General features: G+C 43.0%; 1 protein-coding gene across 2 annotated transcripts; it reads right to left on the minus strand.

Annotated features, from left to right (window-relative positions):
* Positions 1-77,138: 77,138 nt before the first annotated feature.
* Positions 77,139-224,877, minus strand: KCNK2 (potassium two pore domain channel subfamily K member 2). Of its 2 annotated transcripts, none has more exons than XM_077282275.1 (7): positions 224,596-224,877; positions 202,033-202,343; positions 182,770-182,887; positions 123,189-123,349; positions 119,371-119,557; positions 119,105-119,244; positions 77,139-77,847 (listed from the first exon to the last, which is right to left on the minus strand). In XM_077282275.1, exons 1-7 carry the CDS (start codon positions 224,600-224,602, stop codon positions 77,530-77,532), a joined length of 1,242 nt encoding a protein of 413 aa, XP_077138390.1. In that variant the 5' UTR covers positions 224,603-224,877; the 3' UTR covers positions 77,139-77,529. The 2 variants fall into 2 exon arrangements, with proteins under 2 accessions (XP_077138390.1, XP_077138391.1); XM_077282276.1 differs by lacking the exon at positions 224,596-224,877 and adding an exon at positions 223,929-224,061.
* Positions 224,878-243,793: the final 18,916 nt, after the last annotated feature.

The following is a 243,793-nucleotide window of genomic DNA, read 5'->3' on the forward strand; positions in this document are numbered from 1 at the left end:
ATCCTCTCCTCTCACTCCCCTCCCTACGGCTTTTTCAGACTGTGCGGTGTCACGGCCGTGGCATGCTATTAGGGACCAGCTGACATCGCACAGTCTGAAGAAGCCATAGGGAGGGGAGTGAGAGGAGAGGATATGCACTGCGCACGGGCACGGATCACAGGCCCGCGGTGGGATTACATTAGACGACACTGCGAGGCGGGATCTCGGCCAGCGCACCCGCACAGGCGCAGCCAGCCTGACACCAAATGAGGTCAGAAGACGGGCAGCGCAACATGTGTGCATGGCCAAGGGCTAACCTAACAGCGCAGGCTCCGGGACAGATTCAAACAACGCTGAGGAGGGGGCGCACGGCGCCAAGGGGGTAAAAATGATGGCTGTGCTGCGTCACACGACAAAGGAAAGTTCCACCTACCGGACGGTGTAACGCTGTGTGGGGACACATTTCATAAGTGTTTGGTTCAGCATGTGCAAGGAGCATCACGAAAAGAGGCACTTTTTCCCTTTGCATCATTACTGCTGCACAAGGTGGCTCCTTCAGTAACAAACGCCTGGGGGGGGGGGGGGTCAGGTTCCCTTACATTTAACTTGTTGTGCCTGCGTGGCGGTCGCAGTACACGTTGCCGTATACACAGCAGGGGAACAGCTGACGTTACTGAACCCCAATAACAGAGGAGGGACTGTTGACTGTGCGTACAGCACTTCTGGACGGCAACTGGCGGTGTTGGAGCCCAGGGACAGGTGGAGGAGGAGGAGGTTGGAGGAGGTAGGAGGGATTGCCACACACACAGCAGGGGAACAGCTGACGTTACTGAACCCCAATAACAGAGGAGGGACTGTTGACTGTGCGTACAGCACTTCTGGACGGCAACTGGCGGTGTTGGAGCCCAGGGACAGGTGGAGGAGGAGGAGGTTGGAGGAGGTAGGAGGGATTGCCACACACACAGCAGGGGAACAGCTGACGTTACTGAACCCCAATAACAGAGGAGCGACTGTTGACTGTGCGTACAGCACTTCTGGACGGCAACTGGCGGTGTTGGAGCCCAGGGACAGGTGGAGGAGGAGGAGGTTGGAGGAGGTAGGAGGAGGTAGGAGGGATTGCCACACACACAGCAGGGGAACAGCTGACGTTACTGAACCCCAATAACAGAGGAGGGACTGTTGACTGTGCGTACAGCACTTCTGGACGGCAACTGGCGGTGTTGGAGCCCAGGGACAGGTGGAGGAGGAGGAGGTTGGAGGAGGTAGGAGGGATTGCCACACACACAGCAGGGGAACAGCTGACGTTACTGAACCCCAATAACAGAGGAGCGACTGTTGACTGTGCGTACAGCACTTCTGGACGGCAACTGGCGGTGTTGGAGCCCAGGGACAGGTGGAGGAGGAGGTGGAGGAGATAGGAGGGATTGCCACACACACAGCAGGGGAACAGCTGACGTTACTGAACCCCAATAACAGAGGAGGGACTGTTGACTGTGCGTACAGCACTTCTGGACGGCAACTGGCGGTGTTGGAGCCCAGGGACAGGTGGAGGAGGAGGAGGTTGGAGGAGGTAGGAGGGATTGCCACACACACAGCAGGGGAACAGCTGACGTTACTGAACCCCAATAACAGAGGAGCGACTGTTGACTGTGCGTACAGCACTTCTGGACGGCAACTGGCGGTGTTGGAGCCCAGGGACAGGTGGAGGAGGAGGAGGTTGGAGGAGGTAGGAGGGATTGCCACACACACAGCAGGGGAACAGCTGACGTTACTGAACCCCAATAACAGAGGAGCGACTGTTGACTGTGCGTACAGCACTTCTGGACGGCAACTGGCGGTGTTGGAGCCCAGGGACAGGTGGAGGAGGAGGAGGTTGGAGGAGGTAGGAGGAGGTAGGAGGGATTGCCACACACACAGCAGGGGAACAGCTGACGTTACTGAACCCCAATAACAGAGGAGGGACTGTTGACTGTGCGTACAGCACTTCTGGACGGCAACTGGCGGTGTTGGAGCCCAGGGGCAGGTGGAGGAGGAGGAGGTAGGAGGAGGTAGGAGGGATTGCCACACACACAGCAGGGGAACAGCTGACGTTACTGAACCCCAATAACAGAGGAGGGACTGTTGACTGTGCGTACAGCACTTCTGGACGGCAACTGGCGGTGTTGGAGCCCAGGGACAGGTGGAGGAGGAGGAGGTTGGAGGAGGTAGGAGGGATTGCCACACACACAGCAGGGGAACAGCTGACGTTACTGAACCCCAATAACAGAGGAGCGACTGTTGACTGTGCGTACAGCACTTCTGGACGGCAACTGGCGGTGTTGGAGCCCAGGGACAGGTGGAGGAGGAGGAGGTTGGAGGAGGTAGGAGGGATTGCCACACACACAGCAGGGGAACAGCTGACGTTACTGAACCCCAATAACAGAGGAGCGACTGTTGGGACTGTGCGTACAGCACTACCAGGCAACAACTAGCGGTGTTGGAGCCCAGGGACAGGTGGAAAAGCAGAGGAACACAATGTAGGCCGAAGCCTGAGAAAGTCGAAAGGGAACCTTTACCCCCCCCCCAAGGCGTTTGTAGCTGAAAGAGCCAGCTTGTGCAGCACAAAAGATGCAAAAGGAAAAGGTGGCTCTTTTCATCATGCTCCTTGCAAACACAGAACTAAACACTTATAAAATGTGTCCCCTGCAACCGTAAAACCGTCCCGGAGGTGGGACTTTCCTTCGTAATGTGACGCAGCCCAGCCGTCATTCCTACCCCCCCGGCGCCGCGCACCGGCTCCTCAGCGTTGTTTTATTCCGTCCAGGAGCCTGCGCTGTTATGTTATCCCGTGGCCAGGCACACTTAGCGCTGCCCGTCTTCTGGCATCATTTGGTGTCTGGATGGCTGCGCCTGTGCGGCCGCGCTGGCAGAGAGCCCGCCTCGCAGTGTCTTCTGATTTAATCCCACTGGGGGCCTGGGATCCATGGACATGCGCAGTGCATATCTGAACCTCCACCTCTCACTCATCTCCCTATGGCTTCTTCAGACTGTGCGGTGTCACGGCCGTGGCATGCTGTTAGGGACCAGCTGACACCGAACAGTCTGAAGAAGCCATAGGGAAATGAGTGAGAGGTGGAGGTTCAGATATGCACTGCGCATGTCCATGGATCCCAGGCCCCCAGTGGGATTAAATCAGAAGACACTGCGAGGCGGGCTCTCTGCCAGCGCGGCCGCACAGGCGCAGCCATCCAGACACCAAATGATGCCAGAAGACGGGCAGCGCTAAGTGTGCCTGGCCACGGGATAACATAACAGCGCAGGCTCCTGGACGGAATAAAACAACGCTGAGGAGCCGGTGCGCGGCGCCGGGGGGGTAGGAATGACGGCTGGGCTGCGTCACATTACGAAGGAAAGTCCCACCTCCGGGACGGTTTTACGGTTGCAGGGGACACATTTTATAAGTGTTAAGTTCTGCGTGTGCAAGGAGCTAAACAAAAATAGCTACCTTTTCCTTGGGCAGCATTACTGCTGCACAAGGTGGCTCTTTCAGTAACAAACGCCTTGGGGGGGGGGGGACAGATTCCCTTACATTTCAGTTGTTGTGTCAGCGTGGCGGTCGCATGACACATTGCCGGCTACACAGCTGGGGATCAGCTGACGTTACTGAAACCCAATAACACTGGGTCGTATGTTTTGACTGTGCAGACGGCACGTCTGAGCCTCAACTGGCGGTGTTGGAGCCCAGGAATTTAAGTTCAGGTGGTAGAAAGATGAACACAACAGGAGACCTGGATAACGTATACAGTGACCTAATTACTCAATCAGGAGGAGGAGTGGCAAATTCCGGCGAGATCCAGGCCTTGTTCATTTTCAGGAAAGTAAGCCGGTCAACGTTATCGGAGGATAGTCGCATGCGACGGTCAGTTAGTACACCACCTGCAGCACTAAAGACACGTTCCGATAATACACTGGCCGCAGGGCAAGACAGCACCTCCAATGCATACTGGCTTAGCTCTGGCCATGTATCCAGCTTTGAGACCCAAAACTTGAAAGGGGAAGAGCCGTCTGGGAGTACAGCAAGAGGGCAAGACATGTAGTCTGTCACCATCTGACGGAACCGTTGCCTCCTGCTGACTGGAGCCGTCTGTGATGGTGTAGACTTTTGTGGCGGGCACAGAAAACTGTGCCACAGTTCGGCCATACTGGTCTTGCCTTGGGCAGAGGCACTGCTTCTGCTCCCTCTTTGTGCAGAGCCTCCACCACGGCCTGGACGCACTGAGCTGCTTTGGAATGCACTAGCAGCACTTCTCTCAGTTGGAATGGAGAAGATGATGGAATTGACCAGTGTGTCTTGGTACTCCCGCATTTTTCGCTCCCGGTTCAACGGTGTGATGAGGCTTTCTACGTTGTCCCGGTAGCGAGGATCGAGGAGGGTGAACACCCAATAATCAGACATGTTGAGAATGTGGGCGATGCGGCGGTCGTTTCTCAGGCACTGCAGCATGTAATCCACCATGTGCTGCAGACTGCCAACTGCCCAAGAAACGCTGTCCCCTGCTGGAGGCGTGATCTCTGCCCGCTCGTCATCACCCCACCCTCGCTGTACACACTGAGTACTGGACAATTGTGTAACTCCCTCCTCTGGACGGATGTCTTCCTCCTCCATTGACTCCTCCTCATCCTCCTCACAAACGGTCCCCTGCCTACGCGTTTGTGAGGAACCACGTGGCGCTGACTGTCCAGAAGATGATGGAAATGGTGAATCCTCATCCTCCACCTCTTCCACAACATCATCCCTTAGCGCTTGCAGTGATTTTTCAAGCAGGCAGATAAGGGGGACAGTCATGCTGACTAGTGCATCATCTGCACTCGCCATCCGCGTGGAATAATCAAAGGGACGCAAAACCTGGCAGACGTCATTCATAGTGGCCCACTCTGTGGTTGTGAAGTCTGTACGGCGCTGACTGCGACTTTTTTGCGCCTGAAGCAGCTGGTACTCCATTACAGCTTGCTGCTGCTCACACAACCGCTCCAACATATGTAACGTGGAATTCCACCTGGTAGGTAGGTCACATATGATGCGATGTTCCGGCAGGCGGTGTCGGCGCTGCAGAGCCGCAATGCGCGCTTTTGCCGTGCTGGAACGCCGCAAGTGAGCACACTCTAGGCGGACCTTGTGCAGCAGTGCATCAAGATCCGGATAGTCCCTCAAAAAGCTCTGCACGACCAAATTGAGCACATGTGCCAGACATGGGATGTGAGTGAGGTTGCCGAGGCCCAGAGCTGCCACCAGATTTCGGCCATTATCACACACTACCATGCCTGGCTGGAGATTCGCTGGCACAAACCACACATCGCTCTCCTGCTTGATGGCATTCCAGAGCTCCTGCGCTGTGTGGCTACGATTCCCCAAGAAAATTAATTTCAAGACGGCCTGTTGACGTTTGGCCACGGCTGTGCTCATGTCGGTCGTAACAGGTACACGTTCATCACGGGTCCATGTGGAGGTGGACTGTGACGGCTCCTGCAGCGATGATTCTGAGGAACTGGTGTAAGAGGAGGAGTCAATGCGTACAGAATGGATTCCTGCAATCCTTGGAGTGGGCAGGACACGTCCTGCGCCACTCGCACGGTCTGTACCCGGCTCAACGACATTAACCCAATGGGCAGTGAGGGAAAGGTATCGCCCCTGTCCATGTTGACTGGTCCACGCATCGGTGGTGAGGTGGACCTTGCTACTGACGGCGTTCAGTAGCGCGTGTTTTATGTGTCCCTCCACATGCTTCTGCAGGGCAGGGACGGCTTGCCTGCTGAAGTAAAAGCGGCTGGGCACATTGTACTGTGGGACTGCCAATGACATCAAGTCACGGAAGCTGTCAGTCTCCACCAGCCTGAATGACAGCATTTCCAGTGACAGAAGTTTGGCAATGCCTGCAGTCAGAGCCTGTGCTCGTGGGTGGTTTGACGAGAAAGGCCGCCTTTTCTCCCATGCCTGTACTACCGATGGCTGTAGACTGGGCTGGGAGTGTGTGGATGACTGGGAAAGTGGCGCTGCGGGTGGAATTACAGCGGGTCTCTGGACAACAGGGGCAGAGGTTCTTCCACGGCGATCCTGGGAGGACGCCGAACCAGCTGCGTGTGAGGTAGAGGAAGAGGCAACACGAGCTGAAGAGGTGGTAGCTGCCGCTGTTGGTTGGCCTACCTCTTCAGTGTGTTTTTCTAACTCCGCCGGGTGCCTGTTGCGCACATGTTTCCACATGTTGGAGGTATTGAGGTTGCTGACATTTTTCCCTCTTTTGACTTTTTGATGACACACGTTGCATCTGACATAGCAAATGTCATCTGCAACTGTGTCAAAAAAGGACCAGGCACTGCAAGTCTTGGGAGCGCCCTTTTTGGCTTTTGGAAGAGACATGCTCCTAACGGGTGCCAAAGCGGAGGCTGCAGGATCCGCAGTCTTCCCCCTCCCTCTCCCTCTTTGGGCCGTACGGGGAATCTCTTCCTCAGAGCTGCTCCCACCACCTTCCTGTCCCTCACGCCAAGATGGGTCGAGGACCTCATCATCTACACTACCCTCTGCCCCCAACTGCTCCTCCTGGGTAGTCTCAGCAGCAGAGCACGCACCAGTAAGTGGCACCTGAGTGTCATCATCAGCTGATGCGGCCTGCGATGTGGTGACCGGAGCCACTGGCCCACCCGCCTCTTCAGAGGAAGACAGAAAAAGCTGTTGGGCATCACTGCACCCTGCCTCTTCTTCCATTTCTCCAATGCTGCTTGGCTGGCCCCCTGTTTCCAAGCCAAGAGATTCAGAGAACAGAAGTAGAGACGGCTCCTGTCCTGGGCTCTCTGTCTGCCTGGGCAATTTGGCAGGTGGTGAAGAGACAGATGGCTGCTCTCCAGTGCTCTGTGTCTGAGAGGATGTGGCACTAATGGAAGTTGATGCATTAGCTGCCATCCATCCGACAACAGCTTCAATTTGTTCTTCACGCAGCAGCGGTGTACGGCGCTCGGACACAAAGCTTCGCATGAACGACTGTTGCCTGGTGAAAGTGGGTGCTGATGAGTCACCGGTGCCCGCAGCAGGCACAGAATCCCCACGTCCCCTCCCTGCTCCGCGACGGCTCCCACGCCCCCGTGCCTTACTCACTGCCTTCTTCATCTTGGTTGACTGATAAAGATAAGCAGAAAAGTACTAACGGATTTGTGTGCTTATTCCTGAGCAACTCCTCCTAACAGGTATAAGAAGCACTAATTATCTAAAGTGTGGACTAGACTTTAATATGAGCTAATGTGGCCTACAGAAATGTAAAGTGGTGTAACTGGTGTGTTTGGTGAACTTTATTATTTATTTATTTTTTGGGGGCTGAACTGACAACAGATAGAGCTGCAGTCACACGGAGACCGTGCAGACAGACGTAAACGGCGCTACAAGGCCCAAAAACCCTCCTCTACTTTATCCTATGTAGTGTTTTTCCACAAATTAGCTGGAGACGGGTGGAAAGACACTAATAGGATTTTTTTGAATAAATTAGCAGCAGACTACACTATTTGGAAAAAAAAGAAAATTGATTTGGCGGTATGACGCAGTGAAAAACCCTGAGCTGGAGACAACCAGGCTATAGCTGCTCACAGATTACAGGGCGAGCTGCAGTCACACGGAGACCGTGCAGACAGCCGTAAACGGCGCTGCAAGGCCCAAAAACCCTCCTCTACTTTATCCTATGTAGTGTTTTTCCACAAATTAGCTGGAGACGGGTGGAAAGACACTAATAGGATTTTTTTGAATAAATTAGCAGCAGACTACACTATTTGGAAAAAAAAGAAAATTGATTTGGCGGTATGACGCAGTGAAAAACCCTGAGCTGGAGACAACCAGGCTATAGCTGCTCACAGATTACAGGGCGAGCTGCAGTCACACGGAGACCGTGCAGACAGCCGTAAACGGCGCTGCAAGGCCCAAAAACCCTCCTCTACTTTATCCTATGTAGTGTTTTTCCACAAATTAGCTGGAGACGGGTGGAAAGACACTAATAGGATTTTTTTAAATTAATTAGCAGCAGACTACACTACTTTGAAAAAAAAGAAAATTGATTTGGCAGTATGACGCAGTGAAAAACCCTGAGCTGGAGACAACCAGGCTATAGCTGCTCACAGATTACAGGGCGAGCTGCAGTCACACGGAGACCGTGCAGACAGCCGTAAACGGCGCTGCAAGGCCCAAAAACCCTCCTCTACTTTATCCTATGTAGTGTTTTTCCACAAATTAGCTGGAGACGGGTGGAAAGACACTAATAGGATTTTTTTAAATTAATTAGCAGCAGACTACACTACTTTGAAAAAAAAGAAAATTGATTTGGCGGTATGACGCAGTGAAAAACCCTGAGCTGGAGACAACCAGGCTACAGCTGCTCACAGATTACAGGGCGAGCTGCAGTCACACGGAGACCGTGCAGACAGCCGTAAACGGCGCTGCAAGGCCCAAAAACCCTCCTCTACTTTATCCTATGTAGTGTTTTTCCACAAATTAGCTGGAGACGGGTGGAAAGACACTAATAGGATTTTTTAAAATTAATTAGCAGCAGACTACACTACTTTGAAAAAAAAGAAAATTGATTTGGCGGTATGACGCAGTGAAAAACCCTGAGCTGGAGACAACCAGGCTACAGCTGCTCACAGATTACAGGGCGAGCTGCAGTCACACGGAGACCGTGCAGACAGCCGTAAACGGCGCTGCAAGGCCCAAAAACCCTCCTCTACTTTATCCTATGTAGTGTTTTTCCACAAATTAGCTGGAGACGGGTGGAAAGACACTAATAGGATTTTTTTAAATTAATTAGCAGCAGACTACACTACTTTGAAAAAAAAGAAAATTGATTTGGCGGTATGACGCAGTGAAAAACCCTGAGCTGGAGACAACCAGGCTATAGCTGCTCACAGATTACAGGGCGAGCTGCAGTCACACGGAGACCGTGCAGACAGCCGTAAACGGCGCTGCAAGGCCCAAAAACCCTCCTCTACTTTATCCTATGTAGTGTTTTTCCACAAATTAGCTGGAGACGGGTGGAAAGACACTAATAGGATTTTTTTAAATTAATTAGCAGCAGACTACACTACTTTGAAAAAAAAGAAAATTGATTTGGCGGTATGACGCAGTGAAAAACCCTGAGCTGGAGACAACCAGGCTACAGCTGCTCACAGATTACAGGGCGAGCTGCAGTCACACGGAGACCGTGCAGACAGCCGTAAACGGTGCTGCAAGGCCCAAAAACCCTCCTCTACTTTATCCTATGTAGTGTTTTTCCACAAATTAGCTGGAGACGGGTGGAAAGACACTAATAGGATTTTTTTAAATTAATTAGCAGCAGACTACACTACTTTGAAAAAAAAGAAAATTGATTTGGCGGTATGACGCAGTGAAAAACCCTGAGCTGGAGACAACCAGGCTACAGCTGCTCACAGATTACAGGGCGAGCTGCAGTCACACGGAGACCGTGCAGACAGCCGTAAACGGCGCTGCAAGGCCCAAAAACCCTCCTCTACTTTATCCTATGTAGTGTTTTTCCACAAATTAGCTGGAGACGGGTGGAAAGACACTAATAGGATTTTTTTGAATAAATTAGCAGCAGACTACACTACTTGGGAAAAAAAAAAAAAAAAGGAACAGTATGAGGCAATGAACCACCCTCCCTGAACTGAATACAACCAGCTATGGATGGCCTATGTGGCTGCACTCAGACTAGAGAGTGGGCTGCACTCACACACACACACACACAGACCCTGCAGATCGCTGTGAAAACAGCGCTACAAGGCAAAAGCAAGGTGAATAGTAGGTGAACACAGCGGTTGCTAAATTAGCCTTTGGAAAGCACAAAGAAGCAAATCGCTATCTCTAAACTGTCCCTCAGTCAGCAAACAGCGTCCTGTCACTAACTGAATTCACAGCAGAGTGATCGCAAAATGGCGCCAGCGACTTTTAAACTGCATCATGACATCATTACACCAGCCAATCACAGCCTTGCCAGTAGTTTCATGCCCTCCATGCTAAACAGGATGTGCCCACACTTGGAATCAATCTCATTGGCTGAATTTCTGCTTTTTGAATCTTAGAACTTCCGATTCCGGTGTAACAGGCCAGATTATACCCCCAGGCCAGACTATACCCGGGGTTAAAGTGGCCTAGGCTAGATTATACCCCGGGTATACTTTGGCCTAGGCCAAACTATACCCCGGGGTATAAAATAGCCTAGGCCAAAGTATACCCCTCCAGGCCAGATTATACCCCCCAGGGTAAGCTGAGGGAAAGCTGCTCATTCTTCTAGGTCACAGCTCCCCCTCCCATCGGGCACTGCTCCTTTTCAAGCTCCTCCACCTCTGGTGACGCCAGGGATCTCCCTTTCTAAGCCCCACCCCCTCCCTATAGTCACATGTGACATGAAATCTTCAGCCCTGCTCGTGCCAGCTCGTTGTCTTGGCGCCTTGGATATGCTTGGAAAAGGGCTTTGTATACCTAGGGGGCACTGACGAGCACTGAGGGGTGGGTGGGGAACCCCTTTACTGGTTGCTATGGGATATAGCATGATCACTCTATCCTAGCAACACCTTGGATACGCTTGGAAAAGGGGTTTATCTATCTTGGGGGCACCATTGCAGCACTGCGGGTGGGTGGGGAAACCTTTTACTGGTTGCTATGGGATTTTACATGATCACTCTATCCTAGCAACGCCTTGAATACGCTTGAAAAAGGGGTTTATCTACCTTGGGGGCACTCTCGCAGCACTTAAGGATAGGTGGTTAACCCCTTAGGTGGTTGCTATGGGATTTTACATGACCACTTTATCCTAGCAACGGCTTGTATACGCTTGGAAAAGGGGTTTATCTACCTTGGGGGCACCCTTGCAGCACTGTGGGGAAGCCGGGGAACCCTTTTACTGGTTGCTATGGGATTTTACATGACCAATTTATCCTAGCAACGCCTTGTATACGCTTGGAAAAGGGGTTAATCTACCTTGGGGGCACCCTCACAGCACTGCGGGGTGGGTGGGGAACCCTTTTACTGGTTGCTATGGGATTTTACATGGCCATTCTATCCTAGCAACGCCTTGGATACGCTTAAAAAATGGGTTTATCTACCATGGGGGCACCCTCGCAGCACTGCGGGGAAGCCGGGGAACCCTTTTACTGAGGAAGGAAACAGCACAAAAATTCAAAAGCTGACTTAGGCCATAGTATACCCCCGGGGGATAAACTTTATACCAGGGGGTATAAAATAGTTTTTATAGTATTTCTCTAGGCCATAATGTTATCACTTCACTGTTTTTCTCACCCTATTGCTTATTTGTTGAAAAGTGTGCAGATCTGAACTGACAGTAGATGGCGCTGTCCTGTCAGTGCATAGTTAATGATAACTTGTTTTGTATGTTCTCTATGACACCTCTCTGCTCTCTATGACACCAAATCTTTTCCAATTTTGACAACCATGGAAGATCAATTGTATGACCAGCTTTTGAGATTCTACACTGCAACAGAACAAAGGTACCCTCAGTATACCTACGATCTACCTCCTGAGAAACGTGCAAATGCCAAGTCCCAGTTTAGACAAACAGCAAAGCCATATCGAGCCCAAGGAGGAATTGTTTATCATAGGGAAAAGGAGGTTCTTACTAAAAGTCGACTGCCAAATATCCTGAAGGCCTGTCATGACAACCCAATATCTGGGGGCCATTTTGGCAGAGATAAAACTTTAGCCAAAATCTCTGACCGGTTTTACTGGAAGGGAATGAAAAATGACGTTCACCAGTATGTGAAAGCCTGTCAAAAATGTTTTGTTATAAATCCCAAAATCACAAAGGAAGCTCCACCACTCAACAGTATATCAGTGCCTGGAAAAGTATGGAGCTTAGTTGGGATTGATATGATCGGCCCTCTTCAGGAAACATCAAATGGCAACAAATATATAGTTGCTGCCACTGATCATTTCTCCAAATGGACTGAAGCAACAGCTGTCCCAGATAAGAGTGCCAAGTCAGTGGCAAATTTTTTGTACTCCGTTATCTGTCGCCTTGGCTGTATGGAGACTCTGATTAGCGACCAGGGACGAGAGTTTGTAAACTCGATCATTGACAACCTGATGGAACATTTTCAAACAGATCACCGTATTTCATCTGCATACCACCCACAAACAAATGGCCAGCGGGAACGTGATAATCGGACACTTAAAGAAGCTCTTAGTAAGCTTGTCAATGACCAAGGAAACAACTGGGATCAATTCATCCCTGGTGTTCTGTTTGCCTATCACACATCTGTGCATGCTTCAACCAAGGTTACTCCATTTGAGGTCATGTATGGACGGAAGGCCAAGCTTCCCATGGACCTTAATCCCTCAAAAGATGATACGGTGGATCCCATGCCCATTTCAGATCATGCCACCCCTGATGTGCTAAATACACTGTCAAGCATTCTTAAAAAGCTGCACTCAGACGTCAGTACCAACATCCACTCTGCTCAAGAACACCAGAAGTGTGCCTTTGATCGCCGACACAAAAGCAACAAAGAAATCACTGCTGGTACCATAGTTTATATCAAGAATCAGCGCCGTATTCAACGCATAGGTTCAAAGATGGAACCACGCTGGATTGGACCTTATTTAGTTGTGGAATCCTTGACCAAGGGACGAGTAAAACTTAAGAACAACAAAACTGGCAAGATATTAAGCAACACATACCACACCAGCAACCTAAAGATTTACCAGGATAAAGAGGCTTCTCCACCATCCGATGATGATTATTCCAGTGACTCTGCCACACAGAAAAATAAGCAAACTAAGGCTTTCAACCTACTACCAAGTTCAAGAAGGAAGTATCTTAGCACCACTCTTGGCCTTACGTTTAGTAAGGTTGTATACTGTGGATGCAGACGAGACCTTGAACAACCACGGCGTACATATAAAACCAAAGGTGATGGAAACTGCTTCTTCCGGGCCATCAGCTACATCTTGACAGGAACAGAGGACAACCATTCCCTTCTCAGAGATAAAGTCATCCACCATATGAAAACTGACTTGACAAAAAAACTACAGGACTACTTGAACCAAAATGTGAATGAATATGTGAACATCTCTGGAATCTCTCGTGATGGAGTCTGGGCAACTGATGCAGAGATCATGACCACGGCGAATCTGTTGAGTTGCGACATAATCTACACAAACGTCGGTGACTCCATGGATTGGTTGACATATCCTGCAAGCTTCAATCTGCAGTCAACAACTGAACATGCACTGTATCTTGAAAATAAGCACGATCATTTCAATGTTGTTATCAGTGTTTAGCTTTAAACGTTAATTTGGTAGCAAGGACATGCTAGACTAAATGTCATAATACACAGAATGACTGTTGGGCGATTTGTTGCCCCAGATAATTGCATTGCATGATAAGTGACTTATAGCTAATGAGAAATTATTGCCCCCCCTCCCACCGCTAGGTGGTGCTGGCTCTGCTTCTACAAGCTCCAACGGCACTAGCCAGGTGCCGCTCTCCTCTATGGCGCCTGGCTGTGACGTCGGCGCATGGAGAGGCAGCGCCACCTAGCGGCAGGAGGGGGACCCCGTCTACCAGGAGACGGGCAGCGGCGGTTAGCGAGGGGGGGTAATCGGGCAGCCCCCCTAAGGTAACTATAAAATGGGGGGGTATTTGTAATGCATATGCATTACAAATACCCCCCTTTACAACTACTTTTGCCATGGGCAAAAGTTTTGTATAGTGGGAGGTACTCTTTAAGAATTGTCAGTTTGGTTTCTCAATAAAATGTTGAAGCATTAAGTAATTCTTGTGTATATCACTCAATGCAAATGATTTCATTGGGGTATAATATGAGCTGAGAGGTATAAATTGGGCTAGGCAACTTTAACCCCAGATTAGTTACATAATCTGGCCTGGAGGGGTATAGTTTGGCCTAGGCTATTTTACACCCCGGGGTATAGTTTGGCCTAGGCCAGTTTATGCCCGGGTATACTCTGGCATAGACCAAATTATACCCGGGGTTAATCTGGGACAGGGTTACTTTGGCCTGTTACACCGAGGAACCCTTTTACTGGTTGCTATGGGATTTTACATGACCACTTTATCCTAGCAATGCCTTGTATATGCTTGGAAAAGGGGTTTATCTACCTTGGGGGCACCCTGCTTGCTATAGGGTTTTACATGGTGTAAGTACCTTAGATTGATCATTTGAAATCGCTTAGCAACCAGGAAAAGAGTTCCCCAACCTCCATGCAATGCTGCGACAGTGCCCCCAAGGTAGATAAGCCCCTTTTCCAAGCGTATCCAAGGCGTTGCTAGGATAAAGTGGCCATGTAAAATCCCATAGCAACCAGTAAAAGGGTTCCCCGGCTTCCCCGCAGTGCTGTGAGGGTGCCCCCAAGGTAGATAAACCCCTTTTCCAACCGTATCCAGGGCGTTGCTAGGATAAAGTGGCCATGTAAAATCCCATAGCAACCAGTAAAAGGGATCCCCACCCACCCCGCAGTGCTGTGAGGGTGTCCTCCAAGGTAGATTAACCCCTTTTCCAAGCGTATACAAGGCGTTGCTAGGATAAATTGGTCATGTAAAATCCCATAGCAACCAGTAAAAGGGTTCCCCGGCTTCCCCGCAGTGCTGTGAGGGTGCCCCCAAGGTAGATAAACCCCTTTTCCAACCGTATCCAGGGCGTTGCTAGGATAAAGTGGCCATGTAAAATCCCATAGCAACCAGTAAAAGGCTATAGTCTGGCCTGAGGGTATAGTGTGGCCTGTTATAGTTTGGCCTAGGCTGTTTTACATCCTTAGGTATAGTTTGGCCTAGGCCAAAATATACCCAGGGTTAAATGTAGCCTAGGCCACTTTAACCCTGGGGGGTATAATGTGGCCTGGAGGGGTATAGTTTGGCCTAGGCTATTTTACACCCCGGGGTATAGTTTGGCCTAGGCCATTTTATGCCTGGGTATAGTTTGGCCTAGGCCAGTTTATACCCCGGGGTATACTCTGGCCTAGGCCAAATTATACCCGGGGTTAATCTGGGACGGGGTTACTTTGGCCTGTTACACCGGTATCCGATACGCGGCAAGTATCGGAATCCCGGTATCGGAATTCCGATACCGCAAGTATCGGCCGATACCCGATACTTGCGGTATCGGAATGCTCAACACTACTCATGATGAATCCCTTCTGTCACACTTGTCCATAGACCATGACTAGTATTTTTGTTTGACCCCAGTGACTTCAATACCCTTAAAACAGTTGAATGTTTCTTTTTTTTTTTTACTCAAGCAATGGGCGAGTCGCATCTGAGACTCGGAAGAAAAAGGTGCATACTGCGAGTGTCCATGTGTGAAAGTTGTCTTCTGAACAGCCCTGTTGAATTACATCGGTCAGTATACTGATTTTTACTCTGGCAGCACTTGTCCATGTTATACACTCGTCTGATCGAGCCCTATAGATGTCAGAGGTGTCCAGCAGCTTATTCTCCTCTCCTATTAATAACATATGGAAACTCGTCAGAGCAAATCACTACCAAGGACTTATTCGTGTCAAGTATCCTCAAGAATAATTGTGCTTCATAGACTTTCTGCGTGATTGCATTTTCCTCTGAAGTTTCCTATAGACTGCTAAGCTGCGTTTAATATTTACACCAAGTGTTGTGGACTTGAGTTTCTCTCTGCACCTGTTTGAATCACCGTGTGATAATGTAGACTTTACCACTTATAAAACTGTGTCCTGTAGTTGTCTTGTTCCACGCAAAGAGTCTCCTGAGTTATCCCTTATAATCATTACAAGAAGGCAGTGAGGGTTTATTACTATCCCTGCCTTCTGTAACATCCAGGCAGGTACCTGTCTCCTCTGCTTTCACTTCGGTCACTAGGATTCATCACAGCTTAGTTGTGGACAAAGCAGGGCAAAAAAGCAGCAGGGTTTTTTAAAATTCTTGGATTTTTGTGTACTACTTAGGGAGCTGGGGTTAAATCTTGGCTTCTTTCTGTAAGCCCTGGGTGGGGGGTATCTTATGTTTAAACCCCTGGACCTCTGATGCTCACTGCCAGCCAAAGTTCTTTTCTGGCTCTGTTTGATACTAACTGATCCTGGGTGGCTTATTGAATTCGCAGCCACTTTCTTGACCATTATCTGATGATTTTGTTCTGTTGCTGCTGGTTCTGACCCGGCTACTTTGACTTCATTTGCCTCTGGTTCGCTCCTCCAGCCAGCAGTGGGAGCAATCCTGTGGACCCTGCTTGTAATACCAGATCCATGTACAGGGCTTAATGGGTGAAGGCCAGAATCTGCCTGACTAGAGTGGCTAGTGCCAAGTCTGTCTGAGGTAGCCTTCTTGAGCCTACAACCTCTGACAGAGGATACACCTACCTGATAGCTGTATATGCAGTGCTGACCGAGCACTGTATATGCAGCATAGGAAGCGCTCACAGCATTTCCTCCAATCTAAACGATCATGTGACCCAGGATCTGGAACTGCTGGATCCTAGGAGACCCAATTCACCTCTGCAGTGCAGATGGGAGGCTGAATTTGCTCTGTAACTGGGGCCAATATACCATCCCGAGTTACAGGGGAAATTATTTATATATATATATATATATATATATATATATATATATACATATATATATATATATATATATATATACACTCACCGGCCACTTTATTAGGTACACCATGCTAGTAACGGGTTGGACCCCTTTTGCCTTCAGAACTGCCTCAATTCTTTGTGGCATAGATTCAACAAGGTGCTGGAAGCATTCCTCAGAGATTTTGGTCCATATTGACATGATGGCATCACACAGTTGCCGCAGATTTGTCGGCTGCACATCCCAAAGATGCTCCATACAAGGCAGGATGGATCCATGCTTTCATGTTGTTTACGCCAAATTCTGACCCTACCATCCGAATGTCGCAGCAGAAATCGAGACTCATCAGACCAAGCAACGTTTTTCCAATCTTCTACTGTCCAATTTCGATGAGCTTGTACAAATTGTAGCCTCAGTTTCCTGTTCTTAGCTGAAAGGAGTGGTACCCGGTGTGGTCTTCTGCTGCTGTAGCCCATCTGCCTCAAAGTTCGACGCACTGTGCGTTCAGAGATGCTCTTAGGCCTACCTTGGTTGTAACGGGTGGCGATTTGAGTCACTGTTGCCTTTCTATCAGCTCGAACCAGTCTGCCCATTCTCCTCTGACCTCTGGCATCAACAAGGCATTTCCGCCCACAGAACAGCTGCTCACTGGATTTTTTTTCTTTTTCGGACCATTCTCTGTAAACCCTAGAGATGGTTGTGCGTGAAAATCCCAGTAGATCAGCAGTTTCTGAAATACTCAGACCAGCCCTTCTGGCACCAACAACCATGCCACGTTCAAAGGCACTCAAATCACCTTTCTTCCCCATACTGATGCTCGGTTTGAACTGCAGGAGATTGTCTTGACCATGTCTACATGCCTAAATGCACTGAGTTGCCGCCATGTGATTGGCTGATTAGAAATTAAGTGTTAACAAGAAGTTGGACAGGTGTACCTAATAAAGTGGCCAGTGAGTGTATATATCTTATTTAAATGTTGAAATGCCAAGAAAGGTCTTTCATGACAATGTCTAAAATAAAAAATAAATAAATAAATAAAAGCATGAAAGGAAAAAACCTACATCTTTTGCCCTCACTGGGCTTGGAACGTGATAACATTGCGACGTAACACATGTCATGACCTTGTGCTTTGCTTAGTGACTATGACACCATGTTATGACATCACAGGGGTTAGTAAGGGCAGGAGGTGCCCAATGTTGGACCATGGAAGTGAGAGACTGCCCTTGCCTAGGTGCAAGGGAGTACTGGACCAGACACCGGACCATGGTACAGCAAATCTTTTTACTCAACTGCATATTAAACACATAACATTGGTACTTGTATTGTGTTTGTACCTGGGATTTTCGAGTCTTGTATAGTTTTCTATGTAACTACTGGGAAGAATGTTTTTGTGGTTGATGCTCATTTTGTTCTTTGGTAATGAAATAAAAGTTAACTTCTCCCTTTATTAGACTTCATTTTCATCTGTAGCAGAGGCGATCATCGCTGTTGCTATACAGCCATTTCCACTGCTTGTTAATAAGCATGCGCCCCAGGCACCGTCGTAAGAATTTGTTGCGTGATTGTTCCAAAGCAGTGAAAAAATATTTCGGAAGTTCTGTAAACATAATGTTACTTCTCATTAAATCATTAGAAACGACAGAAATTGGCTGTGGGCAAGTACGATAAAGCTCTCTCCAGTGGTAATAATAATAATAATAATAATTTTATTTATATAGCGCCAACATATTCCGCAGCGCTTTACAACTTATAGAGGGGACTTATACAGACAATAGACATTACAGCATAACAGAAATCACAGTTCAAAACAGATACCAGTAGGAATGAGGGCCCTGCTCGCAAGCTTACAATCTATGAGGAAAAGGGGAGACACGAGAGGTGGATGGTAACAATTGCTTTAGTTATTTGGACCAGCCATAGTGTAAGGCTCGGGTGTTCATGTAAAGCTGCATGAACCAGTTAACTACCTAAGTATGTAACAGTACAGACACAGAGGCTATGAACTGCATAAAGTGTATGAGAACATGATGGAGGAACGTGATTATGTTGTTGTTTTTTTATTAATAGGCCACACAGGGATAATTAGGTTAATGCGTTGAGGCGGTAGGCCAATCTGAACAAATGAGTTTTTAGGGCACGCTTAAAACTGTGGGGATTGGGGATTAATTGTATTAACCTAGGTAGTGCATTCCAAAGAATCGGCGCCGCACGTGTAAAGTCTTGGAGACGGGAGTGGGAGGTTCTGATTATTGAGGATGCTAACCTGAGGTCATTAGCAGAGCGGAGGGCACGGGTAGGTTGGTAGACTGAGACCAGAGAGGAGATGTAGGGTGGTGCTGAGCCATGGAGTGCTTTTTGGATGAGGGTAGTATTCTGGTAGAGCGAAGCATCTGTTCATATGTATTTTCCAATTAAAATTACGTAAATGATTCATTGTGAAAAACAATGTGGAAATGTTTCATTTTTAGAGAATACAAAAATAAAGGCTCATTGTAATCATTAGTACAAATGATGTGATATTCAGTGAAAAATGTGTTGTATTGTATTGTAGCCCATATTTTTCTAGTAATATTTGATATGTTAATGCCACTGTTTAGTAGTGTTCATCGGTAGGGATCCAGATCTTGAGATCCCCACTCACCGCCCAAATCGTAGAGCAGAAGCACTCGGAGTTAGGGTTGAGCGACTTTTGCTTTTTTAGGATCGAGTTGGGTTTTGTGAAACCCGACCTTCTCAAAAGTCGGATCGTGTGAAATCGGCCGATTCTACTGTAAAGTCGGGTTCCGGTCCCGGAACACGAAACCCAATGCAAGTCAATGTGCATTCATATCTCTCTCTCTCTCTCTCTCTCTCTCTCTCTCTCTCCCCTCCGTGCATATATTGTATTTGACTCCGGAAATCACTGCAGCCCAAACGGTAATATGGCTCTATGACGCCGCAGAAACTGGGCCGGAACCTATGTCATCACGCTACCCACAATTAATTGGCTGAAAAAATGGCGGGGAAGGCGTCATTCAAAACGCGACTTTGGCGCCAAGATCGCGTACCGCATGGCCGACCACACGCTGGGATCGGGTCGGGTTTCATGAGACGCCGACTTTGCCAAAAGTCGGCGACTTATGAAAATGACCGATCCGTTTCGCTCAACCCTACTCGGAGTATTAGAGGGGTCTACAAGCCTAGTTTAAAGTCTTTGGGTCCATGCGTCACTTTGCTCATGCTGGTGAATAAACTGTGTGCTTCTGCCCTTTCCGTTGAGCAGTCAGTGGCTATCTCATGACCCAGAACCCATTTGTTCAACACCAGTTAATGGAAGCTATAACAAATTAAACTTTTCTTTTAAAAAAAAAGTTTAGATACCCTTTAAAGAGTATAAAACTATAGTCTCACTATTGTGCTCTATGCACACACAGCTCATGTAAGAGCATTTTAGGGCTGAGTTTTGACCGATCGGTGGAGGTCTCGGGACCTAGAACCACTTCATTCAGTAACACTACAGTATCCAACACTTACAATATACAAAAAGTTTTCCAAAATGATAATTAAACATTAAAGGAACAGGTAATTCAAAACTGATATACTGTATCACGCCTAGCACAGCGCCCATGGGTGGTGTATAACAAATGAGTGCTCTCTTTGGTGTTTTTTTTGGAATCCCAATGCACCACCTCCTTAGGCTCTGACCTAGAGTTTCTCTTTAAAAATTGTTAGTCCACTTCAATAACTTACCTTTGAGGCTGAAGTTTGCACCTTTTTAGAAAACAGTAGCAAAGCAAAAGTTGGAATTGTCCAAACTCCAGCTACTTGACTTTGTCCTTGAAACCAATGGTCAATAGATGTAGGCCAAAAAACAACATGATTGCTGCTTCAGCTGGACTACTGGTATGATGTCATTAAACTTGTGCGACACAAAGTTGTCATCAATCATAACATCTCCGCTTATTGTGACGTTGTTCTTTTCTGGGTGTAGGATTCTATGGCCTTTCTGGGTTTCACTATAGCCCACCAGGAAACCCTCTTTTACATGATATTTCCACTTGGAACATTTTTCTTTGGCAAAACGTACAAATACTTTACTTCCGAATATTCTTATGTGTTGTAGTTCAGGCTTCTTGCGGCTCCATTGCTTAATTGTTTTTTTAGTAGCTTTACCTGGTAGTCTGTCATGATTGTTTCATCACACAATGTTCTTGGCAAATCTTTGTCAAATAATATACTTCTTCTTTCACAAAGTGTCCAGTTCCTTCTTTCCGCTACATCATTTTGTTCAGGGTTGGGTTTACTAGTGATCTGAAACATGATTCCATTTTTTTTTAAATGTTTTATGTCTCTTTACTTGTATTTTCTGTTCCATTATCTGCACCCAGAATCTTTGGCATTCTCCCAAATTTGTCATATACTTCAGAGAGGTATATTTTAAGTTTCTCTGGAACTTCATCTTTGCTGTGAAACAAATAGACAATTGTATATCTTGAATAGTTGTTGACAAATGTGAGAAAATATCTCTTCTTTCCAGGCGTTTAAGTATTCATTGGACCACAAACATCTGTGTGTATTAAGTCCAGAAGCTGTTCTGATTTTGTTGTACTTTTCTTAGGATTTTCTTGACATTTTCCCTTTACGATAGCAAGTACATTACACAGATTGACTGTAATACCATCAGCAAGTTGTTTTTAAACTAACTTTCTTATTGCTTCTGGGTCTTTATGTGCAAACTGCCTGTGCCATACATAAATACAATTATTGTGCTGTTCATGTTTAGCAGTGTATACACTTTCCTTGCATTTTAGCTGGTACAACTCATCTTTGATTTTTCCTTCTGCTAGTGTGTGACCTTCTTTTGAGATGATATAGGTGTTATCTTTAAAATTAACTTCATTTCCTTGTCTTGTGAGTTTCTTCACAGGTAACAGATTGATTTCAAGACTAAGGATATGGAGCACGTCGTTTACTGGGATCTTTCTGCTTTCTGTTGGGAAGCTTTTACAATTAATGTAACCATGTCCAATTGCCTCTGAATTCATATACTGACCATTAGCCAAGTTCATTTTTTTACTTACTTTTGGTCAAGGTTAGGGAAGAAGCTTCTGTCATTTAGCCATATGACTAGTCACTCCAGAGTCGATACAGCATGCATGCTTTGTTGTACTTGCATTAACAGTAAATGCAGTTTCAGTACTTGAAGTGTCATATTCTTCATTAATGTTGCTTTTAACCCTTTGATATTATTTTGCTTTTTCAGTTGATTCATTCTAGCTTTCCAGACTCTGCAGTCAGCCTCTACCTACCTTGATTTCTTGCAGACAAAACACGTGTTTCTACCAAATGACTTTTATTTTTGAGTAGATCAGTGGATTCTGCTTTGGATACCCCACTACTGCTTACTTGCACTTTCGATCTTTCACTTATACTCATTCTCAAGCTTTCTTCTGATATACTACAATGTAAGCTCATAATCTGGGCTTGCATTTAGTGCAGTTACAAATGTGTCATAGCTTTCTGGTAGACCGCAGCAACATAGAAATCCTTTAGATCTTCCCAAATGCCTCGCAGGTGCTCCACAATTCCTATAGTATTTCTTATGTAATCCTACATAACTTGGCCCTTATTTAGCTCAGACTGATACAGCTTTCTCATTAAATAATGCTCATTGCTGAGGTTTATTCTTTCATGCACTTTCTGCAGCTGTTCCCACATTTCTTTTGCAGTTTCACATTTATATATATATGCACAATCTGATCATCATCTATACTGAGAACTTTGTGCTTTCTGGTCCTTCTTACCCAGTCTTCTGGTTGTGGGTCTGATCTAGACTCCTGTGTGTATTTCCACATGCCTTCTCTTATCAGGAGCATCTTTACCTTGAATCTCCAGGATTGGTAGTTCTTAGTAGTCAGATCTGACACTGTGAACTTCAAAGTGTTGCTGCTGGCCACCATCTTTGCTTCCTGGCCGCCATGTTTGCTTCTTCTTATTAGTACACTGTTGTTCTCTCTCATTTATGCTTTTCTCTGTGTCTTTGGGTTTCTGGGCCCATAACCTGTAGGCAGCGAATTAATCTCTGTACTGTCCAGCCATTCATCAGTAAATATATATTTAGTCAGGAACAAAGATAACTCGCTGGGGTCCAGGGTTCAAATCCCACCAAGATCAACATCTACAAAGAGATTGTATGTCCTCTCCATGTTTGAGTGGGTTTCCTCCAGGTCCTACAGTTTCCTCCCACACTCCAAAGACATACTGATAGGGAATCTAGATTGTGAGCCCCATCGGTGACAGTGATGATGGTGACTTGCTGTAAAATTAATGGGGCTATTGAAGCAAGTAAAATAAATAGTTCTTATCTGTATTTATTAACTCCAGGTTCACTACATAATGACCTCGAAAGTAAATGAGGATTTTCTTAGCTTCCCTTCAGGTCGGCTGCAACAATGTATCAGAGCTTATTAAAGCAAATATCATGTTACTTATCATATTGACAGTCCTTGTTTAATGATATTCCTCCTTTTATCAAACCAGGAGTTTTCCCACCAGTTCCTAATAGAACACTTTGCAGCAATTTAGCAGATATCAACATTCCATAGGATAAGAATTCATTAAAAAGCCTGCTAAACTGTTTTCCTCATCACATCCCTGGGAAATAAAGTCAAACTTCATCTGTATCAGTTCTTCTTAAGTAACCGGGGGCTGATTGATGCCCTCCAGATTGTTGCTTCCTCTTTCATGGCGTAAAAAGAGTAATATAATGGCTCCTGCAGCTGTTATTGTAATCACGACACTGTGAAATTAACAATTCCTAACAGTAAATAACACGATTTTCATTACCACTACGCCGCGTTCTAGAACGACAGAAAATATAGCTTCATTTTCTTCCCAGGCACTTTATAAATTAATTAGTATTTGCCTTAAGACAATTCTTTGAAATGATATTAATGGGATCGGATTTATCGTAACCCGATGTTGACAGCTTTGAAAATGCTACGGGTAATATGTCTGTATTGTAAAATGAGTAAGTCAAGGCTTAATTAAAAAAATGACATGATCTATCACACCCACGAGGAAATTAGAGACTGGCGCTGACTTGAAAAAAATATAGTATGGAATAATATAGTAGGTAAGGGTATGTTCACTTTTGCAAAGGAATCACAGTTTTATGCTCCACCTATCATGTCATCTAATTTTTTTCCATGATTTGGATTTTTCAAACATACTGTATGGTGGAAAAACATTCTACTGCGTATTAAAGAAAATCCACTAACAGATTCCCCAAAGCAGAACGCATACACTTTTAAATTGCTCTCGTAGACCTGATGAAACTTGTCTACTTATTTGGAATATAAAAGTCACAATAGTGTTTTTTTACAATTTCTTTTTATGCCTGATAATAATCCCTTATGTCATATGCCAGCTCCCTAACTTTGATGCAGGCTCACAGGCTGAGCCTGCATCTTTCCCGGCAGATGATGGCTGTGATAATCAACCATCATGTTCTTCTAATAGCCGAGGGTGGAACGGGGCTGTTAACCTGTTAAATGCTGCTGTCAATCTCTGACAGTGGCATTTAACGCACCCATGATGTGATAACGAGGCGTCGATGGGTTCCCATAAAGGCCTGGGGTCTGCTGAAGACCCCCATGCCTGTCATGAGGGCCCTCCTGTGAAAGCCAGCCTGTAGCTGGCATTCATAGGAAACCAGAATTTTCACTACACATAGCAGTGCTGTTGTTCTGCTAAGAAAAGTACAAGTGATCGAACAATTACTGGTTCAAGTCCCCTAAGGGGACTAACAAATACAGTAGAAAGAGAAAAAAAAGTTTAAAAAAAAAACCATTCAATTCACCCCCCTTTTCCCCATTTAAAAAAAATACACATATTTATTATCGCTACATTCATAAAAGTACAATCTATAAAATTGATTAACCCAATTGATAAACAGTATAATCAGAAAAAATCAAAACACCACAATTACCATGTTTCGGAATGAGAGGCGATCAAAGCATCGTATCTATCCCAAAATGGTATCAATAAAAACGGCAGCACAGGGCACAAAAAATAGCCCTCACACAGCCCCGATGACCAAAAATTAAAAACCTTGGAAAATGGCAACCCAAACAAAATGTTTTCCTTTTTTTGCCGGTTGTGTTATACAGCCAGCATCTGCCTATAACATCAGTGATTGGAGCTAGTTCTTGGGTATAATTTCCTCACTCTCACACACCAATCTCCCAACTATCTTTGGTGAGGTGGATTTTTTACAGTCCATCATCAATTTATAGACTCCCTTGGGTACGGCACTATCATCTCCCCGTGTGGGCGGCTAATCCTCACCAATCTGGTGAATGTACTTTTCACTTACATGAATCATGTCTTTGCTCCATGTCCGCTTGATATCTTCTCCGTGTCTCTGAGCAATGATGATACTAGCAGATGAATCATTGTATAGCAAGGATTTCTCACCCCTACTTCTAGCTAGCTATGATGCAGGCACTTTCTGCTTTGCTCCACTGCTCTCCCATCTTCTGCAACACTGTCTGCATGTGTCTGATTTTTACTGGTAGGAAGCATGAGCTTTTTTTTGCCTCTGACACATTTACAGCAGCACCACCATATTCTTCACTGTCAATCAAGAAGTGGTCACGGAACTGGCACCAGCCCTGAGAAGGCAGGGTTCTGTCACTCTCTACCTGCCCTCTATGTGTAGTGCAGGTTTGAAAACTATTTAGCCCTCAGACATGGATTACAACGTGGGACAGAACGACGGACAGGTAAGGGATATTGTTGTTTTTTTATTTTTGCTTTATTACAGGAGACGAGGGATTCAATGGAATGGGCATTAGGTGAGTATAACTGTGTTTGTTTTTTTTAAATAAAAATGAAAACGTGTGTTTTGTTTTATTTCAAATAAAGAACTTTATATTTGCTGTGTCTTTATTTACCATATAATATAGGATTAGTAATGGATAAGAGTCTTATAGACGCCTGTCCACTACTAAGCCTTGGGCTTGATGTCACCAGAAAATACAAAGGTGACATCAACCCCAAAAATATGAACCCCACTTGCTACAGCTACAGCTGGGCAAAGAGCCAGAGTTGGTGCATCTAATAGATGTGTCTTTTCTGGGCAGCTGAGGGCTACTATTTTTAGGCTGGGGGGTCAATATCCATGGCCCCTTACCAGTCTGAGAATACCAGCGCTCAGCTGTCAGCTTTAGCTTGGCTGGTTGTCAAAAATTATTTAAATAATTAAAAAAACAGCGTTGGGACCCCTCTATTCTTTATAACGAGCCTTGATGACAGCTGAGGATTGCAGCCCAAAGCTTTCAGTTTTGTCTGGCTGGTTATCAAAAATACAGGTGGACCCCTACTGTTTTTTTAAATTTATTTATAGCGCAGGTACCAGCTGATGAATACTCCCATCAGCCGATGAATACTCCCATCAGCCACCGCCTGCTCTCACTGTTATTAGCGGCAACAGGTGTAGGCTGATGGAAGTAGTAGTCCCATCAGCCGCCACCTGCTCTCACTGTTATTACTTGAATATAACTCTCATCATTCTCGCCTGCTCGCGCTGATTGCCGCCAGAACAGGGGAGAATGATGCGAGCCGTCTTCAGCACCCCGTGCCTGGGAACAGCACTACCACTGCTTCCCTGACGGTGCCAGTGTGTGTGGAACTGATGCGGCACACAGGCTGAACATGGTTGCCACATGTGTGCCATAAGTATTACACACACAGGCATACGGACATCAGTTTTTCCGCTACCGGAAATATCAGGATGTGTGAAATAGGCCTTAGAGAGCAAGCAAAATATTTTCATGTCATCAATGGAAACATCCAGGGCCGGCTTCAGGTTTTCATTTGCCATGGGCGAAAGAGTCTCAGTGGGCCACTTTAACACATACCACAATTCATGATGCACAGATCCGACAGAGAAATATAGAGATAGTACAATGCCAAAGATTTCACTTACTTCTTACATTACATGAATGATATCTATTTTAAATTCTACGATAGCTCAGAAACCGGACAGTATAGTCCTCCATAAAGTATTATGGGCACCACAAAGTGCTCCATACAGAATAATGAGCCCCATATATTGCCCCATACAGAATAATGGACCTCATGTATTGCTCCATACAGTATAATGAGCCCCATATATTTCTTCATACAGTATAATGAGCCCCATATATTCCTTCATACAGTATAATGAGCCCCATATATTCCTTCATACAGTATAATGAGCCACATATAATGCTCCATACAGTATAATGAGACCCTTATAATGCTACATACATAATGGGTCCCATATAATGTTCTATATGGTATATGATGGGCCTTATATATTGCTCCATACAATGTAATGAGCTCCATATATTGCTCCTTACATAATGGGTCCCATATAATGCTCCATACAGTATATGATGGGCCCCATATAATGCTCCATACAGAATGGGCTCCATATAATGCTCCAGTATATGATGGGTCCTATATAATGCTCCATACATTATAGGATAGGCTCCATACAGTATAATGAGTCCCACATAATGCTCCATACAGTATATGATGGGCCCCATATATTGCTCCATACAGAATAGACCTCATATCATATATGTTTAAGGGGGCACCACGGTACATACAGTGCGATCATAACCCTGACCAACAAATATATATGGCAAAAAACAAGAGCAGAAAAGGAAGGTCATAAATGGGGATCACCACACGATGAATTTAAACAAAATATGAACACAGCTTTATTAGTAAATATTCACAAACATGAAACATGCATTAAGAAAAAACACACAATTAAAAACAATTAAAAAAGGTAACATACTTGTTCCTTTAAAACACAGCCTATAATAAGACTGACACCTGCGCCAGAAAAAAATAAATAATTAATAGGCAGACCTGTATAGGAGGGTGCCTATATGGACACCACTCAATGTGCACTTGCAGCGCCCCCACCGCCGCAGGGCCGAGGGGTACCCGGTACCGGGCCTCTCAGTCTCTGTTCTGGGATTGTCACGGTGGCTAGGCCCGATCCGTGACCCTGCTGAGGGGCGCACAAATAAAGGAATGACAGCTCGGTGTGTGGTGCGGGACGCAATCAATCACAAGGACACAGGGGTGCAGTCTCTTTACCTCTTTACTGAAGGTCTCAAAGTCCTCAATCCGGAATACGGTTAACCAGGCTACACAAGTCCGGCCGGTCCGATGGCACCTCCAGAATTCCCTTTGCAGGTGGAAATCAGTGTCTACCTGCTAGCGCTTGTGTGTTGCGGTCCTCCCCTGCTGTGCTTACGGGATAGTCCCCACAACTGTTGTGTCTGTTTCTCGTGTTCCCTCACAACTCGATCGGATGATGTTCTTCTCCTCCGTCCCTCCCTGATGGTCTGGTTAGGACGCACCCGTATGACGGGTAGGCTCGGAGCTCTTCCGGGACCCTAGAGTCGCCCCTCTCCTAGTGTGCCCCCGAATTTCTTCGTAGGTGATTTAGGTGAGACAGCCCGCCTGTGACTGACTGTCCTGCCGTAGGTTTGAAGTATTGCCTGGAGCTCTATACTTCCTCGGCGTTCCGGCCGCCGGTTATTTGCGCCTCAGTAGGATGTTGCCTCGATCTTACAGCACGACTCCTACTGGTATTTCTCCTTATGCGTTGATCTCGTTTCTCACTCAGCACAATAAATCTCGCTTTTCCTTTCTTGGGCACCGCCGCTATGTCGTGCAGGCACGGTCCCGTAACGTTCTCTCTAGTTGCCAGGCCTCTGTCAGGGTCCCACTCCTGACAGGGACCCTACCGAATCTTCTCCTGCAACACCCTCTGCCACAAGGTGTTGCCTGGTTCCAACCCAGTCAGCTTTCTTTCTAACTTCCTGCCTAACCCCCAGTTTTACCAGATTGTGAGGAGTGGCCTAATACATAGCACCCTTAGCTCCCCCTGGAGGCCAGACTGTGAAATGTATTGGTGTATGTGATACCTGGTCAGATGAATTCCTTCAGTGCCATCAGACGTACCATAGCCCCCCTTAGTGGCAGAGCAACAGTACTGCAACGACCAGGACTCTGGGGCGCTGCACACTCAAGATGTAACAGGGCAAACCCATGGGTAATCCCTAGGGGTAAACAAAATGAGCAAATAATCCTACCACAACATAGCATAGTATGCACTAATACACTCCTGATAAACACAATAGATGGCACCACCCTTCATAGCAGAATGACCCTGATAAGTATACACAGGAGTGATTTGCCCAATTCAATTCCCCCACATGGGCTGAATGCAAGCCAAATGTAGGGAGCCCTGTATAAAGCCGTTCACATACTATACCAAGAGCCCATCCCTAGCCGTGCATAGCCTGATAGCGTAATAGCATGGGCGCAGGTGAAGCGGAGACCCAACGCGTGTCGCCACACGGAGGTGGCTTCGTCAGACCTCATATGTAATGGGCCCCATATGATGCTCCAGTATATGATGGGCTCCATATATGAGGCTCCATATATTGGGCCCCATATAATGCTCCATATATAATAGGCCAAATATGATGCTTCTGTGTATAATGGGCCTTTTATATAATGATCCAGTGTACAATGGGCCCCATATATATTGCTCCTGTGTATAATGGGCCCCATATATGATAATCCAGTGTATAATGGGCCCCATAAATATTGCTCTTGTGTATAATGGGCCCTATATATATATATATATATATATATATATATATATATATATATATATATATATATATATATAATGCTCTAGTGTATGATGGGCCCATATATTGCTCCAAACATTAAAAAAAATGAAATTCTCACCTTTCACCGATGGCTGCTGCTCTGCTCAGTGTCAGCATCTTCCAGCTCTCTGCACTGTGACTGCTCAGGCAGAGGGTGCATACTAGTCACATCATCGTGCCTTCTGACCTGAATGCCAGAGCTCAGATAGCCGTAAGATGCCGCAGCTATGGAGCGGGCAGAGGTAAGTATTGCAAGTGTCGGGGTTTAGCTCATACATTCCCACCAGTCCCAGGTCAGAAACTGGCGAATCCCCGCAGATCACAGTGCATGCACTGGGGGACTGCAGACTTATCCATTTGGAATTGGCAACCCCTTTAAGTAAATGCTTCTCCTTTAGGGATAAATTTAAAGAGTTTTTAGTTTCTTTAAACCATTTTGAATTTTTTTTCAAAGAGTTTTTGCTTAGTTTGTTTCCTGAAGAGTTTTATGTTTGTAGTCTTTTTTCATCAGGAGATGCCACACCTAGTAATCTTTGACATACACTGTCCCATCAAGTGTGTTCCACAACCTGATGTGGAATAAAAAGGTTTAAAAAGACTGAACATATGACGAGCAAAAGCAAAGGTAAAAATAAGTAAAGATGAAAAAAATGATTTAAACAAGTTTTGTTTGTCTTTTTTCCGGTGATACATTAACCGAGTATTTGGTGAGTTTTTGATGTTGCAGATCTTCTGTAAAACACTTCTGTACCTATTGCGGTATATACATTAGGTTACTTGCATTTTTTGATTGCGTTATTGAGGGCTTTATTTTTTATGTGTTTTTATCATCTTTTTGATGCTGCAGTTTTTGTATTTGGCTCTGACAAACTTTATTGATACAGTCGTATGTGGTTTAGTGCTCACAAGATATTCATATGTATTTTTTACCTATGGATTTTCCACATTTGATTGGATTTTCCAATTCTATCAGAAAAATCTGCACTTAAAACTCAGCATACTCGTCAGAGAAATTAGCATGTGGATTTCGAAAAAGGAACCGCTGGTCGGTTTACACAGCATAAAAAATTAATACTTTGGGCATGAGATTACTATACATCCCATTCACTTTGCTGGAACTGTGTGTTTTTTGTCCAGCATCAAAGCGTACCAAATATTCAATGTGGAAACTTTAAACTGTTTATATACGGCATATATACAGTATATATAATCATCCTCCCTTTCTCTAACTAAAATTAAATAAATTAAACAACATATTTGGCATCGCTCCATACTTAAAAGTCAAAATGGTGTGAAACTATACAGTAAACGTCATAAGAAAAAAAATAAAAGTTCAGAATTAGCATTTTTTATTTCTGCACCTTGCTGAAAAAAATGTAGTAAGAAATAATCAAAACAGTTCTGTCTATTGAGAAATAAAAAAGTTATGGGTTATAAAAACCTTCCACTGCGATGGATTTAATGTGTCCCCCACATGTCTGCTAGTTACTTGACAATCCAAAAAAGCAACAGAAAAGCAATGTAGCCATAAAATAACAAGATTTTATTGAAGTACATATAAATACAGAAAAATGTTAAAAATTTATGATAACAGTATGGGGGTAGAAACTATACAATGAGGTTACCACCAAGAGGTAAAGTATAATATGTATATAGAATAGTACATTACTCAAGTAACATGTTCATGCGCATAGCGTATACAAAAAGCCAAAACATATGTAGTATAATTATGGTATAGTTATATAGGGCAAAAGTACAAGGCATGTAATGCGCATAAAGAGAAACAATAACATGGGAAAATAATAGGCTTGCTAGTTGTAATGCCAAAACACCTGCTTATGAACAGACGTGTGGAAAAGAACCATGCTTATGTGGATGAATGTTAGTAGAAGATGCAGGCCTATATTAACGATGTATATGGTGGCAGCACCTATAGCATTTACGCCTATTTCTATATAAAGACCAAGTGGTTTTGGTGAAACAGAACATGTAACCAGTTGGAAGAAGTAGCGGTTATAGCCTACCGATAGCCAGATTCCACAAGCATTAGAAATTATAGCATGGCTAATATAAAGCAGATGCACTTTTCCCCGGACGAAGCATCACGCGAAACGCGCGTCGGGTTGCTGTCACCACCACGAGGTAATAATCTAGGCCGCTGCTTTATATTAGCCATGCTATAATTTCTAATGCTTGTGGAATCTGGCTATCGGTAGGCTATAACCGCTACTTCTTCCAACTGGTTACATGTTCTGTTTCACCAAAACCACTTGGTCTTTATATAGAAATAGGCGTAAATGCTATAGGTGCTGCCACCATATACATCGTTAATATAGGCCTGCATCTTCTACTAACATTCATCCACATAAGCATGGTTCTTTTCCACACGTCTGTTCATAAGCAGGTGTTTTGGCATTACAACTAGCAAGCCTATTATTTTCCCATGTTATTGTTTCTCTTTATGCGCATTACATGCCTTGTACTTTTGCCCTATATAACTATACCATAATTATACTACATATGTTTTGGCTTTTTGTATACGCTATGCGCATGAACATGTTACTTGAGTAATGTACTATTCTATATACATATTATACTTTACCTCTTGGTGGTAACCTCATTGTATAGTTTCTACCCCCATACTGTTATCATAAATTTTTAACATTTTTCTGTATTTATATGTACTTCAATAAAATCTTGTTATTTTATGGCTACATTGCTTTTCTGTTGCTTTTTTGGATGATCATATTATTTTGGAGCTTTGCCATTAAACTAGGCAGATACTTTTTCTCCTTTTGATGTATTATAGTTACTTGACAAGCAGGTTTGCAAATTGCAGCCACTTGGATAAGACTGAATATGATAGAGATAACAGTGGGCAAATGTCTGCTGAAGTTTCAGTGGCAAACATCAAGTTACTGGCTTGTTTTTCTCAGAATGCCTTTAATTCATGGCACTGTAAGGCTGGAGCTACCTGGTGACTTTTGCTGTGACACGTCGGGCGATCAAACATTGCTAAGTGTTACTGCAGCATCGCAGCATAATACAAGTGAACCAGGTCGCATTGCAACCCAAATGGTAATGCGACCATGACAAACAAGATGCAAAAATCATACCCAGTTGAATTTTTTACAACTAGTTTGTCTCCGCACTCTCGTCTTGTGGTTGCAATGCGATACTTGTGTTGTGATACATGATGGGTGTTGCTGCCAAAGTCACCGTGTTTACAGGCTGTAGCGGAGGACTGTTCCTCTGGGCCACTACTTCCAGCATAGACATACGGTACCGGATGTGGTGACGCTTCAGAAGAGAACGAGGGTGGATAGTGTGGCGAGCACATGCATGGTACTAAGTGACTCACTTATGAAGGACTTGCGGCTTAGTGGCAAATACTGGTGAGCCCCGTTACTGCCAGTGTAACAATCAAAAAACAATACGACAGTGACAGGTCTAGTGCTGAGAGCGGCGCCCATTGAGCTAAGACAGAAAGGCATAAATATTCGTTTGACTTTTGAACCATAAGGATAATGTATACACATAGAACGCTAAATAAGATATTGCATTTAGTTTAGTGTCGTAAAGTACAGTGCCGCTCTTATAGTTATTACTCCTAACATTGTTTACCTGCTTCTATCCACATATCTGTATATGTGTGTCCCTATAGTTAGATTTCCTTTCTGTGGTAGAAAGATAAATAGTTTTGGATGATTACCATTGTCCCTTCATTGTGCCGTTGCTTCCAAATAACCTGTTCACAAAGTATGTCATTGGGTGGGAAGGGGTTAAATAGGCAGTTTTGGATGACATCACAAAGCACATAAACATCATAGACATCATATGACATCACAATTGGCATAGAATGTGCAAAGTGCAGCACCAGAGCCATCTTGTTTCATTAGAGCCTGACAGCTGGAAGGAAACAAGTCCAGGTAGGGAACTCTTCACTGACGACCTCACTCACAAATTGTATAGATGGGGGTTAGTAGTGGGATTCAGAAAAGCATCATTCACCTGAAAATCATAGCAAAAAGTGCTGTATAATGTGTCCTGTGATTGTCATAATGATGCTATGATTTAAAAAAAAAGTTGTTATTGACCAGATTCCAAGGAAAATATGAACATGTTGGTTCTTTATTAAGCCAGTGTGAGCCCGGCCTAACCGGGGTTACCAATTAGGACAACTCCTTCCCTAAATGAGGACTTGGTGGCGATCAACTCATCATGTGTCACTGGTCTTGAAGACCCTCAGAAATCGTCTGGTTTTGTCCTCTATGACACCCGTGTGCTCTAATAAAAGCATATAGGAAGGGGTGGGCCGGGTGAGACAACTCCATTTGCTTCCATTTTTGGGTAACTTTGCCGTTAATGTTGTGAAAACGTTATCATAACATAAATTTAATTGCAGACTGCTACAGTTCTCCATTATCGGCTCCCTTGGTCCTGTTGGATCAGGGATGACCGGGAACTGACGGTTTATCGTGATCAGGAATTCCAGTATGGCATCCTGTGATTTCTTTAGTTCATAGAACAGTAGGTGATATGGATTAGAATAACAGGGTGGAAGGAAATGTTTAGGTATTAACGTGCGTCATGACTAGAGTTGAGCGAATTTTTCAAAATTCGGTCCCAATTATGATCGGTGGTGAATATTGTTTTAGCAATATTCTCCGTACGTCATTGGAGTAGAAATGAACTAATATGTTCAGAACCTATCAGCAAACATAAATTCAGCACGAATAATGCACCAATATGGCACGAATATGGTATATTGGTATATTCAGATTCGGCAACCAATTCCGAACATATTCGCTCAACTCTAGTCCTGACTCAATTAAAAATGAGGCTGGTGGTTATTTGCAGCCTGTGATTTTGTTTTATTAATTCTACTCTTGATGTTGGAAACTTCATGCATAACTCACCAGCGGCAGTCGTTACGACAAGAGACATGACATCATAGGGCACATGACATCATAGCTATCACATGACATCACAGTGCACATGACATCATAGGTATAACATGACATCACAGGGCACATGACATCATAGCTATCACATGACATCATAGGTATAACATGACATCATAGGTATAACATGACATCACAGGGCACATGACATCATAGGGCACATGACATCATAGGGCACATGACATCAAAGGGCACATGACATCACAGGGGACATGACATCATAGATATCACATGACATCACAATTGGTACAGAATGTAGAAAGTTATTATCCTGAACCACCTTGTGTCCCCAGAAGAAGCAGCTTGAGGAAGACAAGTCCCGGTAGGTAGCTGTTCACTTAATGCTAAGGCCCCGTTCACACATTGTGTAGCTGTAGGATATCCGTGGTGAAGTTTAGAGCTGCACCATTTACCCCTAAAAAATCTCAGCAAACATCTCTGAGTGACGTGTTCTCTCTTGTGTATCAGAATGATTCCTTAAATAGGACCTACCATTTAATCCTCTTTTTGTAATGATAGGTGTTATGTCTCATCTACTTCAGAAGAGCGGCTGTAATGAAGCACGGACAGATGACGGTGGCGCAGGAGGAAGGATGAGCAGAAACAACGGAGAACATAGTAGCTTGATGGCAGCAGGAGGACCAGAACTGGAACCACAGGATATCCTCAGCAGAATTGATGTAAACTGGTATAATAGAGTTACAGACCCTGATCAAACTCAGATCAGAGTGGCGTCAGTTTTTCTCGGACGTGGCGAGGGGAAAATTAGGTTTCTCCACCTTCTCCATTATGCCAGTCTGTGAAAATCGGATCACACTCAAATGTCATCCATCCAAGCAGGGTCCAATTTTTTCACGGGCCCGTAGACTTGCATTGTTAATTTTCATCTGGCACTGGGATCAAAATCGGACTTGTCTACGTTTTTTTTTATGTTCGAGGAAAAAATCTGACATTTGCACAGCCCCATAGAGTATCATAGGTACGAGTGCTATCCGTCAAAACCAAGGATAGCATTCAGATGACAAAATTGGTCGTGTGCACGATCCCTTATGTAGAGTGGATCAGTGGGTGACTGGGTACTGGCTTGGTAGAAAGTCTATTAGCCTGTATTCTACTCTGTGCGCAGGCTTATAGAATTGCACAAATACACACAAACACATATTTATTTATTTTACTCACTCACATAGAGCCATTAATTCCACAGCGCTATGTATACATACTATATATACATAAATTAAATATATATAAATAAATATATTTATACATATGCTCTCCGATTTTCACAGACTGACAAAATGGAGAAACTTTCTTTCCCCCTTCTATAGGTCCAAGAGAAAGTGATGCCACTCTGATCACATTCTGATCAGAGTCTGCAATTCTATTATATATATACAGTATGAGTGTATACTTTTTAATCATGTGTGTGTCTGTTTTTTAACCCTTTCATACAATTGGATTAATATGGGATAGGTGACATAATTGACGCCTCTCCATTATTAATCTGGCTTAATGTCACCTTACAATAGCAAGTTGGCATTAACCCTTCATTACCCCATATCCCACCGCTACACGGGAGTGGGAAGAGAGTGGCCAAGTGCCAGAATAGGCGCATCTTCCAGATGTGCCTTTTCTGGGGTGGCTGGGGGCAGATGTTTTTAGCCAGGGGGGGCCAATAACCATGGACCCTCTCTAGGCTATTAATATCTGCCCTCAGTCACTGGCTTTACCACTCTGGCGGAGAAAATTGCGCGGGAGCCCACGCCAATTTTTTCCGCCATTTAACCCTTTATTTCAGCAGCTACAGCGCTGAAATTTTGCACATACACACTACTAACATTAGTAGTGTGGAATATGCAAAAAAAAAGGGGATATGAGATGGTTTACTGTATGTAAACCATGTCTCATATCATGTCGGGTTTGTGAAGGAGAAATGAAAAGCCGACAATTGAATTACCGACTTTTCTATAGAACACCGCTGCGTATTTCTCGCAATGCACATGCATGGTCTGTGTGTAATCCGATTTTTTCTCGCACCCATAGACTTGCATTGGCGAGTCTCGGCCGAGATACGCTGACAATCGCAGCCTGCTGCGAGTTCCCTCTGATCCGAAATACGGTGGAGAAAATATCGGATGATGGGAGCTGCACCATAGATTAACATTGGGCCGAGTGCTATGCGATTTTTTATCGCATAGCACTCGTCCGTATTACGGTCTAGTGTGACCCCGGCCGAACTCACACAGTACATCCACACTCAGCCGCACTCATACAGCACAGCCACACAGTACAGCCACACTCACGCAGTACAGCCACGCTCAGTATAGCCGCACTCAGACAGTACAGCCATACTCAGCCGCACTCAGGCAGTACGGCCGCGCTCAGTATAGCCGCACTCAGGCAGTACAGCCGCGCTCAGTATAGCCGCACTCAGGCAGTACAGCTGCGCTCTGTATAGCCGCACTCAGGCAGTACAGCTGCGCTCAGTATTGTCGAACTCATGCAGTACAGCCACGCTCAGTATAGCCGCACTCAGGCAGCACAGCCATACTCAGCCGCACTCAGGCAGTACGGCCGCGCTCAGTATAGCCGCACTCAGGCAGTACAGCCGCGCTCAGTATAGCCGCACTCAGGCAGTACAGCTGCGCTCTGTATAGCCGCACTCAGGCAGTACAGCCGCACTCAGTATAGCCGCACTCAGGCAGTACAGCCGCGCTCAGTATAGCCGCACTCAGGCAGTACAACCACTCTCAGTATAGCTGCACTCAGGCAGTACAGCCGCGCTCGGTATAGCCGCACTCATGCAGTACAGCCGCGCTCGGTATAGCCACACTCATGCAGTACAGCCACGCTCAGTATAGTTGCACTCAGGCAGTACAACCACTCTCAGTATAGCTGCACTCAGGCAGTACAGCCGCGCTCAGTATAGCCGCACTCATGCAGTACAGCCGCGCTCAGTATAGCCACACTCATGCAGTACACCCATGCTCAGTATAGCCGCACTCAGGCAGTACAGCCACACTCAGCCGCACTAAAGGCTGTACAGCCGCGCTCAGTATAGCCCCACTCAGGCAGTACAGCCGCACTCATTATAGCTGCACTCAGGCAGTACAGCCGCGCTCAGTATAGCCGCATTCAGGCAGTACAACCACTCTCAGTATAGCTGCACTCAGGCAGTACAGCCACACTCAGCTGCACTCAGGCAGTACAGCCGCGCTCAGTATAGCCGCACTCAGGCAGTACAGCCGCGCTCAGTATAGCCACACTCAGGCAGTACAGCCGCGCTCAGTATAGACACACTCAGGCAGTACAGCAGCGCTCAGTATAGCTGCACTCAGGCAGTACAGCCGCGCTCAGTATAGCCGCACTCATGCAGTACAGCCGCGCTCAGTATAGCCACACTCAGGCAGTACAGCCACTCTCAGTATAGCTGCACTCAGGCAGTACAGCCACACTCAGCCGCACTCAGGCAGTACAGCCGCGCTCAGTATAGCCGCACTCAGGCAGTACAGCCGCACTCAGTATAGCCGCACTCAGGCAGTACAGCCGCGCTCAGTATAGCCGCACTCAGGCAGTATAGCCGCGCTCTGTATAGCTGCATTCAGGCAGTACAACCACTCTCAGTATAGCCGCACTCAGGCAGTACAGCCTCGCTCAGCATAGCCGCAGTCAGGCACTACAGCTGCGCTCAGTATAGCCGCACTCAGGCAGTACAGCCACGCTCAGTATAGCCGCAGTCAGGCAGTACAGCCACACTCAGCCGCACTCAGACAGTACAGCCGCACTCAGGCAGTATAGACGTTCTCAGTATAGCCGCACTCATGCAGTACAGCCACGCTCAGTATAGCCACACTCATGCAGTACAGCCGCGCTCAGTACAGCCGCACTCAGGCAGTACAGCCACACTCAGCCGCACTCAGGCAGTACAGCCGCGCTCAGTATAGCTGCACTCAGCAGTACAGCCGCGCTCAGTATAGCCGCACTCAGGCAGTACAGCCACGCTCAATATAGCCGCACTCAGGCAGTACAGCCACACTCAGCCGCACTCAGGCAGTACAGCCGTGCTCAGTATAGCCGCACTCAGGCAGTACAGCCGCGCTCAGTATAGCCGCACTCATGCATTACAGCCACGCTCAGTATAGCCGCACTCAGGCAGTACAGCTACACTCAGCCGCACTCAGGCAGTACAGCCGCGCTCAGTATAGCTGCACTCAGGCAGTACAGCCGCGCTCAATATAGCCGCACTCAGGCAGTACAGCCGCGCTCAGTATAGCCGCATTCATGCAGTACAGCCGCGCTCTGTATAGCCGCACTCAGGCAGTACATCTGCGCTCAGTATAGCCGCACTCAGACAGTACAGCCGCACTCAGTATAGCCGCACTCAGGCAGTACAGCCGCGCTCTGTATAGCCGCACTCAGGCAGTACAGCCGCGCTCAGTATAGCCGCATTCAGGCAGTACAACCACTCTCAGTATAGCTGCACTCAGGCAGTACAGCCACACTCAGCCGCACTCAGGCAGTACAGCCGCGCTCAGTATAGCTGCACTCAGCAGTACAGCCGCGCTCAGTATAGCCGCACTCAGGCAGTACAGCCACGCTCAATATAGCCGCACTCAGGCAGTACAGCCACACTCAGCCGCACTCAGGCAGTACAGCCGTGCTCAGTATAGCCGCACTCAGGCAGTACAGCCGCGCTCAGTATAGCCGCACTCATGCAGTACAGCCACGCTCAGTATAGCCGCACTCAGGCAGTACAGCTACACTCAGCCGCACTCAGGCAGTACAGCCGCGCTCAGTATAGCTGCACTCAGGCAGTACAGCCGCGCTCAATATAGCCGCACTCAGGCAGTACAGCCGCGCTCAGTATAGCCGCATTCATGCAGTACAGCCGCGCTCTGTATAGCCGCACTCAGGCAGTACATCTGCGCTCAGTATAGCCGCACTCAGACAGTACAGCCGCACTCAGTATAGCCGCACTCAGGCAGTACAGCCGCGCTCTGTATAGCCGCACTCAGGCAGTACAGCCGCGCTCAGTATAGCCGCACTCAGGCAGTACAGCCGCGCTATGTATAGCCGCACTCAGGCAGTACAGCCACACTCAGTATAGCCGCACTCAGTCAGTACAGGTGCGCTCAGTATAGCTGCACTCAGGCAGTACAGCCACGCTCAGTATAGCCGCACTCAGGCAGTACAGCCGCGCTCAGTATAGCCGCACTCAGGCAGTATAGCCGCTCTCTGTATAGCCGCACTCAGGCAGTACAGCCGCACTCAGTATAGCCGCACTCAGGCAGTACAGGTGCGCTTAGTATAGCTGCACTCAGGCAGTACAGCCACGCTCAGTATAGCCGCACTCAGGCAGTACAGCCACACTCAGTATAGCCGCACTCATGCAGTACAGCCGCGCTCAGTATAGCCACACTCATGCAGTACAGCCACGCTCAGTATAGCCGCACTCAGGCAGTACAGCAACACTCAGCTGCACTCAGGCAGTACAGCCGCGCTCAGTATAGCCGCACTCTGGCAGTACAGCCGCACTCAGTATAACCGCACTCAGGCAGTACAGCCGCGCTCTGTATAGCCGCACTCAGGCAGTACAGCCGCACTCAGTATAGCCGCACTCAGGCAGTACAGGTGCGCTCAGTATAGCTGCACTCAGGCAGTACAGCCGCGCTCAGTATAGCCGCACTCATGCAGTACAGCCGCGCTCAGTATAGCCACACTCATGCAGTACAGCCACGCTCAGTATAGCCGCACTCAGGCTGCAGCAGTACAGCCACACTCAGCTGCACTCAGGCAGTACAGCCACGCTCAGTATAGCCGCACTCAGGCAGTACAGCCGCGCTCAGTATAGCTGCACTCAGGCAGTACAGCCGCGCTCAGTACAGCCGCATTCAGGCAGTACAACCACTCTCAGTATAGCCGCACTCAGGCAGTACAGCCGCAATCAGTATAGGCGCTCTCAGGCAGTACAGCCGCGCTCAGTATAGACGCACTCAGGCAGTACAGCTGCGCTCAGTATAGCAACACTCAGGCAGTACAGCCGCGCTCAGTATAGGCGCTCTCAGGCAGTACAGCCGCGCTCAGTATAGATGCACTCAGGCAGTACAGCTGCGCTCAGTATAGCCGCACTCAGGCAGTACAGCCACGCTCAGTATAGCCACACTCAGGCAGTACAGCCGCACTCAGGCAGTACAGCCGCGCTCAGTATAGCCGCACTCAGGCAGTACAGGTGCACTCAGTATAGCTGCACTCAGGCAGTACAGGTGCGCTCAGTATAGCTGCACTCAGGCAGTACAGCCACGCTCAGTATAGCCGCACTCAGGCAGTACAGCCGCGCTTAGTACAGCCGCATTCAGGCAGTACAACCACTCTCAGTATAGCCGCACTCAGGCAGTACAGCCGCGCTCAGTATAGGCGCTCTCAGGCAGTACAGCCGCGCTCAGTATAGATGCACTCAGGCAGTACAGCCACGCTCAGTATAGCCGCACTCAGGCAGTACAGCCGCGCTTAGTACAGCCGCATTCAGGCAGTACAACCACTCTCAGTATAGGCGCTCTCAGGCAGTACAGCCGCGCTCAGTATAGATGCACTCAGGCAGTACAGCTGCGCTCAGTATAGCCGCACTCAGGCAGTACAGCTGCGCTCAGTATAGCCGCACTCTGGCAGTACAGCCGCGCTCAGTATAGCCGCACTCAGGCAGTACAGCCGCGCTCAGCATAGCCGCACTCAGGCAGTACAGCCGCACTCAGTATAGCCACACTCAGGCAGTACAGCCGCACTCAGTATAGCCGCACTCAGGCAGTACAGCCGCGCTCAGCATAGCCGCACTCAGGCAGTACAGCCGCACTCAGTATAGCCGCACTCAGGCAGCACAGGTGCGCTCAGTATAGCTGCACTCAGTCAGTACAGCCACGCTCAGTATAGCCGCACTCAGACAGTACAGCCGCACTCAGGCAGTTCAACTGCACTCAGTATAGCCGCACTCAGGCAGTATAGCCGCGCTCAGGCAGTATAGCCGCACTCAGGCAGGATAGCCGCACTCAGGCTGGATAGCCGCACTCAGGCTGGATAGCTGCACTCAGGCAGTACAGCCGCACTTAGTATAGCCACAGTCAAGCACTAAAGATGCACTCAGTATAGCCGCACTCAGGCAGAATAGCCGCACTCAGGCAGAATAGCCGCACTCAGCACAGCCGCACTCAGCACAGCCGCACTCAGCACAGTCGCAATCAGCACAGCCGCACTCAGCACAGTCGCACTCAGCACAGTCGCACTCAACACAGCTGCACTCGGGCAGTAGAGCTGGAGAGAGAAAGATGGGAGCAACATATGGCAGAATGGAAACAGGAACAGGCAGAATGGGTGCAGCACATTACAACAGAATGGGGGCGCAGGATGGGAGCACCACATGACAAAATGGGGGCGCAGGATGGGAACAGCACATGACAGAATGGTTGCGCATGATGGGAGCAGCACATGACAGGATGGGGGCGCACAGTATAGCCACACTCATGCAGTACAGCCACGCTCAGTATAGCCACACTCATGCAGTACAGCCACGCTCAGTATAGCCGCACTCAGGCAGTACAGCCACACTCAGCTGCACTCAGGCAGTACAGCCACGCTCAGTATAGCCGCACTCAAGCAGTACAGCCGCGCTCAGTATAGCTGCACTCAGGCAGTACAGCCGCTCTCAGAATAGCCGCACTCAGGCAGTACAGCCGCGCTCAGTACAGCCGCATTCAGGCAGTACAACCACTCTCAGTATAGCCGCACTCAGGCAGTACAGCCGCAATCAGTATAGGCGCTCTCAGGCAGTACAGCCGCGCTCAGTATAGACGCACTCAGGCAGTACAGCTGCGCTCAGTATAGCAACACTCAGGCAGTACAGCCGCGCTCAGTATAGGCGCTCTCAGGCAGTACAGCCGCGCTCAGTATAGATGCACTCAGGCAGTACAGCTGCGCTCAGTATAGCCGCACTCAGGCAGTACAGCCACGCTCAGTATAGCCGCACTCAGGCAGTACAGCCGCACTCAGTATAGCCGCACTCAGGCAGTACAGCCGCGCTCAGTATAGCCGCACTCAGGCAGTACAGGTGCACTCAGTATAGCTGCACTCAGGCAGTACAGGTGCGCTCAGTATAGCTGCACTCAGGCAGTACAGCCACGCTCAGTATAGCCGCACTCAGGCAGTACAGCCGCGCTTAGTACAGCCGCATTCAGGCAGTACAACCACTCTCAGTATAGCCGCACTCAGGCAGTACAGCCGCGCTCAGTATAGGCGCTCTCAGGCAGTACAGCCGCGCTCAGTATAGATGCACTCAGGCAGTACAGCTGCGCTCAGTATAGCCGCACTCTGGCAGTACAGCCGCGCTCAGTATAGCCGCACTCAGGCAGTACAGCCGCGCTCAGTATAGCCGCACCCAGGCAGTACAGCCGCACTCAGCATAGCCGCACTCAGGCAGTACAGCCGCGCTCTGTATAGCCGCACTCAGGCAGTACAGCCGCACTCAGTATAGCCGCACTCAGGCAGCACAGGTGCGCTCAGTATAGCTGCACTCAGTCAGTACAGCCACGCTCAGTATAGCCGCACTCAGACAGTACAGCCGCACTCAGGCAGTTCAACTGCACTCAGTATAGCCGCTCTCAGGCAGTATAGCCGCGCTCAGGCAGTATAGCCGCACGCAGGCAGGATAGCCGCACTCAGGCAGGATAGCTGCACTCAGGCAGTACAGCCGCACTTAGTATAGCCACAGTCAAGCACTAAAGATGCACTCAGTATAGCCGCACTCAGGCAGAATAGCCGCACTCAGCACAGCCGCACTCAGCACAGCCGCACTCAGCACAGCCGCAATCAGCACAGCCGCAATCAGCACAGCCGCACTCAGCACAGCCGCACTCAGCACAGTCGCACTCAGCACAGCTGCACTCGGGCAGTAGAGCTGGAGAGAGAAAGATGGGAGCAACATATGGCAGAATGGAAACAGGAACAGGCAGAATGGGTGCAGCACATTACAACAGAATGGGGGCGCAGGATGGGAGCACCACATGACAAAATGGGGGCGCAGGATGGGAACAGCACATGACAGGATGGGGTTGCAGGATGGGAGCAGCACATGACAGAATGGGGGTGCAGGATGGGAGCAGCACATGACAGAATGGGGGCGCACACATGACAGGATGGGGGTGCAGGATGGGAGCAGCACATGACAGGATGGGGGTGCAGGATGGGAGCAGCGCATGACAAGACTGGGGCACAGGATGCTAGCAGCACATGACAGAATGGGGGCGCACACATCACAGGATGGGGGTGCAGGATGGGAGCAGCACATGACAGGATGGGGACGCAGGTTGGAGCAGCACATGACAGGATGGGGGCGCAGGGTGGAGCAGCACATGACAGGATGGGGGAGCAAGATGGGAGCAGCACATACCAGGATGGAGGCCATATACCAATATAAGTGCTCGTCACCTGGGCGTAGAACGGGTTCAATAGCTAGTATTATATATTAGGTTGTAAGCTCCTAGGAGCAGGGTGTCTATTGCAGATTAGATTGTAAGCTCCTAAGAGCAGGGTGTATATTACATATTAGATTGTAAGCTCCTAAGAGCAGGGTGTATATTATATATTAGATTGTAAGCTCCTAAGAGCAGGGTGTATATTATATATTAGATTGTAAGCTCCTAGGAGCAGGGAGGGTATATATTAGATTGTAAGCTCCTAGGAGCAGGGTGTATATTATATATTAGATTGTAAGCTCCTAAGAGCAGGGTGTATATTGTATATTAGATTGTAAGCTCCTAAGAGCAGGGTGTATATTGTATATTAGATTGTAAGCTCCTAGGAGCAGGGTGTATATTACATATTAGATTGTAAGCTCCTATGAGCAGGGTGTATATTATATATTAGATTGTAAGCTCCTAGGAGCAGGGTGTATATTGTATATTAGATTGTAAGCTCCTAGGAGCAGGGTGTATTTATCTTTTGCCTTCCAAATCGACTCTTCTGAGCTTATAATACATGCAGATATACAGCAATATGCAGCAGGACAGATGTGATCCAGGGAAATATCCGATCGCCACAATTGGGGTCAGGAAGGAATTTTTTTCCCCCCTGAGGCAGAACTCTCCGGGGGGTTTCTTCGCCTTCGTCTGGATCTTTTGGTCCAGTGGCTCTCAGCCAGTCCTCAATGCCCACAGCTAGTTCTGTGGTCTGTATAGGCCTGACCTGAGAGTCATTGTGATCATGGTTTAATTTCTTAAAGTGCCAGTAATATTTTTATTACAGTGTTGTTTATTGCTATTCCAATAAAAAAAAATTAAAAGAAAAAATAAAACTGTCATGGGAGTTTTTTTGTAATTACTTTCTTTTTATACTGTTACAATGATGGGAGTGATTATTACTACCCTCAATACTCTACAAGTTGAACCGGGAATTATGGGTTGGCGCCAATTACAGAAGGCAGACCACATAAAGCTCCACCCAAGTCCCAAGTTACATTAAAACTGTTATGGAGGCAGTGCCCTAAAATAGTATATGTCCTACACAACAAACTACCTGATAGAAGAAGGAAGACAGGGACACCGATATGCAGAATACAAGAGACACAAGCAGTGTAGGGTTGGGGTGCCAAGGGCCCCCCAGTAACCAACTCCAGGGCCCCACTGTTACATCTACATGCAAATGTGACATTATCCTCAATCACAGACTTATATAACAATGAACTGGGTAGATTATTCACTATGTACAAAGGCAGCATCTTATTCATGCAACTAAGTATATTATGCCAAGTACTGCTCATATAAGAGGGTGGAGGCCCACTCTTGCACAGTGACCCACCAGAGGACTTTCCTGTTCTCCTGTGGGTCAGTCAAAGCCTTGGTATAATATGTGTAATGTATATAAATATAACACCAAGGCTAGCTTCACACTAGCGTTCGGCAGGGCTGCGGACAGCAGCCTTCTTCCTCTGTTAAGCCCCACCTACTGCCATGGCTCTTCCTTCAGCTCCGCCTACATCTGCATGTGTCCTGTGTACCCTATCTTTAACATTTGGTACGCAGGCCATGCGGATGTATGCAGATGCCTCAGCATGCGTCTTTTTGAAGCTGTGCCGACCGCAACAAAATGCAACATGTTGCGTTCGACGCAGGTCAGCGCAGCATCAAAACGACGCATGCGGATCGATCCGCATACATCCGCATGGCCTGCGTACCCAATGTTAAAGATAGGGTACGCAGGACGCATGCAGACGTAGGCAGAGCTGAAGGAAGAGGTGCAGCAGTAGGTGGGGCTTAACGGAGGAAGAAGGCTTTCATCCGCAGCCCTGCCGAACGCTAGTGTGACGCCTGCCTTAGTGTTTGTGGTGGTGATCTGCCCAGCTATATACTGTAGGGACAGACATAGTTAAAGCTTGGGATGGTCCATAGTGGGAGGGGAAAGCCCGAGTAAAGAGGACTACTTCCTGATAGATAGGGAAGTGCAGTATAGTGTGCAGCCATCGTGCAAGGCAGTAGGAGGCCTTACTGGAATCTCTTGCAGACATTCCAACAACATCCGGAGCCTAGGGCTCTGTACAGAGAGTGCCTTGTCCTCTAGTGTACAGAGGAAGTGGATATGAAACCGCGTTAAGGGTAGGTAATGGATCCCCGTTGCACTGCGGGACTGGACAGGAAATCCCTGGAAAACCAGTTAACGTGAGGATAGTCCAGGAGGAAGAGAGAGCGATGCTAGGGACAGACTGTACTAAAGAAACAAGGAATAAGAAGTGTTGAGCCCGAAACTGCGTGTTACAGTCTGATGAACTTGAACTTTCCAATAAATATGTGCTTTTTACATTGAACTGCGTGTTCCCTGAGTTGTGTGCAACGTCTCCTGAGGAAGGAGTCCTGGAGAAAGCAGAGGCCTGCAGTCTACAGGTGAATGTGATGCACCCCACACTTGCCACTAAGTTGGGACTGGGACATGATTTTCCTGTAAAGTGGTAGGGGGCAATAGAGCAGCAGCTCGACCATGGCTACCGCCCACGGTCACGTTACATCAGCATGGCAGTATAATCCTTTGTGAAAATTTAATTAAACTTTTACCCACCTAGACAAATTGACAGCTCCTCAATGTCCCTCCTCCCTGCTAAAATCTTGCACTGCTCAGTACAAATTGCAGCTGTCATTCAGACTGGGTCAGAGGTTTTTTTCTCATCTGAACAGCTCTATTGAATAACATTGGCCAGTGTGATACATAATTTTACCATGGACAGCACACATACGCATATTACGCTGAAATGAACCAGCCCTTAAAAGCTAATATCCTGTAAAGCAAAAATTAGATTTTTATTTATATAAATAAAGCGTGTTCACCCCTCCCTGTCTGTTTGCACCTTCTTTACCAGGCCATATTTTATAATTATAACCAGCGTCAATTTATGTGGTAATGACTTTGGAACGCTTCAACAAATCTCAATAATTCTGAGACTGTTTATTTCGTGACACAGTGTATTTTACGTTAGTGGTTAATTTACGTTGATATTTCTTACACTTATTTGTGAAAATATTGGAATCACTGCAAAAATTTTACAATTTTCAAACTTTTAATTTTTAAGCCCTTCAACTATATAGTTATATTACACAAAATTAAAAAATAAAAAAACATTTATCACATGTCCACTTTACATCAGCATCATCTTTCAAACAATTTGTTTTCGTTAGGAAGTTAGAAAGGTTAAAAATTGATTAGCAGTTTCTAATTTTGCAACCAAAATTTACAAAACCAATTTTTTTTAGCAACCACATGCTATTTGAAGTGATTTTCAGGGGTCTTGGGTGTTTCCCAAAAGTAACACCATTCTAAAAACTGCATCCCACAAAGTGCTCAAAACCACATTCTAGAAGTTTATTAACCCTTGTATTTCACAGGGTTGCATTTTCCCAAGGGTAACAGTGGAAAATTTACCTTACAATTTGTTGTGCAATTTCTCTTGAGTTCGCCGATATGCCAAATATGGTGGAAAACCATTGTTTGGCAACATTTCACTTTTTGGAACAGTGCCCCTGATGTGCCTAAATAGTGGAATCCCCCCACAAGTGACCCCATCTTGGAAACTAGACCCCTTAAGAAACTTATCTAGCTGTGTGGTGAGCACCTTGAACCTGCAGGTGCTTTACAGAGTTTTATAACTTTGATCCGTGAAATAAAAAATTACATTTTCCCACAAACAAATGTTCCTTTTGCCCCAAATTTTCATTTTCACAAGGGTAACAGGAGAAAATGGACCATTTAATTTGTTGTGCAATTTCTCCTGAGTAAACAGACACCCCATACATAGTGAAAAACTATTTTTTGGGAGCTCTAAATTAATCTAAGGGTGCAGTGATCATATTGACACCATGGGTGTGTCACATAATTTTATACCATTAGGTAGCGAAGAAAAAATAATAACATTTTTCCCACAAAAATTAAATTTTAGCCCAAGATTTTACATTTGGTGAAATGGGTAAAAATGGCACCAAAATTTGTCACACTTGACTCCTGTTGAACAAAATTTCATAGAATAGTTTGCAGAACCCCTTAGTGCCATAAGAGCAGAATTCCCCCTCGAGTGACCCCATTCTGGAAATTCCACCCCTCTGGAAATTTATCTACAGGTGTAGTGAGGATTTGACTCCAGGGGTGTTTTCCAGAAACAAGCCACAATGGATGTTACTGATTGAAAATTGCAAACCTGCCGATGTAGTCACCAGTACATTGTAGTGCCCAGTATACGATGCCCAGTTTGTGTCTCTGGAGAAACCCCCCGTAAATTAAGTTGGCTCTCATTGCTACAGAAATGCTAACTGCGGTTTTAGCACACTGTGGGGCTCCGATGTGAGGGGGGAATTAGTATTTTGGAGAGCAGAATTTGCTGGATTTCTTTGGGAGGTGAAGAGCCATTTTGCTTTTCCAGAACCTTTGTACAACCAGTAATGTGTAAGCCCCTATATTTCCATTGATAAATGACGGACCTGAGTGGGGACTTGCTTTTTTGTGGATTGAGTTGAAGCTCTTATTGGGAACATTTTACATAACATTTCATATCGCATTTATCCTGTGCTCTGTGCTGAGCACTCACATCGGGGTTTCCATCTCAATCTCTGAAATAGGTGATTAAGATGAAACCCCTGAGGGATCCATTCACTATAATGAGGCAGCAGAGTCACTCTGGACTCCGTCTGGCTTCTGCTCACCACCAGTATTCTTCTTTTTAGAAGTGCATAAAACTGTGGCAGACAGCAATTTTGGGCACGCCTTAGAAGATGGACACCATCGGATCACAGTACAAACAGTCCACAGTGCCTCCATCTGCCACATTTTAGGGAATCTTCTGTTGAGGTTTCCGTCTGAAACACATATTTCATAGATTTACATGCAAATTGTCTCTTCAGAGAGGAAGAGGACTAGAAATCTAGTGCCACCTATTGGAAATAGCAATCCTAACAGTCAATATCGGTAGACTTACATTAAAACACAAGATAAATGTGCGCCGAGCCTTACTACTATCTTTGGGACACAAAATGAACAAATCGACAGCAGGTGAAGAATTGATTTTATTTATTTTTTACATCGTTCCTTGTGTGGTTAAAGTAATTAGATGACTTTATTCTCTGAGTCAATGCGATTACAGGGATAGCAGGTTTATACAGGTTTTTTCCCCTATTTGGCTGCTGTTATCCCAATCAGCACAGTACTCACCTCAATTTATTGCCTCCCATCAGCACAGCCCCTCCACTCCACTGCTGCCCATTTCCTCCACCAGTTTCCTTGCTTCCTTGGTGGTTTATATCATGTGACCACTGCAACAAATCCATGGCTGTTGATTGGCTGCATTAGTCATGTGTTGTCTTAGCTAGAAGAGGAGGTGAGAAGACTCACATAGGACATTGAAAGGAAACTTGAGGAACTGTGTGGTCTCAGAGGTCAGTCAATTTTTAAAGTAATAAAAAAGTGGAAAACTGCTTTAACTTTTAAAATTTAAAAGACTTTTGTCATTATTGGAGCATGGGTGATGAAGAAGACAAGAACCTGTCAATCCATATGATCCCTGATACTGTATATTCCTAGTTGGGTGAAGATGGGTGACTCCTTTATTCTTGCACTGGATGGATTTCAGTAACAGAACAAGTTTACCGTCCTAGTAACCTGCTGAATATTCAGATCTGGGGTTTTTTCTGCTCATCACTTGCAGTTTCAAGTTACAGAAGACAGGAGGCTGTTTCCAAGCAATGCTATTTACAGCACCTGATTAATATGGAGCAGTCATAATAACCAGGACTGTGTGGACACTAAAATCTGCAGTATATCCAGCATGATTAGTTCATTTCTAATTACAGATACATTAATTTGTTTCTTTTTTTTTTTTTCTGGAAGAACATTCAATTTATTTTAAACCACTTAAGAAGACCTAATTTGTTATAAACCACTTAGAAAGAGCAGAAAGTGAATCCCGCCATAAATCACTTGCACTCTTGTTAATTTTCTGAATAACACACAATTAATAGCCTTAAAATGAACCTGTCAGCAGGATATTGCTAAGTAAGCTACAGGCATTGTCATGTTGACGTTGTTACACTGATTAAAATGATATATGGGGTAAAGAAATCTGTCTTGTGGTTCTTGTGTAATTAGTGTAAGACGTTTTCAGTTTATGACATGCTCTTTCTCCGGGGCAGGACTGTAGGCAGAGTGTTATTTTCCTGCTCTAAGCCAGAGAAATCAAGGAAAGACCTGCCCACAAGCTACCCTGCAGCACAAACAGTCTCTCTCTCTCTCTTTCTGTCTGTCTCTATGATGAGGAACAACACTAATTAACACTGATTACACAAGAACTACAAGACAGATTTCTTCACCCCAAGTATCATTTTAATCAGTGTAACAGCACCAACCTGAAAGTGCCTGTAGAATACTTGGTAAAATCCTGCTGACAGGTTCACTTTAAAGGCAATACTCACTTATAAACATCTTCAGATGTGTCTCTGAGACATGTCATGCAATATCTGTGGTGATGGGTGATCGAGACTGATCTCTACCACAAATGTTCACAGCTTTCATCCTAGCACTGTGTTCTGCCATTTTCTGACTTGAAGACCCTTGCTAAAGTCTCCAATTAACTGCAATGGATCATGCACTTTATAGATGTGCTAGCAACATGGACAGGGCTCTGTACCTGGAAAACAACATGGGTCACTAGAATGAAGGAGCCACAGTGTTCTTCCCACTACCGTGGAGAAACAAAAACCAGCTCACCAGTAATGCCTGAACCCAGTCCTGGCCAGAGAACTGATAGTGTTACTGTCAAAAATACCCAAAACTGGAAGCATGAATGACAGATCCAGCTCCCCGACTTAAAAATCTTTGGCATCTGTTAAAATTGCAAATAACATCCATGCCGACATAGAATAATAAAAAACTACCCACAAATTTCTAGAGTGTCAAGAACCTTTGGCACAACAGAAACGCGTCTGTGCATAAAAGATTTTTATGTCCATAGAGCTGGATTTCTCTTCCTTGATCTTACAAGGGTGCTTCTTTGATTTTTCACTTAAAGGTCTTCTGATACCAAAGTCTAACTCTGGAATCTCTCATTCACCACAATAGGACCATTTTTAAAGTTCCTACAGCACCATGGACGCGACTCTATCCTTCTTTTGCGAATGGTACCAGTCTGTGGCAGTGACCCATAGAATAAATGTGCAACAGTGGTGGTATGTACCATATTAAGTCATCATTATATATGCACCAACACCAAAAAATAGGGTAAGAGAATTAAAAATAGCTAAGAAATGTTCCTATGTACCTTAAAGTGGGTTGCTCAGGACTTTGATTATGAAAGCCTATTCGTAGGATATCAGGTTGGTGGGTATGTGACATGTAGACCCCCAAAAGACCAGTTAGCAGTTCCTTGGAAATATATAGGACAGCTCTATAGACTGTATAATGGGCAATTTGGGTACTGCAGATTAGCTCCTATTGAAGTGAATTGGTGCTGACCTACTGTACCAAAGAACGGGTGCTACATAGTGTATGGAAATGTGATGTTCTGGCTCCATACACTGCGTACATTCCACTACCATGTGAGCAGGGAACAGCTGATTGGCGGTGCCGGATATCAAGCACCCTGTTGTGAACTCTATTTTTGGGCTCCCTCTAGTGGTCACAAGCGGTACTGTGTAGTGTTGTCTTTCTGCAGGTTGGCTTCATCACCTGGTTCGTTATCCTTGGTTGGTTTCCTATTTAGCTCACCTGGATACTCAGTTCCTTGCCTGCTATCAATGTATTCAGTGCTCTTCAGATTCCTGGTGACTACCTTGCTCCCAGTCTCTCCAAGACAAGCTAAGTTTTTGTTTGTTCAGTTTCTGATTATCAGCGTTCATCATGTTTTTTTGTCCAGCTTGTTAAAATGTGATTTCTTACTTGCTGGTTGCTCTAGGGGACTGAGTTTCTCCCCTCACACCGTTAGTTGGTGTGGGGGTTCTTGAAATCTCAGTGTGGATATTTTGTAAGGGATTTTACTGACCGCATAGACCCCTTTTCTATTTTCTGCTATCTAGAATTAGTGGGCCTCTTTTGCTGAATCTGCTTTCACCCCTGTGTATGTGCCTTCCTCTTACCTCACCGTTATTATCTGTTGGGGGCTTCTATATCTTTTGGGGATTATTTCTCTGGAGGCAAGAGAGGTCTTTCTTTCTCTCTAGGGGTAGTTAGTTCCTCAGGCTGGCTCGAGACGTCTAGGATTTTAGACACGTTCACCGGCTGCCTCTAGTGTGGTTGGATAGGTTCAGTTTTGCGGTCAGTCCAGTTTTCCACCTCCCTAGAGCTTGTCCTATGTTTAGTCACCTTGCTGGAGTAATTTGTGATCCTCAACCACTAAAGATCATAACAGTATAGCAGGCCAAAAAGTGTTTTATGCATCGCAGAAGTGGGATTAAAAGAAGACCTGAGTACATTTTTTTTTTCTTTTTTGTGCTGCAGTCTGTCTAGCTTCTTTCATCCCCTTGAACTCTGAGTGGTTTTGAGCTCAGCTGCAGACATGGATGTTCAGACTCTGACTTCTAGTGTGGATCATCTTGCTGCACGGGTGCAAAGTATTCAGGATTTTGTTATTCATAGCCCTATGTCAGAACCAAAGATACCCATTCCTGAGTTGTTTTCTGGAGATAGATCTAGGTTTCAGAATTTTAAGAATAATTGTAAGTTATTTCTATCTCTGAGACCTCGTTCCTCTGGTGATTCCGCTCAGCAAGTAAAAATTGTTATCTCCTTGTTGCGTGGCGACCCGCAGGATTGGGCTTTCTCTCTGGCGCCAGGAGATCCTGCATTGCTTAATGTGGATGCGTTTTTTCTGGCTCTTGGATTGCTTTATGAGGAGCCTAATCTTGAGAATCAGGCAGAAAAAGCGTTGCTGGCCCTCTCTCAAGGGCAGGATGAAGCAGAGGTGTATTGTCAAAAATTTCGGAAATGGTCAGTGCTTACTCAATGGAATGAGTGTGCCCTGGCTGCAAATTTCAGAGAAGGTCTTTCTGAAGCCATTAAGGATGTTATGGTGGGGTTCCCCACCCCTACAAGTCTGAGTGATTCTATGGCTTTAGCCATTCAGGTTGATCGGCGTTTGCGGGAGCGCAAATCTGCTCATCCTTTGGCAGTATTTTCTGAACAGGGACCTGAGTCTATGCAATGTGATCGAACTCTGACCAGAATTGAGCGACAAAGTCATAGACGTCAAAATGGGTTGTGCTTTTACTGTGGTGATTCTGCTCATGTTATCTCAGCATGCTCTAAACGCTTAAAAAAGGTTGCTAAACCTGTCACCATTGGTACTTTACAGCCTAAATTTATTTTGTCTGTTACTTTGATTTGTTCTTTGTCGTCCTACTCGGTTATGGCCTTTGTGGATTCGGGTGCTGCCCTGAATCTGATGGATTTGTCATTTGCCAGGCGCTGTGGTTTTCTCCTGGAGCCTTTGGAATTTCCTATTCCTCTGAGGGGAATTGATGCTACGCCATTGGCTGAGAATAAACCTCAGTATTGGACGCAAATGACCATGTGCATGACTCCCGTTCATCAGGAGGTGATTTGCTTTCTTGTTCTGCATAATTTACATGATGTTGTCGTTTTGGGTCTGCCATGGCTGCAGGCTCATAATCCAGTTTTAGATTGGAAAGCTATGTCTGTGTCTAGTTGGGGTTGTCAGGGAATTCATGGCGATACTCCATTGGTGTCTATTGCTTCTTCCACTCCTTCTGTGGTCCCTGAGTTTTTGTCTGACTACCAGGATGTATTTGATGAGCCCAGGTCCAGTGTCCTGCCCCCTCATAGGGATTGTGACTGTGCAATAAATTTAATTCCTGGTAGTAAATTCCCTAAGGGACGACTTTTTAATTTGTCTATACCAGAGCATGCCGCGATGCGGAGTTATATAAAGGAGTCTTTGGAGAAGGGACATATTCGCCCATCCTCTTCCCCTCTTGGTGCAGGATTCTTTTTTGTGGCCAAGAAGGACGGTTCTTTGAGACCGTGTATAGATTATCGCCTTCTGAATAAAATCACAGTCAAATTTCAGTATCCTTTGCCACTATTGTCTGATTTGTTTGCTCGGATTAAGGGTGCCAGTTGGTTCACCAAGATAGATCTCCGTGGTGCGTATAATCTTGGTCGCATTAAGCAGGGAGATGAATGGAAAACAGCATTTAATACGCCTGAAGGCCATTTTGAGTACTTGGTGATGCCTTTTGGACTCTCTAATGCTCCTTCTGTGTTTCAGTCCTTCATGCATGACATTTTCCGAGAATATCTGGATAAATTTATGATTGTTTGTCTGGATGACATTTTGGTTTTTTCTGATGATTGGGAGTCCCATGTGAAGCAGGTCAGGATGGTGTTTCAGGTCCTGCGTGCTAATGCTTTATTTGTGAAGGGCTCAAAATGCCTCTTCGGAGTACAGAAGGTCTCCTTTTTGAGTTTTATTTTTTCTCCTTCTACTGTGGAGATGGACCCAGTCAAGGTCCAGGCTATTCATGACTGGACTCAGCCCACTTCTGTTAAGAGTCTTCAGAAGTTCTTGGGTTTTGCTAATTTTTACCGTCGGTTCATCGCTAATTTTTCTAGTGTGGTTAAACCTTTAACGGATTTGACCAAGAAGGGCTCTGATGTGACTAATTGGTCTCCTGCGGCCGTGGAGGCCTTTCGGGAGCTTAAGCACCGGTTTTCTTCAGCTCCAGTCTTATGTCAGCCAGATGTCTCTCTCCCCTTCCAGGTCGAGGTTGATGCTTCCGAGATTGGAGCAGTGGCTGTTTTGTCGCAGAGAAGTTCTGAGGGCTCTGTGATGAAGCCGTGTGCTTTCTTTTCAAGAAAGTTTTCGCCTGCCGAGCGAAATTATGATGTTGGTAATCGGGAGTTGTTGGCTATGAAGTGGGCATTTGAGGAGTTGCGACATTGGCTCGAAGGAGCTAAACATCGTGTGGTGGTCCTGACTGATCACAAAAATCTGATTTACCTCGAGTCTGCCAAGCGCCTGAATCATAGACAGGCTCGTTGGTCGTTGTTTTTCTCCCGTTTCAACTTCGTGGTCTCGTACCTGCCTGGTTCGAAGAACGTGAAAGCTGATGCACTTTCTAGGAGTTTTGTGCCTGACTCTCCGGGAGTTTCTGAGCCGGCTGGTATTCTCAGAGAGGGAGTGATTTTGTCTGCCATTTCTCCAGATTTGCGACGAGTGCTGCAGAAATTTCAGGCGGATAGACCTGACCGTTGTCCACCAGAGAGACTGTTTGTCCCGGATAGATGGACCAGCAGAGTTATTTCCGAGGTTCATTCTTCGGTGTTGGCGGGTCATCCTGGGATTTTTGGTACCAGAGATTTGGTGGCTAAGTCCTTCTGGTGGCCTTCCTTGTCGCGGGATGTGCGTTCCTTTGTGCAGTCTTGTGGGATTTGTGCTCGGGCTAAGCCTTGCTGTTCTCATGCCAGCGGTTTGCTTTTGCCTTTGCCTGTCCCGAAAAGGCCTTGGACGCACATTTCCATGGATTTTATTTCGGATCTGCCAGTATCTCAGAAAATGTCTGTCATCTGGGTGGTGTGTGATCGTTTTTCCAAGATGGTCCATTTGGTGCCCTTGCCTAAGCTGCCTTCCTCCTCCAATTTGGTTCCTCTATTTTTTCAGAATGTGGTTCGCTTGCACGGCATTCCTGAAAATATTGTGTCTGATAGAGGATCCCAGTTTGTGTCCAGGTTTTGGCGAACTTTTTGTGCTAAGATGGGCATTGATTTGTCTTTTTCATCGGCCTTCCATCCTCAGACTAATGGCCAAACCGAGCGAACTAATCAGACGTTGGAGACTTATTTGAGATGTTTTGTTTCTGCTGATCAGGATGATTGGGTGACTTTTTTGCCATTGGCCGAGTTTGCCCTTAATAATCGGGCTAGTTCTGCTACCTTGGTTTCGCCTTTTTTTCTGCAATTCTGGTTTCCATCCTCGTTTTTCCTCGGGTCAGGTTGAGTCTTCTGACTGTCCTGGGGTGGATTCTGTGGTGGATAGGTTGCAGCAGATTTGGAGCCATGTGGTGGACAATCTGAAATTGTCACAGGAGAGGGCTCAGCGCTTTGCCAACCGCCGCCGCGGTGTGGGTCCCCGACTTCGTATTGGGGATTTGGTGTGGCTGTCTTCTCGGTATGTTCCTATGAAGGTTTCATCTCCTAAGTTTAAGCCTCGCTTCATCGGTCCTTATAAGATCTTGGAAATCCTTAACCCGGTGTCTTTTCGTTTGGATCTCCCGGCATCGTTTGCCATCCATAATGTGTTCCATAGGTCTTTGTTGCGGAGGTATGTGGTACCTGTGGTTCCTTCTGTTGAGCCTCCTGCTCCGGTGCTGGTCGAGGGCGAATTGGAGTACGTGGTGGAGAAGATTTTGGATTCTCGTATCTCTAGACGGAGACTTCAGTATCTGGTTAAGTGGAAGGGCTATGGTCAGGAGGATAATTCCTGGGTTGTCGCCTCTGATGTTCATGCGGCTGATTTGGTTCGTGCCTTCCACGCAGCTCGTCCTGATCGCCCTGGGGGTCTTGATGAGGGTTCGGTGACCCCTCCTCAAGGGGGGGTACTGTTGTGAACTCTATTTTTGGGCTCCCTCTAGTGGTCACAAGCGGTACTGTGTAGTGTTGTCTTTCTGCAGGTTGGCTTCATCACCTGGTTCGTTATCCTTGGTTGGTTTCCTATTTAGCTCACCTGGATACTCAGTTCCTTGCCTGCTATCAATGTATTCAGTGCTCTTCAGATTCCTGGTGACTACCTTGCTCCCAGTCTCTCCAAGACAAGCTAAGTTTTTGTTTGTTCAGTTTCTGATTATCAGCGTTCATCATGTTTTTTTGTCCAGCTTGTTAAAATGTGATTTCTTACTTGCTGGTTGCTCTAGGGGACTGAGTTTCTCCCCTCACACCGTTAGTTGGTGTGGGGGTTCTTGAAATCTCAGTGTGGATATTTTGTAAGGGTTTTTTACTGACCGCATAGACCCCTTTTCTATTTTCTGCTATCTAGAATTAGTGGGCCTCTTTTGCTGAATCTGCTTTCACCCCTGTGTATGTGCCTTCCTCTTACCTCACCGTTATTATCTGTTGGGGGCTTCTATATCTTTTTTTTGGGATTATTTCTCTGGAGGCAAGAGAGGTCTTTCTTTCTCTCTAGGGGTAGTTAGTTCCTCAGGCTGGCTCGAGACGTCTAGGATTTTAGACACGTTCACCGGCTGCCTCTAGTGTGGTTGGATAGGTTCAGTTTTGCGGTCAGTCCAGTTTTCCACCTCCCTAGAGCTTGTCCTATGTTTAGTCACCTTGCTGGAGTAATTTGTGATCCTCAACCACTAAGGATCATAACAGCACCCACTGATCTAATCTTGGTGACCAGGTCTAAATTTTCTGGCCCAGACGTCACCTGTCTGCTGTCCAGAATCCCTGAGTGTCTATCAGCCATATCCTCCTTCTCCTCTCGCTTCCTCCAACTCAATGTGGACAAATCTGAACTCATCATCTTTCCTCCATCTCATAGATCTTCCTTACTTGACCTATCTATCGCATTTAACAACATCGCACTTTCCCCAGTACCAGAAGTCTGCCTCGTAGTAACCCTTGACTCTGCCCTGTCCTTCAAACCACACATCCAAGCTCTTTCCACCTCCTGTCGCCTCCAGCTCAAACATATTTCCAGAATCTGTCCTTTCCTCAACCGTCAATCTACTAAAATGCTTGTGCATGCCCTCATCATCTCCCGCCTTGACTACTGCAACATCCTTTTCCGTGGCCTCCCTGCTAACACCCTTGCACCTCTCCAGTCCATCCTTAACTCTGCTGCTCGACTAATTCATCTCTCTCCTCGCTACTCCTCCACCTCCCCCTTCTGCAAATCTCTTCCCTGGCTCCCATTCCCTCAGCGTATCCAGTTCAAATTACTGATACTGACCTACAAAGCCATCCATAACCTGTCTCCTCCATATATCTCTGATCTAATCTCCTGATATCTTCCCTCACTTAATCTCCGGTCCTCCCAAGACCTCCTGGAATCAATGGTGCTATATAAATAATAATAATAATAATAATAATCATAAATCGCAAAGCCATATAGTGCTTAAATATTAGTGCTCTTCAGCAGACAAATAAAAAAAATTAATAACTAGAGATGACTGAATCGACTCAATGCAAATTGAATTCTTGTTGAAGTTTATGAGATTCGCAGGTTCTGACAAATAGGAAAAGATTGCAATTTGATATACAAAAATCACCAGAAAAACACCCATCAACATTTTTAAATTGTATCCACTATAGTGGACTCACATGATCTCAGGAGTGGTCTTGTGGGCTTCACCATCAATATCTTCCAGCTATTACAGCACAAGGTACAGTGCAATCAGGAAAGACTATCATAGCCTGTATAAAAGCTCAGGTAGGGAGTGCAGCAGCTAATTTAGTGTGATTCTGTATAGTGAGAGGACATCACAGCTCAGCAATAGAAATAAAGTAAAAAAAATTTGGACAGATACTCTAGACAGTAATTTACAACTGCAGTCATGAATAAGATGAAAGAAGTAGAGCGAAGAAAAGGAGAGAGAAAGATAGGAGAGGTGCCAGCAGCAGTGCCAGACACAGTGTGATTGACCTCTGATATGGTATGATATTGTGTGCTTGGCATTCGTCAAGTTGCATTTGAAATTCACTTTTTTCTTTTCATTATTCTTAATGCATTAGAAAGCAGCAGCAAAGCAGCACATTATTTTTTATAGAAAAAAAAAAATCTGAAATCAGTGTCCGTCAGAGAATGTGTACTTGTACTTGCTTGTCACAAGATATAATTTCTTTGACAAAGTTGTCATGTGTGCTGGGGTAGCTGTCGTCACAGAGGGAATAGACATTTTGTGGGTATCCATTTCTTTATATGTTATTTATCTTGTTCCTTGGCTGTTACCGGTACGAATGTGCCTTCCATGGTAGTATACTTCACTACATATAAATATATATTTTTTCTAGCTCGTAATATACTTATATTTTTTTCCATTATTGAGTATGGGCCATTTATCCTTAAAATTTTCACATTGTTTTCAATTTAGAATTTTCATTTTTTGGTCTCCTCCTAGCACCAAAGTCCCTGACACATTCCATGACATGGTAGGTCATGGGTCAGGGGTTAATAGTTGCCTGAAAAATGTTCTGCAACGCTTATTCCTTTTGTCAAATCATCAAAATCTGCTGCTGGCAGCTCCTGTGTAATTACCGACCAATGATGCCCCAGATATGGGAAACAAGTCCGGAGACGCTGCAGGCCATAATAGCACACTTAGGCCAATCAGGTGGCTCGCAGGAGCAACATGGTCTCTTTGTTACATTATCCACCAAATAAGATAAAAATGTCTGAAAGTACAGAGGCCATATAATTAGGAATTTTTCTATTTTTGCAAAATGACAAGGACTAGGATAACTGTGGTGAGAATGTCTTAGCGCCCTCTGCTTATTTTACTGACTTTACCAAATATCGGCATCATTTTATCAGATGCTATTATTATAACCACTTAGAGGTAAGAAGTTGGAGGATTTCTTCTAAATGTCTTTTTCTGGTAATAACTCCCTTACACCCCCATAGCTATTATCAGCCATGTCAAACACTTTTGTTCCAGAACATTTGTTCCTGTGATCCGTGAAAGTGACAGATTAATTCCCATTACAGGACATCAACACGTAAACCTTGCCACCTGTTCCGGCAAATGGCACATTGTCATTCTACATCCTATTTTAAAGGAAAATTGCCTATTATAATTGGTTAATATCATTCCAGCTTTGTTACTGGCAGGTCACCATCACAATACCTTCTTAGATGGGGGTATCTATTAATTTACCCTGATTTCTTCAGGTCTAATAGTTTTCCATCATATTGGCTTTTGTGCCAACATATTTCTGTAGGATCACGGTCATCACCAACCCAAATTACTGTATGTCCAGTTTCCTGTTTGGGTTCTGCATCTTTATAAAGTTTGATGAATGGCTGCAGCGTGACCAATCAGTGAGATTTAAGACTGTGGACACTTCCAGCTCCATCACTGCCATGCCAAGCAATGGCATGGTTGTGATTGGCCAGTGCAACAAGTGATCCAGCTTGAATGTGTAAAATAAATAAGCAATTTAAAAAAAAACAACAACGTACGGTCCCTGTCTTTTTTTAAAACAAGCTGAGGGAAAACAGACAGCTGTGAGCTGGTGCTATTATTCTGAGAAGGGGCCAATATCCATAAAAGTTCCCAGCCTATTTATATCAGCTCACAGCTGTCTGCGTAGCCTTTACTGGTTATTAGAAGGGGGATCCCAAAAATGGGGTCCGCCTTATATTTAATAACCAGCAAAGGCTAGGCAGACAGCTGTGTGCTGATAATAATAGGCTGGAAAGGGGCCATGGATAATGGACAGCTTCCATACTAAAAAAACACCTTCTTTCAGCTGTTCAAAAAATGGCGCATTCATTGGATGCACCATTTCTGGTGCTTAGCCTCGGCTCTGGTGCGTTGGCAAGGGTAATGGTTTTGGGGTTGATGTCAGCTGTTTTATGTCCACTGACATCAAACCTAGGGGTTAGTAATGGAGAGTCATCTATAAGACTCACCATTAGTAACCCCGTAGTTAAAAGTATGAAAGACACACACAGAGAAAAGTACTTTATTTGAACAAAACACTTCCTGAAAAATCCCCTATTTTACTAATTTATTAAGATTAAATTTAAAAATCAAAAGTAATCCTCACCTGTCCGCTGATAATCCATAATGATGTGGTCTCACGACGATCCTTGACCTCATCCATTCAGATGCAGTGCTGAGCGGTCACATTATTAATGTGACCACTCAGAACGAGCAGCTAGAACACACTGACAGCAGTGTGTGAATCCATCTGCTGCAACGAGCGATGACATTACTATGGTTATCTCGGTTTGTAGACGAGGAACTGTGGTAACCTTACTCAGGTCACCTAAGTTAGCAGGCTCCGATTCTCACGAGTTCAGTGCGAGTGATGAGCGACTATAACCAGCATAGCCTTTGCCAGTTATTAAATAAAAGGGACCCCACATCATTTTTTGGGGGGGTCTCCCTTTTAATAACCAGCAAAGGTTACATATACAGTTGTGAGCTGATATTAATAGGCTGGGAACCTTTATGAATATTGGTCGCTTCCCAAAATAATAACACCAGCCCCCAGCTGTCTGCTTTCCCTCAGCTGGTTATGAAAAATAGGGGGTACCCCATGTCATTTTTTTTTTATTCCCATTTTTAATAACTAGTAAAGGTTATGCAGACAGATGTGAGCTGATATTAACAGGCTGGCAAGATCCATGAATATTGGCCCCTTCCCAGAATAATAACACCAGCTCACAGCTGTCTGCTTTTCTTACTAATGTGGTTGAATTCTGGGTGGATTTCAATGGATGGTATTTACACATGACATTGTTAAGAATAGTCTTCATTGACTTACATTGTTTTTGGACTGTGCGTTGTCTAGCCTGATAGTATTCTGTTGATTCTATCCAGCCAGTTGGGTTATCTAATTAACTCAATAATAGCTAATTTAAGGGATTTAAGTAATTTACCCGTCCACATTTGTTTGCAGGGCAATTGTCCTGCTTTTAGCCCTGTTTGCTTCCTATTGCAGCCCCCTAGCCTTTACTATGACCATTTTCCAGCATCAAAGTTTGAGTACCTATTGACTTGCATTGGCTTTGGGTTCAGGGTCAACTTTTAACTGTATATTCGTCGAATCTGATCATCCACAGGTCCCCTCATCACTAACAGAAAGTATTCAGACAGTACATTCAGTACCCAAATAAAATCATTATACCATGCCTAAATGATACTCCCATACAATATCTAAATAACATTGGCTTTAAGCTTACCATGTAATTCCTACATAGTGCTGCCATATAATGCTTAAATAATACTGCTGTGCAATATTTAAATAATATTGTTACTCTTCACTGTACCATCTAATTCTCACATATTACTGCGATATATTACTTAAATAATACTGCCGTAAAATATCTAAATAATATTACTCTTCGCCTTACCATGTAATTCCTACATATTACTGCCATATAATGCTTAAATAATACTGCCATATAATACCTAAATAATATTGCTCTTCAGTCTTTACCTTACCATGTAATTCCTAAATATTACTGCCATGTAATGGCACACGAAAACAGGTAGCAGAAGCATTGGAAACCGGGAACAGGTAGAAAATGTCCTGGAGACCCCAGTACAATATATAAATAATATTGCCTTTAACCTTAACATGTAATGCTTTCATATTACTGCCATATACTGCCTAAATAATACCACCGTACAATATTTAAATAACCTTACCATGTAATTATTATTGATGCATACAGCATAAGATAATCCTCTGCCATATGCATTAATCGAGTGGCATTTGCAGTCTCACATCAATGGTGAGGGCAGCACGGTAGCTCAGTGCTTAGCAGAGTTGGGGTCCTGGGTTCAAATCCCACCAAGGAGTTTAAATGTTTTTCTCGTGTTTACATGAGTTTCCTCCAGGTACTGATAGGGAAATTAGATTGAGAGCCATAATGGGGAGTACCGATAATGTCTGTAAAACGATGTGGAATTAATGGCGCTTTACAGATATCCTGGAGCAGAGCTTTGTAAGCAGGAAGCTAGCTGAAAGAGACTGGACTGTGCATGATTAACCAGGAGCAGTGAAACTATAAAGAAGGATGGTTTCAATGGAAACTGAAGGACAAAGAGAGCCCGGGGGGGGGGTCATTCTTAGTGGGGTGATATGTGCAAAACAGGGATGAATTAAAAATGCCACAAATTTATTGCCACAAATGAATATAAACAAATATATTACATTATAAGACCAATTTTTTTTTTTTTTTTTAGAATACCCCTTTAAGAATCTTATAATATTGCAATTTAACTAGGATTTGGTAAATAACCAAACTCAATGGAGATGGTGGATGTCATATCCCATGCCATAAACTTTGCCACTCAAGAATTTTCTCTTTATGGTTGTAAAAACTTGGTTTCCTCCGTTGGGTGCAGATCACAGGTGTTCTGTCCAAATTAAGTAGTTCACGACCTTAAAAAAAAAAAACTTTCTCAACTTTTCCTAAGTGATTATTAAGCTTAAAATGATATAAACAGTAACATTGAATGAGCATTGCATTTATAGACATCTGTGTTCTCCGCGCTCTTATTATCCGGGCCATATGGCACGTCCTCTGCTGTTTGTTTCCTCTTTTGCTATTGCATGACACGGTATTATTGTTCCTAAGACAGATAATTTTGTTAAAAGTAAGCTTGTTTTGTACCAGAACTACTTGAAATATCCCAACGGAGTAAACAGCAACGTCATTGAGGGGACAACAACTGAAATGAAGAATATATACCGGTACTTTTTTGAGTTGACAGTTCATAGAAAACACAATAGCAAGAAAGTAGTAGGATTTATTCCAGATCTCAACCCCATAGAAAACCTTTGGAGGGAGTTGAAAGTCTGTGTTGCCAAGCGAAAAGCCAAAAACATCACTGCTCTAGAGGAGATCTGCATGGAGGAATGGGCCAACATACCAACAACAGTGTGTGCCAACCTTGTGAAGACTTACAGAAAACGTTTGACCTCTGTCATTGCCAACAAAGGATATAGAACAAAATATTGAGATGAACTTTGGTTAATGACCAAATACTTATTTTCCACCATAATTTGCTAAATAAATCTTGCCAAATAAGACAAGGAGATTTTCTGGATTTGTTTCCTCATTTTGACTCTTATAGTTGTGGTCTATCTATGATGTCAATTACAGGCCTCTCTCATCTTTTTAAGTGGTGAAACTTGCACAATTAGTGGCTGACTAAATACTTTCCCCCCCACTGTATATTTATTAGATAGATAGATAGATAGATAGATAGATAGATAGATAGATAGATAGATAGAAGAAAAGCCGGCAATTCATCTGCCGTGTACTGTAAAATCACAGCAGGAGCCAACAGGATAGAAGAGATGGATTACATACAATAAATACAAATACAATTAGTACAGTGTGTGCAGCTTACTGTACATGTATTAAATTAATAAAAGATTATTATTTGGAAAACAATGGTGTGAGCTCCCGTGCAATTTTCGTAACCAGCAGAGGGAAAGCCATCGGCTGGGGGCCGATGTTTATTGCCTGGGAAGGGGGTAATACCCATGGAGATTCCCATGCTATTAATATCATCTAACAGCTGTATAATTAGCCTTTACTGGCTATTAAAATGGGGTACTCCCCCCAAAAAATGACGTGTGGCCCCCCTATAATTAATAAATAGCAAAGGCTATACAGACAGCTGCAGGCTGATATTAATAGCCTAGGAAGGGCCATGGATACTGCCCCCCACGCTAAAAACATCAGCTTTCAGCCTCCCCAGATAAGGTGCATCTCTAAGATGCCTCAATTCTAGCACGTAGCCTCGCTCTTCCCACTTGCTCTGTGGTGGTGGCAAGTGGGGTGATAATTGGGGGGTTGATGTCACCTTTGTATTGTCAGCTGACATTAAGCCCCAAGGTTAGTAATGGAGAGGCGTTAATAAGACGCCCCCATTACTAACCCCATAGTCACATTTTATGAAAATAGACACCCAGAGAAAAAATCCTTTAATTGAAAGAATGACACAGACTCCTTTCTTAATGACACCATACTTACGACCTCGTCCATTCCCCCGATGCCCTCGTCATCTGCAAAAGAGTTTAAAAAAACAAACAACAATATTGCTCACCTTTCCACAGAGATGCTGCTAATCCATTTGTCCCATCTCTGCTACATCTAGATGGCAGGCTGCATGGTTGCATGATGCAGTGATGTGACCATACAGCCTGTCATCCAGCAGAGATACTGATCACTGTGTGCTCAGTGTCTCTTTGTGAACTCCTAAGGCTAGGTTCACATTGCGTTAGTGCAATCTGTTTAGCGCTAGCGCTAGCGGATTGCGCTAACGCAATGTTTATTTACGGGCCACGTTCAGGAGTCGCGTTAACGTCCCCGCTCTCGCAGATCCCCGATCTGCGAGAGCGGGGAACGGACCTCGGGCGCGCCGCGGACGCTGCAAGCAGCGTCCGAGGTGCGTCACAGAAGAACGGCACATCACTAGCGCGAGCCGAAAAAGGCACGCGCTAGTGATGCGCTGCTGGCGAAATTTACATTGCTGTCAATGGGTGCGCTAACGGACCCGTTGCACGGCGTTAATTGCGACATTTTCGCCGTGCAACGCTGTCCGTTAGCGATCACCCACTAACGCAATGTGAACCTAGCCTAATACCTATCTGAGGACACCACGAGCGTGGGAACGTTCTGCTGCTCGTGGTGCCGTCAGACGGGTTCAACGAGTTCACAGTCAATGAACTCACTTCACCTATGTGACGTCAGCGCGAGCGCCATGAGAAAAGTTTGTGTCGCATTACACTCGTGCGACTCTCGACAGGGATACTCGGACCGATTTTTCATACGTTTAGTGTGACTCTGGCCTAACTCAATATAATGTCTCTACAGTCCCTCCAACATAGTATGTTGCCACCACAGCCTCCCCCACAAAATGATGCCCCTAAGATGCCGCCAACATAGTATGATGCCACCACAGGCTCCCCCACAATATGATGCCCCTAAGATGCCGCCAACATAGTATGATGCCACCACAGGCTCCCACACAATATGATGCCCCTAAGATGCTGCCAACATAGTATGATGCCTCCACAGTCCTCCAACATAATGTGATGCCCCCACAGTTCCACCACACACACTGTAAGGCCCCACAATGCCTGCAACATGGTGTTATGCCCCTACTGTGCCCCCCAACCCAGTATGATGCCCCCACAGTGCACCCAACTCAATATGTCTCTACTGTGCCTTCAACAGCTCCCCACACAGCATGATCCCTCCACAGTGCCCCAACATAGTATGATGCTCCCACAGTGCCCCCAACATAATATGCTGTCCCCACCAAGCCCCCAACACAGCATGATGTTTCCTCAATTCGGACACACATTATAAGACCTGTCATTGTCCACATCACAGTACAATGTCCCTACAGTTCCTTCCAATTCAGTCTGATCCCCCAACATAATTTGATGCCACATCAGTGCCCCCTAACTCATTATGATGTCAATCAGCTCACCTACTTGGTGCATTGCAATTACCGCTGTAACAAACACAATGGTCCACGATTTGAGCCAGCACTCTTCTCAGATAAAAAGTCAAAATATTTATTACTTTCTTTAAAAGTAGTATGAAAACAATGGATACTGTCCCCATAATGCCCCCATTTGAGTATGATCCCACCACAGTATCCCCAACATAATAAGATGCGCCTACAGTGCCCCCATACACAGTATGATGCTCCAGTAGTTCCACACACATTGTAAGGCCCCACAAGTCCCTGAACACAGTATAATGCCCCTATAGTGTTCCCAACTCACTATGATGCCCCCAAAGTTCCACCACACACATTATAACACCCAAGAGTGCCCCATAAGACAGTAGTGACTCGCAAAATAAAATAAAAACGAGCAAAAAGAAAACCTACTCACTTAGCTCCGTTCTCTCGATGAGCTGCTCTGGTCTGTGCTGTCTGTGGCTTTCCCTGCTCCATGATTGTATTTACCTGTATCAGTATCCTGAGGATACATTTATCATTGAAATCGAGGCAGAGGAGGAGAGGGCACTGCAAACCAGCACTGGATCCCCAACTCATGCGCCCCATAGCGGCCTCATCCTCTGACAGTATTGGCAGTACCATTGTGTATTGTGGAGGCCACATTGTAAATTTGTTTACTGTAAATGTTATCTATAATCCTGTACGTAACCCCTTTTCTCATGTGCAGCACCATGGAATTAATGGTGCTATATAAATAAATAATAATAATTTCCATCTCGGTCACGGACCCCTCTGACTCTTCATCTAAACTTACTGCACCCTATTAGCCTCATATTCCCACTCCTTTACCATAAACTTGCTCAAATATTTTCACTCAGTTCCCTCTATGACTTGAACACTGGATACATAACCCGTCCAGTATATATTTATTTATGTGTCTTTCTGCTGTCATATCGGTTCATTCCCGCTTTTTCCTGTTTGTGATGAGTGGATCCCTGGATGTAAATCTCTTCTTCAGCTGTCTGTCTTTTAGCCTGAAGACTTAACACCTACCAATATAGAATTGTCTCAGCTTCAGCCATAAATTGACACTCAGGGGTGGCCGCAGCTCTAGCGAATGTTTCCTACGTATTATCATAACCAAAACCAACAATCTCCCCGATAACATAGCTGTAAACAGGCGATCTTGTGGAGTTTTTACACAAGTTCCTCCATTTCCAAATTGAATAGGTAAAACTAGCATAACATTAAAGGGATTGTTTCATGTTTGTTCATCAGGAGCACAAGACTCCCCTGCCTCTCGACTTCCTGCTTTTCCAGTGGGCGATGCGCTCCTAAAGGTTGACAGTTGGAACCGTCGGCACGGCAGAGCCAGTGATCTAAACTGAGCACTATCCAATGTCGCTAGCAGAGGTAACGTTGCCTCTGCAGCATGGGAAGAGCAAGGGGCTCTACATCTGGCTGCATCCAGCAATCTGGCCAGCCCCCTGACGAAGGCTGCTTGCCAAAACGCGCATTGGGACTTGACGCCATTCCAACAGGTGGAGATGAATGCAGGTAAACCCATAGATTCGAGCATATCTTCCTAACTCATTTACCACTGAAATAACTTTTTTTTATAGGTTATTTGCAGCCTCCTAAAACTTTACAGGGTCTTTTATCCTATTTTTATTCATTATATCTGCTGCTTAACATACTTTGTATCCTTATCTATCTCATCCCCTCCTGTTACGTGTTGTCCCTAGTGTTTTCTCACTGTACCTTTACTATTTAATCATATATAACCCAACATGTTTAAGGCTTCTTTCACACGTCCTGATATTTCCAGTACCAGATGTTCATGTGCCTGTGTGTGTAATACTTGCGGCACATGTGTGGCAACCGTGTGCCACCCATGTGCCGCATCAGTACCAAATGGACGGCCACCGGGGAAGAAGCGCTACAGTAAGCGCTGTTCCCCGGCGGCAGGTGCTGAAGACGGCTCTCATCATTCTCCCCTGCTCTGCCGGCGATCGGCGCGAGCAGAAGAGAATGATAAGAGTTATATTAAAGTCAGAACGATGACAGCAGGTGGGGCTTTTGGGACTATTACTCCCATCATCTGACACCTGCTGCCGCTAATAACAGCAACGACAGCAGCGGATGATGGGAGTATTCATCACCCGCCTCCAGCGATATAACTAAATAAATTAATGAAAAACTCGGTGTTTGATACCCCTAGTTTCTTTAACCAACCAAGCAAAACTCACAGCTGGGGGCTGCAACCCTCAGCTTCAGCAAGGTTGGTTATCAAGAATAGAGGGGTCCCCACGCTGTTTTTTAATTATTTAAATAATTTTTAAAAACAGGATGGGGTCCCCCCATTTTTGACAACCATCCTTGCTAAAGCTCACAGCTGGGGGCTGATATTCTCAGGCTGGTAAGGGGCCATTGATATAGCCCCCCAGCCTAAAAACAGCAGCCCGCAGCTGCCCAGAAAATGCACATCTATTAGATGCGCAAATTCTGACACTTTGCCCGACTCTTTCCTCTTGCCCTATAGCGGTGGAAAGTGGGGTTCATACTTGTGTGGTTGATGTCACCTTTGTATTGTCAGGTGACATCAAGCCCATGGCTTAGTAATGGAAAGGTATCTATAAGACACCTATCCATTACTAATCCTATAGTTATATGGTAAATAAAGACAAAGGAAGTATAAAGTCTTTTAATTGAAAAAATGACACAGACTCCTTTAATAATCTCAATTAAAACTTAGTTAAGACCTCGTCTAATTCCATCGAAGCCCTCGATCTCCTGTAATAAAAGTAAAATAAAAAGACAACAATATACTATACCTGTCCGTCGTTGTGTCACATGCCGTAATCCATGTCTGGGGCTTAATAGTTTTCAACCTGGACGGTGCCAAGATGCGACCATCCAGGCTGAGAACCATTGGTGAATGAGCTGCTGCGAGCGAAGCATCATTGATCAGCGGTGACATCATCACTGGCATTTTCCCACGGTCCTGAGGTTACCGCAGTTCAGCCAGACCTCGATGATGTCACCACTGGTAAAACCAATGGTATCGTTCAAAAGTACAACTCGTCCCGCAAAAAATAAGCCCTCACATGGCCATAGTGATGGAAAAATAAAGAAGTTATGGCTCTGGGAAGGAGGGGAGTGAAAACCGAAAACGTAAAAAAAGCTCCGGGGATGAAGGGGTTAAAGAGGCGGTCCAACGCTAATATTGATTTTCATCCAAAATGCTTCTCTATTTATTTTAATAATATAATAGTTTTTATAATATGGATGAATAAAAAATTCCGTACCCTTCCCTCTGTAATCTAATTGCTTTATTTCTTTTTGACCAGGATGTATAGCTCTATAAACTTCAGATTTCATCCCCTATCTGCAGTAATCATTGGCCATTATTGAATAATTGGAGGATGTCCCAACATGCAAACTCCACACCAATCCGCAGAACAATGATCCAGTGCTCTCCAGATGGACCGGACCGAGCTGCAGTACCGGACCGAGCTGCAGTACCGGACAGAGCCGCAGTACCGGACAGAGCCGCAGTACCAGACCGAGCCACAGTACTGACCGAGCTGCAGTACAGGACCGAGCCGCAGTACCAGACTGAGCCACAGTACCGGACCGAGCTGCAGTACAAGACCAAGCTGCAGTACCGGATACAGCCACACTCACATGGTTGCCTCAGTGTGTGTCCTTACCATTAGATCATTCATATAAAATCCTCAGACCTCGTTAAGCGAGAAATTGCTGTGATTTTTCTGTCTTTGCATTTATTTTTCATACGACTGGATGCTACATTAACCACATCAAACTTTTAGGAGCTGAGACCTTAAATAAATCCCCGTGTAGCTGCTATGACTGGGAGGACATGAATAAATCACACATTTTACCCTCTTAGATGTGCTCTGCATGTATTGTCATTCTGTACAAAATCCTGAAAAAATCTTCTCATTTTACAGGCAGTGAAATTTTGTTCACAGCCGGAACAATTTTGCAAAAAATATGAATAATAATGAAAAAAAAATATTGTTACATGCTACTACCAACTAGAATGTGCCCGATATGTAAATGAATGAAGATTCTAGTTTGTTGCCCTTAACTAGTGTGAACAGAGCTAAAGGTTATGTGCCCACATTGCAGAATGTTCGCAGAATTTTCCTGAACAAAACCAGACTCCTTTCGCAGGAAATCCGCTCGCGTTTTTCTTTCATTTTTTTCACTTTTTTTGTGCATTTTTCCGGAGCGTCCCAATACTATATTATATAGTGGCAAATCCGCAGATTTTCTGCAAAATTAATGAACATGCTGTGGGTTTTTTGCTGAAAAAACGCAGCATGGGCACAAAAATTGCAGAATGCATTCAAATAATGGGATGCTTAAAATAAGCATTTTTTAAGTATTTTTGCAGCGGAAAACCGCCGCAAAAATGCTAAAAATCTGGAACGTGGGCACACAGCCTAAGGCCGGCCTCACACTGGGCGTAAGACAATACGCCACGTATTATACGTCCGTACTACGGCCGTAATACGGAGAAATGTTCCCAAAATATTGTTCCGTAGGCAGGGTGTGTCAGCGTATTTTGCGCATGGCATCCTCCGTATGTAATCCGTATGGCATCTGTACTGCGAGATTTTCGCGCAGGCTTGCAAAACCGACATCTAATGGATTTATGTGCTCAAATGTTCGGGAAAACATATATACAGTATATATATATATATATATATATATATATATATATATATGTCATTGATATAGTCTGTATTTAGATTTCATTCAGCGCGATATATGTGAAAAGTCGGTAATTCAATTGCCGGCTTTTCATTTCTCCTTCACAAACCCGACAGGATATGAGACATGGTTTACATACAGTAAACCATCTCATATCCCTTTTTTTTTGCATATTCCACACTACTAATGTTAGTAGTGTGTATGCGCAAAATTTGGGCGCTGTAGCTGCTAAAATAAAGGGTTAAATGGCGGAAAAAATTGGCGTGGGCTCCCGCGCAATTTTCTCGGCCAGAATGGTAAAGCCAGTGACTGAGGGCAGATATTAATAGCCAGGAGAGGGTCCATGGTTATTGGCCCCCCCGGCTACAAACATCTGCCCCCAGCCACCCCAGAAAAGGCACATCTGGAAGATGCGCCTGTTCTGGCACTTGGCCACTCTCTTCCCACTCCCTGTAGCGGTGGGCTATGGGGTAATGAAGGGTTAATGCCACCTTGCTATTGTAAGGTGACATTAAGCCAGATTAATAATGGAGAGGCGTCAATTATGACACCTATCCATTATTAATCCAATTGCATGAAAGGGTTAAAAAAACACACACACACGATTTAAAAGTATTTTAATGAAATAAACACAGCGGTTGTTTTAATAATTTATTGCTCTCTCAATCCATTTGCAGGCCCTCGCTTGGCAAAATAATAAACGCACAAGATACATACCTTCTGATGTCCGATCACGTCCCACGAGGTAATCCATCTGAAGGGGTTAACTAATATTACAGGCACGAGCTGCGATAAACCACTCGCTCGTGCCTGTAATCCCCGGGTGCTGAAAGGAAAGCTGGATCTGTACTTACATTCAGTCGCGGTGATGCGCCCCTGCTGGATGTTCTCATGAACTGCAGCCTGGGAACTTTTTCCCACGCTCCAGGTCATATGAGGACATCCACCAGGGGGCGCCTCACCGCGACTGAAGGAAATGTAGGTCAATGACCTACATTTCATTCATTCGCCGGGGATTTACAAGCACGAGCACAGCTGCATTAGCAGGGCTCCTGCCTGTAAAATAATTAACCCCTTCAGATGGATTACCTCGTGGGACGTGACGGTTCAGCTGAGGGTATGTATCTTGTGCGTTTATTATTTTGCCAAGCGAGGGCCTGGAAATGGATTGAGAGAGCAATAAATTATTAAAACAACCGCTGTGTTTATTTCATTAAAATACTTTTAAATCATGTGTGTGTGTGTTTTTTAACCCTTTCAAACAATTGGATTAATAATGGATAGGTGTCATAATTGACGCCTCTCCATTATTAATCTGGCTTAATGTCACCTTACAATAGCAAGGTGGCATTAACCCTTCATTACCCCATATCCCACCGCTACAGGGAGTGGGAAGAGAGAGGCCAAGTGCCAGAATAGGCGTATCTTCCAGATGTGCCTTTTCTGGGGTGGCTGGGGGCAGATGTTTGTAGCCACGGGGGGGCCAATAACCATGGACCCTCTCTAGGCTATTAATATCTGCCCTCAGTCACTGGCTTTACCATTCTGGCGGAGAAAATTGCGCGGGAGCCCACGCCAATTTTTTCCGCCATTTAACCCTTTATTTTAGCAGCTACAGCGCTGAAATTTTGCACATAGACACTACTAACATTAGTAGTGTGGAATATGCAAAAAAATTGGGGATATGAGATGGTTTACTGTATGTAATCATGTCTCATATCCTGTCGGGTTTGTGCAGGAGAAATGAAAAGCCGGCAATTGAATTACCGACTTTTCACTAACACCGCTGCGTATTTCTCGCAAGTCACACTGCTAGTCCGTGTGGAATCCGTATTTTTCTCGCCCCCATAGACTTTCATTGGCGAATTTTTTGCGCAATACGCTGACAAACGCAGCATGCTGCGATTTTGTACGGCCGTAGAGTACCGTATAATACGGATCAGTAAAATACGGCTAATAGGAGCAGCCCCATTGAGAATAATTGTGCCGTATGTAATGCGAGTTTTACGGACGTAGTTTCTGCGCTCTTACGTCCGTAAAACTCGCATGTGTGACGCCGGCCTAAAAGAGTTGTTAATGGAAATGTTATCACCCATCCAAAAAATAAGTAAAAGATAAATGATTGCTGGGGGTCCCATTGCTAGCGAACCCTCCGATCACAAGGACAGGGGTCCCAAAATTCTTTATGTGAATGGAGAGTTAGGCTATGTTCACACGATTAGTTTTTGGTGAGTTTTTTTATGCTGCAAATTTTTGAAAAATTTTGATTTGATTTTTGAAAAATTGCAAGTAACCAATTTTACTTAATGGGAGCAGAAAATATGCAACATCAAAAATTCACCAGAACCTCATCGTTGAAACATAGCCCAGGTGGCTCCATTTCCGGTCGATAGGATTGGTGGTCGCACATGTTCAATGCAGCTTTTGGCCCCTCCACTATTGAGAGCGGTGGGTGTCTCAGCAGCCAGATCCCAGCATTCATGCATTTATTATCATCTGGATGGGTAGTACATGTTGTTTTTGGGACAATCCCTTTACATTTCCGCAGTCTGATGTCCAGCTAAGGTGGATGAAAACATTAAATATTTGCCTTCATCTTAGCGCAGCTCCAGCTAGGGGCCGCGTCTGGTATTGCAGCTCAGCCTTATTCATTTTCACTTGCAATTCCGGTTACTACCATGAGCAAAGGTGGCGCTATTTCACTTGAATTTGGGCTAAGCGGCCATACTAACTTATATACATTACCTTTTACTAAGATATCTGTTAAATGAATAAACCAGAACATAAATCGTCTGTTTTGTAAAATATAATTTAATAAAATTAAAAACTCTTCCATGAGTGTTCCATTGTCCATGAAATCATCAACGTCCATTCTGTATTTCCTAATGATACATTGTACAGGCATACTGATCATCTGCAATGTTACAATCTCGGCAGTTGCAATACTATTTGCACCCGTTCCTTGTGCTGTGCTCATTAGTTTAGCCTCATATGTGGAAGCCATGTTACCTGTGCGAGACAGGAGTTAGAAAATGAAAAATGGGAAAACACAAAAAAAAAAAGGTCAACTGGTAATAACAGTGTTCTGCCCTGTGGATATTGCTCATCCTGAAAGCTACAGCCCATACTGCACGAAGGATGTCATCAGCGGACATCTTATTGCCTCCGGATTGTTACTTGGAGACTCGTTGGTTCATACTTGGAGCCTTTGGATAGGTTCCTCTATTCTGGTTACTTTTCATGTTTTAGGTTCATTACTGTCTGTCCAGAAATTTATTAAATAAATTTGCATATTATAGGCAGAAAAAAGTCTTGGAATACTTTTCAGTATACTTATAAAGTCAATTAATATTCTTTGTAACCACACTGTAACATTACCTTTAAACTTGACCTATCGATTGCCTTAAATGTTTTCTTTTTCTTTTTATTTCTTTATGCCTGGTGATGTAGTAACACAGTAATCTCTCTCGAGTATCGAGCACAGGACTGGAAGTGGAACATAGGAGGCATAAACTCTTCTATAGGGTCCCCCAACCGTCACATATAATTTATATAATATTGGTTTTCTCATAAGGGGTAGGAAGCCCAAAGCATCAGTATATTTATGCCCCTACTTCCTCGAATAAGTTTTATACAGTTGATTTCCCGACTTGCTAGATGAAAAGAATCTAAAATAAGGGACCCCATTATTACCTCTATATGTGTTAGTATAGCATATAGAAAGGGGATATGCAAAGGTACTTTTGGTGCGTTATGAGTGGGTGTGGCTTGAGGGGGAGGAGCATGACACAGTGATTCCAAGGACACCAAAGGGAGAAGTCTTGTGTTATGGTTCCTCCCATAAGATCATGCATCATTGAATGCACAGTGGGTGAAATAAGTATTGAACACGTCACCAATTTTGTAAGTAAATATATTTCTAAAGGTGCTGTTGACCTGAAAATCTCACCAGGTGTAGGTAACAACCTATCTAACCACACAGGCAAAGAAATCAAACCACAGGTGTCCATACATTAAGTTATGTGTAACATTGGGAAATGACACAGGGAAAAAGTATTGAATACACTGACTGAAATGTAATTCTTCATACAAAAGCTTTTGCTGGTGATGACAGCTTCAAGACAAATCCTGTATGGAGAAACTAGTCGCAGGCCTTGCTCACGTGTGATTTTGGCCCATTCTTCCACACAAACATTCTTCACATACTGAAGGTCCTGTGGGCTCCTTCTATGAACTCTCAGCTTTAGTTCCTTTCACACATTTTCTATTGGATTCAGGTCAGGTGATTGGCTCGGCCATTCTAGCATCTTTATTTTCTCTCTCTCTATTGAGAGTTTCCTTAGCTGTGTGTTTGGGATCATTGTCTTACTGAAATGTCCACCTTCGCTTGAGCTTCATCATCCTGGAGATGGCAGCATATTTTTATGAAGAATGTCTCGGTGCATTTGTCCATTCATCCTTCCCTCAATAACATGAAATGTGCCAGTACAATATTCTGGAAAAACAGCCCTACACCATGATGTTCCCACCTCCTAACTTCACTGTTGGTATGGTGTTTTTAGGGTGATATACACTGCCTTTTGGCCACCAAACATGGTATACATTATGGCATCCAAAGAGTTCAATTTTGGTCTCATCTGACCTGACTATAGTCTCCCAGTATTTCAAAGGCTTGTCTAAATGTTGTTTAACAAATTTTAAATGCTCTTGAACTTGCTTTTTGTTCAGCAATGGAGTCTTGTGTGGTGAGAGTGCACACAGGCCATGGACGTCGAGTGCATTACTTTTTTTTTTTTTTTTAACAATTGTACCTGCTGATTCCAGGTCTTTCTGTGGCTCTCCACGGGTGGTCCTTGGCTCTTGGACAACTCTTCTGATAATTTCAGTTTATGGTGAAATAATGTTCTTTCACTTCTGGATTATGGCCCCAACAGTGGAACCTTCACTGGAACCGTCAGTAGTTTAAAAATTCTTCTATAACCAATGTCAATATGTTTTCCAACAATAAGGTTTTGAAGGTCTTGAGATAGCTCACTGATTTTACCCATCATAAGATGTTTCTTGTGTGGCACCTTTTTATAGAACATCAGTTGAACCAGCCGATATTATTCTTCATTAAGTAGTAGAATTGCTTTCTAATTACTGATAGATTCCAGCTGGTGTCATGACTTTACATGGCTTTTTGCACCTTTCTTTCTTCATATCCCTAATACTTTTACCCTGTGTCATTTCTCATTATTACACATAACTTAACTTATGGACATTATGGTTTTATTTTGCCTGTATGGATAGGATGGGTTGTTACCGACATCTCGTGAGAATTTCATGTCAATATTTTTTAGAACCTTTAACAATAATCTTTTAGAAATATATTTACTTAGAAAATTGGTGACATGTTCAATACTTATTTCACCAGTTACATGTTCCTAATTTAGAACTTAACTACATAATCCTTATAAACGGTCCAGTCATCATCAGTCTTGTTGACGACTTTTGATCTTAAAAATAATTTCAATTTTTAAATTACTGATACCAGTCAAGAAGACCCTTTAATCCAAGGTCAACACATAAATTGTTCTACAGAGTTTAAAACTATACTTCCTAGTGTAAAATTAAGAAAGAAGTTAAAAATGATGAATAAAAGTGCCTTTACATGGATTGATCATCATCCAAAATTAATGTAGCCAGCCATTTTTGTCTTTTGTGGGCCACACAATGAGATAACAACACAGGTTCACCAAAAATGTCAGTTTCCTTTGTCGCTGGCTATGGATCCCAATTGTAAGACCAGTGAACAAAGATGTACGGTATATTATTTTTTATATAAAACCTATTTGCTAAAACGTTTTTTCACTATTAGAGGTTTACATAAAATTGAAGTGACCTTGCATAAAAATTTGGTCTGTCGCAAAAAGCGGGACACATCACTCTCAATTGTCAACACTGTATGAAAGAAGGGCAATGTCATATCTGGGGCGGTTTCTCTTCCCCTGTGTCCTATGATTGTTATACCCGTGAAAAGGAGGGGAGACCAAATGTTCCCACCCATGAGGAAGGAATATAGGGACAATTTAAGTTGGGATCTCACTTTTACCCAGCCACCTCTATGACCATATGTACCCTTGACTACCATTGGGGAAATCTAGGCAATGGCATCAATGATGGCTAAGTTTATTAATTATTTTAGCAACAGGAGTTTTAATTTTGCCCCTTCCACCCACAAGAAAAAGAAAAAACTAAAATTTTTGTTTTCAGGTGTTTGACATTCCACTTATGACTACTGTGGCTTTAGAGTTTCTTACATCTTCCATCTTTTCCTGACACGTGCATTGAGGCACCATTGTACGCTCTCGTCAAGCAAAAGTAAATTTGCCAATAAAATACATTCCTCATGCCTAAATTAAAAAAATAACAGCTATGGAGGTTGTGTGATCTATGCGCGAATAAGGCACTGATAGAAAGTTTCTTAGGTTATAGGCTGTACAGTATTTCGTAACAACTTTTCCAGTTACAAAAACATAGTCCATGGACCGTCCATTCCATTTGACAGTCAGATCCCAATTTCTAGATTTTTGGGGGTTTTTTTTTCCCCCGAAGTTATTGAGATTATAATATATAACATTGCATGTATTATGGCACATTAGAAAAAAAACAAAACAGTCTGGGCACCAAAAGGCATCAGACGTTGTGAAATTCAAGAGTCTTTTTGAACTACATATTGGATAGTTGTAACAGTGTTGATTGTTAGCCTTTGTCATTTTCCGAGCTCATGCAGGCTTTAAAAATGCTGGTAGTCTTTATTATGGCAAATGTAGTTTTTAGGCGACAGTGGAGTCGGTAGGCGAGAGCTACTTCATGTTTTCAATGATGGCGATCTCTTCAGCAGCACAGTGAGGAGTTAATCCATTCAGGTACATGCTGTCGGATCTCATCATCGAGGACAGCACCTCTTTCTCGCTGGTCAGGTGGTTGACCGATAAGGTTCTCTTGCAAGGAGTCATTTCTTGACTTGGACTCATACTAAGTTCTGCGGACAGCTTTCGCTTGATAGAGGTAGCCCGTTGGAACTTGTCATAGATCTCCACACTCAGACGCCTCCGGGTCTCCTTGAACTCTGCTGTTACATTTGCTGTCCACTCGGCAGCATGTGCCCTGAACTCTCCAACCTGTAGAGAGGTAGAAATAGAGATAGTGTAAGAGATTTGGTTCACAAATAAGCATAACATGGTCAGTATTGGGTCAACTGGTTTAGAAAACCCACTTGTTCTGTGTTTGGTATGGTATTCTTTGGTGAGTCATCTGTGTTCTAAACTATCATCACTTTCTAATCATACAGGAGGTTAGACCGGGAGATAAGAGCTGTATCTTTTTTATCTCCCACATGGAGAAACAAAGTTATGGTGGGGTGTGTTCTTTTTTTTCTCCAGTATGTTGCTGCCTGTATGATTGGATAGTGAAAACTATCTGATAATGTTCATTTAGCCCTGGAGGACTTAGCACAAGCAAGCACTACGTGGATGTTGCAATGACTTTAATAGAGAATGTGTAATGCTTAAATTCCTCTATGGATAGGTTCTTCTGAAAGACAACTTTAATTGTTAGTGGTCCCAACAACAACATGAATTTAACTTGGGGAGCCAAACTAACCAAAAAGGATCAACTGGCATGTGACCTTTCAACCCCAAACTATTATCACTAGAAGAAAGCCAAATATATGGCTGTCTGTCCATGTAATGCATAGATGCTTTGGGTCCACAAAAATGGGGCAGAGCAGTTATCGACTTTGGAACAAAGAGGGAAAATACCTCTTTAGGCTGCCGTCACACTAGCAGTATGTGGTCAGTATTTTACATCAGTATTTGTAAGCCAAAAAATGTAAAATACTGACCAAATACTGCTAGTGTGACGGCAGCCTTAAACTGGGAGACCTTCCTTGAAGACATTTATTTGCCCACTAAATGCCAATAATAAATATGGATACGGATTGTTGTGGTGAGTCTTAAGGTTAATGAAGATGTCATTGCTTTCTCTTGATAAAACATGAAGGCACAAACCTTTGTTCTCTAAGGGTTTTCACATTGCAGATGCAAAACCATGCCCACATTCGGTGGCCAATGTTTGCACAATTTTGATGGTATCATCTCCATTTACCCAATGAATAATTTCACCATTGGCCACCATATGCAGGTGAGTTTGTGGCTGCACATGGCAGATGCAGCCCAAACTAAGGCGCCTTTCACATTGTGTTCTTGCCCGCATTTGTTAGTCCCATCGAGGCTTGCGTCTGAACTACCCCCGCAGAACGGGATTCCGGCTCATGCGCCGACAGGGCCATAGACTATAATGGTGCCAACAGAGCCAACATGTGCTCTGACATGCATAATTTTCACTAAGAACAAAATGATAATGTGTATTATATTTTAGTTAGAGCGTCTAAGGTCCTAACCATGCAATATTTCATGTTATGACTATCATAATAGTCCTTTGATATCGTTTTGCATCCAAAAAGTAGTTGTGATGCCCCAATAATGAACAACAAGATAATTGGAAGAAACTATATAACAGATCAGATCCAGGGTTAATTGGGAACTAATAGGAGTTAGAAGCTTCTAGGTATTCTATGTAAAACTTTTCAGATGATGAGATGGAGTTCAATGCTCTTAAAGTCTCCTACATAAGCATCGGTGACCAATTACCTTTGAAAATTAATCTGTGGGTATAATTTTGTTGCTACTGAAGCTAATGTTATGGTTGTATAGCTCCTAGTACAACAATAAAAATGATACCTTTCTTGTAGTAATCCGATGAGCCAGTGCTGAGATATTGAGTTTTATGCAAATTACCCTGGAAGTGCATTATGAGTGCACTGACACCCCCCCAATGCACTTCCAGGCGAATTTGCATGTGGCTTCAAAGCTTGATTTCTCAGTGCTGGCACATCGGATCTCCACAAGACAGGTATCATTTTTATTGTTACGCTACGACCTATACAGCCGTATCACTGGTTTCTGTAGTGAACTCATCCTGACATAGTGCCTTTAAATGGCAACATGAAGCAATTTACAGCAAAATGTAATTATGGTTTCTGCATTACGTTCCATGCTAGGTCACCCAAGTAGACGAGCGTTAATGAGTGAAGCGTCATGATAAGAGAGTTCAGTGGAGTTTCTAATCGGAGGCGCAGAGCCAACCTAATCTATAATTATTACTTTCTAATGTCTTTTATCCAGGAATATATTATATCAAGTCTTATTGAAGTTCTTTCCGTCCCTTCTAAGCACTCGCTACACTTCATAATTATGGGAGCACTTTGTATTCTGATTGATCAAGAGAATTTCTGTTGCATTAGTGAAAATTGGATTCAATTTGTCCTCTGCACACAGTGGTAAACAGACTGATATATATTCCTGGAAACATAAATGGCTGCAGAATTAGATCTCATTTATTTTCCATTAATTTAAAATATAATTCTTAAAGAACAGTGACCGCTATATACGAGACGGTGTTCTCATGTTTGTAACACTTTGATCCAGATCAGAATGATATTTTTCGTTTCAGGACTTTTTTTTTCTGTACAAATGTCATCAAAGTTTAAAAAAAATCCATAGATGTAATGATCATTGTGCACAAAGAGGAAGAAAATCTAGTGTACACAGCAATGCGAAGGTATGGTATCTCATAGGGTCCTTATGGGTCATGTTTTTCGCATAGATTAATATTCACTGCTTAAAAAAATCCTACATATAAAATAAAAAGCATTCAGAAGTGCAATATGGGCCTAGAGCAGATTATGGTCACAAACATGGAACTGTAATATATAGATAATATACAAATTTTTTTCTTCCAAAACAATGAAAAAGAAGTCTAGTACCATGCCCAAATAAATAGTGCCATTTACAATGCCCAGATAAACAGTGTTAAGTAGGGCAAAGAAAAGAGTCCCATACAGAATCTGTAAAAAAAAGGGCGACACAATACATGCCTCCTTATTAGCTGTTGTCATTTACTGGTAAACAGTGCCTTTCCTTTCCCACATAGCACCATTCAATTTCAAGATAAATAGTGCTAAATAGTAGCAAGAAAATACTATCCTATAACACATCTAAAAAAGAGAAATACGTGACCCTTTTATTTCTATGGAGCGCAGTTTCTAGATAGCGTCACACAATGCCCAGATAAATAGTGCTAAATAGTAACAAGAAAATACTACCCTATAACATATCTACAAAAGGGAAATACGAGACCCTTTTATTTCTATGGAGCGCAGTTCCCAGATAGAGTCACACAATGCCCAGATAAATAGTGCTAAATAGTAACAAGAAAATACTATCCTATAACACACCTAAAAAAAGAGAAATACGTGACCCTTTTATTTCTATGGATTGCAGTTCCCAGATAGCATCACACAATGCCCAGATAAATAGTGCTAAATGGTAACAAGAAAATACTATCCTATAACACATCTAAAAAAGAGAAATACGTGACCCTTTTATTTCTATGGATTGCAGTTCCCAGATAGCATCACACAATGCCCAGATAAATAGTGCTAAATGGTAACAAGAAAATACTATCCTATAACATATCTACAAAAGGGAAATACGAGACCCTTTTATTTCTATGGAGTGCAGTTCCCAGATAGCGTCACACAATGCCCAGATAAATAGTGCTAAATAGTAACAAGAAAATACTATCCTATAACACATCTAAAAAAGAGAAATACATGACCCTTTCGTTTCTGTGGAGCGCAGTTCCCAGATAGCGTCACACAATGCCCAGATAAATAGTGCTAAATAGTAACAAGAAAATACAATCCTATAACATATCTACAAAAGGGAAATACAAGACCCTTTTATTTCTATGGAGCGCAGTTCCCAGATAGCGTCACACAATGCCCAGATAAATAGTGCTAAATAGTAACAAGAAAATACTACCCTATAACATATCTACAAAAGGGAAATACGAGACCCTTTTATTTCTATGGAGTGCAGTTCCCAGATAGCGTCACACAATGCCCAGATAAAGAGTGCTAAATAGTAACAAGAAAATACTATCTTATAGCACATTTAGAAAAGGAAATATGAGACCCTCTTATTTCTGTAGAGTGCCCCTTTAATGATAAACATTGCTATACCCTTTCCAGATAATGTCATACAATGCCCAAGTAAATAGTCCTAAATAGTAACAAGAAATAGCTTCATATAGTATGTGTAAAAAAAGGACCCTGTTATTGCTATGCAGTGCTCCTTTACTGATAAACAGTTCCGTAAATTGCCTAGATAGTGCCTTACAATAAACTGTGCTAACTAATGCCAAGAAAATAGTATACGGTATCTGTAAAAATAAAACATATACGTTATAATTATTAGTGTCATGCAGTCCTCATTTACTGGTAACAGTTCCATACATTGCCCAGATAGCACCTTATATCAGCCAGATAAATGGTGCTAAAAACTGTAGTAAAAACTTAAATAGCATCATGCATTGCTTATAAAAAAAAGGCCATATACCACTTTATTAATGCTAAACAGTGTCCTATTACTGGCAGCCAGTGCCATAAATTGCACAGACAGTGCCTTTCAGTAAATGGTGCTAAATAGTGGCAAGAAAACAGTCTTTTATGGCACACATATACAGAGTGCCTTGAGAAAGTATTCATACCTTGTGAACTTTTCCACATTTTTTCCCATTACACCCAGAAACTCTAATGTAATTTATTGGAATTTTATGCAATAAACCCACACAAAGTAGCAAGTATTTGTGAATTGTAAAGGAAATGATGCATGGGCTTTTAATAATTTTAAAAATCAAAATTAGAAAATTGTGACGTGATTTGTATTGATCGCCATGTAGTGTGATACGCGAAATAAAAACCTGAATGACCAATTGCTCCCATAACTCGCATAGTTAGTACATTGCATGCACCCATGTGTAATTTATTCTCAGTATAACTACAGCTATTCTGTGAAGGCCTCAGAGGTTTTGTTTGAGAACATTAGGGATCAAACAGCATCATGAAAAACCAAGGAACACACCAGACAGGTCAGGGATAAAGTTTTGGAGAAGAGTAAAGTTGGGTTAGGTTATAAAATAATAGATCAAGCTCTGAACATCCCACAGAGCACTGTTTAATCTATCATCCAAAAATTGAAAGAGTATGGCACAACTCAAACCTACCGAGACATGGTCATCCACCTAAACTGACGTTCCAAGTAAGGAGAGTACTAATTAGAGAAGCAGATAAGAGGCCCATTGTCACTCTGGAAGAGCTTCAGAGAGCCACAGCTCAGGTGGGAGAATCTGTCCACAGGACAACTATTATTCGTATACTCCACAAATCAGGCCTTTATGGAAGAATGGCAAGAAGAAAGCTATTTTTGAAAAAAGGCCATAAGAAGTTCCATTTGCAGTTTGCAAAGCCATGTAGGGGGACAAAGCTAGCATGTGGAAGAAGGTGCTCTGGTCAGATGAGACCAAAGTAGAACTTTATGAGCTAAATGCAAAACGCTATGTGTGGCGTAAAACTAACACTGCACTTCATCCCAAAAACATCTCCACTGTCAAACATGGTGGTGATAGCTTTATGCTCTGGGGAGGGAGGCTATTTAAAAATAACAAACACAGTTATACTCACCTAACACCTAATTCCACTGAATCCTTTGCCTCCTGTAATAAAACAAAAATAATAAACAAAAATATCCTTCACCTATCCATCATTCTGTCCCACGCTGTAATCCATGTCTGGAGAATAAATAGTTTTCAACTTGGACATTGCCAAGATGCGACCGTCCAGGCTGAGAACCACTGGTGAATGAGCAGCCTCAGTGACCGGCGGTGACGTCATCGAGGTTACCTCCTGTAACTGAAGTTGCATCTACACTGAGCAGAACTGCGGTGACCTCGGTGAGATCCCTGCTAGCACTGTGAGCTAGCAGGGATCTCACTGCAGATTACTCAAGACATCTCTGAGGGTTTAGCGATGGTCAATAGAGCAGATCTATGTTCTTCCAGCCTGGGCCGTGGTCCCCTAAGCTGACATCCTGTAGAATGTTCCTGGCTGTGGTTTTGAAAAGTCTCTCTGATTCTCCTTGCAGAATGATAGAAATCCCTTTTAATGCCCAAATCTATGGCTCAGGTCATCATCCAAAGGTCATTGGGGAGGTAGGATGAATTTAATTCTCATTGTTTGAGTATTTAATCAACCTGCAAAGTTGGTCCCTCTCTGTTTTGCAAGTCAACAAACTAGCTAGCCTGGTATAATGTGTAGTCAACATATTAACAAACATCAATTGTTCCATGACCCTGCATCCTTGTCCTCCAGAGATAACAGACATTATGTTTTAACAAACATCAACTCAAGTGTCAACATTCAGACAATGTGACAATAGTTCATGTTTTATGACCAACCAAAAAAAGAAACACATAAATTCACTAGTCAACATTCAGACAACAGCCTATGTCTCTGGGCCTACTGAATTTACATCTGGCATAATTAAGAAGATATGCTGTGTCATCACAACACAAGTACCGGTACTTTAAAAAAAGAGTCAAATATATTATCTTATTGGTGTCATACAATGCCATGCATTTCTCAGATAGCACCATGCAATGTCCAGATAAATGGTGCTCAATAATGCCAAGGGAAGATAGTCATGTGGGACTTCCAAATATACTACCCCACTAGTGATACACAGTTCTCCTTAACTTGTAAAGAGTGCCATACATTTCCCAGTGTTAACAACACCCAGATAAAGTGTGCTAAATAGAGTCAAGAAAATGGAGGTACAAGAAACAGGAAAAAATGGGGGGTGGGGGGGTAATTTTTGCACTGTCAAGTATACCAATAAGAAATACAGAAATTGTTGGTGAAAGGAGCAGGAAACCAGGATGAATGAATGTGATTTATTGTCAACGTGTTTCAAAGTAAAATAAACTTTTTCATCAGGACAAACCACAAATGCCATTTATCCTGGTTTCCTGCTCCTTTCACCAATGAATCACAATCTCATTTCACCTCCTTTTTTTTCCTGCTTCTCGCATCATGGACATGCGTGCGGATCTGCAGCAGCCTTACCAATCGTATTGTGTGTTGTGATAACAACCTGACCAGGTGAGCAATTCCCTGTACCCTAGCGTACTTTTTGCTAGAATAAGACACTATTGCACCATTGTTTATTCAGCTCTTCCATATTGTTAAGAAAATAGAGGTAATATAGTACTTTAAAAAAGGACTATATATATCTCTATAATTAGTTTTAAACACTATCTTTTTACAGTAAAATAATGCCCTACATTGCCCAGATAGCACATCAAAATGCCCAGATAAATAGTGCTCATAAATATGAAGAAAAAAGTTCCATATAGAGCCTTTTCACATATAGACAGAGCTTTACACTTCCCAGATAGTGCCTTACAATGCCCAGATAAACAGTGTTCAATAATGATAAGAAAATAGCCTTATACAGGTTTTTTTGTTGAAAGGTCTAAATATACTACCTTATTAGTGCTACTCAGTGCTCCATTTACTAATTAACAGTGTCATACATTGCTCAGGTAGCATCTTACAGTGCCCAGATAAACATTGCTAAGTACAACTAAAAAAATAGTCTTACATAATGGCTCTAGCAGAAAGCGTACATGTATGCCCCGGTATAAGTGCTATACTGTGCCCCTAGTATACACTGCTAATTATTGTGATACACGGGGCACTTAGGGCTGATGGCTATATAGAGCAACATTTCTGTAGAGATGTCACAACCGAGGGAGAAGGTGTTTAATATTTCCCCGCTGAAATTCCCCCTCATTAATGTGAATACCAGACAACAATTTAATTAATGACAGAAAGGTAGTGAAATCTACTCCTCTGTCATCTGCAGAGCTCCATAAATGTCGTTCCAATGTAACGATGCTTCGAGCATTCTAGCCCATGCAGTGATGAATGTAAAATACATGAGATCGCTGTGGCGGTAATATATATCAGTATATCTCAGACATTTCTAATGTCAGCATTACATATTTTGCTCACAGTAATGAAACAGCTTGCTTCATTAACAAGTATGTAATGTTCTCCCATATCCATTATGTACAGTAAATGAATTCCTCGTGGGCTGTAAATCCACCTGCGATGCGAGATCCGGGGGAGATTAAGATGTAGGAATAATAAAGCAATCTTGTGTCACAAAATGTGTTTACCACATCTATTTGTATAATTTACAGTCATGGGCGAAAGTGTTGGCACCCTTGAAATTGTTCCAGAAAATGAAATATTTTTCCTAGGTAATGACTGCAATTACACATGTTTTTTTATACACGTTTATTTCGTTTGTGTGTTTTGGATCAACACAAAAAAAATCAAATTTGGACATCATTTCACACAAAACCCAAAAATGGGCTGATCAAAATTCTTTGCATCTTTGAGTAAACAACTTTGTTTCAAGCATGTGATGCTCGTTCAAACTCACCTGTGGCAAGTAACAGGTGTGGGCAATATGAAAATCACAGTTGAAACCAGATAAAAAGGAGAGAAGTTGACTCGATCTTTGCATTGTGTGTCTGTCTGTGCCACGCTAAGCACGGAGAACAGAAAGAGGAGAAGAGAACTGTCTGAGGACTTGAGAAACTAAAATTGTTGAAAACTATCAACAATCTCAAGGTCACAAGTCCATATCGATAGATGTTGATGTTCCTTTGCCAATGATGTGCAACATAATCAAGAAATTTACAACCCATGCCACTATAGCTAATCTCCCTGGTTTTGGACGACACAGAAAAAATGCTGAAAAGTTGAAACGCAGAATAGTCCCGATGATGGATAAGCAGCCCCAATCAATTTCCAAAGAAATTCAAGCTATCCTGTAGGCTCAGGGTGCATCAGTGTCAACTCGAACTATTCGTCAACTTTTGAATGAAATGAAACGCTAGCAAGACCCTAATGCTGACAGATGTATAAAAATGCTACACTGCAGTTTGCCAAAATGTTCGTAAGTAAGCCAAAATCCTTCTGGGAAAGCATTCTGTGGACTGATGAGACCAAGGTAAAGCTTTTTGGTAAAGCACATCATTCTACTATTTACTGAAAATGGAATGAGGCCTACAAAGAAAGGAACACAGTACCTCTTGTCAAATATAGAGGAGGTTCAAAGATGTTTTGGGGTTGTTTTCCTGCCTCTGGCACTGGTTGGTTGCATTGACTGAGTGCAAGGCATCATGTAATCTGAACGTTACCAAAGGATTTTGTGCCTAGTGATAGAAAGCTGGGTTTGCGTCCTACGTCATGGGTCTTCCAACAGGTCAATGACCACAAACATTCTTCAAGAACCACCCAGAAATGAATGGAAACAACGGGCTGGAAAGTTCTGAAGTGGCAGCAATGAGTCCGGATCTAAATCCAATTGAACCACCTGTGGAAAGATCTTAAAATTGCTGTTGGGAGAAGGCGCCTTCAAATATGAGAGACCTGGAGAAGTCTGCAAAATAAGAGAGGTCCAAAATTCCAATGATTGGAGTTATTTATTCCAAAAGGTGTGTAACCAATTATTGAGTTGAGTATAGCAAAACATGTGTAATTGCAATATTTTTTCGTGACCGTTACCTCTAATTTCTGGTCAGTCAGAAGCTGAGGTCACAAGATGGCGGATGGGATTGGAGCGGCATTGGGAACAGCTGAAGACAGCTGGTGAATATAAGACTAGGGACAGGGAACTTAGTTTAACAGCACCACTCCAGCACTGAAATGAAAAAAAAAACAACACTGGAGTGGTGCTTTAACATCTCAATTGATTATCCACTCTTCCCATCTACCACTCATCTTCTGTCTCTAACCTCCTCTGTAGGACCTTTCATAGCTTTCTAGTTCTTAACATTATTGCAGCCATCTATGTCTTATCGGGAAGTGAAGTGCATGCTTTGGAAAGCCGGAATGGGACATACATCTCAGAAGGCTTCTCCACACCCTACTTCCCTAGACTGATACGTATCTCCATGAGTGTGCACGTAGGCGGTGGCCTGTCGGTGTAGCGGAGTGGGACAGGGAGAATCCATGGGGGACATGCCTCGGACTAGACTTTAGACACACAGAGGCCCTGGGTTATCAAAGTGTCTACTTCTGATTTCTGGGGTAAAACACTTTGAAAAGTCACAATATTTTAATGAAATGTAAAGTTTCAACTTTTTGGGTTTTCACGCTATTTTTGACCAGCCCCACCAAAACGGGAGAAGCTGGGGAGAAGCAGCGCCCATCTGACAAATTTAGCAAGTGTCGAAGTTCCTTACACCAGACATATTACTGGAATTATGGCCAGAAATAGTGTTATTCCTCATGTACACACACACGACAGCTTATTCTGAAAAGTCACCTGACATTAATACACTAAACGTACCTGCAGTCCCATGTAAAAGTAATTATATCACATTAGGAAAATACAATAAATTATGTGAAGCGTCAGACTCTGCTAGACCGGCAGATAGGTGCATTCAAGGATAAAACTGGGATATTCATGTCACGAATGTAAAAACTTATATAGTCGAGCAGCTGATTGTAGGCTTGTGGGAGGCGAAGTGCGGAGTCATTGCAGCCGTACGTCTGAGCCTTATAATAAAAATATTATAGTTTTTGCTTTGAGTGCTCCTGCGCCGCATCCTCCATAAAACACTGTACAATCATCATCTTTTTCAATCCCCTTTAAATGGCATCTGCAGAATACTTATCTGGGGCCCTAAATGTTTTTGTTTTAAAGGATAATTTGATTTAATATTTTCAGATCCGTAAAAAAAAAAAAATTCTCAGTTATCATCAACGGCGAGAACATTGGGTTCTATAAACCGAATGGCTCGAAATGAATGAATGAAGAGGAAGTTTTAGAATTCATTACCGCTAGAGAGCTGCGCTCCGTCTTCTCAGCACGGCGAATGGCATTAGTACTGAAAACTCATTAGAAATCTGTAACTAAAGACAGGCAGAATTTCTAATTGAAAGCCTAATAGACTATGAACTGGAAAATATAATTGATTCAAGTGCCACTACACGCCGTGCATTTCACTTTATTGCATTATTCTGAAAATTGTTTACTTGTGTCCAGAAATAGAAAGAGTAAATCTTACAATTAAATGTTCAGAAACATGGTCCATGCCCACTAAGATTGTATAGACCATCTACCCTCTCAAGGCTTCTAGCCTCTGAAGGGGTGTAACTGTATGACGTATCCTGTATTTCCTCCATTTTTTCCCCTCTGCAGGTTCTAGCTCTAATCTTCAGTTGTCTCTGAGCTGGTGGATGAAGATTAGCTGCTATGATATCTTCTATACATGGAACACAGAGACCTGATTGATAACTTATCTTCTATCTCTATGTTGCACATGTTAAAAAGCAGAAGCAGCAGCATGTAAGACATTATTCAATAGTACTGAGCAGTGTAGCTGCTAATCCAGTACTGGGTAGAATAGATAAAAGACTTCATAGAAGTCAGCCTTACTCATTTGTTTTCATTACACTTAAATTTTTTTGCTTGTATCCAGAAATAGATAGAATAAATCACACAATCAAATTGGCAAATATTCAGAAATATTGCCTCCTATACACAGGAGAAACAGTAATACAGAGCAGTGTAGCTGTTAATCCAGTACTAGGGAGAGTAGATAAAAATAATTAATAGAAATCAGCCTCACTCATCTGTGTGGATTTCTCTGCTGCACTCTCACTCCCCATTCCCTCTCCATAAACCTCAATAGGCAGTGAGAAAGGTCGGTCCCGCATCATCACCTTACCCTTTCCTTAGACTTCTATTGGAAGCTATAATCTGATTCATCAGTGACTCCGTAGACCACCTTATTTGACCAAAATGGATTTTAAATTTAAGAGGCAGAGAGTGGAGAAGAAGAGGCTCATAAGAGGGTAAAACACAATTCTCTAATACGATATATTACATATATATTATAAAAAAAGGCAGGTCTTATATTTTTTGCTAACTGGTGCAACTACAATGGAGTCTTATTGGCAGTCTTAGGCAGCTGTAATCTGATCCCTCAGTGAGATAGGTGGCCCTTCTCTCTCCATAGACTTTAACTGGCAGCTGTAATCTGATTATATGATTTTCACTTTTTGTATTGAAGAACTGAAATAAATTAACTTTATATATAGAGTGATTACAAACAGAGTGATCTATTTATCTATGGGGTTAAGGTCAGGTGAGTTTGCTGCCAATCAAGCACAGTGATACTGTTGTGTGTACACCAGGTATTGGTACTTTCGGCAGTGTGGACAGGGGCCAGGTCCTGCTGGAGAATTATATTTCCATCTCCAAAAAGCTTGTCAGCAGAGGGAAGCATGAAGTGCTGTAAAATGTCCTGGTAGACGGCTGCGCTGACTTTGGTCTTGATAAAAGACCTACACAGTGGACCTACACCAGCAGATGACATGGCTCCCCAAACCATCACTGATTGTGGACACTTCACACTAGACCTCCAGCAGCTTGGATTGTCTCCACTCTTCCTCCAGATTCTGGGACCTTGATTTCCAAATGAAATGCAAAATTTACTTTAATCTGAAAACAACACCTTGGACCACTGACAACAGTCCAGTTCTTTTTCTTCTTGGCTCAGGTAAGACGCTTCTGGCGTTGTCTATTGATCTTTCTTGGCTTGACACAAGGAATGCGACACTTGTAGCCCATTGTTGTGGATTCTGTTTTTGGGCTCCCTCTGGTGGTTACAACTGGTACTGGGTGACTTTGGTGGGTTGCGGTCTCTGGTTTCCACCTGTCCATCAGAGGCTGGGTGTTTCCTATTTAACCTGGCTTTCCTGTCATTCCCTTGCCGGCTATCAATGTATCAGTGTGTCTCTGTTACCTTTGCTACCTGCTCCTAGGCCTTCAAGACAAGCTAAGTCTGGATTTCCCTGTTTCATGTTTGCCTTCATGTTTTTTGTCCAGCTTGCAGATATGTAATTCTCTGCTGCTGGTTGCTCTAGTGGGCTGAAATTACCACTCATGTACCATGAGTTGGCACATGAGTTCAAGTAATTTCAGGATGGTATTTTGAAGGGTTTTAAGCTGACCGCGCAGTTCACCTTTTGTATCCTCTGCTATCTAGCTTAAGCGGGCCTCATTTTGCTGAATCTGTTTTCATAACTACGTTTGTGCCTTCCTCTCATTTCACCGTCATTATATGTGGGGGGCTGCTATTTCTGTGGGAATATTTATCTGGAGGCAAGATAGGTCTGTGATTCTTCTGATAGGAGTAGCTAGATCTCCGGCTGGCGCGAGACGTCTAGAGTCCCCCCAGGAACGTTCCCCGGCTGCTGTTAGCTGAGTGTTGAGGTTCAGGATCGTGGTCAGCTCAGGTTCCATCACCCTAGAGCTCATCCTGTTTTTGCCCGTGTTATGTGTTTAATTCCCTGCCATTGGGAACATGACAGTATAGCCGGCCCACAAAGTGTTAATTGTTTGGGCTGAAGCAGGAGAAAAAGAAGTGTTGAAGGGAATTTTTTATTTTTTTTTCCCTCAGAGTTTTGCTGCCTAGTAGTGTTGAGCATTCCGATACTGCAAGTATCGGGTATCGGCCGATACTTGCTGTATCGGAATTTCCGATACCGAGATCCGATACTTTTGTGGTATCGGGTATCGGGTATCGCAACAACATTAATGTAATAATGTGTAAAAAAGAGAATTAAAATAAAAAATATCGCTATACTCACCTGTCCGACGCAGCCGGGATCTCAGCGAGGGAACCGGCAGCGTTGTTTGTTTAAATTTCGCGCTTTTACTTGGTTACGTGAAGTCCCGGCTTGTGATTGGTCAGGGCGGCCATGTTGCCGGGACGCGGACCAATCACAGCAAGCCGTGACGAAATTACGTCACGGCTTGCTGTGATTGGTCCGCGTCCCGGCAACATGGCCGCCATTAACCAATCACAAGCCGTGACGTCACGGGAGGCTGGACATGCGCGTATTTTGAAAAGCGCGCGTGTCCAGCCTCCAGTGACGTCCCGGCAACATGGCCGCCATTAACCAATCACAAGCCGTGACGTCACGGGAGACTGGACATGCGCGTATTTTGAAAAGCGCGCGTGTCCAGCCTCCCGTGACGTCACGGCTTGTGATTGGTTAATGGCGGCCATGTTGCCGGGACGCGGACCAATCACAGCAAGCCGTGACGTAATTTCGTCACGGCTTGCTGTGATTGGTCCGCGTCCCGGCAACATGGCCACCCTGACCAATCATAAGCCGGGACGTCACTGGAGGCTGGACACGCGCGCTTTTCAAAATACGCGCATGTCCAGCCTCCCGTGACGTCACGGCTTGTGATTGGTTAATGGCGGCCATGTTGCCGGGACGCGGACCAATCACAGCAAGCCATGACGTAATTTCGTCACGGCTTGCTGTGATTGGTCCGCGTCCCGGCAACATGGCCGCCCTGACCAATCACAAGCCGGGACCTCACGTAACCAAGTAAAAGCGCGAATTTTAAACAAACAACGCTGCCGGTTCCCTCGCTGAGGTCCCGGCTGCGTCGGACAGGTGAGTATAGCGATATTTTTTATTTTAATTCTTTCTTTTACACATTAATATGGTTCCCAGGGCCTGAAGGAGAGTTTCCTCTCCTTCAGACCCTGGGAACCATCAGGGATACCGTCCGATACCTGAGTCCCATTGACTTGTATTGGTATCGGGTATCGGTATCGGATTGGATCCGATACTTTGCCGGTATCGGCCGATACTTTCCGATACCGATACTTTCAAGTATTGGACGGTATCGCTCAACACTACTGCCTAGCCCTTAATTGCTGTCTAGCTGCTTCTTACCTCCTCTTAACCCTTGAATGGCTCTGACCTTAGCTGTTTAACATGGATGTCCAGAGTTTGGCTTCCAGCCTGAATAATCTTGCTGCAAAAGTTCAAAACATACAGGATTTTGTTGTTCACACTCCTATGTCTGAACCTAGAATTCCTATTCCAGAGTTTTTTTCTGGAGATAGATGTACCTTCCTGAATTTCAGGAACAATTGCAAATTGTTTCTTTCTTTGAAATCTCGCTCCTCTGGAGACCCTGCTCAGCAGGTCAAGATTGTAATATCTTTCCTGCGGGGCGACCCTCAGAATTGGGCATTTGCATTGGCACCAGGGGATCCTGCATTGCTCAGTGTGGATGCGTTTTTTCTGGCACTGGGATTGCTCTATGAGGAACCTAACCTGGAGATTCAGGCTGAAAAGGCTTTATTAGCCCTCTCTCAGGGGCATGATGAAGCGGAAGTATATTGTCAAAAATTTCGGAAATGGTCGGTGCTTACTCAGTGGAATGAGTGCGCCCTGGCTGCAAACTTCAGAGATGGTCTTTCTGAGGCCATTAAGGATATTATGGTGGGGTTCCCTGCGCCTACAGGTCTGAATGAGTCTATGGCTATGGCCATTCAGATTGATCGGCGTTTACGGGAGCGCAAACCTGTGCACCAGTTGGCGGTGTCTTCTGAACAGGCACCTGAGACTATGCAATGTGATAGAATTCAGTCCAGAAGTGAACGGCAAAATTATAGGCGGAAAAATGGATTGTGTTTTTATTGTGGTGATTCAGCTCATGTTATATCAGCATGCTCTAAACGCACAAAAAAGGTTGATAAATCTTTTGCCATTAGTACTCTGCAGTCTAAGTTCATTTTGTCTGTAACTCTGATTTGTTCACTGTCATCCATTTCCGTCGATGCCTATGTGGATTCGGGCGCTGCCCTGAGTCTTATGGATTGGTCATTTGCCAAACGCTGCGGTTTTAGTCTGGAGCCTCTGGAAGTTCCTATTCCTTTGAAGGGAATTGACTCTACACCATTGGCTATGAATAAACCGCAGTACTGGACACAGGTGACCATGCGCATGACTCCCGTTCATCAGGAGGTGATTCGCTTCCTTGTACTGTATAATTTACATGATGTACTAGTGCTTGGGCTGCCATGGTTGCAAACTCATAATCCAGTCCTGGATTGGAAAACAATGTCTGTGTTAAGCTGGGGATGTCAGGGGGTTCATGATGATGCACCTCTGATTTCAATCGCTTCATCTACTCCTTCTGAGGTCCCTGCGTTTTTGTCTGACTATCGGGATGTTTTTGAGGAGCCTAAACTCAATTTGCTCCCTCCTCATAGGGATTGTGACTGTGCTATAGAATTAATTCCTGGCAGTAAGTTCCCTAAGGGTCGTTTATTTAATCTGTCAGTGCCAGAGCATACTGCTATGCGGAATTATATTAAGGAGTCCTTGGAAAAGGGACATATTCGTCCATCTTCGTCCCCTCTGGGAGCAGGTTTTTTTTTCGTGGCTAAAAAAGATGGTTCCCTGAGGCCTTGTATAGATTATCGCCTTCTGAATAAGATTACAGTCAAATATCAGTATCCATTGCCATTATTGACTGATTTGTTTGCTCGCATTAAGGGGGCTAGGTGGTTCACTAAGATAGATCTTCGCGGTGCGTATAATCTTGTGCGGATAAAGCAGGGTGATGAGTGGAAAACCTGAGGGCCATTTTGAGTATTTGGTAATGCCTTTTGGACTTTCTAATGCTCCTTCAGTCTTTCAGTCCTTTATGCACAATATTTTCCGTGAATATCTGGATAAGTTTATGATTGTGTATTTGGATGATATTTTGGTGTTTTCTGATGACTGGGAGTCTCATGTTCTACAGGTCAGGAAGGTGTTTCAAGTCCTGCGGGCCAATTCTCTGTTTGTGAAGGGCTCAAAATGTCTCTTCGGAGTCCAGAAGATTTCTTTTTTGGGGTACATTTTTTCTCCTTCTACTATTGAGATTGATCCCGTCAAGGTTCAGGCGATTTGTGACTGGACACAACCTACATCTGTTAAGAGTCTTCAGAAGTTCTTGGGTTTTGCTAATTTTTATCGTCGGTTCATTACTAATTTTTCCAGTGTTGTTAAACCTTTGACTGATTTGACTAAAAAGGGTGCTGATGTTGCTGATTGGTCTCCTACGGCTGTGGAGGCCTTTCAGGAACTTAAGCGCCAGTTTTCTTCTGCTCCTGTGTTATGTCAACCAGATGTTTCACTTCCTTTTCAGGTTGAGGTTGATGCTTCCGAGATTGGAGCGGGGGCGGTTTTGTCACAGAGAAGTTCCGATGGCTCGGTGATGAAGCCATGTGCGTTCTTTTCTAGAAAATTCTCGCCCGCCGAGCGCAATTATGATGTGGGTAATCGGGAGCTTTTGGCCATGAAGTGGGCATTTGAGGAGTGGCGTCATTGGCTTGAGGGTGCTAGACATCGTGTGGTGGTCTTGACTGATCACAAAAATCTGATTTACCTTGAGTCTGCCAGGCGTCTGAATCCTAGACAGGCTCGTTGGTCGTTGTTTTTTTCTCGTTTCAATTTTGTGGTTTCATACCTGCCAGGTTCAAAGAATGTGAAGGCAGATGCTCTTTCCAGGAGTTTTGTGCCTGACTCTCCTGGAGACTCTGGGCCTACTGGTATCCTTAGGGATGGGGTAATATTGTCTGCCGTCTCCCCAGACTTGCGACGTGCATTGCAGGAGTTTCAGGCGGATAAACCTGATCGTTGTCCACCAGAAAGACTGTTTGTTCCGGATGATTGGACCAGTAGAGTCATCTCCGAGGTCCATTCTTCTGTGTTGGCTGGTCATCCTGGAATATTTGGTACTAGAGACTTGGTGGCCAGGTCTTTTTGGTGGCCTTCCTTGTCAAGGGATGTGCGCACCTTTGTGCAGTCTTGTGAAGTGTGTGCTCGGGCTAAGCCTTGCTGTTCTCGGGCCAGTGGGTTGTTGTTATCCTTGCCTATCCTGAAGAGGCCTTGGACGCACATTTCCATGGATTTTATTTCAGATCTCCCTGACTCACAGAAAATGTCCGTTATCTGGGTTGTGTGTGACCGCTTTTCTAAGATGGTTCATTTGGTGCCCTTGCCTAAGTTGCCTTCCTCCTCTGAGTTGGTCCCTTTATTTTTTCAGAACGTGGTTCGTTTGCATGGGATTCCGGAGAATATCGTTTCTGACAGGGGATCCCAGTTTGTGTCTAGATTTTGGCGGACGTTTTGTGCTAAGATGGGCATTAATTTGTCTTTCTCGTCTGCATTCCATCCTCAGACGAATGGCCAGACGGAGCGAACTAATCAGACCTTGGAAACTTATTTAAGGTGTTTTGTTTCTGCTGATCAAGATGACTGGGTTGCCTTTTTGCCACTGGCCGAATTTGCCCTTAATAATCGGGCTAGTTCTGCTACTTTGGTTTCTCCTTTATTTTGTAATTCGGGGTTTCATCCTCGTTTTTCCTCTGGTCAGGTGGAGCCTTCGGATTGTCCTGGAGTGGACGTGGTGGTAGACAGGCTACATCAGATTTGGAATCAGGTGGTGGACAATTTGAAGTTGTCTCAGGAGAAGGCTCAGCAGTTTGCTAATCGCCGTCGCCGCGTGGGTCCCCGACTTCTTGTTGGGGACTTGGTGTGGTTGTCTTCTCGTTTTGTCCCTATGAAGGTCTCTTCTCCTAAGTTCAAGCCTCGGTTCATCGGTCCTTATAAGATCTTGGAGATTCTTAACCCTGTATCTTTTCGTTTGGATCTCCCAGCATCGTTTGCTATTCATAATGTGTTCCATCGGTCGTTATTGCGGAGGTATGAGGTGCCCGTTGTTCCTTCGGTTGAGCCTCCTGCTCCGGTGCTGGTGGAGGGAGAATTGGAGTATGTTGTTGAGAAGATCTTGGATTCTCGTGTTTCCAGACGTAAACTCCAGTATTTGGTTAAGTGGAAGGGTTATGGTCAGGAGGATAATTCCTGGGTGGTCGCCTCTGATGTTCATGCGACTGATTTGGTCCGCACCTTCCATAGAGCTCATCCTGATCGCCCTGGGGGTTCTCGTGAGGGTTCGGTGACCCCTCCTCAAGGGGGGGTACTGTTGTGGATTCTGTTTTTGGGCTCCCTCTGATGGTTACAACTGGTACTGGGTGACTTTGGTGGGTTGCGGTCTCTGGTTTCCACCTGTCCATCAGAGGCTGGGTGTTTCCTATTTAACCTGGCTTTCCTGTCATTCCCTTGCCGGCTATCAATGTATCAGTGTGTCTCTGTTACCTTTGCTACCTGCTCCTAGGCCTTCAAGACAAGCTAAGTCTGGATTTCCCTGTTTCATGTTTGCTTTCATGTTTTTTGTCCAGCTTGCAGATATGTAATTCTCTGCTGCTGGTTGCTCTAGTGGGCTGAAATTACCACTCATGTACCATGAGTTGGCACATGAGTTCAAGTAATTTCAGGATGGTATTTTGAAGGGTTTTAAGCTGACCGCGCAGTTCACCTTTTGTATCCTCTGCTATCTAGCTTAAGCGGGCCTCATTTTGCTGAATCTGTTTTCATAACTACGTTTGTGCCTTCCTCTCATTTCACCGTCATTATATGTGTGGGGCTGCTATTTCTGTGGGAATATTTCTCTGGAGGCAAGATAGGTCTGTGATTCTTCTGATAGGGGTAGCTAGATCTCCGGCTGGCGCGAGACATCTAGAGTCCCCCCAGGAACGTTCCCCGGCTGCTGTTAGTTGAGTGTTGAGGTTCAGGATCGCGGTCAGCTCAGGTTCCATCACCCTAGAGCTCGTCCTGTTTTTGCCCGTGTTATGTGTTTAATTCCCTGCCATTGGGAACATGACAGCCCATGTCCTGGAGACGCATCTGTGTGGCGGCTCTTGAAGCAATGACTCCAGCAGCAGTCCACTCCTTGTGAATCTCCCCCAAATTTATGAATGGCCTTTTCTTAACAATCCTTCCAAGACTATATGTATACCAGTGTTATGCTGGAGTAGCAACTCATTTGGATCAGAGAAAAATCTAAAAAACTGCAACTGACCCTGTGGATTCCTGTACAGACTAGAGATACTGACCCTGCAGTCCATAGTGGTTCCTGCGTGGGCAGAGATAGAACTAGAACTATGAAGATGGCAACTCGGACCTATGGTGCCTGAAAGGCTGTCAAGCACTTCATGTTCCTCCTAAAGAACCAGAGAGCAGAGCAGAGTGCAAATTACCGACAGAGGGGTAAATGTGCTGAAAAAGGAAAGATTCCAGAGTGAGTAACATACATAACATAATACAGAATAAAGTATAAAATATGTACTGTTACATAATATGCTGCCTACTTACTAAAAGAAACCGAAGATAGGTGGAGGGTACAGAACAGAAACAGCAAAAATATAAACCGTAGGTGAAATTTCACTGACTGGCTTTAAGCTATAGCAGGATGACAGAACATCCAAAAGGGAAAAACAGAATATTCTTAAACTGCACCCAAATGGTGATAGGGTACCCATCGGACCCTAGCTACGCCACTGCCTGATGCAATCACTATCTAAGGGTTTCCACTGTCATGTTTGCTAATTTTAAAGAAAATATTCAATATTCATTATGTAAAATAGAGGGCAGGTCAGTGAGGGATCAGTGACCTGTCAGAAGCCATACTGATGAATACCTAATCAGAGCATCACATGAAGACCCCCCACAGGCCGCCCACAGCCCCACCTACAGGTCACCCACAGCCCTGCCCACAGCCCACCCCGAAGCACGAACATATCATTAACTCAAAACCGAAAATAAAGATTATACATCAACCACAAGACGGATTTCATCAACCAAGGAATTATTTTAACCACTATAACGGCGCCGACTTGACACTGTTTGTAGGTTACTGTGAACAATCCTGCTGACAGGTTCCCTTTAAAATTAGGTTCCTTATAGCATTTTAGGAGGAGATACTTATTTGCATATTCATAATGTATTGCTATATTATGCGTTTATTGCAATGTGATATTTTTATTTACAGGCAAATATTTTCAGCCATAAGAATAATAATCCGGGGAGGGAAACAATGTATCGTGCTTAGTATAAATCATATGAACACAAATGAATGCCTCTAATAAGCTGCTGCTACATTTCACAGAATCACCTCCGCATCGGCTGTTGTCTACACAGCACATTGTGCCTCGGGGCAGGATTCACCGGCTTATTAACTGTACAACGGATTCTGTATAGGCTTAATATATTAATTGCTTGGACTTTTCTCCACAGCATTAAGCAAAAAAAAAAATCCTTCAAACATGAAGTAATTATCAGGATGCACATAGGCCCGAGAGACCTAGAAAAATCATTGTCAGCAGTTTTCCAGTCTTCATCAGATCTATATTCCCACAACTCCTGGATACAATGGAGTAACTTGACGAAAGTGGATCTCCATGCAAAACCTCTATAACTATAACAGGTGTTTAAGAGTTTCGGGCATCTTAGGTGAGCCAAAATCCCGTGTGTGAATACAACCCCTGCACCCACCAAAGTTGTGCTCCTTCCTGCTTGGATAAACTTTTCCACAATTTTTCATAACTTTAATATTATTAAAAATATAGTTTAAGTGTGAACAGTACCAGTATTAGCAGAGATGAGATCACTAACAAGTACCTTGTTGCAGCAGAGCTGTGTGAACAGTACCGGTATTAGCAGAAATTAGTTCATTAACAAGTACCTTGTCGCAGCAGAATTGTAAGTGTGAACAGTACCAATATTAGCAGAGATGAGATCATTAGCAAGTATCTTGTCACAGCAGAGTTGTAAGTGTGAACAGTACCAGTATTAGCAGAGATGAGATAATTAGCAGGTACCGTGTTACAGCAGAGTTGTAAGTGTGAACAGTACCAGTATTAGCAGAGATGAGATCATTAGCAAGTACCTTGTCACAGCAGAGTTGTAAGTGTGAACAGTACCAGTATTAGCAGAGATGAGATAATTAGCAGGTACCTTGTTGCAACAGAATTGTAAGTGTGAACAGTACCAGTATTAGTAGAGATGAGATCATTAGCAGGTACCTTGTTGCAGCAGAGTTGTAAGTATAAACAGTACCAGTATTAACAGTGATGACATCATTAGCAAGTACCTTGTTGCAGCAGAATTGTAAGTGTGAACAGTACCAGTATTAGCAGAGATGAGATCATTAGCAAGTATCTTGTCACAGCAGAGTTGTAAGTGTGAACAGTACCAGTATTAGCAGAGATGAGATAATTAGCAGGTACCGTGTTACAGCAGAGTTGTAAGTGTGAACAGTACCAGTATTAGCAGAGATGAGATCATTAGCAAGTACCTTGTCACAGCAGAGTTGTAAGTGTGAACAGTACCAGTATTAGCAGAGATGAGATAATTAGCAGGTACCTTGTTGCAACAGAATTGTAAGTGTGAACAGTACCAGTATTAGTAGAGATGAGATCATTAGCAGGTACCTTGTTGCAGCAGAGTTGTAAGTATAAACAGTACCAGTATTAACAGTGATGACATCATTAGCAAGTACCTTGTTGCAGCAGAATTGTAAGTGTGAACAGTACCAGTATTAACAGAGATGAGATCATTAGCAGGTACCTTGTTGCAGCAGAATTGTAAGTGTGAACAGTACCAGTATTAGCAGAGATGAGATCATTAACAAGTACCTTGTTGCAGCAGAGTTGTAAGTGTGAACAGTACCAGTATTAGCAGAGATGAGATCATTAGCAGGTACCTTGGTGCAGCAGAGTTGTAAGTATAAACAGTACCAGTATTAACAGAGATGAGATCATTAACAACCGGTGTAACCACCGATCGACCAAACAGCTGCAAGACCAGCTCTATCCTCGCCTACTGTATCCTCACCCACCCCTTGTAGATTGTGAGCCCTCGCGGTCAGGGTCCTCTCTCCTCTTGTACCAGTTGTGACCTGTATTGTTTAAGATTATTGTACTTGTTTTTATTATGTATACCCCTCCTCACATGTAAAGCGCCATGGAATAAATGGCACTATAACAATAAATAATAATAATAATTAACAAGTACCTTGTTGCAGCAGAGTTGTGAGTGTGAACAGTACCAGTATTAGCAGAGATTAGATAATCAGCTACCTTCTAGCAACAGACAATAGTTTCTTAACAGGTATCTTGATCTGGTAGAGTTGTAGATGTGAACAACATCGGTATTAGCAGGACTCAGCTTGGTAATAGAAGCTGATTGCAGGATATTAGGTAATCAGACACTTGGCTGAAGCAAGTAGAAGCGTAGCTTGACTTCAGGAAACAATGTGGTAGCAAGTACATTATTACCACAATATTTAGTTGGCACACAACCACCTGAGCCTTAAAAGGCCTTGGGTGATGACATCAGAGATACCAGTAATTCTACATGAGCTAGCATAGAGGGGACAGGCTACGTGAAGGAAGTAGTACCAGGTACTGGGACTGGGAAAGGAGAGTATAAAAAATGTGATCCTCTTGTAATAGTTTGTGGGCACAAAGAAATCGGCCAATTTGTGTACTAAGCACCTCAGTTTTATAAGTGTAAGTGCAGCGCCCCAGAGAGCTGGTCGTTGCAGTAATGCCGCTCTGCCTCTCAGGGGAGTGATGTTACGTCTGATTGCACAAAAGGAGTTCACCTGACCAGGTATCACAGTCACACACTACATTTCACACTCCAGCCACCAGGGGGAGCAAAGGGTTCTATGTATTAGGCCACTCCTCACAATCTGGTAAAACTGGGGGCTGGATAGGAAGTGAGCCAGAAGCTGACTGGGTTGGATCCAGGCAACATCCTGTGGCAGAGGGTGTTGCGGGGGAAGATTCAGGGGGGTCTCTGTCAGGGGTGGGATCCTGACAGTGACCTAGCGAACAGGACAGATTGTTACGGAGCCGCGCACTGCACTTGAATGCGGCGGCATCTTAAGAAAGGAAACAAAGCGAAGTTTATTGTGGAGAAGTGAGAAACGAGATTGCAGCAAAAAGGAGATAAACCAGTAGGAGTCGTGCCTTAAGATCGTGGCAACATCCTACTGAGGCACGTAGCCGGTGGCCGGAACGCAGAGGAAGTATTGGGCTCCAAGCAGTACTTCAAACAGTTGATTATAGGTTGGCTGTCTCACCTAAAACACCTAAGCAGACATAGGAGGCAATTGTGGAGAGGGGCGACGCTAGGGTCCCAGAAGAACTCCAGGCCTACCCGTCATATGGGTGCGTCCTAGCCATATCATCTGGGGGACGGAGAAAGAACATCAGAACAGATACGAGTTATGAGATAGAACATCAGAAACAGACACAACAGTTGTGAGGACTATCCCGTGGTGCTCAGCAGGGAGGTACTACAACACACAGGTGCTAGAAGGTAGGCACTGATTTCCACCTGCAAAGGAAACTCTGAATGTGCCTTCGGACCGGCCGGTCTCAGCCAGCCCTGTTAGCAGTACTCTGGATTGCGGATCCCGAAGCCTTCAGTAAAGAGGTAAAGAGACTGCAACCCTGTGCCCTCGTTATTCATCGCGACTTGCACCACCATCACACCTTTCATTGGACGCCCCTTAGCAGGGTCACGGACCGGGTCTAGCCACCGTGACAACCCCAGGATGGAGACTGAGAGGCCCGGTATCGAGTACCCCGCGGCCCTGCGTCTTGGGGCGCTCCAACTTGGCATCACGAACAGGATCTACTTAAGCCTGAAGATCATGTCATGTGTGCCTTGGAACTGTGTTGGATTGTGCTTGAACTGTGATTTATTGCAAAGACTGTGCATTGCCGATTCCCTCCAAAACCGCCACCATTACAGCGCTAAGAAGAGCGCAGGAGGAGAAGAAGGGCGTGGAAGTGGGCGTAGACAAGCTGAAGAACACGAAAGACAATGGCCGCCCAGTCTAAATGTTACTGTATCCTGAGGACGTGTCCGTCAGCGGCTGAGGTCCGCCTCCTTATCCTCTTTGGAGGGTGGAGACCATGGCGACAGGGACGCCCACGAAAGAGGGCGCGGGAAGAAAATCCAGAAGAGGGGACAGACATGGCGACTTCCAAGCAGCCACGTGGGGACGACCCGACCCGGCATAAGGCCGCATCGCCAGGAGTGAGCCCGGACCCACCGCTGCAGCGGGCATTGACCGCCGCGGAGCTGTCCGCGAGGGGAGGCCCCAGCAGCCGGTCGCCGGATGAATGGGCGGCCGCAGCCGAAGCCCGACAGCTGGCGCGTTGCCGAGAAGCCCACTCCCGAGTGGGTTCTCGGCTGGTCCACTCTGCGGAGGTCCGCCTGTCCCCCGCGTTCCCCTCTTCACCCGTCCCGACCACGGAGGATTCACGGCCCCTATCATCGGGTCGTAAGCCGCGGGAGCAGGACCTGAGACTCCTGCCATGGATGGAGCACCGGCGGCGCCTGGTGGCCGCATGGAGGAAGGAGAAAGAGAGAGAGGCCCGGCCTGCGGCTGTGATTGATCTGAGGGGCGAAGCGAATGATCCTCCGCCGAAGTGGGGTGTTGTGGTGACCTTCAACTCCCAGGAAGGAAGGGGAGTTATCCAGGAGATCGGGGAGCCGCTGAAGGTACGCGTCGCCCGGAGCGAGGTGGAACCCTGCTATGGGGAGATTGACGCGGACCGCGACCTGCAGCCTGGAGATGCCGTAGTCTACACCCGGTGGCAGCGAGGGACTGGTTGGAGGGCTCAGGATGTCCAGCGGTGTGCAGCTCTTCAGGCCGCCCCTGAGGCCCAGAAAACCGGACCCATTGTTGAGGAGCCGACTGCCGCCTGCGTTATGGATCATCCTGCGGTCTCGACCCAATGTGTGACCTTGAGTTCCACCCATCCTCGGCTAAGAGGAGTGGCATGTGAGGTGAGGCCGCTGCAGTTCCCAGAATAGACTCCAACGCTTTAAAACTGTAAATAGTTAACTGTTTGTTTTCCTGCTTTTTGCTGCTAATAACCGACCAGGGTTATTTTAAAGGGATCCCTTTGTTTACCCGGGATACCTATTATTTTTGCTTTTGTTTTTATTTTTGCTTTTGTTCATCATTGTTTACAAAGACTGCCCAATCATGGACGGTGAATGGTTCACAAACTGTATTGTAAATAGTTTGCACCTTCTTAAAGGTGCCCTTTACTGGTTTTACAACAAGGAGAGCTTTTTGAAGAGACTGTTCCTGAATACAGAACAGAAGCTCTTGCCTTAAAGGACTTGCAGATAGAGAGTCTGCACTACCTCGAAGAGACTTGGTTCCCTTTTAAAGGGAACGTTCACTTGTTGCACTTAAAGTATAATGTGGCCTTAAAGAAAGTAAATGGTAATAATGTTTTACATAGAAGTAATATGTAGTTAGCTAGATAGTTATAGAGAATGTTTAATAATGTTACTAGAGATTGAGGACAGGAAAGAGTTGAAAGCCGAATTTCAATAAAGTAAACCCGTAGGGGTTAGTTAGTGAGTCCTCCTGAGAGCCATAGAGAGATGGTTAATTGATCCTGTACTAAGAAAAGAGGCAGTAGGCCTGGGCAGATAGACAGGCGGTCCAGCATATGAGAAATCAGAGAGTAAAAAGAAAAATGTTGCACTTAGAAAAGAGAAATAAAGAAAAAGTTAATTTATATTTCAGAGTTTTATAGTAAGCCTTTAGTGGGTTCAGCCTATACGCCGTTAAAGGAAAAGTTAAATTATTGTTCAGAATTTTGCACTTGATTGATAGAATACCCGGCTGGGTAATAGAAGTTATTTATAGTTAGAAAATTATTATGTTATTTAAAATATTTAAACATGTTTCTGTTTGTAATGTTCAAGAGTTCTCACCTCCCATAAAGGGAAGCACTGTTATATTTACTTGTTTATTGCATTTCAAAATTTTGTATGTCTTTTGCTGACATGTATTGTTGTTCTTCTTCCCAGTCCGGGAGTACTGGATTTAACGGGGGGGGGGGAATGCAGCGCCTCAGAGACCTGGTCATTGCAGTAATGCCGCTCTGCCACTCAGGGGAGTGATGTTACATCTGATTGCACAAAAGGAGTTCACCTGACCAGGTATCACAGTCACACACTACATTTCACACTCCAGCCACCAGGGGGAGCAAAGGGTTCTATGTATTAGGCCACTCCTCACAATCTGGTAAAACTGGGGGCTGGATAGGAAGTGAGCCAGAAGCTGACTGGGTTGGATCCAGGCAACATCCTGTGGCAGAGGGTGTTGCGGGGGAAGATTCAGGGGGGTCTCTGTCAGGGGTGGGATCCTGACAGTGACCTAGCGAACAGGACAGATTGTTACAGAGCCACGCCTGCACTTGAATGCGGCGGCATCTTAAGAAAGGAAACGAAGTGAAGTTTATTGTGGAGAAGTGAAAAACGAGATCGCAGCAAAAAGGAGATAAACCAGTAGGAGTCGTGCCTTAAGATCGTGGCAACATCCTACTGAGGCGCGTAGCCGGTGGCCGGAACGCCGAGGAAGTATTGGGCTCCAAGCAGTACTTCAAACAGTGGCAGGACAGTTGATTATAGGTTGGCTGTCTCACCTAAAAGACCTAAGCAGACATAGGAGGCAATTGTGGGAGAGGGGCGACGCTAGGGTCCCGGAAGAACTCCAGGCCTACTCGTCATACGGGTGCGTCCTAGCCATATCATCTGGGGGGACGGAGAAGAACATCAGAACAGATACGAGTTGTGAGAAAGAACATCACATACAGACACAACAGTTGTGAGGACTATCCCGTGGTGCTCAGCAGGGAGGTACTACAACACACAGGCGCTAGAAGGTAGGCACTGATTTCCACCTGCAAAGGAAACTCTGGATGTGCCTTCGGACCAGCCGGTCTCAGCCAGCCCTGTTAGCAGTACTCTGGATTGCGGATCCCGAAGCCTTCAGTAAAGAGGTAAAGAGACTGCAACCCTGTGTCCTCGTTATTCATCGCGACTTGCACCACACACCACCATCACACCTTTCATTGGACGCCCCTTAGCAGGGTCACGGACCGGGTCTAGCCACCGTGACAACCCCAGGACTGAGACTGAGAGGCCCGGTACCGAGTACCCCGCGGCCCTGCATTTGGGGGCGCTCCATAATCTTCACAGCAGTAAGATAGTTTATACAGTATTTCATATATTCAATGTCTGCTTATATCTCGGCGCACAGTGGCTGCTGTATTCTTTGCTATTTATATATTGCTTGACAGCAGATTGCACCTCTTCACATTTCATTCATTCTGTTAGGAGGTGCTCGTCAGTTTGTTTCTTGATAGATAGATAGATAGATAGATAGAAACAAGAAAATACAGCAGCACTCTATAAGCGCTAAGATACATGTAAACCAAACACTGAATAAATGAAATCTGGATGGCATTACTGCAAAATAAAATATATTTATAAAATGAAGGTACCTAGCATGAAAATTGTCTAATTTCTGTGAGCCCATCAGCCATGACAATTTCATATACTCAATGTTTGCATACATTTTAGCCAGCAATGTAGCTACCGGGAGGGTGGAGGGTGGGACCAGCATACTGTGTATAGGGGAGCTGTTGGTAAATCATAATGTCTATAGGGGAGCTGTGGTCCCACCACACTGTTTATATGGGAGCTGTGGGCTCATACTGTATATAGTTGAGCTGTGGACTCATCATACTGTATATATGGGAGCTGTAGGCTCCTCATACTGGGTGCACGGGAGCTGTGGGCCCATTATACTGTATATATTGAAGCTGTGGGTCCATCATCCTGTGTATCGAGGAGTTGTGGGTCCATCATACTGTATATAGGGGAGCTGTGGGTCTATCATACTGCGTATAGGAGAGCTGTGGGCCCACCATACTGTGTATAGGGGAGTTGTACTTGTGGGATCAAGGGACATTATTAAATGTTAAGTGGGCACTTAAGTACACTGTGTATAGTGGAATTGTGGGCCCATTATATTCTGTATAGGGGAGCTGTTGGTCTATTATGCTGTGTATAGCAGAGCTGTGGGTCTATCATACTGTGTAAAGGTAAGCTGTGGCCCTTCATACTGTGTGTAGGGGAGCTGTGGTCCCACCACACTATGTTTGGGAGCTGTGGGCTCATCATATTGTATATTGGAGAGCTGTGGGCTCACCATACTGTATATATGGGAGCTGTGGGCTCATCATACTGTGTATGGGGGAGCTGTGGGCCCATCATACTGTGAATAGGAGAGCTGTGGGTCCATCATACTGTGTATGGGGGAGCTGTGGGTCCATCATACTGTGTATGGGGGAGCTGTGGGCCCATTATACTGTGTATAGGAGAGCTGTGTGTCCATCATACTGTGTATGGGGGAGCTGTGGGCCCATCATACTGTGTATTGGAGAGCTGTGGGCCCATCATACTGTGTATAGGAGAGCTGTGGGTCCATCATACTGTGTAAGAAGTAGCTGTGGGTCATCATACTGTGTATAGCAGAGCTGTGGGTCCATCATACTGTGTATAGGAGAGCTGTGGGCCCATCATACTGTGTATAGGAGAGCTGTGGGTCCATCATACTGTGTATAGCAGAGCTGTGGGCCCATCATACTGTGTATAGGAGAGCTGTGGGCCCATCATACTGTGTATAGGAGAGCTGTGGGTCCATCATACTGTGTATGAGGGAGCTGTGGGTTCATCATACTGTGTATAGGAGAGCTGTGGGTCCATCATACTGTGTATAGCAGAGCTGTGGGCCCATCATACTGTGTATAGGAGAGCTGTGGGTCCATCATACTGTGTATGGGGGAGCTGTGGGCCCATTATACTGTCTATAGGAGAGCTGCGGGCCCATCATACTGTGTATAGGAGAGCTGTGGGCCCATCATACTGTGTATGGGGGAGCTGTGGGCCCATCATACTGTGTATGGGGGAGCTGTGGGCCCATCATAAAGTGTATAGGGGAGCTGTGGGTCCATCTTACTGTGTATAGGGGAGCTGTGGGCCCATCATACTGTGTATAGCAGAGCTGTGGGCCCATCATACTGTGTATGGGGGAGCTGTGGTCCCATCATACTGTGTATATGGGAGTTTTACATGGGAGGCTCAAGGAACATTATTAAATATTAAGTGGGCACTTAAGTACGTAGGGTACTGTGACCATCAAAGGTGCACATAAGGCATTATTACTTTCTAGGGACAAAATGTGGACACTATTTTTTAGGGCAGTTGCACAGGGCACTAGGTGGCAATTTTATCATCTAGTGGGCATAAAGGAGGCATGTCACTTTGTAAGGGACACAGTGGTGGGCACTATTATGTGGGGGGTACAGTGGTGGGTGTTATTATGAGAGGCAGAAAGAGGATCACTGTTATTGTGCTAAACATCAGGTGCTATAATAGGGACACATGCGGTAGCAGGCTCTCAGTATTGGGGTATGAGAAGGATGAGGAGTTTGTTCAGGTTGCGGATAGATATGGACAGTGCTCGAATTGTGAGAAGTCAAATGTGTCCTCGTTGTAAACTCTGCAGACGAGTCCTGGCTGGAGAAGTTGTCAAGTCGGTCTGGGCCAGATGGAAAAGACGGGAAAAGTGAATGACTACACCAGAAAGAAGGTCAGCTGTATGTAACCATCAATAACTGTACGGTATCTCTTATTTGTTCTGCCACTATATGGTCACCATATGACAGTAATATTAGTGCTGGTTTTTGTACATTGAGTTATTTTCAGTAACTCAAGTTTCAGAGATTCCGCTCTAGACGCAGTTAGGTGCACCACCATATTTGTGAACAGGATTACCGGTTAGGGGCCCACTCAGTGGTCCATCCCCCTGCCCCCTAGCTGAACCCTTAGCTCCACCTCTGATTTTAGCGCTTACAGAGGCTGCACCTGTTCACAGTTACTGTATTATGCTCGGATGTGATGGTCAAGTTTTTTTTAGATAGAATTTGCCCTCAGAGACCCTCCGAACTATTTCTTCACGTAATATTTCACAAAAGTAGTCAAGTGTGAGACAATTCTCTGAGTCAGTTTTCACACGAGTGTTTTTTATTTTACCACCGATCTGCAGTTTGTTGGCATTTTGTCAGTAAAAGGATACATTGGTTACAATATTTACTGATGTTATTTCTCTTAATCTTGTCGTTTTTGCATTCTTGGATGTAATATTTTTCTTTTTCTGTGATAATTGGCCTCCTGGTCCATCAGCCGCACTTTAATGAGATAGTAGATTGCCTTGAGACTTCTAAACCACATCAGGTGGGGAGGAATGTCGGTAATAACCACCTCAGTCAGTGCCAGCTAATCAGGAGATCAGAGCCGAGCGCTTAATGAATGTCTTACAGAAGTAAAAAAAAAACAAAAACAATATCTTAACACTACTCCTGAATGCTAAGATAAAATAGATGACCTTATCAATTACAACATAGTGCTGGCAAGTTCCGACAGTGTTACACCTGAAATCGAAAGATTCCGGAATCTTTAAATCCCGCTCCCCCTTTTCAACTCACAAGAGTCTGGACTAGTCATTAAAAGCTAAACAAAACAGCATTGACTTTTTTTATTCTCCGATTTATTATTATTGGTGTCCAACCCCCCCCAAAAAAAAATTTTGGTACCAATTTTTTATTGACAAGTTGAGTCTTTGGAATGACAGATACTGAATTGAAGCAGTTGTCCGCTTATATTTTTCTGCTTGATCTTGCAAAACTACTCAACTTTCTAAATTGGAATCATAAAAAAATCCTCCTATGGGTAAATATTGCTGTTATATACTTGTTATGGCGCCCCCTAGTATTCCTTTAGTTGCCTCTCAGAATGTCCACCTAATATGTCCTGTGCCGGTGGTCACACATGCTCAGTAGCTGAGTCTTATCACTTCTTGTACATTGGCAATGGGGCGATTCTTAAGAAGCAAGCCAATAAGAATTAGCACAAGAGAAAGCTTCTTCTCACCAGCACTAAACACTTTTAGTGGATATTTAAATAGGGATGCAACATAAGAAGTACGTAACAGCAATATTTACAAACAGGAACAATATTTTAATTATTTTAGTCGAAAATTTGTTTTGTTTTGCCTGATTCAACAAAGAAATACAATATTTAATTGCAAAATAAACCAATTAAAGCAGATCTGGGGGGCTCTCTGAGGCCACCATCCTGTGTGGGTGGCTGGGTGGAGACATCATACTTCTAGATGTCTCATATTGAGCAAACACCCATTCTAGTTGAAACATGCCCATGTGAGTCGCTGTGGTTGGATAGGGTGTGAGGGTAAGGCCACACACCCAAAACCATACACTCCTGGAATATCTGTGAGGCTCCAGAAAAAAAGGGAGATCTTTGGACTCCCGTAAGAGTTGGCAAATCTTCCAGATATCGCCTAAACCTCCCAGAAAGCGGACTTCTGGAAGGTTTCCTGTGTATTATGGTAGGAACTGCCATTTTTATATAGTGTCCTGGCATCTGATGTCAGGAAAAGCATCACAGATAGGGAAGAAACACGTGGAGGGGCTTGTCCGCAAAAAACCAAAAGGTATTTATGTGCACTTGACTCGGTAACCAAATACAACCCGTGATACCCTCCGAAAAGCTGACTATGATTGGAAAGTCATGATGACAATTAATGAAGGAAGCACAGCTCTGAAGCATATATATATATATATATATATATATATATATATATATATATATATATATATACTGTATATATCTATATATATAATTGTCTAAGGGTTTTTCCGTCTGTCTGTCTGTCTGTCTGTCCTGGAAATCCCGCGTCTCTGATTGGTCGAGGCCGCCAGGTCTCGACCAATCAGCGACGGGCACAGCATGGCGACGATGATGTCATAAAGGTTGCCTCGACCAATCAGCGACAGGCACAGTCTGCCGCGAATTCGCCTCGACCAATCAGCGACGGGCACAGTATCGACGTAGATGTCATAATGGTTGCCATGGCGACGATGATGTCATAAAGGTTGCCTCAACCAATCAGTGATGGGCACAGTCTGCCGCGAATTCTGGAATCATCATTGTCCATATACTACGGGGACATGCATATTCTAGAATACCCGATGCGTTAGAATCGGGCCACAGTCTAGTATATATATATATATATAAACTGAGCAGACCAAAACAATGGAGGAATACACAAGAGATGATTAGGGCTTGTATTATATAGGGAAAAAGACAGAAAAAGTCACAAAATCTTTTAAAAAAAGTAATTGGATTCTGAAAAGTAATTTCTGTAGCTGAACTGTTTAGAGTAAAAGTAAAACTGCCATAAATGTGTAATTAAAAAGTGTGATTGTGCATTGCAACTTCGGAGAATATCATTCTAAGCAGCTATTAGTGAACCTCCATAGTAATCAGAGGAAATGAGTGCAATCATCTGAGCGGGCAGCACGTACCTGGTGAATGGTTGAGCTAAATATTCATGACTACCTGGAGATTTGCTGACCTGAATTTACTTCCTCAACCAAGATCTCCTTTTTCCAAGACTGTTTGAGATGAAGGAAGATTTGTTCCCTAAACTTAAGGCCATGTGGTCCTCATTGGTGCCAAACGGTGCTTCGTGCTGCCTTGGTCCATAGTCAAAAAGATACTCATTTCTAAAGACGTAGTTGACATGGCATAGTCTCCAGGTTTCATGCCCCTTAAAATGGAAACCTCCTGAATACACAACTGCCCATTTGTTTCTCTAGTTGTGGGTTCCCGTTTTGAGACCTCTGTACCTTAATATGTCATTATATTCACAAGACAATCCTTGAACATTGACACTTATGGTCCAGTATGGACTCCACAAGACCTCTGTAGGTGTCCAATGGTGTTTGGACCCAAGACATTAACAGCAGATGGTTTAAGTTCAGTAACTTACGTGGTGGTTCCTCCATTGATTGCATTTGCTTTTTGTCAAAACCCACAGATTCTCAATCAGATTGATCAGAATAACCAAGTGTGAGAGTAACCGAACATTCTACCTCTTAAAACACTGTAACCATAAAGCTTAAAACACTTAAGAAATACAGTAACCACTAAGCACATTGCCTCTCATTGACTTTTAACTTCGCTGCCTCTCATTAACCATTAAGCAAGTGCCTCTCATTAACCATTAAGCATGCTGCCACTCATTAACCACTAAGCGCATTGCCTCTCATTAACCATTAAGCGCGCTGACTCTCATAAACCACTAAGCACACTGCTCTCATTAACCATTAAGCGCACTACCTCTCATTAACCATTAAGCGTGTTGCCTCTCATTAACCACTAAGCGCATTGCCTCTCATTAACCAATAAGCGAGTTGCCTGTTATTAACCACTAACTGCGCTGCCTCTCATTAACCATTAAATGCACTGCCTCTCATTAACCACTAAGCGTGCTGCCTCTCATAACCATTAAGCGTACTGCCTCCCATTGACCACTTAGCACACTGCCTCTCATTAACTATTAAGCACACTGCCTTTCATTAACCATTAAGCATGCTGCCTCTCATTAACCACTAAGCGCATTGCCTCTCATTAACCATTAAGAGCGCTGCCTCTCATTAACCACTAAGGCTACATTCACATTTGCGTTGTGCGCTGCAGCGTCGGCGCCGCAACGCACAACGCAAACAAAAATGCAGCAAAACGCATGCACAACGCTGCGTTTTGCGCCGCATGCGTCCTTTTTTTGATTGATTTTGGACGCAGCAAAAATGCAACTTGCTGCGTCCTCTGCGCCCGGATGCGTGCGCCGCAGTGACGCATGCGGCGCTAAACGCAAGTGCGACGCATGTCCATGCGCCCCCATGTTAAATATAGGGGCGCATGACGCATGCGGCGACGCTGCGGCACCCGACGCTGCGGCGCAGACCGCAAATGTGAACGTAGACTAAGCGAGCCGCTTCTCACTAACCAAGCGCATTGCTTCTCATTATCTACTAAGCGCTCTGCCTCTCATTAACCACTAAGAGCATTGCCTCTCATTAACCATTAAGCACACTGCCTCTCATTAACCACTAAGCATGCTGCCTCTCATTAACCACTAAGCATGCTGCCTCTCATTAACCATTAAGAGCGCTGCCTCTCATTAACCACTAAGCGTGCCGCCTCACATTAAACACTAAGCGCATTGCCTCTCATTAACTATTAAGCGCGCTACCTCTCATTAATCATTAAGCATGCTGCCTTTCATTAACCATTAAGAGCGCTGCCTCTCATTAACCACTAAGCGCATTGCCTCTCATTAACCACTAAGCACGCTGCCTCTCATTAACCATTAAGCGCTCTGCCTCTCATTAACCACTAAGCACGCTGCCTCTCATTAACCATTACAGTAAGTGTGCTGCCTCTCATTAACCATTAAGCGCGCTGCCTCTGATTAACCACTAAGCGCACTGCCTCTCACTAACCACTAAGCACACTGCCTCTCATTAACCACTAAGCGCACTGCCTCTCATTAACCACTAAGCACGCTGCCTCTCATTAACCATTATAGTAAGCGCGCTGCCTCTCATTAACCATTAAGCGCGCTGCCTCTCATTAACCACTAAGCGCACTGCCTCTCACTAACCACTAAGCACGCTGCCTCTCATTAACCACTAAGCATGCTGCCTCTCATTAACCACTAAGGGCGCTGCCTCTTGTTAACCATTAAGCGCTCTGCCTCTCATTAACCACTAAACGCACTGCCTCTCATTAACCAATAAGCGTGCTGCCTCTCATTAACCATTAAGCGTGCTGCCTCTCATTAACCACTAAGCACGCTGCCTCTCATTAACCATTAAGCGCGCTGCCTCTCATTAACCACTAAGCGCACTGCCTCTCATTAACCACTAAGCACGCTGCCTCTCATTAACCATTACAGTAAGCGCGCTGCCTCTCATTAACCATTAAGCGCACTGCCTCTCATTAACCACTAAGCGCACTGCCTCTCATTAACCACTAAGCACACTGCCTCTTATTAACCACTAAGCACACTGCCTCTCATTAACCACTAAGCGCACTGCCTCTCATTAACCACTAAGGCTACTTTCACACTAGTGTCGGGCCCGGTCCATCGCAGTGCGTCGGGCCGAGGTTACCGACGCTAGCGTTCTCTGCGCCGCACAACGGGGGCAGCGGATGCATTTTTCCAGCGCATCCGCTGCCCCATTGTGAGGTGCGGGGAGGTGGGGGCGGAGTTCCGGCCGCGCATGCGCGGTCGGAAAAAGCGGACCGTTGGCAGCAAAAAACGTTACATGTAGCGTTTTTTGCAGCCGACGGTCCGCCACAACATGGCGCAACCCTCGCACGACGGTTGCGACGTGTGTCAATGCGTCGCAAATGCGTCGCTAATGTTAGTCAATGGGAAAAAAATGCATCCTGCAAGCACTTTTGCAGGATGCGTTTTTTTGCCAAAACGACGCATTGCGACGTATTGAAAAAAACGCTAGTGTGAAAGTAGCCTAAGCATGCTGCCTCTCATTAACCATTAAGCGTTCTGCCTCTCATTAACCACTAAGCACGCTGCGTCTCATTAATCATTAAGCGCGCTGCCTCTCATTAACCATTAAGCGTGCTGCCTTTCATTAATCACTAAGCGTGCCGCCTCTCTTTAACCATTAAGCGCGCTGCCTCTCATTAACCACTAAGCTTACTGCCTCTCATTAACCACTAAGCGTGCTGCCTCTCATTAACCATTAAGCGCGCTGCCTCTCATTAACCACTAAGCTTGCTGCCTCTCATTAACCACTAAGCGCGCTGCCTCTCATTAACCACTAAGCGTGCTGCCTCTCATTAACCATTAAGCACGCTGCCTCTCATTAACCACTAAGCGCACTGCATCTCATTAACCACTAAGCGTGCTGCCTCTCATTAACCATTAAGCGCGCCGCCTCTCATTAACCACTAAGCACACTGCCTCTCATTAACCTTTAAGCACGCTGCCTCTCATTAACCGCTAAGCGCACTGCCTCTCATTAACCACTAAGCACGCTGCCTCTCATTAACTACTAAGCACACTGCCTCTCTTTAACCACTAAGCACGCTGCCTCTCATTAACCACTAAGTGTGCTGCCTCTCATTAACCATTAAGTGTTCTGCCTCTCATTAACCACTAAGCACGCTGCGTCTCATTAATCATTAAGCGCGCTGCCTCACATTAACCATTAAGTGTTCTGCCTCTCATTAACCACTAAGCATGCTGCCTCCCATTAACCATTAAGCGCGCTGCCTCTCATTAACCACTAAGCGCACTGCCTCTCATTAACCACTAAGCACGCTGCATCTCATTAACCATTACAGTAAGCGCGCTGCCTCTCATTAACCATTAAGCGCGCTGCCTCTCATTAACCATTAAGTGTGCTGCCTCTCATTAACCACTAAGCGCGCTGCCTCTCATTAACCACTAAGCGCACTGCATCTTCTCTGTAAATGAACAACACTCCCTAAACACTGAATATGAGATACTGCTAACTAATCATAAAAAGCTTTAAAAAAATGATTTACAAAATTATCACATATACTAACACAATCTCCCGGCATAAAATTAAGGTGTCGGTTTCCGCATCATTTATTGACACCTTTTAGATTTGTGCCAAACTCATTTCAGCTCAACAAAATCATTTCAGGCTAATTTTCCAGCAGAAACATTTAACACGTATATAACATAAGGCGATGATCGGCAGCCGCTGTGGAAATGCAAATCATCTTAGCACTTACTCTACAGTGCAAGCTCTAAACCGTGCGGAAAAAAAAGCTGCCGCCTCCTATATACGGTGACCAGCAGAAACCTGGGAAGGGCAATATAGCCGCTCACTACAACATAGGAAGATATATTCACCGTATATTCAAGGTTATATGATTGGAAGTGATCACAAATCTGTCGTTCTAATACCTATCTGTCCAACCAGTCCGTCCATCCATCCATCTTGTTTGTCCGTCCTGTACGGTCTTTTCAACAGAATAGTCTATTCAATAGAATAGTCAGTGATAACGTTGATGGCGATATATCATTTCTGACCATGACCGATACATTTACAGATAGAGTCAATCTCGTACCCCTACTGAATAATTGGAAAAATAAAGCAATGTGTATTGCTCGGGCCACCTTATCAGACAGTAAGGTTCATAAAAAAGAACTTTGAAATATTCCTGTTATCTCAACTTATATCGAGGAAAGAAATGAAATTGCAAAAAATTGTAAGACGCCATTGGCCGATGTTAGGCAGATCTTTGGCTGATATTGTATATTGTCGTGTAGAAGAAATATAAAAATCTTTGTGATAGATTAGTTCATCCTGATATTGGCTCTTTAAAGGCAAAAGCTCAATCTAAACTTACAGGCAAACAACGTAAGTAGAGATGGACGAGCCAGAATGTTCAACGTTCATACCGACATTTACTGTTTGGACCTGAACGCCGAACACGGACCTTCTGCTAAAGTGCGATGCAGTATTGAGAGAGAGGTATCCATTATTTTCAGTAGGGTTCGGTATCTGGTAGAAGTTCAGGTACTGCTTTAGTATCTGAACCGAACTTTATAAAAACTTAGGGTCAAGTACCAGAACCCAAGCTTCCACCGGTCCGTCCATCCCTATAGGTTAGGGCTGTTTTTTTCCCTTTTTTGAGCTGTGTCTATTGTACCAATATAATTAAACGTAATGCGTTTAAACATCCAATAACTCGAGGCACGTTTGTTATAAATCATTTTTTGATCAGCGATTCTGCGTACGTCATCGACTTATTAGAGTGCCCATGTAAATAGTGGTACGTAGGTGAGACCACCGGGGATTTTAAGAGCAGGATCAATCATCACAAAAACCTAAAAACCTTGAATTATCGGTTTTTAAACATTTTTCCTAACACAAACATACTGAAAGACATATTTACCACATAAGTCCCCTTAGTAGAGGCGCTCAAAAAGAGAAAATTGACGTGGATTTCAAAACTGAATACTTGAGACCTAATGGCCTGAATGTGGAGTATAAACTGAATTGTATCCTATAATGAGGTGTTTGTTTGGCCCCTATCGCTCTAGTGTCCCCTGATCTGGTTAGTGCTTCCATGCAAGACCACCTGTGAATACCAAGTGCTGTTTGGGATGAATATCGTTATTTCCACTTCTGTTTGTTACAATTGATCCTTTTCTGTTCAGTTTCTCTAGGTGATCGGCACCCATTAGGGATTGTGAGTGGTTGCTGTGTCTTTAATTAGCTCCAGCCATCCTCACTTATCCAGCTCCAGCCATTAGGGGGTTCCCTGGGATTCTCATGGGTCGTTCCAGCTTGCAGCTTGGGATCTTTCCTGCCTATCTATAGGGTGATGCTGTTACTGCCAGTACATTTGCCCTTTAGTAAGATGGCATTTTCAACACCATCTAATGTGCAGCAATGAATCTGTCTTCCTTCACAGACATACTGTGGAATGAGAGCAGACATGTGCACAGCGCTCACTAACCTTTCCCAAGATGGCTCTGGTGACTTCAGTCATCACTCTGCATGTGCGAAATCACATTTCACACCTGCCTTGTGACCTGACATGTGCAGTGGGCTAATCAGGACCTGAAAATGGCGGTTTTGTTACTTAGATGCTCCTATGACCTATAGGGGGCGTCATCCGAGCTATATTTAATTATTGTAATTTTTCTTCACCTTGTATTTACCTGCATTATTAAATACTATTGCACTTTTCTGCACATTGTGATACTGCAATACCTTCACTTACAGGAATTTTTAATTTATATGCACGTGGTCATTTATCTGTATATTCTATATTCAACTTGTATATGTATTTTTATAACATTGTATAACCACTTTGTCTTTAAATATATGGCATTTGTATCCTATCACTGATTAAGAAAGGTTCATACCCCAGAATACCGAAATGTTGCCATACCCACTATCTATCTATCTATCTATCTATCTATCTATCTATCTATCTATCTATCTATCTATCTATCTATCATCTAACTATTTGTTATCTATCTATCTATCTATCTATCTATCTATCTATTATCTATTATCTATCTTTCTATTATCTATCTATTATTATCTATCTATCATCTATCTACTATCTATCTATCTAGTATCTATTTATTTTCTATCTATCTATCTATCTATCTATCTATCTATTACACTGGTCAACAGCATTTTTGGTGTCAAAGATATTTCATCGAATTTGGGGTATTTTTGGGGTGCTGATTCTGAATATGTCATCAGTTTTGCCAGATTGGCTCAAGTTTTTGAGATTTTTGGTATCTTATTTATAGCACTTGTTGGTAAATGCGACGCATCATCTCATTAATTTCTTTGGATTAGTACTTGAACTGAGCAGTTCTCAATATAGTTTTGTGTTAATTAGTGTTCTAAAAGTTTGTTCATAGCTTGATTTTTGCACTAACTTTATGTTGTTGTCTGTTTTCCAGTGAAAAGCATGAACTCATCAAGAAGAAGTTGTCTTAACGATCCAGACTCATTCTGTTACATTTGTGGTGAATACACACTGCCAAAACATAGAAGAAACATAACAGACTTAGTAAAAAAAAGTGTATTTTGCCTATTTTGGGGTTATCTATCTACCTATCTGCTTCTTCCACTTTTTGGAACATTATCTTTTTTGCAGGTTTTTTTTTATTTTGTGGGTTACTATTTTTGCAGTTTTGGGGGGCAGGGACAGGCAGCAAGGGCTCATTATTCAGGGTGCCAGGGAGTTTGTATAGAAAGTGAAGTGTAGGTGAAGAGAGTGCTGAAAAACAAGGAGCAAAAGAAGTCAAGTCAGGGAGAAGTAGTCATAGTTTTGTACTCTCTAATACAGAGAGCTGTTATGATTGAACTGGTGGTTAGGAGCACTAGAAATGACCAGATGAGCAAACTAGTAATACAGGACGAGCTCTGGGAAGTGGGAGCTCTGCTGACCGCAAACCCTAATCCTATCACAACAACTAGAAATAGCCGTGGAGCGTTCCTGACTCTGCCTAGACGCCTCTTCACAGCCTAAGAGCTAACTACCCCATAAGATAGAAAATACAGCCTACCTTGCCTCAGAGAAATTCCCCAAAGAAATAGGCAGCCCCCCACACATATTGACTGTGAGTTAAGATGGAAGTCACAAACACAGGAATGAAATAGGTTTCAGCATAGGAGGCCAGACTTAACTAAACAGACTGAGGATAGAAAAGGTATCTTTGCGGTCAGCATAAAAAACTAACAAAAAACCACGCAGAGTGTGCAAAAGAAACCACCGCACCGACTCACGGCGCGGTGGTGCCACTCTGCATCCCAGAGCTTCCAGCTAACAGGACAAAATCATGATAGTAAGCTGGACTAAAAAACAGTGGTAACAAATAAGCTAGCAGACTTAGCTTTTGCTGAAGTAGACAGGTCATCTGAAAGATCCAAGAGAACTGAACCAGTACTAGGACATTGACAGCTGGCACCAAGTAACGATCTGAGTGGAGTTAAATAGAGCAGCCAGCCAAGGCCTAAACGAGATCAGCTGGAGAAGGAACCTCAGACCCAGCAGCTCCACTCACAGCCACCAGAGGGAGTCCATGAACAGAACTCGCCGAAGTACCATTCATAACCACAGGAGGGAGTCCGAGAACAGAATTCACAACAGAGAGCCAACAATCAGAGGCATCAATAAGATCAAAAAGTCATAAATTCTTTTTGAAAGAAGCTTGTTTATAGGGCAATAAAATCATAAAAGCTCAATAAACAGCCAAGTATTCTTCAGACCAGAGAATTCATCTATTGTACGTGCATTTTGTTTCTTATTGTTTTAGGTTTTCTTACCTCTTCTTTTGTCTTTTTTGACAGCACCCTCAGCCAGTCACCGATCATGCTAAGCACAGCAGCAAAATAGGCAAGGCCCACCAAGATCCAGAACCACACAACGGGTTTGTAGAAATCAAAGTACTCAACATCTGAACCACCTAGAAAATGAATGGACAACCAAGTGAGTAGACGGGAAGGCAAATGTATATGGAGAGGATATGGCCTCATATTTAGGATACTTATTTATCTCAAGAAGGTTTGACTTTATAACATCATCAACTTACCGGCCACGTAATCTCCAAATCCAATGGTGGTAAGAGTGATGACCACAAAGTAGAAGGCATCTAAGGTATGCCAGTTCTCAATGTGCTGGAAAATGACAGCCGGGATGGCCACAAACAATATACATCCGAAAATAATGAAGATAACGGTCGAGATAATACGAATTTTCGTTTGGCTTACATTCCACTTCTGTAAAGACAAAGTAAAAAATACCCCATGATTGTTACCACAGATCACAAAGAAGGAACTTATATAATCCTATGTCATATTGATGAGCAACCAGTACTCCACTAATGTATCCACCTGCTTGATTGCTCTCCTAAAAATATCTAAAAATAGTTTTTAAACCAAAAAAACCATTAACAGGAATCTGTCCGTAGGGTCAACCCTCGTAATCCGTCTATACGGGTATGTAGGTCATAGAAAGTTGAATACAATGACACTTTGATATTTGCGATCCAATGTTTTGTTTCAGAGAAATCTTCTTTTTCTTAATATGTAAATAAGCTGTTAGGAATGATCTATGGGCCGGACATAGATCTTACCAAGAATTTTCCTCCAGAGCTTATAGTAAATGAAGGGGATGATACCAGTGTAGATAAGGAGAGCAGACTATCAGTCATTACATGTCTCACCCTGGTAATGCCTCTTTCATTTAAAATAAGCCACGGAGACAGATTCTCATTAAGATCTATGTCAGGCCCATAGATCTTAACAGCTCATTTACATATTAAGAAAAATTTGGATTTCTCTGGAATAAAACATCAGATCGCAGACATCAAGGTATCATTTTATTCAACTTTCTATGTCCTACATGCCCCATATAGAAGGCTTAGGAGGGTTGGTCCTACGGACAGATGCCCTTTAAAATATCAAAGGGCACCATCCACCAGCATCATAACTTAGTGGTGCCAATGATGTTTCAACTGTGCACACCTCTCGAAACAAGTGCACGATTGGAACATGACATGGTCATGATACCTGCCGATGGTGCATGCGTCTTGGCAGGTGGTGCGGTCATAACGTCATCGGTAGCGCTCACTTCTGATGCAGAAAGTCAGTGGTTTTGGAAAGTGCCTGATGAAACCACTTTAAGGTTAAAATTTGGAGAGTTCTAAGATAATTACAAACTGAGAACTGATATGGTTGGACTACCTACTATTGCAATATCGAATAGTGCCAATATCCCAATAAGGAAAATATACTTCCAAATTTTTAGAAGGGCACAATAGATGATAAAATGAGGTGCAATATTTTTGGCTCTATCCAGTTATCTTGGATTTTTCCCCAATTTTCAGACCTTAAAATGCAATATGTACATTCATAACACCACAAAATTCCAACACACCACGGAACAGACGCCCTGAACAAGTACAAACCCCACAAACGGACATTTAGACCCTCAAAATAAATATAGATCCTAGAACAGTCCTTTAAAGAAATGCAGACTCCCTCTGGTATGTAAATATATATTAGACAGACTCTGAAGAAGACTCCCCTCCGTACAACCCCAGAACAAACCCTATCAGATCCCCCATTATATAGACCTCAGACCAGTTGCCTATCTACACAGACCCCCAGATCAGATCCCCCATTATATAGACCTCAGATCATTTACGATACACCATAGACAACATACGTATACTAAAATTTGCCTTTTCTGTCTTTATTAATCCTTTTTGTATATTCAATTATATGCAAATTTTTGCTGAAGAGTCAAGGGGGTGGGACTGCTCTGCTGAAGGGTCACACTGGCCGTCCCTAAATATTTTTTTATCGCTTGATTGACATGTGACATCGTAAGTTGTGCCGCCCATATTCATGGTTGTGTAGGATCCTACACGAATATCCTCCCATCAATGCTACAGGAGCTATCCATACATTACGTAGAGAAATACAATAGTTATTAAACCTGTCTACTCTTGTTATTTTTATCTGTTTCTGGGAGAATCGGGGTGAGCAAAAACTTTCCATAGGAAATGGCAGAATCTACGAAAATATTTCTAATTAATAATAAATAAATTAGAAAAACAAGTCTGCACAACCTTCTCCCCAACCACTCAGCTACATAAATAGGCAACCAGTCATCGTGTAGTAAGGGTCTTCTCTGCTTTGTACTTTGACTATTGCCCACCTTTTTTTTCTTCCAGTGAGTAAGCGAGAAAGATAAAAATATTAAAAATTAGAATAACTTTTATTTACGTGACACCAACATATTCTGCAATTTTGTAAGGCAACAAACAAATCAAATGGTAAAACAGATGAATAAAACTATGAACCGAAACGAGAGAGCTTACAATCCAAACAGAATGGGACACAGTCACACAAAAAGGTATGAGTAAAAAGTTTATGGTGCCAACTTTATCCCTATATAGGCAAATCTATTCACATTTGTAGGACTTTCGGAAAGATTGTAGATCGGGACTGCAACCATATACGGATCCAAGAGGTAAGGGGGCCGTATCCACCTCCAAAACAGGGGGGAATTGTGCATTATGTGGAGCTATTGGACGGCAGATGGTCCAAATATTGTTCTTGCACAAGGGCCATTTTCTTTCTATATCTGCCAGAGCATTTGTCCCTCTGCCTGACATTGGCAGCTAATAGTCCAAGTGTGGTCCATTGCACACATATTAATTTAACATCTATATTCCAGGGCAAAAGGTGCAGGACTAGAGAAGTCCTACTGCCGGTGACTGAGGACACATAATAAGGGATTCAGTGGTGGACTGATGAGCAAGAACAATAATATTGGTCCTTTATAGTATAATAACTCATCAAAACGCACAATTCCATCTTCTTTGAAGGTCGAAATGGGCCTCCTTACCATCTGGAGCACTGGCTGCACCAATGAGATGTCTACCCCTGAAAGGATTATGAGACTCTTATCAGAGGCCTGTCTTTAGAGCACTGGAGAGTTTGTAGATAAGGTGGAGAAGATTAGTTTTATGTCTGCAATGATAGTTAAGAAGTGTCCTGAGCAACAGAGAAAAAGGTGTTACAGTATCTGCCTGACTACTGCATTAGTAATGGATAACATAGTGCCTATGATTACAAGGTTGCAATAGTCCAGGTAAGAAATGATTAGGGTCGAGTATGAGAAATATTTTTAAATATGGACTTGGCGATGGATAGGAGGAAGAAAAAGTAGGACTGAGTCAAGTGTAACTTCAAGACATTGTGTGGCACAATATCTAGAGGAGAGGATTGTATGGTTACAGTGTAGAAGACTCTGCCTCATTGGGTTGGAGAAAAAAATGACAGCAGAACCGTGTGTATGGATCCAAAATGCCGATGTAATGAGCTTTGGTGGCTCCCTATTATGTTGACACACGGCTTCCACCGGTAAAGACTATGTCCGGTACTATAGCCAAGGAGCTCTGGAGGCATCCAGAGGTAAAGTAGAGGGTGCATACACTAGAATAGACGTCCCATTATAGCAGAATACATGAGACTTTAGGAAAACAGAATAAATATTGGTTATCATATGATATGAGATATTCTACTTTAGACTTAACACGGTTGCTCAGGACTAAGGTTTTGATGACCTATCCTTGGAACAGGTCAACAATATCAGATCGGTGAAGTTCTACCATTCTGGCTCCTAGTGTTGCAGCATAATTTCCACTGAAGTAATTGGGATCCGAGTATCGGTTCTTGAGAACGGACACTACACTGGTTACGGACCTGAGGTGTTCCAGCTCTGAACATTGTGTTCTTCTGGCGGCTTCCAGAATCTGCTAACAGCTGATCAGTGGGAGTGCCAGGAGACATAGTCCTTGAAAACCCCTTTAAATAAGAGAAAAATGATTATACTTACTACAAAAATATCTTCCACTCGTGCTATCCCTTTACCAAATATGGTTCCTAGTTGATCTCCAACACCGGCCAATAAGAACCCAAACAAAGGAATTCCGAGAAGAGCATAGATAATGCAGAAGATTTTACCGCCTTTTGTGCGTGGTGAGATGTTCCCAAAACCTGGAGATGAAAATAACAAAAATGTCAAATGTTCCAAAACGATAAAAGAAAAAAAAAAATCACACTTGGATGTCAAGAAATACATGTAATTTTCTCAGCATCAACAGCAACAGTTCCAGCGGTAAGTAATAGGCATGCAAAGCGTTTGTAATAGATTTTTTTACGCTAGGAGATCGTAGATGAAGGGAAATGGCCATCCTAAAATGTATGAGTAGACCATACCAAAATGTTCTGACAGTTTATTTGGGTTACAGAGGACACAAGGTCAATGTTTGCAGCTGGAAAGGGAAAAAACACGTATTCTCCAGATATGATAAACATTGGAGGAGAACGGAACAACCGGCCACATAATCCGGAGCTGGCAGATGCTGCAGAAAAGTTTAGGCAGGTCGATCATCTGATTCTAATGAGAACACCATTGTTTCCACGCAGAGGGTGTAATCTTGTTGGTATCTAGCCCTGTTCTCAGATCAGATGTGGATACCATAGTATCCATTGTAGATAATGCTCTGTGAGCTAAACACAATTCTCTACGGCAGTTTGATACAATGTATCAGTCTGGAGTGCCGGCTGCTGAGCTCACAGAGCATTGCCTAGACTGGATAAGTACAACTGTAACCACCTTCCCATTGAGGTACAGGGTCTCTGATTGGAAACAAGAGTTACTCTCATTCACCGATAGAAATCACAAATTTTGGTAAAATTGTTGAAATACAGAATATAGTAGAAAATTGCAAATCATTAACCCAGAAAAGGTTCAATCACCGATCTTGAGCTGATTGTGAAGTCGATCACAGGATAATTTTAGACATGCAACTAATTATCACGTCTTTTGTGTAATGTTCGTTGCAATGCAATCATTTGTGATGAACATATACGGTAATTATCCAAATCAGTCACAATTGTTCCAAATTGTCATACCTGTGCAGAAGACCCCCTAATAGAGTGGGGACTATGTAAGTATAATGAGGAATGGGGTGCCAGCTGAGCACAAGTGGGATTTTTTAGCTCTCGTTTGGAAGTACTTATTCTAAACATGGTTATAGTTATATATAGTTCACATACTTATGGACCACTATGTTCTCTGGTTTACAGGGGCGTTTCGATGGTGTTTTGCATCATGAAACCCCAGTTCAGACAGACTGGAAACTGATTTTCCAATTTCTCATGTAAATGAGATTCACATAGTGACTGGCATAAGATCACATTGACAAGATCGCAATAAAATAATGTTGACAAGAAAGACTATCAACATAAAAACTTTGTTATTGTCGATACAGTTTATTTGATATGGCTATGCAAAAGCCATTCCGAGATTGCAGGAGAAAATAGCCACTTATAGAACTAGTCACCATGGTAGAACATAATAAGACAACAATCTATACCACTAGTGACCAAGACCCACAGGGCCTATCATCAGTTACATAAACCACTTAGAAAGAAAACGATGAAATAACGGTCCAACAAGTAATATTCCGAAAAATGAATATACTTTATTAGGTGATTAACATGACCAAAATGTAAGGAGGGAAAATGACACCGCAGGAAAAACGTTGGAAAAAGAGCAGGAGGCGCGTGCCCAGGATAATGTCCAAACCAGATAGATAATAATAAAAAATTAGCAAAATGCGAACTAAACTATAAAAACTAAATAAACATAACGAAAAAACCTGGATTAGACATGGTAAAGGTGCGGAACATATATTATCGTAGTAATCTATAGTGATCAATAGTCAGCCATTTAGCTAGTGTACAGAAGCTGCTGCAAGTAGCACATAGTAAAGATGGTACATATTAGCAATATTGAAACAATATGCCCGCTCCTGCAAACATCCTCACAATATGGTGGCTGGCAGTCACTTACCGCACTAAGGACAGTTATACCTGGGACCGCGCCTCCGCCCCTACGCGCGTTTCGGCAGAAACACCTTCGTCAGGGGGCAGAGATATGGAGTGCACAACGAGTTTAAAAAGCACCCGCACCGGAAATGAGTTTTGCCGGTGACCGGAAGTGACGATGCGGTACCATGGAGAACACGGCGCCGGCCGCTACCGAGTGCAGCCGAAGGACTCCGAGTTCACAGGGGCCCCATATGACCCGGAGCACCAACCAGCTACACCACGGCACGCAGGCGCACACGGGCCCCACGGCAATCGCACCAACACAAGGACCGGCAAAGATTATTATGGATGTATGCTACAAAGACATGACATTACCTATATAAGCACAGACTGTACCCATTCGGACAATTAACCGATGACTTTGCATCTTATAGCGGGCATCATACAGCATGTATATAGTAATAAGAAAAATATATAAGAATAACCCACCATGTATATCATAATTCAACTGCAAGGTATTATCCGCTAAACAGTATTATACACATAATAATAAAATCAACAATCCCAGTATTACAGCAAAATAGTAGTAACACATACTAATGACTAATACTCATGGTGGAACACCATATATAGCAATTAAGGTTAGAAAAAGGTCCAATATGATGCCAAACAGAAAATACAAAAATAGATAAATGTATATAATTAAGCTAGGCACTTAATCTTCAATAGTCCATCCCACAGTGTACTTCATTTCACAGATATTCATATAGGCAGACTAGTCTTCTGTGCACATCATCCTATTGGCCATGCGGTTATATTTTAATATTGTTTTGTCTCAGCACTGCACGTCACCGGAATGATGTCTATGGTTGTCCACTGCTACTTTTTTCCCTACAACATGACTGAACCGCATGGCCAATAGGATGATGTGCACAGAAGACTAGTCTGCCTATATGAATATCTGTGAAATGAAGTACACTGTGGGATGGACTATTGAAGATTAAGTGCCTAGCTTAATTATATACATTTATCTATTTTTGTATTTTCTGTTTGGCATCATATTGGACCTTTTTCTAACCTTAATTGCTATATATGGTGTTCCACCATGAGTATTAGTCATTAGTATGTGTTACTACTATTTTGCTGTAATACTGGGATTGTTGATTTTATTATTATGTGTATAATACTGTTTAGCGGATAATACCTTGCAGTTGAATTATGATATACATGGTGGGTTATTCTTATATATTTTTCTTATTACTATATACATGCTGTATGATGCCCGCTATAAGATGCAAAGTCATCGGTTAATTGTCCGAATGGGTACAGTCTGTGCTTATATAGGTAATGTCATGTCTTTGTAGCATACATCCATAATAATCTTTGCCGGTCCTTGTGTTGGTGCGATTGCCGTGGGGCCCGTGTGCGCCTGCGTGCCGTGGTGTAGCTGGTTGGTGCTCCGGGTCATATGGGGCCCCTGTGAACTCGGAGTCCTTCGGCTGCACTCGGTAGCGGCCGGCGCCGTGTTCTCCATGGTACCGCATCGTCACTTCCGGTCACCGGCAAAACTCATTTCCGGTGCGGGTGCTTTTTAAACTCGTTGTGCACTCCATATCTCTGCCCCCTGACGAAGGTGTTTCTGCCGAAACGCGCGTAGGGGCGGAGGCGCGGTCCCAGGTATAACTGTCCTTAGTGCGGTAAGTGACTGCCAACCACCATATTGTGAGGATGTTTGCAGGAGCGGGCATATTGTTTCAATATTGCTAATATGTACCATCTTTACTATGTGCTACTTGCAGCAGCTTCTGTACACTAGCTAAATGGCTGACTATTGATCACTATAGATTACTACGATAATATATGTTCCGCACCTTTACCATGTCTAATCCAGGTTTTTTCGTTATGTTTATTTAGTTTTTATAGTTTAGTTCGCATTTTGCTAATTTTTTATTATTATCTATCTGGTTTGGACATTATCCTGGGCACGCGCCTCCTGCTCTTTTTCCAACGTTTTTCCTGCGGTGTCATTTTCCCTCCTTACATTTTGGTCATGTTAATCACCTAATAAAGTATATTCATTTTTCGGAATATTACTTGTTGGACCGTTATTTCATCGTTTTCTTTCTAAGTCGAGATTGCAGGAGGTAAGACATTCACAAGCCTTCTGTTCAACAGCCCGAGAGTACTGACTTGGCAGATGGAATGGAGTCCTGAGAATCAATCCATCCATTTCTAATAACCACTGAATAAACCGTATATACAAAAGCGTTGGTATCCTTGATAATGTTAAAGAAAATGAAGTATTTCTCCCAGAAAATTATTACAATTACATGTTTTGTTATACCATGCCAAAAGGAGAAAAATTCAGAGCAATGATTTATAAAACAAACTTTAATTACCATAAATAGTACAAAAATATATATCAAAACTACATTATTTAATGACTAGAGCACAGGATGAATGTCCCAGGAATGCTGGAAAAGCGCCCATCCCCTCACTCCCCCAGATGTAAATACCCTTGTAATGGTATGCATAAGGAAAAGCACCTACACTATCCAACCAAGGTCACCCCAAAACAGTGGGATTCTATAGTAATGCCATTAAGTATGGTGGTGGAAAGAGGGTGCTAGCACTTACCACTACACAGAGGTAGGAGGGGGCGGTCGGGCGATGGTCCCCAAAGCACGTTTCGTGGCCACCAGTGCCACTTCCTCAGGGGGGATGTTTTGTTATACACATGTTTATTTCCATTGAGTGTATTGGACAAAATTTCACACCTCCAAAATTGTTGGCATCTTTCCAAAATTGTGTGGTAAACAACTTTGTTTCAAGCAAGTGATGTTTGTTCAAAATCACCTGTGCCAAGTAACAGGTTTGGGCAATATAAGAACCACACCTGAGACCAGATAAAAAGAGAGAAGTGGACTCAACATTTGCATTGTGTATCTGTGTGTGCCACACTAAGCATGGAGAACAGAAGGAGGAGAAGAGAACTGTCTGAGTACTTGAGAACCAAAATTGTTGAAAAATATTAACAATCCCAAGGTTACAAGTCCATCTCCAGAGATCTTGATGCTCCTTTGTCCACGGTGCCCAACATTATCAAGAATTTTACAACCCATGGCACTGTAGCTAATCTTCCTGGTAGTGGACAGCAGAGAAAAATTTATGAAAAATTGCAATGCACAGTCCGGATGGTGGATAAGCAGCCCCAATCAAGTTCCAAAGAAATTCAAGCTGTCCTGCAGGCTCAGGGTACATCAGTGTCAGCGTGAGCTATCCATTGACATTTGAATAAAATTAAACCCTATGGCAGGAGAATCCCAGAGGACCCCACTGCTGACAGAGACATAAAAAACCCAGACTGCAGTTTGCCAAAATGTGCGTGAGTAAGCCAAAATCCTCCTGGGAAAGTGTCCTTTGAACAGATGAGGCCAAGATAGAGCTTTTTAGTAAAACACATCAGTCTGCTGTTTACTGAAAATGGAATGATGCCTGCAAAGAAAAGAACACAGTACCTACCGTCAAATATGGTGGAGGTTCAAAGATGTTTTGGGGTTGTTTTGCTGCCTCTGGCATTTGGTGCCTTATTTGTGTGCAAGGCATCATGAAATCAGAAGATTACCCAAGGATTTTGGATCTCAATGTAGTGCCCAGTGTCAGAAAGTTGGGTTTGCATCATCGGTCATGGGTCTTCCAGCAGGAGAATGACCCCAAACATACTTCAAGAAGCACCCAGAAATGGATGGAAACAAAGCACTGGAGAGTTCTGAAGTGGCCAGAAATAAGTCCAAATCTAAAACCCATTGAAAACCTGTGGAGAGATCTTAAAATTGCTGTTGGGAGATTTTGCCCTTCAAATATGAAAGACCTGAAGCAGTTTCCAAAATTCCAGTTGAGAGGTGTAAGAAGGTTGTAGGAAGCGACTGATTGCAGTTAACTTGTAAAACAATCTGGTATCTCCCAATATGTGCATGATTACATCTTGTACTGCCGAGACAAGATTGCCAACCGTCCAAAAATTCCAGGACAGTCAGTAAAAATTGGTCACTTTTTTGCTCTCTCTGTGGAAAAAAATTAAGGTTTCTGTGATTTTTTTGAAGCTAAAGAAACCAATACAAATTATTTTGACTGTTTTCATTATTTTACAGTTCACAGTGAATGCAGCAGATGTCTCATATCAGAATTATGTGCTGTGGACATTTATCACTTCTAACCAGAATGATTTATTGTGCTCTTCCAAAGCGCCTGTAAAAAATATTGTCTGTCTGTGATTTTTGATAAGACGTCCAGATGAAAACGAAAAGTCAACTTTGCAACCCTGGTTGGGAACAGAGAGGTGGCCATACCTGTGCCGCTCTCTTCATGCATTTGTACACGGGAGTTCCAGAAATTACCCAGCACACTTGCCACATGGAATAAGTAACGAAATTACGGAAATCTAAGGGTAGATATATCTGTATTTTACTCCAATATATTCGCCTCTGCGCATTTTACATCCATATCAGTGACTCCCAACCTTAATATCTCGGATGGAACCTCTAAAAAATATTTACACTTTTAAGGGAACACCTTGTGCAGTTCCTAAATCAAAAGAAGCTCGGAGCAGAGGCGGAAAGAGCAATCTGTCATTCTTGGCCAATGCTATTATTTGGCCGAGAAATGTCGATTGCTTCATACAGCATCTGTCTGCAGGCGGAAATCAATTTGGCATTCCTACTGTACCAGTAATGTCCCTCGCTGGGAAATTGTTCCGGGGATCACTTGACCGGAGACTAACATTTTTTGGAAACCCTGATCTTGAATCCATGGCATACCTACCCACGGTAATACAACGTTACGCCTCATTCAGACATCTGATTTTTTGCGTACCGGTGCTGTCCATGATTTTTACGTATAGCACTCGTACCTACGATAGTCTAATGGACCACTCACATGTCCAATTTTTTCCACGGACCGAGCGGTCTGCGGAGAATATCAGAGACATGTCCAATTTTAAACCAAGGATCATGTCAAAATCGGTAATAGGTGCTTGGAAAATCGGACCACATTTGGATTAGTGCGGTCTAATTTTCAAGGACTGTCAGAATGGGGAAGGTGGAGAAATTGTTTTTAATTTCTCCACGTGCACGTCCACGTTAAAGTTCAGTTGTCACTTAATAAAACTTTGTGTGCATTTAAGACTCTAAATAGCATATATAATTTGGGGGTCGGGTGAACCAGGTCCTAAAACACCCACCGATTGATCAAAACACTGCTCCAAAGCCCGAAACTACTGAGCGGTGTATGGGCTCAGTAGTAAGTTTATGGGTTTGTACATGGCTCAGTGAGAACGAATGTATGAATGTATGGACTAATAGACTTACTATTTAACACCGTTTTTATGTAGGAGCTATGTACTTCAGAGTGGGGTTTTCACTGATCGGTGAATCTGGACCCCCACTAATCGGCCACACTTTGCACCACCTATAAAGCATAAAAAGTTTTCATAAAGTGACAGCTATATTTTAAGGACAACACAGGGATCTGTTCCCTGCAGCAGGGGCTCCTAGGTTGTGCCCACGGAGAAGCTGCTGACTGATGGAGCAAGATGAGGAATTAAACACCAACAAACTGCGTCAGCAGCAGCAAGACAGAGACAAAGATAAAACAAGATATAATTCAATTATATGGGGAAACTGAGTCAGGAAGTCAATGAGAAGCAAAAGGCAAAGATAGTCGAAGGATTAAACCCATAAGAGTATGTACACATTGCTTTTTTCAGGCAGACTACCCGAGAATCTGCCTCCGGAGCATATTTTAAATCAAAGGAGATGTTATCCATGTGAGACATGTGGATCAGGAGAGCAGACTGTCAGTCATTATATGTCTCACCCCTTTTTACAATAAACTCTTGAGTTAGATTCTCAGGGAGATCTATGTCCAGCCCATAGATCTTAACAGCTCATTTACATATAAGAAAAATGTGGATTTCTCTGCAATAATACATCAGATCGCAGATATCAATATATCATATTACTCAGCTTCTTATGACCTACATGCCCATATAGCCGATTTAGGAGGTTTAATACTACTGACAGATGCCCTTTAAGCCCAGTAGTTTAGCGACTGGCAGTTGTTTATCCAATTAATGACCAGGATTTTTTGCGCTTTTGGTTTTTTGCTCCCTTTGATGCATAATATTTTGGTTTGTTTTCCATTGATATGTCCGTATTAGGGCTTGATGTTTGTAGGACGAGTTGTAGTTTTGAATAACATTATTTATTCTCTACAATGTTCAGGAAAACAGGCAAAAATCCAAATGCAGTGAAATTCTGGAAAAAATGCAATTCCGCCCTTGTTTGGGTTTTATTTTTACGACATTCATTCTGCTGTAAAAATAACCTGTGAACATAATTCTCCTTGTCAGTACGATTACGGTGATACCAAGCTTGTCCAGGTTCATAAATATTTTAGTGGTGGAAGAAAAATTCTGATATCATTTCAGGGTACATATCATTTTTTGTTATTTTTGATAAGTGGAGCAACCATAAAACTGCAATATTGGTGTTTCGATTTTTTGGGGGAGCGCTTAACTTATGATTTATACAATTTTATATTTTGATAGATTGACCTTTTCTTTTTTTTTTTAGACACAATGATGCCAAATATGGCTTTTTTTGTTTCTTCATTTTTGAAGGGGAAAATGGGGCATTATTTAAACTTTAATATTTTTTTTTATTTTTTTAAACTTTGTTTTCATTTTTACTTTATTTTTTTAGTCTAGTACATAACTTTTACATTGCATAAACATTACATAAATATTACATTGAACCCTATAGTTAATTCAGCTCTGCTTTGTCTCTACGCAGGAGCTGCAGAGATTATTGAGGAGAGGAGGGCGTGTTCTTTATTCCCCTTCATGATGTTGCTTGCTAATGATTGGTCAACCTCATGCAGGGGAAGAAGTACACACCCCCAGAGACAAATCTCTGGTAATGCCCAGTTGAACTTTACATAAATCATAGCCTAATCTTTACAAGGTGATATGTCCACAACGGAAAGGAGAAATTAAAAAATTAAATCTAAGCAATTCTTTAAAAGTTGCACATCTTTTAATTATGGATGTATGACAACTGGCAAGTACTTCTGTGCGCCATGCCAAAAATTATACAAGTTTCTGGCGTAAGGAGTACATAGTCAGTCCTGAATTAGACGAGCTGCAGAATCACGCCCATATCGGTCCGCAGTTCCAGCCATTTTGACAGAGCTGGTAGAAACTAGTGTGAAATTTTCTGACTATTCAAAGTGATTTACACAAGAATTCTGATGAAATTGTTTTGATGAATGGGCGCCAATATTTTACTCAGCCTTTTTCCATAATGTGGCCAGTTTAACAAGCACAAACTAGTCAAAGGTCATTGCTCGAGGGTCTCAGGGAAGCGCGCAGGGAGCCCCCTCCCTGCGCGATGCTTCCCTATGCCCCCGGAACGCTGCGATCATGTTTGATCGCAGTGTGCCGGGGGTTAATGTGCCCATAGTACCCATAGTGCCGGATGTCAGCTGCGATTGTCAGCTGACACTCGGCCGCGCTCTCCCCGTGAGCGCGGCCGATCGCTATGACGTACTATCCCGTTGGTGGGCATACGGGCACACCCCACCCCAACGGGATAGTATGTCTATTGTCAGAAAGGGGTTAAAGTCCATTTTTTGCATTATTTTTTGGACTACTGCCTTCCTCTTTTGATTAATTAGATAAATTAGGTAGATAGATATGAGATAGATAGATAATAGATAGATAATAAATAGATAATAGATAGATAGATAGATAGATAGATCATAGATTGATGATAGATAGAGATATATATAGATAATAGATAGATAATAGATAGATAGATACTTGACGGCTGACGTTTTTGTTCTTGCATTATTAGGGAGGTCTCCTGCTGGGTTTTTCATATTGTTCAGGCTTTTGCTCTCTCCTAATGCAATCTGCAGTCATTATCTTCCGGTGTTACATCCAGGCTTGGGCTGATGATCATGTACAGCAGAAGACATGTGCTCAAAGGTATTTAAAGGAAAACTCCAGTAAAAGCGTCTCGTCTCCGTGTATCCCAACTTTCATATAACGATGAATGTGCTTTATCTCATTGGAGAGAAGTCTTGCTGTGCTCCAGCCTAAAGTTATCTAACAGGCAAATGGCCACGTGTAGCCTAAGACATCTAGGATCATTTCTAGTTGGTGCCATGTTCTGGTCTACACCATGACGCCTACACGGGAGAGTTACATGTTATCTCATATTAGACCATTAGATTTCACTTTTATGAATTCTTGTCGCTTCCGTTCTGTTCCTCTCTATATTTATTTTTCAGCTTTATGTATATTCAAGCTGTTTTGCCTACACCCCAGAGCATCCGGCGCCGAGTAGATGCCAACCTTACCTCCATGATGATGTGTCAATACCTCGCTGCACACCTCAGCCATTCTCTGACACATCTTAACAACATGGTGACATAACAAAAACAGGAATGTTACATGTCATCGGGAAAATAAGGGAGGAATATACATGACTGCAGGATCAGACTACACAAAGAGTGTGTATGTAGTCTGTTACCATGGAGACACATAGCACTGCATAGGAACTGTTTGCACAAAACAGTAGCGAACTTTATCCAACCTTGTATACTAATATCTATCTATCTCATATCTATCCGTCTCCCTAGTTTTCCGTAAGTAAATCTAAACTCCGTTAAATAAGTGGTGTTAGGTAATAACATTCATATTACGCAAGATTCTAAGGAAAATTTGCTCTAATTGACAAGTTATCTTATTTAAACCCAATTTGGCATCACTTCGTCTTTTCGCTTCTGCAAAAATGTCCTCCGTAATTCAATAGGAAAATATAAAGATGAAGAAAATGACCAAACACAGATCTCTGATTTATTAATATGTGGTAAAGTGTTTGTTCCAGGGTAGAAATCGTCTTTAATTAATATCTGATACCAGTTAGTGGTAACCCATGTGAACCACGTGGATGGGATTCTCGTGAATGATTTGTAATTAACTGTTTGCTTCCTGTGATCAGTGTCCTGTACACTGACTGATATAATTGTGTTTTGTAATTAATTGTAATTATAGGAATGTGCATACAAATGCAATGAAATAATAATTATATATTGGAATTACAAGAGAATGAAAGAAGTGATCTGGATCCTCCAAAACCGGAACTGTGCCTCCTGCCCGGTGTCTGATCCTGAAACTGTATCCGGCTATGGAGGGCGATTTATCCCCCTTCACCCACTGTATGAGCATCCAATGGGTTAAATCACTTATTTCCCCCGATTCATCATTTGTATTTTGTATTTTTTTTTATTAACTTTTCTTTTTTTAGTCTTTTGGTATTCGCTGCCATTTTAGAACCACACTCTTCAAAAGGGCCACACATGAATTCATGAATTTTGGTTAAAATCAAATTGCTCTTTATTTTGGTATTAAGTCTTTATTTTAGACTTTTTTGTTTCAAACTTTATTCTTCTAAAATGTCACAAAACTTTAAAAAAAATTAAAAAAAATTGCAGAGTATATAAAATTACTCCAAGGGAAAAATTAGTACATTTGCACAAACATTTAGCTAATTTTTTAAAAAAAGTTGCAATTGGTTAATAAGCAAATAAACATCTGGAAACACCAAACCCTGCTCATAAAGGTGAACATTAAAAAAAGCAAGTGAACACATAACATGTACTCTAGAAAAAGCAAAAATTAAAGCGAGGATAAGGCATAAATGAAAAATGGGCAAAAAGGCAGTTTGTGGCTGAAACATGGCAATGTTTGATGATGATGTAATAATGGAAATACCTTGGGAACACAATTTTTGTACTTTCCAATAAAGAAGAAATTAGATATAACTGCATATAACGGCCCAACTTGTGCAAATCATCCATTGGATCAAAACAAAAGTTTGACTTGTCACCATGTAAGTGAAAAACATTTTTTTCTCAAACTTCCAATTTACTAATATACAGTCATATGAAAAAGTTTGGGCACCCCTATTAATCTTAAGCTTAATGTTTTATAAAAATTGTTTTTTTTTGCAACAGCTATTTCAGTTTCATGTATCTAATAACTGTTGGACACAGTAATGTTTCTGCCTTGAAATTAGGTTTATTGTACTAACAGAAAATGTGCAATCTGCATTCAAACAAAATTTGACAGGTGCATAAGTATGGGCACCCTTATTATTTTCTTGTTTTAAATACTCCTACCTACTTTTTACTGACTTACCAAAGCACTTTTTTTGGTTTTGTAACCTCATTGAGCTTTGAACTTCATAGCTAGGTGTATGCAATCATGAGAAAAGCTACTTAAAGTGGCCACTTGCAAGTCGTTCTCCTGTTTGAATCTGCTCTGAAGAGTGGCATCATGGGCTCCTCAAAACAACTGTCAAATGATCTGAAAACAAAGATTATTCAACATAGTTGTTCAGGGGAAGGATACAAAAAGCTGTCTCAGAGGTTTAACCTGTCAATTTCCACTGTGAGGAACATAGTAAGGAAATGGAAGAACACAGGTACAGTTCTTGCTAAGGCCAGAAGTGGCAGGCCAAGAAAAACATCAGAAAGGCAGAGAAGAAGAATGGTGAGATCAGTCAAGAACTCTTTAAGTTAACTATATCAGCAGTGAAAATACACTTTAAAGATGGAGACTGGTTAGAAAAAAACTTTTCCAAATAACCAATTTGTTAATTATAAGTTAATAAGAGGTGGTCTCCTGACAAGGATCCGTATTTATTAGCAAGACAGAAAAATGACTGCAAAGATTATCTCATGCTCTGGACCTGCAATTATTAGTTTCAATGAGGACAGTGTAATGCTGTATTTCACCTGCGGGGGCACTGCAGGGAAATTGAACACTTTCTGATTGCCTGTAAATCATATGATCATTGGAGGATTTTTCAAATAAAAATTTAACTCTTTTAATTTGATCAGAGACTACATCTCCTTGTACATTGGATGTAGAAGATGTCATTAACTTTAATTTGTTTAATGTTCTGAGGATTTCCAAGTATTAAATAAGAAAATATACGCCCCAGCTATGGAATTGGGAGAAATGTTCCTCTAAAGCATTGATGTCTGGAAGAAACTTCACTAATATACTAGGATTTTTAATTGTATCAAAAATAGTAGTCATCATACTAAATTCCATTCCGAAACTAATTTTAAGCACCACCCAACATTTCCCTTTAATTATCTTGATTGATGGCCGTGCTCAAGGGCTGACTCTCATGGCTAACACCAGATAGACCTTCTATTCTACATCTCAGGAAAGCCTCATTAGCTCCCCCATGTCTACCCTTTCCTTTCACCAGAATGATTCCCACTTGTAGAATGATTGTCCAAAAGACACCATCAATTTACCAAAATTCTTACTGCTCAAAAAAAAATTTTTTCCTAGCCAGGTTCTTGTAATTTTCTCAGCATTGTGAATTACTGGAAAAGGCTAGATTTGTCCTCGACTACTGGCGATTGACTGATGTGACAGGCTGCCCGTAACAGGCAGATACAGTAGTTTTTAGCTCAATTTCCGTTGAGAAATAAAGTAAAACATACAGAATCACGCCACGGTGACTCACCTGTTATTTCAGATGCAGGACATGGATTTTCGTGTCACATGTGTTATTCTTTCTTTTGGAGATATGTAAACAACCAGAACTTCCAAAAACTTTATATAACCAGAGAGATACATGGTCAGCATTATCACACCGTGTACGTTCCCACCCAACATATGCCTTTGACACACTGTAATCATCATTTTCTTCGTAATGAATCATTCAATCCTTATAATAGTCATTGTCATTGGCAAAGTTGTAGAAGACACAGAGGTAGCAATGGTAGCATATAGGACCTGATGACTGACGGGTCCAAAAATCCCTATGCCACCAGTAGTCTAGGTAGCACATAGTAAGTGGAGGCTCTGTTACAGATTTTACAACCAGGCCAGGAGCTTTGAACAACTTTTCTGGTTCTTGTAGAAGACATACTGGTTATCAGTTAATTGGGCCATAAATCAAAAGTTTCGATCAGTGTGCCTGGATACTGAGAACCCTCAGATTGCTAAAATGATGGTGCACAAGAGCTCAACAGAGGGCTGCTCGAGCCCAAATTGGTAGACAGGCTCAACAGTAGACCATCTTCTCAGAGTGTCGTGAAGGAAAGGCTCAGTTGAGTGCATCTTTTCCTTGGTTTTAGTCATCACTGGAGATCTTGGCACTCTGACCTCCACCAATTGAAATTTTTATAGTCTCTACGACACGTCAAGATTTTTTTTAAATGATGGTTACAGTTCAATAAGAATGTATGTTCAGCAGAGATTTTGGCAGCTGTAACCATATGATTGATTACATGTTGCCTTCTCCATGGAAGAAGAAGTTATAGGTATGGCTTTACATAGGAAAAGGAAGGCCACAACTAAGCTTGAGACATCCATCTGCATGCATAGAGACATCCTAGGGATTTATGCTGCTGAAAAATCCAGGCCCAAAGAGTGCATTGGTGACACAACGACTTCAACATGACTTGCATGCGTAGGAACGTCCTATGCCTAGTTGGGGTTGGAAGCCCTGAACTAGAGTGCTCATACTAAGGTCATGGTGCACTTGCATGTCATGATGTGACAAATTGTGCCACAACCTTACAATATTCACTCAAGACTAGGACTTATGGCCTAGACCCCAAATATCCCTGGGAATATTTTGTCCTAGTGTGAAAATGCCCAGGGTTTTAGTGCACAAAGGATGTAAAAAGACTTGCAGAGGACCACACAAAAGAGAGCAAGTAGCAGAGGTCACCGGAAAAGTCAACAATGAGGAACTACTTTTTTTTACCGCTTCTCTACAGTTGGCCTCCATTTTGCTGAATTAGTGCTGAGCAAATTAAAAAAAATCTGCATTCTGGAGAACATGGATTTTTCTAAAATTCAAGAAGGAATCAATTCCACGCAAATAAATTTGCCCAACTTTAGTAGCGGGCAGTCTGGGGAGTAATAAAAATAAATAAATAAAATAAATAAATAAAGTATTTTTGCCAGGGCAAATTTACATTGTCCAAAGGGTGCCTGTGATTTTTGACAGCTGCAATGAATGGGAGTCAACTGAAAGAAATATAGTAACTGTTGTAGTCTACACTAGTGATGAGCGAGTTTGCTTGTTACTCGAGTTTTCCGAGCATGCTCGGGTGTTCTCTGAGTATCTTGGGCGTGCTCGTAGATTATGTTTGTGTTCCCGCAGCTGCATGATTTGCGGCTGCTAGACAGCCTGAATACATGTGAGGATTTCCTAACAAACAGGCAATCCCTGCATGTGTTCAGGCTGTCTAGCTGCCGAAAATCATGCAGCTGCGGGAACACAAATATGTTCTACAAGCACGCCCAAAATACTCGTAGAATACCAGAGCATGCTCAGAAAACTCGAATAACGAGCACACTTGCTCATCACTAGTCTCCACAAATTGATGGAGCACAGCAGGAGAGCTGCATACAGAATCTTCCCGGTGATGATATAATTCCTAGTCAGCAATACCTATGTATTCAGCAATACAACAGATCTGTTATTAGACTCTCTGCCCCCTGCTGATCATGTCCCAGTCTGTACGGCAAAGCTAAATGTTGATTTGCTGAAAACAGGAAATGTCAGCCTAATATTTGTGCTGTAGCAACCTGCTAAACATTTCTACATTTTTATATGGATAATTACACAGGTCAACAAAAAAAATTTTTTTTTCTGGTGTCCAAAATATTTTAATGAATTTGGGGTATTTTTGGGGTGCTGATTCTGAATATGCTATCAGTTTTGCCAGATTGGCTCAAGTTTTTGACATTTTTGGTATCTTATTTATAGCACTTGTTGGTAAATGCGATGCATCATCTCATTAATTTCTTTGGATTAGTACTTGAACTGAGCAGTTCTCAATATAGTTTTGTGTTAATTAGTGTTCTAAAAGTTTGTTCATAGCTTGATTTTTGCACTAACTTTATGTTGTTGTCTGTTTTCCAGTGAAAAGCATGAACTCATCAAGAAGAAGTTGTCTTAACGATCCAGACTCATTCTGTTACATTTGTGGTGAATACACACTGCCAAAACATAGAGGAAACATAACAGACTTCGTAAAAAAAAGTGTATTTTGCCTATTTTGGGGTTATGATTGGGGACCAAGACAAGTTTTGGGCACCACACATAGTGTGCAAAGCATGTATCGAATTATTACGAAAATGGAGCAAAGGACAAAGAAAAAGCTTCAAATTTGGTGTTCCAATGGTGTGGAGAGAGCCAAAAAATCATCATGATGACTGTTATTTATGGTAACCACAGGTACAGGCACATCTTCACAATGAGGGACAGGCCTTCTTGCAGATTCCATGTTACTCCCATTTTCGTTTCTTATGCTTATTGAATCCTTGCACTTGCACTGCACAGAAATAACAGTCATCATGATGATTTTTTGGCTCTCTCCACACCATTGGAACACCAAATTTGAAGCTTTTTCTTTGTCCTTTGCTCCATTTTCGTAATAATTCGATACATGCTTTGCACACTATGTGTGGTGCCCAAAACTTGTCTTGGTCCCCAAGCATAACCCCAAAATAGGCAAAATACACTTTTTTTACGAAGTCTGTTATGTTTCTTCTATGTTTTGGCAGTGTGTATTCACCACAAATGTAACAGAATGAGTCTGGATCGTTAAGACAACTTCTTCTTGCTGAGTTCATGCTTTTCACTGGAAAACAGACAACAACATAAAGTTAGTGCAAAAATCAAGCTATGAACAAACTTTTAGAACACTAATTAACACAAAACTATATTGAGAACTGCTCAGTTCAAGTACTAATCCAAAGAAATTAATGAGATGATGCGTCGCATTTACCAACAAGTGCTATAAATAAGATACCGAAAATCTCAAAAACTTGAGCCAATCTGGCAAAACTGATGACATATTCAGAATCAGCACCCCAAAAATACCCCAAATTCGATGAAATATCTTTGGCACCAAAAATGCTGTTGACCAGTGTTATATACAACTAAATTTTAAAATATTAACACCAAAAGATTTGTACAAAAAATAATTTCCATATTAATAAGTTGGTTTCTGATTACATGTTCCCTTTAAAGCCAAACTTGTTGTGATGTCAAAATAAGATTATGACAAAAGAACATCATATATAACATACTTGTTCATCACCTCCTATCGGAACAAAATGCTTCATAAATAAAGGGAATAGATGTGGATTTATTCCCAAATAAAGACATACGTGAAATACATTGATGACCGCATTATGGGCGGCTGTAAGAGTTGGAAAATCTATTAGTAATTAATGTCGGAGACTCGTCTGACAATTTATGGAGAGCACACAGGTTTATCATTGGAATATGGGGAGGCTCAGCTTTTATTACAGTGTGGAACAAGTGCTATTGATTTTTGTTTAGTGCAATTATATGAGCAATATACATCATATTACCGTCATAAGACACTCAATACCAATAATGGAACTTGTGTACTCCCAGGTATACAAGCTAAAAGCTGGAAATAGGCAGTTCCTTACTTCTACATATGGGGACAGTATTATAGTAGTTATATTCTTGTACATAGGAGCAGTATTATAGTGGTTATATTCTTGTACATAGGGGCAGTATTATAGTAGTTATATTCTTGTACATAGGGAGCAGTATTATAGTAGTTATATTCTTGTACATAGGGGCAGTATTATAGTAGTTATATTCTTGTACATAGGGGCAGTATTATAGTAGTTATATTCTTGTACATAGGAGCAGTATTATAGTGGTTATATTCTTGTACATAGGGGCAGTATTATAGTAGTTATATTCTTGTACATAGGGAGCAGTATTATAGTAGTTATATTCTTGTACATAGGGGCAGTATTATAGTAGTTATATTCTTGTATATAGGAGCAGTATTATAGTAGTTATATTCTTGTACATAGGGGGCAGTCTTATAGTAGTTATATTCTTGTACGTAGGGGGCAGTATTATAGTAGTTATATTCTTGTACATAGGAGCAGTATTATAGTAGTTATATTCTTGTACATAGGGGCAGTATTATAGTAGTTATATTCTTGTACATAGGGGCAGTATTATAGTAGTTATATTCTTGTACATAGGGGAAGTATTATAGTAGTTATATTCTTGTACATAGGAGCAGTATTATAGTAGTTATATTCTTGTACACAGGAGCAGTATTATAGTAATTATATTCTTGTACATAGGAGCAGTATTATAGTGGTTATATTCTTGTACATAGGGGGCAGTATTATAGTAGTTATATTCTTGTACATAGGAGCAGTATTATAGTAGTTATATTCTTGTACATAGGTGCAGTATTATAGTAGTTATATTCATGTACATAGGGGCAGTATTATAGTAGTTATATTCTTGTACATAGGGGAAGTATTATAGTAGTTATATTCTTGTACATAGGAGCAGTATTATAGTAGTTATATTCTTGTACACAGGAGCAGTATTATAGTAATTATATTCTTGTACATAGGAGCAGTATTATAGTGGTTATATTCTTGTACATAGGGGGCAGTATTTTAGTAGTTATATTCTTGTACATAGGAGCAGTATTATTTTAGTTATATTCTTGTACATAGGGGCAGTATTATAGTAGCTATATTCTTGTATATAGGGTCATGTATTATAGTAGTTATATTCTTGTACATAGGAGCAGTATTATAGTAGTTATATTCTTGTACATAGGGGGCAGTATTATAGTAGTTATATTCTTGTACATAGGAGCAGTATTATAGTAGTTATATTCTTGTACATAGGGTGTTATGATCCGGTGACTTTGGAGCCGCCTGGAACTTTCTCTGGAGTAGGTGGGAACTGTACTGACCGCAAACCCTGAACTAACACCGCAACTAGAAGTAGCCGTGGGGTGTGCCTCACAAACCCTAGACACCTCGACACAGCCGGAGGACTAAATACCCCTATAGATGGAAATAGGAATACTACCTTGCCTCAGAGCAGAACCCCAAAGGATAAGCAGCCCCCCACGAATATTGACTGTGAGTAGGAGAAGAAAGACACACGCAGGCAGAAAAACAGAATTCAGCAAAAGAGGCCACTCTAGCTAAATAGGGAAAGATAGGACAGAATACTAAGCGGTCAGTATTAAAACCCTTCAAAAATATCCAAAGCAGATAAATACAAAAAGTTCCACAATCTAACTAAAGACATGGAATGTATATCTGCATCTCCTGAGAATCCAACAGGACTGAGAAAATACTGACACAATCAAGCTGGACAAAAAAACAATGAATAGCACGGAATTGTCAAGCACACAGCATTTGTGCCACAAAAACAAAACCAGACACTTATCTTTGCTGATTTGGCAGCAAGGCAGAAGGAACAAAATAAGGACCAACACCTCCAAAACCATGGACAACTGGCAAGGACTAATGAATCCTGCAAGCCTAAATACCCCAGTCAGAACTGCAATCGGCAGATACACCTGACCAGGACTGCAACTCAGGGACAACTGCATTACCACCTACAACCACCGGAGGGAGCCCAAAAGCAGAATTCACAACAGTACCCCCCCTTGAGGAGGGGTGTTGTGGATTCTGTTTTTGGGCTCCCTCTGGTGGTTACAACTGGTACTGGGTGACTTTGGTGGGTTGCGGCCTCTGGTTTCCACCTGTCCATCAGAGGCTGGGTGTTTCCTATTTAACCTGGCTTTCCTGTCATTCCCTTGCCGGCTATCAATGTATCAGTGTGTCTCTGTTACCTTTGCTACCTGCTCCTAAAGCCTTCAGGACAAGCTAAGTCTGATTCCCCTGTTTCATGTTTGCTTTCATGTTTTTAGTCCAGCTTGCAGATATGTAATTCTCTGTTGCTGGTTGCTCTAGTGGGCTGAAATTACCACTCATGTGCCATGAGTTGGCACATGAGTTCAAGTAATTTCAGGATGGTATTTTGAAGGGTTTTAAGCTGACCGCGCAGTTCACCTTTTGTATCCTCTGCTATCTAGCTTTAGCGGGCCTCATTTTGCTGAATCTGTTTTCATAACTACGTTTGTGCCTTCCTCTCATTTCACCGTCATTACATGTGGGGGGCTGCTATTTCTGTGGGAATATTTCTCTGGAGGCAAGAGAGGTCTGTTATTCTTCTGATAGGGGAAGCTAGATCTCCGGCTGGCGCGAGACGTCTAGAATCCCCCCAGGAACGTTCCCCGGCTGCTGTTAGTTGAGTGTTGAGGTTCAGGATCGCGGTCAGCTCAGGTTCCATCACCCTAGAGCTCGTCCTGTTTTTTGCCCGTGTTCTTTTGTTATTTCCCTGCCATTGGGAACATGACAGTATAGCCGGCCCACAAAGTGTTAATTGTTTGGGCTGAAGCAGGAGAAAAAGAAGTGTTTAAGGGAAATTTTATTTTTTTTTCCCCTCAGAGTTTTGCTGCCTAGCCCTTAATTGCTGTCTAGCTGCTTCTTACCTCCTCTTAACCCTTGAATGGCTCTGACCTTAGCTGTTAAACATGGATGTCCAGAGTTTGGCTTCCAGCCTGAATAATCTTGCTGCAAAAGTTCAAAACATACAGGATTTTGTTGTTCGCACTTCTATGTCTGAACCTAGAATTCCTATCCCAGAGTTTTTTTCTGGAGATAGATCTACCTTCCTGAATTTCAGGAACAATTGCAAATTGTTTCTTTCTTTGAAATCTCGCTCCTCTGGAGACCCTGCTCAGCAGGTCAAGATTGTAATATCTTTCCTGCGGGGCGACCCTCAGAATTGGGCATTTGCATTGGCTCCAGGGGATCCTGCATTGCTCAGTGTGGATGCGTTTTTTCTGGCACTGGGATTGCTCTATGAGGAACCTAATCTGGAGATTCAGGCTGAAAAGGCTTTATTAGCCCTCTCTCAGGGGCATGATGAAGCGGAAGTATATTGTCAAAAATTTCGTAAATGGTCGGTGCTTACTCAGTGGAATGAGTGCGCCCTGGCTGCAAACTTCAGAGATGGTCTTTCTGAGGCCATTAAGGATATTATGGTGGGGTTCCCTGCGCCTACAGGTCTGAATGAGTCTATGAATATGGCCATTCAGATTGATTGGCGTTTACGGGAGCGCAAACCTGTGCACCAGTTGGCGGTGTCTTCTGAACAGGCACCTGAGACTATGCAATGTGATAGAATTCAGTCCAGAAGTGAACGGCAACATTATAGGCGGAAAAATGGATTGTGTTTTTATTGTGGTGATTCAGCTCATGTTATATCAGCATGCTCTAAACGCACAAAAAAGGTTGATAAATCTTTTGCCATTAGTACTCTGCAGTCTAAGTTCATTTTGTCTGTAACTTTGATTTGTTCACTGTCATCCATTTCCGTCGATGCCTATGTGGATTCGGGCGCTGCCCTGAGTCTTATGGATTGGTCATTTGCCAAACGCTGCGGTTTTAGTCTGGAGCCTCTGGAAGTTCCTATTCCTTTGAAGGGAATTGACTCTACACCATTGGCTATGAATAAACCGCAGTACTGGACACAAGTGACCATGCGCATGACTCCCGTTCATCAGGAAGTGATTCGCTTCCTTGTACTGTATAATTTACATGATGTACTAGTGCTTGGTCTGCCATGGTTACAAACTCATAATCCAGTCCTGGATTGGAAAACAATGTCTGTGTTAAGCTGGGGATGTCAGGGGGTTCATGATAATGCACCTCTGATTTCAATCGCTTCATCTACTCCTTCTGAGGTCCCTGCGTTTTTGTCTGACTATCGGGATGTTTTTGAGGAGCCTAAGCTCAATTCACTCCCTCCTCATAGGGATTGTGACTGTGCTATAGAATTAATTCCTGGCAGTAAGTTCCCTAAGGGTCGTTTATTTAATCTGTCAGTGCCAGAGCATACTGCTATGCGGAATTATATTAAGGAGTCCTTGGAAAAGGGACATATTCGTCCATCTTCGTCCCCTCTGGGAGCAGGTTTTTTTTTCGTGGCTAAAAAAGACGGTTCCCTGAGGCCTTGTATAGATTATCGCCTTCTGAATAAGATTACAGTCAAATATCAGTATCCTTTGCCATTATTGACTGATTTGTTTGCTCGCATTAAGGGGGCTAGGTGGTTCACTAAGATAGATCTTCGCGGTGCGTATAATCTTGTGCGGATAAAGCAGGGTGATGAGTGGAAAACCGCATTTAATACGCCTGAGGGCCATTTTGAGTATTTGGTAATGCCTTTTGGACTTTCTAATGCTCCTTCAGTTTTTCAGTCCTTTATGCACAATATTTTCCGTGAATATCTGGATAAGTTTATGATTGTGTATTTGGATGATATTTTGGTGTTTTCTGATGACTGGGAGTCTCATGTTCTACAGGTCAGGAGGGTGTTTCAAGTCCTGCGGGACAATTCTCTGTTTGTGAAGGGCTCAAAATGTCTCTTCGGAGTCCAGAAGATTTCTTTTTTGGGGTACATTTTTTCTCCTTCTACTATTGAGATGGATCCCGTCAAGGTTCAGGCGATTTGTGACTGGACACAACCTACATCTGTTAAGAGTCTTCAGAAGTTTTTGGGTTTTGCTAATTTTTATCGTCGGTTCATTACTAATTTTTCCAGTGTTGTTAAACCTTTGACTGATTTGACTAAAAAGGGTGCTGATGTTGCTAATTGGTCTCCTACGGCTGTGGAGGCCTTTCAGGAACTTAAGCGCCGGTTTTCTTCTGCTCCTGTGTTATGTCAACCAGATGTTTCACTTCCTTTTCAGGTTGAGGTTGATGCTTCCGAGATTGGAGCGGGGGCGGTTTTGTCACAGAGAAGTTCCGATGGCTCGGTGATGAAGCCATGTGCGTTCTTTTCTAGAAAATTCTCGCCCGCCGAGCGCAATTATGATGTGGGTAATTGGGAGCTTTTGGCCATGAAGTGGGCATTTGAGGAGTGGCGTCATTGGCTTGAGGGTGCTAGACATCGTGTGGTGGTCTTGACTGATCACAAAAATCTGATTTACCTTGAGTAAGCCAGGCGTCTGAATCCTAGACAGGCTCGTTGGTCGTTATTCTTTTCTCGTTTCTCGTTTCAATTTTGTGGTTTCATACCTGCCAGGTTCAAAGAATGTGAAGGCGGATGCTCTTTCCAGGAGTTTTGTGCCTGACTCTCCTGGAGACTCTGGGCCTACTGGCATCCTTAGGGATGGGGTAATATTGTCCGCCATCTCCCCAGACTTGCGACGTGCATTGCAGGAGTTTCAGGCGGATAAACCTGATCGTTGTCCACCAGAAAGACTGTTTGTTCCGGATGATTGGACCAGTAGAGTCATCTCCGAGGTCCATTCTTCTGTGTTGGCTGGTCATCCTGGAATATTTGGTACTAGAGACTTGGTGGCCAGGTCTTTTTGGTGGCCTTCCTTGTCAAGGGATGTGCGCACCTTTGTGCAGTCTTGTGAAGTGTGTGCTCGGGCTAAGCCTTGCTGTTCTCGGGCCAGTGGGCTGTTGTTATCCTTGCCTATCCCGAAGAGGCCTTGGACGCACATTTCCATGGATTTTATTTCAGATCTCCCTGTCTCACAGAAAATGTCCGTTATCTGGGTGGTGTGTGACCGCTTTTCTAAGATGGTTCATTTGGTACCCTTGCCTAAGTTGCCTTCCTCCTCTGAGTTGGTTCCTTTATTTTTTCAGAACGTGGTTCGTTTGCATGGGATTCCGGAGAATATCGTTTCTGGATCCCAGTTTGTGTCTAGATTTTGGCGGACGTTTTGTGCTAAGATGGGCATTAATTTGTCTTTCTCGTCTGCATTCCATCCTCAGACGAATGGCCAGACAGAGCGAACTAATCAGACCTTGGAAACTTATTTAAGGTGTTTTGTTTCTGCTGATCAAGATGACTGGGTTGCCTTTTTGCCACTGGCCGAATTTGCCCTTAATAATCGGGCTAGTTCTGCTACTTTGGTTTCTCCTTTCTTTTGTAATTCGGGGTTTCATCCTCGTTTTTCCTCTGGTCAGGTGGAGCCTTCAGATTGTCCTGGAGTGGACGTGGTGGTGGACAGGCTACATCGGATTTGGAATCAGGTGGTGGACAATTTGAAGTTGTCTCAGGAGAAGGCTCAGCAGTTTGCTAATCGCCGTCGCCGTGTGGGTCCCAGACTTCGTGTTGGGGACTTGGTGTGGTTGTCTTCTCGTTTTGTCCCTATGAAGGTCTCTTCTCCTAAGTTCAAGCCTCGGTTCATCGGTCCTTATAAGATCTTGGAGATTCTTAACCCTGTATCTTTTCGTTTGGATCTCCCAGCATCGTTTGCTATTCATAATGTGTTCCATCGGTCGTTATTGCGGAGGTATGAGGTGCCCGTTGTTCCTTCGGTTGAGCCTCCTGCTCCGGTGCTGGTGGAGGGAGAATTGGAGTATGTTGTTGAGAAGATCTTGGATTCTCGTGTTTCCAGACGTAAACTCCAGTATTTGGTTAAGTGGAAGGGTTATGGTCAGGAGGATAATTCCTGGGTGGTCGCCTCTGATGTTCATGCGACTGATTTGGTCCGCGCCTTCCATAGAGCTCATCCTGATCGCCCTGGGGGTTCTCGTGAGGGTTCGGTGACCCCTCCTCAAGGGGGGGGTACTGTGGTGGATTCTGTTTTTGGGCTCCCTCTGGTGGTTACAACTGGTACTGGGTGACTTTGGTGGGTTGCGGCCTCTGGTTTCCACCTGTCCATCAGAGGCTGGGTGTTTCCTATTTAACCTGGCTTTCCTGTCATTCCCTTGCCGGCTATCAATGTATCAGTGTGTCTCTGTTACCTTTGCTACCTGCTCCTAAAGCCTTCAGGACAAGCTAAGTCTGATTCCCCTGTTTCATGTTTGCTTTCATGTTTTTAGTCCAGCTTGCAGATATGTAATTCTCTGTTGCTGGTTGCTCTAGTGGGCTGAAATTACCACTCATGTGCCATGAGTTGGCACATGAGTTCAAGTAATTTCAGGATGGCATTTTGAAGGGTTTTAAGCTGACCGCGCAGTTCACCTTTTGTATCCTCTGCTATCTAGCTTTAGCGGGCCTCATTTTGCTGAATCTGTTTTCATAACTACGTTTGTGCCTTCCTCTCATTTCACCGTCATTACATGTGGGGGGCTGCTATTTCTGTGGGAATATTTCTCTGGAGGCAAGAGAGGTCTGTTATTCTTCTGATAGGGGAAGCTAGATCTCCGGCTGGCGCGAGACGTCTAGAGTCCCCCCAGGAACGTTCCCCGGCTGCTGTTAGTTGAGTGTTGAGGTTCAGGATCGCGGTCAGCTCAGGTTCCATCACCCTAGAGCTCGTCCTGTTTTTTGCCCGTGTTCTTTTGTTATTTCCCTGCCATTGGGAACATGACAGAGGGGTCACCGAACCCTCACCAGAGCCCCCAGGACGATCAGGACGAGCCAGATGAAAAGCATGAGCCAAATCAGCAGCATGGACATCAATAATCCCAGAAATCCTATAAGGACCAATAAACCGAGGCTTAAACTTAGGAGAAGAAACCTTCATAGGAACATGACGGGAAGACAACCAGACCAGATCCCCAACCCGAAGCCGGGAACCAACACACCGACGACGGTTAGCAAAACGTTGAGCCTCCTCCTGAGACAACACCAAATTGTCCACCACCTGAGCCCAAATCTGCTGCAACCTGTCAACCACAGAATCCACACCAGGACAGTCAGAAGGCTCAACCTGCCCAGAAGAAAAACGAGGATGAAAACCAAAATTACAAAAAAAAGGCGAAACCAAAGTAGCCGAACTAGCCCGATTATTAAGGGCAAACTCGGTCAATGGCAAAAAGGCCACCCAATCATCCTGATCAGCAGACACAAAGCATTTCAAATAAGTCTCCAAGGTCTGATTAATTCGCTTGGTTTGGCCATTTGTCTGAGGATGAAATGCAGAGGAAAAAGATAAATCAATGCCAAGCCTAGCACAAAAGGCCCGCCAAAACCTAGAAACAAACTGGGAACCTCTGTCGGACACAATATTCTCCGGAATACCATGCAAATGAACCACATGCTGAAAAAACAACGAAACCAAATCTGAAGAGGAAGGCAATTTAGGCAAAGGCACCAAATGAACCATCTTAGAGAACTGGTCACAGACAACCCAGATAACCGACATCCTCTGGGAAACCGGAAGATCAGAAATAAAATCCATAGAAATATGCGTCCAGGGCCTCTCAGGGACCGGCAATGGCAAAAGCAACCCACTAGCATGGGAACAACAAGGCTTGGCCCGCGCACAAGTCCCACAGGACTGTACAAAGGAATGCACATCACGTGATAAAGAAGGCCACCAAAAGGACCTACCAACCAAGTCTCTGGTAGCAAAAATACCAGGATGACCAGCCAACACAAAACAATGAACCTCGGAAATCACTCTACTAGTCCATCTCTCAGGAACAAACAGTTTCCCCACAGGACAGCGGTCAGGTCTGTCAGCCTGAAATTCCTGAAGAACCCGTCGTAAATCAGGGGAAGTGGCAGAAAGGACCACCCCTTCTTTCAGAATGCCGACCGGTTCAAGAACCTCAGGAGAATCAGGCGAAAAACTCCTAGAAAGGGCATCAGCCTTAATATTCTTAGAACCTGGGAGATACGAGACCACAAAATCAAAACGGGAAAAAAACAAGGACCATCGAGCCTGTCTAGGATTCAACCGTTTGGCAGACTCGAGGTAAATCAGATTCTTATGATCAGTCAAGACCACAATACGGTGCTTAGCTCCCTCAAGCCAATGTCGCCACTCCTCAAACGCCCACTTCATAGCCAACAACTCCTGATTGCCGACATCATAATTGCGTTCAGCAGGCGAAAATTTACGGGAAAAGAAGGCACATGGTTTCATCAAGGAACCAACAGGATCCCTCTGAGACAAAACGGCCCCTGCCCCAATCTCAGAAGCGTCAATCTCAACCTGAAACGGAAGAGAAACATCCAGTTGGCGCAACACCGGAGCAGAAGTAAATCGATGTTTATGCTCCTGAAAGGCAGAAACAGCCGCAGAGGACCAATTCGCCACATCAGCGCCTTTCTTCGTCAAATCGGTCAAGGGTTTAACCACGCTGAAAAAGTTAGCAATGAAACGGCGATAAAAATTTGCAAAACCCCAAAATTTCTGAAGGCTCTTTACGGACGTGGGTTGAATCCAATCATGAATGGCCTGAACCTTAACCGGATCCATCTCAATAGATGACGGAGAAAAAATAAAACCCAAAAAAGAAACCTTCTGCACCCCAAAGAGACACTTAGACCCCTTCACAAACAAAGCATTGTCACGAAGAATCTGAAATACCCTCCTGACCTGTTCCACATGAGACTCCCAATCATCAGAAAAAATCAAAATATCGTCCAGATATACAATCAAGAATTTATCAATATAAGTCCGGAATATATCATGCATGAAAGATTGAAAAACAGATGGAGCATTAGTGAGCCCGAACAGCATCACAAGGTATTCAAAATGGCCTTCGGGCGTATTGAACGCAGTTTTCCATTCATCACCCTGCTTAATACGAACAAGATTATACGCCCCCCGAAGGTCAATCTTCGTAAACCAACTAGCCCCCTTAATCCTAGCAAACAAATCGGAAAGCAAAGGTAAAGGGTATTGAAACTTGACCGTGATCTTATTCAAGAGGCGATAATCAATACAGGGTCTCAAGGAGCCATCCTTCTTAGCCACAAAAAAAAATCCCGCTCCCATCGGTGAAGAAGATGGCCGAATATGCCCTTTCTCCAAAGACTCCTTAACATAACTCCGCATAGCGGTATGTTCAGGCACAGACAGGTTGAAGAGTCGGCCCTTAGGAAACTTACAGCCTGGAATCAAATCAATCGCACAATCACAGTCCCTGTGCGGTGGAAGAGAACTGGACTTGGGCTCATCAAATACATCCTGAAAATCAGACAAAAACTCTGGAATTTCGGAAGAGGAAGAAGAGGAGATGGACATTAAAGGAACATCATTATGAACCCCCTGACAATCCCAATTAGTCACAGACATAGACTTCCAATCCAACACAGGATTATGTACCTGCAACCACGGAAAACCCAGCACGATAGCATCATGTAAATTATGCAACACCAGAAACCGACAATCTTCCTGATGGGCTGGCGCCATACGCATGGTCACCTGTGTCCAAAACTGGGGTTTATTTTTAGCCAAAGGTGTAGTATCAATGCCCCTTAGAGGAATAAGGTTCTGCAAAGGCTGCAAGGGAAAACCACAACACCTAGCAAACTCAATGTCCATTAAGTTCAAAGCGGCACCTGAATCCACAAACGCCATGACAGAAAATGATGACAATGAGCAGATCAAGGACACAGATAACAGAAATTTAGGTTGTACAGTACTGATGGTAAATGAACTAGCGATCCTCTTTGTCCGCTTAGGGCAGGCTGAAATGACATGAGAAGCATCGCCACAATAATAACACAACCTATTCTGACGTCTGAATCCTTGTCGTTCTGTTCTAGACAGAATCCTATCACACTGCATTGGCTCAGGACTCTGCTCTGAGGACAACGCCACAGCGCGCACAGTTCTGCGCTCCCACAAACGCCGATCAATCTGAATGGCCAGAGACATAGAATCACTCAGACCGACAGGCGTGGGAAACCCCACCATAACATCTTTAACGGATTCAGAAAGACCTTTTCTGAAAATTGCCGCCAAAGCATCATCATTCCATTTAGTCAACACAGACCATTTTCTAAATTTCTGGCAATATAATTCTGCCGCCTCTTGACCCTGAGACAGGGCCAACAAGGTCTTCTCCGCTTGATCCACAGAATTAGGTTCATCATATAATAGTCCTAAAGCCTGAAAAAAGGAATCTACATTAAGCAAAGCCGGATTCCCAGATTCCAGGGAAAATGCCCAATCCTGTGGATCGCCACGCAGCAGGGAAATAACAATTTTAACCTGCTGAATGGAATCACCAGAGGATCGAGGTCTCAAAGCAAAAAACAGTTTACAGTTGTTTTTAAAACTCAAAAATTTGGACCTGTCACCAAAAAACAAATCAGGAGTAGGAATCTTCGGCTCTAAAACAGGAGTCTGAACAATATAATCAGAAATTCCCTGTACCCTAGCAACAAGCTGGTCTACATGAGAAGCTAATTCCTGAACATCCATGCTAACACAAGACTCCTCAGCCACCCAGAGAAAAAGAGGGAAGATAAGGCAAAACAAACTGCAGAAAAAAAAATGACTCGACACCTTTCTTCCCTTCTTCTGAGATGCATTTAACTCATTACTGGCCAGTTGTACTGTTATGATCCGGTGACTTTGGAGCCACATGGAACTTTCTCTGGAGTAGGTGGAAACTGTACTGACCGCAAACCCTGAACTAACACCGCAACTAGAAGTAGCCATGGGGTGTGCCTCACAAACCCTAGACACCTCGACACAGCCGGAGGACTAAATACCCCTATAGATGGAAATAGGAATACTACCTTGCCTCAGAGCAGAACCCCAAAGGATAGGCAGTCCCCCATGAATATTGACTGTGAGTAGGAGAAGAAAGGCACACGCAGGCAGAAAAACAGAATTCAGCAAAAGAGGCCACTCTAGCTAAATAGGGAAAGATAGGACAGAATACTAAGCGGTCAGTATTAAAACCCTTCAAAAATATCCACAGCAGATAAATACAAAAAGTTCCACAATCTAACTAAAGACATAGAATGTATATCTGCATCTCCTGAGAATCCAACAAGACTGAGAAAATACTGACACAATCAAGCTGGACAAAAAAACAATGAATAGCATGGAATTATTAAACACACAGCATGTGTGCCACAAAAACAAAACCAGACACTTATCTTTGCTGATTTGGTAGCAAGGCAGAAGGAATAAAACAAGGACCAACACCTCCAAAACCATGGACAACTGGCAAGGACTAATGAATCCTGCAAGCCTAAATACCCCAGACAGAACTGCAATCAGCAGATACCCCTGACCAGGACTGCAACTCAGGGACAACTGCATTACCACCTACAATTACCGGAGAGAGCCCAAAAGCAGAATTCACAACAATAGGGGCAGTATTATAGTAGTTATATTCTTGTATATAGGGGCAGTATTATAGAAGTTATATTCTTGTACATAGGTGCAGTATTATAGTAGTTATATTCTTGTACATAGGGGCAGTATTACAGTAGTTCTATTCTTGCACATAGGAGTATTATAGCAGTTATATTCTTGTATATAGGGGCAGTATTATAGTAGTTATATTCTTGTACATAGGAGGCAGTATTATAGTAGTTATATTCTTGTATATAGGGGGCAGTATTATAGTAGTTATATTCTTGTACATTGGGGCAGTATTATAGTAGTTATATTCTTGTACATAGCGGACAATATTATAGTAGTTATATTCTTGTACATAGGGTCAGTATTACAGTAGTTATATTCTTGTACATTGTGGCAGTATTATAGTAGTTATAATCTTGTACATAGGAACAGTATTATAGTAGTTATATTCTTGTACATAGGAGCAGTATTATAGTGGTTATATTTTTGTACGTAGGAGACAGTATTATAGTAGTTATATTCTTGTACATAGGAGACAGTATTATAATAGTTATATTCTTGTACATGGGGCAGTATTATAGTAGTTATATTCTTGTACATAGGAGCAGTACTATAGTAGTTATATTCTTGCACATAGAGGCAGTATTATAGTAGTTATTTTCTTGTACATAGGAGCAGAATTATAGTAGTTTTATTCTTGTACTAGGAGCAGTATTATAGTAGTTATATTCTTGTACATAGGGGGCAGTATTATAGTAGTTATATTCTTGTACATAGGAGCAGTATTATAGTAGTTATATTCTTGTACATAGGAGACAGTATTATAGTAGTTATATTCTTGTACATGGGGCAGTATTATAGTAGTTATATTCTTGTACATAGAGGGCAGTATTAAAGTAGTTATATTCTTGTACATAGGAGCAGTATTATAGTAGTTATATTCTTGTACATAGGAGCAGTATTATAGTAGTTATACTCTTGTACATAGGAGACAGTATTATAGTAGTTATATTCTTGTACATGGGGCAGTATTATAGTAGTTATATTCTTGTACATAGAGGGCAGTATTAAAGTAGTTATATTCTTGTACATAGGAACAGTATTATAGTAGTTATATTCTTGTACATAGGAGCAGTATTATAGTAGTTATATTCTTGTACATAAGAGTAGTATTATAGTAGTTATATTCTTGTATATAGGGGCAGTATTACAGTAGTTATATTCTTGTACATAGGAGCAGTATTATAGTAGATATATTCTTGTACATAGGGGGCAGTATTATAGTAGTTATATTCTTGTATATAGGAGCAGTATTACAGTAGATATATTCTTGTACATAGGAGCAGTATTATAGTAGTTATATTCTTGTACATAGGAGCAGTATTACAGTAGTTATATTCTTGTACATAGGAGCAGTGTTATAGTAGTTATATTCTTGTACATAGGAGCAGTATTATATTAGTTATATTCCTATACATATGAGCAGTATTATAGTAGTTTTATTCTTGTACATAGGAGCAGTATTATCGTAGTTATATTTTTGTACATAGGGGGCAGTATTATAGTAGTTATATTCTTGTACATAGGTGTTGTGAACTATATTTCTTGGCTCCCTCTTGTGGTCACTAGCGGTATGACACTTGGATTATCTTTCTCCAGGTTGGTACCCACCTGGTTCGTTAGGCCTTGGGTGTTCCTATTTAGACTTCCTGGAAACTCAGTCTAGTGCCTGGAATCGATGTAGTCAGTCTATGTCTGTTTGCTCCTGACTCCTGGTCTCCTGTTCTTTGCAAGATAAGCTAAGTCCTGCTTTCTTATTTTTGTTATTTTGCATTGCTTCTATTTTGTTCCAGCTAGTTCATAATGTGATTCCTGATTTTTGCTGGAAGCTCTAGGGGGCTGATATTCTCCCCCCACACCATTAGTCGGTGCGGGGGTTCTTGGATAATCAGCGTGGATATTTTTGTAGGGTTTTTGCTGACCGCATAAGTCCGCTTCCTATTTTCTGCTATTAATTAGTGGGCCTCTCTTTGCTAAATCTAGTTCATTCTTACGTTTGTCTTTTCTTCTTACCTCACCGTTATTATTTGTTGGGGGCTTGTATATTAACTTTGGGGTCCTTTCTCTTGAGGCAAGTGAGGTCTTATTTTCTCTGAAAGGGTTAGTTAGTTCTCCGGCTGGTGCGAGACGTCTAGAATCAACGTAGGTACGTTCCCCGGCTACTTTTAGTTGTTGTGCTAGGATCAGGTATGCGGTCAGCCAAGTTACCACCTCCTTATGAGCTGGTTTTTGTGTTTGCGGACTTAGCTACAACTCCTGAGATCCTCTACCACTAGAATCATAACACATAGGGAGCAGTATTAAAGTAGTTATATTCTTGTACATAGGGGGCAGCATTACAGTAGTTATTTTCTTGTACATAGGAGAAGTATTAAAGTAGTTATATTCTTGTACATAGGAGCAGTATTATAGTAGTTTTATTCTTGTACATAGGAGCAGTATTATAGTAGTTATATTCTTGTACATAGGGGCAGTATTATAATAGTTATATTCTTGTACATAGGAGCAGTATTATAGTAGTTATATTCTTGTACATAGGAGCAGTATTATGGTAGTTATATTCTTGTACATAGGAGCAGTATTATAGTAGTTATTTTCTTGTACATAGGAGATTAAAGTAGTTATATTCTTGTACATAGGGGCAATATTACAGTAGTTATATTCTTGTACATAGGAGCAGTATTATAGTAGTTTTATTCTTGTACATAGGAGCAGTATTATAGTAGTTATATTCTTGTACATAGGAGCAGTATTATAGTAGTTATATTCTTGTATATAGGGGCAGTATTATAGTAGTTATATTCTTGTATATAGGAGCAGTATTACAGTAGATATATTCTTGTACATAGGAGCAGTATTATAGTAGTTATATTCTTGTACATAGGAGCAGTATTACAGTAGTTATATTCTTGTACATAGGAGCAGTATTATAGTAGTTATATTCTTGACATAGGAGCAGTATTATAGTAGTTATATTCTTGTACATAGGAGCAGTATTATAGTAGTTATTTTCTTGTACATAGGAGCAGTATTACAGTAGTTATATTCTTGTACATAGGGGCAGTATTATAGTAGTTATATTCTTGTACATAGGAGCAGTATTATAGTAGTTATATTCTTGTACATAGGAGCAGTATTATAGTAGTTTTATTCTTGTACATAGGAGCAGTATTATAGTAGTTATATTCTTGTACATAGGAGCAGTATTATAGTAGTTTTATTCTTGTACATAGGAGCAGTATTATAGTAGTTATATTCTTGTACATAGGAGCAGTATAATAGTAGTTTTATTCTTGTACATAGGAGCAGTATTATAGTAGTTATATTTTTGTACATAGGGGGCAGTATTATAGTAGTTATATTCTTGTACATAGGGAGCAGTATTAAAGTAGTTATATTCTTGTACATAGGGGGCAGCATTACAGTAGTTATTTTCTTGTACATAGGAAAAGTATTAAAGTAGTTATATTCTTGTACATAGGGGCAGTATTACAGTAGTTATATTCTTGTACATAGGAGCAGTATTATAGTAGTTTTATTCTTGTACATAGGAGCAGTATTATAGTAGTTATATTCTTTTACATGGGAGCAGTATTATAGTAGTTATATTCATGTACATAGGGGCAGTATTATATGTTGTGGATTCTGTTTGTGGGCTCCCTCTGGTGGTTACTGCTGGTACTGGGTGACTTTGGTGGGTTGCGGCCTTTGGTTTCCACCTGTCCATCAGAGGCTGGGTGTTTCCTATTTTACCTGGCCTTTCTGTCATTCCCTTGCCGGCTATCAATGTATTCAGATGTGCTCTGTTTGGTTCCTGCCTACCTGCTCCCAGATCTTTCAGGATAAGCTAAGTGCTGATTTTCAGTTGTTTGGTTTTTTGTCCAGCTTGCTTATTATGTCTCTATGCTAGCTGGTAGCTCTAGTGGACTGAGGTTCTCCCCATGTGCCATGAGTTGGCACATGGGTTCTTGTAATCTCAGGATGGTTTTTTTGATTAGGGTTTTTTGCTGACCGCTCAGTCCCCTTTTGTATTGTTCTGCTTTCTAGTTTACAGCGGGCCTCTATTTGCTAAAACTATATATATCATCTCTATGTGTGTGCCTTCCTCTCATTTCACCGTCAATACATGTGAGGGGGCAACTATATCTTTTGGGGTTCATTCCTCTGGAGGCAAGTGAGGTCTTTATTTTCTCTGCAGTACTAGTTAGCTCTTAGGCTGGTGCGTGGCGTCTAGAACCAACGTAGGCACGCTCCCTGGCTATCTCTAGTTGCGTTTGTCAGGCGTAGGGCAGCGGTCAGCCCAGGTTCCATCACCCTAGAGCTCGTCCGTTATCTATTTGTACTTTGCTTGTCCTGTGCTATCCCTAGCCATTGGGGATTCATGACAGTATAGCCGGCCCACAAAGTGTTAATTGTTTGGGCTGAAGCAGGAGAAAAAGAAGTGTTTAAGGGAAATTTTTTTTTTTTTTTTTTTTCCCTTCAGAGTTTTGCTGCCTAGCCCTTAATTGCTGTCTAGCTGCTTCTTACCTCCTCTTAACCCTTGAATGGCTCTGATCTTAGCTGTTTAACATGGATGTCCAGAGTTTGGCTTCCAGCCTGAGTAATCTCGCGGCAAAAGTTCAAAACATACAGGATTTTGTTGTTCACACTCCCATGTCTGAACCTAGAATTCCTATTCCAGAGTTCTTTTCTGGAGATAGATCTACCTTCCTGAATTTCAGGAACAATTGTAAATTGTTTCTTTCTTTAAAATCTCGCTCCTCTGGAGACCCTGCTCAACAGGTCAAGATTGTAATATCTTTCCTGCGGGGCGACCCTCAGAATTGGGCATTTGCATTGGCACCAGGGGATCCTGCATTGCTCAGTGTGGATGCGTTTTTTCTGGCATTGGGATTGCTCTATGAGGAACCTAACCTAGAGATTCAGGCTGAAAAGGCTTTATTAGCCCTCTCTCAGGGGCATGATGAAGCGGAAATATATTGTAAAAAATTTCGGAAATGGTTGGCTGCTTACTCAGTGGAATGAGTGCGCCCTGGCTGCAAACTTCAGAAATGGTCTTTCTGAGGCCATTAAGGATATTATGGTGGGGTTCCCTACGCCTACAGGTCTGAATGAGTCTATGGCTATGGCCATTCAGATTGATCGGCGTTTACGGGAGCGCAAACCCGTGCACCAGTTGGCGGTGTCTTCTGAACAGGCACCTGAGACTATGCAATGTGATAGAATTCAGTCCAGAAGTGAACGGCAAAATTATAGGCGGAAAAATGGATTGTGTTTTTATTGTGGTGATTCAGCTCATGTTATATCAGCATGCTCTAAACGCACAAAAAGGGTTGATAAATCTTTTGCCATTGGTACTCTGCAGCCTAAGTTCATTTTGTCTGTGACTCTGATTTTTTCACTGTCTTCCATTTCCGTCGATGCCTATGTGGATTCGGGCGCTGCCCTGAGTCTTATGGATTGGTCATTTGCTAAACGCTGCGGTTTTAGTCTGGAGCCTCTGGAAGTTCCTATTCCTCTGAAGGGAATTGACTCTACACCATTGGCTATGAATAAACCGCAGTATTGGACACAAGTGACCATGCGCATGACTCCCGTTCATCAGGAGGTGATTCGCTTCCTTGTACTGTATAATTTACATGATGTACTAGTGCTTGGTCTGCCATGGTTACAAACTCATAATCCTGTCCTGGACTGGAAAACAATGTCTGTGTTAAGCTGGGGATGTCAGGGGGTTCATGATGATGCACCTCCGATTTCAATCGCTTCATCTACTCCTTCTGAGATCCCTGCGTTTTTGTCTGACTATAGGGATGTTTTTGAGGAGCCTAAGCTCAATTCGCTCCCTCCTCATAGAGAGTGTGACTGTGCTATAGAATTGATTCCTGGCAGTAAGTTCCCTAAGGGTCGTTTATTTAATCTGTCACTGCCAGAGCATACTGCTATGCGGAATTATATTAAGGAGTCCTTGGAAAAGGGACATATTCGTCCATCTTCGTCCCCTCTGGGAGCAGGTTTCTTTTTCGTGGCAAAAAAAGATGGTTCCCTGAGGCCTTGTATAGATTATCGCCTTCTGAATAAGATTACAGTCAAATACCAGTATCCATTGCCATTATTAACTGATTTGTTTGCTCGCATTAAGGGGGCTAGGTGGTTCACTAAGATAGATCTTCGCGGTGCGTATAATCTGGTGCGGATAAAACAGGGTGATGAGTGGAAAACCGCATTTAATACGCCTGAGGGCCATTTTGAGTATTTGGTAATGCCTTTTGGACTCTCCAATGCTCCGTCAGTCTTTCAGTCCTTTATGCACAATATTTTCTGTGAATATCTGGATAAGTTTATGATTGTGTATTTGGATGATATTTTGGTGTTTTCTGATGACTGGGAGTCTCATGTTCTACAGGTCAGGAAGGTGTTTCAGGTTCTGCGGGCCAATTCTCTGTTTGTGAAGGGTTCAAAGTGTCTCTTTTCGGAGTCCAGAAGATTTCTTTTTTGGGGTACATTTTTTCTCCTTCTACTATTGAGATGGATCCCGTCAAGGTTCAGGCTATTTGTGACTGGACACAACCTACATCTGTTAAGAGCCTTCAGAAGTTCTTGGGGTTTGCTAATTTTTATCGTCGGTTCATTGCTAATTTTTCCAGTATTGTCAAACCTTTGACTGATTTGACTAAAAAGGGTGCTGATGTTGCTGATTGGTCTCCTGCGGCCGTGGAGGCCTTTCAGGAACTTAAGCGCCGGTTTTCTTCTGCTCCTGTGTTGTGTCAACCAGATGTTTCACTTCCTTTTCAGGTTGAGGTTGATGCTTCCGAGATTGGAGCGGGGGCGGTTTTGTCACAGAGAAGTTCTAATGGCTCGGTGATGAAGCCATGTGCATTCTTCTCTAGAAAATTCTCGCCCGCCGAGCGCAATTATGATGTGGGTAATCGGGAGCTTTTGGCCATGAAGTGGGCATTTGAGGAGTGGCGTCATTGGCTTGAGGGTGCTAAACATCGTGTGGTGGTCTTGACTGATCACAAGAATGTCATTTACCTTGAGTCTGCCAGGCGTTTGAATCCTAGACAGGCTCGTTGGTCGTTGTTTTTTTCTCGTTTCAATTTCGTGGTTTCATACCTGCCAGGTTCAAAGAATGTGAAGGCAGATGCTCTTTCCAGGAGTTTTGTGCCTGACTCTCCTGGAGACTCTGGGCCTACTGGTATCCTTAGGGATGGGGTAATATTGTCCGCCGTATCCCCAGACTTGCGACGTGCATTGCAGGAGTTTCAGGTGGATAAACCGGATCGTTGTCCACCAGAAAGACTGTTTGTTCCGGATGATTGGACCAGTAGAGTCATCTCCGAGGTCCATTCTTCTGTGTTGGCTGGTCATCCTGGAATATTTGGTACTAGAGACTTGGTGGCCAGGTCTTTTTGGTGGCCTTCCTTGTCTAGGGATGTGCGTACCTTTGTGCAGTCTTGTGAAGTGTGTGCTCGAGCTAAGCCTTGCTGTTCTCGGGCCAGTGGGTTGTTGTTATCCTTGCCCATCCCGAAGAGGCCTTGGACGCACATTTCCATGGATTTTATTTCTGATCTTCCGGTTTCACAGAAAATGTCCGTTATCTGGGTTGTGTGTGACCGCTTTTCTAAGATGGTTCATTTGGTGCCCTTGCCTAAGTTGCCCTCCTCCTCTGAGTTGGTCCCTTTATTTTTTCAGAACGTGGTCCGTTTGCATGGGATTCCGGAGAATATCGTTTCTGACAGGGGATCCCAGTTTGTGTCTAGATTTTGGCGGACGTTTTGTGCCAAGATGGGCATTGATTTGTCTTTCTCGTCTGCATTCCATCCTCAGACGAATGGCCAGATGGAGCGAACTAATCAGACCTTGGAAACTTATTTGAGGTGTTTTGTTTCTGCTGATCAAGATGACTGGGTTGCTTTTTTGCCACTGGCTGAATTTGCTCTTAATAATCGGGCTAGTTCTGCCACGTTGGTCTCTCCTTTTTTTTGTAATTCGGGGTTTCATCCTCGTTTTTCCTCTGGTCAGGTGGAGTCTTTGGATTGTCCGGGAGTGGACATGGTGGTGGACAGGCTACATCAGATTTGGAATCAGGTGGTGGACAATTTGAAGTTATCTCAGGAGAAGACTCAGCAGTTTGCTAATCGCCGTCGCCGCGTGGGTCCCCGACTTCTTGTTGGGGATTTGGTGTGGTTGTCTTCTCGTTTTGTCCCTATGAAGGTCTCTTCTCCTAAGTTCAAGCCTCGGTTCATCGGTCCTTATAGGATCTCGGAGATTCTTAACCCTGTATCTTTTCGTTTGGATCTCCCAGCATCGTTTGCTATTCATAATGTGTTCCATCGGTCATTGTTGCGGAGGTATGAGGTGCCCGTTGTTCCTTCGGTTGAGCCTCCTGCTCCGGTGCTGGTGGAGGGAGAATTGGAGTATGTTGTTGAGAAGATTTTGGATTCTCGTGTTTCCAGACGCAAACTCCAGTATTTGGTTAAGTGGAAGGGTTATGGTCAGGAGGATAATTCCTGGGTGGTCGCCTCCGATGTTCATGCGACTGATTTCGTCCGCGCCTTCCATAGAGCTCACCCTGATCGCCCTGGGGGTTCTCGTGAGGGTTCGGTGACCCCTCCTCAAGGGGGGGGTACTGTTGTGGATTCTGTTTGTGGGCTCCCTCTGGTGGTTACAGCTGGTACTGGGTGACTTTGGTGGGTTGCGGCCTTTGGTTTCCACCTGTCCATCAGAGGCTGGGTGTTTCCTATTTTACCTGGCCTTTCTGTCATTCCCTTGCCGGCTATCAATGTATTCAGATGTGCTCTGTTTGGTTCCTGCCTACCTGCTCCCAGATCTTTCAGGATAAGCTAAGTGCTGATTTTCAGTTGTTTGTTTTTTTGTCCAGCTTGCTTATTATGTCTCTATGCTAGCTGGTAGCTCTAGTGGACTGAGGTTCTCCCCATGTGCCATGAGTTGGCACATGGGTTCTTGTAATCTCAGGATGGTTTTTTGATTAGGGTTTTTTGCTGACCGCTCAGTCCCCTTTTCTATCGTTCTGCTTTCTAGTTTACAGCGGGCCTCTATTTGCTAAAACTATATATATCATCTCTATGTGTGTGCCTTCCTCTCATTTCACCGTCAATACATGTGAGGGGACAACTATATCTTTTGGGGTTCATTCCTCTGGAGGCAAGTGAGGTCTTTATTTTCTCTGCAGTACTAGTTAGCTCTTAGGCTGGTGCGTGGCGTCTAGAACCAACGTAGGCACGCTCCCTGGCTATCTCTAGTTGCGTTTGTCAGGCGTAGGGCAGCGGTCAGCCCAGGTTCCATCACCCTAGAGCTCGTCCGTTATCTATTTGTACTTTGCTTGTCCTGTGCTATCCCTAGCCATTGGGGATTCATGACAATTATAATAGTTATATTCTTGTACATAGGAGCAGTATTATAGTAGTTATATTTTTGTACATGGGGCAGTATTATAGTAGTTATATTCTTGTACATAGGAGCAGTATTATAGTAGTTGTATTCTTGTACATAGGGGCAGTATTATAGTAGTTATATTCTTGTACATAGGGGCAGTATTATAGTAGTTATATTCTTGTACATAGGGGCAGTATTATAGTAGTTATATTCTTGTTCATAGGAGCAGTATTATAGTGGTTATATTTTTGTACGTAGGAGACAGTATTATAGTAGTTATATTCTTGTACATAGGAGACAGTATTATAATAGTTATATTCTTGTACATGGGGCAGTATTATAGTAGTTATATTCTTGCACATAGAGGCAGTATTAGAGCAGTTATTTTCTTGTACATAGGAGCAGTATTATAGTAGTTATATTCTTGTACATAGGAGCAGTATTATAGTAGTTATATTCTTGTACATAGGGGGCAGTATTATAGTAGTTATATTCTTGTTCATAGGAGCAGTATTATAGTAGTTATATTCTTGTACATAGGAGACAGTATTATAGTAGTTATATTCTTGTACATGGGGTAGTATTATAGTAGCTATATTCTTGTACATAGAGGGCAGTATTACAGTAGTTATATTATTGTACATAGGAGCAGTATTATAGTAGTTATATTCTTGTACATAGGAGCAGTATTATAGTAGTTATATTCTTGTACATAGGAGACAGTATTATAGTAGTTATATTCTTGTACATAGGGCAGTATTATAGTAGTTATATTCTTGTACATAGAGGGCAGTATTAAAGTCGTTATATTCTTGTACATAGGAGCAGTATTATAGTAGTTATATTCTTGTACATAAGAGCAGTATTATAGTAGTTATATTCTTGCATATAGGGGCAGTATTACAGTAGTTATATTCTTGTACATAGGAGCAGTATTATAGTAGTTATATTCTTGTACATAAGGGGCAGTATTATAGTAGTTATATTCTTGTAAATAGGGGCAGTATTACAGTAGATATATTCTTGTACATAGGAGCAGTATTATAGTAGTTACAGTATATTCTTGTACATAGGAGCAGTATTACAGTAGTTATATTCTTGTACATAGGAGCAGTATTATAGTAGTTATATTCTTGTACATAGGAGCAGTATTATAGTAGTTATATTCTTATACATAGGAGCAGTATTATAGTAGTTATATTCTTGTACATAGGAGCAGTATTATAGTAGTTATATTCTTGTACATAGGGGGCAGTATTATAGTAGTTATATTCTTGTACATAGGGAGCAGTATTAAAGTAGTTATATTCTTGTACATAGGGGGCAGCATTACAGTAGTTATTTTCTTGTACATAGGAGAAGTATTAAAGTAGTTATATTCTTGTACATAGGGGCAGTATTACAGTAGTTATATTCTTGTACATAGGAGCAGTATTATAATAGTTATATTCTTGTACATAGGAGCAGTATTATAGTAGTTATATTCTTGTACATAGGGGGCAGTATTATAGTAGTTATATTCTTGTTCATAGGAGCAGTATTATAGTAGTTATATTCTTGTACATAGGAGACAGTATTATAGTAGTTATATTCTTGTACATGGGGCAGTATTATAGTAGCTATATTCTTGTACATAGAGGGCAGTATTACAGTAGTTATATTATTGTACATAGGAGCAGTATTATAGTAGTTATATTCTTGTACATAGGAGCAGTATTATAGTAGTTATATTCTTGTACATAGGAGCAGTATTATAATAGTTATATTCTTGTACATAGGAGCAGTATTATAGTAGTTATATTCTTGTACATAGGGGGCAGTATTATAGTAGTTATATTCTTGTACATAGGGGCAGTATTACAGTAGTTATATTCTTGTACATAGGAGCAGTATTATAGTAGTTACAGTATATTCTTGTACATAGGAGCAGTATTATAGTAGTTATATTCTTGTACATAGGAGCAGTATTATAGTAGTTATATTCTTGTACATAGGAGCAGTATTATAGTAGTTATATTCTTGTACATAGGAGCAGTATTATAGTAGTTATATTCTTGTATATAGGGGCAGTATTATAGTAGTTATATTCTTGTACATAGGGGCAGTATTATAGTAGTTATATTCTTGTATATAGGGGCAGTATTATAGTAGTTATATTCTTGTACATAGGGGCAGTATTATAGTAGTTATATTCTTGTACATAGGAGCAGTATTATAGTAGTTATATTCTTGTATATAGGGGCAGTATTACAGTAGTTATATTCTTGTACATAGGAGCAGTATTATAGTAGTTATATTCTTGTACATAGGGGGCAGCATTACAGTAGTTATTTTCTTGTACATAGGAGAAGTATTAAAGTAGTTATATTCTTGTACATAGGAGCAGTATTATAGTAGTTTTATTCTTGTACATAGGAGCAGTATTATAGTAGTTATATTCTTGTACATAGGGGCAGTATTATGGTAGTTATATTCTTGTACATAGGAGCAGTATTATAGTAGTTATTTTCTTGTACATAGGAGATTAAAGTAGTTATATAGGAGCAGTATTATAGTAGTTATATTCTTGTATATAGGGGCAGTATTACAGTAGTTATATTCTTGTACATAGGGGGCAGTATTATAGTAGTTATATTCTTGTATATAGGGGCAGTATTACAGTAGATATATTGTTGTACATAGGAGCAGTATTATAGTAGTTATATTCTTGTACATAGGAGCAGTATTACAGTAGTTATATTCTTGTACATAGGAGCAGTATTATAGTAGTTATATTCTTGTACATAGGAGCAGTATTATAGTAGTTATATTCTTGTACATGGGGCAGTATTATAGTAGTTATATTCGTGTACATAGGAGCAGTATTATAGTAGTTATATTCTTGTACATGGGGCAGTATTATAGTAGTTATATTCTTGTACATAGGAGCAGTATTATAGTAGTTATATTCTTGTACATGGGGCAGTATTATAGTAGTTATATTCTTGTACATAGGAGGCAGTATTATAGTAGTTATATTCTTGTACATAGGAGCAGTATTATAGTAGTTACAGTGGGGCAAAAAAGTATTTAGTCAGTCAGCAATAGTGCAAGTTCCACCACTTAAAAAGATGAGAGGCGTCTGTAATTTACATCATAGGTAGACCTCAACTATGGGAGACAAACTGAGAAAAAAAAATCCAGAAAATCACATTGTCTGTTTTTTTATCATTTTATTTGCATATTATGGTGGAAAATAAGTATTTGGTCAGAAACAGAATTTCATCTCAATACTTTGTAATACATCCTTTGTTGGCAATGACAGAGGTCAAACATTTTCTGTAAGTCTTCACAAGGTTGCCACACACTGTTGTTGGTATGTTGGCCCATTCCTCCATGCAGATCTCCTCTAGAGCAGTGATGTTTTTGGCTTTTCGCTTGGCAACATGGACTTTCAACTCCCTCCAAAGGTTTTCTATAGGGTTGAGATCTGGAGACTGGCTAGGCCACTCCAGGACCTTGTAATGCTTCTTACGAAGCCACTCCTTCGTTGCCCTGGCGGTGTGCTTTGCATCATTGTCATGTTGAAAGACCCAGCCACGTTTCATCTTCAATGCCCTTGCTGATGGAAGGAGGTTTGCACTCAAAATCTCACGATACATGGCCCCATTCATTCTTTCATGTACCCGGATCAGTCGTCCTGGCCCCTTTGCAGAGAAACAGCCCCAAAGCATGATGTTTCCACCACCATGCTTTACAGTAGGTATGGTGTTTGATGGATGCAACTCAGTATTCTTTTTCCTCCAAACACGACAAGTTGTGTTTCTACCAAACAGTTCCAGTTTGGTTTCATCAGACCATAGGACATTCTCCCAAAACTCCTCTGGATCATCCAAATGCTCTCTAGCAAACTTCAGATGGGCCCAGACATGTACTGGTTTAAGCAGTGGGACACGTCTGGCACTGCAGGATCTGAGTCCATGGTGGCGTAGTGTGTTACTTATGGTAGGCCTTGTTACATTGGTCCCAGCTCTCTGCAGTTCATTCACTAGGTCCCCCCGCGTGGTTCTGGGATTTTTGCTCACCGTTCTTGTGATCATTCTGACCCCACGGGGTGGGATTTTGCGTGGAGCCCCAGATCGAGGGAGATTATCAGTGGTCTTGAATGTCTTCCATTTTCTAATTATTGCCCCCACTGTTGATTTCTTCACTCCAAGCTGGTTGGCTATTGCAGATTCAGTCTTCCCAGCCTGGTGCAGGGCTACAATTTTGTTTCTGGTGTCCTTTGACAGCTCTTTGGTCTTCACCATAGTGGAGTTTGGAGTCAGACTGTTTGAGGGTGTGCACAGGTGTCTTTTTATACTGATAACAAGTTTAAACAGGTGCCATTACTACAGGTAATGAGTGGAGGAAAGAGGAGACTCTTAAAGAAGAACTTACAGGTCTGTGAGAGCCAGAAATCTGGATTGTTTGTTTCTGACCAAATACTTATTTTCCACCATAATATGCAAATAAAATGATAAAAAAACAGACAATGTGATTTTCTGGATTTTTTTTTCTCAGTTTGTCTCCCATAGTTGAGGTCTACCTATGATGTAAATTACAGACGCCTCTCATCTTTTTAAGTGGTGGAACTTGCACTATTGCTGACTGACTAAATACTTTTTTGCCCCACTGTATATTCTTGTACATAGGGGCAGTATTATAGTAGTTATATTCTTGTACATAGGAGCAGTATTATAGTAGTTATATTCTTGTACATAGGGGCAGCATTATAGTAGTTATATTCTTGTACATAGGGGCAGTATTATAGTAGTTATATTCTTGTACATAGGAGCAGTATTATAGTAGTTATATTCTTGTATATAGGAGCAGTATTATAGTAGTTATATTCTTGTACATAGGGGTTCAGTATTATAGTAGTTCTATTCTTGTACACAGGAGGCGGTATTATAATAGTTATAATTACAGAAAAGAAGGGTACCTCTTTCCTGTTGTCTTTTCCTTTTAGTTGTAAAAAAATCCTATTTTTGTGCTGCTGTTAGCACTAAGGGAAAACAGATCAAACGTATTAGTCACTAGGGGACTACAGTGAGAGCAGGTGAAGATTCCTCTCTGGGTAAAAAAAATATGAATCTATGTTCCATCCTCAACCTTCATAGAAAAATATATTTACCATGTAACTTCGAAATGTTTGTTGTGTCCCTGATGTTGGTGACTGACGCATTGTTCTCCTCATCTCTAGATATATTTCCTGCTTCTTGTGAAGAACCTTATGGATAATATATGGATACATATCCCACCTAGAATAGTTCTGACAGCTTCACGATCCCTTCAGTGAGAGACCTCGGGCTGCAGCCCAATTCATCTCTAGACTTCACTGCCGTACTCCTGGTTACTAACAGTAAATCATCGCGAAGGGACTTCAGTCACCAGCAGAAATGCTGCCTGCTGACTCCTGCTGTGGAGCAGAAGAAAGAAGATGTGGAACATGGTAGAACATGGCCTCAGCGGCTTATATTTAGCTAATAGTTAAGGTAAATCAGATTGAGAAAGACAAGTGTTAAAGATGAGTGAATCTATTCGAGGCGCACTGAATTTGTCTTGAAAAAAAACCAAGTGGATTCTCTCGAATCTGAATTTTTGTGATTCACTTTGAATGAATTTGGCAAAATTGCGACAGGCTGTTCGATGCTCGTATGTCTTATTCGGCTTTTGCATCATTTTTACTTGTCACATTGCGTGTCAACCCCAGAGCATAATAAAAAAAAAATGAGTTACAGCAAATAACTTTGATTGGAATCTAATTTCCTAGACAAATTTCAGTGAATTGATTAAATCGGGATTCGGCAGATTTGTTGTATTCAATCTTCACTCAGCCTTACAGACAGCTGCAGCTTGTACTGAGTAGTGTGAGATCTCAGCAGGGAGGAGGAACACTGAGGATCTGTCAATCTAGATAAGTGAGCAGAAATTCAACAAGGATGAGGGAGGGACATTGTTAACCTATCAATCAGGCCAGGTAGGTGAAGATTGAGTAGAATCAGGGAGGAAGTACACTGAGGAGGTGTCAATTAGCCTAGATGGGTGAAAATTCAGCATCGGCAGAGAGGTGGGCCGCTGAGGAACTGTCAGTCAGCGTAGGTGGAAGAGATTGCAGTTTAACTTTTAGAATGTAGTATTCATTTAAAGTCCACCAGCCTCATTGGGCTAAGTAATCTATTTATGTATGCAGGTATATAGTAAAGCCTGCTAACATGTACTCTTTGAATAATTCCTCTGTAGAATGTTGATCAACTTTTGATTGATAAATATACCTGCCAACTCTTTGCTGCCAATGTGTTTGGTCACTCAGCTCTGTCTAATGAGCGCTGCTTTCCGGAAGGTTTCTGCGGTGCCTAGGAGTGACGTATCCTGATACATGACACAAGACCATAGGGCAACCATAATAGAGTCTCAAAAAAAAGAAACAATAAAGTGCAGAATTCTACCACACCCTTCTGTCCCAGGCGGCAAAACATGGCACCATAATTTAAAGGGAACGTGTCACCGGTTTTGTCATGTGTCAACTAAAACTACCACCTTATTCAGCGCCTGTGCTGCCATCAATAAATGGTTATAGAAAACACTGACCCCCCCAGTATACACCCCAAAACCTGCTCTATGTTAATCTTGTTGGTCCAGTTCGAGAGGCGTCCATTCTCGGCTCTCTACACTTCTTCCCGGCTGCTGCTCACCATCCTCCTGCTTTGATTGACATGACCATAGCCTGGTGAAATATCACGCCTGCGCAATGAAATCGTCAGCTCGCGCCTGCGCACTACGCTCTGCCCTAATGCGGGAAGAGCTGAAAACATCAGTGCGCATGCGCCGACACACGTCTTTCTGGCTCATGTACCGGAATTATTTCGCCACCATTGCTGTGCGCATGCGCACTGATGTTTTCGGCTCTGTCTGCAGTAGGGCAGAACCTACGAGCTGATGAGTCTCTCTGCGCAGGTGTGGGATTTCACCAGGCAACGTGGATGATGCAGGAGGCATCATCCATATAAATAAAAGAGGGAGGGTGGTGAGCACCATCCGGGAGGAGGGGTAGAGAGCCCAGAATGGACGCCCCTCGGATTGGGCAGACATACAGCGCGGGAGAACTTCAAAAGGTTTTTGAGGGTTATACAGGGGGGAATCGGGGTTATGTAAGCATTTATGGAATGCAGCATGGGAGCTGAATAAGGTGATAGTTTTAGTTGACAGATGACAAATCTGGTGACAGGTTCCTTTAATTACCGTAATATTTGCTATTTGGACCCCTCTCTTCCACTGGTAGGAAACCATGATATGAGGATGAATCAGGGATTTTTACAATAGTTTTTTCCTTTTTTATTTAATGCTTGAAATGTTCTACTTTGTTTCCATCTTCTAGATTTAAGTGAATACATTCTGATCTCATTCCTGATATTTACAGGGGATGCATTAGATATACCAATTAAGATTAAGATCCAAATAAATCCTTCTAGAAATTACACAGAGGTGAACTCGAGAACCTCAAACAATCCTTACTGTTAAAATGCTAAAAAAAAATATTTACTTTTCACCAATGGAAAGCATTATATCCTGATACCTAAATGTTTCTGACAGTTTCTGGAAACTTCGTGCTGGGTTATTCAACTAAAAATGTCACTGGCTTCCCATGGATGCGGAACGGCTATAGACTGGAATGTCCTTTCTAAGAAAAATACAGTTTCACCTCGGGCACAACATGGCACTTCAGTCTATCGCTGACTGCCAGGACCGATACTTCACCTGCTGCCACATTATCTGCACAAATACAGCAACGCTATTTATTAATAAGTAGTCAGCCGGGGGGGTAGCTTTAGGTGGAGTGCAGAGGTAACAATAGCACCAAGGACTAGTGACTGGGGAGGTCCAACGGTCCCGCTGTCACATAAGCAGACACCAATATTACAAATGGCACATGGAAGGTGGGGGCTTGGTTAGAACTTGAACGAAAGCTTCGGAACTTAGAAGTAAAAGATCATTTTTTCCATGATCCCAAAATTCCAGACGATAAATTTTTTTTATATACCATGTGTTACTCCAATTTAATAGAAAAATTAGACAAATTTATATATATATACACAATACATATTTTATTGAGATACTCAGCTACACACTAAAAATAATATTTTAAAGTTAATAATAAAAACAAGGAACAATCAAAGCAAAGGGAGGCCAATGAGAGACACAAAAGAAAATGAAAATAAGATTACAGTACAAAGGGTGCCTACACCCCCAGAAGAAGTAGGGTAGAAACCTGTGTGAGGGTCTGAGGAGAAGAGCGATGTGGTGACTCGGTCTAAATTTCTGGCATCAAATAACTAAAAATTTGCATGTGCATATGTATTAACTCCTGTTGTGATGAAGCCCCTAAAAATTTTTGGTGCAAGCAATTATCTTCAAAAGTCACATGCTTAGCGAAAGGAAGTCCACCTCTGTGCAATCTAAGTGTCACATGTTTGTCACTATATACACTTTACCTTTTCTGAAAGGCATCAGATGCTGCAACACCATTAACAAGAGGCACCATTAACCAAACAACACCATGAAGACCAAGGAGGTCTCCAAACAACACCATGAAGACCAAGGAGATCTCCAAACAAGTTAGGGACAAAGTTGTTGAGAAGAACAAGTCAGGGTTGGGTTATAAAAAATATCCCAATCTCTGATGATCCCCCGGAGCACCATCAAATCCATTATCATCAAATAGAAAGAGCATGGTACCACAACAAGCTCTCATCCCAGGCAAGGAGGACATTAATCAGAGAGGCAACACAGAGACCAAAAGGTAACTCTGCAGAGTTATCAAGCAGAAACTGGAGTATCTGTTCATACAACCACAATAAGCCTTATACTCAATAGGAGGTGGCCTTTATGGAAGAGTGGTAGAAAAAAGCTTTTACTTACACACAAAAATTGAAAGGCTCATTTTGAGTTTGCCAAAAGACATGTGGGAGACTCCACATATGTACGGGGGAAGGTTCTGTGGTCAGATGAGACCAAAATTTAACTTTTTGGCCACCAAGGTAAGCGCTATTGGAGCGCCCCCACTGTCACAGGGCCGAGGGGTACCTGGTACCGGGCCTCTCTGTCTTGGTTCCGGGAGTGTCACGGTGGCTAGACCCGGTCTGTGACACTGCTGAGGGGTGTCCAGTGAAAGTTGAGGGTGATGATGTGTGGTGCGGGGTGCAATGAATAACGAGGACACAAGGTTGCAGTCTCTTTACCTTTTTACTGAAGGTTTCAAGATTCTCAATCCAGAGCACTGTTAACAGGGCTGGCTGAGACAGGCTGGTCCAAAGGCACATCCAGAGTTCCCTTAGCAGGTGGGAATCAGTATCTACCTTCTAGCGCTTGTGTGTTGTAGTCCTTCCTTGCTGAGCACCCCGGTATAGTCCTCACAACTGATTCTGTATGTCTCTGATGATCGTTCTCTACGTCTCCCAGATGATATGGTTAGGACGCACCCGTATGACGGGGTAGGCCTGGAGTTCTTCCGGGACCCTAGAGTCGCCCCTCTCCCACAGCTGCCTCCGTTGTCTGCTTAGGTGTTTTAGGTGAGACAGCCTGCCTATAACTGACTGTCCTGCCGTGGTTTGAAGTAATGCTTAAAGTCTCTTACTTTCTCTGCGTTCCGGCCACCGCGACTTTGCGCTTCAGAAGGATGTTGCCTCGATCTTACAGCACGACTCCTTCTGGTTCTATCACCTCTGTGCTGTATTCCCGTTTCTCACTCCTTCACAATACCCCTCGCTTCTTGTCCTTTCCTAGGAGACTGCCGCTGTAAGCACAGGCACGGCTCCGTAACGTTCTTTCTTGTTCACTAGGGCTCTGCCAGGATCCCACCTCTGACAGGTCCTCTCTCGAGCTCTTCCCAGCTCCTTTTCTCTCTAACTTCCTGTCCAACCCCCAGTTTTACCCAAGTGTGAGGAGTGGTCTAATAGATAGAACCACCCCCCCTGGTGGCCGGAGTGTGAAGTGTATGTTGGGTGTGTGTTACCTGGTCAGGTGAACTCCTTTAGTGCATTCGGACGTACCATCACTCCCCTTAGTGGCAGAGCAACAGTACTGCAACGACCAGGACTCTGGGGCGCTGCACTATGTTTGGTGCCAAACGAACACAGCTCATCTTCCCAAGAACACCATCCCCCCAGTGAAACATGGTGGTGACAGCATCATGATGTGGCAAGATTTTTTGGCAGCAGAGATAAGGAAAATGATCCAAGTCGAGGGGAAGATGGATGGTGCGAAATACAGATATATTCTTGAACTAAGCCTGTTTCAGTCTGTCAGTGATTTGAGACTGGAGGGAAGGTCACCTTTCAATAATACAATGACCCAAAGCAAACTGCTAAAGCAACACTCAAGTGGTTTAAGGGGAAACGTGGAAATATTTTGGAGTAGCCTAGTCAAACTACAGACTTTAATACAATTGAGAATCTGTGGTCAGATTTGAAGATTGCTGTTCATCAGAGGAAATCATACAACTTGAAGGAGCTGAAGCAGTTTTGCCTTGAGAAATGGGCAAAAATCCCAGTGGCAAGATGGGGAAAGATCATAGAGACTAATGCAAAGCAACTTGCAATTGTAAATGCCATAAAAGGAGGCTACACAAAGTACTGACTTTAGGGGGGTTATTCACATTGAAGTTTTCAGTAATTTTGTCCTATTTGTGCTTTCCTTTACAATGTTCACAGTTGTAGGTTTGCTCTTATACGGACTAAAGCAAACCCTAAAAAAAAAACAGTAAAATTCTAGGTTGCAAGGTAGCAAAACACGGAAAAATGCCAAGGGGGTGGGGGGAATACTTTCACAAGTTGTATATTGGAATTGCTTTTTGGATTATAGGCTTTTTCCATAAATATTTCTGGCCCATTTGGCGGAGCGTCAGAGGCTTTTGACCCAAAGTAGTGTTTTTCACTTTTTTCATTTTTCTCTTGTTACTTTATTAGAATCTGACCTAATGTTTAAATTAGATTTAGTTTTGTACAATGCATAAAAAAAATATTTGATGCTTGTTTTTAAAAAAAATTCCATATCACAATATATTTTTAAAAAATGTGATATCTTGCAAGTGTTACAAGGTCTTTTTCTAGACTCATACCTCCTGTTCTGTACAGAACACATTTTAGCAGCTTCATCATCATCACAAATAGGATTACAATGAAATATAACACCTCTATAGACAGTTTAAAATAACACCAATTACAATAGGTGATGTCACAGCTCACCTCCTCCTCCTGTACAATGACTGATAACACCTCTATATACAGTAGATAACACAGGATCCACCATTTACAATAGGTGATATCACAGCTCACCTCCTCCTCCTATACAATGACTGATAACACTACTATATACAGTAGATAACACAGGATCCACCATTCACAATAGGTGATGTCACAGCTCACCTCCTCCTCCTGTACAATGACTGATAACACCACTATATACAGTAGATAACACAGGATCCACCATTCACAATAGGTGATATCACAGCTCACCTCCTCCTCCTGTACAATGACTGATAACACCTCTATATACAGTAGATAACACAGGATCCACCATTCACAATAGGTGATGTCACAGCTCACATCCTCCTCTTGTACAATGACTGATAACACCTCTATATACAGTAGATAACACAGGATCCACCATCCACAATATATGATGTCACAGCTCACCTCCTCCTCCTGTACAATGACTGATAACACCTCTACTGTTATGGTTCTCAATGGCAAGAGAACATAGCCCAGCAAACATATGAACTAGCTCTTGGAAGGATGGAAACTAAACTGACCATGAACTAAACCTGCCGCACAACTAACAGTAGCCGGGTAGCGTAGCCTGCGTTTTATCCCTAGACGCCCAGCGCCGGCCGGAGGACTAACTAATCCTGGCAGAGGAAAATATAGTCCTGGCTCACCTCTAGAGAAATTTCCCCGAAAGGCAGACAGAGGCCCCCACAAATATTGGCGGTGATTTTAGATAAAATGACAAACGTAGTATGAAAATAGGTTTAGCAAAATTGAGGTCCGCTTACTAGATAGCAGGAAGACAGAAAGGGCACTTTCATGGTCAGCTGAAAACCCTATCAAAATACCATCCTGAAATTACTTTAAGACTCTAGTATTAACTCATAACATCAGAGTGGCAATTTCAGATCACAAGAGCTTTCCAGACACAGAAACGAAACTACAGCTGTGAACTGGAACAAAATGCAAAAACAAACAAGGACTAAGTCCAACTTAGCTGGGAGTTGTCTAGCAGCAGGAACATGCACAGAAAGGCTTCTGATTACAATGTTGACCGGCATGGAAGTGACAGAGGAGCAAGGCTAAATAGCGACTCCCACATCCTGATGGAAACAGGTGAACAGAGAGGATGATGCACACCAGTTCAATTCCACCAGTGGCCACCGGGGGAGCCCAAAATCCAATTTCACAACAGTACCCCCCCCTCAAGGAGGGGGCACCGAACCCTCACCAGAACCACCAGGGCGATCAGGATGAGCCCTATGAAAGGCACGGACCAAATCGGAGGCATGAACATCAGAGGCAGTCACCCAAGAATTATCCTCCTGACCGTATCCCTTCCATTTGACCAGATACTGGAGTTTCCGTCTGGAAACACGGGAGTCCAAGATTTTTTCCACAACGTACTCCAACTCGCCCTCAACCAACACCGGAGCAGGAGGCTCAACGGAAGGCACAACCGGTACCTCATACCTGCGCAATAATGACCGATGAAAAACATTATGAATAGAAAAAGATGCAGGGAGGTCCAAACGGAAGGACACAGGGTTAAGAATCTCCAATATCTTGTACGGGCCGATGAACCGAGGCTTAAACTTGGGAGAAGAAACCCTCATAGGGACAAAACGAGAAGACAACCACACCAAGTCCCCAACACAAAGCCGAGGACCAACCCGACGCCGGCGGTTGGCAAAAAGCTGAGTCTTCTCCTGGGACAACTTCAAATTGTCCACTACCTGCCCCCAAATCTGATGCAACCTCTCCACCACAGCATCCACTCCAGGACAATCCGAAGATTCCACCTGACCAGAAGAAAATCGAGGATGAAACCCCGAATTACAGAAAAAGGGAGACACCAAGGTGGCAGAACTGGCCCGATTATTGAGGGCAAACTCCGCTAAAGGCAAAAAAAGCAACCCAATCATCCTGATCTGCAGACACAAAACACCTCAAATATGTCTCCAAGGTCTGATTCGTCCGCTCGGTCTGGCCATTAGTCTGAGGATGGAAAGCAGACGAGAAAGACAAATCTATGCCCATCCTAGCACAGAATGCTCGCCAAAATCTAGACACGAATTGGGTACCTCTGTCAGAAACGATATTCTCCGGAATACCATGCAAACGGACCACATTTTGAAAAAACAGAGGAACCAACTCGGAAGAAGAAGGCAACTTAGGCAGGGGAACCAAATGGACCATCTTAGAGAAACGATCACACACCACCCAGATGACAGACATCTTCTGAGAAACAGGAAGATCCGAAATAAAATCCATCGAGATGTGCGTCCAGGGCCTCTTCGGGATAGGCAAGGGCAACAACAATCCACTAGCCCGAGAACAACAAGGCTTGGCCCGAGCACAAACGTCACAAGACTGCACGAAGCCTCGCACATCTCGAGACAGGGAAGGCCACCAGAAGGACCTTGCCACCAAATCCCTGGTACCAAAGATTCCAGGATGACCTGCCAACGCAGAAGAATGAACCTCAGAAATGACTTTACTGGTCCAATCATCAGGAACAAACAGTCTACCAGGTGGGCAACGATCAGGTCTATCCGCCTGAAACTCCTGCAAGGCCCGCCGCAGGTCTGGAGAAACGGCAGACAATATCACTCCATCCTTAAGGATACCTGTAGGTTCAGAATTACCAGGGGAGTCAGGCTCAAAACTCCTAGAAAGGGCATCCGCCTTAACATTCTTAGAACCCGGCAGGTAGGACACCACAAAATTAAACCGAGAGAAAAACAACGACCAGCGCGCCTGTCTAGGATTCAGGCGTCTGGCGGACTCAAGATAAATTAGATTTTTGTGGTCAGTCAATACCACCACCTGATGTCTAGCCCCCTCAAGCCAATGACGCCACTCCTCAAAAGCCCACTTCATGGCCAAAAGCTCCCGATTCCCAACATCATAATTCCGCTCGGCGGGCGAAAATTTACGCGAGAAAAAAGCACAAGGTCTCATCACGGAGCAATCGGAACTTCTCTGCGACAAAACCGCCCCAGCTCCGATTTCAGAAGCGTCGACCTCAACCTGAAAAGGAAGAGCAACATCAGGCTGACGCAACACAGGGGCGGAAGAAAAGCGGCGCTTAAGCTTCCGAAAGGCCTCCACAGCAGCAGGGGACCAATCAGCAACATCAGCACCCTTCTTAGTCAAATCAGTCAATGGTTTAACAACATCAGAAAAACCAGCAATAAATCGACGATAAAAGTTAGCAAAGCCCAAAAATTTCTGAAGACTCTTAAGAGAAGAGGGTTGCGTCCAATCACAAATAGCCTGAACCTTGACAGGATCCATCTCGATGGAAGAGGGGGAAAAAATATATCCCAAAAAGGAAATCTTTTGAACCCCAAAAACGCACTTAGAACCCTTCACACACAAGGAATTAGACCGCAAAACCTGAAAAACCCTCCTGACCTGCTGGACATGAGAGTCCCAGTCATCCGAAAAAATCAAAATATCATCCAGATACACAATCATAAATTTATCCAAATAATCACGGAAAATGTCATGCATAAAGGACTGAAAGACTGAAGGGGCATTTGAAAGACCAAAAGGCATCACCAAATACTCAAAGTGGCCCTCGGGCGTATTAAATGCGGTTTTCCACTCATCCCCCTGCTTAATTCGCACCAAATTATACGCCCCACGGAGATCTATCTTAGAGAACCACTTGGCCCCCTTTATGCGAGCAAACAAATCAGTCAGCAGTGGCAACGGATATTGATATTTAACCGTGATTTTATTCAAAAGCCGATAATCAATGCACGGTATCAAAGAGCCATCTTTCTTAGCCACAAAGAAAAAACCGGCTCCTAAGGGAGATGACGAAGGACGAATATGTCCCTTTTCCAAGGACTCCTTTATATATTCTCGCATAGCAGCATGTTCAGGCACAGACAGATTAAATAAACGACCCTTAGGGTATTTACTACCCGGAATCAAATCTATGGCACAATCGCACTCCCGGTGCGGAGGTAATGAACCAAGCTTAGGTTCTTCAAAAACGTCACGATATTCAGTCAAGAATTCAGGAATCTCAGAGGGAAAAGATGATGAAATGGAAACCACAGATACGTCCCCATGCGTCCCCTTACATCCCCAGCTTAACACAGACATAGCTTTCCAGTCAAGGACTGGGTTATGAGATTGCAGCCATGGCAATCCAAGCACCAACACATCATGTAGGTTATACAGCACAAGAAAGCGAATAATCTCCTGGTGATCCGGATTAATCCGCATAGTTACTTGTGTCCAGTATTGTGGTTTATTGCTAGCCAATGGGGTGGAGTCAATCCCCTTCAGGGGTATAGGAGTTTCAAGAGGCTCCAAATCATACCCACAGCGTTTGGCAAAGGACCAATCCATAAGACTCAAAGCGGCGCCAGAGTCGACATAGGCATCCGCGGTAATAGATGATAAAGAACAAATCAGGGTCACAGATAGAATAAACTTAGACTGTAAAGTGCCAATTGAAACAGACTTATCAAGCTTCTTAGTACGCTTAGAGCATGCTGATATAACATGAGTTGAATCACCGCAATAGAAGCACAACCCATTTTTTCGTCTAAAATTCTGCCGTTCAATTCTGGACAGAATTCTATCACATTGCATATTCTCTGGCGTCTTCTCAGTAGACACCGCCAAATGGTGCACAGGTTTGCGCTCCCGCAGACGCCTATCGATCTGGATAGCCATTGTCATGGACTCATTCAGACCCGCAGGCACAGGGAACCCCACCATAACATCCTTAATGGCATCAGAGAGACCCTCTCTGAAATTCGCCGCCAGGGCGCACTCATTCCACTGAGTAAGCACAGCCCATTTACGGAATTTCTGGCAGTATATTTCAGCTTCGTCTTGCCCCTGAGATAGGGACATCAAGGCCTTTTCCGCCTGAAGTTCTAACTGAGGTTCCTCATAAAGCAACCCCAAGGCCAGAAAAAACGCATCCACATTGAGCAACGCAGGATCCCCTGGAGCCAATGCAAAAGCCCAATCCTGAGGGTCGCCCCGGAGCAGAGAAATCACAATCCTGACCTGCTGAGCAGGATCTCCAGCAGAGCGAGATTTCAGGGACAAAAACAACTTGCAATTATTTTTGAAATTTTGAAAGCAAGATCTATTCCCCGAGAAAAATTCAGGCAAAGGAATTCTAGGTTCAGATATAGGAACATGAACAACAAAATCTTGTAAGTTTTGAACTTTCGTGGTGAGATTATTCAAACCTGCAGCTAAACTCTGAATATCCATTTTAAACAGGTGAACACAGAGCCATTCCAGGATTAGAAGGAGAGAGAGAGAGAAAGGCTGCAATATAGGCAGACTTGCAAGAGATTCAATTACAAGCACACTCAGAACTGAGAAAAAAAAAAAAAAAAAAAATCTTCAGCAGACCTCTCTTTTCTCTCCTTTCTCTGTCAATTAATTTAACCCTTTTGGGCCGGTCAAACTGTTATGGTTCTCAATGGCAAGAGAACATAGCCCAGCAAACATATGAACTAGCTCTTGGAAGGATGGAAACTAAACTGACCATGAACTAAACCTGCCGCACAACTAACAGTAGCCGGGTAGCGTAGCCTGCGTTTTATCCCTAGACGCCCAGCGCCGGCCGGAGGACTAACTAATCCTGGCAGAGGAAAATATAGTCCTGGCTCACCTCTAGAGAAATTTCCCCGAAAGGCAGACAGAGGCCCCCACAAATATTGGCGGTGATTTTAGATGAAATGACAAACGTAGTATGAAAATAGGTTTAGCAAAATTGAGGTCCGCTTACTAGATAGCAGGAAGACAGAAAGGGCACTTTCATGGTCAGCTGAAAACCCTATCAAAATACCATCCTGAAATTACTTTAAGACTCTAGTATTAACTCATAACATCAGAGTGGCAATTTCAGATCACAAGAGCTTTCCAGACACAGAAACGAAACTACAGCTGTGAACTGGAACAAAATGCAAAAACAAACAAGGACTAAGTCCAACTTAGCTGGGAGTTGTCTAGCAGCAGAAACATGCACAGAAAGGCTTCTGATTACAATGTTGACCGGCATGGAAGTGACAGAGGAGCAAGGCTAAATAGCGACTCCCACATCCTGATGGAAACAGGTGAACAGAGAGGATGATGCACACCAGTTCAATTCCACCAGTGGCCACCGGGGGAGCCCAAAATCCAATTTCACAACACTCTACATTATATACAGTAGATAACACAGGATCCACCATTCACAATAGGTGATATCACAGCTCACCTCCTCCTCCTGTACAATGACTGATAACATCTCTATATACAGTAGATAACACAGGATCCACTATTCACAATAGGTGATGTCACAGCTCACCTCCTCCTCCTGTACAATGACTGATAACACCTCTATATACAGTAGATAACACAGGATCCACCATTCACAATAGGTGATATCACAGCTCACCTCCTCCTCCTGTACAATGACTGATAACATCTCTATATACAGTAGATAACACAGGATCCACCATTCACAATAGGTGATGTCACAGCTCACCTCCTCCTCCTGTACAATGACTGATAACACCTCTATATACAGTAGATAACTCAGGATCCACTATTCACAATAGGTGATATCACAGCTCACCTCCTCCTCCTGTACAATGACTGATAACACCTCTATATACAGTAGATAACACAGGATCCACCATTCACAATAGGTGATATCACAGCTCACCTCCTCCTCCTGTACAATGACTGATAACACCTCTATATACAGTAGATAACACAGGATCCACCATTCACAATAGGTGATGTCACAGCTCACCTCCTCCTCCTGTACAATGACTGATAACACCTCTATATACAGTAGATAACACAGGATCCACCAGTCACAAAAGGTGATGTCACGGCTCACCTCCTCCTCCTGTACAATGACAGATAACACCTCTATATACAGTAGATAACACAGGATCCACCAGTCACAAAAGGTGATGTCACAGTTCAGCAAAAAATGGTTATAGACAACAAAAAGAGCATTTTTATTTTCTGCACCAGTTTGAAGAATCAATGAACTACACAAGACAAAAAAAAAGGAATGTGACTTTAAAAAAAACTGCAAATGATGAATAAGACCCTAAGTCTCCATCAAATCTGACTAAAGCTGTGGGTGGAGTAATCTTGGAAAAAACATTATGATGGCTACAGGTCAATAAGGACCTATTTTTAAACCCATGCACTCAAGTATTTGTGCCCCTAGCTTTCCAGGGACAAATTGAGATTTCTGCACTAGATCACCAGGGGATAAGTCACTGTTTATACCATGAATCACAGGGGAAGAAGACGGACTATATTACTGTCCTGCAGACACAGAAAGTAGAATTCAGTATGGACTATAAAGCACCATTGACTACCAGATTATTGAGTATATGAACCATCATATTTTGTTTTTCAATTGTTTTTCTTCATTCCTTTCCCAGGGGTGTCATCATTTGTTCAGGGTCCTCATTTTTAGGCTGGAGGGGGAGTCTCGCTCTGGAGGACCTGCTCTGTCCTCATTACACATACAACCCATCGATTTGAATTGACGCTGTGTAATACTTCATTTACCCTGTGGGGGTGCTGCAGGGACACTGAACACTTATTTCCAGGTCTCCCTGCAGATCACAGGTGATCGTTTGGGATCCCGACAAGGAGACACTAACTGTTTTTCCAATTTACCCAGTAATCTATATACGGATCCTTTAAACAAGTGGAAATTGTTGAAAGCAGACAAGCATTTTAATAAAGGATGGAAAAGGCGAGTTCTACATTAATGGATATTTAACCTGGACAAACAATAATGAGATATTAGCATAAATAAATGAGAAATTATTCTGATTATAATAATGAAAATATTATTAATATTCATTGAGATAACCGGTCAGCGCCCATTGACCTCATTATTTTTGTAGCTCACCCATTTAATAACAGAGACAAGTAACGTGCAGATATTACTTATAAACACTGAGGTATGGTGAGATTCCTGATACATGTCTCCATAGGAACAAGAGATACAAAATCATTATTAAAAACTATGAAGGTGTGCATCTATATATATATATATATATATATATATATATATATATATATATATATATACAGGAGAAATTAATAACACGGAGTCTTTAGAAGGCATTGCGGGGGGCGATCGGAGTCGGTGAACATGCCAAAAATTCTTCCAGAACAGCTGTCATGTGCCGAAAAAGGTGCGGGCTCCGGCAATGATCCTGCACTTTTTCCAGCCCATGACAGCTGATCTGGCATCTACATATATATATATATATATATATATATATACAGGAGAAGTTAATAACATGGAGGTCTTCAGAAGGCATTACGGGGGGCGATGGGAGCCAGTGAACGTACCAAAAATGCTTTCAGATCAGCTGTCATGTCCCAGAAAAGGTGCGGGCTCTGGCAAAGAGGGGGAGTTGACCTGTGACGGACATAGCACGTCATAGGTCATTAAGGGGTTAAATGCCGCTGTCAGAAGTTGACTGAAGAATTTAAATAGTTAAACAGCAGCGACTGGAACATGCTCCAGTTGCTGCTGTTATATACTGATGCCGGCTGTATAAGACAGCCGCTATCTGTTGTGTGTGGGGCGGAATCAGCTACTGATCCAACTCCGCACTTACGGATAGCAACGTGGATGAATACCTGTATCCAGGGGTTAAGGGATAAAAAATAAAATAAAAAATGTATTAAAGTGATTAGAAGAAATTCTTTTTAGGACATTGTTTATTAAACAAAAATAAGTTTTTGTACAGTACATTGCAAAATAATCCACCAGGTATTACAGGCACCTACCTATTGTGGTGATCACAGTTCCCGCAAAGAAGAACGAGCTGCCCAGGTCCCAGTGGCTGTTCTGGCTGGACGCGTTTCCTAACGGTATTATCCCTGCGTTTATTGCCGCCATAATGTGCTGTAAATTGAAATTGAAGCTGTTAGAAAACATGAAAAATATGATATCGGGTGATACTGAGACATATGGCCGTAATTCCATGGTGTAGCCATCCTATATGGTTTCCTGGCTGTGGCACTCATAACATCGGGATGCTCATATCATTACTGACACCAAAGTCACATCTCAGAATCACCAGATTTTTATCAAATATGTAGGTGATCATTAATGGGGGGTCACATTTTATCAGGGGCATTAATAAAAATCCTTTATATTCAAGTTAGAGATAAAGTCATCGAGTTTTGCACCAAATTTTCCAAATGTTGCACAATGTTTGCCCTACTTGGCACATCTTTAAATAAATCACTTCAGTCTACAACTGTTACTTCGTTTTTATGTCCCCCATTACTTCCTAAAGTGAATTTTCAAACTTTTTTTTAAAGATCAAAATTGATAAATCCATCGTAAAATATCTAGAGTTTTTTTTTTTTAAATTGTCGGTTGTGTTGAAAATTTATGGAAATTTGGGTAAAGTTTAAAATAAATTTGGAGCATGTAGAAAAAAAGCCCACCACAAAAATCACATTTTTGTCCAAATAAATGGAGGCAATAATACATGACCCTTTGGACAGGAAAACTCTTTTAAAGTGGAAGTTAAAGTGGATTTTAAAGTAAATTCAGCGCTGACATTCATTTGCCTAATTATTTAGTGATTAATTTCTTATACTTTATACATGACAGTTGACGCTTAGTTTTCCTGAAACCGAGCTCCAAATCTCCTGCATGCACATACATAGACATACATAGAAATATAAACTAGATAGAGATAGAATGTTTTGCAGCTGTCACATAACGTGGTATAGCACAGCCAATCGGGAAGAAGTATCAAAGCCAATATTAAAGCCAAGGCAGGGAATATAGCAGCCTTTTTGTGATGAAATTCAGGATAAAAATATACAAAACAAATGTAGTAATCCCACTGTATCTGTCTCCTTCCAGATTTTTCCTTTTTGGATTGTGTAGCAGAGAAGGCAAATTTATCATATGAATAGTGTGCAATGCATTTGACAATCTGACCAATCACCGATCATTCAAGACCTAAACTTTTAGACCAGTGTTTCTCAACTCCAGTCCTCAAGACCCCACAACAGGTCATGTTTTCAGGATTTCCTTAGTATGGCACAGGTGATAACTTCATCACCTGCTCAAGCATTAATTCCATCGCCTATGCAATACTAAGGAAATCATGAAAACATGACCTGTTGTGGGGTCTTGAGGACTGGAGTTGAGAAACACTGTTTTAGACAAAAGAGTTCTTTGCTTCCAAGGGTCCAAAATGATCATACGAGAGGTCATCAATATCAGATCAGTGGTGGTGCTGGTGGTATATTTTGCTGGAACACCACAGCTCCATTTACTGTAGAAGTAGCTGTTACCATTTCCAGGTGTCAGGTGTCGGACCCCCACTGACCTGATATTGATGACCTATCCAAAGGATTGATCATCAATAGAAATTAGTGAATTTTTAAAAATTCAGTTTGGGTTCAATTAATATGATTTGGCCAAAACTTTGAACCGAATTGATTTGTCCTGAATTGAACGTGCCCCAAAAATAGGTTTATGATGCTCTGAGGTCTCTCCAGATCCCAAAGCGTAATAAAAGAATGGGACAGAAGTGGCTAAAAAATAATAAAAAATTATATTTACTTGTCCTAGGACGACCCCTTACCTGCCCTACCGCCACAGCTCTCTACCTGATTCTACGGTCTTCATTTTGGAACTTCCAGTCACCAGTCTTTGAGTCTTCCGTCTCTGACTAGGTCTCACATGATCATATGGGGGTGGGAGCACATTATTGATCATCCGTACAGGTGAGGGCCTACGACAGTTGAGAATAATCCAATAATTTTTTAACCCGTTCCCGGCGTTCAAAAATTCCAGCAAAATGGTGCCCAGCCGGATGGTAATTTGAGGGATTTATGTGAATCGAAACAAAAAAAAATTGTATTCTGGAAAATCGAAATTTATAGTGAAATTACTGATGTATTTGATTTCCTCATCTCTAATAATGGTAATCAATATTACAGTCCTTTAATGAAACACGCATAATATATGTAGCCAGTAATCTATCATAATTCATGACTATAACATAATGACCAAATACTACCTTATATAATCCTGATATAATCCCTGTTAATTGTAAGCTAAACTCTAGATAATGAATTGATTTTTCATGAGCTGAAAGTAATTAAATTAATCTTCAAAGATCATTTACGGTATATAACATATCTGCATATTCAAAACGGCTCATAGCATTGCATAATATCAGTATAAGCCCCAGCAACAATCAGAACTTATTTAATTACCATAATGCCCAAGTATAATCCATGCAAAGCAGGAATAGACTAATTCTCTGGTGCACAAAGGATTAAGATGCATTTACGTTGGCCGAGTATCTAGAAAGATATTTCCAATAAACACTCGCTTCCCGACATTGGTCAGTGTAAACAGGCTGCTGATCACCTGACGAACAAGCAGAATGGTTGTTCGTCAGGTGAAATGATTTTTTAAGCTTGCTTAATAATCAACGCTCTTGGCTGTACATTGTTAAAAAATCATCGACCTCAGTAGCACATTGTCATGTGTTAACTGGTCAGAAGTTGCCGAAAATACGCACTAAACAATCTATTATTAATCGTTATATGTTCACGAGAAGTGAAATCATATTGTCTAAACGATCTATTACAGAGCCGGTGCCATGGAAATCCCTAGGTTTCTAGGGTCATAATGCCAGCAAGAGGATCTCAGTGGATCCCAACATGATGATCGGTTGAGCTGCTAACACTAGAGTTGAGAAAATCTTTTGAAATTCGAATTTACCAGATTCTCCACAAATTGCAAGTATAAATCAACCTTGAATTGCTCTGAAAAGAACGTGTGTAACATTGTGTGGTCTCCAAGGATTGTTTCCAACCACTCTCAAGCTCTTCAATGCAAACACAGTCTTAGTTATGTCATAGTGACCTAAACATACAATGTATGGCTATGGGTAAAAGGCAGGGTGGTAACCGTTCTTCATTGCTGTGATGTCAAACACTATCTATAATGTTTATTTGGTGCTTTGTAGCTTTCTCTCCCTATCTCTATGTCTAAACTGTGAACAGTGATGTCCTCTCACTATACAGATTCATTAAAAAGTGGCTGCTGCGCTCCCTGCTTCTGCTTTTATACTGGCTGTGATAATCCTTCCTTATTGGCATGTGATGTGATAGCAGGAAAGCATCACAAAGAAGCCTACCTTCTCTGACGGATGCAATTTCTTGTAAAATATTTTTTGTCTTTCGGCATTTTGCTGCCAGTCCCTGGCAACTTTATTAATTTTTGAAAAATAAGTGGAACGTTGCCGGTAGGTGTCGTTGCGTAAGTTACAACAGAAATATACACCATGTCCCTTACTGGCATTTACTGTGGTGGCACACAGAAGCTGAAAGATGTGCCAATACCCACACCTCTTAATTAGTTTGGTGCATCTTATTGCACCGCTCGCCTCACCAAGACTTGCTTACAAAATGGTAATCTTTATGGATCTGAGCCTTAATATATTATTCAACTATTTAATGATTAAAAAGAGTAACCGTCATTTATTTTTATTTTTTTAGTAATCAATTGTAAACGTCTTTCTCCTCCTGGACTGATCATTCATTCTCAACATTCTCAATTCACTGTGAATACAACTTTTCCCATTACTGAGATAGGAGTTGGCAGTCGCTGCTCTTAACGTTGTATGGAGAACTGTAACTGTCATTTCGGGGGAATGTCTGTGTCTCCACTAACTCCGCCCCTTTCCATAGAATCTCACAAGCACCAACTGTCAGCTTCTATTTCAGTAATGGGAAAATCTGTAGACCATTTTACTCATGAACTGAAAGTGAAATATCAGTCTTGAAGCAGAAAGAAGCGGATTTTCCTGATAAGATACAGAATATTCCAAAAGTTTCTTATTTCCATGTGTCCTATTGGGTTATGAAATAATACATTAAAATGACTCTTAGACGCTCTTTAAAGGTTTGTCCAGAAACTTGGCCTGTATCTTATGCAATGGACTCCATGGTGAATATCTCATATTGCCGCTCCATACAGCAGTACGGTAGTTGCCATCTAACATAATGAAGTGTGTCAATATGGAGATCATCCAGAGCCGCATTCAGAACCTCATTGTCAGAGGAAATGGCTTTTTCAATGCAACATAATAAAGCCTCAATTTATCATTCATCAATATATCTGAAGATAAAGTGACATCGGAACTCAACAAAGCTCTAACATTCCGACTGGTTGCTAGGAAACCTTAGCTATCCCCCTGTAAGCCTTGGCACAATGTCTGCTAAGTGGCAGCTTGAGAATATGACAAACTATTGATATTTAACATCTAGATATAATAAGGTCGGATAAATGTGTTACTATTTCCAGTTTTTAAAGGGATTTTCCCGTTTTGGAAAACCCCTGTCCCCCAGTTGCTATTTGTTTTAAAGAAAAACCTGTGGTTTGCTCCCCAACACCAGGTCCGGTGCCGAGCCTCCACCTCTGCTCCAGGTGTCTGTTTTTATCTGCAACGCTGATGTCATATTAATAACTCTGCAGCCAATCAATGAGCTCAGTGCCTTTCCACCAGTAGATGAGCTCATTGATTAGCTGCACCACTGTCAACATAATGTCAGTGCTGCAGTCAATCACTGAGATCAGTTTCTTGCGCAGTCAACTCTGGCAAAACCACTGAGCTCACTGATTGGCTACAGCGCTGTCGAAGTGACAATTATAAACACTTGGAGCAAAGGAAGAGACTCAGCGCTAGACCCGCCATATATATTACATTTACGATGATGAAGTCTACCAAGTGTTTGAGTTTTAATTTTCTCGCACTCACTATATATACATAATTCCTAAGAATCATGTCTTAATAAGCACTCTCATCAAAGCTTTTATCCTCTTACTATATAGCAGTCATCATATTATATAGCACTGTGGGCTTACAATTGCTCATTTTGCCTTTCTACCCAGATAATTCTTCTCTTTTCTCTGCTCTATGTAGAAACAGGAAGTCTTTTGTCCCTGCTGAAGCCATCCCCCTCTTCAACTCTGAGGCCTGACACCTAGCTGCTCCTTTCTCCCCCCAGCTAGGAACTTTTGGAGTGACTCATGAGTCATACTAGGAAAATTGACCTCCTGCTTCACGTGATGTCATGGACCTAATGAAAAAGAGAAGAATTAACTGAGTAGAAAGGCAAAATGAGCAATTGTAATTGCTATATAATATGATGGCTGAAATATATTAAGAGGATAAAAACTTTGATGGGAGGCGAAGAAGTGCTTCTTTAAATAATATAATATATTATATATAATATATAGTGCCCCGAAAAGATGTTCTTTATGCTCTGAGGTCTCTACAAAAAATAATAAAAGAATCTATTCACCTGTCCTAGTACCACCTTCCAAATGTGCTGTTGCCGCATCTCCGAGCTCAGTCCTCTGATTTTGGCTTGGAATATTATGGCCTCCGAAGTTCGAGTCATCTAGGCTTGACTAGGCCTCACACGGTCAATGCATGAAGCCTAGTCAGCACCGGAAGAGCAGACACTGAAAGATCCAAAGACCAAGGCTGGAAGATCTGAAGCGCAGACTGGAGGACCAAGCTGGGACCTGTAGTGGCAGCAAAGGTGAGAGGTGGCTTTTAAATCCATTTTCTAGAATCTAGAAAAATGGTGGCCGGCTAATTGAATCGCCAAATAATTTTGATTCTGGCACATTCAATTTTTGGGGTGAAGTTTGTGATAAATTTGTTTTGTTGCAAATCTATTTTCTCATCTCTATCGTTAATATATTTCAACATTCCCAACAATGGAATTCTTTTTTTCAATGATTGGTAATTTTCTGATGAAACGTTCCCATTTAGATTATATAACCGAGCTTCGCTTTAAGATTTTAACACAACGAGAACTAAATAGAGGAAAAGATGCCAAAAAAAAGCGCACAAGAAAACTTGTGATCTTCCAGCAAGATTGAACGTCGTAGGAGTCACGAAGCAGCACGGAAAAGCTGACAAGCAATAAACGTTCCCGCATCAGAGACAGATTACAGTACAAAACGCCGGGAGACAAGCCCGAGATGGGCCTCGGCTACAACAGAATTCGATCAAACCTCGAATAGCTTCTGATACAAGAGTCGGAGAGGACGACGTGAGAGAGAGACAAAACTGTGACGGGAGAAATGCTGCACAGAATGCTGAAATTGGTACAAGCAAAAATAAGAGGAAGGATGATGGCCAAGAAACTCGGAATAATGGGCCTCGCGATACCAAACGGGAAATTTTAAAAGATAGCTCGGACCAAAAAACTGATACGAGCTGCAATTATTCCATCCCACTACTGACTTTTCATCATCAAAGGCTTGATAAGCCCTTTTCTTACATTATGCACAGGGATGGTATAAGACCCACAGAGGTCCCCGAGAAAAACCTTGTGAAAAAATGGTGGTGAATGTTTCCATATGATCAAGGCCCAGGTATATTTATCCCTTTTTCGGTTCTTATAATTCTGTCTGAGATACCATTATCTTATAGGGGTTTTTCGGTAATAAAATATTTATGACACATCCTTGGAACGATCCAGGGGACGCTCATCAGAACACAGGACTTGCAATGCCAGACAGATCCGCACATATGGATGAGCCGATATACACAGGGAAACAATGAGTGGATTGCAAATCAAAGTGGTTGCACAAGGCTGCTTTCATCCAGAAAAGGCACCACACCTGCCCCACCATTGATATTACCATATTGTGTCCTGAAAAATGGGGAAAAAATTCCAAGTTCGGTGAAATTGCAAAAATAAGTGCAATTCCACATCGGTAAAACTAACCTGGCAATATGATTCCCCAGGTCAGTACAGTTAGAGAGATACCAAATATGTATAGTTTGTTGTTTTTTTGAAGTGGTTAAAAAAAAATCATGAAATTTGTAGGAAAATTTTTTTTTTCCTTATGTTGCCATTTTCCGAGACCCATAGAGTTTTCATTTTTCGGAATCAGGAGCTGGATGAGGGCTTAGTTTTTGCAGCTTGAGCTGACATTTGTACTGATACAATTTTGGTTTTTATCACATTACATTTTATTGCAATGTTGCAGCGGCCAAAAAGCATAATTCTGAAGTTTTTATTCTTTTTCTCGTTACGCCGTTTACCAATCGGATTATTTGTTTCAATATTTTGATAGATGAGACATTTATGAACGCAGCGATACCAAAAATGTGTATTTTTTATTTTTTTCACATTTTTAAAAACTTTTTTTTCACACTTTTTATTGACTTCAATTGGTTGACAATTCTGATGGATAATCAGTAGATTCTTGTCACTGTGCGATGTGCACAATGACAGTGTGCTTTCTCGCCAGCTTTGATCAGAAGTAAGGAGAGGCAACAGAGCACACTGTCAGTGTGTGTTGTAAGAGGATTAGCCGGTGTGCAGAGACCAGCTCTGTCACTTGCGGGGGTGGCACTGGTCTCTGCATACTGGGTAATCCTCTTTAAAGGTCACTGACAGTGTGCACTGTTGCCAGCTCGTTACTTCAGATCAGCGCCAGAGAGACAGTGCACTGTCATTGTGCACATCGCATAGTAACAAGAATCTACTTATCATATGTCAGAATTGACAACTGACGCATAGCCAATAGAGTAAGCACAAACAAGTGCAGCTCCTGAAAAGGAAAGTCACTGATGACCCTTAATTTCAGGGAGGGGGCAGAGGCTCCTTAAGTGACTGCAGCCAGTGCTCCCCTGACTATGCTTTGTTTGAGCATACAGTGGGATTCTCAAACCAAGCGACATAAAAAAAGAAGTAGTAAAAATAAAAGCAGTTAGATAGTGTGGAGCATGAAGGATAGACATTTTATTGACATACTGTATATTAGATAATAGATTAGATTATGGCATTAAATACAGTTGTGCTCAAAGGTTTACATTTGAGAGAGGTCAACAAGGTCTATGATGAAGGGAACACCATTCCTACTGTAAAGCACAGAGGTGGATCGCTGATGTTTTGGGGATATGTGGCTACAAAGGCACAGGAAACTTGGTCAAAGTTGAAGAAAAGATGAATGCAGCACGTTATCAGCAAATACTGGAGGCAAATTTGCACTCATCAGCCCGGAAACTGCGCATGGGACGTACTTGTACGTTCCAACATGACAAGGATCCAAAACACAAGGCCAAGTCGACCTGTCATTGGCTACAGCATTGGCTACAGCAGAACAAAGTGAAGGTTCTGGAGTGGCCATCTCAGTCTCCTGACCTCAATATCATTGATCCACTCTGGGGAGATCTCTGCACAGTTCTTGCTAGACAGTCCAGGAATTTACAGGAACTGGAGGCTTTTTGCCAAGAAGAGTGGGCAGCTTTACCACCTGAGATAATAAAGACCCTCATCCACAACTACCACAAAAGACTTCAAGCTGTCATTGATGTTAGAGGGGGCAATACAAGGTATTAAGAAATGGGATATGTGAACTTTTGATCAGGGTCCCTTGAATGTTTTCGGTTGTCATAATGATTTAAAAAGAGAAAACACAGTAGTTTGACAATAAATGGCTTCACCCAACCACTAACCATGAGTAGAGAAAAAGTTTTGGTGTTATCATTCATATTGTCTGAAAAAGGGCCAAGAAAGCAAAAATTCTGCCTGGGTATGTACAGTATGTAAGCTACAATGCCACATATATCCTTTGCAATTTGAACACGTGTAGCACTGTTTTGGAAAGAAATCAGCCATGTTTTTCTAATCCAGTACAATCATTTTGGGTTAATTTAGTTGGACTGTATTGATATGTGGATCCTTCCTGATGCATTCACCAAACATAGGGGAGAACATTATGTGAACATAGCCTCATCCACATTTTATGATACTGCTAACGGGAAAGGCTACCCACTAATATTTTGCCCAAGGTCATCGACCAATCACTACTATGTGACACTATGCCACATGAACTATCACACCCTAGTCATCAGCAAACGGCAGGCAGAGTCATCATGGACAGCACTTGATCATAACTAGGATGTACACATCAGTACAGATGGAGGAGTAACTGTATCAAGGTTTACATTTTGTTAACTTGGCATTCACTCTTTTTCAGTGGGTGTTCCCTCTTTATCAGGATTCTGCCAGAACTATAGGTGCATGAACTTCCTGTTCCCCACTTCCCAATATGCATTGTCCAATGGCTTGCCTGCCCTAAACTGAAAGCCTGCCTCTCTAATGTGCCAAAAATAATTTTGACAAACTGAAGAACATAAGCAGAGAGACAACCCCCACTCTTTACTTCTTGAAGAGAAACAAAGTTACACCCCACATCTAGTAAAGAAGCAAAGTGTTTCCCCCCAATTCATGTAAAAAGACAAAGCTAACATTTCAGCAGACACAAGACTTGCTCTCCCTTTCTGTATCCTGTGTTAGTGTCTCTGCTGATAGTAGGATTACTGTCATGATTCTCAATGGCGAGAGAACATAGCCCAGCATATATGAGAACTAGCTCTTGGAAGATGGAAACTATACTGACCATGAACTAAACCTGCCGCACAACTAGAAGTGGCCGGGTAGCATGCCTACGTTTTTTTATCCCTAGATGCCCAGCGCCAGCCGGAGAACTACCTAATCCTAGCAGAGGAAAAGACAGTCCTGGCTCACCTCTAGAGAAATTTTCCCAAAAGGCAGACAGAGGCCCCCACATATATTGGCGGTGATTTAAGATGAAATGACAAACGTAGTATGAAAATAGGTTTAGCAAAATAGAGGTCCGCTTACTAGATAGCATGAAGACAGAAAGGGCACTTTCATGGTCAGCAGAAAACCCTATCAAAACACCATCCAGAAATTACTTTAAGACTCTAGCATTAACTCATAACACCAGAGTGGCAATTTCCGCTCACAAGAGCTTTCCAGACACAGTAACGAAACAGCAGCTGTGAACAGGAACAAAATGCAAAAACACACAAGGACAAAAGTCCAACTTAGCTGGGAGTTGTCTAGTAGCAGGAACATGCACAGAAAGGCTACTGATTACATTGTTGACCGGCATGAAACTGACAGAGGAGCAAGGTTATATAGCGACTCCCACATCCTGATAGGAGCAGGTGAACAGAGGGGATGATGCACACAAGTTAAATTCCACAAGTGGCCACCGGGGGAGCCCAGAATCCAATTTCACAACAGTACCCCCCCTCAAGGAGGGGGCACCGAACCCTCACCAGAACCACCAGGGCGATCAGGATGAGCCCTATGAAAGGCACGGACAAGATCGGAGGCATGAACATCAGAGGCAGTGACCCAAGAATTATCCTCCTGACCGTATCCCTTCCATTTGACCAGATACTGGAGTTTCCGTCTGGAAACACGAGAGTCCAAGATCTTTTCCACAACGTACTCCAACTCACCCTCAACCAACACCGGAGCAGGAGGCTCAACGGAAGGCACAGCTGGTACCTCATACCTGCGCAACAATGACCGATGAAAAACATTATGAATCGAAAAGGATGCAGGGAGGTCCAAACGGAAGGACACAGGGTTAAGAATCTCCAATATCTTGTACGGGCCGATGAACCGAGGCTTAAACTTAGGAGAAGAAACCCTCATAGGGACAAAACGAGAAGACAACCACACCAAGTCCCCAACACAAAGCCGAGGACCAACACGACGACGGCGGTTGGCAAAAAGCTGAGTCTTCTCCTGGGACAACTTCAAATTGTCCACCACCTGCCCCCAAATCTGATGCAACCTCTCCACCACAGCATCCACTCCAGGACAATCCGAAGATTCCACTTGACCGGAGGAAAATCGAGGATGAAACCCCGAATTACAGAAAAACGGGGACACCAAGGTGGCAGAGCTGGCCCGATTATTGAGGGCGAACTCCGCCAAAGGCAAAAAAGCAACCCAATCATCCTGATCCGCAGACACAAAACACCTCAAATATGTCTCCAAGGTCTGATTAGTCCGCTCGGTCTGGCCATTAGTCTGAGGATGGAAAGCAGACGAAAAAGACAAATCTATGCCCATCCTAGCACAGAATGCCCGCCAAAATCTAGACACGAATTGGGTCCCTCTGTCAGAAACGATATTCTCCGGAATACCATGCAAACGAACAACATTTTGAAAAAACAGAGGAACCAACTCGGAAGAAGAAGGCAACTTAGGCAAGGGAACCAGATGGACCATCTTAGAGAAACGGTCACACACCACCCAGATGACAGACATCTTATGAGAAACAGGCAGATCCGAAATAAAATCCATCGAGATGTGCGTCCAAGGCCTCTTCGGGATAGGCAAGGGTAACAACAATCCACTAGCCCGAGAACAACAAGGCTTGGCCCGAGCACAAACGTCACAAGACTGCACAAAGCCTCGCACATCTCGTGACAGGGAAGGCCACCAGAAGGACCTTGCCACCAAATCCCTGGTACCAAAGATTCCAGGATGACCTGCCAACGCAGAAGAATGAACCTCAGAGATGACTCTACTGGTCCAATCATCAGGAACAAACAGTCTACCAGGTGGGCAACGATCAGGTCTATCCGCCTGAAACTCCTGCAAGGCCCGCCGCAGGTCTGGAGAAACGGCAGACAATATCACTCCATCTTTAAGGATACCTGTGGGCTCAGAATTACCAGGGGAGTCAGGCTCAAAACTCCTAGAAAGGGCATCCGCCTTAACATTCTTAGAACCCGGTAGGTAAGACACCACAAAATTAAACCGAGAGAAAAACAACGACCAGCGCGCTTGTCTAGGATTCAGGCGCCTGGCAGACTCAAGGTAAATTAAATTTTTGTGGTCAGTCAATACCACCACCTGATGTCTGGCCCCCTCAAGCCAGTGACGCCACTCCTCAAAAGCCCACTTCATGGCCAAAAGCTCCCGATTCCCAATATCATAATTCCGCTCGGCGGGCGAAAATTTACGGGAAAAAAAAGCACAAGGTCTCATCACGGAGCAGTCGGAACTTCTCTGCGACAACACCGCCCCAGCTCCGATTTCAGAAGCGTCGACCTCAACCTGAAAAGGAAGAGCAACATCAGGCTGACGCAACACTGGGGCGGAAGAAAAGCGGCGCTTGAGCTCCCGAAAGGCCTCCACAGCATCAGGGGACCAATCAGCAACATCAGCACCCTTCTTAGTCAAATCAGTCAATGGTTTTACAACATCAGAAAAACCAGCAATAAATCGACGATAAAAGTTAGCAAAGCCCAAAAATTTCTGAAGACTCTTAAGAGAAGAGGGTTGCGTCCAATCACCAATAGCCTGAACCTTGACAGGATCCATCTCGATGGAAGAGGGGGAAAAAATGTATCCCAAGAAGGAAATCTTCTGAACCCCAAAAACACACTTAGAACCCTTCACACACAAGGAATTAGACCGCAAAACCTGAAAAACCCTCCTGACCTGCTGGACATGAGAGTCCCAGTCATCCGAAAAAATCAGAATATCATCCAGATACACAATCATAAATTTATCCAAATAATCGCGGAAAATGTCATGCATAAAGGACTGGAAGACTGAAGGGGCATTAGAAAGACCAAAAGGCATCACCAAATACTCAAAATGGCCCTCGGGCGTATTAAATGCGGTTTTCCACTCATCCCCCTGCTTGATTCGCACCAAATTATACGCCCCACGGAGATCAATCTTAGAGAACCACTTGGCCCCCTTTATACGAGCAAACAAATCAGTAAGCAGTGGTAACGGATATTGATATTTAACCGTGATTTTATTCAAAAGTCGATAATCAATACACGGCCTCAAAGAGCCGTCTTTCTTAGACACAAAGAAAAAACCGGCTCCTAGGCTCCAAGGGAGATGACGAAGGACGAATATGTCCCTTTTCCAAGGACTCCTTTATATATTCTCGCATAGCAGCGTGTTCAGGCACAGACAGATTAAATAAACGACCCTTAGGGTATTTACTACCCGGGATCAAGTCTATGGCACAATCGCACTCCTGGTGCGGAGGTAGTGAACCAACCTTGGGTTCTTCAAAAACGTCACGAAAGTCAGACAAGAATTCAGGAATCTCAGAGGGAATAGATGATGAAATGGAAACCAAAGGTACGTCCCCATGAGTTCCCTTACATCCCCAGCTTAACACAGACATAGCTCTCCAGTCGAGGACTGGGTTATGAGATTGCAGCCATGGCAATCCCAGCACCAAAACATCATGTAGATTATACAGCACCAGAAAGCGAATAACCTCCTGGTGATCCGGATTAACACGCATAGTCACTTGTGTCCAGTATTGTGGTTTATTACTAGCCAATGGGGTGGAGTCAATCCCTTTCAGAGGTATCGGAGCCTCCAATGGCTCCAAATCATACCCACAGCGTTTGGCAAAGGACCAATCCATAAGACTCAAAGCAGCGCCAGAGTCGACATAGGCGTCCGCGGTAATAGATGACAAAGAACAAATCAGGGTCACAGATAGAATAAACTTAGACTGTAAAGTGCTAATTGAAACAGACTTGTCAGGCTTCTTAGTACGCTTAAAGCATGCTGATATAACATGAGTTGAATCACCACAATAGAAGCATAACCCATTTTTTCGTCTAAAATTCTGCCGCTCGCTTCTGGACAGAATTCTATCACATTGCATATTTTCTGGCGTTTTCTCAGTAGACACCGCCAAATGGTGCACAGGTTTGCGCTCCCGCAGACGCCTATCGATCTGAATAGCCATCGTCATGGACTCATTCAGACTCGCAGGCACAGGGAACCCCACCATAACATCCTTAATGGCATCAGAGAGACCTTCTCTGAAAATCGCCGCCAGGGCGCACTCATTCCACTGAGTAAGCACAGACCATTTGCGGAATTTTTGGCAGTATATTTCAGCTTCATCTTGCCCCTGAGACAAGGACATCACGGCCTTTTCCGCCTGAAGCTCTAAATGAGGTTCCTCATAAAGCAACCCCAAGGCCAGAAAAAACGCATCCACATTGAGCAACGCAGGATCCCCTGGTGCCAATGCAAAAGCCCAGTCTTGAGGGTCGCCCCGGAGCAAGGAAATTACAATCCTGACCTGCTGTGCAGGGTCTCCGGCAGAGCGAGACTTCAGGGACAAAAACAATTTGCAATTATTTTTAAAATTTTGAAAGTGAGATCTATTCCCCGAGAAGAATTCAGGCAAAGGAATTCTAGGCTCAGACATAGGTGCATGAACAACAAAATCTTGCAAATTTTGTACCTTTGTGGCGAGATTATTCAAACCTGTAGCTACACTCTGAAGATCCATTTGAAACAGGTGAACACAGAGCCATTCAAGGATTAGAAGGAGAGGAAGAGAGGAAGGCTGCAGTATAGGCAGACTAGCAAGTGATTCAATTAAGAGCACACTCAGAACTAGAGGGAAAAAAAAAAAAAATTGTAGCAGACTTCTTTTTTCTCTCCTTTCTCAGCCAGTAATTTAACCCTTTTTTTAAGGCCGGTCAAACTGTCATGATTCTCAATGGCGAGAGAACATAGCCCAGCATATATGAGAACTAGCTCTTGGAAGATGGAAACTATACTGACCATGAACTAAACCTGCCGCACAACTAGAAGTGGCCGGGTAGCATGCCTACGTTTTTTTATCCCTAGATGCCCAGCGCCAGCCGGAGAACTACCTAATCCTAGCAGAGGAAAAGACAGTCCTGGCTCACCTCTAGAGAAATTTTCCCAAAAGGCAGACAGAGGCCCCCACATATATTGGCGGTGATTTAAGATGAAATGACAAACGTAGTATGAAAATAGGTTTAGCAAAATAGAGGTCCGCTTACTAGATAGCATGAAGACAGAAAGGGCACTTTCATGGTCAGCAGAAAACCCTATCAAAACACCATCCAGAAATTACTTTAAGACTCTAGCATTAACTCATAACACCAGAGTGGCAATTTCCGCTCACAAGAGCTTTCCAGACACAGTAACGAAACAGCAGCTGTGAACAGGAACAAAATGCAAAAACACACAAGGACAAAAGTCCAACTTAGCTGGGAGTTGTCTAGTAGCAGGAACATGCACAGAAAGGCTACTGATTACATTGTTGACCGGCATGAAACTGACAGAGGAGCAAGGTTATATAGCGACTCCCACATCCTGATAGGAGCAGGTGAACAGAGGGGATGATGCACACAAGTTAAATTCCACAAGTGGCCACCGGGGGAGCCCAGAATCCAATTTCACAACAGATTACACTTGACAGCAGGCAGAGGACAGCAGAGAGCCAGGTGAGATAGAACTTTGGAAAGATATTTCAGGTGCAAAACTAAATAATTCATAAATAAAGTGACTTGCAGGTTGTCTGTTAGGACATCTATCAAATGAGATAAAGCTGATCTTTGACTCATTAATGTGCATCTGCTTCATAAAAAAAATGAGATGATTCTGAAGCAGAAGACTAAGGCGGCAACTGAAATTTTCTTTCTATAGTTGCATAATTTTCTCCATCTTTAGTGCTCTTGACTTGTGAGCAAGTCTGCAGGGAGAGACAGAAATGCAAAGAGTCTTCCCATGTGTAAGGCCACCTTAAGACTGTAAAGCGTACACAGGAGGAAAATTATGGAAATGTCTCCTTCTCTCCCGGCAGCGCTGTGAATAGAAGTCAACACAAACAATTATTCATCTACCGAACATTCATTTCCCTGTACAGAAAATGTCTTAGAGCTATGCATTCTGATAGTGTGGATCGTTGTAAAAAAAAAGTGTTTGCCCCCTGGTGCCTCCTATATTTTGGTAGGAAAAAATCTGCAAAAAATTGGTTGCAATACAGTATGTACATGTGTAGTAAATCAGGGCTTGGCTCCAGTTCCCGAGATCAACCATGTATGGAGCTGTGGAGTCCCAAATTCATATATTTAATACTTCCAGCAGCCACAAGAGCTAAAAACATCTGACTGGTGGCCGTGGGTGACGGGTTGTCAAGTGTAATCCAACTCTATCAGCGGAGACACCAGGAAAGATTACAGTAAGTGAGGTTGTGTCCTTGTCTCCCTACAGGAAGTTGGGAGGTTCTTTGACTTTCTACAGGAAGTGGTGAAGGGTTTTTGCCTCCTACAAGAAGTGGAGGAGAGTCTTAATCTCACTACAGGAACTAGCAGAGGTTTTTGTCTCTTTTCAGGGAGTGGGGAGGTTCTTTGACTCTTTACAGGAAGTAGGGGTGAGTTTTTTCTATCATTAGGAAGTGGAGGAGAGTCTTTGTCTCTCTACAGGAATCGAGGGAGGTTCTTTGACTCTTTGCAGGATGTGGGAAGGACTGTGACTCTATAAAAAGTGGAGGATGATTTTCGGCTCTATGAGAAGTTGGAGAAGAGTCTTTGTCTCTCTTCAGGAAATAAGTGAGAGTATTTGATTTCCAACAGGAAATGGTGGGGTCTTTGATATTTTACAGGAAGTGGGGGGAGGTTCTTCAACTCTCTACAGGAAGTGGGAGAGAGTATTTCCCTCTCTACTGGAATTTGAGAGTGTCTTAGTATTCCATCAGGAAGTGGTGATAGATCTTCGTCTTTCTACAGGAAGTCAGGGTTGGGTTTTGTTACTCTACAGGAAGTGGGTGGATCTTTGATTCTCTACTGGAAGTAGAGGGGATGGGTCTTTGACGCTTTACAGGAAGTTTGGTGGGTCTTTATCTCTATACAGGGTCTTTGTCACTCTATAGGAATGGGTGGGTGGCTAGTCTACTTGTATATTTACATTAATATCAAAGTTGTGGACACCCCTTTTAAAATGCCCTTTTTTAGGAGTATGGACTTTGAACATGGAGTGTCTATAATAGCAACGGCTTATAATTTGCTCAGATTTTTCTTCAGAGGAAGGTATAGAAACACGGTTGTACAAATCTGAGGTCAAGGCACCCAATAGCTTATGTGTGTCTGGCACTTTAAAATGTCATGCGTCACTAAGTGGGAAGTAGAAAGAGACAATATCGGGGCTGAGCGGCAGCTGACATCCCATTACAAGAAGATGAACATAATTAAGAGGAAAGTACTGAACTTGAAAATCATGGTTTTATTCCATCAAAAACAGCGCCACATCTGTCCACAGGTTGTGTGTGGTATTGCAGTTCATTCCTACTCACACCAATGCAGTTGATTTGCAATACCAGACATAACCCATGGACAGGAACTGTGTTCTTTTCATGTTTTTTTTTAATCCTGTACAACCTTTAATCTGACCCTGCAGATGGAGTATATATGGGATTTTAGGAACCGAACTTCTGATTTTCACCCTGTCTGATGTCTGTCCAGTTCTAAGAATACGAGGGCTCCACTGATTGCCATAAATACCTGCAATTTATGTTATCGCTGCTCGTAATCCAACTCCGTATTGAAGCAATGAACACAATAATTACCACTTTAATGATTCTGAGCATAAATTATCATATGACGGCTCCTCTGCGCGGATCATTTCACAGCTTCACAAATTATAATGAGATTTGGAGCTATATTTCTCTGACTCCTTGTTACATTATTCATCATTATCGTCTGCATTTTCCGTTCTACAAGCAGATCTGTAGCAGCCATGCTCGAACTCAAGAGGCCACATGTACACATTATAACTTGTCTTTATGGGGGCCTTCCAGGACTGTCCTTCAGGCAGGTCATCCATATCATATGTAGTTAATTAATTATCATGCAGTTTTTTTTAGAAAGGATTCAAACTCACAACCTGTAGCATGGCAGGCAGCAGTTTTAGCTGTGAGCTATAGGCTGCATGCAGATAAAGCTTCTGTCTGCCATGCTACAGGTTGTGAGTTTGAATCCTTTCGAAAAAAAAGGGTTGATAATTAATTAACTTCATATGAAAGAGGTCATCAATATCAAATCGTTGGCAATTAGACACCTAATTCCTCCACCAAAAAAGCCGTTATCTGCTCCTACTATGGCCGGATGTGTACCATGTATGGAGCCAGTATAGCAAAGCTCCATACACTGTGTATTGGACATTATTGGCTTAGCTACCCTTCACTTTAAAGCAGTTGTCATAAAAAATATATACTTACCACCTGGACCGCTGCTGCTCCTCCAATGTTAGCAATGTCTTTCCTGGTGGTCATGTGACATTAATCATTATTCCATCAAAGTGGATGCCCACGACCATCAGAAGACACAGAACCGACATCGGAGGAGTAGCGCCAGCCCAGAAGGTACCGTAAGGATATGGGGTTTAAAAAAAATAATTATTTATTATGACCACTTTAACTTTCCCAGTAATGTATAACCCCTTTAATGGGAACTTATCTGCAGTACCCATTATCAGCCACTACATGGTGTATGGAGCTGTGGGATTATAGCTCTGTACACCGCATATATCTGGCCATCAAGGGAGCTGTAAACAGCCAATCAGTGGGGGTATCAGGTGTCAGACCCCCATTATTACTGATCAATTATCTCATAGATAAGTCATCAATATCTAAATTCTGGACAACTCCCTTTAAATTGGACTTTATCAAACAAGACAAACCTCAAAACTATTCTTACGAATGTATTGCTTAAAAAACTTAAAGACAAAAATAAAGAGCATTTTGATTCAGAGCAATTTTGATGAATTTGGGTCAAAAAACGTCAATGAATACCGCAAAAGAAGGGAAGGAAAGAGACTTAAAAAAATCACAAATGATGAATCGGGCGCTAAGTGTTCCCCTGCAGTGCCCCCACAGGACAAATAAAGAAGTACATGCTGCTAAATAAAATCAATAAGTCTGTGTAATGCATGAGTGTTGGATCCTCGAGAGAAAAAAATGCTCTTAGCAGCGGCTCTCCACTCTGGCAAGTAATTTAATCATTTTGCCAAGCTGTAACTTCAACATTGGTGCATTAAAGTATATTTATTACAAAACTCCTTAAAGGGATTGGAAAAACAAGGTTTTCTTCCAAAAAACAGCATCACATCCTGTCAACATGATGCATCTGGAAAGTGCAGCTTCGCTCCACTGAAATGTAGAGTTGGAATATCCGATCCAACCGGTAGACAAGTATGGAGCTTTTTCTTGGAAGGAGGCGGCCATCTTTCTCAAATACCGGCCGACCCTTCTAATATTATGCATAGATTGTTCACCTGTAAGTATATAAGTATAATTTGCATGCATTTTCAGAAAGCTGAGAAAATCACCTGAATCAGTTCATCCAGCTCAGAAGCGTTGACACAAGAGTGCTCTGATACAAAGTTATTCTTCTGTATCACGATGGTGGTCCTCTGCGACGTCTCATAGGGCTGCTCCAAGGCTTTGAAGACCGTGGCTCCGATGATTAAATACAGGACCACCACTAGAAAAACTGTAGACACAGTTTTCCATTTCATCACATTCACTGTGATGTCCCGCTCCTCCCGGGTAGACAGTACGGTGGGTTTGGCTGAGAAGGAAAGCCTCGGTTTGGTGTTCTGAGCCGCTGCTTTGGGGTCCAGTAAATCAGGAGCCGCCACTAAGAAGGAAACAAAAAATGAAGAAATCAAAGAAGAAGTCAAATTCCTACCATAGAACTAGTGCACATCACCACTGCAGCCAATCACTGAGCTCAGCAGCTCGTGCCATCTACATCAACAGAGTCGTTGAGCTCAGTGATTATCTGCAGCGCAGATATGCATTGTAGTCGTGATGTCACCGCTGCAGCCGATTATCTATGTTACTTGTTGTAATTGTTTGGGGACCACATTTATGGAAAAATCCTTTAGGGTATGTGCACGCAAGATTTCTTTAAGCTGGAACCATTTGAGTTTCTCAAGAAGAAGAAGATGCTTCAGGAAACAGCGGTGTTTTTTCCTGAAGTGTCTTTTTTATCTTTTTTTTTTTTGCCATTTTGCTTTTTTGTTGTCTTTTACCTCGATTTCCTGAAGTGGTTTTCTTATAATTTTTTTTTGCCATTTTGCTTTTTTGTTGTTTTTTAACTCATTTTCCTGAAGTGTCTTTTTTTATCATTTTTTTGCCATTTTGCTTTTTTGTTGTTTCTTAACTCATTTTCCTGAAGTTTTTTTTAATCATTTTTTTGCCATTTTGCTTTTTTGTTGTTTTTTAACTCGTTTTCCTGAAGTGTCTTTGTTATCATTTTTTTGCCATTTTGCTTTTTTGTTGTTTTTCAACTTGATTTTCTGAAGTGGTTTTTTTTATTTAATTTTTTGCCATTTTGCTTTTTGGGTTTTTTTTAACTTAATTTCCTGAAGTGTTTTTTTTTATCATTTTTTTGCCATTTTGCTTTTTTGTTGTTTTAACTTGCTTTCCTAAAGTGTATTTTTTATCCTTTTTTTGCCATTTTGCTTTTTTGTTGCATTTGAACATCTTTTCCCTTGTGGCACATTTTTTTTCTAATATTTTTTTAACTCCTTTCAATAATTTAAGGAACTACTAGCAGTTTTTCAAGCAAAAATGCTGGCAAAAAACTCAAAAAAGATGCCCGGGCACCTCTTGAACCTTGTCATTGGCTTGTATTGTAAAGTATAGAGCGTCTTCAGGGCGGAAAACTCCTGAAGTCTTTGGAAACTTGAAGTGGTTAAAAGACGTTTAAAAGCCTGAACATGTGCACACGAGTCGTTTTTTTACGATTCTTTTGAGAATTTTCTGGGCACTTTTTCAGATGGGTTTGGGAGCGGGTAGAGCCCCTGAAAAAGACGTTATGTGCACATACCCTAAAAGAGTTTTTCCAAGTTTACATTTCTTTTTGTGGCCACTGTCCCTAACATGGAAAAAGAGCTACTCTGCCATTAACGTCCATTTATAAAAGTTCTCAAAAATGTATTTATGTCTATATTATTCATTTACAAATGTAGTTTCAGCATGAAGAGGAGACAACATACATGCCAAACACTAGCGGCCCAGCAATACCAACAAATGGCGCTCAAGCTGGCGAGAACAGAACTGTACAAAACAAATTGTTACATCTTGTTCTGTTCACAGCATTTTTTAATGTTTTTGTTTATTGGTGGGGGAATCTCGAAAAGTCCCTTCAATCTTCTTCCCCTGCTTAGTTTGATATTGTTTGCATAAATCCAGATTAGCTCCTCCTAGTGGTGTGTTTTTGCAGATAAAAATTTATTACATCCCTATTAATGTGTAAAAAAAAAGTAGACATATAATAGACCAGTAATTATTTATTTTAAAATTAATTAATTACGGTAACTAAAACATGTTATGAATCTGAATTGTTTAGGTAGAATTGATCAATTCACAAGGATTAGAATCGACATAACTAGCAAAAAATCTCTTTATACAAAAAAAGTTTATAAGAAAGGACTTAATAAAAAATAATGCTTGCCGTGGCACCTTCAACTAAAGGTAGCCGACTGCATACAGGATAATGCAGCTCCCATAGATCAATAGGTCAATAATAGCAGTGTAGACGCACATTCTAAGAGCTCCCCCTAGTGGAGACTGTATGTATTCAAAATAATAAAATTCATCAGTTTCGAAATGAATGGAGTTCACCCATACCAAAATACCAAAAATGTAATTGTGGGTTTTAAGGTGTTAAATAAACTTAGCAGAGCTCTTAGAGGGACAATTTTGAATTTTCCTGTATCAAAAAAGATCTGGGAGGGAGTAATCGAACACCAAGACATTTTGGAATATTTAGAAGGACTTGTCACCTCCAGGAAAACTTCATAACATGATAAGAAACCAAAATATAAAATCTTTCTTAAATATACAGTGGGGCAAAAAAGTATTTAGTCAGTCAGCAATAGTGCAAGTTCCACCATTTAAAAAGATGAGAGGCGTCTGTAATTTACATCATAGGTAGACCTCAACTATGGGAGACAAACTGAGAAAAAAAAATCCAGAAAATCACATTGTCTGTTTTTTTATCATTTTATTTGCATATTATGGTGGAAAATAAGTATTTGGTCAGAAACAAAATTTCATCTCAATACTTTGTAATACATCCTTTGTTGGCAACGACAGAGGTCAAACGTTTTCTGTAAGTCTTCACAAGGTTGCCACACACTGTTGTTGGTATGTTGGCCCATTCCTCCATGCAGATCTCCTCTAGAGCAGTGATGTTTTTGGCTTTTCACTTGGCAACACGGACTTTCAACTCCCTCCAAAGGTTTTCTATAGCGTTGAGATCTGGAGACTGGCTAGGCCACTCCAGGACCTTGAAATGCTTCTTACGAAGCCTCTCCTTCGTTGCCCTGGCGGTGTGCTTAGGATCATTGTCATGTTGAAAGACCCAGCCACGTTTCATCTTCAATGCCCTTGCTGATGGAAGGAGGTTTGCACTCAAAATCTCACGATACATGGCCCCATTCATTCTTTCATGTACCCGGATCAGTCGTCCTGGCCCCTTTGCAGAGAAACAGCCCTAAAGCATGATGTTTCCACCACCATGCTTTACAGTAGGTATGGTGTTTGATGGATGCAACTCAGTATTCTTTTTCCTCCAAACACGACAAGTTGTGTTTCTACCAAACAGTTCCAGTTTGGTTTCATCAGACCATAGGACATTCTCCCAAAACTCCTCTGGATCATCCAAATGCTCTCTAGCAAACTTCAGACGGGCCCGGACATGTACTGGCTTAAGCAGTGGGACACGTCTGGCACTGCAGGATCTGAGTCCATGGTGGCGTAGTGTGTGACTTATGGTAGGCCTTGTTACATTGGTCCCAGCTCTCTGCAGTTCATTCACTAGGTCCCCCTGCATGGTTCTGGGATTTTTGCTCACCGTTCTTGTGATCATTCTGACCCCACGGGGTGGGATTTTGCGTGGAGCCCCAGATCGAGGGAGATTATCAGTGGTCTTGTATGTCTTCCATTTTCTAATTATTGCTCCCACTGTTGATTTCTTCACTCCAAGCTGGTTGGCTATTGCAGATTCAGTCTTCCCAGCCTGGTGCAGGGCTACAATTTTGTTTCTGGTGTCCTTTGACAGCTCTTTGGTCTTCACCATAGTGGAGTTTGGAGTCAGACTGTTTGAGGGTGTGCACAGGTGTCTTTTTATACTGATAACAAGTTTAAACAGGAGCAATTACTACAGGTAATGAGTGGAGGAAAGAGGAGACTCTTAAAGAAGAAGTTACAGGTCTGTGAGAGCCAGAAATCTTGATTGTTTGTTTCTGACCAAATACTTATTTTCCACCATAATATACAAATAAAATGATAAAAAAACAGACAATGTGATTTTCTGGATTTTTTTTTCTCAGTTTGTCTCCCATAGTTGAGGTCTACCTATGATGTAAATTACAGACGCCTCTCATCTTTTTAAGTGGTGGAACTTGCACTATTGCTGAATGACTAAATACTTTTTTGCCCCACTGTATATAATTAAAAAAAAATCCTGTTTTATCATAAAAGCTCTGGCTCCGGCTACCTTTGGTGTTTTGCAAGCTCATAGTTTCTTGTGACACCTCATCCTTCCCAAGGACCCCTTGTATGGAAGGCCACTCTGTCTCGTCAGTCACTTCAGGATCTTTTCCACGGTAATTCAAAGGCAGCACGGCTCCCAAATACTTCATACTACAACTTGAACTTGTCCCTATCTATCTACAGGAAGCAGTCACTAGCCCTAACACTAAGCCCCTCCTACTATGGGCTAGTCCCAAACATTACCTCTATCTTACCCTAATGTTACTACCTAACTACAGTCAACTGCGTTATACCTTGTGTCCTAAGACTTAAACTACTGTATGTCTTACCCTACACGTATTCTATACTGTTCACTATGTCCTACTCTATATATTACCAATATTTTTACATCACACAGGAAGACACAATATATCTATATACAAAAGACGCAAGACATGATACACACAACGCGATTGGTGTCTTCAGGGGCAGGAACGCGGCAGTCATTGTCCACCACCCTAACATAGAGAATTGGCTACACCCCTCATAGTTGGCATCTCCTAGAAAGGAGAATTTTGTCAGATTGTACACTCTGATCAAATTAACCTAAAGCCTGCTTCCCTGTAATACTGACATAAATCATCAGATTTGCTAATAATATATATTTTAGAAACTTCTTATAATTTCATCTACTGTCACTTTTTATACTTTTCTCGTAACTGATAGGTCCTCTTTAAGCCCATCCTACTTTCTCCCGTGAAGCCATGCCTCCTTTCTCCCGTGAATCCATGCCTCCTTTCTCCTGTGAAGCCACGCCTCCTTTCTCCTGTGAAGCAACGCCTCCTTTTTCCCATGAAGCCACGCCTCTGTTCCTAATGATACTTTTTAAATACACGTAATGAATGTTCTATAACTGGATACAATATTTTTTAAACCAAATTGTGCCAAAATTTGTCACATTTACAACCAAATCGAGATGTGTTTGAGCAGAATTCATATCATGTATAATTCATTTTTCTATTTTTATAGAGGGGAGGGGGCCAACAGCTGTCCATGCCACATACAGCCTACGTAATACTTGTACGTGCCCATTATTTCTGCTTTGGCTCTGTATTATGTGTTAGCCCCCGGTCAGGAAGGGTTTGGAGTGAAATCATTATATGGATTTACAATCTGAGGCTCACACCGCCATATAAATGAGGGCACTTATGCTGATTCTGGCGAAATCTTTCTCTCTAGGGGGTCAGTTCATCAAAATAATTAGTGCTGTTGCTTCATCCCCTGCTGATGTCAGAGGATGCATCGCGTCCCCTTAAGACATGATTAATACCATGGATCGGGTTATAAATTGTTGAATTTTAGGTTTTACAGAAGAGGATTTTTCATGCTCTTCTCTTGACTCTGAGAGGTGACATTAGAAGTAACGAAAACTTCTTTTTTTTTTTGCAAAGTGTTCACAGATTTCCATAAGGATTATTAGCTGCAGATTCTGCCGTATTGATCCTTTTTGAGAATTGATCAGTAATACCAATTACTCCAAACTCTCCCTAAGGCCTCATCATTCAGACGTCAGTTGTTGGTTTTTTTTGGTTGTTTAAAAGATAAGTAAAAAAAATTCTTGTTTGCAAAAAATGATTAAACCCTAAGTGGGCTGAACCAAAACCTACTCTCTGGGCAGTAAAAAAAAAAAGCTTATTTTTCAATGTTTTTCGCTATTTTTTTAATGTGAATTACCTGTGTGATTTGTCTACAGTACATGTTTAATAAAGTTAGTTTTATTCACCAAAAATGCTGCAAAAACACTTAGCTGACTGCTGCATATATTTATGTATTTCTACCCAGTAATCACACTGACGATGGGGCCATTGACCAGTTTGAACCAGAGTGCGGATCCTAGTGGGTCCAGTCTGTTTTTATTTTTTCCTTTGGGTGTTGGGGGAGGGGCTTCTGGGCAATTTATCCACAAAAAACCGGAAATGTGAGAGGGGCATAATTGCAATAGGAGGGTCCGTGATCTATCTGTTGAAATAACTGTTAACAAACGTACCAAAAAAACTGATGCATGACGGAGCCGTTATGGCCAAAGCTGGTAGTGCTGAATGCGGAGGGCTGAGTGCGGTGTTGGGGGTCGGCCAATGTGTCCCGCCCGGTACAGTACGTGCATGCATCTGGATGGTTGGTGTTAATAGGAACTGTACTCGACGCAGCTATTTTTGGAGTTTCCCTCGGTAATAGAAGCTCCACCATAATGTTTTGTGACCTAGAATGAGACGGCTTTATTTCCATTTACAATGTGCATTTGTGTTCTTTTCCTATTGTAATTAATGGGAGTTATGGAAACTGTAGAATGGGAGAAATTGTACTAATTCCATTTAAACTAATGGCGAGCCTGTATTTGTGACTTGCTCTTCTATGGCAAACAGGACTAAAATTATCTCGTTAAAGAAAAAAGCATGAAAAACACATGAATAAAAAGCATGAAAAACCTGAAGCTTTTACACCGTTTTTCCTGCCAATACAATTTTGCTGTAAAAAAAACAAAAAGAATGTCATGTAGTCATGTATGAACATACCCTTAGTTTGCTGGTGGCTGTCACCTTTCACCTGTGCATTTGTGCAACTTTCTCCATTTATTGCTATGGGAAGTTATGCCGTGGATAGCCATGAATGTCTGAGTCGGCAATAACCCTTTGAAGGGATTGTTCACTTCTGCACTGCCGTCCGTGCTAATAATGTTGCATCTTCGCCTACCTGCCAGGACTAATATATAATTGACAGGTATTGTCCAAAAAACCTTATTGGCCACAGTAAATAAGGCCCTATTTTAGGATTTTAGGAAAAGGTACATTACATAACCATATGAAAATTTTCCAAAAAATACACCAAAAATAAAAACGTAATTAAATCAAATCAGATACTGATGACGCATCTAGCAATCATAAGAACAGCCAATTAATTACATAGAGAACTGTGTAATACTTCATTTGTCCTGTGGTGGCGCTGCAGAGAAGCTGAGCACTTGCTGTCCCCGATAATGGGAAATGTGGCAGGCACATTGGGGCTCCCAACCGCACTGGGACACCATTTTAGCAGCTTATTATTAGTGGATCCTTCTCAAAAAAAGGGATTGATCGAATGGGGGCAGCTGACATCCACGCGTCATTATTCCATTCCCCGGGGCTTTTTCTGATCAATTACCTTTCAATACCCCTGATGAAGCGCTATCCATATCGGGGAAACGCTCTGAGGTCATGGTGGACTTTTAGCTATATGGGTCTTTATTGCATTTTTTGACTGGCACTTTAACAACTGCTGCTTACAAATATGCCTGTTATGTTTTCTATGTGACTATGTATCACGGTGACTCCTGCTGATCCTCGCGGATTATCCACGTCTGAGCTCATTGGCTCTCATTGAGTAACTAAGGTGTGACGTGTTTGTTTGCCTTATTGCAGTTTGTCTATGGCTGTACCTTGTATATCTCTAGGTCATGATTGCAAACATCACGGGATAATCACTTATTATCCATGATGCCTTTTTCTGTCTTAGGGTACTCCGGCCGTCCTAGGGTGAAACGACAGTGTCTTGCAAAGTTTACTTTATGCAAATATATCTTGGCCTCATCCCCTTAATCACCATTATCTCCTAATACCACATTACCTTGAAAATAAGACCTACCTCGGCAATAAGCCCTAACATGATTTTAAAGGATGTTTGGAGTATGCTTGATATATAAGCCCTACTCCAAAAATAAGCCCCAGTTACAGTCAGGACGGGCGGGCGTGTATTTTTCTGCCCACTGCTGGCTGTATTTCTAATTTTAAATAGTCTCTGAGCTAGTGGGCAGAGACTAGCTACCATTATTCACAGCACACACAGAGATTAGGGAGCCCTGCTATCCTGTCTCTATGTAGTACATATTCAGAAACAACAGCACCATGGAAGACATTATACAGCAGTACTGAGCAGTGTAGCTGTGAATCCAGCTCTAAAATATTTATTAAAAAGCAGCCAACATACCTAATCTCTTTTTGAACGCATTTTTAGTCTACTACTTCCTCCTTCCTCCCTTCCTGTCTCCATAGACTTCAAATTGGGCGATTACATTGTATTCTCTTACGCTAGTTTCACACATCCGTCCAGCTCCGTCAGGCATAATCCGGCACCGGGACGGATTGCTGGATCCAGCGCAATTAGTGTAAAAACGTATGCGCCGGATCAGCTTTTCTTCCGGATCCAGGATAAAGATTACATGTAAAAAAAAATTATAAAATAAAATAAAAAATTGTGATAGTCTCACCTTCCGACGTCCCCGCAGCCTTCCCGATCCTCGCGATGCGCTTGGTAGCTTCTGTTCCCATGGATGCATTGCGGCAATGACCTGTGATGACGTAGCGGTCTCTACTACTGAGCAGTGTAGCTGTGAATGCAGCTCCAAAACACTTACTAAAAAGCAGCAACACCATCTCTTTTATTTTTTCTTTCAATCTACTACTTCCTCCTTCTTCCCCTTTCCACCTTTGATTGCTAGAATTGGGGGCTCTTTTTCGTCTTTCCAATAGCGGCAATAAAAAATGATGGCTAAATTAGCACACTGTCTCTCAGCTGAAAACTCTGCGGGTGAGAAGTCAACGGTGATCAGACCACCGCCAAGCAGCAGCGAGGTGATAAATGTTTTCACCGAAATGTCTCCTTTAGGATTGTTCTGCTTCTCCGCAGTAGAACTTCTCTGAGAGTCGCCATCTGTTAGATTGCCGAGTTAATGCTTCCACTCACTGCAAAACTATCAAGTCTTCCAGCCGTAGGGGCTTATAAATGTAGATCCCGACTCCCAGTAATAAAACCGAGATGGACAACAGATATTCTTATTATGAGTCAGGGGATGGCGATATAAGTGCATATAATGATACCATGCTGATCCATGGACTTTGTATAATGGCGGTTGGTCAGGGCCTGGGCAGCTCATTACTGACCGAGATGTCTTGGTGAACAGTCATTGGGGGATTTCTGCTTCCACTGCCACCTGCTCTGATCTTTCCCTATTACTCGCGCAACATGACTTCCCTTGTGTTTGGACTGAGGAGTGCAGACATTGTGAAATTCTATTAAGGAAAGGGAAATTTACTGCTTAACTTAATAAGCATCACCATGACTATGAAATGTTTCCAGCTAACCCATGCCGTGACCCAAGCATGACTCTTCTTGAGCTCCATGATAAGCAGCGGCACATGAATCCTGGCACATAGAGACCTAAGTTCAACCGTTGATCATGAGTGCAAAGAAACAATACATTACACTGTCAGTATCAGCTAAGAAACACCTGCAAGTGTTCTCCATCAGTGCGGAAACAGCAGCTCAGAAAAACCTTAAATGACAAAATTACCATAGAAGGGCTATTTCAAGAACAATAGTGGTGGCACTCCATGACTTAGGGTCCAATTTACCTGAAATGCCATTTAAAACTAATATTAATATTACTGCTCCTATATACAAGAATATAACTACTATAATACTGCCCCTATGTACAAGAATATAACTACTATATTAGTGCTCCTATATGCAAGAATATAACTACTATAATACTGCCCGAATGTAACTACTATAATACTGCCCCTATGTACAAGAATATAACTACTATATTAGTGCTCCTATATGCAAGGATATTACTACTATAATACTGCCACTATGTACAAGAATATAACTACTATAATACTGCTGCTATGTACAAGAATATAACTACTATAATACTGCCCCCTATGTACAAGAATATAACTGCTATAATACTGCTCCCTATGTACAAGAATATAACTACTATAATACTGCCTCTATGTACAAGAATATAACTACTATAATACTGCCCCTATGTACAAGAATATAACTACTATAATGCTGCCCCTATGTATAAGAATATAACTACTATAATACTGCTCCTATGTACAAGAATATAACTACTATATTACTGCTCCTATATACAAGAATATTACTGCTCCTATATACAAGAATATAACTACTATAATACTGCTCCTATGTACAAGAATATAACTACTATATTACTGCTCCTATATACAAGAATATAACTACTATAATACTGCTCCTATATACAAGAATATAACTACTATAATACTGCCTCTATATACAAGAATATAACTACTATAATACTGCCCCCTATGTACAAGAATATAACTACTATAATACTGCCCTCCTGTGTACAAGAATATAACTACCATATTACTGCCCCTATATACAAGAATATAACTACTATAATACTGCTCCTATGTACAAGAATATAACTACTATAATACTGCCCCTATATACAAGAATATAATTACTATAATACTTCCCCTATATACAAGAATATAACTACTATATTACTGTCCCTATATACAAGAATATAACTACCATAATACTGCTCCTATGTACAAGAATATAACTACTATAATACTGCTCCTATGTACAAGAATATAACTACTATAATACTGCTCCTATGTACAAGAATATAACTACTATAATACTGCTCCTACATACAAGAATATAACTACTATAATACTGCCCCTATATACAAGAATATAACTACTATAATACTGCCCCCTATGTACAAGAATATAACTACTATAATACTGCCCTCCTATGTACAAGAATATAACTACTATATTACTGCCCCTATATACAAGAATATAACTACTATAATACTGCTCCTATGTACAAGAATATAACTACTATATTACTGCCCCTATATACAAGAATATAATTACTATAATACTTCCCCTATATACAAGAATATAACTACTATATTACTGTCCCTATATACAAGAATATAACTACTATAATACTGCTCCTATGCACAAGAATATAACTACTATAATACTGCCCCTATGTACAAGAATATAACTACTATAATACTGCCCCCTATATACAAGAATATAACTACTATAATACTGCCCCTATGTACACGAATATAACTACTATAATACTGCCCCTATGTACAAGAATATAACTACTATAATACTGCCCCGATGTACAAGAATATAACTACTATAATACTGCCCCCTATATACAAGAATATAACTACTATAATACTGCCCCTATGTACAAGAATATAACTACTATAATACTGCCCCCTATGTACAAGAATATAACTACTATAATACTGCCTCTATGTACAAGAATATAACTACTATAATACTGCCCCTATGTACAAGAATATAACTACTATAATGCTGCCCCTATGTATAAGAATATAACTACTATAATACTGCTCCTATGTACAAGAATATAACTACTATATTACTGCTCCTATATACAAGAATATAACTACTATAATACTGCTCCTATGTACAAGAATATAACTACTATATTACTGCTCCTATATACAAGAATATAACTACTATAATACTGCTCCTATATACAAGAATATAACTACTATAATACTGCCTCTATATACAAGAATATAACTACTATAATACTGCCCCCTATGTGCAAGAATATAACTACTATAATACTGCCCTCCTATGTACAAGAATATAACTACCATATTACTGCCCCTATATACAAGAATATAACTACTATAATACTGCTCCTATGTACAAGAATATAACTACTATAATACTGCCCTCCTATGTACAAGAATATAACTACTATATTACTGCCCCTATATACAAGAATATAACTACCATAATGCTGCTCCTATGTACAAGAATATAACTACTATATTACTGCCCCTATATACAAGAATATAATTACTATAATACTTCCCCTATATACAAGAATATAACTACTATATTACTGTCCCTATATACAAGAATATAACTACCATAATACTGCTCCTATGTACAAGAATATAACTACTATAATACTGCTCCTATGTACAAGAATATAACTACTATAATACTGCTCCTATGTACAAGAATATAACTACTATAATACTGCTCCTATATACAAGAATATAACTACTATAATACTGCCCCTATATACAAGAATATAACTACTATAATACTGCCCCCTATGTACAAGAATATAACTACTATAATACTGCCCTCCTATGTACAAGAATATAACTACTATATTACTGCCCCTATATACAAGAATATAACTACTATAATACTGCTCCTATGTACAAGAATATAACTACTATATTACTGCCCCTATATACAAGAATATAATTACTATAATACTTCCCCTATATACAAGAATATAACTACTATATTACTGTCCCTATATACAAGAATATAACTACTATAATACTGCTCCTATGTACAAGAATATAACTACTATAATACTGCCCCTATGTACAAGAATATAACTACTATAATACTGCTCCTATGTACAAGAATGTAACTACTATAATACTGCCCCCTATGTACAAGAATATGACTACTATAATACTGCCTCTTTACACAAGAATACAACTACTATAATACTGCTCGTATGTAGAAAAATATAACTACTATAATACTGCCCCTTTGTATAAGAATATTCAGTTGTGCTCAAAAGTTCACATACCCAGCAGAAATTTTGCTTTCTTGGCCTTTTTTGAGAGAATAAGAATGATAACACCAAAACTTTTTTTCCACTCATGGTTAGTGGTTGGGTGAAGCCATTTATTGTCAAACTATTGTGTTTTCTCTATTTAAATCATAGTGACAACCCAAAACATCCAAATGACCCTGATCAAAAGTTCACATACACTGGTGATTTTGGCCTGATAACATGCACAGAATTTGACACAAATGGGTGTGAATAGCTACTAAAGGTAACATCCTCACCTGTGACCTGTTTGCTTGTAATCAGTGTGTGCATAAAAGCTGAGTGAGTTTCTGGGATCCAGACAGACTCTGGCATCTGTCATCCAGCCACTGACCTTTCATGGGGAAAGCAAAAGAATTGTCAATGGATCTACTGGAAAAGGTAGGTGAACTGTATAAAACAGGAAAGGGATACAAAAAGATATCCAAGGAATTGATAATGCCAGTCAGCAGCATTCAAACTGTGATTAACAAATGGAAAATCAGGGGCTCTGAAAAAACACAACCACAGTCAGGTAGACAAACAAAAATGTCATCCACAACTGCCAGGAAAATTGTTCGGGATGCAGAGAAAAAAAAACAAATAACATCAGCTGAAATACAGGACTCTCTGAAAACTAGCAGTGTGGCTGTTTCAAGATTCACAATAAGGAGGCACTTTAAGAAAAATTGGCTGCAATGACGAGTCACCAGAAGAAAGTCACTACTGCGCAAATGCCACAAACTATCTCGCCTACAATAGACAAAACAGCACAGAGGCAAGCCTCAAAACTTCTGGAACAAGGTAATTTGGAGTGATGAGACCAAAATGTAACTTTTTGGCCACAACCATAAACGTTATATTGGGAGAGAGGTCAACAAGTCCTATGATGAAAGGAACACCATTCCTACTATAAAGCACGGAGGTGGATTGCTGATGTTTTAGGGATATATGAGCTACAAAGGCACAGGAAACTTGGTCAAAGTTGAAGGAAAGATGAATGCAGCACGTTATCAGCAAATACTGGAGGCAAATTTGCACTCATCAGCCCGGAAGCTGCGCATGGGACGTACTTGTACGTTCCAACATGACAACGATCCAAAATACAAGGCCAAGTCAACCTGTCATTGGCTACAGCAGAACAAAGTGAAGGTTCTGGAGTGGCCATCTCAGTCTCCTGACCTCAATATCATTGAGCCACTCTGGGGAAATCTCAAGCGCGCAGTTCATGCTAGACAGCCTAGGAATTTACAGGAGCTGGAGGCTTTTTGCCAAGAAGAGTGGGCAGCTTTATCATCTGAGAAAATAAAGAACCTCATCCACAACTACCACAAAAGACTTCAAGCTGTCATTGATGTTAGAGGGGGCAATACACGGTATTAAGAAACGGGGTATGTGAACTTTTGATCAGGGTCATTTGGATGTTTTTGGTTGTCATTATGATTTAAAAAGAGAAAACACAGTAGATTAACAATAAATGGCCTCACCCAACCACTAACCATGAGTGGAGAAAACGTTTTGATGTTATCATTCATATTCTCTGAGAAAAGGCCAAGAAAGCAAAAATTCTGCCAGGGTGTGTAAACTTTTGAGCATAACTGTAACTATTTTATTGGTCAGCGCGGTGGCTCAGTGGATAGCACTGCAGCCTTGCAGCGCTGGCGTCCTGGGTTCGAATCCCACCAAGGAAAACATCTGCAAAGAGTTTGTATGTTCTCCCCGTGTTTGCATGGGTTTCCTCTGGGCACTCCGTTTCCTCCCACATTCCAAAGACATACTGATAGGGAATTTAGATTGTGAACCCCATTGGGGACAGCGATAATAATGTCTGTAAAGCGCTGCGGAATATGTTAGCACTATATAAAAATAAATATTATCATTATTTTTATTATTAATACTGCCCCTATGTACAAGAACATAACTACTATAATACTGCCCCTATGTACAAGAATATAACTACTATAATACTGTCTCCTATGTACAAGAATATAACTACTAGAATACTGCTCCTATGTACAAGAATATAACTACTATAATACTGCCCCCTATGTACAAGAATATAACTACTATAATACTGCTGCTATGTACAAGAATATAACTACTATAATACTGCCCCCTATGTACAAGAATATAACTACTATAATTCCGCCCCCTATGTACAAGAATATAACTACTATAATACTGCTCCTATGTACAAGAATATAACTACTATAATACTGCCCCCTATGTACAAGAATATAACTACTATAATGCTGCCCCTATGTACAAGAATAAAACTACTATAATACTGCTCCTATGTACAAGAATATAACTACTATAATACTGCCCCCTATGTACAAGAATATAACTACTATAATACTGCCCCTATATACAAGAATATAACTACTATAATACTGCCCTTATGTACAAGAATATAACTGCTATAATACTGCTCCCTATATACAAGAATATAACTACTATAATACTGCTCCCTATATACAAGAATATAACTACTATAATACTGCTCCTATGTACAAGAATATAACTACTATAATGCTGCCCCTATGTAAAAGAATATAACTACTATAATACTGCCCTTATGTACAAGAATATAACTACTATAATACTGCTCCCTATATACAAGAATATAACTACTATAATACTGCTCCTATGTACAAGAATATAACTACTATAATACTGATCCTATGTATAAGAATATTACTACTATAATACTGCCCTTATGTACAAGAATATAACTACTATAATACTGCCCCTATATACAAGAATATAACTACTATAATACTGCTCCTATGTACAAGAATATAACTACTATAATACTGCTCCTATGTACAAGAATATAACTACTATAATACTGCTCCTATGTACAAGAATATAACTACTATAATACTGCCCCCTATGTACAGGAATATATCTACTATAATACTGCTCCTATGTACAAGAATATATCTACTATAATACTGCCTCCTATGTAGAAGCAATGAACACTGCCTTATAACTTGTATATTTTGGAGCATGCAAGTTCCTTAAACGGCATTGAGTATAATACTTTACCAAAGATTATAACTGCTATAATACTGCTCCATATAGACATTCCTGGTAAATATGTTGTGTTATCCAATAATACTGTATTTCTGCATAAGAAAGCAGATTTGCTGGTCTCTTTTGGAAAATGTGATGATACCACTTGTGGAAGTAGTAGTACTGACTAGCACTCCGCTTTCACAATATCAGATAAAACTAACAACAGAGTTACATAGAAACATTACAAGAATTAATAATATAGACTGGGAAAACAGTTTAGGAAAATTGCAATAAAGTTGCCTTTGTTGGTAAGCTTTGCATTTCCTTAGTTATAGTTTTACTTATTTTCTTTATGATATTGGGTGAGATGTGGCAGATGACAGTTTGTTATCATGTAGTTGTTATCATTCACATAGCAATGTGGCACCTGCTGGAACTTTCAGAATTTCATTGCATTGCTCTGTGACCTACATAGTCCATGAGCCAAGAACCAAATTTGACGATATCGGTACCAAGCGGAGTGACTAATTCTCTTTGGTATTTTTAGGTAGATGCATGTCTGTAGTTTATTTTTTGATATGATAGCCCTTACATATACGTAGCTTATTAACCCCTTCAGCCCTAGGCCTATTTGTACCCAAGTGCCTAAGCCAATCTGACCTGTGCCACTTCATGGGCTAATAACTTTGGAACGCTTTCACCTATCCAAGCCATTCTGAGATTGTTTTCTCGTGACATATTGTACTTCACGTCAGTGCTAAATGGGAGTCAATATATTTTACCTTTCTATATAAAAAAATGCTAAATATTCGGAAATTTTGGAAAAATCGGCAATTTTTTAACTTTGAAATTCTCTGCTTTTTACAAAAATACTGATACCCCCCATAATAGTTATTAATTTACACTCCCCACATGTTTACTTCATATTGGCATCATTTTGAAAATGAAACCTTATTGTTTTACGACGTAATAGGGCTTATAGTTTTATGCGCAATTTTTCACATTTACAGCAAAACCCACTTTTCAAAGGACCAAGTCACTTCTGAAGTCACTTTAAGGGGCTTACATAACAGAAACCACCCATAAATTACCCCATTTTGCAAACTACACCCCTCAAGCTGTTCAAAACTCATTTTTAAAAACTGTTAACCCTTTAGGTGTTCCACAGGAATTTTAGCATGAGCCAAGAACCAAATATGACGATATCGGTACCACCCGGAGTGACTAGATGTAGTATTTGTAACAAAATTTAATCCAAGTTATGTAAATACACACTGAACATGTCATGTGCATATATATATATATATATATATATATATATATATATATATATATATATGTTACTCCATAATATCTTCAACATCGGACTCTGAATCTGACTGTTGTTCTACTGGCTCGTCTTCAGTACCCTTGTTCTGGCATGTCTGTAATCTGCACATGTCTGTGCACTTCAGGCCATTGCTGAGGCAAGTACACTGAGGAAGTTCACATGACCGCACACACTTGCAGGACAGTAGCTGTATAATAGCTTCTGGTGCTGGTGCCCCTTGCATCCACTTGACAACAAGCTTTCCGTCGTTATCTATCATCCAACCGCAGTCTGTTGGGTTTGCAACCCATGGCTGGCTCTGCAGACTTCTCCTCCAGATCGCAGCCTGGTAGTTTGCACGCAGTGCATGCATGAAAAGGCAGTCCTGGCAAGGAGGGAGTTGACTTGACTCTACCACTCCACGTCTGGCACAGAACAGCTGATAACGGAGCCTGTTTACCTCAGTTGTTTGGGTAGTTGGCAGGTACATGTGGCAGGTGATTTCCTGTAACTTCTCAAAAAGTTCGGTAGACACTTCCCATGAACGACCAACTTCCTGAAAGGCATCCTGGTATGTCTTGTTCATCTTCAACTGCTTGAGTGTCGTCATCTTCCCACGGCCAGCGAATGCACTGACGGTGTCACAGCCTGTAAATGCATGCATACCAATCAATGAATCACATACGCTGCCTCCCAATGTTCGGCTCAGAGTGGTGATATCCAGGAATCTTGTCCGGTTCTGTGTACCGCATTTCTGGAACAGGTGGGATGGGATTTTGTGGCACATGCCCAGACACAGGACCATGACATCAGTATCCTCCGAAGTGATGATGACCGACTTGTAACCAGATTCTGCTGCATGAAGAGCATGGAGAAGGAGGCGTGTGTCTGCTTCTTCTTGATTTGACTTAAGGTCAGCAGCCTCTTCCCACTGTTCTTTGGTGATCTTAAAGCAGAGCTGCTCACATGTGACATACAGCTCCTTCTCCTCAAGCTTCTCCCTGTGGTGTTTCGCCTTCCATTCTTCTACCAGAAACTTTATGAGACTTGCCTTGTTGGAGGAACTACTTAGAAGCTTTTTCCACTGCTGGATGTTGTGCCCATGTTGAATGTTCTTGAAATGGATCCCTGTGCCTTCATATCTGTTGACTCTTTCTGTATCTTTGATGGATGTCTCCTTGTAGACGTCAAAGACAATATCAATGCGCTTGCTCTTAGCACCCTCATGGATAGCGCGACTCATTGCTGTGCCTGCTAGCTGGCCAAATGTTGCATTGTTTCCCTTCAGTTTCTGAACCAGGATCATCCCATCAATGATGGTTGCAGAGGGCTCGGGGATCACTTCTGCAGGACGAGCATTCCTCTCCAACTCCCTTGCGAGGGCAGCCTTGTTGGTCTTGCGGATAGACCCATCACCATTGGCAAGTGCCCATGGCAATGGACCCAGGGGATGAGTCAAGACATCACTCATTTGTAGCTTTCTGTTCTCAGCTACAAGTATCATCTGGCCAAATAGGTTTCTGTCAGCCTTCAAAATTACCTCCTTGCCAAGACCTTGTCTGCGTGTCTTCATTTGGATGTTAGAGAACGTTTTAAGTTTGTTCTTCGTCATCTTGTCATGAAACAATGTAGTTGGCTTATCGGTACCCAAACGCTCATCCTTGAATGTTTGATATGCATCCTCTCCTATACTGTATGCCCCTTGAAGGTCTTTGGCTACATCTGGTGGTGCTACAGTCGCTGTTGACAAACTGATAAGTTCACCATTATGCTCTTTGTTGAAGGGGTTCACCCAACCTGTCTCCAGCAGTTGAACGAAAGATTGGACATCGGCTTCATCTCTTCTAATCCTAGACACCTGTAGGTCTGAATGGCTGAAGTCAGTATATTGTTGGCCTACCAGGGCCCTCAGCTGCCTCAAGTACATACTGCGGTACTCTGATGTCAGGTAGAACCTGGAAACAGCTCCAACTTTGAGGCTGAAGCCTTTTGTGCCCCCTGGTGTCTGGGTGTCTTTGTTGATTGTCTCTTCAATGGTCTGGTCCACAGGAATTCGTCCAAAAGGATTCTTGCTACCGATCTGGACCGAAAAGCCACCTTGCATGAAGTATTCATGGACCTCTGGGTGTTCTATGGGCAGCCGAGACATTGTGGCATAGTAATAGGTTAGGTATCGGGCATAGTTGACCTTGTCATAGGCAAAACACCATGGTATCATCTGTCGGATTGCTCCTAGGTGAAGCATCCAGTTGCCTTCTCTTGAAGCTCGAACCAGGGCCAGCATGGTCTCGACCATGTCCAAGTATGACATCCAGAATGCTGAGAGTTGTTCATTTCTGAGGGTCTCAAGATAAACTTGAAAGAGCTTCAGGGTAAGTGTGCAAGATTCATTATCCAAGAGCTTTTCGAAGGATCCCTGCGACACACTGATGCGAAAGTTTGTGATGTTCTTCAGTGTTTCATCCAGATGGTGAAGGTCCCTTGCATGGTTTTCTTCTAGCCATGGAAGGAAGTTTTTCCATGCAAGCCTCATAAGTGCTTCATAGACCAGCTTGTGTAGTCTCACTGCTCTGTTGTACCTCCGGCCGTCCATCACTCCAGACACTGATCCTTCAGCGATTACACCGGATTCAACACACAGATCTCTAAGGCCTGCATCCTGAAATCTGTTCCCTATGATAGAGAGGAGATTACAGATTGTGTGGAAGACACCCATTCTAATTATAATGTTCTTGAACTTCTCCTGTTTCTCCTTGTTTTTTGCTGGTACACCTCTTAAAAATAAAAAAATGAGCCTAAAATGACACCTTCATGTAAAAAATGCACTTTTTCCATTTTCTCAACCAAGTGTTTCCAACTACTGTGAAACACTGGTTGGGTCAAAGTGGTCACTATACCCCCTAAAAGATTCCTTGGGGGTGTAGTTTCCAAAATAGGGTCACTTTTTGGGGTTTCCACTGTGGGGGTACCTCAGGCAGCCTTCAAATGTGACATGGCCCCCTAGATTTCTTCCAGTGAATCCGCCACCCAAAAACCACATAGCGCTCCTTCCGTGTTGAGCTGTGCTGTGTGCCCATACTTTAGTTTACGAGTACATGTGGGGTGTTTCTATAAACTGCAGAATTAGGGTAACCAAGTTTGGGTTTGCCGTTAACCCTTGCTAGGTTGCAGGTAAAATTGGATTACAATGTAATATCTGGAAAAAAAATGAAATTTTGAAATTTCGCCTTCATTCTGCTAAAATTCCTGTGGAACACCTAAAGGGTTAACAGTTTTTAAAAATGAGTTTTGAACAGCTTGAGGGGTGTAGTTTGCAAAATGGGGTAATTTATGGGTGGTTTCTGTTATGTAAGCCCCTTAAAGTGACTTCAGAAGTGACTTGGTCCTTTGAAAAGTGGGTTTTGCTGTAAATGTGAAAAATTGCGCATAAAACTATAAGCCCTATTACGTCGTAAAACAATAAGGTTTCATTTTCAAAATGATGCCAATATGAAGTAAACATGTGGGGAGTGTAAATTAATAACTATTATGGGGGGTATCAGTATTTTTGTAAAAAGCAGAGAATTTCAAAGTTAAAAAATTGCCGATTTTTCCAAAATTTCCGAATATTTAGCATTTTTTTATATAGAAAGGTAAAATATATTGACTCCCATTTAGCACTGACGTGAAGTACAATATGTCACGAGAAAACAATCTCAGAATGGCTTGGATAGGTGAAAGCGTTCCAAAGTTATTAGCCCATGAAGTGGCACAGGTCAGATTGGCTTAGGCACTTGGGTACAAATAGGCCTAGGGCTGAAGGGGTTAATAAGCTACGTATATGTAAGGGCTATCATATCAAAAAATAAACTACAGACATGCATCTACCTAAAAATACCAAAGAAAATTAGTCACTCCGGGTGGTACCGATATCTGGCCCGGCTCATGGACTAACAGGGATGACAGCAAGTGTCAATGTGCGAACCCTCACCGCAGTCACATGGGATTCCTAAGAAGTGTGAGTACGAAAAACACACTGAATATTAATAGGGACTTTTAGAAAAAAAAATAGTCTTCAAATTGTTCATATCAATAAATTGAAAAATTATTATAGATAAATAGATAGATAATAGATAGATGAAGAGATAGATGGATAGATAGATGATAAAAAGATAGATAATAGATAAATATTAGATAGATGATAAATAAGAGTTAGATGGATACATAGATAGATATTAGATGACATGATAGAAAATAGATAGATAATAGATAGATGAAGAGATAGATGATAAAAAGATAGATACTAGTTAAATATTAGATAGATGATAGATAATGGCTAGATGGATACATAGATAGATAGTAGATGATATGATAGAAAATAGATAGATGATAGACAATTGATAGATGATAGATGATAGATAGATGATAGCTAGATAGATGATAGATAGATGATAGATAGATAATAGATAGATAGATAGATAGATGATAGATAGATAGATAGATAGATAGATAGATAGATAGATAGATAGATAGATGATAGATAGATAATAGATAGATAGATAGATAGATAGATAGATAGATAGATAGAAGATAGATAGATAGATAGATAGATAGATAGATAGATGATAGATAGATGATAGATAGATAGATAGATAGATAGATAGATAGATAGATGATACATAGATAGATAATAGATAGATGATAGATAATAGATGGTTAGTTATATACATAGATGATAGATGGATGGATAGATGATAGATAATAGATAGATAGATAATAGGTAATAGATGATAGATAATAGATGATAGATGGATAGATAGATGATAGATGATAAAGTTGCACATACTGGAGACCATTTCATGCTTCCCTGACTCTGGCTGTCCATCCCACTAGTGCCCAGCTGTCCCCCAGTAGCACACTGCTCACCATTAGCACATGCTTCATTACTGTGCAGTCAGTGCACTGGGATCTCTCCAGCCTCATGATCCTGAGCCCACAGAGCAGGGACTGGGGATCTCATCCCTGCCACAAATCCTTCACACACGACTCTGCATTATTCGGCTGCGCCCTCCTGCTCTTCTAAATCTGAATATTTCAGCAATCAATTACCCCAGATTCTCAATATTCCAGAAACACCCTGAATCCAGGCTGGTGGGGCAGGATCACTCCTCTGCTCTCACCTTCAGCAAACAGCACAAAAGGGAATAATCACCAATTCATCAAAACAAGAAACCGAGCTGTGACATGAGGCGGCAGTGCAGGAGTTAAATCCTGGTCACCTCCTAAAGAAAGAAATGTTCTTAAAGAACCCTGGTGTAAAATATAGCTAAAGCATGGAGGCAGTGAATAGGTTAAATCCTCCAGTTCAGCTGGAAAAAAAAATTGAAACATTGTTGCACTGGAATAAATAAATATATATGGAAAAATGTACAAAGAGGAATTGTGCTACAAAGTATCAATGTGATACACTGGACACAGAATCCTGCAACCTGTAGCTCCTCCAGATGTTCTGGAGCCACACAGATACCATCTCCTTCTGGGAATTCTTGGTACTTGTAGTTCCCCAAATGTTCACTGTCTAGACAACACTTACTTTTCATTTCCAGGCTCTCTGCAGGTTTTTCTCAGGGAAGCAAGGCATTGTTTGATCTTGTGTTGCTGTTGCATTCAAGAATAGGAGGCAGAAGAAATCAATCACCAGCTGGAGAGATTGTATATAAAAAAGTCCAGAGAGTGCCAAGGCTGAGATGCAAGGAGAGAAGGAGATGCTGGAGAAGAGAGAGGAGCAGCTACTGTGGAAAGTCTGGGAATGTGTATGATGGTGATGATGATGATGGTGGGAAAGGAGGAGGGTTTAAGGCAGGCAGGATCCTACGGGTTTAGCTAGAAATGAAAGGACTGTAGGAATAGCTGGTGTGAATGAAACTACAAAGAGCAAGCTGTGCAGACACCAGGAGAGGAGGCAAGAGCAGGGAGACAAAGGCAGCAGAGGAGAGGCAGGAGAGGAGAGGAGAGGCAGGTGCAGGGAGACAGAGGCAGGTGCGGGGAGACAGAGGCTGGTGCAGGGAGACAGGTGCAGGGAGACAGAGGCAGCAGAGGAGAGGAGAGGCAGCAGAGGAGAGGAGAGGGAGGTGCAGGGAGACAGAGGCAGGTGCAGGGAGACAGAGGCAGGAGAGGAGAGGCAGGTGCAGAGAGAAAGGCAGCAGAGGAGAGGCAGGTGCAGGGAGACAGGCAACAGAGGAGAGGAGAGGCAGCAGAGGAGAGGAGAGGCAGGAGCAGGGAGACAAAGGCAGCAGAGGAGAGGCAGGAGAGGACAGGCAGGTGCAGGGAGACAGAGGCAGGTGCAGGGAGACAGAGGCAGGTGCAGAGAGACAGGTGCAGGGAGACAGAGGCAGCAGAGGAGAGGCAGCAGAGGAGAGGCGAGGCAGGTGCAGGGAGACAGAGGGAGGAGAGGCAGGTGCAGGGAGACAGGCAACAGAGGAGAGGACAGGCAGCAGAGGAGAGGAGAGGCAGGTGCAGGGAGACAGAGGCAGCAGAGGAGAGGAGAGGCAGGTGCAGAGAGACAGAGGCAGCAGAGGAGAGGAGAGGCAGGTGCAGAGAGACAGGCAGCAGAGGAGAGGACAGGCAGCAGAGGAGAGGAGAGGCAGGTGCAGGGAGACAGGCAGCAGAGGAGAGGAGAGGCAGGTGCAGGGAGTCAGAGGCAGGTGCAGGGAGACAAGCAGCAGAGGAGAGGCAGGTGCAGGAAGACAGAGGTAGCAGAGGAGAGGCAGGTGCAGGGAGACAGGTAGCAGAGGAGAAGCAGGTGCAGGGAGACAGAGGCAGGTGCAGGGAGACAGAGGCAGGTGTAGGGAGACAGAGGCAGGTGCAGGGAGACAGGTAGCAGAGGAGAAGCAGGTGCAGGGAGACAGAGGCAGGTGCAGGGAGACAGAGGCAGGTGTAGGGAGACAGAGGCAGGTGCAGGGAGACAGAGGCATGCCATGTGCAGGGAGACAGAGGCAGGTGCAGGGAGACAGAGGCAGCAGAGGAGAGGCAGGTGCAGGGAGAGAGAGGCATGCCATGTGCAGGGAGACAGAGGCAGGTGCAGGGAGACAGAGGAAGGTGCAGGGAGACAGAGGCATGTGCAGAGGCAGCAGAGGAGAGGAGAGGCAGAACTCAGAAGCCAACACTTGCCTGCCCCTCCGCTCCCTCCTCTGTAGAAATGTCCCTCAGCCCCTGACATTACTCCCCTGCAAGGTGCAAAGTGCCTGATTGAATTCTCCTCTTGGGAAGGCATTGAACAGTTCACAGTTCCTAACTGCATTGACTTTAAGAATTAAAAAAATGATAAACGACAAATCAAAATCTTATTTAGACATTCCAGATCAGCACCTGTCCGTCGGCTCCCTCCTCTGTCTCCTCTGTACAAATGCACCTCGGCCCCTGACATAACTCCCCTACAAGGTGCAAAGTGCCTGATTGACTTCTCCTCTTGGGAAGGGTTTGGACAGGTCATAGTTGCTAACCGCATTGACTTTAATAATAAAAAAAATGATAAACATCTTATTCAGACATTCCAGATCAGCATCTGTCCGTAAAAGATTTTTTCCAGCTGGATTTATACATTGCAACACAAAGGACCAAAGGCACAACAACATCTGTAGAATAAAAAGTCTAAAGGACCAGATACATAGTATGGCACCTGCGGGAACATACTGTAAACCAGGGCGCAATAAAATAAAAGATCCTTTGGATAATGGAAGGGATTTGTTTTACAGTTGCCATTGTTCTTTTCTGCCATCTTCCCGTTGCCTTTTGGGGTTCACAATGGTGTATTATACTCAGCGGCGTAACTTGAACTTGTGGGCCCCAATGCAAAACTCCAATGGGGCCCCCAAATATAATAATTCTTTAATAGTATTGCTCTTTTCATGTGGGCCAAAAGTACCTTCTGGTGCCCCCCTAGACTCTGTGGCCCAGGTGTATCTTCAACCCCTGCACCCCCGATCATGCTGATCTTTTCCATCTTGGTGGATCAGGTCAATATGGGAAAGAGAACAGATTATAAGCCATGGCGCTGGCGTATGGTCATCCAGAGGCATTATTGGGGTCATTTAGTGATTCGCTTTAGAGTTGACAACCAAAATGGCCATCGTTACTAGTTTGCCCAATCTTCACATCCTAACAGAACGGCGAGGAGATGTGGAGACATTACTGGAAACTTTTCCATTCCAGGTAACAACTCTTTTTAGAATGCCTATAGTTTCCAGCCAAGGGGGGCCATGGACAAGTGTGACCCCCCAATACCATCACTCCCATTCTACGAGGAACCAGAGGTGGGTTTCAGACATATCATACATTTATTTTTTCCATACTCCTTCAAGACTTACTTATTTCTCAAAAAGCTCCGCGACACCATTTGTGCAGTCTGTAGACGACAGAATAGGTGAAGTTGGATTTACTCATTGGCGATCTTCTGAGCCATGTTCCTACTGAATGTCGGATTTTCTCATTTGTTTCCAAGTTTTAGTGATGCTGTCATTTATTTCCTGTGACCTGCATGCTCATGTGGACGGCTCACGAGGGATGATCCTAGTGACAGATACCCTTTAATCATCTCTTATAGCCTTTTTACTTTTGTTTGTTTGATTACCGAGTGTTTTTTGATGGTTTTGACCACTAGCGGCTTTACTGAGCATTACTCCATTGTTTTTTTGTTTTTTTTTGTGGCTCTTTTTTAATAGCTATTTCCGGATGTTTTTTGAACTCCAATGAACAATGAAGAAATGGCTAACTGTTTTTGATGCAAAAACTTTGGCATTTTTTTATGCCTTCCCATTGAATTCTGTTATAAAGTATAGAGTGTCTTGAGAGAGGAATCAAGGGGTAACGACATGTCAAGACTGATATGCCAAGGTGAGGAGACTTTTATGCCTTGCAACACTCTTCTGGGAAATATTCAATTTTCTCTTCAGGTCAGATGGTCTCCTGAGGGATCTCCTCCCAGACCTGGACTAAAGCATCCGCCAACTCCTGGACAGTCTGTGGTGCAGCGTGACGTTGGTGGATGGAGCGAGACATGATGTCCCAGATGTGTTCAATCGGATTCAGGTCTGGGGAACGGGTGGGCCAGTCCATAGCTTCAATGCCTTCATCTTGTAGGAACTGCTGACACACTCCAGCCACATGAGGTCTGGCATTGTCCTGCATTAGGAGGAACCCAGGGCCAACCGCACCAGCATATGGTCTCACAAGGGGTCTGAGGATCTCATCTCGGTACCTAATGGTAGTCAGGCTACCTCTGGTGAGCACATGGAGGGCTGTGCGGCCCTCCAAAGAAATGCCACCCCACACCATTACTGACCCATTGTCAAACCGGTCATGCTGAAGGATGTTGCAGGCAGCAGATCGCTCTCCACGGTGTCTCCAGACTATGTCTCGTCTGTCACATGTGCTCAGTGTGAACCTGCTTTCATCTGTGAAGAGCACAGGGCGCCAGTGGCGAATTTGCCAATCCTGGTGTTCTGTGGCAAATGCAAATGTGAGCACAACCCCCATCTGTGGACGTCGGGCACTCAGACCATCCTCATGGAGTCGGTTTCTAACCGTTTGTGCAGACACATGCACATTTGTGGCCTGCTGGAGGTCATTTTGCAGGGCTCTGGCAGTGCTCCTCCTGTTCCTCCTTGCACAAAAGTGGAGGTTGTTGCTGCTGCTGGGTTGTTGCCCTCCTACAGCCCCCTCCACATCTCCTGGTGTACTGGCCTGTCTCCTAGTAGCACCTCCAGCCTCTGGACACTACGCTGACAGACACAGCAAACCTTCTTGCCAGAGCTCGCATTGATGTGCCATCCTGGATGAGCTGCACTGCCTGAGCCACTTGTTTGGGTTGTAGAGTCCGTCTCATGCTACCACGAGTGTGAAAGCACAACCAACATTCAAAAGTGACCAAAACATCAGCCAGAAAGCATTGGTACTGAGATGTGGTCTGTGGTCCCCACCTGCAGAACCACTCCTTTATTGAGGGTGTCTTGATAATTGCCTATAATTTCCATCTGTTGTCTATTCCATTTGCACAACAGCATGTGAAATTGATTGTCAATCAGTGTTGCTTCCTAAGTGGACAGTTTAATTTCACAGAAGTTTGATTTACTTGGAGTTATATTCTGTTGTTTAAGTGTTCCCTTTATTTTTTGAGCAGTGTACTTCATATTGCAGATGTTCTTCCTTTCATTCATTCTTACTTTCTTTTTTCTTCATCCTTCATTTTTCTTTCTTTCTCTCTTTCTCTCTTTGTTTCTTTCTTTTATCTTCATCTTTCATTCATTCATTTTTTTCTTTTTTTTTCTTCATCCTTCCTTCCCTTTTTCCTTCATCCTTCCTTTCCTTTATTCTTCATCCTTCCTTCCTTCCTTCCTTCCTTTATTTTTTCTTCATCCTGCATTTTTCTTTTTTTTTCTTTTCCTTCCTTCCTTCCTTCCTTCCTTCCTTCCTTCCTTCCTTCCTTCCTTCCTTCCTTCCTTCCTTCCTTCCTTCCTTCCTTCCTCCAGTTTTGACATTTCAGGAAATTATACCTTCATAAGGCTACTTTCACACTAGCGTTAACTGCAAACCGTCTCAAAACATCTTTTTTCAGAAAAAACGCATCCTGCAAAAGTGTTTGCAGGATGCGTTTTTTCCCCATAGACTTGTATTGGCGACGTATTGCGACGGATAGGCATACGTCGTGTACGTCGTACGTCGGATGCGTCGAAATTTGGCGACACGTCGTCGGCAAAAAACGTTGATTATAACGTTTTTTGTCTCCGCCTAAAAAACGTGTCGCGACGGATGCGTCGGGACACGTCGTACGACGCAATGCAGCGCTGCAATACGTTTTTTTACACTGAGCATGCTCAGAAGCTGGATTTTGTTGCCAATTGGCCAGACACCCCCAAATCTATATAAACCTGGCCTGGGCTATGATATCCTATGCTATAGGATCCTATCCTATCCTAGGATCCTATCCTATCCTATCACTATGATATCCAGGCGATTCGTCTCAAATATTACGTCATACCAAACTCGCAATCCTCACAAGAACCATCCATCGCTGCCACAAAACTAAAACCCACAAAGATGGGCTGTAAAAACAGTAACTATATAGTTTTCCATATTTTCCAGTAGCCAATCAAATTTGGGAGCCTCCCATTTTAAAAACGGATCCGTCGGAAAAACGGATGCAACGGATGGTAAAAACGGATGCAACGTATGCAACGCATCCAGTATTTTCGACGGAAACGTTTAGCAGATTTGCGACGGATCCGTCGAAATGCTGTATGCGTTGCACACGTTTTTCACTTTTTTGACGCATCCGTTTTTTCGGCAAAAAAGACGTTTTGAGACGGTTTGCAGTTAACGCTAGTGTGAAAGTAGCCTAAGACGCCACGTGCTACAACATACATGGACAAAATGTAGCTAAATAATATTTTGGTAATGATATATCAGCACCATGATGCTTTGTGCTCTGTGATTACATGATCAGCAGCTGCATACATCTCTCTGGAGTGCAGGCGATGAGCTCACAGAGCATTGTCCGCACTGGATACAGTTGTATCCACGTCATCTGGGAGCAGCACAAGCTCAGGAGCAGATAGCTGCCTCCTTCAAGTGGACAAGTTCTTATTCACTGACTGCAAACAGAGAGCTGGAAAATCGTGGAGAAAAGAAACCGAATGCAAAAAGAGTAGCGGAATTCTTAAATTTGACACCGATTAATCATTATTCACACAAACTCAGAAAGTCCCGAATCCTGCATGACATGGGGCCGGCATCTCTGAAATGTGACCCCTGAACACCACTCCTCAGTAAAACGCGTGCTCATCGGATATGTGATATTTTATGGGATATTTTGGTGCAGATGAAAGAAACCATTTTCCATTGAGCAGTTTCTCGCCGGTCAGCGGCCACCTGTTGTCTCCTAAAATAGTATAACACAGCTGTATAGCGGGAAGAAATATCCTCCGAGCGTATACAGCGTCTCAAGTGTTTGACATTTGGAAACCTCATTAAGTCCATAAAATACGAGCACATATATATAAGCAATGTGCGTGTATAGATAATTATAGCATGACTTACCTCTCACGTTCTCATGTGGTTCCTCAGACATCCAGAAAGGGTTAAAGTGAAGGTAATGTTCCATCATGCTATAGTAATGTAATGTTCCATCATGTTATTTCCTTTAAATCTCTGCTTTTTCTGGACTTGGGAGTCCAGTGGGCGGTCCTCTTGAATGAAGACCACCCAAACAGTCCTAAGCCCAAAAGGAGCAAGAATTAAATGAATAAAATATAAAGCTTCAGGTGTTCACAAGATGGAGTATTTGGGCTGTGTTCACATGATTTAACCACAGTGTGTGTTTTTTTTTTCTTTTGTTGTATTTCTCCGAAGTTGAGGCTACAAACACATTGTCTTTTCAAAGCTTCAGAAAACTAAAGCAAATTAAGAAAAACAAAATGGACCACAGCAGCACCATGTACATGCAGGTTGGGAGAGCTGGTGACCAGACCTCTCATTCATCAGATGGATCCACAGCAGTACGTACCTCCATTTATGGGACCTCTGGAGCCTTTCAGCATGAACTTGTACTGGGATTTAGGTTCTTATTTTACTTACTTATATAGCGCCATTAATTCCACAGCGCTTTACAGACATTATCATCGCTGTCCCCATTGGGGCTCACAATCTAGATTCCCGATTAGTATGTCTTTGGAATGTGGGAGGAAACCAGAGAACCTGGAGGAAACCCACGCAAACATGGGGAGAACATACAAACTCCTTACAGATATTATCCTTGGTGGGATTTGAACCCAGGACCCCAGCACTGCAAGGGGACAGCGCAAAAGTGTAGGTACCAGGTGAGAAGTGAAGAGGGGCTTACAGGGGCCCACCCAGCATGATCGCCACACTTAACTGTAACTGCACAGCACGCCGATACAGTTAACCCTTCAGATATAGCAGGGAGACGCACAGGTCACTTCACACTGTTGATGACGTCACCGCGCCAGGACTCTCAGCACAATGACTTCTCTGCAGTAGTCAGCCAAGGACCTGCCGCTCTCTGGCTCTGGACTCGCCAGGGTTAAGTGATTATATGTTTATTTTTTATTATAATATTGTGTGAGCGCCATGATACAATGTGGGGCTCCATAGAGGGCCCTCATACATAGTGGGGGCTTCTAAGTGGGCTCTCATACAGAGTTGGGTTATTAAGGAGTCCCTCAAACAGAGAGGTGACTACTAGGGGGGTTATGACATAGTGTGGGGCCATCATACAGCATGGGGGCTACTCTGGGGACCATCAAACAATGTAGGGGCTACTAAAGGATCGTTATAAAGTGTGGGGCCTATTAAGGAGCCATCATACAGGTTGGGGGCCATCATACGATGTGTGGGTTTCTGTGGGGCCATCATACAGTGTGGGGACTATTCTAGGGACCATCATACAGTGTGGGGGCTATTCTAGGGACCATCAAACAGTGTAGTGGCTACTAAGGGGTCATTATAAAGTGTGGGGGCTACTAAGGAGCTATCATACAGTGTGTGGGCCATCATACAGAGTGGGAGCCATCATACAATGTTGGGGCCATTATACTGTGTGTTGGCCTTCATGCAGTTTGGGGGCTGCCGTAGAAGCATTTTTAAAGTATAAAGGGCATTATACTATGTATAGGGGAGCTGTGGGGACATTCTACTGTGTATAGGGGAGCTGTGGGGTCATTATACTGTGTAAAGGGGAGATTTGGGGACATTATACTGTGTATAGTGGAGATTTGGGGACACTATACTGTGTATAGGGGAGATGTGGGACATTATACTGTTTATAGGGGAGATTAGGGGACATTATACTATGTATAGGAGAGCTGTGGGGACATTATACTGTGTATAGGAGAGATTTGGGGACATTATACTATGTATAGGGGAGATGTGGGGACATTATACTGTGTATAAGGGAGATGTGGGGACATTATACTATGTATAGGAGAGCTGTGGGGACATTATACTGTGTATAGGGGAGCTGTGGAGACATTCTACTGTGTATAGGGGAGATGTGGGGACATTATACTGTGTATAGGAGAGCTGTGGGGACATTATACTGTGTATAGGGGAGCTGTGGGACATTATACTGTGTATAGGGGAGATTTGGGGACATTATACTATGTATAGGGGAGATGTGGGGACATTATATTGTGTATAAGGGAGATGTGGGGACATTATACTATGTAGAGGAGAGCTGTGGGGACATTATACTGTGTACAGGGGAGATGTGGGGACATTATACTGTGTATAGGGGAGATGTGGGGACATTATACTATGTATAGGAGAGCTGTTGGGACATTATACTGTGTATAGGGGAGCTGTGGGGACATTCTACTGTGTATAGGGGAGATGTGAGGACATTATATTGTGTATAGGGGAGATGTGGGGACATTATACTGTGTATAGGCGAGATGTGGGGACATTATACTGTATATAGGAGAGCTGTGGGGACATTATACTGTGTATAGGGGAGATGTGGGGACATTATACTGTGTATAGGGGAGATGTGGGGACATTATACTGTGTATAGGAGAGTTGTGGGGACATTATACTGTGTATAGGGGAGATGTGGGGACATTATACTGTGTATAGGGGAGATGTGGGGACATTATACTGTGTATAGGGGAGATGTGGGGACATTATACTGTGTATAGGGGAGATGTGGGAACATTATACTGTGTATAGGGGAGATGTGGGGACATTATACTGTGTATAGGGGAGCTGTGGGAACATTATACTGTGTATAGGGGAGATGTGGGGACATTATACTGTGTATAGGGGAGATGTGGGGACATTATACTGTGTATAGGTGAGCTGTGGGAACATTATACTGTGTATAGGGGAGATGTGGGGACATTATACTGTGTATAGGTGAGCTGTGGGAACATTATACTGTGTATAGGGGAGCTGTGGAGACATTATACTGTGTACAGGGAAGCTGTGGAGCCATTATACTGTGTATAGGGGAGATTTGGGGACATTATACTTTGTATAGTGGAGCTATTGGGACATTATACCATGTATAGGGGAGCTGTGGGGACATCATACTGTGTATAGGGAGCTATGTGGACATTATACTATGTAAGGATAAGGTGACGTTGCAGATTTATTGCAGGAATGTCCAACTCTTCTGGATGGAGTTTGCAGAAATCCTTGGACATACTCCATTTAGATGTATGGGATAGAATTGAGTCAGGACAATTTCCGCATCAAATCATCTACATGTGAACATACCCTAGAAAGTTCTTCTGCTTTAGGCTGCTTTCACACTAGCGTCGGGACGGGGCCGTCGCGCTGCGTCGGCCCGACGTACCGACGCATACTGTGCAAAAAATGCCCGACGTTGGCAGCGGAAGCAGTCTTAAGACGCTTCCGCTGCTTCATTGTGAGGTCCGGGGAGGAGGGGGCGGAGTTTCGGCCACGCATGCGTGGTCGAAAATGGCGGTCTCGACACACAAAAAAAGTTACATGTAACTTTTTTTGTGGCGGCGGTCCGCCAAAACACTGGCACTGCGTCGCAATGCGTCGCTAATAAAAGTCTATGGAGAAAAAACACATCCTGCGGGCAACTTTGCAGGATGCGTTTTTTCTCCACAACGACGCATTGCGACGTGCAGTGCACGACGCTAGTGTGAAAGTAGCCTTACTCTGCAATGGCATCACCTATTCACAGTACAGGTCGTTTTATACTGTAGTTATTTTTCTACACTTTTTTTGTACCAAAAACGGTGTTTACTAAGGCCTCTTTCACACTAGCGTCGGTACGGGTCCGTCGCTAAGCGTCGGCGCGATGTACCGACGCACGTTGTGAAAATTTGGCACAACGTGGACAGCGGATGCAGTTTTTCAATGCATCCGCTGTCCATTGTAAAGTCCCGGGGAGGAGGGGGTGGAGTTCCGGCCGCCCATGCGCGGTAGGAAATGGCGGACCCGACGCACGAAAAAACGTTCCCTTGAATGTTTTTTCGTGCCGACGGTCCGCCAAAACACGACGCATCCAGTGCACAACAGACGCGACGTGTGGCCATATGTCGCGATCCGTCGGCAATACAAGTCTATGGGCAAAAAACGCATCCTGCGGGCACATTTGCAGGATCTGTTTTTTACCCAAAACGACGAATTGCGACGGAGGCCAAACGACGCAAGTGTGAAAGTAGCCTAAGTGCCTTACGTTATTTATGTGCACTTGCTTTTACTTATGTACTTACAGCAGGGTATATGTTTATTTTGTTTATGTCTTGGATTGTGTCTATTTGATGGCCAGTGGGAATGAACATGCTCGCTCCTATTTTGCAAGTTGTGCTCCAATTTAATTTTTTTTTTTCAGCATAGAAAAGAATAGGAAGATTATTTTGTGAGCTCTTTGTTTTCTTTTTGTTTCGGAATGGACCAGTTGAAAAAACACACCGGAACAAAATGCCTTTGATGTTGGGAAATTTTGAAATAATTCAATAGCTATATAACAACAATACTTTTTTATTTGCACTCCGGGCAGGATATAAACCTCCCCTGTCCCTATGTGACACTGAAGTTTGCGGAGAGGTCAGCGCTCCCTTCCAATGTGCGAGTTTAGATGCGATGTTTATAGACTCATTATAAATAGGTCTTTAGTACAGCTGTGCAGATTCATCCAGACCCGCGCTTATTACAGAGGACGGCTCCTTCCAGCTGCTTTTCTGGTATACTTGTAACATGACTGAGTTATTTCCATTGTGCCGTATTCGTGACACTTGCAACATTGCTGGTGGCGGTAAATCCTGCCCGTTACATCCATTTCTAGGCAGCTCGTGAAATACAATCGTCTATTTTTTATTTCGCTCCCTGATTTATGGCGAGCTATTTACATAGTCCCTGCATCGATGCTCGTATGACCTTTGATATGATTCAAGGATTCGGCTTTTTGCGGCTTGTAAAGCTCCGCGTTCCGGAGACATGTATATAATGTTTCCGTCTATCAATTCGCCTGCGCCGAGAACGGCTGTAAACAATGTACGCTGCTCCGACGGAACAAGTACCACCGAGCGTTACATGGACAGAACAATGACTTCAATGTGTGCTGTAGAACACTTAACCCTTTCATGACCTGAAATTTTCCACTTTTGCACAGTCAAGTTTTCCTCTTCTTCCTCCAGCAGTATAACTTTTTCAACATGGCCGTATAAGTTCTTGTTTTGTTTTTTTTTCTTTGTGGTTTGTGTTTTGAAATGTCACCGTCCATTCGGCCATATAATATAAAAAGAAGAAAACAGACTCCAAGTGCGGTGAAATGGTAGAAATGTGTCTTTTATAGGTGATACATCTCTCATTGAGTTTCAATAGAACCAGTCAGCTCTCTATAATGGATACCCTACCCTCTGATACCCTATTATTTCAGGTTCCCCATTTATTCACAGATCGTCAGTATATTCTATACATTTCCACTCATACACAATATGTACATTATACTAAAAAGTTAACTAAACTTTCAATTTTGTCCAGGGTGGAATGTTGTGAAACTTTGAAAATCACTTTATTAAGGGACTTGTCTTCATTCATCTGTTCTCCAAATGCAAAGCCAAAGAAATGTTCAGAAGCATAAGTTGGTATATGTACAATGTGTAGGAGCATGTTCACGCTGTGGCCAAAATCCAAGGGAAAAAAACAAACTGAGCATATACCCTGTAGTAAGTAAATAGTAATAGTGAATGGAAATAACCTAAGGAACTTAGTTAACACTATTTTGATTAAAAAAGTAAAAAAATTGCTAAAAGCCATCCCACCGCGACAAGGTGACCCAATCTGGATGGCCTTTCTGTCTCTAGTTTTAAAACCTCACCTTGTGTCAGTCAACCTCAATGTGAATAAAGGCAGAGCAGCACAGATCCCCGACTGTTCAGATACCTATCCACGGTTATATAGATAAAATGCCTAGCTCAGAAAATGGAAGCCACACCGTCCCGATTGGGTCACCTTGTCGCGGTGGGATGACTTTTATGGGGTTTTTTTTAATCAAAATAGTGTTAACTAAGTCCCCTATGTTATTTACATGCACTATTACTATTTACTTATTTACTTACTACAGGATATTTGCTCATTTTGTATTTTTTCTTGTCTCTTGTACTCCAAATGCAGTTGAAGGCTGTCAAACAGATGGAGAGAAGACGGGGTTTGGAAACCACTTACATATAATTTTTAAAGGAATGAAGACAAATCCCCTCATAAAGTGTTTTTACAAAGTTTCATAACTTTCTATGCTGGACAAGATTCTTTAAAAAAAATAAAAGTTTAGTTTCCGTTTAAAGAGGACTTTTCAATTGATTTTTTAAAATTTATACTGATTAACTCTTCCAATTGCCGCTGCTCCACTGATCCAGTTTTACTTTATTTTCCGTGCCCCTCCTTTCCAAGGTTATGCAAATTATCATTTCAACCAACTGAGGGAATACCACAGAACCTCTCTCTGGGTGTTTACTTATTCTTTATTGACACTGGCCAATCAAAACACGGCCACACCCACAGTGAAGTTCTCTGGTATACGCCCACTTAGTCAAAGGAAAAATTTTGCATCATTATTACCAGGAGGCATAACTTTGGAATTAAGGAGCACAGGAGAAAAAGAAAAACTGTTCCAGAATCAGCAGAGCAGCGGCAATTGGAGGAGATGCTCGGTTTAAATAAAAAATATCCAGTGAAAAGTCCACTTTAAGAGACCTGTAGTCAGCACCCATTATAAATCAGGTTGTATTCATTCTTTTATTCTGGGTGATGGATCGAACAATGGCTGCATAACATTAGATCAATATTCATCAATTTTCCAATGAGTTTCATTTGACTTCAGTGGGGAAGACACTTTAACTTAAGGTACCTTCACACGAAGCGACGCTGCAGCGATAGCGACAACGATGCCGATCGCTGCAGCGTCGCTGTTTGATCGCTGGAGAGCTGTCACACAGACCGCTCTCCAGCGACCAACGATGCCGAGGTCCCCGGGTAACCAGGGTAAACATCGGGTTGCTAAGCGCAGGGCCGCGCTTAGTAACCCGATATTTACCCTGGTTACCAGCGTAAAAGTAAAAAAAACAAACAGTACATGCTCACCTGCGCGTCCCCCAGCGTCTGCTTCCTGACACTGACTGAGCTCCGGCCCTAACAGCACAGCGGTGACGTCACCGCTGTGCTTTCACTTTCACTTTAGGGCCGGCGCTCAGTAAGTGTCAGGAAGCAGACGCTGGGGGACGCGCAAGTGAGCATGTACTGTTTGTTTTTTTTACTTTTACGCTGGTAACCAGGGTAAACATCGGGTTACTAAGCGCGGCCCTGCGCTTGGTAACCCGATGTTTACCCTGGTTACCAGAGTAAAACATCGCTGGTATCGTTGCTTTTGCTGTCAAACACAACGATACACGGCGATCGGACGACCAAATAAAGTTCTGGACTTTATTCAGCGACCAGCGACATCACAGCAGGATCCTGATCGCTGCTGCGTGTCAAACGAAACGATATCGCTAGCCAGGACGCTGCAACGTCACGGATCGCTAGCGATATCGTTTCGTGTGAAGGTACCTTAATCGTGATGGATTTGTTCCTGCAACCCTCTAGCTGACATTAGGCTAAATCACTATTTGACTTCTTGAATATATTGTGGATTCACACACACAATACACTCAAACCAAGACACAAATCCACTTTTTTTGCTGCCCTAATTCAGTCCTGTGGCCAGCAATGTTTTCTGAGCTCACAGCTGATAGCCATGCTTTGTCCAATCCACAATAAAGCTGAGTAACAGTAAACATTCTTGGTCAAATATATCACTTAATAAATCTACAAACTCTACCCAATATGCTAGCTCAGAAATTGGTGAACCCCTTTCCATAGCCTTACATTATATTTGCTTTTGCAGCTGCTGCTTGACATTGAGTACTGCTGCCTAGTTTACTTGTAATCAGTTTATACAAGTTTTTCTCTCTTTTTTTATTTCTAGTTTGTTGCTACGTAATATTTACATGTTCTCGTGTTTTAATCCGTCATCACAGGAGTTAGAATTAATAACCAGTTGAGTGGGATACCAGAAAACTTTTATAGCAATATGGCTTCAAATGTTCGATGGTGACACATAATGTTGCATTTCCAACCAACAAAACCTTCAAGAGAACCTGGATCTGGGCATTGTTTTTGCTTACACTGTACAGATGCATCTTTCAACTCTTGTAGGAATCCATTATTTACAAATTAATTAGCTTGGGCCATATATCACAGTGACATTGTTCTGTTTCTGCTGGAATTGACTATTAATTTCATCACAAGTGGAAATAAGTCGGCTGTAAAATGAAATAACCGGGCAGTATATCTTGTCTAGTCAGGTTAGTGACTCAAATGAGACAGAAATTATACCTAAGAGAGCTCATGTTATAAGCCATGTGTACCCTATAATATACAAGCCAGTCTTCCATGTAAGAACAGCCTCACATGCCCAGATCTTTCTCTACACATTCAAGCTTGTCCGAGGATCTTGCTTACCTAAATAAATATCCCTGTAAGTAACTACGTTCCATCTCATTACTATTTTTAATCAAAGGTGAAAATAACACTTGGTGCTTCTAGTCTGGATCAATTCTATTATGGAGTAAAAAACTTCAGACAAAATAGAATTAAATTGATGCGCAAGTGAAGCACCCCCACTGCCGCAGGGCCGAGGGGTACCCGGTACCGGGCCTCTGAGTCTCTGCTCTGGGGTTGTCACGGTGGCTAGGCCCGGTCCGTGGCCCTGCCTGTCAGGGGGACGTCCGGAGAAAGTGTGGAGAATAATGGTGTAGTTGTGATATGCCGGTCGCAGTAAATAACGAGGACACCAGGTTGCAGTCTCTTTACCTCTTTACTGAAGATCTCTGGGTCCTAAATCCGGAATACGGTTAACCAGGCTGCGCAAGTCCGGCCGGTCCAATGGCACCTCCAGAGTTCTCTTTGCAGGTGGAAATCTGTGCCTTCCTGCTAGCGCTATGTGTTGTGGTCCTTCCCTGCTGTGCTTACGGAAAGTCCCCACAACTGTTGTGTCTGTTTCTTAAGTTCCCTCACAACTCGTTTAGATGATGTTCTGCTAATCTTCCGTCCCTCCCTGATGTTATGGTTAGGACGGCACCCGTATGACGGGTAGGCTCGGAGCTCTTCCGGGACCCTAGAGTCGCCCCTCTCCACAAGTTGCCCCCTATGTCTTCGTAGGTGATTTAGGTGAGACAGCCCGCCTATGACTGACTGTCCTGCCGTTGGTTTGAAGTATTGCTTGAAGCTAGATTTATGAATACTTCCTCGGCGTTCCGGCCGCCGGTTGTGCGCCTCAGTAGGATGTTGCCTCGGTCTCACAGCACGACTCCTACTGGTATTCTCCTTGTTGCTTTGATCTCATTTCTCACTCAGCACAAACTATCTCGCTTCTCATCCTTCCTTGGGCACCGCCGCTATGCTGGGCAGGCACGGTCCCGTGACGTTCTCTCAAGTTGCCAGGCCTCTGTCAGGATCCCACCCCCGACAGGGGCCCTACCGAATCTTCCCCCACAACACCCTCTGCCACAAGGTGTTGCCTGGTTCCAACCCAGTCAGCTTTCTCCCTAACTTCCTGCCTGACCCCCAGTTTTACCAGTATGTGAGGAGTGGCCTAATGAATAGAACCCTTAGCTCCCCCTGGAGGCCCGGCTGTGAAATGTATTGGTGTCTGTGATACCTGGTCAGGTGAACTCCTTCAGTGCCATCAGACGTACCATAGCTCCCCTTAGTGGCGGAGCCACAGTACTGCAACGACCAGGACTCTGGGGCGCTGCACTCCCCCCCGGTTAAATCCAGTACTCCTGGACTGGGAAGAAAACAACAATACAGGTTAGCAAAAAGACATACAATTTTGAAAATGCAATAACAATAAGTAAGCTTGAACAGAGCTTCCCTTTATGGGAGGTGAGGACACTTGAACGTTACAAACATGGTTAAACATTATAAATTACAGGCTATAAACAACTCCTGTTACCCAACCAGGTATTCTACTCAGTGCAAACTTTTGAATAATAAGTTAACATTGTCCTTAAGGACGTACACTTCCTATCCACTAAAGACTTTACTCATAAAACATTATGAAACTGACTTCTTCAAGGGCGTACAGACTAAACCCACTAAAGAATTATTCTGAACTCTTTCTCTTTCATTCTCCTTCGTTAAATCTGCAGGACCGCCTGTCCTAACTGCTCTAGGCCTGCTGCCTCTCCTTTCTTTACAGGACCCCCCCTTTCAGCCCGGGCCTACTGCCTTTTCAACTACTATACACAGTATAGAACATAACATTTACTTTCAGTTTGAAATCACTGAGCCATCCTTACATGGCTCCTAAGAGGACTCACTGACTAACCCCGTACGGGTTCACTCTCTGTCCTCATTTTTCTATCAATGTTATCAAACATTTCTTCCAATCAACTAGTTGGATACATATAACTTTTACATGTAAGCATCATCATCACTTTCTTTTTGTCAAGACATTATTGCTATCTATCTGTCTTAAAGCAATACCATTCTTTAAGTGCAACAAATGAACATCCCCTTTAAGAGGGGACCAAGTCTCTATGAGGTAGTGCAACTTCTCAAGCTGCAAATCCGTATGCAGCTAGGACTCCAATACAAGTTCCAAGAATCGTATCTTCGCAAAGAGTCCGTCTTTTATATAAAACCAGTAGGGAGCACCTTTAAGAAGGTGCAAACTATTTACAAGCAGTTTGTATCATGCACTGTTCATGATTGCGGCAGTTCTTGATAACGAAGAAGAAAATAGAAAATAACCAAAAAGCAGTAGGGATCCCGGGTCAACAAAGGGATCCCTTTAAGAGTTAACCCTAAACGGGTTTAGCAGCAAAACGGTAGAACAGTAACTATTTACATTCTCATGGTATCGAGGTTTATCCTCATAGTAGGGTGCACGACATCAGCCGAAAGTGGACACCTCCTGACTGCGCAGGCCCCGGCCCCTGGTCCACGACTGATGCGGTGCCAGTGTCAATAGTTGGTCCCTCGGGTGCAGTCAGACCACCTGATGTCTGGATTTGAAGGCGGACTCTAGCCGCCAGCTCAGTTGCTGCAATAAGACGTACGGCGGCAATAGTAGTAAGGTCTGTCACGTCTGGTTCAATCCCAGTTGAAGTAACAGATGACGCCCCCTCAGGTTCACATCGGTGAACGTTCCGAGCGTACCATCCTTGCGCATTCCGATGACGGGTGTAGGTCACCTGATCCCCCTTTTGCAACGGGTCACCATCTCGGCTGCAGCAGGGAGTTTTCACGTTGTGACTAGTAACGAAGACGTCAGTTGGTAGCCCTGGTTCCTGTATGGAGCCCCATCCCCTTTTCGGGTGGAAGGCCAACACAGTTCCCCGCTTTACCACGTCTTTCCTACCACGCGCAAGAGGTGGTCGTTGTACTCTCGGTGGGTCAGTTAATTCTGCCTCTTTTTGTCTTCTCCAATGTAGGATCAAGCATTGTTTGTATTGTTCCCAGGTAAGCACAGCAAGGGTGAAACCTTCCTCCCGAGCTCCATCTGGCCCAATCCGGGGAGTGTCCCACTGGAGAATCACCCCGTCTGGGCCCACGTCTATGGGTTCTCCCATCCTGGTCGGCAGCGGTGGTACCAGCTTCCCCATTGTGTCGGGGGGTAACACCACTAGCTCTGCCGAGAGGAGGCGGCTTTTACTGGGGTGAGGGTCGGTCGCGAGAGCGGGATCGAGCGGGGGAGCAGGGGCGTCTTCCATACCTGCGCCTGATGTGATTCCACCGATGTCGATCCGGTCCACTAACGAGGACACTGGAGTCGGCTGCAGCCCGGACCGCGGCTCCTCCAATGCGGTCTCCGGATGCGGCTTCGCCCTCCATGGTTCCTCCTCCGCTGGCTCCGAGGTCGGGATGGGTAGGCTCAGCTCCGTTGCTGGTTCCAAGGAATTCAGGTCCCTCCGCTGCGGTGGACGTGGGTCCGCCTCTGGTGGATGAGGGCAAGCCGGGATTGCTCCTTCCTTGTTCAGGCACTTGCTGTTCATCATCGCTGTCTGATAGTCGGTGGCAGTGCATGCACCTGACTCCGCCATTTCTCCGGGGCCGAGCTTCTCCGTCACCCACTTCCCGCCGTTGCAAATCAAGGGGTGGTCCTCTGCTTTGAGGCAGGTCCTCGCTTTGCAGCAAGAGGCGCAGGGGGCGGTCGCCGCTTCTGGCGCCACTTTGGTAGTCTCCTCCCATGGCACGCCCTCCTTCTTCTTTGGTGTAGCAATGGTGCGATTTTTTTGGCGGGAACTTCTGGCGGCAAACAGCAATACACAATCCTCTCAATAAAGCACAGTCCAAGCACAACAAATCACAGTTCCAAGGCACACATGACCCGATTCTTCAGGCTTAAGTAGATCCTGTTCGTGACGCCAAAATGAAGCGCCCCCACTGCCGCAGGGCCGAGGGGTACCCGGTACCGGGCCTCTGAGTCTCTGCTCTGGGGTTGTCACGGTGGCTAGGCCCGGTCCGTGGCCCTGCCTGTCAGGGGGACGTCCGGAGAAAGTGTGGAGAATAATGGTGTAGTTGTGATATGCCGGTCGCAGTAAATAATGAGGACACCAGGTTGCAGTCTCTTTACCTCTTTACTGAAGATCTCTGGGTCCTCAATCCGGAATATGGTTAGCCGGGCTGCGCAAGTCTGCCCGGTCCAATGGCACCTCCAGAGTTCTCTTTGCAGGTGGAAATCTGTGCCTTCCTGC

The sequence above is a fragment of the Ranitomeya variabilis genome, chromosome 2 (genome assembly GCF_051348905.1).
Source record: "Ranitomeya variabilis isolate aRanVar5 chromosome 2, aRanVar5.hap1, whole genome shotgun sequence".
Taxonomy (NCBI): Eukaryota; Metazoa; Chordata; class Amphibia; order Anura; family Dendrobatidae; genus Ranitomeya; species Ranitomeya variabilis.

Excerpts from the sequence above, each read along its gene's own strand:
- KCNK2 (XM_077282275.1), bottom strand. Across the intron at positions 119,245-119,370 it reads ATTTGGAGATTACGTGGCCG|GTGGTTCAGATGTTGAGTAC; the intron begins GTAAGTTGATGA and ends TTCATTTTCTAG. Across the intron at positions 77,848-119,104 it reads CAAAAAAGACAAAAGAAGAG|GTTGGAGAGTTCAGGGCACA; the intron begins GTAAGAAAACCT and ends ACCTCTCTACAG.